This window comes from Equus przewalskii, chromosome 7, assembly GCF_037783145.1.
Source record: "Equus przewalskii isolate Varuska chromosome 7, EquPr2, whole genome shotgun sequence".
NCBI classification, from domain to species: Eukaryota; Metazoa; Chordata; class Mammalia; order Perissodactyla; family Equidae; genus Equus; species Equus przewalskii.
Genome location: NC_091837.1, coordinates 17,773,680 through 18,017,177, shown reverse-complemented (window position 1 = coordinate 18,017,177; position 243,498 = coordinate 17,773,680). Strand labels below are relative to the sequence as shown.

The following is a 243,498-nucleotide window of genomic DNA, read 5'->3' as shown; positions in this document are numbered from 1 at the left end:
AACAGGAAGTTGTTCTCTCACAGTTCTGGAGGCCAGAGGTCCAAAATCAAGGTGCCCGCAGGGCCACGCTCCTTCCAGAGCTCTAAGGAAGATTCCATTTCTTGCCTCTTCCAGCTCCTGCTGGCTGTTAGCATTCCTGGGCTTGTGGCTGCATAACTCTAGTCCTGCCTCTGTCTCCGCGTGGACTTCCCCTGGGTGACCCTCCTTTGTGCGTCTCATAGGAACATTTGTCATTGGATTTAGGGCCCACCCGAATAATCCGGGATGATCTCATTTCAAGATCCTTAACTTAATTACTTACACATGCAAAGATCCTTTTTCTAAATAAGTACATGCATAGGTTCCCGGGATCAGGACATGGACATTCCTTTTTGGGGGGCCACCCTTCAACCCACTACAAAATGACACCAGGTGGCGGGCGGGGAGAAGGCCACACACTCCTATAATTCTTTCCTTTTTCTTTTATCCTTGTCATGATGAATAAATCAAGCCAGCAGCCAGCACCAGGTACTCAGGGACGTGGAAGGAAAGAGGCAGATGGCCGAAAAGCGCTGTCAACTTCTCCTTTTCACTGACGTTCATCAACTCTTGAAACGATGCAAGTTTGCAGCCATGGAATACCTAACCGCAAAAGATGTCGCATCCTGGGGGGTGGATGGGGTACAAGAACAGTGAGTTCGGCCAGAGGGTCCAACCTTCAGGCAGACACATCGTGGTGACGGCCTGGGGACAGCCTTGGGTTTCCCACTGAGAGTGGTCAGCGCCTGCGTCGCTGGCCGGGGGAGGTTCAGGTTAGCTATTTATTGACATCCTTCCTGTGTTAAGATTCCTGCCTCGGTGGCACAGGAGGGATCTGGGAGGCAGTGACTTCACCAGACTCAAATTGCAATCAGCCAGCCTCTTGGCTCGTGTGTTCATCTACCCAGAACTATTTTTGGTGTGTGCTCATAGACGGCACACACCAGAGTATTTGGTATCTGAGATGCAAGCGTTAAAGATGATTAAAGTTAGCTGCTAATGAGTATGCCTAGAATAGAGACACTGTGTGTGTGTGTATGTGTGTGTGTGTGTGATCCATGTGTGTGCTCTGCTGTGTGTCTGCCAAGCAGATGTCTACAAACCTGCCCTCAGGTGACCTCATCAATGTCCTGGATCAGCTAAGATATCCATAAACGGAAGGTGGAAATGGATGAAACTTGGCCTGTCTCAAAGATCTGCCTTACCAGACCCCCTAACTCCCCCATCTATATTCTGCTTGTCCTTCAGAGCTCAGCCCATCCACCCTATCAAGGAGCCCCACTTGACCAGCCTCTGACCTCCTAGACCAGGCATCACAAATCGGTTTCATCTCCAGGACCAACTCAGATCAAGTTGGCGGGGGTTAGCTGGAGCACCTGTTGAGGAGGATGCCGAGAACTGATCTGGGCTGGGATGAATGATGCAGTGTTCGTTTCCTAAACTGCTGTAACAAAGTACCACAATCTGGGTGACTTGAAACCACAGAAATTTATTCTCTCACAGTGCTAGAGGCTGGAAATCTGAAAGTAAGTTGTGGGCAGGACCACATTCCCTCTGAAGCTTCTAGGGGAGGATCCTTCTTTGCCTCTTCCAGCTTCTGATGGCCCTGTCATCCTTTGGCTTGGGGCTGCTCACTCTAATCTCCGCCTCTGTCTTCACTTGGCCATCTTCTGTCTGTGTCTGTGTCTTCATATGCTGTTCTGTGTGTGTGTGTCTGTGTCCAAACCTCCCTCTCCTTATAAGGGCACCAGTCATCAGATTAGGACCCACCTTAAGGAACTCTTCTTAACTTGATTCACAGGCACAGGGTTGGGGTTTCAACAGATGCTTTTGGGTGACACAGTTCAACCCATAACAGATTCCATGAGCAATGAGGGCTGTCTCCCAGGGGTGAACGAAGAGAAAGGGCCACCAATTTGCCAAATCGGCCATTGAGCACTTCCTTGGGGTATCATTTAGTTGGGAAGGAGCGCAAGCTGCCACAGCTACTGATTATCCATCCATCTACCTCTCCCGTCTGTCCCTCTGTGATCTTTCATCTGTTTCTACCCAGCCGTCTTCTTAAGTGGCTCAAAAGTTCCTTGAGAGCAGAGATTATAGCTCTCTGAGTCCCTTTGGGCTGCTGTAACAAAATACCACTGACTAAGTGGCCTAAGGAACTCATTTCTCACGGTTCTGGAGGCTGGAAGTCTGAGATCAGAGTCCCAGCACGGTTGGCTGAGGGCCCGCTTCCTGCTTCATCCGTGGCACCTTCTCACTGTGTCCTCACATGGTGGAAGGACAAGGGAGCTCTCTTAGGCCTCTGGTATAAGGGCACTAATCCCATTCATAAGGGCTCCTCCCTAATGACCTAATCACCCCCCAAAGGCCCCACCTCGTAATTCCTAATTGGGGATTAGAATTTCAACATCTGAATTCTGGGGAGACATGAACATTTAGACCATACTAATAGCTTAAATCTTTTATATTCCCCACTGTCTAACCCAGGACCCAGTTGGAGTAGGCACTTGATAAACACTTGTTCAGTAATCCATTTTGATTGTTTGGACTCTGGAATTAGGTCGGAACAAAGGTCTCTCTCTGCAGCACAACCCCCTAAGGGCCTCCGAGCGGAAACGTGGATGCTCACTAACGGGCTGGACGCCTGGGCTTGCTGGTCTACCCTCTGTCTTCCCCGCCCTTCCCCACATTCCACAGATGTCGTCTACCCAATCCTACGTGTGTATGGGGGTGCCCCCTCTAATAGGATGGCCCTGTAATTGTTCAATGAGATAATGTCAGGCTCATCCATCAAACCTTCCTCTAACAGTTGGGTTTTCCTAATGGAATGCAGTGTCCTAAAGAAGAGAAGCGTCATAATGCGAGGTTTTATGTAGGCTGGTTTCTAGCTGTGAGCTATGGGCCTGAAATGATAGTTAAATCGATGGAGAGGCACTAAGCTTCCTCCTCCGAAGCTGGGTGTCCGTAAAACCCAATTATTGACGCCCCTGAGTGGATGCTGCAGGCCGGCTCTTCCAGCCTTGACTGGGCTCTCTCTCTCTCTGCGGACAGGAGCGGCCCAAGAGGATGGAAATACGATGGCTAGCTGATTGTTTCCACAGTCTGCACGACAGACTGCCTCCCTAACAAGACTCTAGGTCAAGTGCTCTTCTCCACTCTGTGGATCTAGCAGGGAGAAATGAACTCTCGGCGGTATTCCCAATTACGGAGAGAAGCTATTCCTCCCAGGTCTGGCTGTAATGTGTCTGGCAGTGGGCCAAGAGGCCAGAAGTCTGTCTTCTTCCCCAGTCTCTTTCACGGTCTCGGGGCGTGACCTTGGGAGGACTTAACCTCTCAACTCCTTCGCTGCCTCACCTGTAACAATTCACCTTTTATCGCTTCATAGTCCTGCTCTGGGATAAATGAGACGAGCCTCTCCATCCTTTAGTCCCCCGGACAGACAGGAACCAGGTCAATGCAAAGGATAGCCATTTCCTTTGTGTTTGCTGCGTGCGTTACTAATTTGTGGGATTTCTGAATAATGGCAAAAATGCACGGATTTATACAGTTGTTTTGTTTTTTTCAAAGAGCCTTGAGGCATTTCAGGAGTATTGTATTCCTGCTCACCTCTTTTATGAAATGGATATTCTTGTGCCCATTTCTTAGTCAGCAAACTGAGGGAGGTTGGCCTTGAAGCAAGCCCCACTGCTGGGCTGGAACTAATTCCTATTAATCTGGTGTGGCGCTTCACTGCCAATACACAGATTCCCTAGGGGACACTCAGGGGCTATTGGCTCAGTCAATTACTAAGCTGCTTCTCAGTCTTTCTCCCATCCTCCCTCCACTCCAGCTCTGCTGACCTTTACTTCTTTACAAGAACCAAGTACTTTCCAACCTCAAACTATGCGCACCTGTTCCCCTCTGTGTGGGCAGCTCTTCCTGCACACGTTTCCTCTGGCCAATGCCTACCCATCCCTGAGGCCTCAGCTTCAATGTCATCCTTGCAGTGAAGTTGTCCACAACCCCCAGGCTTTGTTGAGTGACCCCTTTCTGTGCTCCCATAAGCACTGCATTTTCCTTTCCAGAGCTTATCACACTTCGATCTAAATGGGTATTCATTTACGTCTGTTTTCCCCTCTAATGATAAGTTCCACGAGGGCAAAGATTGTTTGTCTTGTTCAGTACTGTGACTCCAGAACTAAGCAGGCACCCAGGAAAAATCCATATAATGAGTGGGATGGGTAGAAGATGATGGATGAATGGATAGATAGATAGATGGATGGATGATGGATGGACGGATGAATGAGGAATGGGTGTATTGATAATGGATGGAGGGCGGGACAGATGGGCGGATGGATGGATAGATAGATGGGTGGATAATGGATAGATGGATAGATGATGGATGGATGTATACAAAATGGATGGATGGATGCATGGATGGATGGTTAGATAGATGGATGGATAGTGGATAAATGGATAGATGGATGAATGATGGATGGATGGATGGATGCATGGATGTAGTGTGTTTGTATATGAGAGTGATCCAAATTACCAGTATTTATCATTGAGAGAAAGTTCTAAGTTCCAAATGTTCAGAGAAGTTTATGGATGCAGACCTAGGATACACGTCAGCAGGGCTGTGCTCTCTCTGAGACTCTGGGTAGAATCCTTCTTCGCCTCTTCGTAGCGTCTAATGGTGGCCATCAATTCTTGGCATTCCTTAGAGTGAAGCTTCCTCACTCCATCCCGCCTCCATCATCACACGGCCTGCTCCCTGTGTGTCTCTGTCTTCACATTCTTCTCCCTCTTCTTATAAGGACACCAGTCGTATTGCATTAAGGGCCCACCCTACTCCAATATGACCTCATCTTAACTAATTACACCTGCAACAATCTTGTCCAAACAAGGGCACATTCTGAGGTCCTGTGGGTTAGGACGTCAACACATCTTTTGGGGGGATTCAATTCAGCCTATAACAATCTGTGAAACAGCAACGCCTCTTCCAGTGTGTGTCCCAGAGCCACTCCTGAACAGAGTGATAAGGAGACATGCATGAGGATGTTGGTGGTGGCCAGGTTTGTCACAGCAAGGAGCCAAAGTTGACCTACCTGCCCATGACCAGGGAAACAGATAGACCAAGTATGATGCATGCAGGTGAAGGGATAACACACAGCACACAGAAATAATACACTGGATTTGCATATATCATCATGGCTAGATCTTAAAAACATAACGTGAAATGAAAAAAGTGGGGACTAGACTCAGATTTACAACACAATACCATTGACATAAATTTAAAATACACACCTAAAGAACAACATTATATACGTTTCATAAGCATTGGAAAGTGGGTTGGAAAGATTTATTTTGAATTCACTGGAGTTGCTGCCTGTGGGAGGCAGTGAGAAGTGGTAACAGCGGATGAAGGCAAAAAATAACACAAGAAGGCACAAGACGGGCCTTGAACAGACAAATGCTGGATGCGTGGCATAAACCGGGAAGTGCGATTCTACGAGTGCGTGCACCTGGGGCCCAAATCTTACAAAGAGGGAAGAAATCGTGTAAGGGATTAATTGGTGGCGACTGTGCTGAGGCGGAGCCCGGGTCCTGCAGGTACACACGGCAGGAGCACTCGATCTGCTGGAGAGCATCAGGGAAGATGGTGGGGAAACAGCGCTCGTGCTAAGACCTGGAGAAGAACTGGAGTTGTGCCAGAAAGAGCAGGACAGAAAGTTCCAGGCAGAAGGACCGCGTGTGTCTGAGCCCGAGGAAAACGCAGGCTGGCCTGGGTGCGTCAGCTTGGGGCCAATGGCATAGTCCCCATGCGTTGTTCTGCCCTCCCCGTCACCCAAAAGGAAGGAAAGGGGACAGAGCTGGCTGCTGGGGCGTGTGCCACCCACTCAGATGCCCACAGGGACCAGGTGGCAGAAATGAGTAAATGACGCAGGTGCACTTGAAACAGTCCCACAAAGGATTATGGGGCTTCCTATATTTCAAAAACACAGACTCCCCAAATCTCTCTTTCTTTTCATCAGTTTTGATAGAGACATGGGCGCCGGTCTGATTTCTTCTTTAAGGAAAACAGCGACGGAGTGTGATAAGAAGCTGTAGCTGACTAAGAGTTGGGGGAACAATAGGGAGGGGTGGGGCCTGTGGAGAAGTGGGAAAGGGACAGCCCAGCTAAAGCAGGCAGCTGCCACTTAGCTTCAGACAATGTCTGTCCTTGCCCGAATGTGGTCCCAGAGTTGACAGGTTTTCCTTTTCTCAAGAGAATTTGTTAATCTGGATTTTTATGTGAAATCTTTTCCTGTTACATGTGACAATCTAATTTAACCGTAAGGAGGTCCTGCTGAGTACCTACCTGGATGGCCGTCATAAAATCAACAGAACAGAAAATAACCCATGTTGGGGAGGACGTGGAGGAATTGGAACCCTCGTACATTGCTGGTGGGAAAGTAAAATGGCTCAGGGACTGTAGAAAACAGTTTTGTGGTTCCTCAAAAAGTTAAACAGAACTGTCATGTGATCTAGCAATTCCACTCCCAGATACGTGTCCCAAAGGACTGAAGACAGGTGCCCAACACGCACATCTACACACGTGTGCACAGCAGCACTGGCCACAAACAGCCAGAAGGTGGAAACAACCCAAATGTCCATCAGTGCATGAACGGATAAACAGAATGTGGTCTATCCCCACAACGGAATATTATTCAGCCGTGAAAAGGAACGAAGGACTGACACACGCTACAACATGGATAAACCTCGAAAACATGATGCTCAGTGAAAGATGCCAGACACAAAAAGTCACATATAGCGTGATTCCGTTTATATGAAATGTCCATAACAGGCAAATCCATCTCTGTGGATGGAGAAAGCAGATAGAGGGCGCCAAGGGCTGGGGGAGGAGGGAATGGGGATGAGTGAATAATGGGTATGGAGCTTCCTTTTGGGGTGATAAAGATGTTTTGGAACTAGATAGAGATGGTTACACGCTATGAATGTACTGAATATCACTGCATTGTCCACTTTGAAATGGCTAAGTTTATATTATGTGAATTGCACCTCAATTAAAAAAAAGAAAATTAACTCAAATAGTTAAGAAAAAAAACTGTGGGCCAGATGGAACAAGCCCTCAGGCTGAATCTGAGGCCCGGGGTGCCCGTGTCTAAGTCGGTGTGGGGCTTGCACTTAAGATGAGCCCCACAGAGCATCTCGCACAGGGGGTGGGGTTACGATCGCCAGTTTACGGAAGGAAAGGAAGGCTCGAAGAGGTGAAGCGGTGGGGATAAGGGTCCAGTGCAGGAGCTGGGGCTGGGGGCCTGAGTGTGGTCTCCAGACAAACCGACGCCATGCTCCCTGCGCTTGGGGCCGACGACTGTGAAAAGCACAGGAAGGGTGACAGCTATTGAAGCGGGTGGTGGCAGGGGATCTCGTGTGAGCTGGAAGATCAGACAGGAACTGAGCATCGAGATTCCCTCCCTCCCGAGGCCCAGAGAACTCCCCGTGAATTCAAGGCAATTCAGCAAACCCGTGTTGAGCACCTACTATGCACAAGATTGTGCTGCGTGTGAACATAATAAAAGCAGCAAGTGCGAATGCCTAAGGGCCCGCTCTGTGCAAAGCCCTCCACGGGGCCTTCTCTGATGCTCCCGGGAGCTCGGAGGCAGAAGTGGAGCTGGCACACCCTGCACGCAGGTAACTTACACAAATTCAACCACACGCAGTCGGCCGAATCGAAGAGAAAGAAATGCTCGTTGAAAGGACAACGCCACCTGTCACATCCCTCTGTGGACTTGCCACACGGGAAGCACGGAAATGGAATGTGTGGATCCACTCTTCTGGCAGCCTCCAGCCCCAGGACCCTTCCCAGAAGCAGCTGGCTCCGTGCTAAGCATGATTCGAGGGCTGGGTGTCTCAACCTTGACCCCACCGACATTCCGGGCCAGGGAACTATTTGTTATGGGAGCTGTCCTGTGCAGCGGCATCCCGGCCTCCACCCACTGGATGCCAGTAACACCCCCTCCCATGTGTGACAACCAAAAATGTCTCCATTGCTGAATGTCCCCTGGGGGCAAAATCACCCCAGTTGAGAACCACTGCTCTAGAGTTTCAAATGCTTATTTTTGGGTTTCGAGACCCAAGTCAACCACCTCACCTGGTGCTCAACAGCAGAAGAAGTGATGGGTGCAAGGAGGGGGAAGCAGGGGCTGGGCCGTGGCGACTTGCTGAGACTTATGTGGTGCCCTTCCTCCTGGAGGGGGGCGAGTCTAAGGGATTCTCATGGGTACCTTTGCTTTCACGCTGACTTCAGAATCTAGCACCCATATCCGCTGCCCCTCAAAGGTGGCACTGTTATCCCCTTCCACAGGAGGGAAAACAGAGGGTCACAGAGAAGAAGTCATTGGCCCAAGGTCTCAGAGCTAATAAATGACCAAGAAGGGATTTGAGCCCAATCGGTTTCACTCTATAACCCCTTTCTTTTTTCTCCTCTCACTATTTTGCTTGCCTATCTGCAAGCGAGGCCTAAAGGAAATCAGCGTGCCAGAAAGTAGAGACTCCTTACAGACTCTCACTGCTGGAGGCGGCACTCAGCAGTCATCCGCCTGCCTCTTGGTTCTGGATGAGGCCACAGGTAGATTCAGATTCAAAAAGATATTTATTGAGCTGTGGGGATTCTTCTGATTGCAAGAGACCGAAACTGAACTCAGACTAGCTTAAAGCAAAAAGGGAATATATTGGCTCAGATAACTGGGAAGTTTAAGGAGTGATGGGTTCAGGTATGGCTGGATCAAGGGGTCAAATGGTCAGGACACAGTCACCTCATGTTTGTTTTTCTCTCTGTTGGCTTCCTTCTCCTGTTGGCAGATTCTTCCCTCCTTTATACAAAGACAGCCACCAGCAGCACCACATTTAAACCTTGACCTCTTAGAAACCCAGAAGAAAGATTTTCTCTGTCCTAATAGTTCCAATAACATTCCTAAAGTTGGCTCTGATTGTCCCAGCTTGGGTCCCATGCACATCCAGAAACTAATCACTATGGCCAGGGGTGTGTGGGACTGTCCATGATTTGGCCTGGGCTACGTGCTCATCTTCAGAGTTTGAGAGTAAGGTGATCCCCAAATCTTATGGAGAAGAGCAGGAGGAGAGACAGTGGGACGCCGTGGCCAGAAGGGAAGACAACAGGCCCGGGCAGGTGAAACAGTTACCACAGGCCCTCCTGGCACACCAAGAACTGGGCCAGGCATGCTCGGGACACGATGTCCTTTAATCCTCATGACAAGCTTAGAACACTATCTCTGCTTCCCAGGTAAGGAGCCAAGGCTCAGAAGGGCCCAGTGTCACGGCCAGCATCTCACTTCCAGGTGAGGAGCCAGCTCTCCCTGCCCAGAGGCACCCTGCCCTTAGGCGGTGGAGCTAGGACTTGAGCCAGACTCCGGTGACTGGAAGCACAGGGCCGGCCCTCCCTGTCCCACAGGAGCCCCTCCACACTGGCGAGCTGCCTGAAACCTCTTCAGCACTTCGTTCCAGTCTCTTAACTTGCGGACCCCCGTCAGCGAGTTCTTTATTCCCACGAATGGTGCTATTAAACTAACGGCTCAGGGAGCTATCGGCTGGCCTTGGAGCAGCCACACATCCCTCAAGCCTGCCCCATGCTCTGCCTCCCAAAGACGCGCATGAGAAGTTCCAGGAGCTGAGCAAGGCCCGGGTGGAAACGCTTCCCGGCCACCATTTTGTTTCAGGATGGCCAAAAGCACCACGCACCTTGAACCTGAGCTCTTGTGCAACGCCCAGCCCAGAGCTAAAGGTGGCCGGGGTCGGTTACCTCCCAGAAAAGCCCCTTGTGCGGGCCGTGGCAGACCTCCTTGGGCACAGAGCTGAGAAGCCAGGGTTGAAAGAGAGGCCCCTTTCTGTTTGGTCAATAAGCAGCTGTGAAGGATGCGTAGGTTGGAGCTAAATTTATTTGTTCCTTTCTTTCTCGGAACAGCAGCAAGGCGCTCCGGGTGCAGCTGTCTCCCTCTCCCGTGAGCCCTTTGCAGGCACCAGCATGCACAGAGGCCAGCTCTCCAGGACGCCAGGTCCTCTCTGGTTTGCTCCCTTCCCGCTGCGGGCAGGACTTCTAGCGCCCCCCTCGAGGTCAGGGCTGGAATCCAGGGCCAGTGGGTAGAAATTTGGAGCCGCCTCCCAGACCCAGGGCGAAATCATCACCTCTGAAAAACAGGCGAGCTGCAGAACCTAAGCCACCCCAGCCTGGGGAAGGCAACATGGGCCCCACCCTGGAAAACCACAGAAGTCCCGACCGCCTCTGCTTTCACTGCTCAGACCTGTGGGAAACTTGTAAGATACAAGCCGCGCGGGGAAGGGGGGGCCTCCTGGGAGGGGCCTTCCAAACAAAGCCGGTGGGTTTGGCACAGTCCTTTCCGGAATCCATCTGTTTTCGGAAAGCCTAGCTGCGGGCCCACCTCCAGCCAGGCCTCGAGCACGCGGGTCCAAGCGGTTTTTCAGAAGTGCTCTGTGAGACTTTCAAAAGGTGCCCACGGGTGGGGAAGTGAAAGGACGGGGACTGAGGGGGAAACTGCTTCTTGATTTCTAGCCTCGCTTGAGCGGCTTCTTGACGGTTACTGCTCCAGTTCTGCTGAGTCAGAAGCATCTCCCAGCTGCTCACCGGAAACACAGCTGTTAGGCGAAAATAACCACAGAGCCGAGCATTGTGCACCTTCCAGAAAAGAGGGCAGAAAACCTCAAAACAAAAGAGAAAAACACAAAACAATAGAAGAGGCGCTGTTAGAAACCCAGAAGGCGGCTTGCTCCCTTCGCCAAGCCCTGGCTCCCTCCTTGTCATCCACAGCTTGGAGATGGAGCAAATCTGGCAGCTTTTCCACTGTAGCGGAACTGGCACTCCCCACCCCTCAACCCCAATAAACCGTTATGACCGTGTCCTAACCCCGAACCTGTGAATGTGACCTTATTTGGAAAAAGGGTCTTTGCAGATGTAATTAACAGAAGGATCCCAAGAGGAGATCATCCTGGATGACCTGTGCGGGCCCTCAATCCAATGGCAGGTGTCCTTATAAGAGTGAGGGAGGAGGGGGCCGGCCCAGTGGCGCGGCCGTTAAGTTCGCACGTTCTGCTTTGGCGGCCCAGGGTTCACAGGCCCAGATCCCGGGTGCGGACATGGCACTGCTCGGCAAGCCATGCTGTAGGCGTCCCACATATAAAGTAGAGGAAGATGGGCACAGATGTTAGCTCAGGGCCAGTCTTCTTCAGAGAAGAGGATTAGCAGCAGATGTTAGCTCAGGGCTAATCTTCCTCAAAAAAAAAAAAAGGGAAGGAGGAGATTAGACACAGAAGAGAACATGCAGAGACATACAGAGGCGAAGGCCAGGTGGAGACAGAGATAGAGGTTGAAGATACACAACTGCAAGCAAGGAACACCCAGGATTTGTCATGGCAGCTGCCAGAGACGAGTAGAGCCACCACGGCTTCCATTTGCCATGTCCTCCCCTGGCCACGCACTTCCCCTCGTCCAGAGTGGAAATATTCACAGCATCCTGGTTGCAAGGTGTCTTACTTGGACGTTGAGGTTCCCTTTCCCCCAGGGCTTCATTATTATCAGGAAGCAGGATGGTGCCTGAGGACCCCAGGGACCGGGGAGGAGCTGGGATCCCTCTTCTAGATAAGACTCTGCCACAGCCCAGGTGTGTGCCCTCATCCCCCAGTCACCGTCACTGAGGGAGCTGGGCATGGTGTGTTAGGAAACAGGCTCTGGGTTTGAAAACCAGCTCTGCCACTTACTAGCTTTCCAGATGTGGACTGGGGGGAGGTATTTAACCTCTCTGGGTCTCAGTTTCCTCATCTGTACAATGGGGAGATGACGGGAAAACTAAGTGCTATTACACATGTAGAGATGTTGAAAAGAACAATGATTGCTAATGCATAACAGAGTTTCTAAGGAAGTCAGGGAAGTTCCCAGAGGCCAAAAACAAAAAAAGGAAAGCAAGCCCAGAGCTGAGGGTGAGTATGGGAGTTCTCCACGAGGGGCCTGGGGACAGGAGGCACCTGGTCACACAGGCTGCGAGCTGGGACTGGACAACCGTCACAGAGCTGGAGCTTCTGTGAGTTTGGGGCTTCCAAGAGCTTCCCCCTGACACATTATAAGGAGGAAGTGAGTTCGTACCTGCAAAGCTGTACTTGGACGAGGCCGTACTTGGTTGCTCTTATTGTCCTGTGATTTACTCGAGTCCTAAATGTCCATGGGTTCTGGCAGTTCAGCATCTATGACAGTACAGCATCCAGTTTACCTTTAGGAAACCATCTTTCTTCCACCCCTGTGATCCAAGGAGGGTATACAAGGCAGGCCTGGCCAATCAGAGTCAGGGGTTGGTGCAGAGATGGGCGTGTGACCCAAAGCGGCCAAGCAGCGTGAATAGTCGCTGAAACTATTGGGAAAGAGAAATTGCCTTTCTTTGGCTCTACTGTACGAGTGGGCTATGAGCTTGGCGCTGCTGGAGGCTGACTTGGTGCCTCTTCAGGCAAGCCTGCCGGAAGGAGATGCCCAAACCGAGGGAAACAGTCCTGCTCCATACAATATCTTCTGCGATAGTCTCAGGGACTGAAGGAGGTAGGCATCCTATTATTCTCATTTTATGAGAAAAAACTGAGGCTTAGAGACATTTAATCAAGTGCTCAAAATCACACTGCTAATAAGTGGCTGGGCTGTGGTTTGAACGCAGAGCTGGGATCTGACCCACTTAGGCCTGGGAAGGAAAATGGTGATGTGGTTAGCATACCTAGGCTCTGGGTCATACTTTGGGAGAGTCACATAAATTTCAAGGCCTTGAGTGGCTCATCTACAAAATAGAAGAGTAGGTATATTTTTAAACTTTTAAACATTTGTATATGAGTACAAAGGTTACTATGACAATTAACCATGTATTTGCTGTCCATAAATAACATTTTGTCATACTTGCTTCAGAGATGAGATGCTTTCTGAAAAGCCGTACAGTTCCTTGTTTCTACATCTCGATTCTAGATTCTGAAATGCCAAGGCAGTCTGACTCTGGATAACTCGCATTAAGAAACAAGAATACAAAAGTCTTTGATATTTACTCACATATTTATGATTTCCGGCATTCTTCATTCCTCCTGTAGATCTGAGCTTCCACCTGGTATCACGTTTATTCAACCTAAAAGAGAACTTCTTTTAATATTCCTTATAGTGCAAGTCTGCTCATAACAAATTCTACCTTCTTTTTTTTGTCTGAAAAACATTTTTATTTCACTTTCATGTTTTAAAGATATTTTCACTGGACATAGACTCTTGATTGACAGATTTTTTTTTCATTCAACACATTAAGGATGTTATTCCATTGTCTTTGGCTTACATTGGTTTTAAGGGGAAATCACTGGTAATTCTTATCAGTATTCATTTTACGTAACATATCTTTTCATCTTGGCTGCTTTTAAGATTTTTTTCTTTATTGCTCATTTTAAGTAAATTCATTATGATGTACCTTGAGGTTGCTTTCTTTGTGTTTATCCTGCCTGGAATTTGTTAAGTTTCTTGGATCTGTAGATTTACAGTTTTTATTAGTTTTGGAACATCTTCACCTGTCATCATTTCAGGTATTTTTTCCACCCTCCTTTCCTCCTGGGACTCCAATTAAATGTAGGCTGCATCTAATCCTATTGCAGGGGTCCTTGATGCTGGAGTCATGTTTTTTCCTAGTCTTTTTTCTCCTTGTGCTACAATTCGAATAGCTTCTTTTATAATGTTATCATGTGTACTAATTTTTTTCTTCTGCAATCTTTAATATACTGTTAAGCCTATCCAGTGAAATTTTTGTTTTAGATATTGTATTTTTCCTTTCTGGAAGTTTCATTTCATTTTTTTTTTAATGTCTTCCACTGCTCACTATGTTCATGTTTTCCTTTAAATCTTTGAAAACATTTGCAATAGCTGTTTTAAAGTCCTTATCTGTTAGTTACATCATCTTTGTCATTTTGGGTCTGTTTTCATTGACTGATATTGCTCCTGGTAATGAGACTCATTTCCCTTCTTCTTTAGGTGTCTAGTAATTTTTTATTGGATGCTAGACATTGTTAATGCTATGCAGCTCAATGTCTGAATTTTGTTGCTTTCCTTTGAAGTTCACTTTTGGCAGGTAGTTAAGTTACTTACTGGTCAGTTTGATTTTTTGAGGCTTTTAAAAGTTTTCTTGGGCTGGATCTAGAGGAGCCTTTCTTCTAAGGCTAGTTTAGCCCTACCACTAGGATGTGACCTCACTGGGGACTCTAAGGAGACCCAGTCTACTTGCTAAAACTTGGGTGTCCCCAAGTCCCATGAGAGCTCTGGGAATTATTCAGCTTGTACCTCGCCAGGAGTTGTGCTTTGCCGTCTATGCAACATTTCATCCAATGCCTAGCAATTCAGTATGTAACCAGAAACTCAAGGGGCTCCCTATACAGATTTCTGGCACTGTTTATCCATGTAGCACCTTCTTCTCCAGAACTTTGGCTCACAATTTCCAGCCTCTTCACCCTCCACATATTGATAACCCATGTCTCCTCCACTCAGAGAGGCCACCATTCTCTGCCCAGGCTTCTCCTCCCTGTGCTGCAGCCTGGAAAGCACTTCCAGGAAGAAAGCCAAGGTGATTGTGGGGCACACTTCATTGCCTGCCTTCTTTTAAGGTTCACAGTTCTGACTGCCTGTTGCCCAATGTCTGAAAACAGTTGTTTCATCGATCTTGCCCAGCTCTCCAGTTGTGTGTGGCTGGAAAACAAGTCTGGTACCAGTTACTTTATTATGGCCAGAGGCAGAAGTTGATTCTAACTAATTTAACTGGAAAAAAAGAATGCACTGTAAGGGCTTAGGGGGAATCACAGAATAGAAATAATAGCCAAAGACAGTCCTCAGAAGGGACAGAGGCCAGAGCAGCCCTGGAGACCCAGGGGAACTAAGAGATAGTCTCTTCAGGGCACAGATACCTGGATGAATGAGCTCTTGAAAGAGTTATGGGGCCTTTCAAGACTCAAAGTGCTGGGAGGACGTGTGTGGCTTAGCCACAATTGTGGGCTTACCTCTTGGCCCCAAGAAGGCAAGACACTCTGATTAATGATACTACCACAATGCTATCCAATGGGGGTGTATAGATTGCCAAAACACAACTGGGTTGCTTTTTCCAGAAGAAAAGAGAATGGCTGCTAGGCAGGCAAAAACAACAGACACATTACACAACGTTTACAAGAGAACAAAATCTTTAAGTGGGGTTGGCTGTAAAACTCAGAGCCTTGCGATTTCTTTTGGCTGTTTAACCACTAGACCGCATAGCTGCCTTCTTTCCCCTAACATCCCTGCGTTCCCCTGCAACACAGAAAAAGTTACCTTGTGACAATTCCACTTTATGGGCAGCATACAGACAGTACAAACTTTGCATCAGGCCAGAAACACCGGCTTAGGGCTCACTCAGAACAGATTCTCTGAGTCTGCCAATGTTCTAGGAAGACTTCCAGTGAATAAAACTCACTTACGGGTGAAAGGCAAGCTTGAACCTGTCTCCTGGGAACAGAGCAAGAAACAGAACGTGTCCATTCCCTTTCCTCTGCTCCTAACCACCCAGAGCTGGAAGCGCCTTGCCTGGGAGAGAATGTTTTGTGTTTCAAGAGTGAGTATGAAGTGGCTGCAGGCTAGTTTATCAAGTAGCTTAATTCAACCAAACATATAGACAAATGCACCGACGGGTAAGGGAACTGGATGTTCTTTGCCTGGATTGTTCTGAGGAAATTCCACCGCCCCCACGCTGCCTAGAGGCTAATCAGAGACTGTGTGTGTGTGTGTGTAACTTCTACAAGCTCATCACCTGAGGTCCTTAAAATTTCCCCGGACATTACTTTCTTGTATGATCACACCCATTTCAGAGATGGGAAATCTGTGGTCCAGCACGTGGAACTGTGAGTCAGCAATAAAACCAAGAATCCAGTTCACGACTGCAGAGCAAAGCTGTCCTGATGTGGCTGGAGGACAATTTTGAAGGCAAGAGGGAGGGAGGGGTGAGATGAGAGGAGAGAAAGAAAAATGGACAAGTCTTCAAAGGTGCCCAGGGTTTTGGAGATTTAAGGTGTTGAGAGATGCTATTTGTACACAATCAAGATTTAAATCGAAATCACAGTCAAATAAAAGCACTTCACATCCCATAGCCAAGTTTCTCTCCAGCCTTGGTTTTTAGCTGTGTCCATCCTCTGGTTCAACTTAGAAAGAAACCTTTTCACTGTTTGTGGGGCTTTTTCTCTCCCAAGAAAGAAATCTTGGTACTTTCATGCTCATTGAGAAAAGGCCAAAATAAGGTTATAAAATTATTTCCTGGGAGGGTTTTAGTGACGTGTGTCTTGTTGTCTGCTCCATACGGCTCCAAAAAAAGATTACAGGGAGAGAAGATGGAAGCCAAAATACCCAGAGGAAGGATGTCTCCCAGGCCAGCGGGAAAGAGATTTCAGGATTAGAGCAGCCTTCGGGGAAGTGTCTAGAGCCTGCGAGGTCTGTGAAGGGACAAATGATCGTGTTCGCCATTATATTTTGGACGCCAAGCACAGTGTCTGATTCACAGCAGGTGTGCAGTAAGTGATTTGTTGAAGGAAAGAATGACCGAGTGAGTGAATGTGAATCTCCAGTCATTTCTACCCCACACATTCGCCAAAACAGACTCTCAGGCTTTTGCACATTTTTTCCATCCTTTGTTTTCCTGGCAATTGTCTTCTCACTCTTGAAGGCAATGGATCCTAACCTTTCGTGGGTCGTGAACCCTTCTGAGAATCTGAGGAGAGCAAGGGACCCTCTTCTCAAAAAGTGCACAGACGTGTACACACAATTTTGCACGTGCTTGCGAGTTGGGGGCGGATGTCCTGAACCTCGCCCGCAGGCCCAGGCTGACAATCTCTCTTCCCCTTTCTTCTTCCCAACGTCCCTCTCACTCTTCCTCACAGAGCGAGTTGCTTCTTCACTGGGTTCCCACAGCAATTTCTTTTTAGTTCAAAACAACATTTATTTTGCTCACACGTCTGTCATTTGGGAGGGCTCAGAGGGGCCCTCCCTGCTCCGCTGGGTGTCAGCTGGGCTGGCGTGAGGCTGGGGCTGGAAAGACCTAGAGAGCTGGGAGATGAAGTAGCTGAGGGACCTCGGGCAGCTGGGCCCGTCTCTGTGTGGTCTCTCCACTCCCTCTCTCTGGCATGTCCAGAGCACTTGAAACATACTTCTCCTGTTACTTAACAGGCAACATTGTAGCGATTACTTATGCCCATCCCCGGGGATTGTGGTAATTGACTTGGTCTGCTTCACCTGCAACCCTGTAAACCCTTCAAGGGACGAGGACCGTGACCTGTTCGTAGTTATTTCCCTAGGGCCCTAGCAGGTACTTCGCACGTAGTAAGCATTTACTATATGCTAGTTGGAATAGGTATGTGGGTTTCTCTTTATTTTATTATTATGCTCTGCTACATTTAAACAAAAAGGATTGGAAGATGGCGCATTTACATACATCAATACAACAAAGTAAACATTTTAAAACAAGGAAATGGGGGCTAAGTGAATATAAAGGTAGGAAAATATGTTGAAATAAAAGATAAGATTGGTACCCAAAATATACACTACAGATTTCTATAGCATTGCTGGCAGTGGCCCACAAACCTGTTTGAGCATCCTGGTAGTAACGGCAAAGAGGGAAATATAATAGGTTGTAAAATTCATGGCGTTAGATATAAGCAAACCAATTGCTTAGGAAAACACAGCTTTTACTTGTAACAGGCTGTATAAAATTACAACTTCCCTGAAATAAAAATGATAGCAAGGTGATACAACGAGTTCTCTATAATGTCCCTCAATGCAGGTTAAAGGAAGGTCAATCCAAGCCAATCCGTAAGTGGCCAAATCAAAGGGATTAAAGGTTGCAATTCTCTGAGAGCCTGGTTTTATCCCAGGAACAATGTAAGACTATTTGGTCCAGCTTTTTCTAAAGGGCGTGTGAGGGAACACCATTCCTGGGGAAGCTCTGACCACAAAGGGCTCTGTGGTCAAGGGAAGGTGAGAAACCCACCCACGTCTTCCTCCTGGAACTTCACAGTGAACACTCGCATTTTAAAGGCTCTGAGAAGTCCTGCAGTAAAGAAACTCAGCATTTCCCAAGCTCCTTTGACTACTGTTGTGCAAGAACCCAGGAACAGTCTCCAAATGGGACGTAGGTTCCACTGCTCCTTCTGTGTAAGAGCTTTTCCTTCTCGTAAGAACAGAAGGGATTAACAGACTATTATTCTTAAGCAAGGTATGCCAATCCTCTTTCCTTTGTCCTTTCTTTAAAGGGCTTAGAAAGGAGACAAAATAATATCTGCAAATCTCCTGCCTAAAGTACCTTTGTTTAAAATCCTTTTTGCTTGCTCTTTTTTATAGATATGACTCCAGAAAAAGAAAAAAAAAAAGATTAGGGAGAAACTTGTCCTTCCAAATTCCAAATAAAGCAGAAGAAAGATGTGGTTGAACGTCCTGGAGAGCCCACAATTTCTGCCCCCGGGAAAATCAAAAGGGGTCAGCCCGAGCCTTTCCCTTGCTGGCCGCCTGTGTCGATGTCAGACACGTCCCCTCGGTTATCCATAACGCTGATCGCTAAATGAGCAATATTTGTTCAGACTAGCAGAAAACTAAAGAGTGGCACCTTCAGCAGATGGCCGGGAGCAGCAAGGGCAATAACTGTCTATTTGTTTTGGCATCGCGGAGGAAAAGAAAGAGAGGGTGTGTGTTACCCTTTGTCCAGTTCCTGTCCCTTGGTAGACTAGCATTTCCATCTCAAAAGAATCAAAGTGTGATCTAGTTCAGAACGGGAAAGCACGCCTCGTTTTGGCAGGCCACAGAACAACCCTAGAGTCTTTTCTTCACAAAGCACTCGTTAACATCCTGCTTAATATTCTATGGAATGCACCGCAGAAAACTGATTAAATGAACGAAGGGATGGCAGAGTCTTAGGTCAGTGATTCTCAAACGAGGTTCCATGGAGAACCAGTGGTTCCCACAGTGTCTCAGGAGCTGTTGAGAGAGGGGAAGAAGCCCTTTGCAGGCAGAGAGCTGAGCCCCTGGACCCAATTCAACCACAGCAGTTTCTCTTTTATCTACCTAAGATTGTGTTTGGGGGGAAAAAAATCTGTTACTTAAAATTAGAAAATGTTTGAGAACCACTGCTTTAAACAGAGCTCCACCACATTATTTCTCACAGTTGAAATTCTGATAAGAATTGAAAAGCAGACAGTTTTAGTTATATTCATAGCAAGAACCTGGGTGGCAGAAATTTAATTTTTTTTTTATGAAAAGTAGAGCCATGGCAAAACATACAATAAACAAAGAACATATTTGCAGCCACATAATGAATAAAGAGTTAATATTCTTCAGTTATAAAACGGTCCTACAAATTAAGAAGAAAAAGACCCATAACCCAGGAGAAACATGGGCCAAGGCTACAGAATTCACAGAAGCAGAAATGCAAATGGCCAATAAACATATGAAAAGATGCTCAGGCTGGCTTGTCAGGGAAATGCAAATGAGAACAATGAGATACTATTTTTTACCCATCAGATTGGCAAAAATGGAAAATATGTGTAACATCCAGAGCTGGCGAGGGTGTAAAGACTCCATTTCTCTCGAACACCATCGGGGGAGGACCGTACATTATTATAACACTGTGGAAAATCAACTGTTGGTATTTTTGAAAATTAAAACTGTGGCCTGGCACTCCCACTTCTGGGAATATATCCACGAGAAAAGAAAATGCCAGTCTATAAAGACAGAAATACATCAAGAAGTTTACTGCAGCATCAGTTGTAATCGTTAAAAAAAAGGACCTGGAAACAATGTAAATGTACATTAACAGGGAAATGGTTGAACAAATCAAGATATGTTTATATTAAGGAATACAGTGCAGCGATTAAAAATTTTAAAATCAATCTGTGCATATTGACTGGGAGATATGCCCACAACACCTTGTTAAATGGAATAAAAGCAAGCGTGATCCTATTTTTATTGAAAAAAATTAAAAGACCAAAAAAAAAGTCACACCCTGTAAATGGGTTTCTACATGTTTTTATAAATAAAGAAAACAGTAGGGAAACATTTAGACCAATTGTTAACAGCGACTGTATCTGGAGCTGGACTGGAAAGGAGTGGAGAGACTATTAATTTTATTTGAGACATTCCTTTATTATTTGAATTGTTACAAAGGATATGTACTACTTTCGTAATTCAAATGATCAGAATTTTTAAAAGCAGAATTAGGAAAGGAAATGCAAAGCAAATGAAATTACTTTGACAATCAGCAGAAGGCAGGGTGGGGCTGGCCTCCTCGTATGGAATCTTAAAGCACTGAACCCAAGGGGTATCCACCTAATAGAAGGCACCCCAACTACATGTGGGGGCGGGTTGAAGAAGAGCCCTGCGATAGGGCCTACCTTTTCCTTGAAAATCAATTCGGACTCTCCTCTAATACATGACATAGGATGGATTGATGCCCCAAGGTAATATGCTATAGAACAGGGGTCAGCAAATTCTTTCTATTAAGGCTAAATAGTACATATATTAGGATTTATGGGCCATCCGGTTTGTCACAACTACTCAACTCTGTGTTGTTGCACTCCAGCAGTCATAGACGATATGTAAATGAATGAGCATGGCAGTGTCTCAATAAAACTTTATTTATAAAACAGGTAGTGGGCTGGATTTGACCCAGGGACTACTGTGGTATTCTGTTATGTCAGCCTGAGCAGACTAAGACAGGACTATTACAAATAATGCCCCTGTGAACCTTCCTGGCTGTGTCCTTTGGTGCACATATTTATGCATTGCTATGGAGCATATTCCCAGAGTATATGTGTTACATTCGGCTTTAGTAAATACTGCTAAATAATCTTCCAAAGTAGTTCAACTAATTTCCACTCCTACCTTCAGTGTAGGAGAGTTCCAGCTGCTCCAAGCATTGCCACGTTTGGTATTGACGGGTTTCTTTTCTTGCAATTTTAGCCATTCTTGTATGTCTGTGAAAAAGTTCAAAAATCTTAGTTGTTCAGCTAAAAGTTTTCACATGTATAAAAATTCTCATTGTGGTTTGAATTGCATTTCCTTAATTACTAATGATGTTGACCCTTTTGATAGATTTATTTGTCATTTGGATTTCTCTCCTGTGAAAAGCTTTTTCATATGTTTTCCCCATTTTTCAAAAAATTGGGTCATTGGTCTTTTCCTTATTGACTTACATAAGTTCTTTAAATATTCGGAATATGAGTCTTCTGTTGATACTTTTATTCCAACTATCTTCTCTCACTCTGTGGTTTGCATTTTCATTCTCTTGGTGGAGTTTTTGATGAACGAAAGTTTTTGATTTTAATGAAGTCCAACTAATCAATTGTTTTCTTTAAGGTTCATTGTGTGTGTGTGCATCTTGTTTCAGAAATATTTGCTAAAGAAAAACTGTTTTCTACTCCCAACAGTTCTGACACCAGAAGTGTGGGGTTTTTCCCCCTGCACAAACCAACTTTCCAACTTTCTGGACGCCAACTGAGTGTCCTATAATTTACTTCATTTCTGACACTAACTGCTCGCAGTTAACATCAGACTCCACAGGTTAAGGGCTCAGCCCCACAAGACTGCCCCCACTCAGATGCCTGTTGCAAATAACGGGTCTCCAGGGTCCCCACATTTCTTCTGACTTGGCTAAAGGTCAGGAGTTCCCACACCGTCGGGGAAACATTTACTTCTATTTACCAGTTTATTATAAAAGATACAGATGAACAACCAGATGAAGAGGTCCATAGGGCGAAGTCCAGAAGGGTCCCCAGCACAAGAGCTTCCGTCCTCGTGGAGCCAGGGTGCACCATCCTCCAGAACGTGGATGCATTCACCAACCCAGAAGCTCCCCAAAACCCACAGTTTAGGGATTTTTATGGAGGCTTCATCATGTGGGCATGATGGGTCATTAACTCAGTCTCCAGCCTCTCTCCTCTCCCTAGAGGATGGGAGGTGGGGCTGAAAGTTCCAAGCTTCTAATCATGGCTTGATCTTCCTGGAGACCAGCTCCCATCCTACAGCTGTCCAGGAGCACACCCAGAGTCACCTCATTAGAAAAAAGGATGCTCCCAGGATCCCCTGGGAAATTCTGTGGGATTTAGGAGCTCTGTGTCAGACACTCCCGTCACCCTTGCCACTCAGGAAATTCTAAGCATTGTAGTTCAGGAACTGGAGTCAAAGAGCAAGTATCAGGATAAAGATGTTGCTCACACCCTTCTCACTCAGGATGTTACAAGGGTTTTAGGAGTTCTGTGTCAGAAACCAGGGGGGGAGACCAAATATATCTTTCTTATTGGGCCACTTTGCTATCCTACAGTCATGAAGATGTTCTCTTCTGTTATCTCCTAGCAGCTTTTTGTCTCACTTTGCATATTTGAGTCTCCAACCATCGTAATAATCTCAACCAGGAAGGTTTAAGAGTAGGCATTACCCATCGCAGTATTTTCAGTTCCGCGTGGTCTTCCAGAACCGTGCCAATGGCCATCGAGAAGTGGGGTCTATTTCCCCTTCCCTTCAACCCGGGCTGGCCTCTGTGATTGCTTCAAGAGAATGCAACAGAACTGACAACAAGACTTCCCAGGAGAGGTCAGAGAAAGTGAGGCGGCTTCCACCCGGCTGTCTCCCTTTCTCTCGGGACACCTGCCTTGACCACCACGTGAGAAGTCCAGCTCCCCTGGAGCCACCATGCTGGAGAGACCATGTGGGGAGACCACACTGAGATATACTGTGCACCCAGGGGGTCCAGCGGTTCCTGCCCCCAGCTGTACAAGTTTTCTCAGTCCAGGTGCCAGACGTGAGCATGAAGACACCTTCCAGATTGCCTCTGCCTTAGCCACGTGAGATACCCTGAACCAGGACTGCCCAGCCGAGCTGCTTCTAACTCCCTAGCCTGCAGAAACCATGAAAGATAATCGACGCCTGTTGTGTTAAGCCACTTTGGTTAAGGCTCATTTGTTACGCAGCAATAGATGACTGGAACGGCAAGAAAGCAGGGACCCATCTTCCCAGGCTCTAGTCTGGCACTAGTTTCACTGGCAGAACCAACCCGTGGACTGGGCTGGGCGGGTTTCCACCCCCGTCTTATTTCAGGGCTGTGTTTTCAACCCCCAAAGGCAAAGGAAGCTTTGATTCTCCTTGTCCAAGTCTCGTCTTAATCTGCTTAGTGTCTATGCAAATAGCAGAGCACATTGAGGAAAAGGGAGAGACTCCTGGAGATTAAACAGATGGGAAAAATGAGGTAAGAGAGAGAAGCCCCCTTGGAAGGTCTGGAAGGGCAGTGAAGTCTTGGTGTCCATCCAGGGAGACTAGCTGAGGATCACTTCACGAGCTTGGTCAGAAAGATAAGACCCCAGGGGGGCCTGGAGACCCCTTACCCCATTCAAAGAGGAGCAAGGCCGATTTCACAAAGAGCTGTCCGTGCTCTCGAGTCCCTGTCACTCAGCTTCTGGCTGCGGCCACCTAGCATGTCAAGTTGGAGAAGAAGCCTTCCAGCGGGGCCCAGGGTGGAACCAGGGATCTCTGATCCACACCCAGGGAAATGGCCGGCTCTACTTCCGGGAGGATTAAATGGTCTAGCAAATCAGGGGGCCGATTAATTAAGAGGACTGAACTTTTCACTCTTTCAACGCATGCTTGACATACTAATAACGGCAATAATGCTGACCTCTATCCACAGTCATATTATTTACCTATTTATTCCCTGTCTCTACTTCCACCCCACAGTACAAGCTAGAGGATCTCAGAGATCTGGGTCATGTGGTTCTCACCACCTCCCCTGCACTTAGCCCAGTGGCCAGCACAGAGCAGGGCTCCAGAATTATTTCCTGAATGCATGGATGAATGAATGAATGAATGAATAAACGATAATAGCAACCCTTTATGAGCGCCCACCCGGTGCAGGCTCTGTCCATTATTTCACGTCGTCCTCCAGCTTCCCTTGAAGAAGCAGTGGTTCTCTTTATTGGACAGGGGTTAGGACAATTGCTCAGAATCCCAGTCACTAGGGGCAGAATCCAATTTCAAACCCAGCGCCTCTGACTCACACACCCGCGCTCTTCGATACCAAGCGTGTTCTTCGCCACCAAGGGGCCTGGGGAGGGACCGCACACTCTTTCTCCTTTCTTGAGATAAGAGCGTTTTCACAAGGGCCTTGGAGACCCGAGACTGGAGCTCCAGGCTGCTATCCTGGCCTGGACCTGGCCCCGGAGCCCTGCGAGGAGCCTCGGGCTCAGGCCCGGGTTCCCATCCCACGTCTGTGGCCTGGGAACTCAGGGGAAAGGGCAATTAAATTAACGGGGTCACGCAAGGAGGAGGAGGGTGGGAAGGGGATGGCCAAATCCAGAAAGGCCAGATTTCCATTTGCATAATAATTTTGTTAGCAACAATGGGCATCTAGGATATCTATTTAAAGGCTGTAATGTTAATTTAATGGGAAAAAAGCTAATACAATTCCCCCAGAATTTTTCAATTAAATTAATGTGATGGGCTTTAATGGATAGGCTAAGTAGAAAGCGTGAATAGGACAAATATTGCATAAATTATACATACATTTATATAGATGCTGCCCGGATATATAATCTCTCTGCTCCAAGGGTCTGACATATGAGAGGGCCTATGCTTAAATCTGGCAAACAGTTATAACTCTATTTCAATTAAAGTGACCCTTTTATCATCTGAAGGAGGGGAGGGCTCCCCACTCTGGAGCTTCCACTCACCCTTTCCCTTCAACAACACGCCAGAAGATTCGGGCCTTAAAGAAACAGAAGACTCACTGAACAGTCGGCCACCATCACAAGAAGTCAGTGATAGGAGAAATCCACCAAAGCAAAATCCTGTTCCTCTCTCTTCTCCCTAAAGACATCTCATAGAACAGTAAACAAATGGACTGAGGTTCAAGAACCATTCTCTTTTCTCGAGCAACCACCCATTGACACGTCTCATCCATCAAGTGTTTGTTGAATGCCTGCTAGATGCCAGACTCTGTCATAAATGCTTCTAGGAATGTCCTAGTGTTCTAGTGTAGAATGTTCTAGAGCGATCCCTGCCTCACAAAAAATCCTAAATACATTCAGTTCAGCTCTTTGTGCTTCCACTTTGTCACCTGTAAAATAAAGATGATGCTTGTGGTAGCCATAAGTCAGCGTCCAAGATGGCTCCCACCAATCTCCACCTGGTGTTCACACCTTCGTGTAGGACCTGCCCACACTGAAGAGGGTAGCCAGCAGGACACTGCAGAAATGGAGGAGTGTGACTGCTAAGGTGAGGTCACAAAAGGCACTGCAGCCTCCTCTTTGCTCCTGCCGGCTCTCTCTCTCTTAATCCCTCTCAGCTCATTTGCTCTGAAGGAAGCTGACCAGCACGTTGTGAGGACACGCAAGCAGCCCCATGGGGAGGTCCATGTGGGGAGGGACTGAGGCCTCCTGCTATTGGCCAGCATCATCTTGCCGATAGCCAGGTGAGTGAGTCAACTTGGAGCAGATCCTTCTGCCCCAGCCAAGCCTTCAGATGAAACTGTGGCCCCAGCCCACTCTCACCTGCACCCTCACGAGACATCTGGAGTCAGAACCACCTAACTAAGCCATTCTCAGATTCTTGACCCACAGAAACTGGGTGAGATGATAAATGTTTATTGTTGCTTTAAGCTTCTAAGTGTCAGAGTAATTTGTAATACACCCGTAAACAGCAGACACAATATTCTCCCTTTCCCACTGGCCTTAGGTGAAATCACCATGGAGTCAAAGTGGGTTCCCGCTTCAGAGTCCACACTTGCTTCTTGCCCACCTTTGTGCATCCTGTGCCCTTTTCCTAAGGCCTCACTCTCTGCTCCTTCGCTTAAGCTTTTAGCTGATGCGTAGGCTCAAAGTTTCATGTGACCACTCTCAGAGGTATTGTCATTTTAACTAGAGTATTTTGGAAAATCAAAAAGGATTTCAGACCCAAAGAAATGAAGGTCTCCAGGTGAAATCTCGGGGAAGCAGAGAGGCTGTTAAGTGACCGGAGCTCTCAGGGATCCTCCGGCCACACCTCCTGGGGGCCCATGCTATTTACGGAATTCCAGCAGCCCTAACAGAAAGGGCACACAAGTGCTAACACTGACTCATTTCCAGTTTTTAACATCAATCTTTGTTGCTACGGGCTATTTTCATAGGCTATGATGGCTCACGAATTGCTGATAGAGAAAATAGAAAGCTAAGTAAAGTTTCCACGATTAAGCTCCAAAATGGACCAGCAGTAAGCACCAGTGAAGTCCTGGCCATGCCAGTCCACGGAGGTGGCTGTGAACTCGCAGGGAGCCCCGGGTTTCAGTCCTGGCTCTGCCGCTTACTGGCTGCATGAGCACGAGCGAGACCTCTCTGAGCCTCATTTCTCTTTCATAAAGTGAGGATATTCATGGCTGTCTCACTCGGGTAGGAGGGAGCCTGGCACGTAGGAGGAGCTGAAAGCCCGCTCGCAGCCACTCTTGTAAGGCGCCCCATGGAGACTGTGGCAGAGGCAGCAGGAAATAGACTCTGCTCAGTATCCAGCAAACTATTTAATTGAACCTCACAAGAGCTGATGCCTAAGGGAGGCGGTGGGTCTGCAGCGCTTGGTGCTGAGCGCCCTCTCTAGCAAGTTGGACTCCAGAGGGCCACCCAGCGACCAATAACCCCACTGCCCACCAGCACAGGTGGTCCCTCTGGAGTGTTTCCCAAGAAGGTTTCCCTCTGAGACTGACTGCTGAGTTGGCCCCTTTCCCGGGAGGCGTGAGGGCAACAGCAAGGGGAGCAGGAAGCCAGAGCTCCTTAGGGTCAGGGTGCGATGTTCTCCCAGGTGGAATCAACTCCCATGTGAAGTGGAGGCAGGCTAAGAGCTCAAGTCTCCAACGGAAGCACATTTAGGAAAGTCACAGTGGGGCTGCCTCCAGAGCATTGTACGAAGGATGCTTGGGGTCGTGTCCTGGTTTGTACAAGCCAGGGTGAGAGCTGCCTCTCTCCACAGAGCCGGAAGGATGTGACTTGAGGGTTACCCCAGCCGTCTTCACCACGATGCGGATAAAGTCTGTCTGCAGGGGGGGGGGGCACACAGCTTCTACTTCTTAACCGTTTCCTTCTCTTTCTGAGCAGACACCTGCACCCTTGTCCTCTGCAGTATGGTTCATCACTGTCCTTGATGATAAACAGCAGAATCAGAATGGAATTTACTAGGCAAATGAGGGTTAACACCCCTGTATTGTAAAAGAAAGTGAGGAGGTCTTGTTACAGGAATCAGATAGCCAGACAATGAGAGAATCCGTGAGCTGTGTTTGCCCTTGATAGGAGCTGCTCTTTGTATAGGAGGCTGTGACTAGACGATGATCTTGATAGCATCTGTCAACCCACCGCTCCACCCATGCATCCGTACATCAACTCATCCACTCATCCATTCACCCACCCATGCATCTACCCATCCGTCAATCCATCAATCTATTGATCCATCTATCCATACATCCACACATCCATTGGTCTATCCACCCACCTATCCATGCATCTCTCCATCCATTCATCCATGCATCCATCCACACATGTATGTATCCATCCACCCATCCATGCATCTATCCACCCACCTATCCGTGCATCTCTCCATCCATTCATCCATGCATCCATGCATCCATCCACATATGCATGTATCCATCCACCCATCCATCGTCTATCCACCCACCTATCCATGCATCTCTCCATCCATTCATCCATCCACCCATCTACGCATGCATGCATGCATGCATGCATCCATTTATCCATCCATGCATCCAAGCATCCATTCATCCAATCATTCACTCAGCATAATTTTATGGAGTACTCATCCTTGGCCCTATGAGAGATTCCCAATTCAATGGACACTTATAGACAGCCTACTTCTATGCCTGCTGTGCTAGATGCTCATTTGCAAAGGGGAATAAGCCAGAGTCCCTCAAGGAGTTTACAGTCTGGTTGGGAGTGGAGGATAGAAAAGTAAACGTTCAGTAGAGTAAGGGGAGTCGTCGAGAAACACAGAGAAGACCAAACCATCCATGGTTGAAAGCAGCCCGCTGCAGTGGAAGTGGGGCTGCCCAGAGCCTTTCAGGCTCCTCGCCCAAGCACCGCCATAAGTGACTGTGTATTTGGTGAGGAGTCAGTGAACGGGGAGGAGAGCTAACTCACCACGGTGGATAACTGTGTTTCATTTGACCAGCACGACTTGGGGGAACCAGTGCTCTCCCCTTCTCAGCCATCATGGTCCAGGTGGGGCTGACTCCACTCGCCTGCGCCAGGTCTGGCCAAGCAGAGAATCAAACACTTTTGGCTATAAGAATGAGTTCTGGGATGTGGCCATCAAGCCCTCCTTGGGATGTTGGTGGGACCCTGGGCAGACTCTCCTTCGCATGCTGATGGGCCTGGAGCGGCTAGGACCTAAGCTTCCCACCTCGAAGCTAGTGTGTCTGAGAACGATGCCAACACAAGGGAAGCAGGACCGAGACGGGGAGAGAGGGATGACAGCACTGCTGGAGCTTCAGAACCCAGCTGTGCCTCCCCTGATCCATGAGCCAGGAAATCCCTGGTTTATCTTCCACCGTCTGTGGTGGTTTCTATCACATACAACCTGGAGTCCCCAAGAACACACTTGAGAACACTCAGAAGTAAGACCCACATCCGTAGGAGTAGGAATTGCTTTGCCAGGTAGCTCCTCTTGCATGTTGGGAGAGAAAGTGGTAGAACGGTGGGTGGGGGATGGGTAGATGAGTTCATGGCTGCTGTCTTGATCACCAGTCGGTCGCAGCCTCATATACGAAGAGGGGCTCCTATCAAGGAGAGATGGGGCTCACCGACTCTCTCCTCCAGGAGAGAGGTGACCTAGATTTTAGTTTCAGCCCTGCCTCTAATCTGCTGTGTGCTCTTGGGCTAGTGACTGTCTCCCTCTGGGCCTCAGACCCCTCAAATGCAAAGTGAAGGAACTATATGAGATCCGCATTTCCTGAAACATAACCAGTAGAACAGTAGTCTTCTGAAATGAAATGGAAAAAGTATTTGTAGGTGCGTGTGCTTAGGAGTTGTTAGGAATTGAATTGTGTCCCCCCCCCCGCCCCCCCGCCCGAAAAAAGATATGTTGAAGTCTTAACTCCCAGTACCTCAGAATGTTTCCTTATTTGGAAATAGAGTAATTGAAATGAGCTAAGTTGAGATGAGGTCATACTCGAGGAGGGTGGGCCCCTCATCCCACATGACTGGTGTTCTTATAAGAAGAGGCCACGTGAAGACAGACGCGCAGCCAGAAGACCTTACGGTGATGAAGCAGAGATCAGAGAGGTGCAGCTAAAAGCCACGGACTTCCAGAAGCCAGGAGGAAGCAAGGATGCGCTCTTCCCTAGAGACTTCGGAGCGCGTATAGTCCTGCTGATGCTTAGAGTTCAAGCTCCTGGCCTCTAGAACCGTGAGACGATCGGCGTCTGCTGTTTCAAGCCCCCAGCACATGGTACTTTGTCACGGTAGCCCTAGGAAGCTAATGAAGGAGTCGAGGACATTTGCTAATTCTGAATGCCACATCCCTCAGAGATCCACCGTGCACACTCTTGCATTAGTCTCTAAAAACTCGTCCAGTAAAGACCCATTTAAATGCGTCTAATCCAGCATTTCCACAACCTCTTTGATGGCTCCTACGATCTGATGATCTCTAAGATCGGTTCCAACCGTGACTTCGTGGGCTGCTCTCAACCTAACCATCTCAGAGGAAGAAGCCGCGGCTAGGAAGGGGCCAGGCGGGGCATGTGTACAGGTCTGGTCAAACTTTCGTACTTTTTATATTTTAATTTTTTAAAGAATACAGGCATACAGTTTAAAAATATTCCAACGGTAAAAAAGCTGTATCGTGAAAATGAATCTGACTTCCACACCTCTCCCCCAGGCCTGCACGAGGCACAGCTCGGCACTCTCTGATTTATTCTTCCAGAGACAATTCTATGCATGGAGAAGCACATCCAGAGAGATGCTCCTTGTTTGCACAAATGGTAGTCTACCGTATTCACTGTCCACGGTGCTTTTTCTTTAACCTGAACTTGTCTTAAAGATTTCTGTATCAGCAGATGCAGATCACGGTTCCTCCATCTTGGCTCTATTGACATCCTAGGCTGCAAAATTCTTTGCTGGGTGGGGACCTGTGCTGTGCATTGTAAGGCGTTTAGCAGCATCCCTGGCCTCTACCCACTAGAGGCCATGAGTATTGCCCCTCCCCCCTCAATCGTGACAACCAAAAATGTCTCCAGACATTGCCGAATGCCCTCTAGGGCGTAAAGTTGCCCTGAGTGTGGATTACTGATATAGATCGAGCTAACTCTTCCGCAGGGCTGTCCAGCGTCCCATTGCATAATTTACTTAACCAAGGCCTTATTGGTGGCCACTTAAGTTGTTTCCAGTCTTTGGTTAGTATAAACAATGTTATAATGAATATCCTTGTACATGTGTCTTTGGCACATATACATATTTATCTGTAGGATAAATCTGTAGGACATTGTCTTGTTCACTACTCAGTAAATATGGCTTAAGTAAACATACAAGTGGCAGGAAAAGAACAAGAACTGGGAGCTTCCAATTCCTATCTTTTCCACCAAGCGGGGGAAATTCTGCCTTTGGCTGGAGGAAATGAGGCCAATACAGAGACAGCAACAACACCAAGAGGTGGAGTTCTCCCTGAAGCCCCTTGATTCAGTAGTGCCTGAAGTCAGCCTTTCCTGGATTTGCCCATTCTGTGAGGCAATGTATTCTCTTTGTGGCTTCAGCCTGTTGCAGCTGTGGTTTTGTAACCTACAACGTAAAGAAAACTGGGTATCAACAGCATTTCTCCTCCAAGAAGCCTGTCCTGGCCAAACCCTCTTCAGGGCTCCCACAGACCCTGTGCTGTGTGCTCAGCCAAGTCCTTCCTCTGTGAGAGTCATTGTCCCCTCATCGGTCTCCTCACCCCTGTGTCCACAGCACTTGGCCCAGACTGGATGCTCAAAAGGGTCTGTTGAATGAATGAGTGTGAGTACCATACACCTCGTGGCCTCAACGCCTCTGCTAACTGGGGGCTCAACAAACCCATGCAAGGAGCCTTCTGGCAGCAAGAGGATCTTCTTAACTTGACTCCAGGAAGCTCTGCCAAAGGAGCAAAACAACATGCGTTCCAGGGCACGGGGCTGCGAGGGGAGGGCGGGGTTCCTGGTGGGGAGGGGCGGTCTTCCAGGAATCTCGCGCGTCCTGAGCCGCCCGCCAGACGTCACTGGGCAAAGGGCCCAACGGCCCCTGAGGTCTCTGACTTGCTTAAACTTTCCACTCACTTCCAGAACAGGTTTGGCTTCACTGGGAACCATCTTGCTTCAGCCAATTACGCCCCACCTGCCACAAACAAAGCAGGCCATTTACGTCGTTAACGTTTATAATGCACTCCCAGCGTCTTGGACAAGAGCCTTGGGGAAAGCACAAACCTTTACAGGACAAGACACTCCTGGAATGGCTTCCAGTCTGTCAAGTGGCCCAAATCCACACCAGTTCACGCAGGAGGAGCCCAAAAGGCCCAGGAGGGAGGAAAGCAATAAGCACGTGTGCACATCTACGTGCCAGGCATGTTCACACTCATCCTATAGTGTTCAGTGAGCACCGACTATGTGCCAGGCACGTTCACATTTATTTCACAGTGTTCCATGAACACCTACTATGTGGCGGGCACCGCTCTAGGCCCAGGGTGTTCAGCAGCGAACAAAGGCTTTCATTCTAGTAGGGGGACACAGGCAGAGACAGAAATGAGTCATTTCAAATAGAAATAAATGTGACTGAGGAAAGAGAACAATGAAGGTAGGATAAAGAGGGACTTGGAGAGCAGCTGCTTGAGGTTGGGAATCACTTACTGGGTCCCACAGCCAGCCGATGTCACTGTCCCCACTCGATGGAAGAGGAGGCTGCAGGTGGGAGAGGACCAGGACATGTCTCAGTCACACAGATGGACAGAGCAAACGATTTTAGGGCGCCTGAGATTTGTTTTAATCAGGTATGGGAAGACAATCGGACCAGAAGTGACCATCATGAAGGAAGAAGGTCGTTATCCTCACAGACGCCTAGAAACAGGCGGCCCGGCCCACCAGGCAGGGCCACATGAGGGACCACTGGGGTCGGGGGCGGGGGGCAGAGGGAGGAGGAGGAAATGTGGGCCAGAGTTTTGTCTGTGGTTCCACAAGAGGGACCGGGTGAGGCAGGGCAAGCAGGCCTAGAATGGGCTGGTTCGAGTAACGTCAGTGAGCTCTTGGCATAGGGACTGTCCCCAGTTGTGTGCCCTGGGGTGTCAGGGCAGGCAGAGAGTGGCCCAGAGAGTGAGAGCTTAGTAAGCTGGAGTATGAGCTCTGGGTGAGTTCGTTTGCCTGTGAGAAGTACACTTCCTGGTGAGTTGTTTACTGCATCTAGGAAATGTCTAACCCCAGGAGGGGCAGTCCCTACAGGAGAGCAAGACTCCAAGACATCAGAGCATCAGAATACAGTCCTGCACCACATGATGGGGATACGCGTTGAGAAATGTGTCCTTCAGCGAGGTCGTCATTGTGCGAACCTCACAGAGTGTACTTACACACCTAGATGGTACAGCCTACATACACCTAGGCTCTATGATACTAATCTTAGGGGACCACTGTCATGCATATGGTTCGTCGTTGACCGAAACGTCGTTACATGGTGCATGGTTATATAGAAAACAGAAGACATGGTTAATACACAGACTCAGCCTGGGGCTCAAGCCGCCCCCTTGGCTGCCCACATTCACCATAAAGACCAAGATCCTGGCTAAAAAGGACTCTACCCCTGCGGGGAGAAGGCAACAGGTTGGCTTCAGCTACAAATGGAAAGAGCAGCATTACTTTTGTGTCACTTCAGACACTTTCTTGGCATGGGGTCATTAATCCTCATAAGCCTGTGGACAGAAGGGTAAAATGAGGTATAGAGAGGCACTTAAATTGTGAAGTTGATGGGAAGGAAAATGAGTTTGTGTCGGAATCCCCTAGAATTGTTTTATTTTCTTATAAATTCTGCCCCATTTCAATTCAGAGCTTGTTGTCAAGGGCAGGGGGTAGGGAGGTGGTGTCCTTGATTAAAACAACAAAAATACTGTTTTGAAAAATGTAGCTGGCTGGTGCCCATGTTGTTTTAATTTGCTGGGACCAGATTGCCCAGCCCTCGTGGATTTGATCCCAGACAGGCTCGTTTGACTTATTCAGAGAAAAACTCTGTTTTTCCTCTGTTTGTGGCTACAAACCGTACCCCTAACCCTGGCCAAATATGTTGCAATCCTCGCTAATGGTCCCAACAGTTGTTGTCCAGGAATCCCAAGCTCACCTTCTAAATCTCGTCTCCAGATGCTACTCGCACGCCTTCCATGTGCCACTGGCCCCAGGAGGAGACCACAGAGGTGGTCTAGGCTTAGCCTCAGAACAAAACGAGACAAGATACAAGCATGTGGCGGGTACTCCATAATTGTTTGCTGAATGAATGAGTGAACAATTGGATGAATGGATGGATGGATGGATGGATGGATAGATGGATGGATGGATGGATGGATGGATGGATGGACAGATGGTTGGATGGATAGATGGGTGGATGGATGGATGGATAGATGGGTGGATGGATGGATGGATAGATGGGTGGATGGATGGATGGATAGATGGATGGATGGGTGGATGGATGGATGGATAGATGGGTGGATGGATGGATGGACAGATGGTTGGATGGATAGATGGATGGATGGATGGATGGATAGATGGGTGGATGGATGGATGGATAGATGGGTGGATGGATGGATGGATAGATGGGTGGATGGATGGATGGATAGATGGGTGGATGGATGGATGGACAGATGGTTGGATGGATAGATGGATGGATGGATGGATGGATAGATGGGTGGATGGATGGATGGATAGATGGATGGATGGATGGATGGATGGATGGATGGACAGATGGTTGGATGGATAGATGGATGGATGGATGGATGGATAGATGGGTGGGTGGATGGACGGATGGGTGGATGAATAGATAAATAGATAGGTCATTTTTTTTAGCCATTCATCCATTGAAAGCTTGAGCTTTGGGCTTGGTTTGAGTTCTACCAGGCTGGTAAAGAGTTTTCTCTGTCTTTCCAAAGAAATGTTCCCCTGCCCATGTTGACTAGAACAGCCCTCTTCTTTTTAAAAGGGTCACCTCTTTCCTCAAGAAACTAAAAATAGAACTACTATAGGACCCAGGAATCCCACTTCTGGATATATATCAAAAAAAAAAAAAAAGAAATCAGGATCTTGAAGAAATATCTGCACTCCCATGATCATTGCAGCATTATTCACAATAGCCAAGATATGGAAACATCCTAAGTGTCCGGCGACAGATAAATGGCTAAAGAAAATGCAGTACACACACACAATGGAACTTTATTCGGCCACAAGAAAGAAGGAAATCCTGCCGCTTGCGACAACATGAACCCAGAGGACATTGTGCTAAGTGAAATAAGCCAGACACAAAAACACAATACGGTATGATCTCACTTATACGTGGAATCTAGAAATGTCGATCTTGCAGAAGCAGAGAGTGGAATGGTGGTTGCCAGGAGCTGGGGGGTACGAGAAACGGGAAGATGTTGGTCAGAGGGTACAAACTTTGAGCAGAAGGCAAATAAGCTCTGGGAATCTCATGGACAGCTTGGTGACCATAGTTAACAATACTGTATTGTATACTTGAAATTTGCTAAGAGTGTAGATCTTGTGTTCTCACCAGACACACAAAAAAACTGTAACTATGAAAAATAAAAAGATCCACCTCACCTCTTCCATTTTATTCTTTTCTCTTACTTTGTGCCTCAAAACAAGCCCGGCAGCACAGAGCTCACGGGGAGATCACGAAGACAGCCTCTCCTTTAAAAATGGCCATGATCTCACTCCTCCTCCCATCCCAGTGGAAACTGGAGCACGGCTCAGGGAGATCTGCTGTCACAGGATCCTGCTTACGGGCACAAAAGCTGGGAAATTTCGGAGCCAATCTGGGCCAGGGGAGGCCAGGGCTCAGGAGCCGGCCTGAGGCGATTCTTCCAGGCTGCAGAGGAGAGGGCGGCCTGCCCGCCCGCCGGCCTGCCCAGCGGCAAACAGGAAATCCCAGAATTTATAGATGACCCCGTTACAAGGCAAATGTTTTGGAACAAATTGTTCTTCTTTTAAATCCTTGTTTTCCACTAGTTTTTCTTGCTGGGTCCCCCCTCCTTTCCACCTTCCCGCTGTCCTTGTTAAACCGGGGCCACAGCGCCACCTGCCGCCCGGCACTGGCAGTGGGACTCAGCCGGGACCCGGCCCTGGTCCTCTCACCACCTCCCTGGCCTTACAATGAGTGAGAGAGTGGCTTTCTGGCTCTTGTCCCGAGGGTTTGTGCTTAAGATCACGTACCAACCGCAAGAGAACTGCTCCTGTGGTTATCCTGTGACCTGAAGGCTCATGGCAAACCCTCTCCCTCCCACCCATCCCCTGGGCGAGCCACGGCTGTCTGGCGGAAAAAACAAGTCACTGGGTATCGCCGTCCAGGGCCGGGTCTCTGCTCCTGGCAAACGAGCTGTGCCAGCTTTGGCCAACGATGTCCGGCCAACGATGTCCAGCCAACGAGCCTCAGTTTCTTCTGGAGCCAGCTACAGCTGCTTCGCCCGGCGGTATGGAAAATGTTATTTGCACGTGCCTGGCCGTAGAAGATGCTCCTTTCTCTCCTCTTTGGAGTGCTGCTCATTGGGAAGGAGCAGCTTGGAGAGTCTCAGAGGCGAAGGCAGGACCTCAATAAACGGCATGTTTCTCTCCTTACGAGAGTGAGAGGTCCACGGGGGCCAGCCCGTGGCCAAGTGGTTAAACTTCCACATGCTCCACTTACGCGGTCCAGGTTCGCAGGATCGGATCCTGGGTGCAGACCTACTCCGCTCACCAGCCATGCTGCGAAGGCACCCTCCATACAAAAAATAGAAGAAGATTGGCACAGATGTTAGCTCAGGGCGAATCTTCCTCAGGTAAAGAAAGAGGAGGATTGCCAACGCGTGTTAGCTCAGGGCAAACCATCTTCATCAAAAAAAAAAAAAAAAAAAAGAGTGAGAGGTCCAGGAGGGCAGACCACACCAGTGCAGGCGACAGGCCTCTGCCAAGCCCCCATTTAGGAGCTGAGCAACCCTGGGCGGGTTGCTTGTCCCTCTTCAGGCTCAGCTTCCTCGCCTGTCTCTGGGGACAGTCAGCAACCAGACCACAAAGGGCTGCTGTGAGCCCTAAACTGAGGGCACACACAGAACTCAGCAGGGCGTCTCGCAGGTAGAGCAGACCTCTCCAATCCCAGCTACAATCATTATGAGACAAACACGGTGCCTGGCACGTACTAAGTTGAATAAATAGCTGAGGAATGAATGAATGAAAACATCATAGAACAGAGGTCAGAAGCCTCTCATTAGTTACTGTCCAGCTGCCGATGTGCTCTGAGTCATGAAACATCACTGTGCCTGCGCCTCCCCATCCAGAAACCTTTCTTTATTGAATATCAGGCCCTCTGCCCTGGACCTCAGGTTTTCCACCTGTCGGGTGGGCATGCCCTCCGCCTTAGCTGCTGCTCAGACACACGGAGGGGATCCTTCGAGCGAGGTTTGCGAAATGGCTTTGAAAAGTTTGAAGAATCTAGAAAGGAAGGAAGTCTTGATTTTCATTTGGGGTAGTTTCCATGTGGCTGGTGGCTTTGCCCTTATCCCTGGGGCTCTCTGGGACAAATGGGGTGCCTCCTGACTCGAAGTGTTTGCCACATGCTGAGCCCTCACTCACCAGGGGTGTCAGATGAGTTTTATGATACAAAGGCTGGGCTGATGAACTCTTCTGCTACTGACACAAGTTGAACACACTCCAGGAGTGGGTCTGCCGTCTAGGAAAGCTCCTTCTCTAAGCCAGGGAGAGAGAAGAATTCACGGCAGGTCTCCAGTCTGGTGACTGGTTGGAGAGACTCCTGGCAGGAGAGCAGTGGATCAGGCGATCTTGGGAAGCAAGGCTGGGGCCACCTTGAACACCAAGAGAGGAGTTCCAGCCTCGTTCGGTGAGCCCTCGGGAGCCACAGAAGATTTATAAGCAAGAGAGGAACATGCCCAGGAAGAGAATTCAGGCAGCTACACGAGGAATAAATTACTGCAAGGACTACACAGTTCCTTCCATGCCACGTGGCCTAGAATTAAGTGACCAACCGTCCTGGTTTGTGTGGGACGGAGGGAGGTCCTGGAACATGGGACCTTCAGTTATAAAACTGGGGAGGTCCCAGGATGAGTTGGTGACCCTGATTCCGTATGAGTGCCTCCCGGAGCCATGCAATACAGTGATTCTGACTCCTGCCCTGTAAGCCACGCTTTCCTGAACCCCCTCCCCACTCATCTAAGTGAGCTCTCTCCTGTCTCATTCCCTCTCCGTTCTGTTCTGCCAGCAACAACTAGTTTAACAGATTAACACATGGGCATGGACTGCATGCTTATCCCCTCTAGGCGATATTTGTGCATTTAAACAAACGCCTCCTGGAGACAATGTTTTAATCCAATGGAGTGACTAATAGTAAAAAGTTTTCATACAGGCAAGCTGGGAAAGATTTTGGGGGGTAAGTGGGGAATTGCCACCCCCTACACACATCACATCCTGTCGGCAGCTCTCTATTTTACCTTACTCAGAGCCGGCTCGGTCTTTCTGGCTCTCAGCTCACCAGCCTGCCCTGCCAAGCAAGCCTGCAGGAGCCTGGGCTGCTTAAATATTCTGTAAATAATGCTGACTACAGAACTTTATAGATAGACTCACAGAATCACGGCAGTGGAATCACAGAGTGTCAGAGTAGAAACAGATGCTAGACATCACAGAGCCCAGGGTCAGAAAATACACTGCACTCCTCTTGATACCTCCCCCAGCCCTGCCTGTGGCAGACATCACTAATCAATCATGACACTGTCTAGCTGAGTCGTTCCTAGCCTTAGAATCCTTCGAGGCATTCCAGGAAGCAGCTACCAATTATCTTGGATCTACTAATAATAGCTAAGGTTTATTGAATACACTTACTGTATTCCTTTTCCCACATCCTTTTTTTTATTGTTACCACTTTAATCAGCGACTGTTGGCCAGGCTCTTTATATCAGGGTTTCGCAACCTCAGCAGCACTGACATTTGAGCAGGCATTCTTGGTCATGGGGGGACCGTCCTATGCATTGTAGGATGTTGAGTAGCATCCCCGGCCCCTCCCTACTAGATGCCAGTAGCACTGCTCCCCCTCAAGTCGTGACAAACAAAAATGTCGCCAGACATTGTCAAATATCCCCTGGGGTAGGGGAGTGGCTCCGGGTTGAGAACTACTTGTTTACATATTTTCTCTAATCTTTACCACAGTCCTCTAAAGCAGACTCTCGGGATTTTTATTTCACAGATGAAGAGACGGAGGCTGAGAAAGAGCCCAGGACAAGGTGGTGACAAAAGCAGGATGCAGGGCCCAAATTCCCCTTCGAGAGCTCTTCCTCCTCCAGCCGGGAAATTCCATTTGGCTCATTGTCTTTGGTCTCAAACTCCCGGGGGAAGGGACGGAACCTGGGAGGCTGAGGAAAACCAGATGCCTAATCGATGCTCCTGCATTTGACAAGGGCGCTGGGGGTGGACGGGCCTGGAGCTGCGCGGCAAACATTTCAGACTCTTTTGCATCCTGAAAATGGCTCTGGGTGTGGAGACAGCCCGGGGAGGAGGCCGTCTGGGACCATATGACGCTTGCCAGTGGCACGAAGGCTGTTAGAGCCATGGTAGCAACATTACTTACCCTCCTCCCTTCTCTCGAACATTGACGAGGCTCCCCCCACTTCACGGGAAGCACACGAAATCTGGCCCCCAGAGAGGTGGGATTGAAAACCTGACAGTTTGGACATACAGCCCGTGGGCAATGTTTCCTTTCTCCGGGGCTTGTGTCTGTGCCAAGAATTCCTAACAAAGGGGGAACAAAATTAATTAATTTAAAAAACCCATAAAAAAGGCTCATGAAACTGACTGGTAAGAAACTGTCCATTTTTCTCCTTGGTGGCGATCAAGATGTCGTGAGTTTCTACACACATATTTTACAGACCTTCCATAAATCTTCTCGTTGTGCTTCTTCCCCCGTAAGTGAGGTCCCCTGGGAAGTCATTGAGTTTCCTCACTCCACGTATTCAAGAGAAAATTGGATGTAACACTTAGAGGAGGCGGCGGTCAGGGAGGGGGCGTCTGAGGAGAGAAGCTAGACTGGGAGTTCAGTGCCAAGGACAGGGACACCCCTTGTCTTGGAAATTCCTGAAATTTCCAAACCGTCTCTCGCTCCGAGCACACAAATAATCTCTTTGTGCTATCTTTTTACTCTATTTCTGTATTTATTTCCGACCGCGAAAGTGATACTCTTTCTGCACAAAATCTGAAAGGATGGAGGAGAGTAGAAAGGAACAAAACAGAAGCAAAAAAAAACCCCACCTTGAAGCCCAAGCTTTCTTGCTTTGTTCTGCAGATTTTCCTGGGCAGTTTGGTGGCACTATTTCTGGAAGGGGGGGGATCCAACCTCAGCATGCGTGACAGTCACCCAGGGAGCTTGTGAAGACTGCAGAATCCCCTGGCTTGCACCCCTGAGAGTGGGAGTTGGCAGGTCGGGGGTGGGTCCCATGAATCTGAGTTTTTAATAGAGCCCTTGGGTGACTCTGATGTGGGCGGTCATTGGACCACACTTGGAGAAATAATGAGTTTCAGGTTTTTCAGACCCTTGGCAAATCAGAGACGTGAAAATCCAGATTTAAAACAAAAATCGGGGAGTAAGGATTTGTTTTCTGGAAGGGCTCAGCTTAAATAGGCATTTCCCTCAGTGCCGTTAACATATGATTCCGTTCACACTCGGTGAATCAGCGACGCAGCCAGGACTTCATCTGCAACTCTCTGGGCCAAGACGGCATACCGCCACCTTTTTACAGAGCAGCGTTGACACCCATCTGCTCAAATAAATTAACGTTTCCATCTCAAATAACTCATTTGGCTGGATCATCAAGGTTACACGCCAACTCAAAGAGAGGAGGGGAGGCAGTGCAGGGGCTGGGGAGGGGGAGGAGAGGTTTTTGCAATGTATAAGTTGCAACATTGTGGCATTTTTATAGCCAAAAAGGGGGGAGAGTGGCTGAACACAGCTACAGTGTAATTCACATGCTCTCCGTTACTATCTCCTTTCATAATTCCTGCCGATGCCTAGGGGGAGGGCAGAGCCAGAGCTAGTTAGCTGGGGGGTGCCTCAATCTGGGGCAGTATTCCCTGTGCAAAGACACTGTGTGGAGTTTGTGTGGGCATGCGCACGCATGTGTGTGCGTGCGTGTGTGTGTGTGTGTGTGTTTGGGCAGACAGTAGCGAGAAGTAGAGATTGTTCTGTAAGATCAAGAAGTTCAAGGGCACAGAGAGTATACAGCGGAAAGGGCAGGCACTTCCTTTTTTTCACTTTTCATTTTCAAATAATTTTAGAGTTAAAGAAAAGGTGAGAAAATATGTGCTTCGCCCAGCTTTCTCTAATGCTCACAGCTTACATAACTATGGTACAAGGACCAAAACCAGGAAAGGAACGTTGGTTCACGATCGTGAACTAAACACAGATCCTATTCCAATTCACTCCTTTTTCCATTAATGTCCTCTTCCTGGAGAACAGCTACTTTCAAGACAGAGAGGTTTGGGTGGGAGGCCCACCTCTGTCACTGTGAAGTTGACCATCCATCCCACCTCTTTGAGCCTTGGTTTTTTTCTCTGTAAGATGGGAGACAACCATTCTACCAACAGGGACCTTGTGATGATTACACGCAAAAATGTGTGTCCAGAGCCTGGCACGCAACTAGGCACTGATGCTGGTTTTCTTTTCCCACCCTCTTTCAAAGCAGCGTGCTCCATCTTCAAGGACAAATGAGCATTTGCTAAATTCCTGTTGGACCAGCTTGACTTAATCTCAGCTGCTGGATCAAGTGGCTCTATTTTGGACAAAAAGAAAAGACAGGAGGCAAGGAGATTAATTAGGGAGCTATTGCAACAACCCATGTTGGAGAAATCTGCGTGGTGGCAGCAGAGGGCTGGGGAGACAAACGGTTTAATAAACATTTCAAATGCAGCCTAAAGAGGAGCTGATGACAGATTGGCTGTGCAGAGTGGAAATGGGAGGAGCCAACAATTAGCAGATTACACTTTTGAGTGACTGGTGATCCCTTTAAACTGAGATGAGCAAGAGGGAACCAGCTCAAGGGAGGAGAGAGAAACAATAATAACCCTGACCAGCACTTGTTGAGTGCCTGCTGCCTGCCCGCCAGGCACTGTGCCTAGCACTTTCCAAGCACGATGTCATTGCATTCACCTAATAACCTGAGAAAACTGTGACACAGAGAAATCAAGTCACTTGCCCGCGTAATTTTTTTGGAAGCACTACCGTCCTTCTGGAAGTACTGAAGTTATGGAGTCCAGGACCGGCTACGTAATTTGCAGGGCTCACTGAAAAGATGAGAATGAGAGCCCCTAGGTCAAAGTTTATTAAGAATTTTAAGGCGGTGACAGCAGAAGAGTAAAACAGGAAAGGCCTTCTGAAAACAGGGCCCTGGGTGACGGCACAGGTCTCAGGCCTATGAAGCTGGCCCTCCTGCCCAAAATCTGGGTGAAGACAGGACCACAGAGGGACGTTGAGAAGAGAAGTGAGTTCAGGAAGAGCACTGAGGACAGCCTGCACTGAGAGCCACACCCATTGCAACTAGCAAAAGAAACTCACAAGGAAGGAGTAACCAACAAGTAAGAGAAGAAATAGGGAGACGCTGTCAGAGCCACCGAGAGGGAACAAGTCACAGGCGAGAGGACGAGGAGCAGGAGGAGGAAGGCGCCCTCCGTTTGCAGACTCGGACATCGCTGTCGGCCTTGGGGGCCCCGTCCCTGGAAGTGGAGGAGGCAGAGGGCAGGCTGCACTATGCAGTGGACTTAATGGACGTGAGGGAGCCGCAGAGATGTCCTGGCGTTCTTGTCTCAAGAAGTTCTTCCACTGCCGGGATCAAGTTTGTGTCACGGCGAAAGTGACTTTTAAAAACCCAGACTGCTTAAACACTGCTTCTCCTTTGGGCCCCACGGGCACTAAGAAAGGCTTTCCTCCTTCTGCCTCCCCTCCTCCCACTCCGCCTCACAAATGGTTGGCTGACGCTATTCTTAAATTGTGGCCGAGCGCTGGAGCTGAGGGCACCTCTGAGGATGCTTGTGCAGTGACCACTAAAATCTGCTTCTGGAGATGCAAATGCTGCCGAGGCTTCAGAGTGGTCAGCGGGGCTCGGATCCGGGAACAGGCCACTTTCCTCTGTTTGGACAGTTGCAACAAGGAGGCACAAATCATCATGGACTGTTTATTTATAGATGTTGGCTGGGCTGTTGGTCTCACTCCAAATAAAGATACTAAGAGGAAAAGAGGCAGCTCCGGGCTCATACGGACCCGCCTCACAAAAGCCAACTTGCCTTTGGTTTCACAGCCTTCTGTTTCCAGTGTTATCCTCGCGAATGTTTTTATTCCTCTTTTCCTTCCTCAGCCGTAGAGTCCCAGAGCCCCCAAAGTGTTAGAAGCCCCCAAACTATTGGCCTTATACCCAAGTATGCAAACTGCCATCGACATTGACACTGAACACCCAGACTCTCCATGGCTGGTTACTTCTTGAGTCTAATGATCTGTGTCTTCAGGAATTTTTATATTTCTAAAGTCGTAGGAGTGGTCCATTCTACAGCAAAAGCTGAATTTAAAAAAAAAATTTTAGAGCAATTTTAGGTTCACAGCAAAACTGAGTGGAAACTACAGAGTCCCCATATACCCTTGCCCCCAACACACAGCCTCCCCTACCATCAGCATCCCCCATCGGAGCGGGACTTGTTACAGCTGATGAAGCGACACCAACACGTCACTATCACCCAAGTCCACTGCGCACATTGGGGTTCACTCTTGACATTGTACCTTCATTTTTTTTTTTTTAAAGATTGGCCCTGAGCTAACATCTATTGCCAATCTTCCTCTTTTTTTTTTTCTCTTCTCTCCAAAGCCCCCCAGTATGTAGTTGTCTATTCTAGTTGTAGGTCCTTCTGACTGTGCTATGTGGGACGCCACCTCAGCATGGCTTGATGAGCAGTGTTAGGCCCACGCCCAGGATCCGAACCTGTGAAACCCTGGGCTGCCAAAGCGGAGTGCATGAACTGAACCACTCGGCCACAGGGCCGGCCCCCAGGTGTTATACATCCTATGGGCTTTGACGAATGTATAATGGCATGTATTCACCATTATAGTATCCAACAGGATAGTTTCACTGCCCTAAAAATCCTCGGTGCTCGGCTGATCCCTTCCCATCCTCCTAGCCCCTGGCAACCACTGATTTTTTTCTGTCTCCATAGTTTTGCCTTTTCCAGAATGTCATATAGTTGGAATCATACAGTATGTAGCATTTTCAGAGAAAAGCTTAATTTTTAGTAAACTTTCTATCTAAAAAAAGAAAAAAATGCATGCTTGATGTAGAAACATCCAAGTGCACCAAAGTATATGCGGTTTCCAGTGTGAACGAGTCTGGACAGCGACGCTAGGCTGCAGTAACAAAAAAGCCCTGAAATCTCAGTCGCTCGTAACACATTCATTTCTCACGGACCACGGGGACTCCGCCCACCCCAGCACACGGGCTGCAGAGTCCCTGCAGCCAGGGAAGAGCAAGAGAGTAGAAAACTCTCCTGCTTTTAAATACCTCTGCCCAGAAGGGGCACAGAGACACATGCATCCTATGGCCGGACTAGTCGCTCAGCCCTAATCCAACCATGTGGAGACGAGGAAATGGAAGTGAGCATGACCTGCTCTGCCACAAACTGAAAGTTATCTCTGTGCCCGTCCCACTCTGCAGAGGTGACGGACTCCTGTTAACAGCCGGGCCAGTGTCCTTCTAGGCTGTCCTCTAATATATGCATATTTATGTGCAGTACTCATACCTACTCTATTATACATTCACATGTCAGACATAAAACTTCTTTCACAAAAACGGGCCCATGATCTGCATGCAGTCTCGCAGTACGCTTTTTCACGTGACAGTTTATCTTGGACATCCATTCCAGTAGGGATGAGCTCAAACGTGATTTAACAACAAAACAGTGACATTAAATTACATTCTCTTTGGTGCTCCGAGCTCCTGGGTCACAGGGATGGCATTGCATTGCTGGCACCATTAATTGGGACTCTCCTGTTTACTAGGTGTTAAGCGACTCACCCCTCTTCCACCAACCCCGTGAGGTCAATGTCTTTATTATCTGGCTCCAGTATTCAGATGATGTACCTGTCGCTCAGAGAGGTGAAGAGACATACCGTCTAAGGTCACACAGCTGGGAAGTGGCAGGAGGAGATCTGGGGGACTCCAAAATTTGGGTTTTCTCCTTCTTCTTGCCTATGGTGCATTTTCAAAGCCTCAGTGTCTAGCCCAGGCTTGGTCCATCGTGGGCGCTAAGTAGTTTATTGAATACACAGCTGAGAGGTGCCCGAAGACGGAATGGAACCCCCAAAACTCTATGGGAGTGGCTGGAGGCATCTACAACACTTGCTGCCAATGCCGGTCATTAGACTCTTAACTGCAACTGGTACTTGTATTCGGCTTCTGATGATGCTGCAAGTTCCCGAGGACCTAAACCGGGTGTCTCCTCCTGAGCACATCCCACTCCCAACACACAAAAACTAGCAGAGTGTCGGAGGCACAGCAGGCATGCAATATCAGCTCTCCAAGTCAGGCCTTCCCACGTCTCCTGTCTAGATGATGCCAGCAGCCTCCCAACTGGTCCCCCTGATCCCCTTTGCTCCCCATAGGCTGTTCTCCACGCAGCAGCCAGAGGGACCCTTTGGAAGGTAGGTGAGAGCATCTCACTGTCCCGCTGGGAATCACCAGGCTCCATCTCACTTCCGCTGAAATGCCCAATTCTACCTGGTGCTGTGCCCTGAGTCCACCTCCCCTGGCCTCTGCACCTGTCCCCTTGCCCACAGGCATCCTTCACTGCCCCAGGTCTCTGCTCAAAGGTCCCTTCCAGAGGCCTTCCCTGACCCTACCTCTGTCTTCTCTGGCCCAGGGATCCTCAGCCTTGCACCAACTCCTTGTGATGGGAGCTCTCCTCTGCAGGGGAGGAGGTTGAGCGGCATCCCTGGCCCCTCCCTACCAGATGACAGTGGCACCCCCCACACCCAACAGCCACAACCAGAAATGTCTCCAGACATCCCCAAAGGTCCCCTGGGGGCAAAAGCACCCCCCCATTGAGAACTTGTGCCCTAAGCGATTAGCATGTTCAGAGTGAGCTCTCAAGAAAGGTCCCTCAAATCTTTTCCAAGAGGCTAGTATAACCTCTAAAGAGGCATTTCTCTGTGCCTTTCTGGAAGCACCCAGACCACCGACCATGGCAGCCCTAGGAGAGACCACAGCCTGGTCTTCTGTTACACAGACTAGACTTTCTGAGCAGAGATCTGTGAGACTGACTTTCGGGGATGGAGGGGAAGCCCAGGTACTCTCCGTGCTTCCTAACTGGCCGTGGAAGGGGAGGTGGAGACGGGAAGCGGCGGTCGGTTTCACTGCAGCGTCTGGGATTCCTGCCCCGAGTTCTTCCTCAGAAACCGGCGGCGGCTGCGGACAGGGGCGGCTGGGCTGAGGGGCGGGAAGCCGCTGGCCAACTTCACCCTCTCTCTGGGGCTCCTGCAGGGCAAGGGGAGAGGATGTGAAGTTGTCCCTGTAGATATAATTAACAGCATTGTGGACAAGACCACAAGTTCAGAAGGAGCTTACAAAGGAGAAATTCATGCTGCAAATGGTGACACTTAAGCCAAAAGCAATAAAATGCATTCATCTGGGACACTGTCGCCCTGGGGTTTATGGCTTCCACAGGACAATCCAGGCCTGGGCTTCAGACCTCGTCATTCTGCCACACTGTGACCCCGAGGCAGGGCGCGCCATAAACAGACCGGGAGGCTGCTCTGCGTGCCCTTGCTGCGGGCTGGCTGCTCTGGGAAGAACACGCAGCCCTCAACAAGGAAATGCAATAACTATTCTGCTTCTTGGAATGATTTGCAGATTCATGCATTCAAACATTCTTCAGATGCTGACTGGTGGTATATGTCACCATATTCCCGGTGGGATGCGACCTGGTGGTGGAAAACAGACAGCTCACTTAAACGCCAGTTCGGCCACTTACTCACTGTGTGACCTTGGGAAACTTACTTAACTTCTCTGAGCCGAAGTTTACTCACAGGTAAACCAGAGGTAAAAATACGTACCCCTGGGGCAGTGATGATTAAATGAGAGAATACATGTGAAGTGCTTAGCAGGGTAGCATCAGATGGGAAGTAGATACTGGCATTATTATTATTCTACATCCAGAAAAATGTAAATAGCTCTATAATCCTTGGACACAGCGTGCAAAGGGACAGTGGTGGACAATAAGGCTGGTTGGTGGCTAGAGCAGCATCATTTCTGGCTAAGAGTATGTAGAAGTGTAACATTTTAGAGCACAAAGGAGTATTGGTGATTATTCTATTCAATGCTCACTTGACAAGCAAGGAAGCAACTCTGAAGTGGGCGGATATGGGGTGAAGTGACTTGTCCAAGGTCACAGGGAAAGTGAAGGGCAGGCCTGGGCGGCAGCTCCGGCTTCCTGACTCCCGGAGGCGCTTTTCCGTGGCCTTATCTACCACTGATGGGTGGAGGGAAGGGAGGGACCTCCTCCCTCCACGTAAACCAAGTGCGCGGTCACAGAGAGATGTCCCAAAGGTGTGGCTGGTGGAAAACTCAAGTTGACGTATAGCATTTTTAAGGAATGTTTCCATAGAGATGCATAGCAATCCCTTATGCAGACAGAAAACAATGATTCATTCAAACAGGACATGGGGAGCGAGTAGGGGTGGTGGCCTCCTCCCTTGGAGGGATGGACAGCAAGGCCAGGCGGGGCTCCCAGAGACCGGGGTTTAAAAGCCCACGTTCCAGAAGGGGCCTGAAATCTTCTGACAGTCATGTCCGTGGATACCACCCAGCCAGTGCGTAGTCACTGAACACACACTGGGGCCTTCTGGCGCGGCCCTGGCTAAGGTGCTGACAGCATGACAGTCCCTCTCTTGAACAGCATTTCTGCCTGTATCAGTTTCCTCTCGCTGCTGTAAGGACCACAAACCTAGTGGCTTAAAATAACACAAGTTTATTATCTTACGTTCTGGAGGTCAGAAGTCTCAAACCAAGGTGTCAGCAGGACTGGTTCCTTCTGGAAGCTTCGGTGGGGGTATGGGAGAGTATTGGTTTCCTTGTCTTTTTTTTTTCTTGAGGAAGATTAGCCCTGAGCTAACATCTGCTGCACAGCATGGCTTGCCAAGCAGTGCCATGTCCGCACCTGGGATCCGAACAGGAGAACCCCGGGCTGCCGAAGTGGAATGTGTACACTTAACCGTTGCGCCACCAGGCCGGCCCCTCCTTGCCTTTTTTGACTTCTGGCGGCCGTCTGCATTCCTTGGCCTGTGCCACCTTCCTTGTGTCCCTCCGACCTCTTGTTTCCATCAGCACATCTCTTACGATGCCCACAGCACAGGCTCAGGCAGTCCTGGTCCTTAACTTCTCTGAGCCCCTATTTCCTCATCAGAAAGATGGAGAGGGGGTGACAGGGAGAGGTCAGATGAAATATATGTAAATTCCGAGCATTGCGCCCGGCACACAGGAAGGACTCGAGAAAGGCTGCAGCTTTTAGAAAAGCAGTGATTACTGTTACCGCCATCGCCATCATCTGACACCCTCCTTTCCATAACAGAGCTTGGGAGACACGAATAGAGAACAGCGACGTCTGCCTGGGGTGTCAGGAGAGACTCTGCAGAAGAGCCTGACCCCTGATCAGATGCCTGTGAAGGAACCTGACCAACAGACAAGGGGAGAAGGGCCGTTCTGGACTGAGGCATCTGCACAGCGAAAGGTCTGGGTGTCAGAAAGCATAAGGGGCGTTTGTAGCATGGCGAGTGTTCAAGTGGCCAGAGCAGTGGCTCAGGGGTCATTGCCAGCAGGTAGGACGGATGGGGATGGGCTGAAAAGTCTTTGGAGTCAGAGGGCTGGGTTCAGGTCTCGCGGCTCCACCAAAGAGCTCAGCCCCTGGGGTGCCTTCTTGATCCTCTCCGCTTCCTCCTTCATGAGGAGTGGGTGGTCAGAGCCCCTCCCTCCCAGGGTGCAGCAGTCAAAGGCCGTTACGACTTGGGAGAGGCTGAAGAGGCCACTTGGAAGGGGCTCCACATCCCTGGCAAAGGACTTTGGATGCCGAAGAACCACTTTCTCCTCTCTTCCATCCTTTCCTCGCTCGACGCGCCCTGTTCTTTTCCCGCGGCCAACAGGAAGTCTGAGCGCTGACCTTCCTAATCTTATGTTCTGTCACCATCCTCCTGCACTTAAAAATAATAGATTTTTTTCACAGGTGGAAAAGATGTTACGAGACCTTTGCTCGTCTATAAAACGTGGGTAATGATAGCATCGACCTCATGTGCTCTGAGGAGTCACGGAGAGAACGGGCAGAAGGTGTTTGCTATCATGTTGTGGGAGGTTAACAGCTTACGCTCCGGAGTCGGCCGGACGGAGCCCGAATACTGGCTGTGTCAGTTACCAGCTCTGTGATTATGGACAAAAGACTTCACCTCTCTCAGCCGCAATTCCTCATCTACCAAATGAGGATGATAATGCCAACCGCAGACGTTCTTTGGGGGAGGTACTAAGAGAATATCTAGGATGTGCTCATTAACTACTATTATTATAATTATTATATTATTATTAGTTATTATGCCCTTTCTACTTACATATGGGGAAGTTAGGCTCAGAGATGGGAGTGCCTTACCCAAGGTCACACAGCAGGTCGGTGGCGATCTAGCACACAGGCTTCTTCCTGCAGGATCAGAGGTCCAGGCGAATTCCTGGCATGAGCTCCAGGGACTGGAACCTGAGGCGGGGCAAACACTTCCCCTTCGTAAGCTGTTTTCCTGTGTGAAGGGCAAGGTGGCACCCCCCCACCGCCGCCTACGAATCCGCCTCGGTGGCCGCCACCTCCCAGGACTGCCCAGCTCTGCCTGCTGAGGAATCAGATGGCACCAGCAGACGGTCTCGCCATGCGACTGGAGCCTGCTTCGCTCCCATCATTTATTTTGGACAGGACACAAGATGGGATATCAAAGGAATCAGCTGCTGGTCAGAGGAAACAGCTAAGGGGCCAGAACTCCTCCTGGGGCTTCCAGGAGCAGAGGAAACAGCCCACGTGGATGGGAACTTGGCTCCCCCATTAATCCAACTTTATTAATTGAGACTTCATTCAAAGAGATACGAGGCAAACTAGTTTCTTGGTATAAAGCTTTTTACTAAAAAAAAAAAAACTTGGTTACATATACTTTTTTTTAACTGAAGGTATTTATAGAATTAAAGTTAAGATTGGACAGTTTCGGGCAACAGTTGAGGCCACTGAAAGGAAAAGATAAGGACTCCTGGCTCCCCACATTCGAATGAGCCCACGGATGACCGTAAACGCATCTACTCAGGGTTTTACTTTTCCATGACGCTCTGGTGAATAATTGAGCTTTTCAGACCTCTCCGGAGCAGATGCTGGTGTGAATAAAGGCTGCCTTCGCTCAAGAGAACATAAACACCCCCCAATGCCCAGCCGACGGGCCCGCAAGATGTCAGCTATTCTTCAGGCCAACAGACACTATTGCAATTAGGACATGATTGTCCCCGATCTGCTTTGACAGCAAGAAAGCTTGAAGAGGAGGTTCCAGGGAGGGTGGCTCTTAGGCTCCACAGACGTGAGCGTTAGCCAGCTTCCATCCTGGGTGTGAGCGGCCAGGTCCCGACACTGACACTTTCCTTGGCAGGGAGGGCACAGTGGAAAGAACGACGACCTCAGTCAGGCTCAGGGGACCTAAGGTCAGGTCTCAGCTGCAGGCCCAAGTCCACCCTCAGTTTCCCCCTCTGTAAAATGGGCATCTCCAGGAGCCTGCTCTCCACGTTTGGGTTTGATTTGGTTTTTATTAGACTCTAATTTTTAGAGCAGTTTGCGTTCACAGCAATATTGAACAGAAAGCACACAGAGTTCCCATTGACCCCCTGCCCCCACACATGCAGCCTCCCCATCCCCCACCGGAGTGGTACCTTTGTTGTAGTTGCTGAACCTGCACTGATGCGTCATTGTCACCCAAAGTCCATAGTTTACCTCAGGGCTCACTCTTGGTGGTGTACATTCTACAGGTTTGGACAAATGTATAATGACATGTATCCATCATCATAGTATCACACAGAATAGTTTCACTGCCTGAAAAATCCTCTGTGCTCCACCTATGCACCCCGCAGCCCAGCCCCTGGCAACCCCTGATCTTTTCACTGTCTCCATAGTGTTGCCTTTTCCAGAATGTCATAGAGGTGGAACCTACCAGAATGTAGTTTCAGATCGGTTTCTTTCACTTAGCAATAGGCATTGAAATTTCCTCCATGCCTTTTCATGGCTTGATCGCTCAGTTCTTTTTAGCACTGGATAATATCCCATTGTCCGGATGTCCACAGTTTATTTATCCATTCTCCTACTGAAGGACATCTTGCTTGCTTCCAGTTTTGGCCATTATGAAGAAAGCTGCTGTAAACAGCTGTGTGCAGGTTTTTGTGTAGAGATAAGTTTTTAACTCTCCAAGTTTTAAAACCAAACCAGCTATGGCTCAGATGAACAGCATCCTTTTAACAGCTTGCCGTGTACGGTAAGCCTGGAGGAATCGACTCTGGCATGTAAGTCGTATTGGTCGCTAGAACCTGAAAACACGTAGCTGAGAATATCAGGGCAACGGCTGAAGTGGAGACCAGAGGGGCTGGATTGTCTTTCTACCTATGGGAAACAGCAAGCTTTCGTTCAATCAGTTTTTCATAGCAAAATCAAAAGGTTATCGAGGAACCCCCCAACATCAATTACCATTGTTAGGATGACTAACAATAGAATTGCCCTCCGCTTCCACCTGTCTAGGATTCAAAAGTGCCTTTCAAATGCCAGTCCATCCATCATCGCAGTAACCCTGGAAGCGTTCCATTAGGCAAAATCTGTATTATTTTCACCACTACAAAATATGGAGTGCCCTTCTCTTGGTGGAAAAAATAACCGAGCTATGGAGTGAAAAGAATGATGGGGAGAAAATGCTGGGGCGGTGTGAGCTCACGTGGAGTGTGGAGAAGTCCCAGGCGCTGAGCGCTGCTCCCAGGCCTCAGCTGGGGCAGGAAGTGCTGCTTTTGAAAGGGTCGGGGCCGGGAAACACCTTCTGGCGACCTGAGTACCACGGGGCCCCAGGAAACTCTTAGGTTCACTGAGTTTGAGTCTCCTGAAATAATATTATTTATTATTCTTGGCTGAACGGCTCACTTACTGGGCCGCTTGAGGGAGTCATGTAATCTCTCCACTTTTCTCGCTTGTAAAGGGGTTCATTGTATTTGCCCACCTTGTGGACTTGTGGGGTCGCTACAACAATTGATGGTGGAAGGGAAAGGCCCTTTAATCATTTGGTGGGCTGCCTCAGAAACCCTAACTGCATGCAGTGGACAGCTAAATGCCTTATGTGCATGCTTACGGTCCTGGCCAGCCATCACCAACTGATGATCGACTTCACAATCAGCACACTAGTGCCCAGGCTGGGGGCACCTGGGGCAGTGCAAGTCTGGGGTAAACGCATGGGCTTAGGAGTCAAAAAGACCTGGGCTCAAATCCCAGCTCTGCCCCTTGCTGGCTGTGTGACCTTGGGGAGGTAGCCTAACCTCTCTGAGCCTCCATTTCCCACTCCATGAACTGGGAAAACCCGGTCTCTTGGGGTTGCTGTAAGGATTAAATGAAGCACATTGCATAAAGTAGATGCTTGACAAAGGGCAGCAGTTATGAAGGCCTGTCATTTTCCATCAGGTCTTATGAATTTTATGCAGTTCCAAAATGTGTGGCACTTGTATCACTCACGGGAAACCAGAAGAGCGTTATCAGCGGTACACAGAAATGCTTAGATATGTGGAATTAGGAACCAATAGAAGGGGCACATCAAACTTGTGACTTTATGGCTGCTATTGATTAGAATGGGGCTAAGTTTTTAGAAAATGAGTGAACTTAAAAATTATAGTAAGTAGGGGGCTGGCCCAGTGGCGGAGCAGTTAAGTTCACAAGTTCTACTTCAGCAGCCCAGGGTTTGGCAGTTCGGATCCCGGGTACAAACATGGCACTGCTTGGCACGCCATGCTGTAGCAGGTGTCCCACATATAAAGTAGAGGAAGATGGGCACGGATGTTAGCTCAGGGCCAGTCTTCCTCAGCAAAAAGAGGAGGATTGGTGGCAGATGTTAGCTCAGGCTAATCTTCCTCAAAAAACAAAACAAAACAAAAATTATAGTAAGTAAATAATTGTACAGGTGGACATAGAGAGGGGAAAAATTTTTAAGGTGGTGCCTGAAAGACTTAAACCACAAATGGCTGACAGCATAGGAAGAAAAGGGCTGGGCTGGCAGCTGGATCTGATCTTAGGTTTACACCTGTCAGTCATGTGGCTGCCACCAGGCTCCTACATCCCTCTGAGCCTCAGTTTCCCCATGTGTGAAATGGGATAATAATACCTAGGAAGGCGACCATTAACTAAAAAAAATGAGAGCTCCTGGAAAACTGCAAAAGCACTATCCCACACAAGAGGTTTGTTTGTTACCCCTAATGTGTGTTTGACGGGGAAGTAATCTTCACTTAGCTGCCAGCTGATGAGACCATAACAAGGGTGAAGTTCAAAATCAAGGATGGTTCAACCCCCACCCTGCCGTTTGCTGTCCTGCAGCCTTGAGTGAGTTACTGAGAGTCTCTGGGCTTCAGTCTCTGCATCTGTATAAACGGGTTGATAATAACAATACTGTTTGCAGTTCAACTCAAAGGGCCAAAAAGTCCAACAATCTCCCCCAAAACAGACAAAGGATGGGATGAGACAGTGTGGCAGAAGCTCTTCAACATAGAAACATAATCTCAGTCTCACTCATAAGAGAAATGCTAATTAAAACCACACTAAGTATGATTTTTTTCTCATCAAATTTGCAAAGATCAGGAGCCGGCCCAGCGACACAGCGGTTAAGTTCATGTGCTCCACTTCAGAGGCCCAGGGTTCACAGGTTCGGATCCCAGGTGTAGACCTACGCTGTGGCAGGTGCCCCAGATATAGAGTAGAGGACGATGGGCACGGATGTTAGCTCAGGGACAGTCTTCCTCAGCAAAAAGAGGAGGATTGGAGGTGGATGTTAGCTCAGGGCTAATCTTCCCACCAAAAATCTGCAAAGATCAGTTTGATAAAGCTGTACGGGAAGGTAAGGGGAGTAAATATGCCTTTATATTGATGATGGGGAGGAAAATTGCTACAAACTCTCTGGAGGGCAATTTACAGTTTCTCCCGAGTATAAAAGTACATATCCTTTGAGGTAGGTCTGATGTGATCACGGGGGTCCTTGTAAGAGGGCGGCAGGAGATCAGAGAGGAGAAGGCACTGTGCTGACAGAGCAGAGATTAGAGTAATGTTCTTTGAAATGGAGGAAGGGACCATAAGCCAAGGAATACAGGTGGCCACCGGAAGCTGAAAAGGACGAGAACCCACCTTCTTCTAGAGCCTGCAGAAGGAGCCTGGCCTGCCAACACCTTGCTTTTAGCCCAGTGAGATTGATTTCGGACTTCTGGTCTCCAGAACCATGAGAGAACAAATCTGTGTCATCTTAAGGCTCTTAGTTTGTGTCTAAGTGGCCACGGGAAACTAACACACACCCTTCCACTCGGCAATTCCGCTGCTAGGACTTCATCCTGCAGACACACTTGAACGGGCACAAAATGATGACGTACGAGGTTCTTCCTTGACATCCGCAGCTTGGTTATCCTGTCGATGAGCAGGCTCAGGCTGTGACTCCATGTGTCTGTGGGGCTCACGTCAAACCAAGACCTGCCTCACCTTTCCTGTTCCCCCCGAACGAGCAGGATGGTACCTCTCCAGCGCGCCCTCCCTCTGCCGACCCCATATTCAGCATTTAAATTACAGGGAGGTCTCCATCACCGCAGATTTCCAGCTGACACCCCCAGAGTCCAGCGCTGAGGGACTCCCTACTTATCTAATCCTGGGAGGGCCACGGGTGAGCCCAGATGGGGCTCCTCTCCATCAACAAACACGGGACAGACACGGTTCTTTGTCTCCAGCGCTGAGCTAGTCTTTTTCCTGCCGTGTGAGAAATACGCCTGCGTGATGTATTAACGTCTCTCAAAAAGGGAGAAAGAGGAAGGTAAAATGAATGTATTTCCATGACCTCACGGGCGAGGCCCCATGCGGTCCTCAGCACTGCACAGGAGCTATTTTCAAACTAATGTGCATGAGATAAACCTACTCGATTGAAAAATCATCTGTTACGGGAGAGCGATGGGCAAGAAATCAGTGCTGGAGCTCTCGGCGTGCTTGATTGTGGTTATAAACATCCCCGGCTGCATCAGCAGAGATGCTGAGCGTCGACCGTAAACCTTTTGCAGGGACTCAGGAGGCAGGGCTGAGAAGGCAGGCTCACAACCTGGGCCCATTTCGCTTGGAGTGCTCCCAGGCTGCTAAACGCACCCAGCGATCTGCCAGGAGCAGGGGCAAGCAAGAGAAACCTTTCTCCATGCTGCCTCTCTGGCCCCTGCGAGAAAAGGGACGGGATAAGGAGGTGGGGAGGGTGGAGCAGGAGCTGAATTCAACAAATGAAAGGGGCAGTAACTCTTGCCAGACCTGACGCTGTGCACCAGGCACACAGAAGTGTCTTCCTATGCTGAAGGAGCTTAGATGGACGTGGGGGCGCATCACGGACTTTAGAGTGAGAGACCTGCGTTCGAATCCTAGCTCTGCCATTTACACTCCTTTGTAGGGCTCTGTGCCAAACTGCGTGGCTTTGTAATCCTCAGTTTCCTCATCTATAAAATGGAGCTAATAATACCAATGCGTGGACTGCACGCTTTAGTGATAATGTATGGCAAGTGCCTGGCATGGAGTGGGCCCTGTGCAAATGGTAGCTGCTATTATTGCTGTAACAGTCTAGCGGAGAAAGAATGCAATGCGAAATCAAACAAGGAGGAAAATCACATCCAATCCCTGGGTTACATGGTTTGGACAGCGAGCGTCAGAAAATTCTCAGGAAGGAAAGTTTCCTGCTAAGACCTCTCACATTCCCTGGTCCATAAAAATCTCTCCCGTGCTTCCAAAGCCAGACAAGTGCTAGATTTCTTCAAGCCTGCCAGATGTGACAGCGATTTGCCCTTCCTTTGCAGCTCCATTGCAATATCCACTCATTTGATGTTTGTAGAAATGAACAGCATCATTCCTTCTCTGACACCCAGGTAACTCGAAAACAGCAGGTGTGTAATAAACGATCAGAGAGTTTGAGCAGAGAGTGAAGGATGCCCCGGGTAGAGAAGCCAAGGAGGTGCTGGTGGACGTGGTGTGTACGTCTGTCAGAGAGGCTGGGCCATTATACATACCTGCCTCCTCTTCAGACACCAGCCACAAGTGGGGTCCCCATGCCACCTGCCCATCTAACCAACTGGCTACAAAACCAAGGGGGTTCCTGTGACCCACTTAGGTTTGGTAATTCCCTAGGACGACTCACAGAACTCAGAAACACTATACTTACGATTATCGTTTTATTGTAAAGGACACACATCAGGACCAGCCAGAGGAAAAGACACACAGGGTGAGGTCTGGGAGGTTTCTGAACATGGAGCTTCTGTGCCCTCTCCCCAGAGACTCTGGATGGGTCACCTCCCAGCACGTTGGTGTGTTCACCAACCAGGAAGCTCCACTGAGCCTCAGTGTGCAGGGTTTTTATTGGGATTTCATTACGTAAGCATGACTGATTGATCATTGGCCATGTCATTGAACTCAGTCTCCAGCCCCCATCCACTCCCCAGAGGTCAGATTGGCTCAAAGTTCCAAAGCTCTCATCGTGTCTCTGGTCTTCCTGATAGACTGGCCCCATCCTAGTCAGATCCTCTCTTAGCATAAACTCAGGTGTGATCCAAGAGGCCCATAAATTAACGAAGACACTCCTATTACACGTGAAATTCCAAGGATTTAGGGTCTCATTTCCAGGAACCAGAGGTAAAGGCCAAATTCTTTATTATGCAACAGATGTAAAGTAGGGGAGGTCAAGAATGTGCTGGAACACCATAAAGATGGACTGAAACCTGTGACCATTCTTATTGCCTCTGGTATTTGTGTCCTGAAGAAGCTGGACCCTTCGTCACAGAGCTGAACACACACACCTGGCCCAGGAGCTGGTGTCGCTGAAGGAGGATCCAGGAGAAGGTGGGACAGCTGCAGGCCTGGCCCCAGCCCCAAGCCAACAAGGTGAGCCAGCAAATAAGCAACACTAAGTGTGAGCTGCCAAGAGCTGCTAATTCACTCCCACCCTCCACATCTCCCACAGGGATCTCTCTTTGGCACCCTCATCAAACGCATACGAGGGAGGGAATTCTGGGAAATGCAGGTGACCCCATCCAAGGTGACACATGACAAAGCCACCGTGTACATGGGCATAGTAGAAGCCCAGACCAAAGCAAGGCCGACCCTAACGATAGTGGAGAAGGAGAGAATTAAGCAGCAGCAGGAAACATGCTTCCAGAACAACCGTACAGCCCATCGCTCTAGGATAACACTGACCACTCCTTTGGTCTTTTTAGAGAACATAGACACCCTGGGAGGAGAAGGCATCAAGACACAGACCACAGGGTCTTGGGGGTTTCCAGCCCTTTCTCTGCTTCTAACTTGTTTTCTCTTCCTTGACTGACTCAAACTCTCAATGCGGCAAAGCAGACTGGCTGCCTATGGTTGGCAGAATCCAGTTGTTTTTTGGACTGTGTTTCTATAGGAGCCAAAGGCAGACCCAGAAGCCATCCAGTTGATGGCTTTGCACCTCCCTCACTGAACCCACCTACCGTGCCCATGAAGGGCTTCGTGGTACCATGGGCTGGAGGCAGCCCGGGAGCCTTGCTTCCTGCAGGCAGCCAGGAATGATGGGGCCTCTCCTGCCACCTCCTTCAGCCTGCCCCTCAGCATCTCACAGCCTGTTATCACTTCTGTCAGAGAGGAGTTGAAACTCAAAGTAGCCCCCTGAACCACCTGGAAGCCCATTTAGAGAAAAGGATGGAAGGGAGCTGGGAGATTGGAGTTAAAATGATGACTCGCGTTATCAGTTCCTTTCAGTTATTCATTCACAACATATATGGGGATTAATAAGATATTCAAGGGAAGTAGATGCAGAAGAATATTCTGGATAACTGGTAAGCTACTAAGGAGCAGGTCGTTAGATCCTATATGTCCTCAGTTTCCCAGGAATTGTTTAATTTCAAAACTCCATCCCATTGCTGGGTGAAATATCTTTATTTTTGCTTTGAGAAACATGGTCAAAACACCTACAGACCAGAAGCCAGCACCTCAGCAGTCATCTTGATTCTTCTCTCCCTCTCCCCCGACATCCCAGTCATTAACAAGGCCTACAGGTGCCACCTCTGTATCGCATCTCAAGCCCACTTGCGGTTCCTTCTCCGCGTCCACAGCACCATGTTGGTCCAAACTCCATCCGCTCTTCCTGCATCATTGTGATGGCTTCCCAATGGCTCCAGGTAGCCTTCCCCTGGTGACATGTTCTTGGATTATGACATATTCTTGGCTGCCTTCTTGGAATAAGGAATTCCTGTCATGGGAGTCCCACCTCGATGTTTTAGAAATTGGAATGCAAACTCCCAGGCCCCTCTGTGGACATGTGACCCAGAACGCACACACTGGCCACCCCCCATGTAGCGAGCCTCCAGGTCTCTGAGAGGTGACATTGGCGCTGGGGCAGGAGCATCGTGGCAGGCTGCACTGCTGGCCTCTGGTGCTCAGCAGCAGCACTGGCCCTGGGGGTTTAAGCATCGGGCCCCTTGACAGGCACTGTTCTGAAGACTGCCCTTGGAAGCTTCATTTCAAGTCTGGTTCTCTTCAGTCCTCCTAGTAACTTTGGAGTGACCTCATATCATTTGATAAATAAATCTCTTTTCAGCTTAAAGCAGCCAGAGTGGATGCTGTTGTTTTCCCTCAGAACTGACTAACATACCTCTCTTCAGTCTGTTCTCCAGTCAGCAGTCAAAATGAGCTTTTAAAAACTGAAATCGAGTCGCACCGCTCGCCTCCTGGGAAGGCCGCCTACCACAGGGATCTCGCCGGACTCTCCCCCCTCCTCCCATCTCACGCTGCCTCTCGCTCTCTCCGCTCCAGTCCCGCTCGCTCTCACACAGCAGGTTCTTCCCCAGCGCCACACTCTGCACCAGCCCTTCCCTCCGCCTGGCGGGTTTTCCCATCAGCCCTTCCCGTACTTGACCCCTGGATGGCACCTTCAATGCCACCTCTTCAAAAAGGCACGCTTGGACCACCCGGGAGCCAAAGAGCATGCCTCCCTCATTACGCTCCATCTTCCCACACTGTTTATTTCCTTCAGACGATGCACCCACGCTGCTTGTTTACTTGTTTATTGCTGTATTGTGTTATTGTTTCCTGTATTACTTGTTGTCTTGTTTAGTGACCATCTCCTGCACTAGAGTATAGACTCTCTGAGGGCAGAGATGGTGTTTTCTCATAAACACAGGGTCCCCAGACCTAATACAACCCCTGCTCCATTGTAAGAAGTCCACCGATCTTAGTTGAATGAATGAATTACCATGACGGTTAGCATTTATCCGGCATCTATGTGCTAGGACTATTTTAAGCACCTCACAACACCCCTATGAGGTGGGTACTAGTATCCTTCCTGTTTTACAGATGAGAAAAATTGAGCACAGAAAGGTTAAGTAATTTGCCCAAAGGCACACAGCTAGTAAATGAGAGAGTGGAGTTTGTACCTAGACAGTCTAACTTGAGAATCGATGGTTTTCAACTAGAGCTGCCCCAAAGGAAGGAAGGAAGCAAGGGAGGGAGGGAGGAAATAAAATAATGAGTGAAAAGTACTATACAAGTCCAGTATTTCTAGAAGCAGGGCCATCTCTAGAGATCCCTTCGGTCCTAGGACTCCATGACTTAATTGCGTAGACGCCGACTGGGGCTGCTGCACACAGGAGCGTGTGCACTCCGGAGCTCTTGGATATTTACAATCCCCCTGCCAGATACGGGTAAATATTATTGCAGCCACATCTCACAAGGGAATTGGGGTTTCAAACGCAGAGTCACCGATCTCTTACTGTGTGCTGAACCACAAGACCTCCTGCGAAACTCAGAGATCCCCAGGGGGAGAAAAGTTCGAGCTTACCCACGTAAACCCTGCAGGAGCAACTGGGCTGGTCAATATGTCTAGACTGGGGCCTGGGAGCCCTCCGAGACATCTCGTGCCACGTCCTGAGCACAGTCAAATTCAGCCTTCCGCCACTGACCCTCTCAGCCACCCCTCAAACCTTTTATGGACTGAATTCTGAACGAGCCAAAGTGCAACAGTAGAAAACAGCAACATGTCATCAGATTGTGTTATGAAGAGTAGAATCTCCATGCCTGGGTCTCTTCTGAGTATCTAGAATGATCACGATGGAGAGAGGGTGGAGACCACAATTACACTCTGCCCAGGCACCTACAGAGAGAACGGATGAGAGATGACATCGACTAGAAGATTTCTGACTTGATGGTTTTAAAGATGAATAAAGGGGTGTGTGTAAAAATATTGAGTGTTTTCCCTGAGAGCTGAGATTCTGAGTGACCTCTGTTTTGTTCCTTATATTTATATTCTCTGTCTATTTACATTGTCTTTATATTCTTCTTCATTTTCTGAGTTTGTTGGTATTCTTTGTTGGTGAGCATGTTCTAATTGTTTTTATAGTCAGAAAAAATAATAACAAACTTGATTTTTGAACAAGTAACCCAAGGCGGGGGGGGGGGGGGGGCGGCGATAGCTAATTCTGGACATCTAGCCATGTGGCAATCTTGCCATTCAGTGAGCTCTATAGAGCCCTGAGGCGAAAAGGCAGGGTGGGGGGATGCAGAGCATTGCCAAAGAGAGTGGAGGGGAGACTGAGGCACATGCCTGGAGATCAAAGGACCCAGGGAACGGAAGGAATTAATCTGGAGGGTTTAGGGCCCAAGTAGGGCACGAGGCTCACCCATTTTTAGCAGCGACAATCCCGTGTCCCGGGACACCCTCAGTCCCAGGCACACGAGGACAGTCAGTCACCCCACCAGGGAGCGGGGGTGGTGATGTCAAGAGACAGCAAAGTTAGAAGCAGCTGTTATGCCCTGTGACTTTGATCTGTCACCTTCGCGAACATTCAGAATCCTTTAATAAAATGGCTTGTCCGAGAGGCCTGGTCTTTCTCATTCCCGAGAGGCCCCGTTCATTTCCTGAGAGATGACTTTATTCTCCATTTGTTTTCACAGTGGTCTCTTTAAAGTCTCAGCTGTTCCAGGGAGAGTAAATAGGTTTTAAAATTAATTATCAATTAAAGGGAGGTTAATTGGCACCAGGCTAGCCATCTATTTCGTCTGTAACTGAGTCCACCCCACCCTCTCTCCAGAACCCAAAGACCCACGCCAGGGCCAGTAAACTCCCACAGTGGAAGCTGCTCATGCGTGACCCAGGGACTAACGAAAATAATTCTCAGTATTTACGCTGTATCTTTCCCCTGTTGGAAGGTGAATTCTGTGGTTATTTTGATTTTCCAGTTCATCAGTATGGGAGCCAGCCTTCCAGGTGGGCTTACCAAATTTAAAAAAAAGTGGCTTGCAAATATTTTATTGGCATAAAGATTTTTCACCAGTCCCCATGCACTTAGGGAAATTGCCATGACAGAGTAAATGAGAGAAGCAAGCCGGTAAAGGAATAGCCCATTTGTCACGGGCGTGTATTTCCCCCCTGAAATTAACATCTCGCACACCTCCTCCTGTCCTGATTTCCTTTAAGCTTGGTCTGATTTCTTCTAAGCTCTTGAAATGTGTTCCTGTGCCTTCCTGGCTCCTATTGGAAGGCACAGGATCCCTTCAGGTGGGGAGAAGGCTGTGGTTTGGGTTAATAATGATCCTTTGCTGAATTCCACGGCTTCATCTGACCTCATCATTAATGAATATTTATAGAAAGCCAATAGGGAGCACTTGCAAATTGAGTTCAGACCAGACAGGTGAGCATTTGCAACAAGACGATTACGTCATCTGGGGTTATGATGGGCATGCACAGGAAAACATGCCAGATTACAACCAGGACCCAAGAGAACGGGGGCCAGCTCTTCTCTGCATTCTGTCGCTGACCCGGAGCGCCTTAAAAATGCAGAAAACAGGACTTGCAAAAGCTGCGCGTCATTTGGGTGTTCCGGGAATATCAACTGATGACTTGAAACAGGGCAAATCTCTTGGGAGTCGGTGTAGTGCGAGATTTGTTAGCGTTTGGCGAAAATGCACTTGGGCACTGCCCTATAAACACAGCCATGCTCCCCGCCACCCTCTTACCTCCCACCCTTCTGGGTTAGGCTCAGAAGGGTCGGACCCACTCACCAGTGCTGCTGGGTGACACGGGGGCTGTCACCGGCCACATAGGCCAAGCATGTTCAACTTCTCGAAGCACCTGAGTGCCTCTCAGCCACCATGTCAGGCACAGGGGGCTGGGATTAGCCCCACTGAGCAGAGGACGATGCTGAGACAGAGGGGAGAGGGACTAAGGGATTGGGGACGGGGACCAGGCACACTGGAGAGGTGGAAGGAAAAGCCAAGGTCATTTCCTGACCCCCGGCTGCAGTTCTGTCTGTGGCTCCCGAAGGGGGGCATCCACTCCACTCTTGTTACTTTCTCTCCCTCCTCCCTTCTGCGTGTCAAGGTCCATTTCTTTTCCTTCCTCTTTTCTTCCTTGTGTCTCTCAGACTGGGATTTCTCAACCACAGCACTGCCGATATTTGGGTATTCTTTGTCGTAGGGGGCTGTGCTGTGCAATCTAGGGTGGCCTCTACCCACTAGATGCTAGTGGCAGCCCCCAACTAAGCTGTAACAAGCAAACATGTCTCCAGACGCTGCCACGTGCTCCCTGGGGGGCAGAAGTTCCCTCGTTGGGAACCACTATCTTAGACTGAAGGCTGTTAGTGCAGCATGCTGGGGACACTGAAGCCTAAGTCCTGCTCCTCATCCTTGACGCCCCTCATCCCTTGACGCCCCTCATCCTTGACGCCCCTCATCCTTGACGCCCCTCATCCTTGACGCCCCTCATCCTTGACGCCCCTCATCCTTGACGCCCCTCATCCTTGACGCCCCTCATCCTTGACGCCCCTCATCCTTGACGCCCCTCATCCTTGACGCTCCTCATCCTTGACGCTCCTCATCCTTTGATGCTCCTCGTCCTTGACGCCCCTCATCCCTTGATGCTCCTCAAGCCCCGAAGGCTACACATCTGGCTGTCATTTCTAGATCCCACACCATCCTCCGAAGTCTCTCCAGGATGTACCACCTCGTTTCTTCAGTTTCCTCTTCTCCTCAGATGACACCAGTTTATAACTTTCTCCATAAACACAGTGACCATAAAATTTCTCATCCAAACCCAGATCCTTCCGAGAGTGGAAAGGTGCACCATTACTAATTTCACTGGGACAATAGGTGTAAACCGAGACTGTCCTGGGCAAACGGGGACAATGGTCACCATAACACAAGCCTCTTCTTTAAGGGAAGGATGCACTGGTTGTGTGGTTAACGTCTGACAGAGGGACTTCCCAACGTCATGCACACCTTTCCAAGTCTCCAGCTTTGCACACCTGGGTTGTGTTCTCCAGATTATTCTTCAGAGGAACCGCCCCCTGAGGGAGGTACAGGAAATAGACGAGGACTAGAATTTTAATAAAGGAGCTAGGCTAACCCATGTCCACAGCAGCCCTGTTCACAATTGCCCAAAGGTGGAAGCACCCCAGCGTCCATCCACAGGCGAAGGGATAAACAAAACGTGGTCTCTCCATCCAATGGAATATTCTCCAGTCATTAAAAAGGAGAGGAATTCTGACACATGTTGTAACATGGTTGAACCTTGAGGATATTATGCTAAGTGAAACAAGCCCGTCACAAAAGGACGAACACTACACGATTCCACTTTCATGAGGCTCCCAGAGCAGTTAAATTCCTAGTGATGGAAAGTAGAATGGTGGCTAGCAGGGGCTGGGGGAGGGGGAACAGGGAGTCAGAGTTTCGTGGGTATGGGGTTTCAGCTTTGCAAAATGAAAAGAGATCTGTGGAGGGCTGGTGGTGATGGTTGTAGAACAATGAGAAGGTACTTAGTGTCATTAAACCGTACACTGAAAAGTGGTTAAGATGGTAAATTTTATGTATGTATATTTACCACAACTAAAAATAACACTATAAAGTGATTTAAAGAAAAAAGGAACTAGAGCTGTGTTCAACAGGGAAATGCCATGGATGTGGCAAAAGCGCCGGGTTGGGTATCTGGATCCTTGTCTGTGTTATCGTTTTTATTCCCGTCCAGCACAGAGGGAGGAGAGCGCATGGACATAGCTTCGCTTATCCTAAGAGAGAAGTTCTGCTGCCCTAGGCTTGAGGAGCCCCACTTATCAGCAAGAGCCTTGGAGAGCGCTCCCTATTTCTCAATCCTCCTGCTCTCACCCCGGCCCCGGCCCCCATTTTTCTAAACCCCTCGTTGTCATAACCCAAGCAGCTAATAGAAATAGCAACGTCCTGGGGCTGGCCCCGTGGCCGAGTGGTTAAGTTTGCCCGCTCCGCTGCAGGCGGCCCAGTGTTTCGTTGGTTCGAATCCTGGGCGCGGACACGGCACGGCTCATCAAACCACGCTGAGGCAGTGTCCCACATGCCACAACTAGAAGGACCCACAACAAAGAATATACAACTATGTACCGGGGGGCTTTGGGGAGAAAAAGGAAAAAAATAAAATCTTTAAAAAAAAAAAAGAAAAAGAAATAGAAACGTCCTCCTTGCGTGTCTCTGTTTAGCGTCCCTGCGGTCTCTTGCTTGCAACGATTTTCTTGAGACACTATTTTTAATTCCCCCATTAGCAGAAAGAGAGACCACAGCTTCCACCACCGGCAACCTCCCAGCTCCGCCCAGCCCAGCCCATTGACTCCTCCAAATGAGAAGAACCAGACCCATGTGTTCGGATCTGCCACTGTGAGTCGTCAGCAGAGGCTCAGCTGTCACCTTCTCAATGGGCTCCATGCAAACCGCCCGCCCCAGCCTGTGCAGGTCAGTGGCCAGACCAGTTCCCCCAGGGCTTTGAGAGGAATTCGCCATAAATGGAGTTAATCTGCACGATCCAGAAGATGAACACAAAAGGGCTCATAGAAGCAGCAGGGTGCAGCACTGGGAAACCTTGTGCTCCAGGATGCTCGCAAGGAAGGGGCCCCGGTCAGTGATTGGAAGTGGCTCTGAAGTGGCCATGAGGCGCAGAGTGCAATGGGTCATGAAGTGTATACACAACGGGTACAGGCTCAGTTAACAGGGTGGAAAGATGGCGGGTTGTCCAGATTTCTTAAGTGCTCTCTACTTACCCTACAGAAGGAGGAATGAGTGAACTGGACAGCTGATGATTCTGAACGAGGCATCTATTGGGGGGGGGGGGGGCGGGGTGCATGTGCTGGTGCGTATGGAAGGGTCTAGAGTCATCTTAAGATTTCGGGCTGGAGCGAGACGGCCCGCTGCTCTCTCTGCTGAGCCCTGAGTCTGTCTCCAACAGCTGGTCAGAGCTGGTGAGTCTGGGGAACAAATATTGGCATAGCTTTTATTTTGAGCAAAGTCAGGCTATTTCATCTTCCCCCAGGCTCCTTGGGAAAATATTTTCCAGGAGCCGAACTATTTCCAGACACAAAACAAAACCTGTTCATCTCGCTGGGAGTTAAACATGGAGGGAGTTTAGCACGTTCCCGTAAATATTCATTAATTCAACAAAATGATCTGACCGCGGACGAGGCACTGTGCTAGATAGCTCTGTGGATATCAAGATAAGAGCGTTTTAAAATAACACGCTTTTAGATAAAAAATACCTTGTATTTAAACACCACTGTATCTTCCCCGATTTAAGACAGAGTGTAGCTAACGGCCCGGGGCAGCAAGCGGGAATAGGACTTTCTTCCCCTGGATGTCAGGAACGGCCTTTCTGTTGCATGTCACTTCTGCTCACTATGTTTCTTGGAGCGGAGGTAAACATGAAGGCCGACGGAGTTTTACAAATATTTGTTCTTTGGTTAATATTAATGTATGTTCGTGTTTACTCGAATTTTCAAGTCGACTCTGAATTGGTACTCGTGGCTGCAAATGAACGAGCAGCCAAACTGGCAAGAGAATGAGCAGTAGGTGCGAGGTTCCCCGTAACTATTGTCAGAGCCCTGAAATGCTGTCCTGGGGTTTCTTTTTGCCGTTTTTCATCTTGACCTCCATTTATAAGCCCCGATATTAAGGATGGAGAGAAGCTGGCCTTTACTAAGCTCTCTTATGTAACTGCTTGCGATTCAGGCCCCGTTTCACGACCTGCCTTAGCCCTGGAGCCGCCTTCGATAGAGGGAATTCTCGTCCCCATTTTACAGGCTGGGGAAACGGGCTCAGAAAGGAAGTCATGCGCCACAGTCAAATGATTTGAGCCCCAGTCTGTCTGGCTCTGAAGCTTTCCATAACTGTGCAAATAAACGAAAAGACACTCTTCCCTTCATGAAGCACGGAAATGGGGAAAATAAATGAAATCAGAGTGAGTTTTCCCCAGTGCCTTATAAAAGTTTCTTTTTCAGATCGTTAATCACTTGATAGAGAATGGGGAAGGGACAGGGAAATTGAGGGCTCAAGTACCCAAAGCCACTGCGGGTGAAGATGAAGCGTCACTTAAATCATAATGCTGACCAGTGAGAAAATACAGCTCCATTTGAAATGTTTGATCAACGCCCAACTTTTAGTAAACTCACTTGTAGCATAAGTTAAAACAGACCAACAACAAGGGCAGAGAAGCAGGGGGTGTGTTGGGAAGAGGAGGGCCTTTGGAATCAGACGATCAGAGATCCGAATGCCTTCTGCTACTTATAAGCTGTGTGACCTTAGGCAAACTGCTTAACCTCTCTGAGTTTCAGTGTCCTCATTTATGAATTGAAGGGACTAACACTCACTTCAGCAGGATTACTGTGAACTTCAAAGAGGATAAAATACACAAAGCATCCATCCCATTGGGGATAATCAATAAATAGTCATTTAATTCTCTTCTTTTTCACTAGATATAAAATTGTTAGAAAAGTGTCTGAGGCTACTTCCAAGGCTAGATTGAGAGTGGTATGATAGACTACGAAGGGATCAGGAAACAGTCCCGCTGGGAAATTTATTTGAGGCAGAAAAAGTGGCTATCTATCTTTATGACCCAAATACATGCATCTATGACCCATCCATATGTACTTGTGACTGAATGTGGAGAAGAGTCCATGTCTGGATTGGTGCCACAAATACGCCAATAGGCATATGTTTACCTTCTCAAGTTAGAGAATTATTCAACACAGTCCTTCCACCCTGTGTTCCTTAGAGCTCTAATCTCATAAATATTTCCTACATGGAAAACCAAATGAGCGTTCAACTTCTATGCCTGAAAATCACAACACGCTCTGGCTCTCCCTAGGAAATTTATAATACACTTTAATGGCAAACCTATTTAATCCTTTTCCACTTAACACTTATTATTCATCTGATAAAACTAATGTCCCACTAATACACACTGGAAAATGCTGTTTTTAGACCACTCAAAACTCACTGCATGTCAAGAGTATTAAAAGAGGGAAATATAGATTTCTTGTCACTTCTGGTTTGACCTCCACCATGGGAACTAGTTCCCACTGGTTTTCTCCTTCAGAATCATTTCAGCTCTCATATGTGCTCACTCTTGAGTCTATCCTACTTAATATAACAAGGGGCAGTTTATTCCCGTTTCAGAACGCGAGAGCCAGACTGTTATACAGGGGAGGGAAATGACACCGCCAAGAAGAAGGAGCGCTTCCTAAATCCTACATCCACCCTAAGGAATAAACCTAAAGACTGTGCTTGCATCAATGTGGCCAGATGCTAATTTTCTGTGCTTAAAATTCCTTAAAAGTTCAACCGTCCATATTTGGCAGATCAAAGTGGGTTTTACTGGTCATCTCAGAAGGGTATTCCTTCCTAAAGAGCCACAAAATCAAACGAGGACAGAAAAGTGCAATTTATCACGTTGTCAGGGTTCAGCAAGGTCCCGGTCCACGTGCTAAAAGCCCTGAAGCCGAGAGGAGCCATCAATTCCACGTTCAACGACAAGCATCAGTATGACAATATCAACGAATTCGCAGAATATCGTTCATACTTTAAACAGTTGTTGGCCACTGTCGGCCGGGAAGCTGAAACTTCTCGCAAGGCTGGTGTATTAACACATTTTGAAGCCACGGTCAGCAAAAGACTCATTTTAGCGTTTGTGTCAAAAGCCTCGTGGGCAGCAGAGTTCTGCGATGGGCCCCCCAAGACTCCCAGCTACTGCTGTGCATACGCCTTTTCCCAGTTATTCAATCAAATAGTAATCGAGGTACTGCTGAGAAGGGATTCTGCAGAAGTGATGAAGGTCCCAAATCAGTTGACCTTAAGAAACAGAGATTTATCCAGGTGGGCCAAACCTAATCACGTGAGCCCTGTAAAGCTCGATCTAAACGTCAGAGACAGAGAAGTCAGAGATTTGGAGGATGAGGCTTTGATATGCCATTGCTGGCTTGCAGAATGGAGGGGGCCATGTGGCAGGGGAGGTGAGCAGCTTCTAGGAGCTGAGACTGGCTCCCAGCTGACAGTCAGCAAGGCAGCAAGGACTACAGTTCTGTAGCCTCTGAAGAAACTGAATTCCACCACCCACAAGAATGATCTTGGAAACAGAATCTCCCCCAGGGCCTGCAGGCAGGAACTCAGCCCAGACGACGCCTTGATTTCAGCCTGGTGATACGCTGAGCAGAGAACCCAGTTCCGTCATGCTGGACCTCCAGCCTACAGAACTGTGAGCTAACACGTGGGTGTTGTTTTAAGCCCCTAAGCTTGGGGTATCTTGTTACAGAGCAATAGAAAACCAATACAAGACCCAACCAACAACTCGAGGGTAGTCTGGAGAGCACACGAGCCAATCCTTAAGTAAGGGCAGAATGCAACTGCTTTTATCTTTCCCTATTGCTTTTCTAGGTTCACCCTCTCTGCTGGCTGTTGGCCATCAGAATTAAAATAAAAAACAGAAATGGCGGAAATGCAAGTCAAAACCACAATGAGATATCACTTCCCACCCCTTAGGAAGACTATGAGAAAAAGAACAATAATAAGTGTTGGTGAGGATGTGGGGAAACGGAAACCCTCGCATGTTGCTGGTGGAATATAAACTGGCGCAGTCACTTTGGAACACAGTCTGGCAGGTCCTCAAAGGGTTAGACACAAAGTTCTCTCTTACCTAGCAATTCCCTCCTAGGTATACAGCCGAGAGAGTTAGAAACATAGGGCCACACAAAACTTGTACAAGAATGTTCACAGCAGCATTATTCGTAATAGCCAAAAAGTAGAAACAACCCAAATATCCATCAATGGATGAATGGGTAAATAAAATGTGACGTATCATTACAATGGAATAGCATTCACCATAAAAAGGTATGAACTGACACATGCTACAATGTGGATGAACCATGAAAACACGCTAAGTGAAAGAAATCAGCCACAGAAGGCCACGTATTGTATGAATCCTTTTATATGAAATGTCCTGAAATAAGTAAATCCATTGAGACAGAAAGTAGATTAGTGATTATCTGTGGATGGGGCAGGGGGAAATAGAGACTAATTGCCAATGGGTATGGGGTTCCTTTTTGGGGTGATGGAAATGTTCTGGAATTAGATAGTGGTAATAAACTGAAATGTACGCTTTATCCCTTTTTTTTTTTTTTTTGGTGAGGCAGATTGGCCCTGAGCTAACATTTGTTGCTAATCCTCCTCTTTTTGTTTGAGGAAGATTGCCACTGAGCTAACATCTGTGCCAATCCTCCTCTATTTTATGTGGGATGCCACCACAGTATGGCTTGACAAGCAGCACTGGGTCTGCGGCCAGGATCCAAACCTGTGAACCCCAGGCCACTGAAGCAGAGGGCACGAAGTTAACCACTTGGCCACCGGTCTGGCCCCTGAAATGTACACTTTAAAAGAGTGAATTTTACGTAATGTGAATTATATTTCAATAAAAATTTAAAAATAAAACCAGAAGTGACAAATAGCTCATAAGTGAAGTTTTTTTCAAATACACCCATTCTCTGTGTTTTATTCCACCCCCAGTTCCAGCTTTTTATTGTGAAAAGTTTCAAATATGGTAAAGTTGAAAGAATGAGTTCCTGAACATCCACCCACATTCAACTATTGCTAACATTTTGTTACACTTCTTTTAATGCCCCTCACTCCCTTCCCATGCATGTACACACATGGTTTGGGGTTTTTTTCCTCAACTGGACCATATGTGCTCATCTTGCCCACACCACATGTGTAAGTTTCTTGAGGGTCAATAACTTCTTTTGCATTTCCCAAGCCATTGAACAATAAACACGGTGGACGGATATACTGTAACCCCTCGCTCGTCTCCAGAAATGCTACTCTCAAGAGAAATAGCCTTCAAACACCTTGTAAGCAAGAGAACTCTCCCTCTGATTGGCATCGTGTCCTGATGAGCTGTGGTTACCCAGAAAACTACCACTTGTGAGGATGTAATGTTGATGCCTGGCGCACAGTGAGTGATCAGTGACTGGTAACATTGGGTCACAAAGAAACCAGGTTATACTACAATAGTAAACAAGTAGCTTAAGCTTGGGTCTCAACAGCAGATCAAAAAGTCTTCTGAATTCAGTAAGTTGATTAATGCAGTAAAATTTATGTCCCAGGCTTATCATCTGATGCAGAGGCAATAGATGGGGTTCCTTGACGGGCAGGGGCTGCCTGGAGGGCCGGGTTGCTGTGATTGATTAGTGATGTCTGCCAGGGCACTGGATGTGGTCTCTTCTGAGCGGACGTGTCTTCCACATCTGATCGAGATTCATGAATCCAGCATGACTGCAAAGTAGGGGCCTCTCCCATCAAAAAACAATTTGATAAAGACGTCTAGGTTCTTACCAAATGCTCCTCGTTGTGCCTGACTTCCTCTTCCTGGTGTCATTTTACCGCTGACCTATGCAACCTCCCACCCACTATTCTCTCCCACCATCCTGTCTCTATTACCAGATGACAGGAACCGCAGAAAGTTAACAGACTAAAACAGCACACGGTGTGACCGCCATCAAATTCTAATGTACCAGTTACGAAGGCTTAGAAGCACGAAGACAGGAATAAGCATCATAAAGAGTAAAACTTCCCTCTGCTTCCTCTCTCAACTTGGAATAATTCAGCATTTCTTGCCATCCTTCCTTAGAAAGTGGCTTCCAGGTACAACTCCTCAAACGGGAGATTTTTCTAAATGTATCTACACCGTAACTTTATTCACTATTTTAAGGGAAGACTCAGCATTTGAAGCCAGGGCGATGATTTCTATAAATATTTTGGCATTTCATTCCTGATGCTCAGCCAACTCTTCTCTTTTCTCTTAGATGCAGACTTTCTTACAAACCCGCTCTAGATAATAATAACCCGTCGCATCTATATAACATAATATTTTTCAAAGAATTTTCAGAAAAATTGTCTAAAGTCATCTGACCTAAATCAGGAAGAGTATATTATGGTGCTCATTTTACAGATGAAAACGCAGATACTGAAGTAGCTGAGAGACTAGCGAACTAGTGATGTCACAGAGGATGGGATGGCCCGGCCAGTATTTCTCCCGTGAACATTGTTTGGGGGCAGCGGGGAGATCCTGGCCCACTTATCAGCTGCATGAGAAATACAGGCAAGATAGCTAACCAGTCTGAGCTTCAATTTTCTCATCTATAAAATCGCAAAAGTAATAGCTACCTTTCAGGCTTGATACGAGAGGTAAAGGTGTGTAGAGGTACACTGAAAAATGGCCCTCCAAAGAGAGATATTTACTCCCTAATTCCCAGGACCTGTGCATATCACCTTCCATGGCAAGAAGTGACTCAGTTAAGGATCTTGAGATGGGAAGATCATCCTGGATTGTCCAGGCAGGCCCTAAATACAACCATGTGTATCTACAACAGGGGGGCAGAGGGACACTCGATACGGAGACACAGAAGAGAGAAAGCGACATTGAGACAGAGGCAGAGAAGGGAGTGATGCAGACGCAAGCCAAGGAATGCCGGCAGCCACTAGAAGCTGGAAGAGGCAAGCAATGCACTTCCCCCTAGAACCTCCAGAGGGAGTGGGGCCCTGCCAACGGCTTCATTTTGAACGCACACATATGCAGCACATATGCAAGCACTCATACCATACAAACACACACCCCCACACAATAAAGGTAATGATGGTGCCTATCTTGTAGGGTCACTGGGAGAATTAAACAAGATGCTGCCTGTCCCGGGTCTGGTACGGTTCCTGGCACATCGTTAGCGCCCAGTAATTGGGAGCTATTATTACAATCGGGAGAAGTCACGGTCTCAAAGTAAGATTCACACTTAAGGGAGCAATCTGGATGCGTTTCCCAGGGCTGCTGTAGCAAAGTGCCACAAACTGAGTGGCTGAAAACAACACAAACTTATGACCTCACAGTCCTGGAGGTCAAAAGTCCAACAGGGGTCAGCAGGGCTGCATTCCCTCACGCACGCCCTTGGCTCGCGGCCCTGCGTCGCTCCCACCTCCTCTCCTGTGGGCACATCTCTGACCTCCCTCTTACAAGGAGCCTCGTGAGGACTTGAGCCCACCTGGACAATCCGTGCTAATCCCGTCTCAAGGTCCTTCACTGAATCCATCTGCAAAGTCCCTTTTGCCGCGTAAGGGAGCCTATTCCCAGGCTCCAGGGGTTTGGACATGCATATTTTGGGGGCCATTATTCTGCCTCCCACAGAAACCCCTCAGTGCTCTGCTTCACCCATCAGAGGGAGGAAAAGTCCTCCAGACGGACTTGCTTTTTCTTAAAAAAAATGAAGATAGTGGAAAAAGATGGAAATTTGCATTTAAATACAACAGTTACGCCCAGCAGACACTTTTGACATGTTCAGGAGCCTATGAAATTAGCAGACGTGGAATCCAACAGGCAGATCACCTGCCTCATACGCAGAACACCGGGGGACAGGAAGGGAGGCCTTGGATGATGTTTGTCACTTTCTCTTTTTTTTTTTAAAGATTTTATTTTTTTCCTTTTTCTCCCCAAAGCTCCCCAGTACATAGTTGTATATTCTTCATTGTGGGTCCTTCTAGTTGTGGCATGTGGGACGCTGCCTCAGCGTGGTTTGATGAGCAGTGCCATGTCCGCACCCAGGATTTTAACCAACGAAACACTGGGCCGCCTGCAGTGGAGTGAGCAAACTTAACCCCTCGGCCACGGGGCCAGCCCCTCATTACTTTCTTTTTAAACGTCGGGAGGAGAATGGAGACCCATCACCCAGCAACATTTCTCCTGCTGCCTGTCAGTGGCTCATGTCATCAGTGGGAACATTCAACCCAACACTGTTCTCAACCGTCTGATTTCCATGATGTCACTGTTTCTTTTGATAGGAAAGAGCCCTGCAAACGTTCCCAACAGGATGCGTTTTGGCCCGCTCCCCACTTATTCCTCTGCATCTTCCACTTTCTTTTTTTCTAAGAACCTTCTAAGCCAAACAGTCCCCACTTCCTATACATCTGCAGCCTCTCTGCCCCACAGTGTCTGTCCTTCCTTCCTCTTTCCTACACCCCTTCCTCTCTCATCCTCTGCCTGGAAAAATCTTCTCACTAACACAGATGTTCAAATCTGACATCTGAAGGGGAGGGACAGTGTCTAATGCTCAGAGTATTTACGACTCAGTCTAAGAAAGGAAAGAAGCGGCTGCCGAGGGCGGGACTGAGCTGGGGACGAGAATGGGAAGTGACTACTAATGGCAATGTGGTTCTTGGTGATGGTTGCACAACTTTGTGAATACACTAAAAACCACAGAACTGTACACTTTAAATGGGTAAATTATATCTCAATAAAGCTATTTTTTTTTAAAGATTCAGTCTAATAGGCTCAATAAATAAGAATAGGCATGGTTTCCTTAGTAAGTGTACCTGTTTTCAGGAATTTCCTTTCTTGGTAATTCAAAAGTCTCTATCTTTATTTTAATATAAATAAATCCTAGTGATTTAATACATAATATTAATAAGAATTGTGTTTCACTTCACACCTCCTAGAAATTGAATCCAGCCTCTTTGCTCCCTCCTTTCGGGTGCCATCTCACTGGGAGTGAGCAGCAATGAGTTCCAGGCCCTCGGCTGGGTGCTGGGGATGCAAAGATGATGGTACAGGGTACCCCTCTCAAGGAGTGCTGTGTCTACTAGAGGAGACAGTCGTATTAACACGCTGTGACACTGTGACTTGATAAGAGCTGTGATAGAGATAAGCATAAAGAGCTTCAGGAACACAATAGGGACCAACAGACCTGGAATGCACTTACCTGCCTGTCCCATTGAAGCCAGAAAGCAACCCCTAGTAAAACTGTCCCTGACACCCCACTGCTCCTCACGACGCCCCTGGCCTCACCTGATGGTCACAGCACTGTCCTACGTATCCACTGGTGTCAGCTCCTGGTCCACCCCTTGTCTCTGCCTTGCTGCTCTGCCGAAGCCAGCCTGGGTTGGGTTGGAAAGTGACATACGCTGTGCTAGGGAAGTCTGCCCAGCAAAGGCGACACTTTGGCCCCATCTTGAAGGACGCATAAGAGGTAGCCAGGTGAAGAAGGGGTGGAAGAGAGCGTTCCAAGCTCAGGGCACACCTGTGCAGAGACACGGGGGCTGGAAGCATCTTTAGTCCAATTCCAGGAATTATAAGTAGTTGTGTGTGGCCAGGCCACAAGGAGGTGAGATGCCATGGACAGGGGAACAGAAGGGGCCTCCTAATAAGTGTCATGCTGAGGAGTGAGGACATTATGCTGGGGGTATGCACACTCTTCAGACGTCTATGAGAGACACGAATGTGCACAGTAGCACTACTCACAATGACCAAAAGGTGGAAGCAACTCAAACATCCATGAACAGATAAACAGATAAACAAAATGCGGTGTGTCCCTACAACGGCATATTATGCAGCCACAAAAAGGAAAGAAGTGCTGACACACTGCAGCATGGATGAACCTCGAATATATTACGCTAAGTGAAAGATGCCGCACACAACGGACAAATATTGTATGCTTCCACTTGTAGGAATTATCTTGACTAGGCAAATTCACAGAGATAGAAGGGCATTGGAGAGACCCAGAGGCTGGGGTGGGGGTGACGGGGAGTAATTGCTTACTGGGTACCACGTTTCCTTTGGGGGCGATGAAGATTTGGAAGCAGATTGCCGTGATGGTTGCACAACATCGTGAATGTAATTAGTGCCACTGAATTGTAAAATGGTTAAAATGGCATATTTTATGTATGTATATTTTAGCACAGTTTTTTAAAAAAAATGTTCTTAAGTATGAGAAACACAAATGTTCATAGCAGCATTATTCACAGTCGCCAAAAGATGGAAGCAACCGAAATGTCCATCAACTGATGAACAGATAAACCAATTGTGGTATTTCCATACAATGGAATATTATTCAGTCATAAAAAAGGAATGAAGTTCTGATACACGCGACAATGTGGGTGAGCCTCCAAAACATATGCCACGTGTAAGAAGCCAGACACATACTGGATGATTCCATTTACACGAAACGTCCAGAAGAGGGAAATCCAGAGATAGAACACAAACTGGTGATTGTCAGGGCCTGGGGGAGGGAGGGGGGGAGACGGACTTCTTAACAGGTACAGGGTTTCATTTTGGGACAATGAAAATATTTTGGAATTAGATAGAGGTGATGGTTGCACAATATTGTGAATGTACTAAATACCACTGAATTATATACCTTAAAATAGTTAACTTTAGGTCACGTGAATTTTACCTCAAGTAAAAAAAAAGTATGAGACGAATAGCTTCCTGGTTCCATTAATATCTGTCGCACAATTTGAAGGATTTACATCACAGAGAAGACCCAAAAACCCAAGGTAGGATGTCCATTCCAATGCAATGTGCTCCCAGTTCCTGGGGAGCACCTGGCAGCCACTCTAAAGAGGGCGAGTGTCACACCCCGCCCAGCAACACTGCAGCTGTCAAACTGAAACCAAAGACAAGAGTCGTGAAAAGTAGGCGGGTTCACAGCCATTTCCAAACAGTGGGCCCTGCCTTCCCCCTTGTTCCAGCCACAAAACAGAGCTGACACTTAGAAAGTGTCACCCACGGGGCCAGCCCAGCGGTGCAGCGGTTAAGTTCCCATGTTCCACTTCGGCGGCCCAGGGTTCACCAGTTCGAATCCCAGGTGCAGACACGGCATCGCTTGGCAAGCTATTCTGTGGTAGGCGTCCCAGATATATGGTAGAGGAAGATGGGCACAGATGTTAGCTCAGGGCCAGTCTTTCTCAGCAAAAAGAGGAGGATTGGCAGTAGATGTTAGCTCAGGGCTAATCTTTCTCAAATAAAAAAAAAAAAAGAAAGAAACGGTCACCCTCTGATCTGCGTATGAATGAGCGGCTTCCCCTCCCACGGGGCCTGCCAGTTCCCTGTTTATTTTTTATTTATTATTTTTTTGGTGAGGAAGATTGTCCCTAAGCTAACATCTGTGCCAATCTTCCTCTGGTTTTTTTTTTGTTGTTTTTTTTTTTTTTTGGTATGTGGGACGCCACCATGGTGTGTCTTGATGAGCGGTGTGCAGGTCCACACTTAGGATCCAAACCCGGGAACCCCAGGCCGCCAAACAAGAATGCATGAACCCAACCACAATGCCACCAGGCTGGCCCCTGCCGGCTCTCTGTTTAGAAACCGCTACAGGAAGTGCCTCTGGTCCTGGAGAGCTCTGGGCAACCGCCGGAAGCCCTTCTGCAGGACTCCCTTCCACACACTGTTTGTAAATTTCCTCCGGATGATTTCCACCCCTGGTTTTTGGTCTTTCTTCTGAAACCACAATCTTCTTCCTTCTAGTTCAATGAGTTGAAGAGAAACTCAGCAAGAGCTTTAGAAGGTTCTGGGGTGAGAGGGAAGTTAACGTGGCTCTGCCTGCAGGAGAGCTGGCTTGGTTTCTCCCGTTCGTCAAGTCCTTGAGTTTTTATGATAAGCAGGGGCATTAATTTTTCCCTCTGCATGAAAGAGGCCACCCACGGGTCCCAGATGTACAGAAGCAGGAGCAAGGAGAAGCTGGGTCGTGCAGTCTACTCACAAGGCCAGTGGTCTCGGTGCAGAGCAGCCTTTTGAGACGAGGACAATATTAAAAAGAAAGCAAAATAAAGAGAAATTTGGATGACTTTTACATTAAGATTTCCAACTGCCTTATGATAATCGACAGTGACTCTCAGCTGGGGGTGATTCTGCCCCCCAGGGCATTCTTGGCAGTGTGACATTTTTGGTTGTCACACTTGGGGAGGGGGATGCTACTGCCATCTATTAGATAGAGGTCAGGACGCTGTTCAACACCCTACAGGGCACAGGACAGCCCCCCGCACAAAGAATCATGCAGCCGGAATAGCAATAGTGCCAAGGTTGAGAAGCTCAGTTATACTGTATTTATATTAAAAGATCATTTTTATTTTATATTTTGAACTTATGGTGGTCAATCAGAAAAGGGAATTTTACCCAGGAAAACATTTAGATAGGACCTCAAATGTTTATCTAGAGTATTTCCTAATGATAAAATTCCTAAAATAGAAAATTAAATAGCACAGAATCCCAAAAGCTTCCTCATTCTTTTCATTAATCTACAGATTTGTAGGGATTTACAGGGGTTGTTTGAATATGTGCCTCAAATACCCACAGTGGGAACAGCTACTCCAAAGAGGAAGTCCAAACGGAACTCTGGGACTCTGAGCTCTATCCCCAGATGAATAAGGTGGCTTCTGCCCTCAGGCTGCGCACAATGTGATACATTGTCTAATAGTAATGCAAAAACATCATAGGGACAGGCAAAGAGGTGACGTACTTCTCCTGGGGTATTCAGGAGAAATACCCAAGAAGGTGAATTTTGAACTGAGTCCTCCAGCAATTCTTCAAGACAACAAAACGAGGAAGAACGCTTGGGACAAAACAGAGCTTCAACATTACGTGTTGAGTTGCGTCACCCCAAAAAGATATACCGAAGTTGTAATCCCCAGTACCTGAGAATGGCACCTTATTTGGAAATACGATCATTGCAGATGTAATCAGTTGAGACGAGGTCATGCTGCAGTATGTGGGCCTTTAAGCAATATGACTAGTGTCTTTATAAAAAGAGAAGAGACACAGACACACAGGGAGAAGGCCATGTGAAGATGGAAGCAGAAATTGAGGTATGCAGTTGTAAACTAAGAAATGCCAAGGATTGCTGAGGACCACCAGAAGCTGGAAGACGCAAGGAAGGAGGCTCCCCAACAGGTGTCAGAGGGAACCTGGCCCTACCAACACCTTGATTTCAGACTGCTAGCCTCCAGAACTGTGAGAAAATAAATTTCTGTTGTTTGCAGCCGCCCAGTTTGGGTATTTGTTACAGTAGCCCTGGGAATCTAATAAGGCGTACAAGAGGTAAGTAACATAAGATTCCTTTATTTGAACAAACAATTGGATAATTGTTTCAATCAAGGTGGTGGTGAGTAAAGGAAGATTCGATGTTGAAAAGATACCAGAGAACCTGTCACATCTTTCTGAAGGCTCTGGAGGAGATGTGACTTTGGGAGCTGTGAAAAAGGAGGTAAATGATAGAAGTAAGATGACTTGATGAGCTGAGAATTATGCCAAGAATCGCTGTAAATTTTGAGATGAGAAGCAAAATGTCAGGTAACATCAATGCCAATTCTTGACTAAACCATCAACTGAGATCTTTTCAAACCTTGGATATGAGTACTGTGAAGGATAAGAAGAAGTATTTAAGGTATTAAAGTCAGGTTACAATCAGGAAGGAAGAGAGAACTAAAAACGAAGAAAGAGGAGGAGGAGGAGGCAAGGAACAATTAAAAGCAAATAAAAAATACAATTCAATTTACAGTACCAAAAAACATGAAATAAATTTAACGAATGTGTACAAAAGCTGTACAATGGAAACTACAAAACATTGCAGAAATAAATTTTAAAAGACTGAAATAAATGAGATGATATACCATGTTCATAGATGGAAAGAATCAAATTGTTAAGATGTCGGTTTCCCCCCAATAGATCAATAGATTCAACATGACCCTAACCAAAATTCCAGCAGTGTTTAATAGAAACAAGCTGATCCTAAAATTTATGTGGAAATGCAAATGACCTAGAATAGACAAAGCAATTTTTAAAAAAGAAAAAGTTGGAAGACTTACTGACCATGTGGTATTGGTTGAAAAGATAGACGTAGATCAATGGAAAAGAATAGCGAGTTCAGAAATATACTCACAAGTATATGGCCAATTGAGTTTTGATAAAGGCATCAAGGTAATTCAATGAAGAAACAAAAGTTTTACAACAAATGGTGATGGAACAACTGAACATCTACATGGAAAAAATAAACATCAAACCTTACTCCATAACATACACAGAAATGAACTAGAAATGGATCGTAGATATAAATGTGAAAGCCAAAATTATAAAACTTTTCGAAGGAAACATAGAGAAACTCTTTGTGATCTTGGGATAGGCAAAGATTTCTAAGATAGGACACAGGGGTCAGCCCCGTGGCTGAGTGGTTAAGTTCACGCGCTCCGCTGCAGCGGCCCAGGGTTTCGCTGGTTCGGATCCTGGGTGCAGACATGGTACCGCTCATCAGGCCACGTTGAGGCGGCGTCCCACATGCCACAACTAGAAGGACCTGCAACTAAGATATACAACTATGTACCAGTGGGGATTTGGGAAGATAAAGCAGAAAAAAAAAAAAAAGATTGGCAACAGTTGTTAGCTCAGGTGCCAATCTTAAAAAAAAAAAAAAGATAGGACATAAAAGAAAAAAATTGATGTTACACTCCATCAAAATTTAAAACTTTCCTCTGTGAAAGACAGTTAAGAAAATGAAAACGAAACAACAAGCAACAGATGAGAGAAAATATACATATTTGACAAAGGACTTGTAGCCAGAATCTAAAAAGAACTCTTGTAACTTAATCATAAGACGAACAACCTTATTTTTTTAATGGGCCAAAGATTAGAAAAGACACTCCTGAAAGAAGTTATACAATGACCAATAAACACGTGGCAAAGTGCTCAACACTAGTCATGAGGGAAATGCAAATAATAACCATAATGAGATACCACCACACACTCATTAGAATGGCTAAAATTAAAAAGACTGACAATACCAAGTGTTGGCTAGGTTGTGGAGCAACTCGAACTCATACATTGCTGGTGGGGATGCAAAAATGGTACATCAACTTTGGAAAACGGCCTGGTGGTTTCTTAAAAAGTAAATATATACCTACCATATAACCCAGCTACTCTTAGATATTTACCCAAGAGAAATGAAAACATATGTCCACACAAAGACTTGTACACAGATGTTTATAACAGGTTTATTTATAATATCCAAAAACTGGGAAACAGCCCAAACGTCCATCAACGGGTGAATGGATAAACAAACTATGGAATGCTACTCAGCAGTAACTGATGTATGCAATAATGTGACTGATCTTCAAAAACCAATAAAAGAAGCAAGATACAAGTGTCCATACCGTCTGATTCCATCCTATGAAATTATAAAAATTGTAAAACTAGAGTGACAGAAAGCACATCAGTGGTTGCTTGAGGCCAGAGGTGAAATGGAGACTGAGTTTAAAGAGGCTGGAAGGAATTTTGGGGTGGTGATAGAAATATTCTGTACTTTGATTGAGGTGATGGTTACCTGGGTGTATACATCTGTGAGAACACCGACCTGTACACTTAAAATGGGTGCTGTTCATTGTATGTAAATTATACCTCAATGAAGTTGATTAAAAGAACAATGAAGACAGAGGCAAAGATGTCCTAGATTTTTTTTTTTTTTTTTTTTTTGCTTGAGGAAGATTGCCCCTGAGCTAACATCTGTGCCAATCTTCCTCTATTTTTTGTACGTGGGATGCTGCCCCAGCATGGCCTGAAGAGCGGCGTGTAGGTTAGTGTCCAGGATCCAAACCCATGAACCAGGGCTGCTAAAGCAGAGTGTGCGAATCCAACCACTGTGCCACCGGGCTGGCCCCAAGATGTCCTTGATGTTTTTGAAGCCTAAGGAGGCTCGGCTGGGTGGTGGTTTGATTCTGCTCTCCGTCTCAGCGGGTGACAATATCCTAGCGTTTCGTTGACATGCAGCTAGAGACCGGGATTCAGAGTTTTTCTCTGCTGACTTATGCTCGTGTCTTTCCAGCTATCAGTAAATGATGACAGTAAAAGGTTTGAGATCAATTCTCATCTCGTGTGCTCTGCGGCAGGGAACTCTGATTGGGATTCGCAACGTTCTCTCTCTGTCAGCATCTCTTTGAAAACGCAGAGAGAGTGAAAAATTTGTCATTTACTTGAAAGATGGAGGCCAGTTTGGTTAAGCACCAGCCTGAATCCAGAGCCACTTAGCACAGCCTCTGATTGGGAAAAGTTGAGACACTCGGCTCCTCCTTGCCCATCTGCACGGGGTCCAGGTGACCCAGTGTGAGGAATCTGACCTATTAGGAGGTGAAAGTCTCATTCATGTCACAGACTCTTAGGGCCGGACTGAACCATGAGAATCACTGTGTGGTTCACCCCATCCTCAGGCCTAATGCCATCTAAACCATCCTGGACAGGTGGGATGATGGTTCGCCCTACACTTTTGGGGAGGACAAATCTGTGGACAACCAGCTGCTGTGCTGACAGTGGGCGACTGTGTGAGATGCTAAAGGAGTAATGGACAACTAAGGCCCAAGACGTGGACAATCCAAGGGCAGAACAATGTCCTTAAAATGGACTGCATCATTTCTCTTCTCCAAACCCATCAAGGGCCTCCCTTTGCATTTAGGATAAAATCCAGAAAGCCTTAATGCAGATACGGAAACCCCAGGCATAAAGTAATCCCCTAGGGCACTTGCTCATACAGCAGATTCCAGGCTCCTTGTCCAAAGATGCCCATCCTGGAAGTCTGAGATGGACCACAGCACCTGCATTTTCAGCAAGCCCCTGAGATAATCCTGATGCAGGAGACCCACAAATCCCGCTTCAGAAAGTCTGCTCTCCTGCTGGGGGCTCCAGCGCCTCCTGTCATCGTGAGCTGCTTGCTCTCCCCTGGCCCATGATCCAAGGGCACAAGGCTGCCTCCTTTCCTTTGAAGGCACCCAGGCCTTTCCCAATGGCGGGGTCCAGGGGGGCCCCGGTATAGGGTTTAGCCACCCATCTCCATCAGCTCCTCCTGCGTGCATTCTTTGATTTAGACAATTCTCATTTCCTCAAAGTCATGGAAGCTTCAAGACAAGTTATCAATGTGTGTCTTTGAGAGAGAAAATTCTGGAGCCACCAGTGTTCTTTCCTGTTTCAAGATGTTCTGATGGCCTGTGTTTCTCCACCTGGAACATCAGTCTCTGTCCCAGTTCCACCTTGTCCCATCTTTGAGTTCAATGTCTGGCTCCCTCCTAAACTGAAGCCCTCTGAGGGCAGGAGCCTGTCCTTTTTCTTCCTTGCCGTCTGCCATGAGAAGAGCATACTGCATGGCATGTAATTAATACTCAATAAGGATTTGTAGCTTGAACACGACAAAGCAGGTGATTCCAGCAGGACCTCAGAGTAAACAAAGTCTAAGATCTGGGAGGCTACCAGGCTGGCGGGAAGAGGTAGGCTAAGAAAAGTGAGTGGATGAAGAGGGCTTAGGCCAGAAGGGAGCAGTGGCCTGCCCTGATGTTCCCTGGGGGCCAGCGCAAAGGCTTCCCCGTGTGACTTGGGGGGGAAGCCCCTCCTGTACCAGCAGCAGAGAGGGGCTCAGTCTCAATACCAATTAACACTTGCAAATGGCCCCAGGGCTCTTCCCAACCTTTTAAATCCTATGCCAGCTGTCATAGCTCAGTTCTGCTTCTGGGACCATCTACAAAAGTGGGGCCCTGGGCTCCCTTGCTCACCCCACTCCCCAGGGGCAGCAGTAATACCACTGTGAAGTCCCAGGGCCCTTGACCACCTTCACCCCACCTCCCACCCCTCGGAGACCAGATTCAACTCACCTGGAAATCAAAGTCTATGTATCTTTTTTTGGGGGAAAAAAAATTCCTGAAGGAGATGCTCTAAAGAACTTATTTTCCTTGGTTTCGGGGTGGGGGGGTTCTGGGTCATTTTAAGGATTCCTTCTCCATTTTACTAAAAGCCTCATTTGTTTGTTTTCCCAGCAGGTACACTGTGATAACGAACTGGGACCCCTGGACCCCTCCTAGGACTCCTCCTACGGAAGCCTGGCTTCAGGAGGTCATGAACCCCTTGTGTATATTCATGGTCTTTCATCCTGTTTCAAAAGACGGAAAATTGCTGGTGGTCTAGAAGCAGCAGCATCTTTGTAATAACACATTTGTGCTCAAATCCCAGTGCGACACCTAACAAACAAAGTAACTCTGGGCAGACCATTTGCATCATGTGCAAGTTATGCATAGGGCCATGGAGGGGTCTCACTAGATGGTCCACACAAGAGCCCCTCCCAGCTACAGAGGTCAGAGGGCACAAGCATCCCCTGAGAACCCGGCCGGGGCCCCTAGACAATTACATTCACTATCTCTTTTCACCCTCCTAATCATGGCATGCAGCTCCCATCCTACGGATGAGGAAACTGAGGCCAAGTAGGTTATTGAACATCCCCAATCAATCACTGCAAGAGGCTGAATCGTGGAAGTAGAAAGGAAGAGAAAAAAAAAGAAAAAACCAAAACTCAAATCATGCTTCTTTGTTCGCCTTCTGGAACTCAGACTCCCAACTCTCCGCAGCAAGCATTACGTCGAGTTCTGGAATGTTTTTCAAGACGAAGATAGCTTTTCCATCCTGTCGTGTTTTTCACTCCTCTCTGATTCCCACCTGCTTGTTGCTGTCTGCTGGTGTCACACCTTCTGCACACTCGGAGCTCAGAGTAGAGTCGGGCTGGGTGAAACGGGGGCTCCATCTGCCCGCCTGCTTCTGGGGACTGTCTGAAGGTAACTTTGTGCTGGCACCCTCTGCCAGGAGGCTGAGGAGCCTTCTGCAGTGCCACCCGGCACCCATCCACTCTCGGCAGAATAAGCGGGTACCAAATCCAGCCCCTGGTGCCACTCAGCCAGATGGCAAGGCAAGCCAAACAGAAGTGACCTTGTTAGCAGACTGTGTCTTCCCCGGGAGAAGCTATTTCTGTTGTGGTTGTGAACTGAAGTTGTCTCGGCTGAATTCTCCTTCTCTGCGAGTGCTGTGGAATGTTAATTTGTTCCAAAGTTCAGTATTTTGATTAGAACCAGGAGTGCCAGATTTTGTCAGAAACATTTTGGAATGGGGAAGGCTCGTGCGTGCTCGCTCGCGCTCGCTCCCTCGCACTCTCTCTTGGCCGTTGTACAAAGTAAATGTTGTTGCAGCAGCTGCTCTGGGGGAACAGCCCATCACACATCGGCTCCTCCCTGGATGTGGCCATGACCTCACTGCCACAGAGGCACCTAGTCTGGGGACAGAAGTGGAGCAGTCCTGGTAGGACACACCCTGGGTGTGCACGGAAAGAGCAAAGAGCCCGACACAGCGCCTGGAACATAAAGGTCTTCAGTAAATGAATGGGTGTTGGAAAAAAGCATCAGCTTCTCCAAGGCTTGAGGCCGGCAGAGTGTCTGCAGCCAAGAGGTCATGTTCAAAGGCCGTTCTGGATTCTGAGAACCCTCCATCTCTCTTTATCTTCGGTTCTCTTCCCCGACCCTCTTCACTTCTCTCTTTAACGAGTGATGAGTCCACGTAATGCACAGCTATTTCTGCATTACAAAATCGACACAGCGCAGGTGAAGTGCCCCCGCCTTCCAGCCCCAATGCTAGCCCTCCAGGCCTTCCCGGAGGTCATTGGGAGCAGAGCCCTCGCCACAGCCTCGCCGGTGCCCGACTGTATCAACCCCGCTATTTGTCAGTCTGGTGGGTGAACGACGGTTTGTTTGTTTGTTCTGTAGCAGAGTACAGAGATTAGAAGCATGCACTTTGAACCCAGCTTGGCTGCAATCTGATCCTGGCCCTCTAGTAGGAGGAGGAGGAGTGGCAGCTGTGTGCACGAGTTGCTCAACCCGGCTGAGAGTCAGTCTCGTCGTGTGTTGAACAGGAAGGATTCCGGTGGTGACGTGACGGGGCGCTTGGGAGGTTGAGTGAACTCACACGTGCAGGGCGCCCACGTCAGTCTGGCCCAGAAAAGCCTTCCGAGGGTGGGCTGCTGTCGTCACTGCCGCGTTCCCCAGTCACTCGTGATGTCGGACGCACACACACCCGCCCTGCACCCTCCCTTTCAGTTCAGTGGAGACGATTTCCCAGGTTCCACAGGAAGGCTGGGAAAGACCTCGGGAGCAGCGACTTCTGGGCCTCTGTTCCAGCCACGGCGCAGCCCTGCAGCTTCTCATCGGCCTCTTCAGAGTTCCGCCCGAGAGGAAGAGAACTAACGCTCAGAGTGGTGTGGCTTCTCTGCTTTTTGCAGCTGGGACAGCTAAGATCCCAAGGGGGGAGGGACTCCTCCAGAGGCACAGAGGCCACTGAGGCAGAGCAGGACCAGCAGCCTACAAGGCAGCTCTCCCCCTCCCTCTCCAGGGCCAGCCGCAACAGGCTGGTGGTAGTTTCCTAAAGAGCTGGGTTGAGGAGGATTCTGAAGTACAGTAGAGATGCTGATGCGGAAGCGATGCTCAGCCATGAACACACAGGAGTGGTGGTGCCTGCTGTCTCTCCCTCCTCGCTATGCACCTCCCACCCCCTCGACCGACCCCCCACCCACTGCTGGTTTGCCTGCTAGGGAATAATACCTTCACTGAGAGTAAGGGATAGCTGTACCCAGGATGCTCAGGCTTCATTTCTGGGCCTCTTTCTTCCTCCACCTGATCTGAAGGGGCCTTGGTTTGGGGTTCCAAAGGGCCGAGCAACCTGTGAACAGTCTTCTCCAGCAGGAAAAGCTGCATGCCTGGGCCACTCACTCATCCACTTAGTGGCCAGTGTGGAAGCTTGGTGGGCCTCTTGGGTGGGCATTCAGAAATGCAGCAGGTGGGGGCCGACGAGTGGTGTAGTGGTTAAGTTCGCGTGTTTCACTTCAGTGGCCCCACAATTTGAGGGTTTGGATCCTGGGTGTGGACCTACACATCACTCATCAAGCCATGCTGTGGTGGCATCCCACATAGAAGAACTAGAAGGACTTATAACTAGGATATACAACTGTGTACTGGGGCTTTAGGGAGAGAGAAAGAAAAAGAGGAAGATTACCAACAGATGTTAGCTCAGGGCCAATCTTCTTCAGCAAAAAAAAAAAAAAAAGGAAGAAGAAGAAGACGAAGAAGAAATGCAGCAGCACAGCCCCTGGGCAATAATTGTTTAGGAGCACTAGTGAGCCTGCAGTTAGACTTGGCTCTCCAAGATGCCTATATTTTCTAGGTCTTGGATCAATACTTGGGAGGGGAGGAGCAGAAGTGCATACTACATACACAGAGGCACACACTGCTGCTGGAGGCTGTGGCTCCTGGCCGGCCTCCCCTTCCCTCTCACTTCCCCTTGCAAAACCAAGGGGACTGTGGGGGGCTCTGCTGTAGTCTGCCATCTGCTGCTGCAAACCTCTGCGTTTGCTGCCTTGCACGTGGATGAGCTGTCTGTCTTTCCATCCTCCCCCTCCCTCCAGCTGCTCCTCCTCCCCTCTGCCCCCAGAAGGCCCTTCAAATGGGCATGCAGACTGCAGGCGGATGTTCAGGACGCTTCCCGGCCTGTCCAGGTATGGGGCAGCCGGCACTTTCTCATCGGTACCCGGGCAGCCAGAGCTGCAAGGCCCTGGATAGCTCACAGGTCTGCCTTGCTTTGAGAAAACCCAAGAGGAACAAGGTCTACATTTGCAAAGCAGATGCCTCTGGGCAAGTCTACACTGCACAGTGACCATTCAACCAACTGAATGATTTCTTTCCTCCGTTGGTTCCAGGTTCTTAACTGGAAGAAAAGGGCGTGTAGAGGATCACCTAGGAGCTTTTTCAACATTCCCCTGGCCAGTCCCCATGTTTCCCACAGACAAACCAGATCCGGGGAGGGGAGTTAGCTGAAAGATGTCCCCAGGGCCCAAGTAATGCTAATGGATCCCCTCGTCCACACTACTGCTGTTAGCCTTGTGCATTTGAGCTTTGGTTTAAAAATCGGTAATTACCTACACAGTGAGGAAAGGACAGTGTCTTCAACAAACAGTGCTGGGAAAACCGGATATCCACATGCAAAAGAAGGAAGTTGGACCCTCACCTTACACCATACACAAAAATTAACTCAAATTAGGTTACAGACTTAAATGTAAGCCCTAAAACTATAAAACTCCTAGAAGAAAACACAGGGGGAAAGCTTTGGGACACTGGGTTTGACAATGATTTCATGGCTGTGACACCAAAAGCACAGGCAACAAGAGCAATCATAGACAAATGGGACCACATCAAACTTAAAAACTTCTGCACATCAAGGGAAATAATAAACAGAGTGAAAAAGCAACCTACAGAGTGGGAGAAAGTATTTGCAAATCATATACTGATAGGGGTCAATGCCTAGAATATCGAAGGAACTCCTACAACTCAACAACCACAGAAAACAAATAACCCAGGTACAAAATGGGCAAAAGACTTGAATAGACAGTTCTCCAAAGAAGATATACAAATGGCCAACAAGCACATGAAAAGATGCTCGACATCGCTAATCACAAGAGAAATGCAAATCAAGACCACAACGAGATATCACCTCACATCCATCCACATACTATCAAAAGATCAGAAAATAGCAAGTATTGGCCAGGATGCGGAGGGGCTGGAACCCTTGTGCGCTGTTGGTGGGAAAGTAAAATAATGCAGTCATTATGGAAAGCAGTAGGGAGGTTCCTCAAAGAATTAAAAATAAAATGACCATATGATCCAGCAGTCCCACTTCTGGGTATATATCCAAGGAAATGCCGTCAGGATCTCGAAGACATACCCAATTCTGTGCATGCCCACCTGACCAAGGCAGGTTTTTGTGGACTGACCTTTTATTCTTGGAGATGACCTAACTAGACATACAGGGGCTGGGATCATTCTATTGAGGCACCAGGCACCATGTCATTATAGTTTATAAATAAGGATACAAGGTGTGCATATTAAGCTCTAAGTCCTGGAAGACTAGCGCTGGGAGATGCTCTGAGAAACAAGGTCAAATGAGTTTGAGAAATTCGGGAATTAAAGAGAACTAAAGAAGTTTTTAAATGTGGGGTATCTCAGAGTCTTCAAATGCCAAAGTGCACGGTCACTCTTGAAATGTGGAGACAATACAGTGGTCCCCCCTTAACCATGGGGGATACGTTCCAAGACCCCCAGCGGATGCCTGAAGCTGAGGATAGTACCAAACCCTATATATACTGTGTTTTTTCCTAGACATACATACCTATGATAAAGTCTAATTTATAAATTAGGCATAGTAAGAGATTAACAAGAATAATTAATAATAAAATAGAACAATTATAACAATATACTGTAACAAAAGTTACTGTAATCTTAGCAACCTCAACATACAATTTTTTCCCTTCCTTATTAGGTCGAGAACTTCCACCTTTTCACTTTACGGAATTACTTTATGGCTCCTCTTTGGCGTATCCAAATTGCCAGCATCACTACTCTTGCACTTTGGGGCCATTATTAAGTAAAATAAGGATGGCTTGAAGGCAAGTACTGCAACATCACAATAGTCAATCTGATTACTGACACGGCTACTCTGTGACCACCAGGTCGGTAGTGTATACAGCATGGATACACTGGACAAAGGGATCATGCACACCCCAGGTGGGACGGAGGGGGTGGCATGAGATTTCATCACACTACTTAGAATGGCACGCAATTTAAAACTTATGAATTGTTTATTTCTGGAATTTTCCATTTAATATTTTCAGACTGCAGTTGACCGTGGGTAACTGAAACCACAGAAAGCAAAACTGTGGATAAGGGGGCACCACTGTAGGTAGCATTCCTACACTCATTTGATGTTGAGACCCTTCTGGATCCCTCCTTTGAGGAGGATTTTGCAGTAAATGCTGACCTTGAAGAACTGTGCTTGGCATAAAAAGAATTCGTCCTGGCTGGTATTGGAGAGAGGTGGAGGCAGGCAGAGGCGCACAGGTACAGAAGTTCCTCCTTTTCATCCATTCCTCCATTTGTTCACTCAGCACACATTGTGAAATGTGCATTAAGAGCCAGAACTTGTGAAAGAAGCTGAAGATATGAAGATGGATGAGGAATGGGCTGCCATCCTAACCTTCACACAGTCCAGGAAAATCTGAATATCGGGGACCCCTGCTCCGATGTCAGAAGCCCTGCTAAACTGACTTAAGTCAAAAAGTGGAAGCTATAGGCTCAGATATTTGAGAAGTCCAGGGAATGGATGAGAAGGTGGAATAAGAAATAATTATAAAGGCCCAAGAAACAGGTGACAAGGGCAGCAGAGGGAGGGTGGAATCCAAGAAATATTTCACCAGTGGAATTACTGGATTTGTCCAATCAACCAATATGAGACCCTAGGATGCTCCCAGGCCCTGCAGGAATCCAGAGGAAATAAACTCAAGACACGGTCCTGAGCCTGCCGGAGTTTATATCTAAATGATCCACCAACTGTCTACCATCTTCTCAACAAGGCGAGTCAACTTTGTCGGAAGCAAATACATCCCAGAATTGAAGGTACCAAAATGAAAATGGTACAGGAACCAGGCACATAGAATGCAGAAAGGGAACAGAAAAGACTGGCCAGCTCCTTCTGAGCCACTGTCACCAGGCGTGCTGCCTTTGGGGCCCACTGAGTGACAGATTAAAACGCTGCACCTTTTTTCTCCCAAGATAACTGGCATAATTCCAGTGTAACAGAGGAAGGAAATGGAACAGAACAAGAACAAGGGTGGGCTGGGAGTAAACAAGCTAAACAGGACATCAATTATGAGATGCAGTAGCCGTCGCCAAGTTGCCTTGTGCCAGAAGGACGAACCGGCACCAAGAGTCAGGTGTGTACGCAGACGTTCAGAAGGATCGAGGACCTCCGCAACGCGCTCTGGGAGCTGTGGCCCTCTAACACGGCCTTCTGCCCCTCTCCCACTCACTTCCTCACCCCTCAAACTAAACAGCCGCCAACACTGATGTGAGCCATGAGCGCAGATGGGGGACTCACATTGTAGAGAGGTCAGAGTCAGGGGTGAAATTCAAGGCTGATGTGTTATTAGTTTCGTACTGGATTGGTGGCTCTTAGGGTCACAAACCCAGACAGACGTCCCCTTTCAGCAGTCTGAGCTGTGCAATTATTATTTGCATTTGGGACAGGGCTGAGGAGATGGAGGATGGCTAGAGAGTGTGTCCTTTCATTTGCAAGCACTAGAAGACTTCTTCCAGGCGGCTCTGGAAACCCAGTCAGGTGAAATGCAACCTAGCATTAGGACACGTTGCAAGAGAGAACTGGGCATGGTTGCTTCCTATACGCACAAGAAGAAAGGAAAGAAGCGAAGGCAGGGGAGGTGGGGAGGAGGGGAGAGGGGGCTGCTGATCCTTCCATAAAGAAAAACAGGAAAGGAAATGAGTGGTTTGGATGCCAAACGACTTCCACACTGGGGAAAACTCCCAAAGATCCTGACCCAACCCTGACTCCATCTCCCCCTGGGGCATTTTCAGGATGTCGCCAGGTTCCTTATCAGACATGCTCATCTTTAGACCCGTGCCTGGCTGCGGCCTGAGGGATGGTACTGATGGCGAAAGGCATCCATGATACTTAATATTCTGAAATGTGATTCATGATGGCTTTAACAGAACCTGCGCCTCCCAACCCCACTCAACCCAGACGGGAGCTTGGTTTTTCAAATGATTCCCACCTTCGTGACAAGGAAGCTGACGGTAGAAGGAAAACGTTCCTCATCAACTAGCCAACGGCTGACAAGTCGAAGACCAAAGGTTCCAATTTCTGTACCTCCTGAATCCTTCAAGGCCAGGGGTTGTCAGACTACAGCCCGAGGGCTAAACTCGGCCAATACCTGCAAGCTAAGAATAGTTTTTACATTTTTACATGGTTTGGGGGAAAAAAAAATCAAAAGAAGAAGAATATTTTGTGACACATGAAAATGATATGAAATTTAAATTCCTGTGTCCATAAATAGTTTTACTGGCCAGCAGCCATGCCAACTCATTACATATCATCTGCGGCTGCTTGTGCGCCTCAATGGTGGAGTGGAGCAGTCGCAACGGAGACCGTATGGTCCCCAAAGCTGAAAATATTTACTATCTGGCCTTTCGTAGAAAAAAAATGCATTCCCCAGTGGCCTGCGGGGTTGGCGGCTGGAGTTGAGGTCCTCCACGGGAACTGCTCTCAAAGAGAGCTGCTCACCCTCCCTGCAGCGACCCTTGTCAAGGAGGTGCAAAGGCCCGGCTCCCTGGCCTGCCTTGTGATGTTTCTGAGAGAACATCCCAGGTCCACGGAGCCCCGGGGACCGCCTGCCATAGCTCCTGCCTCTGCCCCAGCCTTCCTGATGGGGGAGGTTCCCAAGAGCACCCCACACAGCGACATGCAGACTCTGTCTCAGAATCTATTTCTTCATCTAGGAGGGGGGCATAATGAACTTTGGAGGCAAATATTGTCTTTTCTTCTCCACCAACCACAGACCAGCAGCCATGTCTCAATTTGTTCTTAACGTGGGTATCACTGATGCCTGGTCAATTCCAAACTTGTTCTCATTCTGTCAATCACATTTGATGGGGGAAATGTGGGGACATTCTGGTCTTCTGGCAGTTTTCCTACTGATATCTTCAGAAGTCATTAAATATCCCTTTTAAAAATGTGTTGATGATTTCCCACTGCTCCAGGATAAAGGTCACAATGATTTTCATGGCCCATGTGGTCTTGCTTTCTCTCCAGCTTTACTTCATCCATGCATCCCTTATTCTCTGAATTACACCTCACTGAGGCTCCTTAACTCTTAGTTCCCCCTACCACAGGGCCTTTGCAGATGCTGTTACCATTGCCTAGACCCCACTTCACACCTGATTCACTGAATTGCCTCCAGTTTATTCTTCAGATTTCAACTCAGTTGTCTCTTCCTCAGGCAGCCCTTTCCAGGGCTGATGTCTCCAGGAGACACAGCAGGCACAATGCCCAGGGCCCACAATACCTTTAGGGGCCCATGGAAAACATTTTTAATTCCTTTTAAAATCAGAAGAAGAATAAAGTGACGATAAGCGCTATTCACAGTTGTCATTTGACATCTATCCCCTAAACTGCAGGCTCGATGAGAGCAGCGACCACGCCAGACTTACTCTGCGAGCACCCTCCCATCTAACACGGAGGATGGCTCGTAGTAGGTGCTCAATAAATATTACTGCAGGCGTGAGTAAGCAGGGCCAAGCCACTGGCACAAGTTATCCTGCTTTTAAAAAGAACATTCACTCAGTCTACTTTTAACCGCTGGCCTCCCCTGCAGGTCCGAGGGGAGCGGGCAGGACGGAAACCAAGAGGAAAGACTCACAATGGACCTGGGGGAATGGACGGTGCCAAACTTCTCCCCTCGGGGAGCAGGGGGAGGCCGGCAGCGAGGGAGCGTAAACAAACATTTCCTTGTCTGGTAGGTCACTCTGTAATTATGTGCAGGTCAAGCACTTGAAGCTCCGGAAGTCAGACGGTATCTGCTTCCAGAGGCCATTAATGCTCAAGGGCCCCGGAGAGAAGAGGGACTTTCATTGAAAGGTCCTGTCCTCTTTGGGCAGGAAGCGTGCATGGCGACAGTGCGGAGGGAACGACCCAGGAAGCAGTAAGCAACAGGCAGGGGCACTGGGCCCAGGGTTCGGAGTGGGGTGGGGGGTGGGGGAGGCACAGAACAAATGTGTAGACTCGGAGAACCGGCCGAGCACAGTGGGAAGCCCTGGGCAGGGTGCTCTGGGCACAGCGCCTGAGAAGGACCTTGACTTTCCGCTCTGGGAGGGAGGCAGCAGGAGGATTGGAGAGCCGTGCCTTTCTCCCCGGACTTTCTGCACCACCACGTGCGCTCTCCGAGGCTGGAGAGTGGGTGGAGCTGGTTAGAGAGGAGAACTGGAGACCAGGACCGGAAAGCAGACGAGGCTGGCGCCGGAGGTGGGACTTGCTCTTGCCACCTGGCTGCCCTCATTCATTTTCACTCCGCAAAGCTGGCGGGGACTTTCGGTTCCCGCTCGTCACTGGGGTGGCAGCGTCCTGGGAGGCATGGGGTTGGAGGGTGAGGAGAGTATAAAGGGGCAGCCTAACTGACAGCCGGAAAGAAAACTTCACCACACACATACACAAAACCCCCAACTGGTAGCAAACAGGATGGACGCGTGGCTGCGTGCCAAGATCCTTTGGGTTCACATCTGACTCGGTGGCACAGCGGCCGGGGCTTCCCTTGGCCAGAACTAGGCAGATTATGGGAAGAGGCACCAGCATTCCTAAAATTCCCGTCCTCGCAGACCTAAAATTAACACGACAGTTTACAGCGCTGGATACAGATCTGGAATACCATATTCGTAAACAATATAATAGAGATATAGTAATCCAGCATCCGAACTGTGGTTATTTTTGCCTGTGGCTACCAACTGCTAATGCATTTAATAGGTCATAATTATCAGTAATTATGTCACTGTCCTATGTATTCAAGGATGATGATGACTGATAACTGTCTCTGTATGTGGCAAAGATCACCAATGAACCATATAATCTTTTTCTTTAAACAGCTTTTTGAGATATCATTCACATACCATACAATTCAATGGTTTTTGGTATATTCATAGCGTTGTGCAACCATCACCACAATCTAATTATAGAATATTTTTGTCTTCCCTAAAAGAAACTCGGTACCAATAGCAGTTAGTCCAAGTTCCCCTTCCCTTTGTCCCCTGGAAACCACTAATCTCCTGTCTGTCTCTATGGCTTTGCTTGTTCTTTATATTTCATATAAATAGAATTATACGATGGGTCTTTGGGACTGGCTGCTTTCACGTGGCATAATGTTTTCACGGTTCACCCATGTTGTAGCTCTTATCAGTACCACACCAATCATCTTCATTGCCAAATATTATTCCTTTGTATGGATATGCCACATTTTATTTATCCACTCATCACTTGATGGACACTTGGATTATTTCCACTTTTTGGCTATTGTGAATAGTGCTGCTGTGAACATTTTTGTATACATTTTTGTGTGGACAGATGTTACAATCACTCTGAAATATACCCAGGAGTAGAATTGCTGGAGCCAGCCCTGACGGTCTCGTGGTTAAGATTTGGTGTTCTCAGCACCGTGGCCCAGATTCATTTCCCAGTCAGGGAACCACACCATCCGTCTGCCAGTTGTCATACTGTGGTGGCTGCGTGTTGCTGTGATGCTGAAAGCTTAGCCACTCTATTTCAAATACCAGCCGGTCCCCCAGGGTGGACAGGTTGCAGCACAGCTTCCAGACTAAGACAGGCTAGGAAGAAGGACCTGGCCTGCTGAGTTATGTGGTAACTCTATGTTTAACTTTTTGAGGAAATGCTAGACTTTTCCACAATGGCTGCCTTATCGTTTTACATTAACACCAGCAATGTAGGAGTGTTCCAATTTCCCCACATCCTCATCAACACTTGTTACTGTCTACCTTTATTATAGCCATCCCAGTGGGTGTGTTCCCATTGTGGATTTCATTTGCATTTCCCTAATGGTTAATATGTTGAGCATCTTTTCATATACGTATTGGCCATTTGCATATCTTCTTTGGAAAACATCTACTCAAATATTTTGCTAATTTTTAAATTGGGTTGTCTTTTGATTAGTGGGTTGTAAACATTTTTTTATACGTTCTGGATACAAATCCCTTATCATATATATGACTCACAAGTATTTCCTCCCATTCCATGTGTTGTCTTCCACTTTCTTGATGGTATCACTTGCAACACAAAGGTTTTTTATTTTGATGAAGTCCAATTTGTTTTTTGTTTTGTCATTTGTGCTTTTAGTGTCATATCTAAGAAACCATTGCCTAATTCAAGGTCACAAAGATTTACTTTTATATTTTCTTCTAAGTATTTTTATGGTTTTAGCTCTTACATTTAGGTCTTTGATCCATTCTGAGTTAATTTTTATGTATGGTGTGAGATGGGAGCCCAAATTCATTTTTTCGCATGTAGCTTTCCCGTTGTCCCAGCGCCATTTGTTGAAAAGACTTTTTTACCCAATTAAATTGTTTTGGCACTCTTGTCAAAAATCAATTGACATAAATTTAAGGGTTTACTTCTGGACCCTCCACTCTATTGCATTGATCCATATGTGTATCCTTATGCCAGTACCACACTGTTGATTACTGTAGCTTTCTGGTAAGTTTCGAAATCAGGAGTCCTCTAACTTTGCTCTTCTTTTGCAAGATTGTTTCAGCTATCTGGGTCCTAGCATTTCCATGTGCATTTTAGGATCAGCTTATCAATTTCTGCAAAAAAAATTATCCAGCTGAGATTTGATAGAGATCAGTTGGACCCCTATGCCACTCCTTACACCAAAATAAATTCCAAGTGGACTAGCGTTCAATTTAAAAATTAAAGCCATAAAAAGACTAAGGAGAGGAAAAAATTAGTCATTGAAAATATATATAATCGTGAAGAGGAAAAGGCAACTAGAAAACCAAAAAGCCATCAAGAAAAGATTAATCTATGCAACTACATAAAAATTAAAATCTTCTAGATGGTGACAAAAATTACTAATGCAAACAATAACCTGGAAAAATATTTGCAACACGTTTCTTTAGTATTCAGAGAGCTCTTACATATCTCTACGGGAAAGACAAAGCCAAAACACAAAATGTACAAAGGACACAGTTCATAAAGAAATATAAATGGCCAAAAAACACATGAAAAAATGTGCTCATAATCATGCAAATTAAAATGAGTCAGTTTTTCAGTGTCTGAAGGGCAAAGATCAAACAGGTTGGTGATGCCCAGGATGGGTGAGGATGGGGGGCCAGCACTCCCATACGTTCTTGAGGGAGGGCAAGCTGGTACAGCTGTCTGGAGTATAATTTAGCAGTATCTACTGAAATTTGAAATATGCATACCCCGGGACAAGTGAGTCCACTTCTAGGAATTTATTGTATAGATACGTTTGCTCAAGCACTCCAAGATGTCCATACAGGATGTTTCAACAGCAGAACCATTTGTACGAGGACATTACACATAACCCAAATAGCCATCAACAGGCAAACGATGAAGCAGCTAAAATTAAGTATCAGCCATGTAAAAGAATTACGAAGTCTATATGTGCTGATCTGGAAAGATCTCCAAGGTATGCTGATATGCAAAAGAAACCAAAAAGCAAGACCCAAACACCCTCACATCATCAGACTCGCTCTGACTAGCATTGGCACTGCCTTTCCTGCCTTATTTCAGTTCCAGCCCAAGGTCAGGGTTAACTTACTAACTGAAGGACCTTAGGTATGTCATTCAATCTCTCTGTGTCTCAGTTTCCTCTCGATGAATGGGGACCACAACAGTGCCCAGTCATAGGATTAAATGCACAGGAAACATTTAGAAGGGTTCGTGGTACCTGGTAAACACTCTCTAAATATTGGAGTTCTAAAAATTATCATCACCCAGCGAACGAGTGGGAAGTAAAACGGTGGACATAGTGTGCTCCATGGCTGTTGTACTTGAAGCCAAAGAGAAATGACATGCGAAAGTATTAGTCTGCATATGCATAAACTATCTTTGCATAAACACAAGAAAATGGTGACATTGGGAGAAAACAGAGAGACTGCGGTCAGCAGCGGGAGAGATTTTTCATTGTAAAACCCTTTTGAATGTTGAACCATGTACATATATTAATCTATCAAAAATAGGTAAAATTAAAAGTTAAAAAAGAGAGTTATACATATATATATATATATCGTCATATGTGAATAGGAAATTTCTGGAAAGCCATTCAAGAAACCGTTAACAGTGGTTACATCTGGGTAGTGGGATGAGTTGGGAGGAGACTTTTACTTTCATTTTTCTTTTTGCATCATTTCATTTTTTTGAACTTATATGCCTATGTGAGCTTTATAGTAAAAAACAAAAAAGTAGATCTAAGCCAAAAAAGACAAAGAAAAGCAAAAGGCTTCCTGTCCACCTCCCTGGCGAGACTGGTCCTCCCTAATAATCTGGTTCTTTCAGCCGAGCAGCTGGTCCTGTGAGGAAGCTGGGTGGGCAGAACTGAATCTGATGGGCAGTCGTGGTTCCGGGCTGCAGTCTGACACAGGGTATTTCTCCCATCCATCTCCCATCGGTCACGGAATCAATATCCACTTAAAAACCTCTGCTGGCTTCCCACTGCCTACAGGAAAAGTCCAAACTCCATCTAACACAGCATGAAAAGTCCTTTGCAGTCTCTCCCCCTCCAGCTCTCCACCTCCATCCTTCTATGCTCGAGTCATACCAAGCAGCATGCCGCTAGGGGAAAGCATGGAGTGGGGCACAGCCCTGGGGGAATATCTCAGTTCTCCACTCGTTAGCTTTCACACTGGCCAAGCAATTCAGTCTCTCCTAGTATCATCTGGCAAACAGGGATCATATCACCTATTCTTTGCAGGAGGTCGGCGGATTCAATGAAATGTAAGTTAAAGCAGTCAGCATCCTGTTCAGCACATAATACGGCATATAATTATCAAATGATGCTATTGGATGGCTCTAGCACTTTTTTTGTTTCTTCTTTCGGTCTTGATAGAGGCTCTTCCTTCTGCCCCCTAATCTTCTTCCTCCTGTTCTGCAAACTTCTCATGGAGCCATTCCCATAGCATTGATTCCCTAGTTTCTGGTGACACTCACCACTCTGCTTTATAATTACGTTACCTAAGGGTACAGGCAGTCTCTTATTTGTCACAGTGCAGATCAGGGCAGAGTAGGCGCTCAGTAAATGTTTTTTTGAACAAATACACTTGCTCACCTACCCTAGGTGAGCACAAGCTTTATCATGTCCATCTTCAGAAGGGGATGAGCTGAGAAAAAGAGAATATGCTTCCAATTCAAGGAAGCAGGAGAGGGCTGCAGTTGATTCCCAGAGGCTGGTCTTTTGTCTAAAGGAAAGTCACACAGAACTTTGGCATAGGTTTCATAAAGCTTCGCCATTTCTCACATAGGTGGTTTCCCTGTAATGCGTACCTGTTTGCATACCAGGTAAGCCCTGGGCACAATAACACTGCCTTCTCTTTCAAGTGAAACGTTTATGAAGAATTGGAGAGGCAAGGCGAACCGTTTTGCTTTCCAATTACAGATGCACTGAGGCATCAGCACCTGAGAAATACCAGCCTTGTTCTCTTCCTGTCTGCGACCCCGGGAAAATGTCAGAACAGATGTTTCTAAGTTGTTTATAAAAATAAACAAACCAACAATAAAGGTCTCCCCCACGCCCAAAGTCAGCCTGGAGTGCGGCTTAATGGCTGCAGTGAAAGCCCTTGAAATGAGCTGTCCACGCGGGAAGGGTGCGTCACTGTGTCTGTAACAGCCCACTGGGTGGGGACAGAGGTCCCAGCGCCCCGAGCGGGCACCCTCCACAGCCCTCCACAGAGGGAGGGACACATGGCAGGACTGGGGTCTTTGCAATGACTCTGGGATCTGGGTCCCCGCTGTCAAATCGAGCACTTTGTAGCACCGATTATAAGGCTGGAGAAGGGAGTGAAAGATGGAGGAGCGAAGAAAGGAAGGAGAGGGCGGTGAAGGACAAGAAGGAAGCTGCATTTATTTAGCAGCTCCTACGTGCCTAGTCCTGTGCTGGGGGGATATATGTACATATGATCTCATTTCATCCCGATGTCCATTCTGGGAGATGGGTATTCCCATTTTGCAGATAAGGAAACTGAGTCGGGAGAGGGACGCTCACAGACACGCAGTCAGGAGCACAGCCAGAATTCCACCAGTTCTCTGGGGCTCCAATCCCTGCCCTTTTTGCACTACCCCCAGCAGCAGCCCGGGACAGGGCTGCATCTACCTGTGGGTGCCTGCGAGCTTCAGTCCGGGGTCTTAGTCGTCCCCACCTCTCCTCTCCGAGGAAGGGCCGGTAGTCCTTCAGGCGAGAGCAAAGCTGCTCTAGAGCAGCGGGGAAGGAGGTGGTGCTGCCCCCTAGCGTTGGCGGACCACACGCACCTCCGCGTCTTGCTCAGGACAGCTCTCTCCCCTTAAGCCTGCCCAGATACCCATCTTACCCGGATTTCGACTTCCATTAATAATAACGGAGAGACACTCTGTCATTCACCCTGTGGCCCATGCAGAATTCTAGTGGTGGCACTGGCCCAGCGGTCATAACGCACATAAAGAGGCCTTTGTGGAGGTGTGGGGGGAAGTCCTTGCATGTCCTGGGCGCTCGAAGTTAGTGGAATTAGATTCCAGGGCAGTCTTTCCTTTAAAACACACGTCCATCAATTTTAGTACAGGGGAGGCTCGGATCCGCAACACATCTGTGCTGAAACACGGTGCTCTGGGCAGGCGAATGCTGCCCCCACCACATCTTGAAGGACAGAATAACTCACCCACATAAGCCAGGTGGGAACTCGTTTGCTTGGGGTGGGGTGGGGTGGGGTGGGGTGGGGTGGGGACTTCCTCTGGCGGGGGCTGGGGGGTGGGGGGGGGGGGAAGAAAAGCAAAGTTTATGTATAATTGATGCAAGATGTCATTTTTTGGATCAGAGAAAAGATTTTCTGGTCTTTATCCTGCTAAAGAGACTTTCTATAAGTTTCTTTTTACAGTATAAGTGCTCAGTAATCAGAAAAGAATCCAATTCCAGATAAGCCCATGCTTTAAAACAGAATCTTGGCCACCCCCTTTTCTCCCAATAAGGGATGGATCCCAGTTCCGAACACACATTTTGGCTCTGCAACTTTCTGGAAATTCCCCTGACCCTTGTTCGCCTCAGTTTCTCCTATCTGTAAAATGGAGCCATGGTAGCTAACATTCATAAAGAGATTCAAGGACATTTAAGGCTCTTAAAGAAGCTATCAAATATCCTGGCCTTGGAATTCTCATTACAATAGCTTATTTCACCTTCAAAACCTATAGCATTAATGAGATCTGTCTAATTACATCGCAGAGAAATGGCTTGCATTTATTTCACCTGAATGTGACAGAAACTGGGGTGGTCATCTGTTAAAAATGTTCCTGTGCCCAAGAGATAGACACATAAACTCTCAGTCTTATTGGATTATCAATGAAGGTTTTGTGCATTTTTTTTTAAGGTCTAAATACCACGTGGATGATAAAAGAACAGTTCCTTTTTTGCAATATGCCCGCTGTCATGGGTTTCCAGGCAAGATATTATTTCTGATAAATAGATATGGACAATAGATAATGTCTATATTAATATCACTAAAACGTGGTCCTCTCCTGCAGCTCATCCGAGACGGGATGACTGTGTGTAGAGGCAGATGCCAGACAAGAGTCTTTCTTCTTGTGACAGTTTGAGCTCCCCTGCTGCAATTAACTTTTTCTCCCCCCCCCCTCCCCCGCTCCTCCTTCATTTCATGCAGTGTGGTGCAGAGAAAGGGGGCCTGTATTTTCCTCCTGCTGATGGAAGTTGATTAGCAGTCAGGTGGAGTGATGCTCAGGGGACAACACAGCGGATTAATTAAATCACTTCTACTGGCTAAGTGGTGACACTTTGATTTATAGCAGGGCTCACTCAACCAGACAGCGGCTTTTCTTGCATGCCGAAGGAAGACGGGCCAAACCGGCCACTGGTTGGAGGCCGAGGGCTCTGCAAACTTTAAAGATAAGCATCCTAGTCATTAAAGCAGAGGCCCTGCTGGGTTCTTCTCTCCGGGGCAGGGGGACCTGCAGGCTCCAGAGAGGATCGAGCGAGAGAGAGAGAGAGAGAGAGAGAGAGAGAGAGAGAGAGAGAGAGAGAGAGAGAAGCGGCTAAGGCAGGCTAGCCATCTAGCAAGCAGCCAGGGGATCTGCTTCAGAACATGAAGAACTCCATTACACCCCTGCAGAAAAGCAAGCTTGACACGGTTCAGCACACTTTTCTCCAGGTCTGTTTTTACCACACTGTTCGCTCGCATTGCACCTTGGCTTGCCCTAAAGACATAGCCCTGGGATGGTCCTGTCATATTGACTCAGGGGCATCTGCGACTATTTTCCTTTACAGCATGGGGTCTTCTCCACGAGGAGCCTTCAGACCAAAATGCACGCAATAGTTGTGCTTCTGGTGGTATGGGTTTATGTCATGAGCTGGATGCATCTTGGGGCTGATCCTATTTCAGTCTTTGCTTAGGCTGCTAAGAAGCTCAGAGCCGACCATACAGCCCAAACTGCAGGCCCTCACACACGCTCCTGTGTATGAACTCTTTATGGATTCATGCATAAGTCTCTCCCAACTCTCCTTTACCAGGAAAACTGCCATTTATCTTATCTTGAAATGTTTTTTGGGAAGCTGCCTCCAATTCCCTTAGATACAGTCATATAGGATTGTTGTCAAAACCCTAGACTTTACAGCATATTAAGCCAGCTCTGGTTCTCTGATAACCTTTAGCAGAGTTGGGTGCTTGGTGAGATACAAATCCCTGGGTCCTACTCTAGACTTTCTGAATCAGAATAGCTCAAGACAGGGCCCAGGAATCTTCATTTTTAACAGATTCCCCTAGGTAATCCTGGAACTCAGCAACATTCAATAATTATAGTTTCAGAGTCAGACAGCCCTAAAACCAAATCTCAGTTCCACCTAATAGCAGGTTACCTCAAGCAAGCTCCTTCATCTCCCCAGACGTCCTTTCCTCAACCATAAAATGGCCCTGGTGAGAAATGAATGAGATGCCTGCAAGTAGGTAAACAGCGAACATGGCTGCTGGGCAACCTGTAAGATTCCACAAATGGCAGACAACCCAGATGTCCATCGATGGATGAATGGATAAACAAAACGTGGTGTGTACACGCAAAGGAATATTATTCAGCTCTAAAAAGGAAGTTCTGACTCGCTACGATGTGGACGAAACTTGAGACATTATGCTAAATGACAAAAATCAGACACAAAAGGCTAAATACTGTATGATTCCACTTATATGAGGTCCCTAGAGGAGTCAAATTCATCGAGACAGAAGGTAGAACGGTGGTACCAGGGGCTGGGGTAAAGGGGATTGGGAGTTGGTATTTAATGGGGACAGAGTTTCCGTTTGGGAAGATGGAAAAGGTGTCAAGACGGATGGTGGTGATGGTTGCACAACAATGTGAATGTCCTTAACGCCACCGAACCGCACACTTAAAAACGGTTAAGATGGCAAATTCTATGTTATGTATATTTTACTACAATAAAATAAAATAAAAAATAAAAGCATACCAATACCACCATCACCAACGAACCAAATTTATTTTTGGACTCCCTCAATTTCCCACCTTGCTCCCTCAAATCCTCTACAATCAATTTAGCAACCAAGCATCTGGATGAGGTGCCGGAGGAAGGCGGACAGAGGAGGACTGGGGAAGAAGTGACAGTTTCTTGCCCTCTCATTGTTTTTTCTTAACCCAGGAGTCCAAAAAGTCCCCCAGAAGCCACAGAACGCTTATCCCAACTGCGAAGGAAGCTGAAGCAACATCAAATATTAAAAGGGGAGAGGAACCAGCATAGCTTTCCATATAAATGACTCCGCTAACATATATGAAGATCGCTTTTAGAATTCAAATATAATTATTTTTTAAAAGGCATCCTGTGTGCTGTCTCTCTCCCAACACTGACACTTCTGGGCCCTTGTCATGCTCCAGTGAGGTGCCTGTTGGCAGCCAGCCCAAAGCACTTTGTAACATGCCCTCCACATCCTAAGTGAAAACTGATCAAAGAATTGGCACCGGCAAAGACAAGACTGAAATCAGCTCTCGAAGGGGTGGGGCTGGGCTATTGTCCCTCTTTGTGGGAACAGCTGCTTAGCGGGGAATTGGAGCAGCGTGATTATAATATGCATACGGACCGCTCTGTTAACAGAAGCCGGCTCAGAGGACTCCAGGGGCCTCCACCTTGCATTTTGGCAGAGGGCTCTGCGAGGATGCTGTGTCAAACCTTTTTGAAAATGTCTCCTTGACACGGAGGGTGAGTCAGGGTGCCTGTGAATCTCATTACAGCCCCACGCCTCCCTCTGCTGCTCTCTGGCTCCCTTTCCTCAGCTGCTGCCCGGGGGTCATCCTGCCCCCAGTTTTAATCAGGACAGGGGAAATGCACAAAAGGAGCGCTGAGGTCACCTGAGTGGACCTGGGAGGCCAGCTCCTCAAGTCAGATGGGGGAGGAGCATCTGCAGATTCCCCGGGGGGCCAGTGGAGTGAGTTTCACCCAAGTTGTTATGAACGCTAATAGCCATTGAGCAATTAGTCTTCACTGCTCTTGGTGGGGGATGCATTGCAGCTCTTGTGTGGAGAAGGAAACAGGCCGTCCGGGCACTCGAAGCCCCGTGGACACACCTGACCTCTGGATCCCCGGGCCAGGGGAGGGGAGCAAACCCCACACTGGACTTTTCCACGTTTCTCCTTTGACATAACCCTCCCCATGCTAGCATCCTCCTTCAACAGAGGAGGAAACTGCGCATCAGGAAGGCTGAAGCCATTTCGCCAAGGTCTCATGGTTAGCAAGTGGCACGGCCAGGACACACCCCCCGTCTGTCTCCCTCCAAGGCCTTTGTTTTATGGGTTGGTTTTGTTTCTAATTGCACCCGCCCAAAGGAAACGGATATGTTTCTTTCTCTAGGGGGAAAAGTTGCCCTGGCCCAGTTCAGAACACTTCACTGTCCCCTCCTCCTCTGCCTGGTGGCAGCTAAAAGGCCCCCTGGCCTCCGTCACTGCAGTGACTGTGGGTAGAAGCGTGTGAGCCGGGGGAGGAGGGGAGCAGTTTTAAAATGAATATATGCATGTGTCTCTCCTGCTAATCACCGGAATGCATTTTCAGGAGAGGCGAGCAGAGGGATTAGCTGCAGGACTCCCATTAATGTGAACTTTATTTCAGTAATGAGGTGCCAAGGCATGGAACAATCACGGTGGCTAATACGGTGTAATCACAGTGATGAGATCCACATGCTGGGAAGGGAGGGCGAGGGGGTGAGAGTCAGGAGGGGGAGGCCGCGCGCTGGTGGGGACGGGTGACACAGAAGAGGCAGCAGGAGCGAAACTCCTCGACAGGAGAAGGGAGGAGGCAGGTGAAGCCCGCCGCGGGCTGAGCCGGTGACATGAGCCCCAGGTATGGAGGCAACAATAACAGCGGCTCCTCTGTGAGCACTCGCCTTGGCCAGGTCAAGCGAGGAGCATGCTCATTTCACTGAATCCTCATGACGAAACGGGGAGCTAGGTATCATCCCCATCGGACAGGTCAGTAAACTGAGTTTTAGAAACGGTAAGTAATTTGCCCAAAGTCACACAGCCGGTGGAAAAACCGCAGTTTAAGTCAGATTTGTCCTAATGGCCACACTTTACAGGACTCCACCCCCCCCCCCATTGAGGAGGGTGGAGAAATGCGCAAACAGCAGGAGCTAAAACAGTTGCGTGGGATGGAGAGAGCAGTGGCTGGGCGGGGTGAGCGCCCCCCAGGACACGCCTGTGTGCCTGAGGCTCCCCACGCCAAACCACCCCGGCCATCTGTCCATCTGCATGTCTCAGTGATGCCCGCAGAGGGAGAGGGGACGAAGGAGAGGGAGATGGCGGCCCTCATCCACCAGGTTCTAGGAAGCACCTTAGCCAGAAAGGAACTCCTCAATGCACCCACGGACGAAAGTTAGAATGTCCTCCGAACCTGCAGACCACCCCAATCCCTCAGTCTGCAAGTGCTTGCAGGCCAGGGGCAGTTCCCTCTTAACAGAGTCCCTCCTGGTGTGGTCTGCGGGCTCATCTGGCTCTGCCCCACCCCTCAGCACTTCCGGGGAGGGGCCCCGGAGTGTCCTTTAACAAGACCCCTGGCCTCGGTTTCTGCAAGTCCCTCTATACTTTAAGAACTTGCAGGAGTCCAAGACACAGCGTTTCAACATCCATAACCAGTAAAACACGCTCCGCAGGCCAGTCCTGCCCCAAATCCACGAGCCCACCGCCCCACTGGTTGTTGAGAAATTGAAAGTCATAACGTTCAACACGTTTATTGAGTGCCTACTATGCACCAAGCTCTCCTCTATGCCCTGGAAATACAGGCAGGGGTTACAACTAAGTCTACGCTTTCATAAAGCTTGCATTCATTCCAGTGAAAAGACGGACAGACCAACAGACAGGAAGTCCTATCAGAGGAAAACAAAGCCGGAGGAGGAGAGCAGTGGTTCTCAGACAGGGCGATGCTGCCCCCCAGGGGACCTTTGGGGATGTCTGGAGACATTTTTGGTTGTGGCAATTGGGTGTGGGAGGTGCCACTGTCATCTGGTGGGGAGGGGCCAGGGATGCTGCCCAACTTCCTACAATGCACAGGAGATCTCCCTTCACAAGGAGTTGTCTGGCTCCAAATGTCACTAGTGCGAGGCTGAGGACCCCTGGGCCAGAGAAGACAGAGGTGGGTTCTTCATGGTAGGGTCAAGGGGAGCCTCTGGAGAGGGATATTTGAGCAGAGACTAGAGGAGTGAAGGATGCCTGTGGGCAAGGAGACAGGTGCAGAGGCCAGGGGAGGTGGACTCAGGGCATAGCACCAGGTAGAATTGGGCATTTCAGCGGAAGTGAGATGGAGCCTGGCGATTCCCAGCAGGACAGTGAGATGCTCTCACTCACCTTCCAAAGGGTCCCTCTGGCTGCTGCATGGAGAACAGCCTGTGGGGAGCAAGGAGGATCCGGGGACCAGTTGGGAGGCTGCTGGCATCACCTAGACAGGAGATGTGGGGGCTTGGATGAGAGCAGGAAAGGCGGGATGGCAAGAAGTGGTCTGGTTCAGAACATCCTGTCAAGGTAGAGCCTTTGGGATTTGCTAATGTGTGAGACACAGAGAGGAGTCAAGAGTGAGTCTTGGAGCCCAGTTTCCCTTAGGTCCCTGCTCCAAGTGTGTCCCTGAGAAATGGGACTCCTAGTCCTACCCCTCCCCTCCACCCACTGGTTCTCGACTAGGGGCAACCGTCCCCCCAGTGGACACTTGGCAATGTCTGGGGGCATTTTTGGTTGTCACCACTGGGGTGACACCTGCTACTGGCATCTAGTCGGTAGAGGCCAGGGGGGCTGCTCAACATCCCACAGTGCACAGGACAGTGCCCCGCTTCCCACCACAAACAATGACCCGGACCCCAATGTCAGCAGTGCTGAGCCGAAGAATCCTGCCCTCCCCCTCCCCCCTGCTGCCTCCCCTCACACAGGCGTCTCCCCCACCCCTGGATAATTTAGCGGGGGCTTCATCAGAGCCTGGAGATTCCAAATCAAGGCACGTCGGTGGCTAAGGTCCATATTAACTACATCTCACTTGCTTCTGGCGGTGACACAGATCAGATGCTGCTCCTGTCGCCGCTGCCACCACATGAAACAAGAATGTTGGAGAGCAAATTCATTATCCAGCTGTTAAGAGCGACAGAGCATGCACACGTCTCTCCCGGACTGGCGTACCTGAGAGCCAGCCCGGCTGCATGATTGAGTGGCTGCCAGCCGCCTCCTCTCTGTAACCTTGACATGCCAGGGCAGGGCCTCTGGTGCACGAGCTAAAAATCCAAAAGGCAACATCGGCGGCAACAAATGGATGGGTTAATGTGTTTCGTGGCCCCGTCGCCACCAGGCTCTCATGGAAAAAACCCTCCATTTGTGGGGTTTTAATATCCCAGCTGCTAGGAATCAGATTAGGCAGAAGGAAGAAAATGTGACATCAATGCTGAGATTCGTTCACATTCAATTATGTTTGCTTAAAAACCGGTTTTTGGTCTGCAGGTTATTCTTGCTGGCTTGGACCTCGAGCAACAAATATCACACTTCCAGGTGGTATCTTTAAGGAAAGCTAATTAGGATTCTTGGCACTGGTAGCACGAAACATTTTACAATTTTCTTGAAAGCAATTTGCCAACATTAGCTAATTAAAACACCCAGCCTTCCGTTGAGGGACAATGGGAAGAGAGCAGAATCCTCATTTCTCAGCATCTGCTGTAGGGTTAAAACTCCAAATTCCTGTTGCTTCCACCTGGTTGAGGTCCTTCGCTGAAGGTGGCCTTTCATTGTGTTTAGCAACCTTCCCGGGAGCATTGAGGAAGATTCCAGCTTTTCTAAGCACTCAGTCTCTAAAAAAAGGGACAATCTAAGAAAGGAGTCTGAGCAATTAAGGCTGGTCCACTAAGCCAGAGGTCAGTAAACTACAGCCCAAAGGCTCAATCCAGCCCTCGACCCATCTGTATAAATAAAGTTTTATTGTAACACAGCCATGTCCATTTGTATACACACTGTCTACGGCTGCGCTTGAGCTACAGCAGTAGAGTTAAGCAGTTAAAACAGAGCCCATACAACATGCGAAGCTAAAAATACTTACCATCTGGCCATTTACAGAAAAAGGTTCAACCCCTGCACTAAGTCATCTCTTTCGGCATCTGCCTTAACCATGATCTTCCCCCCAGCCCTGACCCAGAGTTGTTTCATCCATCCATCTCCACGTGTCTCATGTCATCAACGGTGCTTCCAGGATTCATCACGTTAAGCCGATCACAAGAACCAGCAAACCCAGAGAGGAAAGAAAACCTTCTCCAGACTCTGACAGGGGACTCAAGGGGAGTGTTCAGCCATGAGACGTGCACATTGTCAGCAGAAGGTAGGAGAGAGCCGGAGAGACAGACTGCTTTCATCGTAAGCCAGTTCATGCCTGACGCCATGGGACCTGGTTTGAGAGGCCATGCTGAAGAGCAGGGGCGCAGGGCTGCGGCTGGATCCTGCTCCTCCACTTCCCAGCTCCTCGGTCCTGGGTAAGTCACATCACCTCTTGTGGCCGGCTTCCTTGCACGTACAGTGGGAAACATCACCCCCTTTGTAGGGTGGCTGTGTTGTATTTCATTAAGTCTTTCGAGACCCCGTTGTCAACATTGTCACACAACACTCCGTCCATCAAGAGCCAGAGAGGAGGACAGACCCTGTTTCCCAGGGTCCCCCACTCAAACCCCCATTCCCTGTTCCTAGCTCAACAGCTCTCCTCTCCCCATAGTCTCATTACGGTTACTAGCCCTAGACTTTGAATAAGCATCCCTCCACAGCACACAGGTTATTTTAAGAAAGGGAATTTGAGGGCCTGCCCCGTGGCGCAGCAGTTAAGAGCACACGTTCCGGTTCGGCGGCCTGGGGTTCATTGGTTCAGATCCCGGGTGTGGACATGGCACCGCTTGGCAAGCCATGCTGTGGCAGGTGTCCCACGTATAAAGTGGAGGAAGATGGACACGGATGTTAGCTCAGGGCCAGCCTTCCTCAGTGAAAAGAGGAGGATTGGCAGCAGATGTTAGTTCAGGGCTAATCTTCCTCAAAAAAAAAATGGGGGAATTTGAATTTACTCCCCCATGTAAAAGTGAGAATTTGGAAATGTCAAAACCCAATAAAATTTTTCTCCTTATTTCCTTTCCATGAGAATCAGAGGATCATCCCTCCCCTGCCAGTTATCCTGCACATTCCTCTCTCCCCAACCCCACCACCCAATCTGAAAATCCCATGTTCAGGAACTCATTCCCCTCTTTTGAGCGCTGCCCGCTGGGTGAGGCCTCTTCTAAATGCAGGTGGCTCAAGGAAGAGCACAGGGAGGGAGCTCACCAGGTCACCCGATGCCCAGGATTGGGAGGAGGGGTCAGGGGTCATTGATGAAGTCAATTTCACAGGGCTCCTGAGGTGTCTGATGGCAGAACCCGTGTGTCTTGGTTTGGGGATGGCAGACGTTTCCAGATACCCCCTTACATTTTCTCCCAGCCTCAGTGGCACATCCTTATCTGCCTTTAATACATTGTTTACGTGGAGTAGCTTGAAGGGTCCTTATTCATCCAGGACAAAACTGCTTTAAGACAATGTAGGAAAAACTCTGCTGTTGCCACACTCCCAGCGTCACCCTTATAATAAGGTTACCCTGCAAATCCACCCCTTAAAGTATGAGGTGGTGAAGGCAGGGCTGGGGGTAACCAGCAGACAGGAGAAATGCACCTGCCTAGAGATGCTGCCCAGGCTTGTCAGAATACATGAGAGGATGATGCGTGCATCCCACAGACTCACAAATGGCCATGTGCAGGACCAAGACCTTGCAGTGTGGAACAGAATGGGCCAAGTGGACACCTAGCTTAGAGAGGGCATGCAAACAAGGAAACCACAGACTCCCGCAACCAGCCAGGCTCTCAGCTCAGGACAAACCCTTCATTTCACATTCTGGATCCACTCAGCAACACTGCCCCCAGAAGCTTCTGAAGGCAAAAAGGTTTAATAGAAAGTCCCTTCACTAGCCTGAAAGTCAGAGTCATAGCACCTCAGGGCTGGAAGGGAGATGGAAACGGATATTTATTGAACATGGTGTGTGCAAGAAACTTATCTATTTAATCCAAAAAAAGCCTGAGCTATTTTACGAATAAGGAAACCAAGCTTCAGAGCGGTTAAGTATTAGTGTAAAACGATGCCACTAGTCAGGGGCAGAACTGGGCTTTAAGCCTGGGTCTGTCTGGCTGAGCCCAGCTCTCTGTACCAGGTTCCACTTCCTCCACAAGCATCCTAAGTACAATCCCCATCACCCACACACACCAGCCCGTTGCAAAGCTTTACTGTGCACGTTTTAAAAACAGCTTTATCAGGATTTAATTAATGTAAGATGCAAACCCATTTAAAGTATATTCTTAGTATCTTTCTTAGTATAGTCCCAATTGCACAACCATCCCCACAATCAATTTTAGAACATTTTTATCACCCCAAAAGAAACCCCATATCCATTAGCAGTCACTCCTTATGTTTACCCATTCCCTCCAGCTGTAGCAACCACCAATCTTTCTGTCTCTGTAGATTTGCTTATTCTGGACATTTCATGTAAATGGAATCATATAATATGTAGCCTTTTGTGACTGGCTTCTTTCACTTAGCGTAACATTTTCAAGGTTCATCCACATCATAGCACATGTCAGAACTTCATTCCTTTTTACGGCTGAGAAATATTCCATCGTATGGCCAGACTACACTTCGTTTGTCCATTCATCATTTGATGGGCATTTGGGTAGTTTTCCCTTTTGGCTATTGTGAATAATGCCGCTGTGAACATTCGTACACGTTTTTCTGTACAATTTTTAAAATCATACTTTTACTTGTGTTATTAAAGTCTGAAAGAAAAGTTATAAACATGTGCTCTCTCACTGAACAACATTACAAATATTTATTGACATGACTGAGGCATTTAGGACAAAGAAGCAGCTGGGTGTGGTGAAAAGAAAGTGGGTCAGGAGTCAAGACACAGAAGTTATTTATTTTTTTCAATATTCAATAAACACCTATTAAAACAGAGTGTAAGACATTAGGGACTAATGATTTCACACCCTGACTGTCCTAACTTTCATTAAAGAAAATAAAGTTGTTGCCCACGCCGTTCTAGAAAACAAAGGGCAGCCATTTATCTTTCCAGGACCTCATTCTCCTCGTCAGCAAAGTGGGGACAATACATATTCCCGGGAGGGCGGGGAGAAGCAGGTATAACGGTGCAGCCCGGAGAGTTCTGGAGTATCAGGGACTCAACAGATACAATAATATGACACAGGAAATGACTTGTACTCGATTTCCTTTCCTCACCTGGAGTAAAGTACTGGTTCCCACTCAGCGATGACATTTTTCGTCTATCAGGAGCTGCCTGTGGAACAGGAACCACTTAAGCTTCTTTGCCTTGTAGAAAACAGATTCCGTTTTAGTAAGAGATTTAATATTTAAACACCACCTCCAAAGGTGGGGAGAACTTTCAAAACAACAGGAGTAGGCCAGAATGAAAAGAATCTGCCGTGGAGAAGCGAAAGAAGGAAAAGAATGAGCAGAATCTTCAAGTTCCTGGCACTGCACTTTCCCATCTTTGCCAGAAGATGGCGACGTGGTCCCACAAGGTTGCGTTAGTGCAACCCTTGGCTTCGAAACGACAGGGAGAGGAGGCACTGAAGCCGCGCTCCCTGGAGACCTGCGCATCTTGCCAATTGCCTTGCAGAGGTCTGAGCACCACCAAACACATTCGTGGGGGAGAAAAAGAGGCACGTGCAACAACGATGTGTTTCTAGAGGCTACAGGGATCTGACGAGATTTGCAAATGGCTTGAGGTCTAATACCAGATGCTCCCAGAATAAAGATGGGGGGAGGGGTGGCATTTAAAACAAAGAACTTTATGCAAGTCAGAATCAAACAATGACCCCTTTATGTTACATCCATTCCAAAGAATATTATCATTCATTAAAAATCAAGTGGTTAGATACAACACCAAATGGACAAGCAACGAAAGAAAAGTGAGGTAAATTGACCTTCATCAAAATCAAGCTTTTATTTAAAGCTTCAAAGAACACCATCAAGAAAGTGAAATGACAACCCACAGGATGGGAGAAAGTATTTGCAAATCATATACCTGATAAGGGACTTGTGTCCAAAATATATTAAAAATTCTAACAATTCAACAATAAAAAGACAACCCAATTTAAAAATGGGCAAAGGATTAGGATGCACATCTCTCCAAAGAAGATATACAAACGGCCCCTAAGTACAGGAAGAGATGTCCAACACCATTAGCTGTGAGGGATACGCAGATCAAAACCACAGTGACATACCACTTCATAATCACTAGGATGGCTGGAATTAAAAGACAGACAATGACAAGTGTTGACGAAGACTGGAATCTCCATGCATTGCTGGTGGGAAAGCAGAATGGTACAATTGCTTTGCAAAACAGTCTGAAGTTCCTCAAAAGGTGAAACAGAGTTAACATGTGACCCAGCAATTCCACTCCTAGGTTTATACTCAAGAGAACTGAAAACATCAAAACCTGTGTACAGATGTTCACAGCAGCATTATTCACCACAGCCGAAGAGTGGAAACAACCCAAATGTCCACAAGCTGATGCACGGACAAGCAGGCATGGTCCCTCCATACAACGGAGTATCATCCAGCCGTAAAAAGGAAGCAAGCGCTGACACATGCTGCAACATGAGTGAACTTTGAAAACTGCTACGTGAAAGCAGCCTGACACAGGAGACCACAGAGTATATGATTCTATTTACATGAAAAGTCCAGACTAGGTCCATCCATAGAGACAGAGAGTAGATTAATTGTTGCCAGGGGCTGGGGGGAGGAAGAGCAGGGCGTGACTGCCCATGGGTATGGGTTTCTTTTGGGGTGATGAGAATGTTCTGGAATTAGCGGTTGTGGCTGCAGAACTTTGTGAATATACTAAAAACCACTGAGCTGTACACTTAAAAAAGGGTGAATTGTATGGTATATGAATTACCTTTCAGCTACAAAATAAATTTTTAAAAAAGAACGAAGTACTGATGCATGTTACAACTTTGGATAAACCTTGAAAACACGATCAGTGAAAGAAGCCAGTTACAAAAGACCACATAGTATACGATTCTGTTTAGGTGAAACGTTCAGAATAGGCGAATCCAGACAACAGAAAGTAGCTCCATGGTCCTCTAGGGCTGGAAGGATTGGGGGAAATGGGGGTGACTGCTAATTGGCATAGCTTCTTTCTGGGGTGATGAAAACGTTCTAAAATTGACTGTGGGGATGGTTACACAACTCTGTGAATATACTAAAACATGAATGTACACTCTAAACGGGTGAGTTGTATGGTATATGAATTATATCTCAGTAAAGCTGTTACAAAAAGAAAATGAAGTGGGAGACTATTTAACATGGAAAATCATTCTCATGACATTGCTAAGGGGGCAGGGCAGGGAACAGACCATCCCTCGGCTACCATGTGAATGGAGCCCCCTGGAGTTGTGAAGCCAAATGTGGGACTTCACCCACCTCCATGGATCTGCATTCCCGGGGGGCAGGGACCCGGCTACCCAGCTCCACGGCCAGCCTGGCACGCATTCCACTTTCTCAGCCCGGTGATCTCCAAGCCATACTTCAAAGGCCCATTCAAGGGCCTTCATTTGGTTACAAAATGGTAAAAATATAATAGGACTGCGATTTTCTTTTTCATTAAATATATTAATATACGTGTGTGTGTATGAAAGTAGATGCACACCAAAGAATAGTGGTTATCTACAGATGGAAGGATTAAGAAAGCTTGTCTGGTCTTCTTTCTATTGTCTAATTTTCTATAATGCAGTGTAGTGTATCACTCTGTAATTAGAAAATGATTACAAAAATTAGAAAAAATGCATACATGTGTATTTAAAACATGTCATTTTACTCTGTAAGTCTCCCCTGCCTGCCTCACACACAAACACTCCTCTATCCTCACATTCATAGTCCTGTGTGACAAGTAGTGACGTAATTGCCTGTGTCCCCAACAGACTTTGTATTATCTGAAAGCAGAGACCACTTCTAACTCACCATTCTATCCAACACCCAAAAATGCCTGCTCTTGGCATGGTCCATACACACACAGTATACATCACTAAGTATGAGTCAGTGTCCTCTGTCCTAAAGCCCATATGAAAATTTTATTCTAGACTTTGCATCCTTTCAGGAAAGAGCAGTATAATGCCATGAATGCTTTGCATTAACATGACGGATTATTTCCCTTTTTGCCCTTGCTGCCAAGAAACTCAATCGCATCAACTGTATTGCTGTCTTACAACTGCATGTCTGCATTCTATTTTAAATTGGTTCTAATTTAATTTCCGTTTTACTAATCAGTATTGTACATAAATATGTGGAGTTTTCTCAAATCCTTTTGAAAACAAACAAGCTATCCTAGTGTGGGCCTGTGAACAAGGTGGGAATAAATGAATGGTGTCTGCACAGCTCAAGCATAAAAGGTTTTCTTTGGAAACTCAAAGTGACAGCTTATCCTAAGGGGATGGCAGCATCAATACCTAAGGACGCTCAGGTTCCACATTCCCAAAACCAGAGGCCCAGGGTCAGCTTGACCTTAAACTCCAGAGGGCCACCTTGCAGTTCCGCAGGCTCCCAGCCACCAGCACAGACCCGGGCACGCAGCAGCGCTTAGTGAATACCGGCGGGCGAGGGCCTGGGGCTGGTCAGTCAGCCACCCCCACCCAAGGGGGAACAGGGTTTAACCCAGAGTTTCTCCACCCGGCGCTGCTGACACTGGGGCCGATAACCCATTGCGGGGGGGCTGTCCTTGCGCTACGGATGTTGAGCCGCATGCCCAGCCCCTACGGGAGGCCAGCAGCTCCTCTACAGACACACTTCGTGACATTCAAAAATGTCTTCCGACATCAGCAAGTGTTCCCTGGGGGCATGGTCTCCCTCCAGTTAAATACAGCTGGTCTAAACCAGCGCTCCCAGGTCCTAGGAGCCACCCACTGGCACCCTGGCACGCCACAGCGGGAAGGGCCATTACGAATGGCCGCGCGTGCACTTGCACAGACGGGCGACCAGGAGGGGATAAGAGACACGGGAACTGGAAGGAGCGCCCCACGTGCAGCTCAGCCCCAAGGTTCTCCCCACCCGTGCTTTCCTTTGGCTTTGCCTATCAGCTCCGCACTCACTTCCTTCGAGTGCTGCGTTAGTCAGCACGGCTGCCGTAACAAATACCACAGGCGGGGGCTTAAACGAGAGGATGTATTTGCCCAGCGTTCTGGGCGCCAGGCGTCGGCAGGGTTGGTTTCTCCCCAGGCCTCTCCCTGGCTTGCAGAGAGCCACCTTCTTGAGCCCTGGTGTCTTTCCCCCTTCCTTTTTTTCCTTTTTTGAGGAAGATTAGCCCTGAGCTAACATCTGCTGCCAATCCTCCTCTTTTTGCTGAGGAAGACTGGCCCTGAGCTAACATCTGTGCCCATCTTCCTCTACTTTATACGTGGGACACCTACCACAGCATGGCTTGATAAGTGGTGCCATGTCCACACCTAGGATCCAAACTGGTGAACCCCGGGCCGCCGAAGCAGAACATGCGCACTAACCACTGCACCTCCAGGCCGGCCCCTCTGCCCCTTCTCCTAAGAACACAGTCTTATTGGATTAGAACCCACCCTGAGGGCCAGGACCAGCAGTGAGAAGGTGAAACATGTTGCTTAAATCAAGGATGACCCAAACCCAAGGCCAAACAGCAAACCGCAGAGCAAATGCAACCCAGGGCCCGCGCAGGGGCCTCCTCCTCAGCGCTCAGAGCCTGGCGCAGCACTTACGACATCCTCAGGGCTCAAAGGCCATGTCCAAGAGCAAGAAGGATCTGGTTCAGTCACTACCCTGGTTTCAACTAAGATGGCACGTCCCCAGGCAAAGTACTCATCTCTGAGTTTGTTTCTTTAAAACGAGGATAAAAAGACCTACCTACCTCGTAAGGGTGGTTGTTAGGATTAGATAAGCGTCGGAAATGATTGGAAGACCATCGCTGTTATCACTATGTACGGAAGCCACGCGCTGCCCACCCGGCCTGCCTGCACCTTTGCAGGTCTGAAGTTTGCGTGCAGCTCCACCATCTAATGGTATAACCTGGAGCAAAACCTAACGTGAGCATCAGACCTTCCTCCATAAGATGAGAGGGAAAGATCATCTGCCTCAGAAGGCAGAGCAGCTGGCGCATACACAGAACGGTGCATTGGAAGCACTTTGCGAGTGTTTTCCTCGTCTGAGTAAGAATGGTCAAGAGACCTGTCCTGCTTCTTGTCTTGGCGGACGGGAGAGGAAGAAAGGGGTGGCCACGGCACTCCCTTCAGCAGCAGCAGCAGACCAAAGGCTACTTTCCTGAGTCCCTGTGCACACAAAATCGACAAGACGCGGGACAGAGTCCTGATTGGTCCTCACCAGCAGGTGGTTGTTTCCCCATCCACAGAACAGCTTCATTGTTTTAGGAGAGGGAGTCCACGCAGGCACGGGGCCCACTCTCTTAACAAGGATTGTGCTAAAGACAGAAAACCTATGCAATTGGTGCCACCAAGTGGCACGGAAAGCAATTGTTGGTGTTTGTACCACCAGCACCTCATTCTTCTCTCCTCTCCCATTCCTCTCCTCTCCACCTCTCCATCTTCTCGTCTCCTTCTTGGAAATAGCGCCCACGAGCATCGCTTAACTAGGCGGCTGTCCTTGGAGGTCTGAAAAGGCTGAAGTGGGAAGACAGGGCTTTGAGAGCACATCTGCCTGCCTCCACAGTTCTCCCTGTGCTAAATCAGGTCAATGAGCTCATCTGTGTCAAATGAACGAGCCCAGCCGACGGCTAAGCTGCTGCGAGACTATTTATCTCCGGCTTCCAAGTTGGTACTTGGCGGGCTGCAGACAAAGCTCGGGAAGGGTAGAGATGTCAGGGACTGAGCCCCAGGACGCGCCCTGAATTGCTGCCAGGATCCAAACCTCCCCGGACAAACTGAATCCAGCACATGAGGGGGACTCCAGGGCTGTGAGACTCTGGGGGAGGCGCACAGAAGATTCCAGCTCCAAAACAGTGCCCACCAGAGGGCCCTGTTATAAAAGAGCTTCCACCCTAACCTGGCTTTACCTTAGAAACTGGAGGATACAAGTAAAAAGCACTTTAAATTAATTAATTAGCTATAATTGGATTAAATCAATCTAACAGGAACTATTTATTTTAAAATAACATGTACACCAAGATTCTACCTTTATTTACATACTAACACAAAATACATGTTTATGTACAAAAAACAGGCAAAACTTTACATCAAAACTTTAATTAGTGGTCACCTTTGGGGGATGGGAATCTAATTTGGCACAATTTAATTTCTTTGTAATTTCCTACATTTTAAGGTTTCTGCCTTGTAATCACACAAGAATTTAAAGGAAAACCTTTTACTGAGCCATGACTACAGAAGCCCTTATTAGGAATTCCAAGACGCTCAGGGTATCTCAGGTTAAGCACACCTAAATAATTCAGCATTGTATCAAGGTACAGCTACATAGCACGGGTCTGTGCTTCCTGCCAAAAGGCAACTGTTTGTATGATGGAAAACACAGCAGCTGTTTTCACAGGTGCAGAGCAGCAATACAAGATGAGTTGGTCCCAGCAGAGAACATGGCGTCTATGTAACACTTGAGGAGGAAGAGGCAGAAAACGGTTAGCCCCGGTTGAAATCTTCCTGAGAGAACGGGGAAGCCCGAGTTTGAAGACAACGGGCTCCAGATGGCTGCACCCCACTCACCTGTGAGGCTCACAGGCCAGGACCACGCGGCTGGGAGACACCGGCTCTGGTCTTGCTTCCACACGTGGCAGGATCTTAGCCACAAAAATCAGAGTTTGAGATCTGCAAGATGCCTTAGGGATCACTCTCATCTCACAAATGAGGAAACCAAAACCACAGGTTAATTAACTCAAGGTCATTAGTGCCTGTGCTCTTGTCAATAAAATTAGAATGCTACTCACATACTTCATACCACTGCTGTTACACACACACACGCACACACACACACACGCCCCTCCTCAGTAATAGCGAGGCGTGGCCAACATGGTCTGAAATCTTGAATTTCACTGATAATGGTGATTTCTTATCTAGTCAACACTTTTGATTTTGTGATAACCTGGATGCAAGCTGACCAGAGCTTGCCTACTTGACACAAAACACTTATGAATTAATAAAGTCCCAAGACGGAGGGCACTACTCTACCCTATCACGAACCCCGAAACCGCCCACTTACAAACCACGCGTTTCTAGCAGCGACATTTTGCTCCCTCTGGGTCCACAGAATGTGCAGCCCCGAGACACAAAAACACTGGACCCTGGTTCAAATATTTGACTAATTCACTGCTTTGCCCGTTGGTTGCAACCGGCCAGCTGTTTCGTTTCTTTTTTATAACACTAAAGGCTGTCCTTTCACTTTAGAGAGTCCAGCAGTTCCGCTCTAACGTCACACAGGAATCAGGTCGCCCGCACAAAGATAAGGACGAGGTTCTCCTGGGGCAGGAAGCTGGCCCCCCGAACCTGGCCCACACTGTCCTCCCTGCTCGCAGCCCACCGCTAGAGCCAACCGCTCCCCTGCCCGTCCGAGAAAGCAGACCAGACAAGGGACGTTGCAGACACGTGACTAAACGAAAACAGGGATGCCAGTCCCCAAAACTGTACTCACACCACGACAGCAAACTGTGCAAGAGAAACCCAGCCGGGGAAAGGCCCTGGAAGGCAGGGCAGTGCTATGCTGCAGCCAGGGAGAGCACCGCGTGGGAAAGGCGTCTCGACCCGCCGGCTCCTCTCTTTAATTACTCCTATTTATTTACGTGGCAGCTCTTCAGAGCAGAATGACCAGTTTCCAAATGGAATCTGTGGTGATACCTTACTGCCACCCCCCCAAGTCCCTCCATGCAGAGCTGCTGTGGGGGACTGAGAGAGCAGAGCCGCCTGGAGGGGGGGCTGTTTCTAAGCCTGCAGGTCCTCCTGTAGCCGGAGGGTGTGTGCACCCGGGTCACGTTAGTGCCCGAAGGACGCGCGGCCGGGTAATAATGTTCCTGGAGCAGCACTGCGCTGCCGGAGCCCTGCGAGGAAGCAGCAGGTCCCAGGGATCCCAGGGTAATTGAATCAGCAGCACTTCGGCACGGCAGAGAGCGAGGGCAGGCAAATAATGAAGTCAGCTCGCAGCTCCTGGAGCTCTTCTGTGCAACCTTCGGGGGAATGTGACCCAGAGCAGGCTCTCTCTGCCTCCGCCCTGCTGACCTGGGGAGCGGGTAGCTGTGGGGGGCCTGTCCCGGGCACCGCAGGATGCTCAGCAGCATCCTGGCCTCCACCCGCTAGATGCACAGCCTTCCTCCAGTTGAGAAAAAACTGTCACCAGACACCGCCAAATGTCCCCTGCGGGCAAAACTGCCCCCATTGGCTGCCCCAGATCAACTGGAAAAGTCAAGTTTGTTAAGAAGCACTACTTGCTTCTGAGTAGTACAGGCGTGAGAAAGAAACGGGGTTTAAGGCTTCCTTCATTTAAAAATGCTCTGTAAGAAAAAGACAACAGTCTAGAGGTTAAGATTCGGTGCTCTCACTGCTGCAGCCTGGGTTCGTTTCCCAGTCAGGGAACCACACCACACATCGGGCGGTCGTCATACTGTGGCGGCCACACGTTGCTGTGATGCTGAAAGCTGTGCCACCAGTATTTCACATAGCAGCAGGGTCGCCCATGGTGGACAGGTCTCAGTGGAGCTTCCAGACTAAGAGAGACTAGGAAGAAGGACCTGGCCACTCACTTCCGAAAAAACTGGCCATGACAACCCTGTGAATGGCAGTGAAGCAGTGATATTGTACCAGAAGGTGAGAGGATGGCACAAAAAGACTAGGGTTCTGCTCTGCTGTCCACGGGGTGGCCAGGAGTTGGAATCCACTTGATGGCACCAGCAAGAAAAAGACAGAAAAATTGGCCAAGGTCACAAAGAGGCAGTTTACCACATTTGAACAATAAATGGCCAACCAAAATATGGAAAAGGGTTCACCTCACTAGAAATTAAATAAATACAAACTAGAACATTCAGATCCACTAGCAAATAGTTAAAAAATGCTAACACAGGGTTCTCAGGGATAGGACAAGAAAGACATTCCCACACACTGTAGGTGAGAGTATAAATTGATGAGTACAGTTATCAGATATACAAACGTGTATGTAAAAGCATAGCATCAATATATTATTTGTAGTATTAAAAAAGGTAATGAACTAAATGTCCTCAGCAGGGGCTGAGTAACATTCCTGCATATCCATGAAATTGATACCACCTCTCACAAAAAATTATTCTATAGGCCTATGTGTAACCCAGAAGGATATCCACTAGAGAGCTGTTTTCAAGAGGAAATAATGCCCTCACTTCTGCCCAGAAGTCACGAGGGAAGAGCAGAAATACTGGGGCTGACCTCTAGGTTGTGTGACTTTAGGTTATTATTTCTTTCACCTTTACATATTTCTGAATTATCTAAAATTTGTTATCTTTAGCAAGAGTTCTTTTAAAATTGGTAATAAAAATAGCAGGAGCTCTGTAACTGCCACCCTTCCCACCCAAGGGGCCCACAGATCCCCACGTGCCGATGACCTGCCACCACTGCCCCACTGGGCTGCAGACCGGACCTGGCTCCCACTGACACCTCATGACCACGCTCTCAGAGGCAGACAGGATCCCAGTTTACAGACCGAGGGCCTGAGACTCAGGAGAGGAGGGTGCCCAGGCCACACCGTGAGTAAGCAGTAGTTACTGACCACAACTGTGAGGCAGAATTCTCTCCTGCACGTTTACAACTTCTCTGTAAATCCCAACGATGGGAAAAGCTTTGCCTGGAATCTTGCAAACTGTGCAAGTCTTCCCCACCTCCCTCTGTAGCCACACCAACCGAGGCTTCCCCGGAGGCCCTCCAGGGATCTCTCAGGAGCAGGCTGAACGCGGCCACCCCTGTCCTCAGACCCTACCTTCCGCTTCCCAAGAGCTGCTGCCCTCACCCTTCAGTGCCAGCTGCAGCACCCCGGGTCTAGGGCCACCCCGAGTCCCAGGCGGGCAGAGGCAGGCCGCCCCCTGTGCACACGTCTGTCTTCACGTCCTTTCCCCTACTCTACTGTATGTTTCTTTCCCTGTGAGGATGTGACTTATTTTCATTGCCAGCAACAAGCATGGCAAGTAAGATTCAGAACTGGCGGAAATGCTGAAAACTATCCAATTACCTTTAGCCCCAAACACTTGGTATTTAGTAAGTTCTTTCCAACCTAAAGGTGTGTTTGTCTCTTCTTCGATCTTTACCTAAAATCCAACACATATCATGCACTTTGCTAGGCTCCAGGCATACAAAACTAAGACAAGGTCCCTAATTCTAGAAACTCTCGGTGGAAGGAACCAGAAACAAACCAGAGGGTTGGGGGAGCAGGGAGGGGTCCTGGGCTGGAAGGCTGGGGCGGACGGACGCTGTTCCAGGTCCTTCAGTGTCTTCATCATGTATCGACAGCCTTATGAGTTTCCATAACAGTGGGCATGCCCCTAACGGATTCAGTACAAAAAAATATTCCAGGGCCAAATGAAAATGACCTTTCGATCATTGACCCAATTTGGCTATTTATGCCACCTCTCCCCTCCTCTGGCCTGGACAACTGAAATCTGTATGCTCTCAGGGGGATGTTTATGGATGAGCCAGCGCTGGAGCTGGCGAGGCAGTGGGACAGACAGTGGGCCCGGAGCCCTGGAGGCACGCATGGAGCTCTTGTTTCAGTTCTGTCGTGAAATCGCAGCGGACACTCTGCGAAGTCACTTCACCTCTCACTATTTCCTCATCTATGAGGTGGGAACACAAGCGAGCTTACTTCTCTCTCACTTGGTTGTAGATTCTGTTTGTGAAGGTGTTGAAAACGCAAAGTGTGCTAGTCAATAGTCACACACAAAGAGGCACAGGCTGACCGTGGCCATAAACTGTTTTCACATTAAAACTATGTTATATTGCTCAAGAGTTCAAATAAGCTCAAGGAGAAGCTGATAGCGGTGACGACCAACAGAAGGCAGATTCACGTACCAGACTGAGTTGCCAAAAAGATGGTAAATCAGCCAGACGTGTGTATGTCTTCCTCATACAAAGGCTGATTGAGCACCAGCAAACATGTAGAATCTGCAAAGTCCAATGCAATCTGAACAGATTTCTTGGGATCTGACATTAAAAAGCAATTGCCAGGGGCCTGCCCAGTGGCGTAGCGGTTAAGTTCGCGCACTCCGCTTTGGCAGCCCGGGGTTTGCAGGTTCAGATCCCAGGCGCAGACCTATGCACTGCTCATCAGCCATGCTGTGGTGACATCCCACATACAAAAAATAAAGGAAGATGGGCACAGATGTTAGCTCAGGGCCAATCTTCCTCACTGAAAAAAAAAACAATTGCCAGGTAGTTTACCCTCTGACAAAGCTTGTTTAGGGGGACACCTACTCTGGGAAGTACAAGAAGTAATAGGAGGAAGTTAAGGGAAATTACTGCCACATGCTGCAGAGACACACTGGAAGGCAAACACAGCCCAAAGAAAGGGCTCCACTGGAAAAAACGTTGAAAGCAGACTGTACAACTAGTGCCATGCTTCAAGATCAATAAAACTTGAACAATGAAAAAAATGAAAAAGACCTTGCCCGACCCCAGGGTTAGTGAGGGATGCCAGGAAAGAGCTGTGCATTAACACGACTCCTGAGAGCAGAGAGCAGTACTACTCAAGGGGCATGATGTCTTGATGTGAGGACCAAGGACCCTCGGCCTTGAGCAGAAATGGAGTGTTATACTAGAGACATGGGAGTGGCTCGAGCATGAGCACAGCCTCCTGTGCGTCCAGCGCTCACAGACTCATCCCGCTGATGGGAGATGAAGTCTCTCACAGAACCCTGATTTCTTTTTTTTTTTAGATTTTTTTCTTAAAGATTGGCACCTGAGCTAACATCTGTTGTCAATCTTTTTTTTTTCTTCTCCCCAAAGCCCCCTAGTACCTAGTTGTATTTTCTAGTTGTAAGTCCTAGTTCTTCTATGTGGTACGCCACCTCAGCATGGCCTGATGAGCAGTGCTGGGTCTGCGCCCAGGATGTGAACTAGCGAAACCCTGGGCCGCCAATGCAGAGCACGGGGCCAGCCCCTGGGTTTCCTCTTTCTTTTTCTTCGCAAATCACAGGGAAACGGAACTCTGTACCTGCTACATCTCCCACAGCTGGAAGCTCTAAGAACGACTGCTGACAGCCAGCCGCCGTTTCCATTTAGGAATCGCTGTAACACCTGGCTTCCACAGCAGGACAGGAGAGGAGGCCGCGGAGACTCCCGAGCCGCACCGCAGCAAGGCTGCGCACACCACAGTCATCTCCACGCCGCACAGGAGACAAGAACAGACTCCTCTGGGACACAAGCCAGAATTTCCGGTTAAAACGGTGCTCGCACATTGATATACAATATACAAAATACCACTAGGAAAAACCTGAGGGCATGTGGTGCCAGCTGCTGGGAAGTGGGCACAGGATTAGAGTAGAATAATATCTCTGAGTTTTTAGACAATTTTAGACGTCAAGATATGGTGTTCAGGGCCTACTCCTGAAGATGCTGCTAAACAAAGCCAAAAATAAGTACCCTGAGAGACAAAGCACGTTCTAAGAGGCCAAACATTCTATCTGGGTGAGGGGATGACTTCACTCAGGAAGCTCATGAACACAGAAAACAGCGACAGCAACAGTAATTTCCTTGAATATATTCAACGTTCAAGGCCAGGCCTTTTCCTGTACAAAACATCGTAATTCTGCCACTACTCCAGAGAAATCCAATAAATAATTTTACAGCGAGGGCCGACGAGACCTGATGCCCCCAGGTCCCAGGCAGCTGCAGCAGCCAAGGCCTGGAGCGCCGACACCTCCGCCGCCCGCCTGCAGTTCTGTCTTCTTCAGCCGGCGTTTCCAACTGCTTCGGCGGACAGCCCCGTCTGGAGACGCCCGCGGTGAAGGAAGCCAAGAGGACAACACAAGAAGAGGGCAGAGCCAAAGGCTCCACGCGGCACCGCTCTCCTCTTCCCACCGACGGTGACCGCCGGGGCCAGCTCAGGCTCCAGGTCCCTCAGCGGCGACTCCTGGCCCACGAGGCAGGTCTTCTGCACCCCTCAGGCGGGCAAGAGCTCGGGGGGGCTCTCCCCGTAGCAATACTTCGCTATGGGATCCCTATAGGTGTTCTCGTGCTGCACGCTCTGTGGGCAAAGGGAAGAGAAGAGCCCGTGAGCGAGCGGTCCCACGCCCCCCTCTAGAACAGCCCGAGCCAAAGCAGGCTGCTGTCAGACACCTCCCGCAGGAGCCTGGCGAGCCCAGCTCCAAACGGCGCTCAAGGCTCCAAGGCACTTTCTGGAACAAAGGCGGGTGCACAGAATGCCAATGAACAAGAAACGGACATAACACCATGCGTGACTGTTTCTTTTTGTGGACACCAGTGAGTTTTTTTTAACAACCTAGCTGTGACCTGGGCAACTGAAAACAATTAATTTTTCTCAAATGATTTTAAGTTGGATTAAGATCCAATGGGCATTTATGCCCCGACCCTGTGCTTCAGAGAAATTCCGTTCCTGCTACCGAACCCTGCAGAGATGAAGGAGAGCCACCTCAAGTCACCTTCATCAAGTTGTCTGTACCTACAGGTTTGGCACACGAGCCAAGGCCCACACCACCACACAAGCCTCACTTGGATCAGCAAATTGGAAGTCCGATTTAAAACAGACAACCCTCTGATGGCTAATTTTTCAGCAATTTGTTTTCATACAAGCAACTTGAGTTTTTGGCTAGTCTAGAGTTCATTAACTGGCCCAAGAGCAATGCTCAACATCTAAATTGTAAGTATTATCCAATTTATAAACAGCCCAATCTTCTCTTTCTTGGGATACTGCTATCAAAACAAGCAGACAACTGGGAAATCTCTCTTTACAATAAAAAGCCCAAGTCAGAAAGTTCAGCATCTTCACTGAAAACTGGCAATAACTCCTGGTATTACCAGTTAAGGAGAGAAAATACTTCGCCCTTCCTAGCATTTCTGAGAACAGAGTGCATCTGATCAGCATGAGTCGCGTGCACAGCCTTCCTCCACGTTCCCTCTAAAGCCCATGCAAGTGGGAAGCTCTTCCAGCAAAACAAGACCACCAGGAATTTCCTCATCATCTCAAGTGCTCACTGTAATCCCTGAAACATCTACCCCGTGATGCTGAGCGCTCTGAGAGCAGACCAGAGACATAAAAACCAGCACGAATCCAAAGGTGGACTACAGAAACCCGGCAAGGGTCCGAGAGTGCCAGAGAAGGCGAGTGAGTCCATTATCTCAGATGAAGTCAGTACCGTCCTGGAGGCCCCGTGGCTAGAAGCCAGAAGCAGCGTGCTTGTATAGTCAGTGCGCCTGGGGATTTCGGAGAGCTCCGCCAACTGCCGACCACCGACGCCGAGGGCCGAGGGCCGAGGGCACGGGCGATGGGAAGGCCGAAGGCTCTCGGGTGCTCTCAGAGCAGGGGCAGCGCCGAGCACCCAAGAGCAAAGCACTCAATGACAGCACGCCAGTAAGTACTGAGTATTGACGACCTAGTTATTCATGTTTTTTGTTTTTTGTTTTAAGATTTTCTTTTTCCTTTTTCTCCCCAAAGCCCCCCAGTACATAGTTGTGTATTCTTCGTTGTGGGTCCTTCTAGTTGTGGCATGGGGGACGCTGCCTCAGCGTGGCTTAATGAGCAGTGCCATGTCCGCACCCAGGATTCGAACCAACAAAACACTGGGCCGCCTACAGCGGAGCGCGCGAACTTAACCACTCGGCCACAGGGCCAGCCCCAGGTTATTCATGTTTTTAAACACCCACGGCCCCATCCCCTTGAATCCTAAAATAAACCATGACTCTGTCCCAGAGCAAATGACTCCATACTCTAACTGAGCGGTTGCTGGAAAGCCTGAGTCAAATTTCAGTCAAAGAGAGCAGGAGAGAATTTCTCTCAGGAACTGGACTATCAGGACTCCACCCAGACTTAAGAATAATTTTAAGCTTCCACTTAAAGTGCAGACATGCCGAACAGAGAGGAGAGATGCAAGCTGAGGAGACCCTGATTTGATACAAATATTCTACTTCCCTAACTCGTATAAATCTCCCAGTGGCAGTCTAACTCTATCACTGCACCAAAGCAAGCTCTCCACGACTTCACGGACTCTCCTCGCCACCAGCACCCCACCAAAAGGCCCCCAGGGCATGTTTTCGAGTTTGCTTCTAGCCCCAGACTCCCACCCGCCACCCTCCAGTTAGAGCCACCACAGCTTCTGACCTGGGATGAGGTCCTGCACTTAGCCAAACACAATTCAAAGTGGTCTTCGACTGCCATGAAGAGGTTCTGGAACGCCACAGCTGCCCGGTTGAGGAAGCGCTCCAGGAGAAGTTGCTATGGAAATAAAAGTTAATACCTGTCATAAATTCCAGACTCAGCAGCACAAGGTAACCTTGGATAGTTCTCCTAAACTAAGACCCTGCTGATGCCGGGCAGGGAGGGGAGAGTTCAGGCGAGCACGCGCTGGTATGCTGCTCATCAATATCTGCTTCGCAAGACAAAGGTGCATTCTGCAAAAGAACCATTCAAGCAACCGGGACCCACCTCCTTTCCCCACAGACAAACACTACTTCCCAGGAGCAATTTCTGACATCTACAACATTCCCTTCTAAGTTCCCTTCTAAGTTCTATTTTCAAAGGAATCTCACATGAAAAATCCAAAGCTCGTCATAAAATAAAGGCAGAAAGGAGAAAGGAGACGCAGAGCACGGAGCCCGCCCTACCTTGCTGGGCTGCAGGCAGCAGGAGACACAGTGCTCGTAGGCGCTGCAGCAGCCGCTGGACAGGCAGCCGTCGCAGCTGTACTGCCTGGTGCTGGGGACGCGGACATCACAGCAGCCGTTCACCAGCAAGTCCCTCCTTTCACACACGTATCCTGAAAGGCAGAGACTGACCTGAGTGTAAAACCAGCAGGCTTCCCGACCAGGTGACCACAAAGAGCAAGGAAAGTAGCAGGCAAAGACATGGAGACAGAGTCTGCAGCCCGGGGCCTCCTAAGCTCCAGAGAGCCGGAAGTCAGACACAGTGTGATGAGGGCTGCTTCCCACGTGCGGGAGTTCACAGGCAACATGGACTCCCATATTACAAGGGGGCCGCACATCCCAATCCATCTAAAACGGGCTGTCAGTCTGCCGTCCTGTACTTGATTCCATCAGCACACAAAGTCCCGCCGATGTTCTCCTGTGCTAACCGAAGGAGGCCATGCTTTCATCGATGCCTGAAGAAAAATGCCATTCTTTTTCAAACAAAAATCTGAAAACAGGGAAAACCAAGGTATTCGTTCCAGAAAGTGAGATCCTTCTAGATAAAAAACAAACAAAAAAATCCCCACTCTTTACAAATATCTTTTAATGCTTGCCATTTATTAGTAGTTTGGAGGATTTTTTTAAACAGTAGTCACACTTAATCTCTATAAATTGATTTAGCCTGTTTCTAAGTTCACACGCCAGGGATTCAGTTACCCCTCAGCATCAGGGAATGTGAGTTCTCTGCTAGCCAAGGGAAAAAAGTCCTCCTAATTCCCTCCACTCCTCATAAATCCCATCGTCTATACACACACTCCCTCCAGCCCAGGCAATCCAGGCTCAACTTTAAGGAAAGAATTTCCTTGCAAAAGCTAATTTATTGCTCAGAGTTGCTAAACAGACATTGCTCTACATTCTTCTGGGAGTGGAACAGAAAAATGTAAGAATAAGTGCATGAGGGACACCACTTGGCCCTTGGGAAACTCCCAGGTGCACGCACAAGCTCACAGGTGCACGCACGGGCCCACAGGTCTATGCCTGGGCCCACAGGTGTGGAGCAGCTGTTCCAGCCTCATTCCAGTCCAAATGCCCCAGCTCCTTAATCCTAATCCCCAGAGAAGGAGACCTGGTGAGGTTGTTTTCAGAAGCTACTCTGGAAAACAAAGTCTGTGCACAAGCAGGAGGCACCAGTAAAATAACAATGGGAGACTGAAGGCGTCTCACTTAACTCTTGGAAAACTGAGGCCTCGAAAAGAACCAGGTGCCAGTTACCTGGGAACTGGTGTTTGTTGTTGTTTTAACTATGCCAACATTGTCTTCCAAATTAAGAGAAGATGGTTCTGATGCCGCAGGAAATGTTTCTGGAATTCTTCCTAATGATTCTTACTCATTTTCTTCACAGGGATTACAAACACACACACACACACACACACACACAAAAACCAAATAAGCCAGTACGTTTCTCAAGATGCCACCCAAATATAAAGCAATCTTATCACCTCTGAGTCAGGAAGATGTAAAATGCAATGTGACCTCAACTCCACTTGCTGAAATGATCTTTCTGCCCTTTTCTCTTTCCATTTTCTAAGAGCCAGCATCTCAGGCCGCCTTTTCCTCCAGGTGCTAACTGCCAGTATCTGGCTGTGGAACCACAGGTCTTCCTAACTTCCGGTGAAAGAAAGCTCATCAGTTCTCCTTTTGCACCATAAATCTGCTCATGCAAACATCACCTCCACCAAGGAGTCCTGTAAGAGCCCAACCTCCGAGTGTGTTGCTATGGGCTGGGAAATTAACTTCTAACCTTTGAAAAGTTTGTGATTCTAATTGGTTGTCTTACCTAATCACGTGTTACCCTGGCAATATTTGTGGTGGCAGCTGCTTGCTAAAAGGCATAAATTCCTGCCAGTTTTCTTTATTAAACTGCTTCTCTCCTCTCCCACATCCATGGAGGTCAAATAAAACCTATGGCTCTGGGATTTTTATTGATTCCTGGAACTTTTTACTTAAGAAGTCTGGGACTCTTTGTCTCACTTGAACTAATCAGAGGAAAATTATTCTTTTGCTCACTATGACAAATTATCATTCACAACCTAACATTTCATATTAAAGTCAAGGCATAGACTACGGGATTTCTCACGGCGTATCACACAAACACAACAGTCTATAAGAAAAAAACACTGGAGCCCAAGCGCAGCCCTAGTCCTGGGTGTACCTGCTGACTAGCTGAGCCATCTTGTGGAAGCAACTCCCCTTCGCCAAACCTTTCTCTGCGAAGACAAACCAACAGGTGCTCTGCAATATTAGTCACTTTTCCAATGTGATCTTAAAGACAGAATCTGGCACTGGCACCACTGCCGAGTTGTCAGCACGTCTTTGTGCAAAAGTTTCCAGCTCTTCTACCCTTGGTGGGGGGTCCTCTGATTCCTTCCTTCAATCCCAAATAATCTCATTTGGTCTGATGCCTTTGAGATCTTTTGGGGAAAGTTTTGGTTTTTTATTTTGACAGGAATGTAAACTGTTTTTAAAAAAACAATAAGGCACCATAGTTTTCATTTTAAAGACAGCTCGTGTCTTCATTATGTTCAGCTTCCTCAGGTATTCGTGAAGATTCTAATTCAAGGTTACCTGTGTTAACGTCAGTGTTGTCATGTCCATAATCCATTTTTTCTGAGACTCTTTGAAATAGGGTAAAACTTCCTCTTGCAAACCAACCAGCCAACCAGATTATTTGCAAACTATTAGTTGAAAAAGAAAAACTAATGTGTAAAACAATCAGGGAACTCCGAACACTGTTTAGGTTGCTGACATTAAGGAGAAGTGTTACTTTTTTGGTGTGACATGGCATCCTGTTCATGGTTTATAAGAGTCCTTGCCACCCTGGGCAAGTGCCTTCACCTCTTGGTGCTGTGTCTTCACCTAAAGTGACAACAGCAATACCTACAGCCCAGAGGATGGCTGCAAAAATCAAGTGAGCTACTCCAGGAGAGCCGCAGCCCAGCGCCCCACACAGAGGAAGAGCTCCGTCAGCACAAACTGAGTACGCAGGGGCCCTCTGCGGACAGCCTGGGCCAGCCATGGCGTGGCAAAGCCCCCGGAGTTTTCTACTCCACCACCGCCCAGCACAGGGCTGCCTTTCTTACAGACTGGAAGGAAGCGAGAAAACTCTGGGAGAAAGCGCCAGAACAGACCGGTGTTTGAAGGGTAAGAGCAACACATTTTAATGTGTTCACAATTCATTTGAGATGATCCAGTCAGTGGACAAACGCATTTCCTAGGTGCCAATACTATGTGGACAGTAGTCAGGTCACCAAAGAGGAAACTGTTCTCCTAGAGTTCAACATCCAGATGAGAAGAAAAGACTGGCAACCCCTGCAAATACTACGGCTGGGAAGAGAACGGCAGGAAGTGGCCCAGGGGCTGGCACACGAGACAATGCTGAAACCATACGTTACAGGCACAGGGCCTCCGGAGTTAGAGTCATCAAAGAAGGGAGTGGAATGACAGCGAGGTCTGAAAGGCAGACACGACGTGAGAAAGGCTGGCAGCGAGCAAGGAGGAGAGGGGCAGGCAGAAAACCCCTACTACAAAACCCTCCGAGTGGTCAGAGCCGAGGGTCTCCCCGAGCGGGACAGGGAGGGAGGCGGCCTCACCCAGTTCGTCGGTGATGAGGTGCTTCCCTTGAATGGAGTTCCGGCACTGGTTGCTGGGCCGGCTGCTGTTGCCCAAGTTGAACTGCACCTTCCACGGGATGGGCTGATCGTGGTCACGCACCTGCAGCAGATTCCGGTCCCTCACGGCCCTCTCCTCCTACAAAGAGACCGTACATGAGAAGGTGAAGGTAGCTTCTTGCTTTTTCACCAATTTTTCACAAAAACAGGACAGAAAAAATAAAAAAAGCTTGTACAACGGGAATCTGCACTCCCCTGGTATGAGCAAAGACCGAGCCAAAGTCATAAAATAAAATGCAAAATAAAGCTGCAGGAGAAGGTGATAAATTAGGGAAATGCTCCAAAACTGGTACACAAATGGCCCCCGGATGACATGCACAGTAGAAATGTGTACCAAAGTGTTAATTTTGTGGAAACATTTGCAGGGAAAAAGTTTTGACCTTTTTCTTTCTGATGGCAAATCATTTAAAACTTTTTTTATATTAAAACAAATACATTATGGAATAGAATGTAAAATTTGAATATGCTTTTAAAATAGAAGAGGAAACTTCAAAGAAATTTTGGAACTGTCACTTCAGACAACACCTGGACAGATCGAGAGTAGAAGGTGACTTTCATTTCCAGTTACGAGTACTTTGGTGGTAGACTTAGGGGAACACTGAATTGGGGCTGATTTCAGGGAAAAGCGGCAGCATGTCATCTTGAAAATTTCCTCTATGAAAATACACTGAGTGTGTAACCCGTACAACCTACCCTTCTTTACAAAACACACCCTTGCCAGCCAGCTCTTCCCCTGGACATGCAAAGTAGAAGAGTCACTCTAGAGGCCAGAGTTTAGAGCCCTTCTCCTCACCTCCAAACTCCTCCAGGTCAAACTTTCAAAATCGCCTTTCCTACACTATTAAAGAAACTAAGGAGGAAGGTGTCTGAGCGCCAGGAAACCAGCCAAGCATGAGACAGTCACCTTCCAAACTCAACCTATGGCTGGAAAAGACAACAGTTACCAAAGCCTCCCTCCTAAAGGCTTTGCATACGCTGTAAACACTCAGCCGTTTCAATCGAGTTGTGTGGCTTTTACCATTAAGAACAATCTGCCACATGTCACTGCTTGAGCAAAAGGACTAACACTGAAAGTTTGATGGCAAAGGTTATATACTTTAAAACAATGGAAAAGATCTTTATATTTACTAAGATTTCCTTACGAAAGTAATCGGGGAAGAGCTGTGAAGATTTAAAACATACAGACCTGCATGCACTTTGGCACAGCAAGCACATTTTTGAGGCCTATCCCATAGAAAGTACCTGGCATAAGGATGCACCAGGATGTTCCACTGTTTCTATGGTAGAAAAGCCCTGGAAACCCCCCAACGGAGAAATGACGGCATCAACACTGGTGCGGCTCTGGCTCTCACAGCTGTGCTCTAACAGGAAGACCTCGATGCGACTGTTGCGCACTTCTCCAGAGTAGGGGCTCTTGAACCGGACTGGCACATTAGACTATGCAGGGACTTTAAAACAAATTCCCATTCCCGAGCCCAACTCCAGACTGAGTGAAAATCTCTGTGCAGGGGACCTAGGAATCAAAATTTTTAAAGCACTCAGATGGTTTTTACCCAGACAGGATTGTGGACCACTGGATGTCCACAGTATATTAAGTGAAAAAAGCAAGTTACAAAATAACAAGCATATTATCACACATAGTAATAATTACAGTAAATACAAGTTCTGGTTTGTGAGAACTGAGATAAAGGTATGGAAACATACTACAGACTATTACATGGAAGGGACATAGGTGATCATAAACATCTTATCATCTTTGGAATATTTTCATTTTTAATCTAAAATAAAATTATAAAAACATGATTATCATTAACAGTAAGAGACGCTAAGTGAGGGATCTATGGGAACTCTATACTATCCTTGAAACCTTTCTGTAAATCTATAATTACGCCAAAATAAAAAGTTTATTTAAAAAAAAAATGATTACTAACATTAAAGACAAAAATTGCCCAGAATCCCATCACTTAAATAAAGCTATCTCTATTTTTGCATATGAACTCCTAGCCTCTGACCCTGGCATTTATACAACAAATTAGGATGCTTTGCATCCAGCTCTTCTTGACACTAATTGGATGGGAAACCATTCAAGTACCTATATTATCTTGATAATCCCATTTTCAAGGCTGTATAACAATCCATCATGTTGATGCACCACAATTTAGTAAACGCATCCTCTACACATCAGCATTGAAGGCATCCCAGGTTTTTGTTGTCATACATAGCACTACAATAAAGATGTAGAGCATTTGTTTATTCTCTTGAATAATCTGTAGTAGTAATTATTATTAGAATTAGAGTCAGAGCTATAGTGTCAAATAACTTCCCCAAAGCTCTATCTACTAGTTGTAATACCAGCATTTACATAACAGTGCTCACAATGTTGCCACCACCACACCAGTACTGGATTTTGTTCTTTGATTTACTAAGTGTGAAACAGTCCTCCAAGGGGGCTTTAATTTCTATTCTGCCCCTCCCTTTTGTGTCTCTTAAAGGAAAGAAGCGGCACTAGCAAGAACAGGATGGGTTATACAAAAACAACATCTGTATCCCTCGGGCGGTGCAGGCCTTGGGAATACGGGACAAATCACTTAGGTGCACACGGCCTAACTAGCTGTAAATCCACACTCTGCTCTGCTGGGGCTGGGTCGGTTAACTGCATAATCGAGCTGCGTGCAATCTAAACTGAGCTTCAAATGTACCCCAGATGAATCGACAGCCATAAAGACTATTAACTAAGAGGCTGGTCCAAGGTACAGTAAACTGGATCTCACGACTAAGTTAAAAGTATCTTACCATCTCTCTCAAACCAGTCTGTCATTCTTCCTGAAAGAAAACAAGCGTTCAGGGACAAGTGCATCCCGGAAGGACCTCTTCCACATACCTATGTTCCTGGGAAGCAGCACGGCCATTCTCCTGGCCAGAACTTGCCTTCAAACATGAATACTCAAGACCTTCCCAAAAGGAATGCGTCAGAGTTGGACAATCAAAAAAGACTGTACAAGAGATCGTGTTAAGACGTGACGGCCACTGGAATGAACAAGCACACACTCGCTTTTCTGAGGGGCCAGTCTTGAAACGGTGTGGTGCGGGGCCACTGAGGGGGCCCTTCACTGGACAGGCGGTTTTCAACCTTTCCCAAACTGTTCCACCTACCCTACCAGGTTGTCTCAATTTTAAGCTTCACATATATATACTTCATTCAAGATTCATTCAAAGGTATCAAGTTCTTACAAGGTGTTAAGGAAACAGAACAAAGGTAGTCAGGACCTCTACTCTCAGAGCCTCCAGAGCAGCTGATAAAGAGGTCAGCACAGAAATCAGAGCAATCAACCACGGCCAATGTCCACACGGGGTACGCTGGGGCACAAAGATGGGAGCGGGAACAAAAAGATGAAAAGAACACACCAGAACTTTCTTCATGAACTGTAAGGGGCTACAGAAATGTTTTTCTTGCCTAACGTATGTTACTTAACCTCTGATTTAAAAACGAGTATTTTAATAACTGTCCTGTCTATTTTTCAGGGGTTATCATAGGGCTCAAACGAAACAAATGTCCCAAGTAAGCAGTGAAGTACTGAAACACAAGGCATCGTCATTAAAAGATTTGCTTATGATTCTCAAAAAGGAAAAGAAAACAAAAAGAGATAAAGGCCAGAGGGCATCCCAAATGTCTAACATTTGGGAAATGGCTAAATTCAGCCTGATTATGGAAAATTTTAGTTATAAAAAACTATACTTACAAAGAGCTTTTAAAGATGGGGAAAATGGGTCTATGTTAAGCGAATAAACTGTATGCCCCAATTATACTGTTAAAAAGTGAAAAAGGAAGAAAATATGCCCACATATCCTCAGCAAATCCCTCTGGCTGGTGAGATGACAGGTAATTCTTTTCTTCCCCTACCCTGTGCAGCACTTTCCAAACTTTCTGGAAAATATACGGACCTTGGTGATCAGTGAAAAACGAAACAACAGATCAGCAACTCTTACAATTTATTACACTTTACTTTAGACAGTATCTAACTTGGCACCAATTTACATACTTAGTTACTTTAAAGCTGAAGATGTTATGTTTTCAAGGGGTTATGCAAACAGCCCTGAGATTTCAGAACCCCTCCTCTTGAACAAGGACATTTATTTACGCGAGAGGACCTCTAAGGACCTTCCGACTCCAGGACTGGGATTTCTTTCACCTCAGCTCAAACGCCCCCCACGGTTAGACCCACCCTGCAGCGCCAGCACGGCATCTTGTTTCGTTTTCTTTATATCACACATCATTATCTGAAGTAATTTTGCTCATTTGCCATCTCTCCCCTTTACCCTCTAGCAGAATATAGGCTCTTGGAGATAGCTGTTTGCCCCCACGGTATCTCCACCATCAAGCAGACAGTGCCTAGTGCAATTGGTGTTCACTGAACGTTTGTTAAATAAATGTGCCCAAGTCACCTGGCACCCAATCCTCTCCCCCAATGGCATCCCCACCACTGTCACTAATTTCTCCTGCGCTCCCATCTCCACAATTTTAACTATCCCCCAAAGCATTAATTAACATGAAAACCAAAGAAAAGAGGCCTTCAAAGCAGTGCAGGATAATCAGCTATTCTCTAGGCAAAAAGTGGCCGCATCTGCTCCCTGAGTTCCTCACGGAGTGCCCGAGCTCGAAGTTTCTCACAGCCTCTTCTCAATCCAGCCCAGCGCCCCAGCCCAACAGAGTCCATGTCACACCTCCATTTTACACACGAAGACCCTGAGGCTAGCCAAAGTGAAGCACACTTGCCTCAGGTCCCACAGCTCTGAGTGGCAGAGAGCAAAGCAGGACAGCACGTTCAGATGCATCTAGGAGAGCACCCAGCAGAATGGGTCCCCAGGTTCTGGTTCTAAGGACCCTGTATACTCTTAAAAATTACTGAGGGCCTCAATATGTGGGTCTACGAGGGTTATGGCTGTTGATATTCATCATATTGGAAATTAAAAATTCTTAAAACACTTTAAATAAAGCATTCACTTAAAAATAACAATAATGAACCCATTAGATGTCAACAGTTTGTGAAAAAAATGTTTTTCAAAACAAAAGAAGAAATTTAGTGAGAAGAGAAAATGTTTTTACACTTCTGCAAATCTTTTTAAAGCCTGGCTTAGTGGAAGACAGCTGGACGCTCACGTCTCCCTCCGCCTTCAGACCACTACAATGTGCTGTCTGGGTTGAAGCATATGAAGAAAACCTACTCAGAGGGACGTCTAGTTGGAAATAGGAGGAGTATTTTAACGGCTTTTCCAGATAATTATGGATAACCTTCTTTGAGACTCCATCAAGACTTGACAAGTGCAGTTTCTTAAAAGTTCATTGCAAATGGTACAGCCACCTTGGAAAACAGTCTGGTAGTTCCACAAAAAGTTAAACACTGAGTACCATATACCCCATCAATTCCACTCCTAGGACCGTACCCAAGAGAACTGAAAATGTATTTCCAAACAAAACCTTATACACCAATGTCCGTGGCAGCATTATTCATAATAGCCAAAGGGTGAAAACAAGCCAAGTGTCCACCAAGTGCTGAATGGGTAAACGAAACGTGGGAGACACACACGATGGACGATTACATATTCGGACATAAAATGCTACAACATGGATGAAACTTGAAAATACTGGCTTCTCACTGAAAGAAGTCAGACAAAGAAGAATTGTACAATTCCACTGTACAACAAAGTGTACTATTCGATTTACATGAAATGTCCAGAATAGGCAAATCCACAGCGACAGAAAGCTGCCTGGCACTTGTGAGGGGCTGAGGGGCCGAGGGGCAGGGATAGAGAGCTTATAGCTAAAGGGTTTCTCAGCATTTCCACAGCCAGAGAAATCTGCAAAACAAAAATTCAGTCAACAGTTTTAGGGAACTCACAATCATCTCCCCTCTCCAAAAAACCCTGATTATAGTCACAGATCACAGGTTTTTAAAAAGACACTAAAAGAAAAAACTGGACAAGGTGCACAGGAGTACTCAAAAGGCGGCCGTAGGGAAGGTCACAGAGTAAATAGCAGCTGAGTCAAGACATGGAAAATCAGCAGGAGTGTGCCAGATGGAGAAGAAAGCAAAAGTCATCCCAATTAAAAAGATTCCCATCCGAGACTCGCTTGTTTGTTCGACCATACCCGAGTGCCCATGACGAGCCTGGCATATCCTAGCGGCTGGGATACGAACGACACAGACAAGCTCCCTCTTCTCATGAAAATTACATTCCAGGAGAGAGAGGGAGGGGATAGATAACAAGGAAACGGACAAGAAATGCTTAGTGATTCCTACGATAAAGAAAATAAAGCTAGTCTATGGACAAGAAACTAAAGTAATTTAGATTGTGTCACCCGGTGTGACCTGAGGCAGTAACAGCCTGACCTGAACTGACAAAAAAGACTCACCATGCAGAGATCCTGGCACAGAGCCTGGAGTTTTATCCGAGTGCAACAGGAACCCAAAGAATTACACAAGGGGGAGTGCCGAGATGACTTTTCAAAGATTATCACCCTACCGCCTGGTAGAGAATTGACTGTAGGACAAGAAAGGAAGCAGAGACCTGTTGGTGAGCTACTGCAGAGGTCCAGACAAGAGATGAAGGCAGCCTGACTGAGGGTGCCGGCAATGACAATCAAGAGAAATGAACAACTTTGGGATACACCGTGGAGGCAGAAGCAGTGCTTTGCATGCGAGGAGTGAGAAAGAAAAGCAGGAAGTTTCTGTGGCTTAACTACCCGGTGAACAGCAACGCCACTCCTTACTCTGGGAAGACTGGGGAGGAAGTGTTGGTGGCGGTAAAGAAACAAGAGCTCCATTGTGGGCAAGCCTGAGAAGCCTACAACACATTCAATAAGGGCCGTCAAGTGGGCACCTGGATACAAGAACTTAGGGTTTTCTGGACAGGTCTAGGCTGGAGTTATAAATTGGGATCGCAAGAGTATACAGCTGGTATTTAAACAATGGTGCCAGAGATCACCTGGGTCAGGTAGGGAGGGAGGCAGAAGTCTGAGTCTTGGCTCACTACAACACTCAGAGGTCCACCAGACAGAGAAGGGACAACATGTGATCATGAGACGGTGCCTGTGAGGTGGCGGAAAACACAAGTCACAGAGGCACTCAGTTCACACAAACGCCAAGCACACATCCTGGTCAACAAAGGAGGCTTCCAACCCTCAGCCTGTTGCCTAAGATGAGAGGACGAATGCAGTTCCCTATCAGACCTTTGCACAGCTCCGCCCATCCGTCCGATAAAACCAGGGTGACCATATAGTTTATTTATTTTCTATGCATTTACGTATTTCACTTACGAACTTGGCCCTTGAGAGCAAACGGGGAGCTTTTAATAACCACGTCAGACCAACAGCAAAAACCAGGCTGTCCCGGCTGCTCCCCGGGGCATGCCCACCCTTTCCAAAAACCCAACGCTCCAAGCGGACTCCCAAACAAACTCACTAAGGCTCCGGGTAACAGGTCCCACCAACGCACCCTGCCTTTTCTCCCAGAAATTCTCACCTGGAAGAAAAGCGAAGGGGGCGGGGAGGCGAAAATTCCACCCACCCGAGTTATGCAGAGAAAGGGCACCTCGTGGGTCCTGCTGAGTCTCTCTAGAGGACCACGGAGCCCCTCAAGGAAAGCCACGCACACCAACGCTGGCCTGAGTGTCCGTTTCCCACGCTGAAATAGGTGGACACCACCCCCCAGGGCTGCGGCGAGGATCAAGCGAGCCATGCATGTCCCCTCTCGGCGCTGGACCCGGCGTGGGAAGCAGGGGGCGGCTCCAGATGTAACAAGAAGCGCAGCGACAGGGCCCACAGCCCCGGGTTCGAGTCCCAGCTCTGCCCCGGACGAGCAGTGCCTTCCCGCCCGGGTTCCCTCGCCCGGCCTCGGTCCCGGGACACCGCGCCCACCTCTGGGGCCCCGCGGACGGCGGAAGCTCCCCGACCCGGGCGGCACTGACCTGCTTGAAGGTGCTGGTGAGGAAGTAGACGAGCGAGAGCCCGAAGACCAGGGCGAGCACCCACCTCTTCCGCAGCAGCCGGCGCCACACCATGGCCGCCAGGTTCACCATGCCGGCGCGGACGCGGGGCGCGGCGGCCGGGGCGCGGAGCGGGGCAGGCCCGGGGCCCGGGCGGCATGGCCGCTAGGCGGGCGGCGGCCCCATAGCTCGCGGCGGCCGCCGGCCCCGCGGCCCCGGCGCAGCCAACTCCCGACAGCCCCCCGCGCCGCCCCACGTGACCCCGCGCCGCGCCCCGCCTCCACGCCTCCCGCGTCCCGGGCCGGCCTCGCTCCGCCTCCTCGCCATTGGGCCCTGCGGAGCGGCGGCTTCCTATTGGCTGAAGGCCGGGAAGGGGGCGGGCAATCGTGTGCGTGCGGTCGGAGTCGGGGTGCCCGGGTCCTAACGCCGGGCCGGGCAACCTGAGAAAGAAGCCAGGGAGAGGCCGGAAGCGCTCGGAAGTCAGGTGCTCGCCCGGCCGCGCGAGCGATTGGCTTGGAGGGACGTGAATGATGCCGCTGTGATTGCTGAATTGTCTGGGCAGGTAAAAAGAGAAGGCGATTTTTTCCCCTCCAGGATGGTCAGCTTAGTCTCCTGCCCTTGCAGTCGTAGGGCGTTTTGCGCTGAGTGTTGGTTGCAGGAATGAAAACCGCTCGCGGCGTCGTACCCGAAGTGCACCTGCCTGCTTCCAGGGCGGGGAATGCAGGAGATGCTCTCTTGCATGCATCTCGGCGCAGTCGTGTAACGGCCCGGGGGCGCAACTTAAAACATCGCCTACATTGAAAAGTCCAGGTGTGATCCTTCATTGGGATGTAGCGCGTGTGGAGCAGAAGGTTAAAAGGCGTTTCATTCAGTCATTCAGATGCATCCCACGTGCGAACATTTATTCCAGAATTCGATATTGGAATAATTATATACGGCCTGCTGCCAGCAGAGAATCGGAAGCCCCTTTGGAAGCAAGCATCTGAAAGTAGAATCTTGGACGTTTGATTCGGGAGGCTGTGTCAAGTTTGTGGATGGAAACTTAGGATACTGTATCTTTATTTTCCTCCACGATTTGCAGGGGATGGAGGATCATGGGGGGGGGGGCATTAAGCTGAGATTGCAAGTTCTTGCAAAAATATTTACATAACGCGCTTTCCTTATATATAAAGGTGGTGTTGCTGACCCATTTCTTAGCTGATTTTCCAAAATGAAAGGAGGGTTAGCTGGTGGGTTGTCTCTCTGATCAGCGGCCCTAGTAACACCAGTGCTGTCCCCTGAAGAAGGCAGGTCAAGATTAAGAGGTCATTCAACATTCAAAGCCAATTCTGGTGCCCTGAACTAAGAGACAGATACCATCTTTGGTCCTGGTACAAAAACATATTCAAGGAGGCTAAACCTCTTTGTGGAAAGTCTGTGACCTTTATTTCTTCTCTAGGGCGAAAGGTCAGGAAGGGAGCAAAGGATGTAGAAAAAGGTAACTGAGAGATCTATGTTTTACTCATGGAATAAATACTGTTGAGTGCCACTCTGTGCCAGGCAGTGTGCTAGATGCTGCGGTGCAGGGGCAAACCAGGCAGACAGCATCTCTGCCTTTGCAGCATTAACATTCTGATGGGGGCAGATCATAAATCAATAAGCAAACATATAAATGATAAGTGCTATGAAGAAAATAAAACAGGGCAATGTTATGGTAGATTAGAAGAGTGAGAGAAGGCCTCTAGGAGGAGGACCTGAGGGAGCTAGCCAGAAGGAAAAGCATGCCAGGGAGAGGGAACAGCAAGTTCAAAGGCCCTGAGGCAGGTCTGAGGAACAGAAAGGCCAGTGTGACTAAAGGGGAGTGGTTGAAGGGAGAGTGGAGGGAAATGAGGTTGGGAGCAGGTGAGCTACATCAGGCAGAACCTGTAGACCGTGATCAGAGCTTGGATTTTATTCTGATTGCATAGGAAGCTATTGGAGAGTCTAAAATACGTTTTCTATATTTCTCAATCTGGTCTCATAGTTTGACAATAGAACAAAATATATTAAGATGATCACCATCCTCAGGAGTCCTAAAGAGGCATCAATGAGAGGCTAACCAGAGAAATGGAGTGGACAGAATCATATGCTTGTAGCTCCCATGATGCCCCAAGACTTATTCTCAGGCTCAGGGTATCCATGGACTCTTCACTTAACTGTCTTGTTCCATGCAGGGTTGGAGTCTCTGGTAAGCTCCTCTGACCCGGGCATCCTTCTAGAGAGGAAGAGGAGGAAGAGGCCTGCTTTGTCTGGAACCAAGTGGTCCCATCTCCATCCGGAGCCCTGAATGCCCACTTCCGGTGTCGTCAACATGGAGTTCTGAAGTCCATGTGGCTCCTCACAGTGAACCAGGTGATGTGTCTCCATGAGGATTCACCTCTTCATGACCGCTTTATTAAATGGCGGGGCTGGAAGGAAGCTCTGGGTTCAGCCACTCCACCCCTTCCCACTTGACAGATGGGGAATCTGAGGCCACAGAGAGGTTGCTGATTTGTCCAGGGCCACACAGAAAGTTTGAGGTGACATCCATCCAGAATCCATGTCTCCTAACCGCCAGTCTGCTGCCCACTTCACCTCATCCAGCACTTCTTTGCTGCACAGTCCACTGCTTTCTCCTCTCACACGAGGACTGCCTCCACCTCTGGGTCTCAACATCCTCATCTGTGAAGTGGGGTGATAACTCTTTTCCTCGGGGGACTGAATGTGGAATTGAGGGTTGAATGGCATGAGATGCAAACATGGTTTGCAAAATGTCAGCGGGCTCTGGGGAGGGGAGATCTGAGTAGTGCTTGTTTGCGGTTACCATGGCAATCTGACAGGCCATGGGAATGCCGGGCGACTCTGGCTCATGCCATGTGTTGGCTTTCAGGTCTTAAGGAAAATGCAGAGACGCCACAGCAGCAACACAGATAACATTCCACCTGAAAGGTAGGCCTCCCCTTGCTTCCCTCCATCTGAGGGCTCTGGGCTTCGGGTGGTCGGGACCCCCGAAACTGGACTCAGTAACACCTGCCTCCCAGGGCTTCTTGTTAGAAGAGCAAAAGAGATCTGACTAGAAATTGCTTTGCGCAGTGACGGTATATCCCATTCAACGCATAACAGCTTGCTATTGTTCTTGTAATTCTTAAAGCCTGTGTGACCGGTGGTCCACTTGACTCATTCTATCAATGATTGTACCCACGGGATTTTGATTTATAGAGGTGACTGAGTGACAACATGGAGAGGCTAATGCCATTGAAAGAAGATTTTTATTACTTAAATTTCCCGAGAGAAGGGGGCATGCCACACCCTGCAGGGCCACATGGGGAAGCACCAGATAAGTCGGGAGGCAGAAAGAGGCAAAGAGAACGCGTAGGTCACAGCTTTTATTGTGTTTTCTGCACAAAGCAAGGCAGGGCTGGCGAACCAGCTTAGGATGAGCTAGTTTGAATAACGTGTGGACTCTGAGGTATAGGGGTGGTCTCGAACAGTCTGATACCTGGCCCTAGTGATTTGGGGCAGGGGAAATATTGGCTGGGTGGGTGAGAGTTAGATAAAGGAGGTGGTTGGAGATATTGACTGTGGATCGGAGGGGAGATCTAAACAACTTTGGCCATTAGTTTGGCCCTATAATTAGTAGATGTTAAACGGACAGATACAGAATCTCAGAAAACACTGTTAAAACACTCATGAGCTGGAATTTCTATCTAGTTAAGCCCAAGAGAGTATACACCTTGGAGACCTGTTCTCAGGTCTTGACAATCTCCCAGCCCCAGCCCCCCACCATGCTGGCACTTACATCCAAGGAGCAGGCAGCCAGGCTTTTCCTCCTGCACAGCTTATTTCCAGGTCCCCTGCAACTCCGAGGTTGGCTGCAAAATCACCAAGGGAGTCCACCAGTCCCAGCCTCGGGACGGAGTTTTGCATCAAGCCTGCCTGTTCTGCAGGGAAGAACACTGGCCTTAAGTCAGATGACCCATGGCCGAGCTCAGCCACTTCCCACCTATGGTACCTCCCCCCTGGCCTCAGTTTCCCCATCCATAAATGGCAGACAATAAAACTCGGGGTTACTTGTGAATGAGTGAATAGGTGGGAAAATGCACAAGTACAGCATCCGGCATATAATAAGCGTGCCTGTTGGAGCTTTCCAGCCTCTGAAGACAGAATTGCTGTTCACTCTCAAATGAACCATGGGATCTTTGGGGGCAGAAAACACGCCAGAAAAACCATAGCTGCTGTGTGTTGTATGCTTACTCTGTGTCACCCTCACATTAGCCTGCTGAGGTCAGGACTTATTTTTATCACTATTTTACAGATGAGAAAACTGAGGCTCAGAGAGGGAAGCAAATTACCGAAAGTCACACAGCCAGGAAGTAACAGGGCTGAGATTCAAGCCCCAGGCCATGTGTGCCCGCTCCAAAGCCTGTGCTTTGAGCCACCACATTCCTGCTGCCTCCTGTCCGTGTAGATCCACTCCTCCTCCTGGGCAGCCTCATTCTCGCGCTTAAGAGGTTAAGTTGGAAGCACAGCCTCTACCCCCACCCCCCAAGGAATATTCTTTCCCGTTTAGGCTGAAATCTCGGCTGGATGCTGGGGAGAGGCCCAGGGAAGGGAGGCCAGCTATAAAAAGCTCTTTGGTGGCTTGAGTCTTCCCTGATTATGCCAGAGGCCCCCTGGGCCAGTGAACTCCTAGCGCTGGCAAGCTCAAGGGGGCCAGGAAGGCTTTCGAGAGCCCCATGGGGCCGGCAGGGAGAGAGGGTGGCCCCCATGTGGGCCAGCGTGAGCACCTGCCAGGACTCCTGCTTTCTGCGCTCAGCTTCTTGAAGTCTAGAAAAAGCTCAAGGCCCCTGGAGGATCATAGCCATGGCGTCAGTTGTTGTTGTCATTATTAATATTATCTTTGTTATTATCCCGAACCCCAGGGAGTAGGACCACGCATTTCCCGGGCTTTTGGAGCCGCAGGGAGGAGCTGTGGGGGGTGGGGGAGGGGAGGCCATCTTCGAGTTCCCTGCCTTGCGCCAGGTTTATAACCTACCCCAGGTCAAGCGTGTGAAGCCAGAGAAGCCAAACCTGAGATTTCTCCAGACCAGCATTTCCCCTGCTGGGTTTCACAGGGGGTCTGCAAGATCTTAATAGGTTTTCCATGAAAAAAAGTAATTCTGTGGTCAAGTAAGTTTGGGAAACACTAAGTTTAAACGAAGTTAATTTTTTTCACTTGCAGGCCTTCTCAGAGTCTTTAGTAGGCTCATTCATTTATTCTTTCAAATAATATTTATTGAGCATGTTCAATGTGCCAGCTGCGTTGTGTCGGGTACTCGACATACAATGGGGAGCAAAGAATCCTGGTCTTCGACCCCATGGGGTGGGGCCCAGTCTAAAGTGCTGTCCTTGGTGCTGACTGCATGTTGGCCTCACCTGGAAGGCTCTGAAGAAATAGAGATGCCAGGGCCCACCCCTAAAGGTTTAGATTCAGTTGGTCAACACTGGGTCCGGGGCACCTGTATTTTTCAAAAGCCCCTCTAATGACTGTCCCATGCAGCCAGGGTTGAGAGCCACAGGGAAGCAGTAAAATGATGACAAGGATCCGTCCCATACAGGGGAAGTTAGGGTGCAGTGGGAACAAGGAGTGAGGAGCCCGTCAGTGTCTGCGAGGTAAGGAAGGCCCCACCCAGCAAGAGAGATTGTCGCTGAAATCTGATGGATGAGCACAGGTTACCCCGGTGGGATGAGACATCCGGTGAAGGGGACAGCCTGTGCAAAGGCCCTACAGGAGGAAGCCCTGGGGAAGTGAGAAGCAGGGACATAATGAGGTTGGAGCTCAGGGCCACATAATCCAGGGTGTCCAGCAAGTTCCTCTCTCTGAGCCTCAGTTTCCTTATCTGTAAAATGGGGATGATATTAGTACCAATCTGTAGAGTTTATCTGAGACTGGGGGAGGAGTTTAGAATTGGAAGCCCTTGGAAAGCTTTTAGGGGGATAGTGAAATAACTGAATTTTGTTTTTCTAAATGCACCCTGGGCTCTGAGTGGAGAATAGATTCTACGGGGTCAAGGGTGAAAGTGGTATAGAACTCCCCGGCAGCCTCTCTCCTGCTGCCATTTTTGTGCCTGGATGGTAGCTACAGTACATTTATTAAGCACCTACTGTGTGCCCTGGGTTATGGGGTCCAGGGGTGAATGAAACTCAGCTCCCCCTTTCAGTAAGCTCATGATTTATTTGGAGTGCCTAGGGGTCTGTGGAGGTGCCTTGGGGGCCCTACTGCAGTGAGAGAAGGGACGGGGGCTCTTTGCCCCTCCCGGCGGTGCATGCATATCAGCTGCACTCCTCTCTGTCCTGTGGACTGAGTTTCCACGTCATGATGCCATTTGAAAAGAGGACAAGCCCAAGAGAAGAGAGATGGCTTCCAGGACTCTGGGACATGGTGCGCGTGGGAAAGTGCACCCAGCTCGGGGCTCTCCATTCCCTCTATGGCGCTCCCCCCCGAGATTCCTCTGAAAGAGCCGCGGAATCCTCTGCCTGATTCCCACACAAGAAGCCCATGCTTGGAACTAGAAGAAGCAACTGGCCCTGGAGGTCTTACTTTAGGGACTAGAGATAATGGTTCCCATTCATTAAGCACCTACTATGTGCCTGTATAAAAAGAGTATTTTAAATTTGATCCCAGGAATTCTATCCATGAGCGATGTTTATGCCCATTTTTCAGGTGAGAAAACTGAGTGCTGGGTTGGTAAGGCCCCTAGGAAGGGAGGAGCTGGGGTCTGAATGTGGGCCTGTCTATCAAGTCTTCTTTCCATCACTGTCTGCTGCCCTTCAAACACTGGCTGTGACCAAGGCTGGACCCTCTTGGGAACTGGGAGTCCCTGAACTTGAAGATCCCAGAGCCAAGGCTCCCTGGGTTCCTGAGATTATTCTAGAATCGTAGAGCTCTGTGCTTCCTTTTCTGTAAAGTATCATGGTTAAGAAAGCAGTTAAGACTAATTCTCATATCTAGAGTAAGCCTGCCTGAGTCTGAATCCCCCTTGCTCCTCCCTTACCAGCTGCGTGACTCTGGACGGGTTACTTTCTCTCTGTGTGCCTCAGTTTCTTGATCTGTAACATGCGGGTATTTTAATACCTAATTCACAGGGTTGATGGGAGGGTTTAATGAGTTAATCCATATAAAGCACTTAGAAAAGTGTGTGGCACATAGTAAGTTTTCAGTAAAGATTATGACCCCAGTGCTAAGATGATTTGTGTCAGTCTTGTGGGGCTGCCAGGACAAGGTGCGGCAGACTGAGTCGCTTAAACAACAGAAATTAATTTTCTTACTTCTGGAGGCTGGAAGTCCAAGCTGAAGTGGGGGGGGGGGGGACACATAACGTTACTGATACTCTTACTTGCCCCCAGCCTCCACTCCCTGACTTGGTGGCCTTTCTCCTCCCTTCTGGCTCAGGAACCGCAGCCAGGCGCTCAGCCCCGAGGCGAGTGTGGATGAAGGGGGCGTCTTTGAGAGTCTGAAGGCAGAGGCGGCCTCCCCGCCGGCGCTCTTCTCGGGCTTGTCCGGCCTCCCGCCCGCCGGCCTGCCCGCCACCCCGTTCCCCTCCGGCCTGGTGCTCGGGGCCTCGGCCGGCGGCGGGGACGTCTTCATCCAGATGCCCGCGTCCCGGGAGGAGGCGGGGGGCCGCGGCGAGGGGGGCGCCTACCACCACCGCCAGCCCCACCACCACTTCCACCACGCGGGCCACCGCGGCGGCTCGCTGCTGCAGCACGTGGGCGCGGACCCCCGCGCGCACGCGGACGAGGGGGGCGACGAGCAGCCGGGCACGCCCGCCCCCGCCCTGTCCGAGCTCAAGGCCGTGGTCTGCTGGCTTCAGAAAGGGCTGCCCTTCATCCTGATCCTCCTGGCCAAAGTGTGCTTCCAGCATAAGCTCGGTGAGTCCAGCGCGGGCACAGGGGTCGCAGCCCCGGGCTTCACCCGCAGGCTGGGGGATCCCAAGTGCCAGGGAAAGGCAGTAGAGACTCCCTCCTGATGGTTCAAAGTGCTTAAGAACACTGGGTTCTGAGTCAGACCTGGGTTCAAACCCTGCCCCACTAGCTGCGTGATTTTGGACAAGTCGCCCACCTTCTCTGAGCCTCAGTTTCCTTATCTGTCCAGTGGGGGTTATGATAGAAACTTCCTCAGCTGGTTGGTTGGTGTGAAGGAATAGAGCCATAACCCAGAGTTCAGACTGCTTGAGTCTAAACCCCCACTCTGCCCTTTCCTAGCTGTGTGACGCTGGGTACATTACTTAACTTCTCTGTGCCTCACTCCCATCATCCATAAAATGAGGTTATAATAGTACATGCTTCATGAGATTGCAGTGAGGTTAAATGAGTTAATATGCATGACACACTTTAGGACTGTGCCTGGAAGAGAGTAAGTGCTATACAAGTGTAGATTATTATCTTCATTATATTCGTTATGAATACATGTAAAATACTTAAAACAGAACCCAGCACAGAGCAAGTGCTCCATAAATACTGCTTATTGTTACTAATTTGGGGAAGTAAGACAGTGATTCCTGAAGTGCTTAGCCCCGTACCTGACACACAGTTAACGCTCAGTAAATGGCCTCTGGTCCACTGTTATTGTTGTTATTTATTGATATTAGATCACGCTGTGGCTGTGCCCTGGAGAGTTTTAGGCCATTGTCTGAGTCCTACGGCAGGAAGTATGGCAGGAATTGTCTCACCGTCTGCGACATTCCAGAAAATCTCTGTAGGAGGTTGTCTTATTTGCCCCTTTCTGGTGAGCTCCGCTGCCTCCCATCACCCCACCTTCCATTTGGGGGTGCTCGCATGTCACGCCCTCCCTTTCTATTCCCGGAAACCGAGGCCGGCGTGCGCCCCCTCACCCTGAGTTCTGGCAAACTCACAACTCAGTTTTATTCTCAAGTGTGGTCATTCTCTTTTTCAGTTGGCAGGTTGCTGGTTTGGTTTTTTAATCAAAGAGGAGAGTAGAAGAGAGGATGGTAGGGTTGCTAGTTCTTATGTTCTGTGTTTTCATTGAAGAAATACGTCTTTGACAAAGTGGATCTGGAAAAATCACTGGAGTGCGTGTAGCATCGACAAAGCAGAAGTGAGCTCTGAGCGTGGGGCACTCACACGTCGTGTGAACACGGAGTCCTGGTCATGAAAAGGAGGATTTGAAAATCCCTGTTCAGGGAGAATTCCCAGACTGTAGCTTGGCAAACAGTGGCAACTGAATGAATCGTGGAATAAAATTCAGTCCTGTTTCCCCATCTGCCGGGGTCATGTTTTCCTGTCAGCCAGAAATTTTTTCTTCCTTTAACATTAAACTTTAATTCCTTATGGCATTGGGATCTTTTTCTACATATATTTTTATTACAAATTACATACCTCAGGTTCTTTTTGAAAGTAGAAATAATAAAAGGCACCGTTTAGTAACTGCTAGAAATTGTGCTCTATGAGCGTTATCCTTGCACGAGGCAAGGACTATTATTATTCTGTCCCTTTTACCAATGGGGGAGCTGGAGCCCAGAGAGGTACAGTGACTAGCCCAAGCTCACACAGAGCAGGTGGCAGAGCCGGAATTTGAACCCAGGTCTTACCAGACTGCACAGCCCGTGTCCCTAAGCTGGTTTTATGAAACAGCCCCACAGTGCTCTCCATCCCATCCCTAAGTCAGAGGCCTATAGTCAGAGTGGCTCCGGGTTCCCAGCGATCTCCGTGGCGGCCCAAACGCCCCAGCAGTGGGATTTTCCCTCTCTGCTGTGGTTAGTCTGTAAACTCCAAGGGACCGGGATGGGACTTCCTCACATCGCGCCCAGTCCCTCGTCAGCCGGGGCCAGGCCTACTGAGTCTCAGGGGGCGGTTTGCACCCTCCTCTGTCCCGCAGGCATCGCCGTGTGCATCGGGATGGCCAGCACCTTCGCCTACGCCAACTCCACGCTCCGAGAACAGGTCTCTCTGAAGGTGAGTCCCCTGGCGAGGTGGTCCGCTGTGGCTGCTGTCACAAAGGACTGCGAACTTTGTGGCTTAGAACAACACGAATTTAGCGTCTCACATTCTGTAGATCAGAAGTCTGAAGTGGGTCCCTCTAGCCTAAGGTCCAGGTGTCCACAGGCCTGCGTTCCTTCTGGAGGACTTAGAGGAGAAGCTTTCCTTGCCTTTTCCAGGCTCCAGAGGTCATCCACATTCTTTGGCTCATGGCCCCTTCCTCCTCCTTTGAGCCAGCAACGTTGCGTCTCTGTGAGCATCCCCCCACAGTCACATCTCCCTCTGACTCTGCCATTCTGTCTCCCTGCTCCACTTTTAAGGACCCTTGTGATCACACTGGGCCCACCTGGACAATCCGGGAGACTCGCCCCATCTCAGGGTCTGCTGATTACAACCTTCCCTCCACCTGCAGCCTGAATGCCCCTTTGCGCTGTAACCTAACACATTCCCAGTGTGCAGGGATGAGGACGGGGCCGTCTTTGGGAGGCCCTTCTTCTGCCTGCCGCCCCTGGGCAGATCCTGGATTACCATCCTTCTCCCACACCCTTCCAACAGCAGCATCTGTCACCCACATGCCCCCGGCCCAGACCCTTACCCTCCTCGCATTCAACCAGTTCGCTTTCTTCCAACCCACCCTCACGGTGAAGGCCATCCCACTGGCGCTGCTGAGTGGACACCCCATCGTCTCGAATGCCCTCTAACATCCGCCGAGCATCAACTGTGCCCTGCACAGGGCTGGCCCATCGCACAGCTCGTCTTGCACATCCGTCCCAGCAGCCTGGGAGGGAGGCAAAATTACTCTGATCTCGTTTTCCCAATCAAGAAACAGCGGCTTAGAGACACTCAGTGTCTTGCCTAAGGTCACACTGCCTGTGCAAGTGATGGCATCAGGAAATGAAGCCAGGCATTGCACCCACAGGCTGTGCTCGCTCCAGGCTCAAATCCCGGCTCCTCCATCCACCAGCCAGCCCTTGGACAGGTTCCCTTGGTGATCTCAGCCTCAGGTGCCGCCTCTGGAAAAGGAACTGCTCACTCCAGCTTCCTACACTGTTGAGAGGATTAAAGGAGACAGCGCCTAGAGATGTGCCACACAGTGCCTGGTGTATAGAAACGTCTAAGTGAGCTATTTTAATAAACCTGTGCTTTCTCCTGCACACGTGATCCCGTAACAGCCACCACCCTCTTACCCTTCTTTGGGGTCATGTTTCCCAAAAGCACCTGGGCCTCCACAAGGCACGAAAGGCAGCTCAGTCTCCATTTGACATAAGAGCACGTTGAGGTCCAGAGTTGGGCATGGAGCCAGAGGTTATTCTTGACCCTCAGTCTCCTCTTCTTCACGCAAACCCCTTTCTGCTGCTATTAGAACAGTAGGTTGGTCAACACCATAGTGGGTGGCTTTGGGGGCTGGCTGTTTCCCAAATGTGGTTGCATCCAAATGGTGCCTTGACTTGAATTTTAGGTGGCAAGAGGATGCCCATACCCCTGGACAGGCTTCCTGGGGTCCTTGGACCCTATGAAGTCACCAGTGACATTTTGCTTCTCTGTGCATATTTTCTGTGAAGGAGAGTCTGTGTGATGCTTAGCAGGTTTAGAAATCTCAACTTACTACTAGAGAACTACCCCTGTGTCCCCCAGAGTCTGGCTTCTCAGGGCGTTGCTAATTCCCCCTTTAGTTTGGATTTATGGAGTATTAAACTGGAATCCATTATTTATTGGGGTAACAAGTGCTGCCAAGTGGATTAATCACACTGATAAGAGCAGTTGGTTGGCTGGAGGTGGTTGCCAGGGTCGTTAACCTTGACCGCTCCTGAAATAATGGGTGGATGGAGATGCATTTATTCTGTCTGCTCTGTGGAAACATACATCCTAACAGTGCGTGGGGCACTGAGCCGTGTCTGGAGACGGTGGAGCATTTACCGAAACCGCAGGGAAAGTTACACTGGGAAAGTTATGACCTCATCTCTTCCAGCAATGCAGCCGCCCTGGTCCAGGAAAAGACGAGCCGTTGAGAATCAGCAGCTCGGGGGTCTGTGTGTGTCTCCCTGGGTCCACAGGCGGGAACACGCCTGCTCCGCGTCTCCTCCAGAAATTTCCCAGGATTGCTCTCAGGCCGAGAAGCTACTGGGAAACAGCAAACGGAGAAGGTTTTCCAGCTTGTCTTCCTGGGGACTAAACAGAAATGAGGCTGAACAAAGAGAAAAGAGGCCGGATGGTGGATGGCTTTGATGGCCGTGCAGACGACTTTGAATTTAATCCTGTAAATGTGGCCTTCCATTGAGCGATCAGTCCAGGGCAGTTGCCCAGAGGGCTGTGCTAGAAAAAGGAAGAACAGAAGTTTCCCACCTGTAGATCCTGAATCTACTGCCGGGTTGTAAAGTCTTGAATAATAGGTCCTACCATTTAGCAAACGTGAAATACGAGCCTGTCCCAGACCGAATGTTTTACATTTATAGATTTTACTTAATCCTTAACAAAATCCCCCTTTTCAAATGAGGGCACTGAGACTTAAAACATGTGCCCTTGAGGAAGAGTTACTTCTCTGTGCCTCAGTTCCTAACAGTAAATGTGGACTGACGTTGAATACATGCCAGGCTCTATTCTAAGCGTTTCATGCACAGTAATGCTCATGACTCCATAAGACAGATATAATATATACCCATTTTACTGATGAAGAAAAGGAAATGCAAAGAGTTTATTCACTTGCCCGGGGTTGGACAGCCCCCAGGTTGCAGACCAAGTACTTGAACCCAGGCCGTCCAGCTCCAGAATCTATACGGCAAACCACAGTGCTCTCCTGCCTTTCTGGATAGTTCTCCAAGCGAGTTTCGACATTTCTGTCACCTTCTCTGTGACCACCCCTTGGATTCCAGTGGGATGGAAAGATGCCAACGTGCTTCCTTTCACCATTAGCCCTGCTTCTTCCAAATCTTTGAAAAAGGGAAAAGTTGCCACTTGTCAGAGAACATTCTGGAATGTTCTTCCATGTGCACCTTTGGCATTGCAGCAGCCCCACAGATCTCTTGCTTTGTCTCCAGGAGAAGAGGTCGGTGCTGGTCATCTTGTGGATCTTGGCCTTCCTGGCGGGGAACACCCTCTATGTGCTGTACACATTCAGTTCCCAGCAGCTGTACAACAGGTGAGCTGAGGAGTCTGCCCCCAATGGGCAAGTGGGGGGTGTGTTTTTGGGTTTTGGACACAACCCCTTCACGTGACAGCAATGCAGCAGTTCTATGTCACATTGTAACTTTCAGATTCCACCCTGTTGTTATAGACACACATGGTAGAGCAGAGCTTTCTAGTAGAAATATAAGGCAAGGCCGCATGTGTAATTTTACATTTTCTAGTAGCCACCTAGTGGATGGTGGGGGAGGGCTGGCCGGGGAAGACCTCTAGGACAGAGGTGAAACTGGAGCCAAGCTTTCAGATCATGCATATCTGTTTTGACAATGGACTCTGAGGAGTGAGCAGATGCACCACTTTCTGCGGCACCCCGTAAAAGCACTTTGGGGAGTTAGTTTTAAGGCATCAACGTGTATTTCACACACCACATTAGTTGTCTGACCCAGAATGTCAAGGTCCTGGTGGAGGATCTAGGAGGTGGGGTTTCCCAGAACCCTGGATGAATTTCCAGCTTGTGTCATCCTCTGGGCGTGATCGCACTTATAGGCTCAGACCTCTGCGCCCCCATCAAACTAGGGCTCAGTCAAACTGGCAGCACAGAAAGAGAGAGAGTGGCTTAGGGGAAAAGCAACAGAGCTGAGCCTCCTTCCTTACTGATGTCGATCGTCTGGAGTGTGTTTGTAAGTGATACCAACAGCCATTATCTTTTTTTGTCCTCCCAGTGCCCCAGCAGGGTATTGCTGTCCCCATTTCACAGGTGCGGACACTGAGGCTAAATGAAGCCCTTTCTAATGAGTCTTGGTCCCAGGAGGTAACTCTTAACAGCGAGCTTGGCTCTCCCCAGGATTTGAAGTCTGATGACAACATCAGAGTGTTTCTTAGTCCTGCCACTTGCCAGCTTTGTGCCCTTTGGCAAATAATGGAGCTGCCTTTAGCCTCCTCTAGTTTCCATCTCCCTGAAACTGGGACCAAATTAGTTCTTGGTTTATCCACCTGGACAGGCTAGTTATTAGGAAGGCCAAATGTTATCATACATGCAAAGTGCCAGGTAAACTCTGAGACGTTGGATATATCATAATCGTATCATAACTAATACTATTCTTTTATGGTGAATTACTGTATCTATTGGTGGCTGTGCCTAATGAGTAAAACTGACAATAAAATATATCAGTTCGTTAAACTTCACAGCATCCAGTAGAAATAAGTTGACTTAGTGATCAAACGGTGGAAAACCACTTTGGCACCACCTCATCTCCAAAAGCAAAAACAGGAAGAAACACCAGGATGTGAACTAAAACCCAGACAGGTGAATATAATACCACCTGGTATCTCTGAGATAAAACTGGAAGGCAGGGGCCGGCCCAGTGGCATAGTGGTTAAGTTCTTGTGCTCTGCTTCAGTAGCCTGGGGTTTGCAGGTTCACATCCTGGGCTCAGACCTACATACTATTCATCAAGCCACACTGTGGCGGCATCCCACATAAAATAGAGGAAGATTGGCACAGATGTTAGCTCAGGGCCAATCTTCCTCACCAAAAAAAAAAAAGAAGAAGGTGGCAGCTCTTCATTTTATTGCGATCAGAGAGGCGTAATAGAGGAGCAAAGTGTGGAAGTCAACGAACTAGCCTGGAATATCCCCAGAGAAGGACAAGAGCAGAACCAAGGAAGGGAGCTCAGAGTTGCCAGCCTCTCCTTGTATTAAAACATGAATGGCCACTCAAGCTTGGAGGCGAGGAATCCTGTGGAGACGGGGCTGGGATGTGGAAGGACAGTGAAGGTATTGTGAGAGATTGCCAAAATAGATTGTTCTCATTGATTTGCCCTACTCTAGCTCTTTAGAGATTTTTATTATAAATAGAAATAGATTTTTAAAAATACAAGTTACAAAGTAGACCAGTTCATCCCTAGGATGCTACAATCAGGGTCCCCCACTGGCACGTTCTCTGCCAGCCCAGCAGAGTGTGTCGGAAGCATTCAGAAGCATCCGCTCTGGGCTGTGACTGTTTCCTGCTTTCCAGGGGACAGATAGGACTCCACCTGGCCTTTGCTCAGAGCCTCTGATCCGGGGGGAGGAAAGAGAGGGGCCCAGCACAGATCAGGTGCTGGTTGCAATCCTGGTGCCCCGTTCTAGCTGAGACTCCATGGCCCGGTGACTCCCGCCTTAGCGCCCCAGTTTCCCCAGCTCAAAAGGGGATGGACCATGGTACCTATTTCGTAGAGTCTTTGGGAAGACAGAATGAGTCAACAGCTGGAAAGCCTGTAGAGTAGGGCCAGCACGATGTAAAGAGCCAGGAGATTTTAACTGCCGTCATTGCGTCGCTGAACGACCAGCATATGTTCTGAGAGATGTGTTGTTAGGCGATTTCTTCACTGTGCGAACATGATAGAGTAGTTGCACAAACCTAGATGGCACAGCCTACTACACACCGAGGCCGTGTGGTACTAATCTCATGGGACCACCGTCATACATGTGGCCCGTCATTGACCAAAATGTTATGTGGTGCCTGACTGTACTGTTATTATTACAAATAACATCACCAACCTCAGAGGTGGTGGACGGCAGTGCTACTCAAAGTGTGGTCCACAGACGGGTGCCAGTTTGAGAACTGCTTGTTGTGTGTCTCCCGCGAGGTAAGTACAGAAGTTGAGCATGAGGTTGACTCACCTGGTCAGGGGAGAGTAGAATGGGTCGACGCACTCCGAGTCATGAGCACAGATACAGCTCGGATGGCTGGGTGCGAATCCAGCACTGCCCCTTATATTTGGAGGAGCTCGTGCTGGTTACTTGACCTTTCTGTGCTGCAGTTTCCTCATCTGCAGAATGGGGCGATAACAGTGCCTGCCTCATCGAGTCACTGTTGTCATTGTCCCTGCCACGTGGCAGAGTCTGTAGTGTGTCTATTGTCAAATCCCACCAGTAGCACTACGAGGGAGGGAACGATGCCCATTTTATTGATGAGAACACTGAGGCTTACAGAGATAGCGTTATTTGCCCAGCGTCCAGTAAACGGAGAAACCTGGATTCAAATTCAAGTGTGTCTGATACTAATCCCCATATGTTTATCATGCAGTGTGACCTTGACCCACTTACTTCATGTCTCCAGCCTCAGCGCCCCATTTATAAAGTGGGGATAAGCAGCACTCTCTGTGCAGGGCAATGAGATACAGCAAGCTTAGCACAGTGTCTGGCATGTCAATATGCCTCCTCCCTTCTCTCCCTCCCTCCTTTGTAGTATTGCCCACCCTTCCTTCCTTCCTTCTTTCCTTCCTCCCTCCCTCCCTCCCTCCTTCCCTCCCTTCTTCCCTCCCTTCCTTCTTTCCTTCCTTCCTTCCTTCTTTCCTTCCTTCCTTCCTTCTGCTTCCTCTTGTGAAGCCTGTTGTAAACCCATAAAACTGGAGGGGACCTTAATGATGCTCCAGGCCAATCTAGTCTTTTAATCCTCAGGGGAACTGAGGCTCAGAGAGGTTAAGATACCCACCTGAGGTCACACAGCAAGTTAGTAGCAGATTCAGGAACAGGACACAGATGTCTGACTCCCAGTTCAGTGCTCTTTCTGCAGGTAATTCTTACAAGGCTCCCCGAGTGAGTAGGTCGCTGCCAGGGGCCAGTGATCCTAAGACAGCATCCTGACTCTGAGCCCTCCCCGCAGCCTCATATTCCTGAAGCCCAACCTGGACACGCTGGACTTCTTCGACCTGCTGTGGATCGTGGGGATTGCAGACTTCGTCCTGAAGTACATCACCATTGCCCTCAAGTGCCTCATCGTGGCCCTGCCCAAGATCATCCTGGCCGTCAAGTCCAAGGTAGGCGTGGGCCGCAGCCGCCCGGTCACCCCCATCATGCCGATCGTGCAGGGGATTCTGGGAGCGCCTTCTGGAGCAGGAGAGTGGGCGCGGGCAGAGCTGAGGTCAGCGAGTCACGTAGACAGAGCCCGAGCTAGTAGATGCTGTCGCCCACCTCTTCTAGTTCCATGAAGCTGAGCACGGTTCTCTGCTGTCACCACCTCCTGTCACCTCTCTGCTCTTTAAGTGCATTTCCTGAGTGCCATTGTTGAGAGCTGCCCTTGAGGCAGTTTTCATCCAAACGTCTCCTGAGAGAGGGAAAAAGCATGTTGGCTTGGCCTGAGTCCTGCTTCTCCCAGGGAGGATGGCTCTCGTAGGTTTTGACTCTTTGTGGCTCCGGGAGCACATTTTGGAAAGGGTGCTGAGGCGCAGGAAGAAAGAGTTCCGTGATCAATTAGTGATGTCTGCCGTGGACGCAGGAAGGGAGTAGTGGCCGTCGTGCTTCGCGTGAACTGTGGGGAAGGCCTGCAGGCAGGTGTTGGGATGAGGAGGTCTTGGGGGATGCCCACTGTCATGCAGAGGCCTAAGCAGGGCTAGGCCCAGACAGCACCTTTAGTGCATAATTATTGCCACTGCCTCTGCAGGAAGACCCAGAGCAGGGAATCCAGACAGAGGCAGGCAGCCTGCAGAACCTCGGAAGACTCCTGCTTTGCATTCTATGAAAACAGCCGTCTTTTCAACTTCACAAGCCCAGCATTTGTCCCAGGCAGTGGCTGACAGAAGAACAGGTCGGAATTGTCCCTCTATCTGGAGTGACAGCTGACTAAACCCGTTGGCCAGGCATGCAGGAAAAACACACTCCTGGGTTTCTTTTTCACTCACACACTCAATACTTCTGACACACCTGACCCCGATGTGTGCGTTTTCCTGCACACCATCAAGCAATGCTGACACCAACCGGGTGTCCTGCAGTGGAACTCAGTTCCGACTACGGGAGGCAGTGTCGGATCCCACAGGTTAAGGGCTCCGTCCTGCGAGACTGCCCCCTCCTCACTAAAGACACCAGTCACAAGTCCGGGTTGTCCCCTGTGCTTCTGAGTGACTGGTTATGATGAGGGTTCCAATGACCCCCTCCTTGGGCTCAGTCATTTGCTAGAACAGCTCACAGAACTCAGGAAAACACTCTCATTGACCAGTTTATTATATAATGAAAGCTATGACAAAGGACACAGAGGAAGAGCCAGAGGAAGAGGTACACAGGGCGAGTCTGGAAGAGTCCTGAGCACAGGAGCTTCTGCCCCATTGAGTTGGCGTGCGCCACCCTCCCAGCATGTGGATATTCGTCAACCCACAAGCTCTCTGAACCCCATGCTGTTAGGACTTTCATGGAGGCTTCATCACGTAGGCCTGATCAAGCATTAACTCCACTGACAGCCCCGCTCCCCTCTCAGGAGTGAAGGAGGTGGGGCTGATCCTGGCTTGGTCTGTCTGGTGACCGGTCCCCATCCGGGAGCCACCTCATTAGAACAAAAGATGCTCCAGGAAATTCCAAGGGATTTAGGAGTTGGGTGTCAGATGCTCCCATCACCCAGGAAATTACAAAGGTCTTAGGAGCACGGTGTCAGGAACTGGGATCAGAGACTCCCGTTAGAACGAAAGATGCCCCCAGCACCCCTGTTTACAAGGGGAGCTAGGAGCCCATGTCACGAACTGGGGGCAGACACCAACGTAGGCCTTTCTTCTTATTTCACACCAGGGTCACCTGAGTCCAACTCTGTCCCCCCACACCTCACCTTCGCTCCCTGCCACACCATGTGATTTATCTAATGAGCCAAAATCCTAGGCTGTTGAGGTTTTCTTAGAGGAAACCACAGCTCTAGAGCCCAGAGGCGATGGCAGGAAATCTAAAATGGCATGAAGACAAAAAAAGAGACAGAAGAAAAGCAAGAGAGGAAACAACAGGTTTAAAAAAGTCTTGAGAGGGCCTGGCCCACTGGTGTAGTGGTTAAGTTCATGTGCTCCACTTTGGTGGCCTGGGGTTTGCGGGTTTGGATCCTGGGTGCAGGCCTGCACACTGCTCGTCAAGCCATGCTGCTGCAGCATCCTACATAAAATAGAGGAAGATTGGCACAGATGTTAGCTCAGGGCCAATCTTCCTCACCAAAAGAAAAGCATAAGTCCTGAGATACCCTCACTTTCCCTCCCCTACCCAAGACCATAATAACCATTACCATTTGCCCGTGGAACTCATGCCACGTACCAGGTAGACACCAGGTGGGCACCAGGGACTTGACACTGGGAAGGCACATGGCCCAATAGTTACACACATGGACTTTGGCATCAGACCTGTCTATGTTCAGGTCTCAGCTGTACCCCTAGCTGTGTGACTTTGGGCAGATGACAAACCCTCTCTGAGTCTCAGTTTCCTCATCTGTCAACTGATGACAATAAGTACTAACCTCATAAGAACTGTTGCTGGTGGGAAATAGAAAATGCTTTGCTCCGTGCCCAGCACATAGTAAGTGCTCCAGGTATGATTCGAAATACTTCTAAGTATTACTTAGTCTTATGGCTGCCAGCTCCATACCGACCAGCTGTGTGACCTTGGATAAGTTACTTAGCCTCTCTCTGCCTCAGTTTGCTTGTCTGTAAAATGGGGATAATTGTTGTGCTGGATGTCTTCCTCTTGCCCCTCCAGATACGCTCTCCCCCTTTCTCAGTCTGCTCTCTGCCCTGGAGGCTGACCTGGGTGACCTGTGGCCCCTGGCTTCCAGTTGGGTTCAGCCAATGAGAGGCCTGAAAGGAGAGAGGGGCAGAGGTATTTATTCCCCTGGTAAATTAGTCTCCTGTGGCGGCTATAACAAATTGCCACATTTAAGCCACATTAGCGGCTTAAAGCAACATAAGTTTATCATCTTCCAGTTCTGGAGGTCAGAAGTCCAGAATGGGTTTCACTGGGCTCCGGTCAAGGTGTCGGCAGGACCGCGTCCCTTCCTTCATCTTCCAAGACAGCCACGGCAGGCCGAGGCCTTCTCTCCTTGCCCTCCCTGACCGTGCTGCGTCCTCATGTCTCCTTCTCTGACTCTGACCCGCCTGCCTCCATCTTCTCAGGACCCTGTGATGACACTGACCTCGCCCTGATAATCCAGGACATTGTCCCCGTCTCCAGACCCTTCACGTAATCACCTGTCTAGGCCCTCTGCCATGGCAGGTAACAAATTCACAACATTTGGGGATGAGGATGTGGACATCTTGGGGGTTATTCTACCAGCCACACCTGGTCTCCTCCCTCCTGGGTACCACGAGTCGGCATTAACTCGGTGAACCCACGCCACAACGCCAGGAAGCTGGTGCAGTTGTTCCTGCCGTCCCCTTTCACAGACGCGGAAAATAAATCTGAAGGCACAGATCCCATCACGGGCAGCCCTCTGCAGACAGCTTTCTGTCTGGTAACTGCCCCCGCCCCACCTTCCGGGCCGGGGTGACAACAGCGTCTGCCCATGGGGAGTTTTACCGCCCCTCGTTGCTTTCCCTGGACCCTCCCTGACCTTTGTGAAGAGCAGGCATATTAGACTCTTTCCAACCCAATTAATACATGGTTGAAAGATTTAAACAGACATTTCACCAAAGAAGTTATACTAATGGCCACTGAGTACGTGGAAAGATGCTCAACATCATTTAGAGAAATGAAAATTATCACCATAGTTAGACACCACCACATGTCAACTCCAACGGCTAAAATTAAAAAGCCTGACCATACCAAGGGTTGGCAAAGACGTGGAAGAACTGAAGCTCTCGTATGCTGCTGGTGGGCATGTAAGACGGTACCTCCACTTGGGAAGACACTTTGGTGATTTCTTAAAAGGTGAAGCATACACTCACCAGACAGTCCAACTGTCCTACCCCTAGCTGTTTACCCGAGAGGAATGATGGCGTATGTGCATATAAAGACTTTTGCATGAATGTCCGTACAGCTTTATTTGTAATAGCCATAAACCAGAGTCAGCCAAATTCAGTGATGGGTGAATTGATAAATTGCAGTATATCCAACAATGAAATAGGACCCAACAATATAAAGGAATGAACTGTTGACACAAACAACTTAAATGAATCTCAAAGTAATTAATAATTATGCACAGAGAAGGAGACCGTAACCAAAAGGAGTATACTGTATGCTTCCATTTATACAAAGCTCTAGAAAATGCAAACTAGCCTGTGGTGCCAGAAAGCAGATCAGCGGTTGCCTGAAGGGGACCAGACGGAGGGACTCCCAAGGGGCACGAGGACGCTTGGGGGTAAGCAGTGCCTTGGCTGTCTTGCCTCTGCGATGGTTTCACAGGTGTAGACATAGAAGAGACTTCTCAAATGGCACGCTTTACGAGGAGTCCCTCTGCCACGTCTGCGCAGGCTTCAGCCCGGGCTGCTGTGGTCAGGACGTGACTCCAGCTGCTCGCTCTTGGGGCCTCCGCTCCAAAGTCCCTTCTAGATCCGCAGAACCTTCTCCTTCATAGCAGTTGTGACATTTTATGATTACCTAGTGTGTGATTATTAGATTCACTTCTGTCTCCCCACCCTACTGGAAGTCTGTTTTGTCCACCAGTGTGTCTGCAAGACCTAGCAGTGTCGGGCACAGAGTAGGGCTCTGGAATCAGGTGAGTGAGTGCCATGGCAGAGAAACTGGAGTGAGAATCCATCCCCGCCCTGTGCCTTCTGGTTGATTATCTACAGACAGAACTAAGACAGGAAATCTTTCAGTATCCACTGAGGGCAGGAGACGTGATTGCAGGCCTCTGAGGAAACTAGTTCAGCATTGAATGCCTGGAATAATAATAGCTTGCAATTATTGAGCACCAACTGTGTACCTGAGACTCTGGACTTCGTGTCTGACTTGCCTGACTTGGCTCGTGCTGTTCATCTGAGGGAGGTGCTGTTTCTCTGATTGACAGATGAGCACATGGAAGGTTCAGAGGGCTGGCAGCGTCTCAGAGTCGCGTGGCTGTTACCTGGTAGCACTGGGACTCCAGCCCCGGGCTTCACAGCTTCAGGGCCCAAGTTCTGCCCCCAAGTGGGTGTGGGAGAAAGATATGGGAAGCAGGCAGTCAAGGGTTACGCATCACCTAGAACATTCTGCTTTCTGCTAGATTCTTTCCCACATCCTGACTCCTTTAAGGCTCTCAACACCCCTGCGAGATAGAATTTATCATCACCTCTTTCTAGATGAAAAAATGAGTTTTAGTTTCCGGTGGCTGCTGTAACAAGTTACCCCAAACTGGGTAGATTCACACAGAAATTTATCCTCTCACAGTTCTGGAGGCCAGAAGTCTGAAATCAGTATCACTGGGCTGAAACCAGGGTGCCGGCCGGGCAGCACTGCCTCCGGATGTTAGGGGAGGACCCGCTCCCTGCCTCCTGTGGCCCTGGCTTGCGGCCGCATCACTCTGGTCTCTGCCTCCGTGGTCACACAGCCTTCCCTTCTGTGTGTGAAGTCTCCCTCTGCTTCTGTCCTGTAAGGACCCGTGTGATTGCATTTAAGGCCCAGCTGAACAATCCAGGGTACTCTGCCCACGCGAGAGCCTTAACTCATTCGGGTCTTCAAACACCCTTCTTCCAGAAAGGCCACATTCACAGCTTCCAGGGGTTAAGACCTGGTACCTTTGGGCGGCCGTCATTTCACTTGTTATACTGAGGCTGAGAGAAGGGTGAGAAAATGTGTCCATAATCACCCAGCGGGTCAGTTGTGGAACCAGAATAAGAATCCACATCTTCCAGCTCCCAAGGCCATGGCCACTTCAAGAGGGCGTCTGCCAGGCGCTGAAGGGACCAGGTGCTGGACCTCCTGGGCCATTCCTGACCCTGCCACTTTCCAGCCACAGGGCCTTGAGTAGGTCACTTAATGTCCCTGAACAGGTTTCTTCCTGTAGACGATCGAGATGTTACCAAAACCCGGGTTGAGATGCTGCAAAGATAAACAGATGTGGTGGAGCTGGCTGAAATGAGGGCCAGGTCGGCCGTGGCCTGGAGAGGAGGCAGCTGAGGCTTTGCTGCCCTTCACCACTGCTCGCACCTGCCTGTGCAGCATCCTTACTCTTTCCTCTCCCTCCGTCCCGTTCACCCCCCACTCTGTTCTCAGTGCTTCAGCCACACCCCACTTCTTTACACACATTGACGAGTTCCATGCTGACGTGTGGGAGATGCTCTTCCTATCCCATTTTCCAGATGAGAAAACTGAGGCCCTGAGACACTGAGTAACTAACCCAGAGAGGGCTGTGTGCTGCCCTGTCTCCTACCACTGCTACCACCCCTGCTCCTTCGGCAGATCACAGCCCCTTAGAAACCTTTCCAGCCCCTTTAGGATGGGGATGGGGCCCCTCCTAAGGGCTCTCCCAGCACCCTGTACTCCCCTCGCTCCAGCACTCACTGCCCTGACTGTAATTGCTTGTTTAATTGTCTGCCTTCTCTGCTCAAGTCTAACCTCTGTGACAGCAGGAAATGAATGCGTTTAGCTTGTTTGTTGATGGATCACCAGAATCTCATATGCACCCAGAAGTGTTCGTTGTATGTATGTATATATGTTTGAATGGATATATAGGTAGATGGGTGAATTGGATGACTGGATGGGAAGGTTAGTGGATATGTGGATACGTGGGTAGGCAAATGATTGGGCAGGTGGGTGGATGGGTGAATATTTCGATGGGTGGGTGGATATTTCAATGGAGGGATGGACAGACAGATAGGTGGGTAGATGGGTGGGTGAGTGGATGAGTCAATAGTCTAACCAGCTATACGAACTCTCACCACCTCCTCTTGTAGCAGCAGTGGGAGCTTAGACTCCATTCTCAGTTCAGCTCAGTCCTCTTGTATTTGGTAGGTGTCCAAACATCTCTATCACGAAGACACAGAAATCTGCCAGGCAAAGTAGTACTCACTTCTCTGTGCTAGAAAGGACCAAGTACAGAGCCTCAAAGAGGCAGCCAAACTAATAAATATAGCCAGACATTGATGAGCAAGTACCAGGAGCCAAGCAGTGTGTTAAGCAATGCCATTTGTTCAGAAATAGTTGCTGAATGCCAGCTCTGTGCCAGGCACTGTGCTAGGCACTGGGGATCTGCCAGTGAACAAGGGAGACGAGAATGCACGTACTCGTGGAGTTTGGTTTGTAGTCTGCTGAAGACATGGTCTGGTTTCATCTTAACAATCCTGGGAGGGTGGATGCTGATGATGTCTCTTTTCACAGAGTGGAAACTCAGTTAAGTAACTTGCCAAAGATTGCAAACCTTGTGGTAACAACCCTGATGGCAAGAGGAGCCGCTGATGTGGACTCAGCCGTTCCCGTGGGCCAGGCGCTGCTCTAACTCATTTCCTTCTGACAAGGGCAAGTGCTGTGGTTTTTTTTTATTAAGGTAAAATTCACGTAACATAAAATTAACCAGTAATCATTTTAAGGTATACAATTCAGTGGCGTTTAGTACATTCACAGGGTTGTGCAACCATCACCTCTGTCTAGTTCCAAGATATTTTCATCACCCCAAAGGGAAACCCCATACCTCTTCGCAGTCCCCCTCCCCCAGCCTCTGGCAACCACTGACCTGCTTTCTGTCTCTATGGATTTGCCTATTCTGGACATTTCATTTAAATGGACTCAGACAATAGTAACCTTTTGTGTCTGGCTTCTTTCACTGAGCATAATGTTTCTAAGGTTCGTCCACATTGTAGCATGAGTCAGTGCTTCACTCCTTTTTCTGGGTGAGTAATATTCCATTGTGTGGATAGACCACCATTTGTTTATCCATCTAGCCATGGATGAACATTTGGGTTGTTTCCACTTTTTGGCTGTTGTGAATAGTGCTGCTGTGAACATCTCTGTACAAGTATCTGTTGGAACACAGTTATTCTGGGTAAATACCTAGAGTGGAATTGCTGGGTTATTCTGTGTTTAACTTTTTGAGGAACTGCCCGCCTGTTTTCTACAGCAGCCACAGCATTCTACATTCCAAGCAGGTGCTGTTTTCTCTCTGATTTCCAGAGGAGAAAGCAAAGGCAGTGAGAGGTTAATGAAGTAGCCTAAGACCCCACAGCTTGTAAGTGGCTGAGCGGGGATTCGAACTCAGGCACTCCAACTCCAGAACCCCTGCTCTGAGTTCCTAGACCACACTCCTTCCCATGTAAGTTCCCTGCCGACTCGATTGAGGAGCAAAGTCCCCATACACCTTCTGTATAAAATTCCCCAAGTTCAGGCCACCACGGCTGCCTCACTTCCCGCCCCTTCAGATGGGCACTGCTGGGCAAGGGGGCGGGGATGGGACCCGGCACCCCTTCCCCACACCGCCAAGGCATGGGCGACAGTTATTAATGCCTCCCTGGCAACTGTCCAGCTCCCTTTTTCTGATTATTATTATTTTATTCGGCGAGATTAATGTGCCAGGTCAGAGCGTAATCCAGCCTGTAAGAAGTGATGTGAATAGTCTCCTCAAGATAAATTGCAGGCCTGGAAGAGGTTCACAGCCTTTCCTTGCCTGTCGGGGTGTTCTCCGAGTCCTCATCAATCCTTGTCTGGGCAGAAGAAAAGGACGGGTCTTCATTTGCAGCTGGGGGGGAGGGGGGAAAAGAGCACATCTGTCAGGGACCCCTAATGGTACACAGCACAGATGCTCTTTCCTGCGCCTCCACGCCGTCCGCTGAGAGGGTGGGTGGCTTTTTAATATTATAGTCATTACACTGGAAGGGCTTTTGGTATTGGGGTTTGCTTGAGGGACCTGCAGTCCCTGATGTGTGAGGCTGGGGGAGCCACCAGTTCCCACATGCCTTCCGACACCAGAGGGTCTATCGGGAATCCTCTCACACCTGGGCTTCCCGGGAGTGCCCTGCTCATGGGCCAGCCAAGATGGGGATGGGGTGAAAAATGGCAGCCACTGATCTGCCACCTCAGCCCCAAACCATCATGCTGGCCAGGTGTCTAGAGCAGCCGCTTGTCATTATAAACCCAGATAACTTATATAACCTGTATGTCTTGGCCCTCCCTGGTCTGGCTCCTCCCACCTTCTCCAACCTCATCACCCAAGATTCTCGCCCTTGTTCCCTCGTGGTCCCCCTGGTGCCTTCCTCCTCGGGCCCTTTGCACTTACTGTTCCCTCCTCCTGGGACAGTTTCCCCCCTATGTTGTTATCCCTGTCTCCTTCCATCATTCAACTCTTGCTCCAGTGTCACTCCTCTGAGACCCTGTCACCTCCCTGACCACCCTGTTGACCATGGCTGCCCCCAACCTGCATTATCACGCTGCCACTTTATTTCCTTCCTAGCGTGCACTAGGATCAGAAATGATCAGAGGGTTCTGTGTTTACTTTCTATCTCCCACGTTTCAAGCCACGTTTCAAGTGCTCCATAGCCACACATGGCTGGTGGCTAGCGTGTTGGGCAGCACAGATATAGAACATTTCTATCATTGGAGAACGTTCTCTTGGACAGCATTGTTCTAGAACATTCTTAGGACAGGGTTTATTCATCCTCCCAATAGTCTGGGTCGCAGGCAGCTGCCATTCTGCCCATTTCTCAGATGGATAAACATAAAAGCAGGCACTTTGAAGAACTCTCCCTTGGATCCCTAGTAAATAGACACAGCACCACAGAGTAGAAAGAACACTGGCCTTGAGTCAGCAAACCCGGGTTCAAATCCTGGCTCTTGGACTTACGACCTATGCAACCTTGGACACATGACCTCCCGTGACCTCCTGCTTTGGAGCCATCAGCTTCCTCATCTCTAAAATGGTCGTTTTTACCCTCTTAAGAAGGTTGAAGGCCAGGCGTCTAGTGGCTGGGTATTGCTAGGACCAGCTGTATCGGAGACAAGGACAGACTTAGCTGAGCTGTTCTCTCCAGAGCACGCGGCATTTGACCAACCTTCTGTCTTTTCCCTAAGAATAGGAAGGAGGAGACCTTTCTAGTCCAGAATCGTCTTAACCAACTTCCGGCTCAGCCTGCCCAGCCACAGCCCTGCACAGGAGGTTTCAGCAGGGCAAGGGTCCGTGAGCTCTCAGCCCCAGTGCAGGGGATGGGGGGAGGGCAGACAAAAGAAAGAAAGGTGGGTTTCCTTGACCTGAGAGCCAGGAGGATTCATGAGGCTTTTTGTGCCATTAAAATCCCTCTCTTTTCTGGGCCCTGAAGCCAGCACTCTTGCTCTCAGAGTGGTTTCCCATTGATTAGGTCGTCTTCCTTCCTGGAGGTCTCGCGGCCCCCCTCGCTCCCTCCACTCCGAGCAGGCATCTTTCTAGGCCAGGGCAGGTCTGGGTATCCCAGGCCTCAGCTGCGGCCCCCGCAGCACACCACTCTGTGTACAAGGTGCTGAACTCCTTGAAGAGCAGCTTCCCGCACAGCGGGGCTGGGAGCAGGTCAAGCAGTGGTTCCCAGCGAGGGGGACGTTTGGCAATTTCTGGAGACATTTCTGTTTCTCACAACTAAGAGCGGTTGCTACTGGTATTTAGCAGACTGAGGCCAGGGATGCTGTTCAACATCCTACAACACCCAGGACAGCCTCCGAAACCAAGAGTTATCCGGCCCCAAATGTCAATAGTGCCAGGGGTGAGAGACCTTGGCGGAGGTTTGTTTTAGGGTCAGCTCCCCTACTGTGTTGGGCTGAATTGTGCCCCTCCCAAAAGTTATATGTATATACCTATATTTTCAATTGCCCCCTAACAAATTACCACCAACTTACAGCTTGAAGAACACCCAGTTATTAGTTCCCGTTCTGTGGGTCAGAAGCCAGGCGGGCTTGACTATGTCCTCTGTGTAGGGTCTCACAGGGTCAAAATCAAAGCGTCAGCCAGAGTGGGCTCCTGTCTGGAGGTTCTGGAGAAGAAACTCCTTCCAGGCTCACGCAGGTTGTTGGCAGAGTTCAGTTCCGTGTGGTTGTAGGACTGAGGCCCCCATCGTCTTGCCGGCTGTGGACGGAGGATCATGTCCAGCTTCCAGAGACCACGCTCTGCTCCTTTCACGTGGCCTCCTCCATCTTCAAGGCGGAAATGGCGTGCGGAACCCCCCTCCTGCCTCACATCTGTCTGACTTCTCCTTCTGCTTTTAAAGGGCTCGGGCTTAGACCCACTCAGATAATCTCTCTGTTGATGAACTCAAAATCAACTGATTAGTAACCTTAATTACATCTGCAGAGTCCCTTTTGTCATGTCACATAACACAATCCAGGTGAGCTCTCTCATCATATCGCGGTCTTGGGGATTCCGGTGGGAAATCTTGGGGTGCACAGCACACTGCCTCAGAAGGTGTTTTGAGGATTCAATTGCACGCCTCATAATACGTAATATATAAAAGTTAGCCTTTTTTTCCAACAGCTGGATTTTTGTATCGTGGGAACTGTTTAAATTTATTAAGGATTTTTTTAAGGGATTCTTCTAAGGATCTTTGGGACAGCTGTGACTTGTTTAGCCCCTTTTGACACATTGATTCTGTGTTTCTCCAGGACTCAGCTTAGATGCCCCCCCATCCCCTTAAGGCAATGTTAGATCCGCTTGTTTATTTTCCTATGGCCCCTCCTCCCAGCGCTTCCCACATTGCTCCGTAATTAACCGGAACATTGTCTCCTCCACTGTTCCCACGGCAGATGCATATCAGTCTCATTCACTGATGCAGCCCACCTCTTAAAAAAGTCCTTACAGTGACCCTGTGAGGGGGATGGCCAGGTTTGCCTAATAAACCCATTTTACAGATAAACCTGAGGCTCAGGGAGGCTAAACAGCTTGTCAGAGGGTCACTGGGCTTGTAGGTGGTAAAGCTAGGACCCAAACCCAGCTCTTGTGCCTTAAGACGTAACCATCAGACCATCAGCTAATATTTCTCAGGTTTCCTTCCTGTTTATGTGTCCACTGTGCAGAGTACTTTATTTGCATCATTTCCTTTGGTCCTGTCAACAATACTGTGAGATAGGTACTGTCATGATTCCCATTTTACAGGTGAGGAAACTAAGAGTCAGAGTCACCCAAGAAAGTCCCCCCGCTGGTGAGCAGGAAGCCAGGGTGGGAGCCGAGCGGGTGCTCTGTCCGCAGCTGGGACTGAAGATGTTGGTCCTTGTCTCATCGTCAGGTTTTGCTGGAACAGAACAGAAAGCCTGCAACAAATATGCTGAGCGTTAGCGATATTAATATTACCTAATGTTGGTGTGCTGTGTGCTCTTAAAACAACTCACCTCCCTGTCTGTCATTGCCAGGAAGACTCTAGAGCACATAAGCAAGAGAGACGAGCAAGAAATTGTCTTGTCCTGGAGGCACCGTGGGGTCACGGAAAGAGCACACGTTCTGAAATGAAACTTAGGTTCAGATTCCGAGGCCGCCCCCTTCTGCCTCTGAGGGTTAACCTCACGGAGCCTCAGTGTCCTCATCTTTCAAATGGGCTCGTCAGGACTTAGCTCATAACCCTGCTGTGAGGATTAATTAAGATAACACAGGTCAAGTGCTGCCTCGTTACGTATTGTTATTCTAAAGAAGAGAGAGAGCATTCACAGTTATCTGTTTATAGTTTAAAGTGAGCAAGAAAGTCAGAATCTAACCAAACTCCAATGGAACACAAAACCATTGACTAAGCTTTGATTCTGGGGCCTTAGGGAGATGTTAATAGGCCTTTTATGCAAAGGTGTGCCATGGTCAGATAACTTTGGGAAATGCTTTAAACATTATCCCCACTTGCTCATTAACATGGTAAAGGCTCTGAGGAGTCCTGCAGCCAAGAAACTCATTTCACTTTGTTTTCCCTGACATTTTCCCCCACTTATTAACCGTGGAACACCTTTATTGAGGAGCACAGTGTACTGCAGAATCTAGCTCAGGGGTGGTAAACTACTGCCTGTGGACCCAGTGCTTGTTTTTGTAAATAAAGTTTTATCGGAACATAGCCATGCTCCTTCATTTATGTATTGTCTGTGGCTGCTTTCAGGCTGTAATGGCAGAGTTGAGTAGTGGCAACAGAGTCTCTATGATGCACAAAACCTAAAATATTTACTGTCTGGCCCTTTAAGAAAAATTTTGCTAACCTTGGTCAGGAGTTTGAATCCATTCACATTCGTAAATCCTTCTCATCTGGCCTTTGCAGGAAAGCTTTGTCTGAGGAGGGACTCAGTATTCTGAGCAGACAGACACTTTGGGAAATAGAAAACCTCAAGGGGTGAAATATGGCCAGTGTCTCTGCTGGAAACCAACAGAAGTGAGTGTGGCCAAGCGTCAGTTTTGAGGACTTGACCATTTGAAATCACCAGGCTAATTTGAGTTTTACCCCAAGACAACAGGTGATCACACTCAACCCTAGGGTTTGTTCTCTCATCTCTGCTTGAAGTTTGTAGCCCAGGTGCCCACTAATCCCTAGAGAAGTGCTGAAGCCAGTGATGGCAAACAGCACAGGAGCTGCCATTTACCAGCCTGTGCCCGTGTCAGGCATCACTAATCAATCATGGCTCTGCTTCACCCAGATTCAGCTTTCTCCATGCGCCATCCAGACAGCCTCTGCCAGTCGATGTCGGCACGTAAGATGAAGCCTAAGCCTTTGCCTTCAGTTCTTACTTGTAAAGAAAATGGAACATTCTGGCCTCTGCAGAGCTCTATGGCTCTCAGCTGATTGGATGAGGCTCACCCAGATTATCAAGGATAATCTCCCTTATTTAAAGTCAACTGAGTGGGGTTATGACTCACACCTAGATTGGCGTTTGATTGCATAACTGGATACTGTAACCTCAACTGAAACATAACACTAACCATCGCAATCCCCCAGTAAACAAGATGCCCGCGGTGGGGCTAAGGCTGATGCTGTATTGTGTCTGGGGAGCATCCATGAGCTCCAGTTTATTGGAATTTTTTAAATAAAAGATGGTTGTTGAGTGTGATCAAAAGTCATTCTATATTTCTCCTTAGAACTGTCAGTATGAAGAACGGCCTTATTAGATTTCCTGTTGCACCTTGCATTCTCAGAACGAAACCCTCCTGATGGTGATGGAGCATCCTTTTGACTGGCTTCTGGGTTCTGTGTGCTCCTGTTTTACTTAGGATTTTTGCATCCGCTGTCGTCAGTGTTCCTCTCCCTTTGTAGGTGACTTCCCAGAAATTGCTCCTGTCACTTTCACTTCCATCTCCTTGCCCACCACTCAGTCACAGTCACTGCATGGGGAGCTGGGGAGCATCTTCATATAGCTGGGTGCCAGTGGACTTAAGCCAAAGTCAGGACTTTATTTTGAAGGAAGAAGGGGAGAATGGACCAGCAGGCCCCGTCCCAGCTTATAGATGACTATAGACTATATACAGACTATAGCTTATAGTACCTGGCTTATAGAGGAAAGATTCGAGGCCCAGCAAGGTGTGTTCATTCACCCAAGGTCACACAGCAAGTCTGTGACACAGATATAACTCGATGATTGGTCTTCCAGATGCCAAGTGAGATGCCCTGAGGACCAACCATAATAATATTAAAAATATTATATGGTAGTATAATAGAGTCGTAACAAATAGCTAATGTGCCCATTACTGTTCTAAATGCTTCACAGACATGAACTAATCCTTACACAGCCCTCTGAGGTAGATACTCTTATTATCCCCACTTTGCAGATAAGGAAACTGAGGCACAGAGAGGGTAAGTGACTTGCCAAGGGCACACAGCTGGGAAGTGGCAGGGCTGGGATTTGAACTCGGGCAGTCTAGTTCCAGAACCTCCTGCTCTGAACCATTACGGAGTCCTCTCTGCCCATCTCTCTCCACCCCCGCCCTCCTGACTCCGTTACCCCAACTCAGATGGCAGCAGCAGCTACTCTCTGTGCTAGGAACAGTGGGAGCGTCTCCCCACCAATCCAGGCACCGCACGCCCTCACCTCCCAGCCCCTCTGGTCCACAACCTCCTCCCTCTGTCCCAGGGGCCCCGCACATCATTTTTTGTTGTTGTTTTGTTTTGTTTTTTTCCCTTCACTCTGTTCCCTGGGAGACATTCAAAGGCTACATTCTGCCCCCAAGGGACGCAGCAGGGCCAGAGCCAGGGCCTGAGCAGAGAGGCCCCCTGGGACGTCCGGAACCCCAGCCTCCACTGGTGGGGGGGGTTGGGGGAGAGGCCTTTGCGTTATTTATTTATTTATCCAGTCAGTCCTGCTCGCCTCCACACCCCTCAAGCTGTTGTTCCCTACTGGGGAAGATGAAAAACGGCTTCAGACAATGGAGGACAAGGCTCGCCACATGGCCCCCGCAGTTTAATTTCCTTTAATTCATTTTATATTGAACCGAATGATACTGTTTGTTTTTAATGGCAAACCCTCAGCACGGAGGAGGGGCGGCCGGGCCTCCTCCTGGGGAAATTAGGAACACAGCTGCTATTTAAACTCTCCCTCTGGCCCCCTCCCCCAGCCCTGGGCCTTTGGAAATCACTTTTCACGTTGAAAGATGATACCTTTCACGGCTCAGATGCTGGCAGTGGATAGCCCTGGCCTGCCTCCACCCCGGCTGCAGCCAGCCCCTCTTAGGGTGGCTGCCCCATCCCAAGGCCCACCCTCCTCTGGGAATAGCTGGATACACAGGAACGTGCCTGTTGTGGGTGCCCCTGCTCCACTGCCCATCGCTGGTCAGCCTGGGCAGGCACCTGGCTCCAGCAGGAGCCATCCCCTGCCCTCTCCCAGGAGCCGAGGGACGGACACAGAGCTGGGGTGCATTCCTTCGGTCCGCACCTGGGAGCAGCATCGAGGGCCAGTCTACATTTTAGTCAGGTCCCCAGGTGATTCACCCGTACGGAGAAGCGCACGTCAGGAGGAGAGGTCCTTCTGGACCCGCTGTGATGTGGCCTGGTGGTACCGCACTCCTTTGTGATGTGGCCTGGTGGTCCAGTGCTCTTTTGAAGCCTGAGATAACCCAGAATCCTTCCAAAGCAAGGTCCCTCGGGGCTTAGGTGGGCCAGTGTCAGTTTCAGTTCCTTGCAAGCCAAGAGAACTTGAATGCACACACCGGCCCCCTGACAGAGGCTGGAGGGATTGGCAAAGCTTTGGCCTGCTTATGGCTTTGGGAGGGGCCAAACCCCAATAATTAATGTGCAGTTTGAACATTCCAGAGGCCCCTGCAATCCCTCACAGTCTGGGCTACACCCCTGCCCTCTCGTTCACAGACTGATAGACCCAGAAAGATCTTACTCTGTAGATGAGAAAACCAAGGCCCGGAAGTTACTGGTTCCAGGTCACGTGATTTATCCCGTCATATAGTCATTCTGAACGTATTTCTTGGACATCGACAGAGTGCCAGACCCCATGCTATGCATGGGCGCGACCCAGACCCAGAACTTTCAAGCTCAAAGCTCACAGTCCGATGGGGCGGCAGACAGGGAAGCAGTAAGCCCAAGGCCCTCTTGGGAAAAGGGAGAAAGAGCACCTAACCCAGCCCCCAGCAGTCTTCCCAGATAAGGGGGCCTCGGGACTGCGTTTAAAGGATGGGTGGGAGTTAGCCAGGCAAAGCCAAGCCCAAAAGGCATGCCAGGGAGAGGAGACAGCCAGAGCCATAGCACAGAGGTGGGAAACAGTTTGGCATGCGCATTTTTCCAGAGAACTGTTGAGCATCTCCTCCCACTGGACTCTAAGCTCCAGGAGGGCAAGGATGACAGCAGCCAAGCCCGTGCTTAGGCATGGGGACACACAGAAGGTATGCAGTGACTCTGGAAGGAACAGAGGAGTGCGTGTACATGGCTGGTGTGAATTTGCATACAGGGCAAGGCAGGGAGGTGCCCCCACGCCCCGCCCCGCGCTGCCCATCCCCCCCAGTCCTTGGTTCTCAGGCCCCCCCTGCCCTGCCTCTCCAAGCCCCATCATGGGTATGTGGCGGCCACCCCTTCTCTGGGTTGTGCGGGCCCTCATTAGCCAGCTAAGTGGGGATTATTTTGCTCTTCTCCAGCTAAATGGTTAGGGAGGCAGCCAGGTTCCCTGAGGTGGCCTCCGAGGCATCCACATCGCCTCCTCCCTTCCAGGGGGCCCTGGAGTGGCGCAGGGTTTTCTGTAGTTGGCTTACACTGCTGCGGGCGGGGCTGTCCTGCTCTCGTATTTCCCCCAGAAGTTCCCTAGGGGGAAGAAGGGGGCTTGGAACTGAGATTTGGCTCAAGGGAGCCCCGCAGCTTAGACTTCTCAACTTTCAGCCTGTCAAAGGGTTCCAGAGTCACCTGGAAAGAGTTTGCTCTGGGGGGCAGGCGGATCCCAGTTGGAACCCTCCTCCTGCCATTTCCGTCCATGTCGCCTCTGCCCAGTCACCTTCCCGCTCCGCTCCGGGCCTCAGTTTCCTCATCTGTAAAAAAGGAGGTGACGCTGTTTACTTCTAAGGGTTTTAGGGGAGATTTGAGGTGAGCTAGAAAAGACATTGAGACAACACAGTAGAAGTGCCTTCAGCAGTTCCTGACACGTCCTCCCTCATGACCCTCACGGGGCAGGACTCTGCTGGAGGTCGGAGGTAAAGCCTGGCCCTGCTGCTCCGCGGCTGAGAGCCCTCCAAGCCTCGGCAGATTTCTGGCTCTTCCTCAAGACCCAGAAGGGCCAAGGTCAGACCTCAAATGGGCCAGAGAAGGATAGAGATGTCCCACTTCCTAATTACCTACGCGTGCCCAGCCCTGGCCGGGTCTGAGCGGCTGGGTTTGAAGCTGGCTTTGCCACCAGCTGTGTATCCTCGGGTAAGCGAGTTCACAGCTTCGGGCTCCCATGGCCACATCTGTGTCTGAGACTCACAGATCGTATTACCCAGCTCAAGGAGGAGCAAATGAGGTCATGGATCTGGAAGGCCTAGCAGAGTTTTCCGTGCCTGCTGACTCTTTGCTGTGAGGATAAGACCTTGCCTGCCTTCAAGGGGCTGATGGAAAGGTCGAGGAGAGACACACAAAAGAACAAGGAGAGGACCCCTGGAACAGAGACGTATCCTGCGGTCCCTGGCCCATCGCAGCCCCATGACACTCCGTGCTGAGGGACAGCAGAAAGAAGGCGCAGGGCAGCCCCATGGCAGAGGCGAGGAGGGGCGCGTCTCTGTTCCCTCGTGGGCCAGACCAGTTGCTGCAGGCCCCTGGGCTTGGTATCACCTAGAGCAGCCTTGTCCCCACACTAGGGAAGGGGCGGGGTTCCTGCAGCCTGACTTCTGTGTCCAGGGCGCTGCCTATTGGGAGAGGAGCAGCCATCATCCCCTGGTTTCCACGCAGTGCTGTAATCTTGAAGCCACTAGAGGTGAAGGAGTCTTTGAGCACCTGCCTGGCCCTCGCCTCTCTTTCCTGCCTGACATCCATCCGTCCCTTGCCAGATGTTTTGAACTTCTCTCGGTCACCAACCCCCCCGCCGCCAGTCATGCTCGTGTTCCGTCACCTCCAGGCCTTTGCAGTGGCTGTTCTCTCTTCTGGGAACACTCTCCCTGGCCCCCAGCCCCATGTGGCTGACCCCTAATCGCCCCCAGGTCTCTGTTTACACTTCAGCTCCCCTGGGAAAGCCTGGACCTAACCCTGGCCCCAGTTGGGGCTGAACGACTTGCCTTTGCGCTGCCTGCCACGGCCCCAGGGTCATTTCTGTTTTGCTTGCCTAGTGTGATGGGGTGGTTGCTGGCTCGTCTCCCTCGCTAGACTTCAAGCTTGGCAAGCGCTGAACCAGGTCTCTCGTGTGTTTCCTTTTATCCTGAGCACAGTACAGAGCACACTGTAGGTACTCAAAACACATCGGCTGAACTAGGGAACTCCTTGAGAGTGTTGCAAAGGCCTGTTTTCTCCGGAGCAGGCTGTGGGCAGTCAGTGAGAGGGCCTACACACAGGCAGGTTCCATTGCAGCTGCTCCCCTTGTTCGCCATGGGACCTTGGGTGGGTCCGTAGGCTTCTCTAAGCCTCAGTTTCCTCATCTGTAGAACGGGGATAGTAATCATACTGATGTGGAAGTTAATCAGGATCGTGCCTGTGTGTGAAGGCTTCCAGTCACTGCGGCTCCGTAAGTGGTTGCCGTGATGATTTATTCTCCAGTGAAAAAGCGAAGTCAGCAGAGGAGAGGCAGCCCTGGAAGGCAGGACACTAGCCCTCGCTCTCGTCCTTCCCTAGGAGTAAATGATGATAATATTGTCATTGCAGCATTGCAGAGTGATCACAGCGCACAGACTGCATGCCAAGAACTGGCCTAGACTCTTTACATTCATCTATCCACCCATTTGTTCTTTCAACTAGTAGTTTTTGTTTTTGTTTTTGTTTTTTTATTGAGTTAATGTTAGGTTACAATCTTGTGTGATTTCAGTTGTACATTAATGTTTGTCATTCATATTGTAGGTGCACCACTTCACCCTTTGTGCCCACCCCCCACCCCACCTTTCCCCTGGTAGCCACTAATCTGTTTTCTTTGTCCACATTTTTAAATTCCTCATATGAGTGGAGTCATACAGAGATTATCCTTCTCTAACTGGCTTATTTCATTTAACATAATTCCCTCAAGGTCCATCCATGTTATTGCAAATGGAATGATTTTGTTCTGTTTTGCAGCTGAGTAGTATTCCATTGTGTATATGTACCACATCTTCTTTATCCATTCGTCTGTTGATGGGCACTTAGGTTGCTTCCATGTCTTGGCTATTGTAAACAGTGCTGCAATGAACATTGGGGTACATAGGACTTTTGGGATTGCTGACTTCAGGCTCTTTGGATAAATACCCAGTAGTGGGATGGCTGGATCGTATGGTAGTTCTATTTTTAATTTTTTGAGGAATCTCCATACTGTTTTCCATAGTGGCTACACCAGTTTGCATTCCCACCAGCAGTGTATGAGGGTTCCTTTTTCTCCACAACCTCTCCAACATTTGTTACTATTAGAGTTAGATATTTTTGTCATTCTAATGGGTGTAAGGTAATATCTTAGTGTAGTTTTGATTTGCATTTCCCTGATTATCAGCAATGATGAGCATCTTTTCATGTGCCTATTGGCCACCCGTATATCTTCTTTGGAGAAATGTCCGTTCATGTCTCCAGCCCATTTTTTGATCGGGTTGTTTGATTTTTTGTTGTTGAGTTGTGAGAGTTCTTTATATATTATGGATATTAAGCCTTTGTCAGATATATGACTTGCAAATATTTTTTCCCAGTTAGTGGGTTGTTTTTTTGTTTCAATCCCGTTTTCATTTGCCTTGAAGAAGCTCTTTAGTCTGATGAAGTCCCATTTGTTTATTCTTTCTATTGTTTCCCTTCTCTGAGAAGATATGGTGTCCAAAAAGGTCCTTTTAATACTGATGTCCGAGTGTACTGCCTACATTTTCTTCCAGAAGCCTTATGGTTTCAGGTCTCACCTTTAGGTCTTTGATCCATTTTGAGTTTATTTTGGTGAATGGTGAAAAAGAATGGTTGATTTTCATTCTTTTACATGTGGCTTTCCAGTTTTCCCAGCACCATTTGTTGAAAAGACTTTCTTTTCTCCATTGTATGCCCTCAGCTCCTTTGTCGAAGATAAGCCACAGATGTGTGGTTTTATTTCTGGGCTTTCAATTCTGTTCCATTGATCTGTGCACCTGTTTTTGTACCAGTACCATGCTGTTTTGATGACTGTAGCTTTGTAGTATGTTTTGAAGTCAGGGATTGTGATGCTTCCTGTTTTGTTCTTTTTTCTCAGGATTGCTTTAGCAATTCGGGGTCTTTTGTTGCCCCATATAAATTTTAGGATTCTTTGTTCTAATTCTGTAAAGAATGTCATTGGGATTCTGATTGGGATGGCGTTGAATCTGTAGATTGCTTTAGGTAGAACGGACATTTTATTCTTCCAATCCATGTGCATGGAATGTCTTTCCATCTCCTTATGTCGTCATCCAATTCTCTCAGAAAGGCCTCGTAATTTTCATTATATAGGTGCTTCACTTCCTTAACAACTAGTAGTTTGTTTTGTTTTTTTTTTTTGAGGAAGATTAGCCCTGACATAACTACTGCCAATCCTCCTCTTTTTGCTGAGGAAGACTAGCTCTGAGCTAACATCTGTGCCCATCTTCTTCTACTTTATACGTGGGACGTCTACCACAGCATGGTTTTTGCCAAGCGGTGCCACGTCCGCACCCGGGATCCGAACTGGCGAACCCTGGGCTGCCGAGAAGCGGAATGGGCGCACTTAACTGCTGCACCACTAGGCCGGCCCCCTCAACTAGTATTTTTTTTGACCACCCACTCTGTGCTAGGTCTACCTACCCTGTACTAGGTCCTAGGGATACAGCAGTGAATAAGACACAGTATCCACTTTCAAGAGACTTACATAAATAAGATAGTGAAATAAATAAGCAGTAAGTCAGGTAGAGAAAAATAAAACAAAATGTGTGGTGGGCGCTGCTCTCTTAAACAGGGTGATCAGGGAAGGCCTCACTGAGAAGGTGCAAAGACTTGAAAGAAGCAAGCGAGTGCACCATGTAGATATCTGGGGAAGAGTATTCCAGGCAAGGGAGATAGCATGTGCAAAGGCCCTGGGGTGGAAGTGTGCTTGGCAAATTCAAGGAGCAGCAAGTCAGTATGACTGGAGAAGAATGGGGGCAGGGCCAGCTTCATGGGTGTGCAAGCTGGTGTGCAGAAGGACCCTACACTTGGTTTAATGGTCTACTGCTGCTGTCTTGAAATTCTCAATTTTTTAACAAGAGGCCTCGCATTATCATTTTCCACTGGGCATCATAAATTATGTAGCTGGCCCTGCTGGTAGGAGATACAGCCAGAGAGGCGGCAGAGGACCACAGCACCAGCGACCGCTCCCAGCCCCAGGCATGCTTTCTGGCCTTCTCCCATCCTGCCATAGAGCCAGCCCTTCAGAGAGAGGCTTTAGACTAAGATTCTCTGACCGTTGGATGCTGACGCTGTGCTTGTGGCAGTGGGAACTATCTTCCCTAGATTCGTTTCCTATTGCTGCTGGAACAAATGACCACAAACTTAGTGGTTTAAAACAACACGAATTTATTATCTTATCGTTCTAGAGGTTAGAAGTCCAAAATTAGCATCAGGGAGCAAAAGTCCAAGTGTCTGCGGGGCAGGTTCTTCTGGAGGCTGTCGGGAGGATCTGTTCGCTTGCTTCTAGAAGCTTCCCGTGTTCTGTGGCTTGCGGCCCCTTCCTCCATCTTCAAAGCTCGTCTCTCCAACCTCTGCCTCCTTCACTCTGACCCTCCAGCATCCCTCTGATAAAGGCCTTTGTGATTACATTGCCCCCCAATAATCCAGGATAATCCCCCCATCACAGAATTCGTGATCATACCTGCACAGGCACAAAGTTCCCTTTGCCGCGTAAGGTACCACATTCACAGCTTCCCGGCATTAGGACTGGACATCGTCGGGGGGCCATTATTCAGCCTGCCACATCCCCCCTTTGCAGATGAGGAAACTGAGGCCCAGAGAGGCGATGTGACTTGGGCAAAGTCACCCTCCCAGCAGAAGGACAGACCTGCAATTGGGGCCCATGTCTGTCTAGTTCCTGTCATGGACTCTAGACCCCCCAGAAGGAGGCACGTTCTGCCCGTCTGTGTTCCTGCCTCCGTTGCAGCTAACCGTCAGCGCTCCAGGAGGTGGACAGGCCTGACAGTTGCACCCCAGAGTGTTTGCGCCTAAGAGGTGGCTGGCGTGAGGACAGATGAGCGCATTCATCCACCTGGGACTGGGACAGAGGGCAGAGGCCACTTTTCTGCAGCTAACAGGGCCCCAGGCCACTTTGGGCTTAATCATCAACACCTTGTAATTAGGCGTCTCCTGGGTCCTGGGGAGCAGGGCTCTGTTTGTAAGGAAGCTCCTCGTGTGCGTGTTGCTGGGCCACGTGGCCTGGGCCCTTCCTGTTCATGGGGCCGAGGCTCTTAAATCAAGGGAACCACAGCCCATGAAACTGGGCACCTGGCTGCTGCTGTTGAGGGCAGGTCTCTCCTCGCAGCCTGGTCACTCCTGTGGGGCCTCAGCCCGGCCCCAAGGACACTGTCACCTGGCCCCTTGGGCCACAGTACTAGAGGCTGACCCCAGCTGTCAGCATGCTTTGTGGCCTCCTCCTCATCCTGGGCCTGGAACCCAGAAGAGCACAGAGAGGAGCTTTGTAGGAAATGGGGGGCGGGGGGGGGGCAGGGAGAAGGTGACAGGTGTCTTCACTGCCTCTGGTCTTTAATACTGAGTGTCCAGTTAGCAGAGGCAGGATGTCGTGGTGGGTAAGAGCATCTGTGCTGACGTCAGACTTGAATTCAAATTCTCCGCCTCTTATGAGCATTGTGATCTTAGGCAAAATGATTAACTTCTCTGAAACCGAGCCTCAGTTTCCTCCATCTATAAATTGGGGGTACTAATTTGCCCTCTGCCTTATAGGGTTGTTTTAGTCGATTTAAAATGTGGGCAAATTTTCTGCTTGTGGCTTTTTTTTAGTAACACCTGTAAGGTATTAAAAAATAATAATAACAAATACTCATACACCCAGCTTAAAAAGTAGGAAATTAGGGGCTGGTCCAATGGCATAGTGGTTAAGTTCACACACTCCACTCCAGGCTTCGCAGGTTCAGATCCCAGGTATGGACCTACACAGTGTTCATCAAGCCATGCTGTTGGAGCATCCCCCATACAAAATAGAGGAGGATTGGCACAGATGTTAGGACAATCTTACTCAAGCCAAAAGAGGAGGATTGGCAGCAGATGTTAGATCAGGGCCAGTCTTCCTCACCAAAAAAAAAAAAAAAGAAAGAAAAGAAAAGAAAATTAGTAGTGTCTTAGAAGCTCCCTGTGCACGTTTCCTGCGTTCCATCCATCTTCCTCCCTCTTTGCCCATAAGAAACTGTGGGATTTTTGTGGTTACCATCCCCTCATTTTCCTTGTGTCTGCTTTTTTGTAGTTTTATATCTCCTTCCCTGCAGAGCTATTAGTAAAGACCAGAGCAGGCATAAGCACTCATAACCTCCCTTCCATAGTTACTTTCTTACCAACAAGCACCTCCTCCCCTCTCCTCTCTGGTACCAAGGACACTGCTAGTCGGGAAACCACAACGTCGAGCTTGTCAGTACTGTAGTAAACGTAGAAATAATAGGCTCTGAGTGAGCACCAGAGGGACTTCACGGCGAGTCAAGTAGTTGGACCAAGAGGCTCGGACTTCCTAGAAAGTACGGAATAAGCCCAAGCTTTATACTCAAACAAACCTGGGCTTGGACATCAGCACTGCCCACCAGCCTGAGCCAACAATTCTTTGCATTCACCCCAAAAATATTTATTGAGTGTCTACTGTATGATAGGTACTGCATAGGTGTGGGGATGCGACAGATAGGGTCCCTGCTTTCATTTAGCTGGGGAGATCACCATTAAACAAACATACAAACATAAAACTGTAAATTATGATAAGCACTGGGCAGAAAAGAGAACAGAAATACATGGAAGACTCATTTAGGGAAATGGGAAGGGTTTTCTCTGTGGAAATGGTATTTGAGCTGAAACTTGTACTTCCTTGCCATCTGACTTTGGCTAAAATAAAGTCAGTTTTCTCATCGGCAAAATGGAGCTGGAACTTACCCCCTCGCACCTTTGCCCTTGGTAATAGGCCCTGACTCACTGCTTGGCTCAGCTCATCGCAGCCACTCAGTAAATGTCACTCTCCTCCCTCCCTGTGGGCCCGGCAGTGTCTGTCGCTGGAGATCTGCTGAGGAGCTGTGTGAGCAGTTAGTAAGTGATGGAGAACCTGTTGCCGGCAGTGAGCTGTGGAGCCCTCTACCTCTAAGAGTCTCACTGGCCCCTCTCTGACTGTCTGATGGCTGACCCTGGGGGAGGGAGGGAGGGGATATTGTTCACCATCTTCGGGAAGGCTTCATCTTTTTCTGGAGAAGGTGCTGTGGAGTCATAGAAAGGCTGTGCAGTGGAATCGAATCCCAGCTCTGCAGGAAGTCACTTCCCCTCTCGGAGCCCCCTGTTCTCATCCGCAGACGAGTCCCGATAATACCTCTCCGGTGGGTTTGTCATGTGGAACAGAGACTTTTAATATAAAGTGCTCAACACATCGCGGGCACCGGCCAAGCGTGGCCCTGATCACTGTTCCCATCAGAGCAGAGAGGAGCTGTGACAAATGGGCAGAGGTGTTGGGGACAGCTAGGGGACGAAGGGGAGAGTCAGAGGGCTAACATGGGAAGGAGGCAGACGGTAGCTCTGCCCTTCGCCTCAGGGACCTCCTTTGTCCGCGGAGGCCGAGGAGGCGCGGGCTCGGGGTCGGGACCCGCGCGGGGCGCCCGGAGGCGGCGGCGCGCAGCCCGGGGCGGCCCGGGACGCGGGGCTGTGACCTCATCGGCCGGCGCCGTCCCGCGGGGCCATGAGATCATGAGATGCCGGCGCTCGCCGCGGAGTCGATTTGTTGGGAGCGCGGGGACAGCCGGCAGCCCGCCGCGGTGATCTCATCGGGGCCCCGGGGAGGAGGAGGCAGGCGGCCCCACCCGCCCGCGCCGCCCAAAGGAGGGGGGGCATGGCCGCCGCCGGCCGGTGACGTCACCGGCAGCGCCGGTTGCCAGGTTACGCGCAGCCGCGGGCTCTGGCCCCGCCCCCGCCAGGCTCTGGCCCCGCCCCCCACCTGCCGCGCGCTCGGCCTGGCTCCATCCTGACTCGCTCTTAACTTTATTTTTGTATTGAGACATAGCTTATATACTGTAGAGTGCTCTAATTATAAGTATATAAGCTCGATGAATTTTTACATATGTATGTATCCATATGCAAAATATGTATATGTATGGCAATCTGTTTCAAGATATCATGAGCGCTTCCCAGTAGAAACAGAACCCGAGCCCACAAGGCAATGGAAAAGTTGCTAGCAGCCACATTAAACAAGTAAAAAGGGACAGGTGACATTAATTCTAATAATATGTTTCATTTATCCCAGTATGCCCAAAGTATTTTCATTTCAACATGTAATTAATTTAAAAATTTTAATGAGATATTTTACCTTTTTGCTGTTATTTTCCTCAGACTGAAATTCTCTGTGTCTTTTATACTTTCAGTGCATCTCAATTCTGATTTAGCTCCATTTCAAGCGCTCAAGAGCCACATGCGATGAGCAGCTGCTGTACTGGGCAGTGTAGATATAAGACATTTCCAGCCCCCATAAGATTCCTTCATTCCCTCTTCTGGTTGGCACCCCTGCCAAGGGTACCTTATTCTGAATTCTATCATCCCCCTTTGGTTCTCTCACCCCAGCACACTTGTATCTTTTCTTTCTCTCTCCCCACATCTGACTTTATCTCCTAAGATCTCTCTTTCTCTGTTCCTCACGGCTGCTCAAAGCAAGAGATGGGAAGTCAGACTGGCTTTAAATCCTGGCTCTACCCCTGTCTAGCACCTGGACAACCTGCTTCGCCTCTTTGAGCCTCTGTTCCCTCACCTGTTAACTGGGGCTCATAATAACGGTGTCCGTTTCCTTGGGCTGTCAGAGTTTGGGGGTAGCACGCAGGTACTGTGTTCCCCAGAGAAAATTTCATCACCGAACTGAGCCATGCCTATTTCTCTTTTTCTGCTAGTTTCTTTTCTCTTCCCTCTTGTAATTCTCTCACTCGCTTATTCACCCACACTCTATTCCTCCCTCCTGTGCCTCTGTGTTTGAGCTTTCTCATCTGAGAAGTGGGAATAGATCATTTGATGTGCAATTCCTACCCAGGGTAAATGCCTAATGATAAAGATAATACTTTCTCCTCCTTGGCGCCCTCTTTGCCTGGTCTGTCACTCCAGCTACCCTTCTTCCTCGGGCCTCTGTCACTTCTCTCTTCTCTTCCTCTGCACACATTCCCTTTTTCCTCTCCTGTGTCTATCTCCTTTTCCCTCCCTCCCTGCATTCCTCTCTAGCCTTCCTTCTATTCCCAGGCCCCGCAACACCCGTTTCTCCCACCACTCCTGGCCCCGCTGTTCTGAAGGCAGTGGTCAGGGTCTCCCCGACCCTCGGCCTTCTCAAGATGGAGAAGACCCAGCTCGGCCGCCCGCCGCCTGCATCCGTGATGCGCAGCGCTTCAGAGGTTGCTGTTGTGGCTGTGTTGTTCTGAAGGGCCCTGTCAGCTGCGTCCCCAGGTCGCCTGCAATCATGACAGACCCGCAGGCTGCCTTCCCAGGAAAACAAGTCTTTGTTTTCAGCCTCCTTGTGCCTGCCCGGCCCGCCCATCTCAGAGCAGGAAGTGTGGCCCTATCCCCTGTCCCCTGTGGTGATCCGAGGCTAATGAGCAGTCCAGGGCAAGAAAAGCAAACGAGAGAAAGCCGCTCAGAGGCTGGGGGCCCTCGCACTTCCGAGGGGCCCCTCCGGCCCTGGAGGCTGGGTGCAATTCCTGCTTGTTTTCACGCACGTTGAAGGAGGGCTTTGCCGGGAGGACTGCGTTTGGCCCTGTGCTAGCGTTAGTTCAGGGGCCTTTCACAGCCTCCTGTTTCTGGTAACCCCTTTCTAGTGGGGGGACCGCCTCTCCCTCTCCCTGTGGTTCTGATGAGGCTGTCACTCATGGCGCCCCACTCTGGCCGTGTGACCAGACCCGACCAATCATAGAACCCCCTGACCTCCTCTGGCCTCCAAGGCTGGTTCCAAGGGTGAAGATTTGACTCCAGACAAGGCTTGCCATTCAGCTTGGTAAATGGGCCCAGGGAGAAACAGGATCCCTGTTTATATTGGAGTTGAAGCTGTAGGAGTATGAGCTTGGGGCTGCCAGTGGTCATCATTCCTACCTGGTATGGACAAATTCAGCACTTTCTATCTGGGGGGTGGGGGGTGGGGGTTAGGTTACCTAGCCTCTCTGTGCCTCAGTTTACTCATCTGTAAAATGGGAGCATTAATAGCACCTACCTCAAAGTTTTATACTGCAGGATGGTGCCTAGCACATAGTAAGAGCTGAGTACGTGATAACCATCATCATCATCATCACCACTTTGAGGGAGCCTGTGCTTGGCAGGAGAGAATGAAGCTTACACAGGAAGAGGAGCAAAGACCACTTGAGCTGAGAGATGGGGAAGAGGAGGAGAGATAGAAAGCCAAAACTATAGAAGTCTAGAGAGATCTTTGACTACATTGTCTGAGCTCCTGGATCCAACTGTACTTGAAGCCAGAGTCACCCCTGCCTTCCCCGTTTTGTGACCCAGTACATCTCGTTCTTTGTGTAACCTACCTCAAGTTAGCTTTCTGTCACTTACAACCAAAAGAGACTCTATAACACTGGCTCTTATACCAGTAGTTCTTGTAATAGTGCTTAGAGGCCCGGAATGTTAGAACTGATTAATATTCCCATCACACAGAACAGTGAGGCCCAGAGAGAGATAGCACCTTGCCCAAGACCACACAGCTAGGAAGGATGCACGCCTAGCTATCTGCCTTCAAACTCTACACCTTTAACTGTTTCACATTACAAATTATTACATATAAAAATCACTTCTTTTCCATTCCGCCTTCTGGTCCACTGCCATCCTATTTAATCCGTCTTAATTCATTGTGTCTGTAAGATGTTTCATACTTGCCAGACTGCAAGCAGCAGCTACAACTAACACTTACTGAGTTCTTACCATGTGCTGGGCACTGAAGTCAACTCTTTACGTGCATTAGCTCCTCTCTCCTCCTGGGAAGCCTAGCAAGTAGGTCCTAGCATTGGCCCGATTTTACCAGTGAGCAAACTGAGGCATAGATGGACGAAGTGACCTGCCCCAGGTCACTCAGTAAGAGACAGAGTCAGAATTCAAACCCGGGTCACCTGACTCCAAAGTCCATGCTCTTCCCCATTGTATGAGCGCAGACTCCCGGGCCTTACCAGCTTGGAAGAGGGAGAGCAGGGACTTGAACCCAGGGCCACATTCCTTGCTTCCTTCCTCCTAGATTGCATGTCTTCCCGTGGTGCTCTTGGGCCCAACCCAGGAGTCACTGGACAGACCCCTTTCCTCTCTCCTAGCCTTGTCATTTTATAAGCACTTCCTTGTATGCAGACCCTCAGTTCTTAGCAGCTTTGGCATCAGGGTTCTCTGTGAGCCACACCTGTGGAAAACCTAGCTGTTTGAGCCACAAGGTCATTTAGCCCAGCCAGTCATTCATTCATTCATTCATTCATTCAACAAACACTTGTTAGTCACCCACTGAGTGCCAAACCCTTTGTATTAGTTAGAACTGGAATAAGCTAATAACAGCAAAGAACCCAAAAGAATAGTAGCTTAAATTTAAGAAGTTTCTTTCTTTCTATGTAAAGCCCAAAGGTAAGGAATCCAAACCTCCTGGCTCACTGCTTCACCAATCCTAGGGTGTGAGACTCCTCTTCATGGTCCAAAATGGCGTCTAGAGCACCAGCCATCACATCCAAGTTCCAGACAGCAGGATGGAGGAAGGGAGAAGAATAAGGTGAAAGATTCTCTGAAGTTGACACATGACACTTATGCTATATCTTAATGCCACTAAAATGGCACCTAGATGCACAGGAAGCTGGGAGATGTAGTCTTTGTTCAAGATAGCTCTGCATTTAGCTAAAAAATAGAGGACCCTAGTACTAAGGAGGAAGGGGAGAAAGGATGGGGGTGAGAGCCAGCAACTGGGGACACACCTTGACTAAGCACAGGGGAAAGATGGTGAACAAGATGTGGCTCTCTGCCCTCACGAAGCTCACAGACTAATCAAAGAAACAGATAAGAAGAAGAAGAATAGTCAAGGTTATTGAGCACGTACTCTGTGCCAGGTACTTCTCAAGGGGTCTCAAAGGTTTTAGACTCAGGACCTTTTTTTAAAAGTATTGAAGACCCTAGGGGCTGGCCCTGTGGCCTAGTGGCTACGTTTGGCGCACTCTGCTTCAGCAGCCCGGGTTTGGATCCCAGGCACAGACCTTCACCACTCGTTGGCAGCCATGCTGTGGTAGCGACCCACATACATACTAGAGAAAGACTGACACAGATGTTAGCTCAGGGCCACTCTTCCTCAGCAAAAAGAAAAGAAAGTATTGAAGACCCTAAGGAACTTCTGTTTACATGGATTATAGGACAATGGCATTTAATGTTGTGGTGTGTCACATCTTGTTTTAAACTCTTTACTTATGTTGCTTATTTTGCTGACAAGAGAGGACTTCTAAAGTGGCCTCTGGGGCCAGCCTGCCTGGGTTCAAATTCTGTCTCTGCCACCTCCTAGCTGTGTGACCTAACCTCTCTGTGCCTGAATTTACTCCTCTGTGAAATGGAGATAGTGATAGCTCCTATCTCATAGGTTGTTGTAAGGATTAAATGAATTAATACCAAGTGCTGAGAACGGCACCTGGCAAGTAAGAAGCCCTCGGTGTGTATATTTGCTGTGAGTGACATCACAACACTCTGAGGGACATATGACTATCTCCAGTTTGTAGATGAGGACACCGAGGCCCACTTACCCATTCAGCAGATGTGTCTGGAGCACCCTCTTTGGTGCCAAGCGCTATCCTAGATTCCACAGACAGAAGCAGTGTCAGAAAGATGCAGAGCCCCTGCCTTCCAGGAGCTTAGATTCTCTTAACAAAGAAATATAGACCCTGTTGGGGAGTGAGTGCAATAAAGGAAATGAAGGCAGGATACAGAGGGTGGGGAGGTCAGGGAGGAGTGGGGGCCCCAGGGGTGCCATTTTATCTACATTGTTCAGCGTTCCTTCCCGACAAGGTGCCGTTTGTCCCAATACCCAAGGGAAGTGAGGGGGCCAGCCTGGTGGATATCAGGAAGGAGGGTGTTCCAGGGAGAGGGAAGGGCAAGTGCAAAGGCCCTGAGGCAGAACTGTGCTTGGCTTGATTGAGAAATAGGCCCCATCAGACTTGTGGGCAGGATCTTATAGGATCTGGAGGACAGGGCAAGGGTTTCAGATGTCACTATGAACGGGATGGATGGAAGACATTGGCAGGTTTGAGCCTGGGGCTGATTTGATCTGCCTTGTGTTTTGAAAAGCTCGTTTTGGATATGGTGTGAAGATACATCACAGGGACGGAAGCAGGGGTCAGTTGGGAAGCGGTTTCCAGTGGTTTCCTAACTGTAGGCGGGTCGGATGTTGGCTAGAGAAAGAGGAGAATCAGGGATGCTGAGGACTCTTTTCCTGGCTTGCAGACGGCCGTCTTCCTGCCATGTCCTCTCATGGTGGAGAGAGGGAGAAAGAACGCTCTGTGTCTCTCCTTGTAAGGGCATGAATCCCATTCGTGAGTGCTCTGCCCTCATGACCTGATCGCCTCCCAAAGGCCCCACCATCACTCTGGGGTGGGGCTTCAGCATGTGGATTTTGTGGAGACACAGTTCCATCCGTATGAGCAGCTGAGCAACCTTAGATGAGTACTTTAGTTCTTTTTCTTTCTTTCTCTTTTTTTGGCTTAAAACAACCGTTTTCTTATTCCCCATGATTCCATGGGCCAAGAGTTCAGTCAGGGCACACGGGACAGCTGGTCTCCAGGTGATGTCTGACGGCTCGCACGTCTGACGCCTCGGCTGACTTGGCTGGAATGACTTGCCTGGGGTGCTTCGGGGGGGTGCTTTGCGTTGGCTGGGTGCTTTGCTCCTTCTCTGTGTGGTCTCAGAGCCTCTCCTTGTCCACATGGCGTCTTCACGTGGCCTCTCCTTGTCGCTCGGGCTTCGTGAAACGTGGCAGCTGGAGGAGGAAGCACAAGCGCAAGGAAGGCGGTGACAGCTGCCCGCTCTCCGAAGGCCTGGGCTCAGAGGTCCCAGGTGGCACCTCTGCCTCATTCTCGTGTTCCTTACTTCTGAACCTGCGGCTTCTCGTCTCTAGAAGGCAGCGACAGTAACGATGCCCACATCCCTGGATTATCATAAGCTTCATTGCCAGCTCTTATCACTACCAGGCCGTTCCTGGGTACCCTTATTTTAGGTTCATTCGCTCGTTTAATCCTCATGGTCACCTTGGGGAGTTGGAGCCTGTTGCGCTGGCTTCTGAGAGCCGATGGTTCAATTTCAGGAAATTTGCGAGCAGTTTTTAAACCCTAGGTAGCTTGAAATTGGCATATTGGGAGTATTTACACCATGGACATTGGTGAACACACAATCAGGACCTCTTTTTTGTTTTCAGAAAGCTGATTTGCCAGCACACCACTGTACGTGTGTGGTGTGTGTATGTATGTGTGTGTATATATGTGAATATTATGTATCTTTGTGTTCAACCCCACTTACAGATGAGGAAACTGAGGCTCAGAGAGGTTAAATTATTGTCCAAAATCAACCAGTTTAACAGGTGGCAGATCTGACCTTGGAGCCTCAAATTCCATGCCCTTGACTGCTGAGCTGTCTTGCTTCTGTAGCTGAGAAAAGGAGTATAAAAGAAATTCGTGAACAGGCAAAGCTGTATAAATATTCATTCTTAACCTTGATGCAGAAAAAATCTTTCATCCCTGCCTGTCCATTCTTTAGACATTTACACTGCTAACAACTGATTACGTCTCGCCTGCCTTCCTCCTCACCCCCGTAATTCTTCAAATCACCTTTCCCCTGTAGGCACATTCTCAAAAATTCTCCTTCTCTATTCATTTCTTCGACTTCCCAGCATCCTGCTCTCCTTGATTTACCAGCCCTTTCCAGACTCAGCTCTCTGTTGTTTCCTTGTTTCCCATCTTGTCCCGCCCCCGTCCTAGCAGTAAGGAAGTCAGAACGGAATCCGCCCTCCCGCCCCCTTTATCAGAATCCCAGCAGAGAACCATCCGCACCCAAGTCCTGTAGCAGTTGCTACTGTTCCCCCTTCACGGGTGGCAGGGAGGCCAGACGGCTCACAATCTGATGGCTTTCCTTGTTCTCTGCCACCCCAGAGAAACCACACATTCCATTTAGTGGTCATCAGAAATTACACGCTTAAGAAACCTGGAATTATAAAACTGCTTAATTAGAGAGAGATGGTTTCACTGGGATATGCCCAGTTTTCCCTGGTGATTTATCTCCAAGTGGCCCGCCCCCCCAGCAGCTAATTGCTGCCTTAGCATGCTGCCACACAGGCACTCACTCCCTTTGTTTTATTTTTTGTGACCTTGATACTTGCTTATCAAGTTGTCTCTTCGATCTTCCAGCTCTCCTTATCCATCAGCCAACTCTAGGATGTCGGCGTGAGTGATGAGGGTGGAATCTTTAGCTTCAGAGGTCCCCCGTTATTAAATGAGTACCTACTATGTTCTAGATGCTGGAGATGTGACCAGGAGCCAGATTATCTTTGCACTTATGGGGTTCGCAGTCCAGTGGGGGAGACAGATACAAAAATAACTTTTTAAATATTATGAGAAATGCTCTGAAGGACTGATTTAGAGGATGTAACAGGAGCACCTAATTTAATTAAGGAGTTGAGAAAGGCTTCTCATAGGAGGTGACAGTTAGCTGAGACCCAAAAGATAAACAGGTGTTAGCTTGGCAAAGAGTAGGGGACCAGAATTCTGTCTGCAGAAGAAGAGCTTGGTGTATGTAGGGAAGCAACTGAAAGAAGGACCAAGAAGCTAGTGCCTGAGCCTGCTCTGAAATTCTGGAGACGTCTTGGAGTCCCCATCATGACTTGACTCATGTAGGTTCTGATGTTCTAGACCAGGGCTTGACAAACCATGGGCCACAGATCGAATGTGTCCAAAACCTCTTTTTATAAATAAAGTTCTATTGGAACACAGCATGCCCATTCGTTTACTTGTTGTCTGTAGCTGATTTTGTGCTACAGAAGCAGAGGGAAATGGTTGTGACGGACACTGTATGGCCTCAAAGCCAATTCTTCACTCTCTGGCCCCTTGCAGGGAGATTGCCGGCCCCTGTTCTAGACGCACTCGGCAGGCAAGTGGGAAGCCTGGGGTCTGGACCAGGGAGCCAACCCACAGCTAACGGAGCCTGAGAATTGGGGGATCCAAAGACAGTGACCAAGGCTAGATAATAGCAGTAATAATAAGATGGTAGGTGACAGGATTTGAGCCCAGGCTGTCTGGCTCCCTAGGCTGCACCCTTAACCACCAAGCCAAGCTGGTTGTGCAAGGTTAGCCTGAGAGGAGACAGCAGGGACTGTCCCCAGAGTCAGCGGGATGCCAGCCTGCAGGGGTTCCCAGAGACACAGGGACATGAGACCTTTCATGAGGGGGCTGTGTCCTCGCCTGCCATGAGGCCAGGCAGGCTGAGCAGGAGGCTGCCCACCAAGACGGCATGGGGCCGTTCACCATCCTTTCCATCACCTCTGGGCTTCTCGAACACCCTTTCCTACCTCGTCCTCCCCTCATTTTCTACACCAGCCTGGTTCCTACTTATCCATTAAAATAGTGCTTCTCAAGCTTGAATGTGTGCAAAAAACATTGTTCAGTTGCAGCTTCTGATTCAGCAGATCTCGGGTGAGGCCTAAGATTTTGAATTTCTTACAAGCTCCCAGGTGATGCTGATGCTGTTGGTCCACGGACCACACTTTGAGTAGCAAGTCTTTTAAGATCAGCCTAGATGACACCTTCTCTTAGAAGACTTACCTAATTAGTCCTCCACCCCGACTAGTACCCCGTGCCTCAATTCTGGGGCCTGTCGCGCTTACCTCTAGCAGAGTTCTACCACACTGGATTGTAATAATTTGCTTAGTGTCTATCTTCCTCCTTGGGTAGTGAGCTCCCTGAGGACAAGGGTGAGGTCTTTGTTATCTTAGTATCACCATAGCCTAGCATTGTGTCTGGTACATAGTAGGTGTCCAGTAATGGAAGAAAGAGAGAGAGGGAAGGAGGGGAGGGAGGGAGCATCAATGGATGGGAGAAAAAGAGGGAGGGAGGGGAGGAAGAAAGGAAAGATGGATGCACGGATGGATGTAGGATGGGAGAGAAGGAGGAAAGGAAAGTTCTTTGGAGGTGCACTGAATTCAAGGAGGAGCGACAAAAGCAAGTTAAAGTTGGAAGTTGGGAGAGACTGGACTGTTGGTCTAGAATGGAATGGAACATGCAATAGTTGAGAGACCCTGGCTGAGAGCAGTTGAGAGCAATGAGGGAAGCATGGAGCAGCTGAGGTTGGGTAGTTCAGGAAAACAAAGCTCACAACATGGAGCCTGGGGCCTGCTGTGACGACGTGGACAGAGTTGGGCAGCCCCAGCCACCCACTGAGGTGCCGCACCATTGCTCCAGCATCCATCACACCATTGGGATGTAAAACAAACATGGTGGCCAGCCCCTACATCTCTGCTCCCCACTCACCTCCACCTTCCCACAGGCTCCAGAGGGAAATTCGTATTTCCCCCCAGGGAATATTTCTGGGGGTCAGAGACTGCTAGGAGTCTGGAGGGGTCCCTTGGAAAATGATGACGTCACAACGGGGGGACAGCCAAACTGTCACAAAGGTCAGGCTTTGGGGTGAGTGGAGGACCGGATGCCCTTCCTTGGTCCTTAACAGATAGAAGGTGTCCCCTTCTGAGTGACCCATGCCCAGCCCATAAAGACAGAATATTAGATTATTATGTAAATATAAAGGCTCCATCTATATCCCACACGTGATCCTTTTGATGGATATACAACGTATTTTTAAAACCATTTTTTCCCCTCTAATTTAAACATATGCTCAGTACAAAAAACTTGGAAAAGGCAGAAAAACACAAAGAAAATGAGTATTTCTGCATTCTGCATCTTTTCCACTTGAAATTATGGTATGAGCATTTCCCTGGGTCAATCGATATTCTTCGCCAGGATGACTTCTTTGTTAGCTTTTTATTTTGAAATAATTTTAGACTTAAAAGAAAAGTTGCAAAAATAGTACAGAGAGTTCCCATCGACTCTTCACCCAGCTTCCCCTCACGTTACCATCTGATACAACCGTTTTACAATTAGCAAAGCCAGGAAGTTAGCATGGATACTGTTAGTATTAACTAAACTGTAGACCGTGTTCAGATTTTGCCAATCGTCCCATTAACCAGCATTGAACCCGAGATCCCAGGTTGCATTTATTTGTCTTATCGCCTTAATCCTCTCCCATCTGACAATTCCTTGGTCTTTTCCTTGTCTTTCGTGACCTTGACACTTTCGAAGAGTGCTGGACGGTTATCTGGTAGAATGGCCCTCAATTTGGATTTGTCTCTGTTTTCATGATTCAGTTGAGGTTATGAGGTTTTGACCAGAAAACCACAGAGGTGGTACTGTGTTCTTCTCAGTGCATAATATCACGGCGTTCTGGCTGTCGGTGTGACCTGTTGCTGGGGACGTTAACCTTGATCACTTGGTTAACGTGGGATGTGCTGGGTTTCATCAAAGTGAAGCCGCTATTTTTCAGGATAATATTTGAATGGCTGTGTGGCTTTCCATTATGGATCGCTACCACAAAAGTCAGATGCTCTCTTTGTACATTTAGTTTGTTCCTTTTGTTTGTTATGTTACGAAGAAGGCTACAGTGACTATTCCTGTCGGCCATCTTGGCGCACATCCCTTACTATTTTGTTAGGATAAATTCCTAAAAGTGGAATTGCTGGTGCAAAGATTATTTACATTTTTTAGGCAATGCATGCCTGGGGCGGGGCTGTTTGTTTCTATGTTGGATGGTTTCTTTGTTCTAATCATCTTTATTGAGGTCTAATTTAAATTCAATAAAATGCACAGATTTGAAGCATATATTTCAATGAGTTTTGGCAAATGTATCCATTCATGTAACCATCTTCCCAATTATGATATAAAATATTTCTATCACTCCCCGAAATTCCTTGATGTCCCCTTGCGGTTGGTCTTCCCTCCTCACTCCAGGCAACCCCTCATCTGATTTCTATCGCTCCAGGTGAGTGTTACCCCTTCCAGGACTTCATATAAATCAGAATTATACAGCATTTAGTCTTTTATGACTGTCCCCTTTGATTCGACATCACATCGGTGAGATTCATCCGTGTTGTTGTGCATATTGGCCATTTGTCCATGTTTATTGCTGAGTAGTATCCTGTTATGTAAATATACCACCGTTTGTTTATTCATTCCTCCACTGATGGACGTTGGGGCGGTTCCCAGTTCGGGGATGTTATGAATAAAGCTGCTGTGAACATGCGCCTCCGAGTGGACATATGTTTTCACTTCTCTCGGGTACTTCCTAGGAGTGGAATTGCTTGGTCATAAGTAAGTGTGTGTTTAACTTTATTAGACATGACGGGGTGGGGTTATTTCATCTCCATTTTATAGCACAGGCCACAGAAAGCTTGAGGGACTCGCCCAAGGGCGAACGGGAGGAAGGGAAATAGAATTCGTTGAGCTCTGCTCTGTGCCAGCCACGATGCTGGGGGCTTTCCTGTTTAACTCGCGTAGTCAGTGCAATCCTGAAAGGTAGGAATTGTGATTGCTATTCTGTAGATGGGGAAACTGAGGCTCACGAAATGCGGCAAGATAAGCTTCAAACCTGGCCCCATCTGAGTCCCCAGGTCTCTGTTCTTTCACCGGATATCATCCGGTCTCCTTGGAGACGGTAGACAATGGAGCTGGGAAGGAGAGCGCAGATGCCCCTCCCCACCTCTTGACTTGCCCTCACCCGCATCCTCTGGTCCATCCTGCTGTGCCCGAGGGCGGTCGCCTGTGATGCCTGCAGGGGTCGGTCCTCCAGAGACGAGGGTGACCTGTGTGCAGGGGCAGGGACTGTGCCCCACATTTGGCTTTGAGCCCTCAAAGCCACAGCAGGCACTGGGAGTGACCCGTACTCCAACCGTCAACCGGAGGGGTAGAGTTTCGCCCTGCCGGAAACCTGATCCTCGGAGCTCGGATCTCCTGGGCTGGTGGGCAGCGGGTGAGGGCAGCGGGCAGGGGCTGCGTCTCCCCGGCCATCTCGCCGGCGCATTAGGAGCCTGGCTGAGTGCTTTCCAAGCTGATTAATGGCCTGCCTGTGACCTGGAATGTCATTACTGCTTGGGCTGGGGACCCCCCCCCCCACAGCTGGGTCCTTTGGGTCTTTATCGCTAATAATAATTGATGCCTTCTGTGTGGTTGCAGGCAAAGTTCTATCTGGTCATCGAGGAGTTGAGCCAGCTGTTCCGATCGCTTGTCCCCATCCAGCTGTGGTATAAATACATCATGGGTGATGACTCCTCCAACAGCTACTTCCTAGGAGGGGTCCTGATCATTCTCTACAGCCTCTGCAAGGTGAGGTGGCTGTGAGGCTGGAGGGTCGGCCTGAGGAAGACCACATCCACTAGCCGGGCCCGGGGGCAACTGGAGAGCCTGGAATAACCACCCTAAGCTCTCTTTTTAATTGAAGTAAAATTCACACAACACAAAATTACTAACCATCTTATGGTGGACAGTTCAGCAGCACTGAGCAGACTCACAATGTTGTTCAACCACTGTCTCTATCTCTGTCCAAGACATTTTCATCACCACCAAAAGCAACCCTGTACCCATTTAGCGGATTCTCCCCATTCCTCGCCTCCTCTCTCCCCAGCCCCTGGCAATCACCAGTTTTTCTGTCTCTCTGGATTTTCCTACTCTGGACATTTCATATAATTGGGATCAGACAGTATGTGACCTTTGGAAGCTGGCTTCTTTCACTTTGCATAATATTTCCAAGGTTCATCCACATTGTAGCATTGTAACTCCTTATTATGGTTAAATCCACCCTAATTTCTTGCCTATGAAGCTCACCATATGCTATCCTTTCACATCTTCATAGCAACCCCTCAAGCTACATACCTCAGAAACTGAGGCTCAGAGAGAAGTAACTTGCCCAGTGTCACTCAGTAAACACAGAACGAGCATCCAACCCAGACAGGCTGCCTGCAAAGCCTGGAGCTCTTAACCCAGAGACCACACTGCCATGAATTTCTTTGCTATTCCTCTTAAATTGCACATCTCCTGAACTGCACAGATCAGTGTGGAGCACTTCTCTTTTCATCATTAGTGCAAATCAGTTTTCCACCCTAACAATAAATACATCCTCCTCTTTCTTTTTCCTTCTCTAATTCTGACCTTAGAGAATCCTGGGGAAATGCACGTCTTCTCTTTCGTTCCTTCCAGCAGGACTAGCCAGGCCATCCATGCAATGTCATCCACTGGGGCTTGGCTGGCCTGCTCATTCTGATCTACTGGCCATGGCTGACTGGAGTGCTGGATGGAGGAGGATTATCAGGCCCTGACTGGGCTCAGAAGAAGAGTGCTGTGATCGATTAGCAATGCCTGCCTTGGGCTTGGGAGGGGGAAAATGCAGTATGCATGCCGTGTATTTTCTCTCCTGGCCCAGATAGCAGGGAGACTGTTGATGTAAGGCAGCAAGACAAAAGCTGAGCACTGATGGGATGAGGCGTCTCACATGGGAGGAAGTGCTCTGAAAATATTCAGTTAAAGACGAGGGGGTCAGTGGGGTTGTTCAGGAGTGGTGAGAGTGATCCTGAGCAAGCCTCGGATACTTCTCAGCCGTCCTCCGCTCTCCTTGCAGTCCTTCGACATCTGTGGCCGTGTGGGCGGGGTTAGGAAAGCCCTGAAGCTTCTCTGCTCCTCTCAGGTGAGTTGGCTTCGGAGGCTCCCGGCTGAGTTCCCGGGAACCAGATGTCGCGGTGTTTCTAAGGGTGTCGCCCCAGCGAGGGTCCACAGCTGCGTTTCGCTCTCCCCTCTCTCAAGCAGAATTACGGCGTCCGCGCCACCGGGCAGCAGTGCACAGAAGCTGGCGAGATCTGTGCCATCTGCCAGGCTGAGTTCCGGGAGCCTCTGATCCTCATGTGCCAGGTGAGCAGGACTGGGCGGGGCCGTCGACACAGGCTGGGGGCCCGCGGGGCCCGCGCCACACGGGAGCCCCACGTGCATGTCCCATGATCTAACTTCGAGGCTCTGGATGGGTCTTCGCGAGCAGTGTCGACAAGACTAGAATCAGTCAGACCCGGGTTCCGGTCTCAGCTCTGCCTCCTAGCTGGCCGGCCTTGGGCAGGTTACTTCACCTCTCTGAGCCTCGGTTTCATCGGTAAAATGTAGAAAAGGAAAAATTCAGTGTGGCATAGTGTCGCAATATCCCAAGTGTGACTCTCCAACAGCACTCTGCACCCTGGGTGCCTTGGTCCCTCTCCCTGAGCCTAGGTTTTTCTCATTTCTAGAATGGGGATCGTAAAGAATGCCTACTTCGCAGGGCTGTTCTTGTGATGAAATGAGATCGTCTCCGGAAAGAGCTGAATTTGAATTATTCAGCCATAAAATGTTGCTATGATTTAATTATTATTATCAGCATATTATTACCATTTGTATTCATTATTAGTGGTGGGTCACCAACCCACGGTGATAAGTACTAGTCAGTCCCTTTTAACGCCCTAAATGTGTCCCTTCTCCATGCGACATCAGGGCTAAGATGTCAGTTCAGCAAATGCGCATGAGTCAAAGCATCCTATTAGACACCCAGGAGGGGAGGCAGAGGGCACGCGGACCCTGTCCGCTCCCCTGGAAGCTCACGGTCTCCCTGGGGAGCCAGGCACATACATAAAGAACTGTGAAACAGGCAGGCGGTGAGAAGTGCTGTGTGAGAGAGAGTCATGCAGTGTCCCCGGGGACCGGGACAGAGAGCAGGGCGTTGCAGCTGGGAAGGCTTTCTGGAAGAGGCAGAGCCCGCAGACGAGAAGGTGTGAGAGAGCATGTGGCTCCCCCCACCCCAGTCACCTTCCGGGGGTGAGAGGACAGGAGGTGGGGTCCTTTTTTGGCATCAGCCAATTTCTTGGTTTTTGACTGTTTAGGGATTTTAGGAGGTTTATTTTTCATTTTATTTACTTTTAAATTGAGAACATATTTGCACAACTCAAAATTCACCAAAGAGGTTAAGGAGTCATGATGGCTAAATGCAGTGTGGGACCTGGGTTGGGTCCTGGAGCAGAGAAAGGACATGAGGAGAAAAACTAGTTGGATGAAATCTGAATAAAGTCTCGAGTTTAGTTGATAGTAACATATCAGTGTGGGTTTCTTAGCTTTGACAAACGTCCCACGGCCATGCGAGAGGATAGCATTAGCGGGAACTGAAACTGGGTGAGGGGTATACAAGGACCTCCTTACTCTCTTTGCAACTTTTCTGTCAGTCTCAAATTATTCCAAAATACAAAGTTCGCTTTTAAAAATGTTGTAAAGATACAAAAAGGAAAGAGTGACAGGTCTCCTGTCCCCAGCCCCCTAAGTACCCACGCACGCAACCATTGTCAGTTTCCGTTATATCTTCCCAGAAATATTTATAGAATTTAAATATATATGTATGCACACGTGAACGTGTCTTTTTCAAAAAGACATAAGTTGTAGCATACTCTACCCAAACTGCATTCTGCATCTTTCCTTTTTGACTTGAAACGCTGTCTTAAAAGATTTCTCCTTATTTGCATATCACCCCATTTTGTGGATAGACCACAATTTATTTAACCATTCTCCTATTGATGGGCGTTTAGGAGCTTCTGATCTTTTGTTATGACCAATGTGACTGTCGTGAGAGATCAGATGTGGGGAGATCTGTAGCACCTACCTGGGCCCGTGGTGTTAATTAAATGAGTTAATTCAAGCGGAGCCTTTAGAACCACACCTGGCACACGGTTAGGATTCAATTAATATCAGGTCTTATTGGCACGCATTCCGTTTCACACACGTGCTAGCTCTTGGTAGGATAAATTCCTAGCAGTGAAATTACCAGGTCAGAGGGTGTACAGATTTGACAGATATTGCTAAATTGCCCTCCATAAAGAGTGTATCCATTTACGCTCCCAGTACGGAGCGCGACACGGCCTCTGGCTCCCCTCCCTCGCCAACGCTCTGCGTTATCAAGCCTTTTTTGAGCTTTGCCAATCTGGCAGGTGACAAGTGCTATCTCCGTGCAGTTTTAATTTGCTTTTCCCTAATTATGAGCGGGGTTGCGCATCTTCTCACATATGCTTCAGAGCCATCTGCATTTCCTGCTCAGGAGCACTGATTATTTGAACGTGGCCTCAAGAAAGTCTTTCTCCTCCCTTCCTGACAATCTCTCCAAGCCTCAGTCTGTCTGTCTCTCTCCCATCCTTCTCCTGGTACTGGACTAGAACTCGGGAGGGGTTGGACAAGACGCTGTTGTCCCTGATCTAGAAGCAAGGGCCACAGCCACTGGTGGTTGAAGCCCACAGGCATGGCCAGGCCTCACGCGTGGCTCAGTCCTGCTCTGCTCCTGTGAGCCAGGCCTGGAACGGCAGCGATGACTTCCCCAGGTGAAAGGGCCTCGAGACTCCTAAATGCAGTGAATGAAGAACAAATGGATGAGTGAGTCAGATGTCACTTCCTCAGTAGAGGCTTCCCTGATGCTGCTTCCCCAGGCTAGCTTGCTCCCAGCCACACAGCCACACAGATTCCTGTGTTCTTCCATCCGAGCACTTAGCACAGTGGTTGGCTGGATAGTTGATTGGGCATCTGGTTGTGTAAGGTCTGTCTCCTGTTTGCCAAATTGTAAGCAGCTTGAGACTGGTGACCATGTCTGTCTTGTTTAGCTTGTCACAGTACTGACTCAGTAAATATTGGATGGATGGATGGATGAAAGGAATAGGATGGATGGAAGGAATAGGATGGACGGATGGATGGATGGGAGGAATAGGATGGATGGATGGATGGATGGAGAAGGATGGAGGGAGGGAGAGAGGGAAGGATGGAGGGAGAAATGGATAGACGGAAGGAAGGATTAGGATGGATGGATGGATGGAATAGGATGGGTGGGTGGATGGAATGGGATAGATAGAGGGAGGGAGGGATGGACAGAAGGAATGGATAGATGGAAGGAATGGAGTGAGATGGATGGCTGGTTGGTTGGGATGGAGATGGATGGTGGCCAGGTGGAGGGGTGGGTGGATGAGTGCTGAGGTGGGTGGATAGAGGTATAAGTGTGTGGGTGACTGGGGTGGATGGGCAAATGGATGGACAGATGGGTGGGTGAATAGGTGAGCAGATGGGGGAATGGATGGGTGGATGAATGAATGAGTGGGTGGATGGATAGTTGGATAGATGGATGGATGGATCAATGGATAGATGAACAGAAGGACAGATGGATGAGTGGAGGGATGAGGAGCCCACTAGGCTAAAGGAACATCCCACCTGCCCTTCAAGGGGTCATCTAATGAGGCTCAGTGTGTCACTCATACCCACCCCCACCATCACCCCCCAGATTGAAGCTCGTCAGGCAGACACTGAGCATGCCCAGAGGTTGGACCTCTCCGCTCAGACAGTCATTGCCCAGTTAGTCGCTCCGGGGTGTTTATGGCGTGCCTCCTGCAGGCCACAGAAGGTCAGAGAAAAGTCATTTTGGACACAAAGTCAGAAACTTGGCTTCTTTAAAGGACTCCTTGCGAAAGAGGAGAGCCGGAGCGTGTCAGAGAACAAACCGTCCTCCGTTCTGGGTCACTCCGCGGGTGCTTGTTTGAGCGGTGACGATGGAAAGGAAAGAGGACAAGAGAATGGGGACTCCAGTTGGTCTTGTGCTTCCGGTGCCACATGGTGATGCTTTGTGACAGGCTTTCCCCATTTCCATCCGTACAGACACCTCGTGCGGGAGATCATAACCTGATTTTACAGAGAAGGAGTTGGGCTCAGAAAGCCTGCTGGGTCTTTGAGCAAGACCTGGAGAGTCTGCTTGGAACTTGGGGTGGGGAATGGCCCATCCCACCCCAGGGGTTCCCTGCCCCATTCCGTGCCCCACACACAGCCAGGGAACAGTTAACAACCCTGTGTCTCCTCCATGGCCATGTCCATAAATCCTCCTGACCCTACACTCCGCAGCCCGAAGGGCCCCTCCTGCACCTCCCTCTGGGGGGATCCTCCTTTTCCAGGGCCTGGAGGCAGTCCAGGGTCATGGGCTCCTCCACCCGGGCCCCTGGGTGGAAACTCTGTTCTTCAAGTCCCTTAATTTGGCACCAGAGTCTGTCCTGCCTGATTCTCTGAGGAGGAGACTGAGCTGCTGAAGGCCGGGGACCAGGCCTGAATCAGCCCTGTCTCTCCTGCATCCTCCACCTGCCTCCCCCCCCAGAAGGCATCCATTTGTCAGCCGCATTGACAGAGTCCTGACCCTGCAGGCTCGGGGCGGGTCGGTGGGAATGCGCAGCCGCAGTCCCTGCCCTCCTGGACGCTGCTGGGCCTGCTAAACCCTGGGCCCTGCCCTTCAGACCATGGTGAGAATCGGGCATGGCCTTCAAGGCTCTGGTGGCCTGCTCACCTCCTCTCCCCACTCCCCTACGCCCACCTCACTGTGGCCACATTGGCCGTCCTCGAGTGCCTCAAACACTTTCCCGTCTCAGCTCTGCACTGCTGTCCCCTCCAGCCTAGAATGCTCTATGCCCTCCCCTCTTTTCACCCAGTTAACTCCTACACATGCTTCAGGCCTCAACACAAGTGTTGCTGCCTCCAGGAAGCCTTCCTTAACCACCCCTAGATCAGACTAGTCCCTCTGTTACATACCCCTGTAGCATCACGGAGTTCTCTTTTAGAACACTGTCCACCATTAGGCACCTACTGCATACCATGCTAGGAATGGGTTCACAAGGAGCTTACAAGTCTGGCATGGAGAGACAGATAATAAACAATAAACAGACATCATGTAATAATAACTATTACTGTAATAATAGCCCACACTTATGGAACACTTACTATTTGCCAGGCATTGTCCTAAGCGTTTTTTTATTTTTATTTTTTTTTTTACTTTTTTAAAAAACATTGTTTAGATTCTTATATTATCATTTTCCCCAAACTTTTCATTTTGAAAAATTTCAAAGCTACGGAAAAGCTGAAGGATAGTAGAATGAACACCCTTTTATCCTTTACCTGGATTCACCAATTGTTAACGTTTTACCAAATCTGCCTTTTCTTGATGTGAATTCTTCCCCCTGAACCTGCTGAGAATGTTGCTGACATTTTGATTCTTTCATCCCTAAATATTTCAGCATACATCTCCCAAAACAAAGACAGTCTCTCCCACAATTCCACTCTCACACCCAGGAAATTCAAAGTTGATGTAAAATGCCAATATTCAAATATATATTCAGATTTCTCCAATTGTCTTAAAAATGTCCTCCTTATAGGGTCTTTGCCCCCATCCAGGATCCAGTCAAGAATCATGTAGTGTGTTTGATTGTCATGTCTAAGTGCTTTTAATGTTAGTTAATCTTCCTTTGAGGGGAGTACTCTTATCTCCATTTTACAGATGAGGAAACTGAGGCACAGGGAGGTTAAATGGCTTGTCCAAGTTATGTAGCCAGAAAGCTGTGGAACCTATTAATGTTTCCAATCTCCCTGCATTTCTCCTGACCCCTGTGGTCTGTTCTCAACCCAGCCACCAAAGGGATCTTTTAAAAATGCAAATCGTATCAAGTCACTCCTCTGCTCAAAACCCTGCCATGGCTCCCTCCTTCTCTCGCAATAAAAGCCAGAGTCCTCATAATGGCCCATAAGGCCCTACACAATTTGCACCCCCACATCACCTCTCTGACCTCATCTCCCCCTCCTCCCCCCACCCCCAGTCTCAGCCATACTCTCCTTGCTGTTCCTCCAGCACACCAGGCACACTCCTGCCTCAGGGCCTTTGCACATGCTGTTCCCACTCCCTGCCGTACTCTTTTCCCAGATAATATCAAGGCTCATTCCTTGGCCTCCTGCGAGTTTTACCCAAATGCCACCATCTCAGTGAAGTACTCCAGGCCTCCTGTTTAAGATCACAGCCCTCCTAGGCCCTTGCTACCCCCTTCCCTGCTTTTCCCTCTTACTCCTTACCACTGACATCCTCTACATTTTAGAGATTCGTTTTGCAAGGTGTCTCCCCGACTAGACTGCAGCCTCCCTGAGGGCAGGAATTGTCTGTTTTGCTTGCTGCTGTGTCCCCAGCGCCTGGGGCGGAGGTGGGCATGTACCGGACTCTCGGTAAAGCGTCCGGCCGTCTCGATTGCTGTTCCCGCAGCACGTGTTCTGTGAGGAGTGTCTCTGCCTCTGGCTGGACCGGGAGCGCACCTGCCCGCTCTGCCGCTCGGTGGCCGTGGATACGCTGCGCTGCTGGAAGGACGGGGCCACTTCGGCCCACTTCCAGGTGTATTAGGGCTGACGACTGAGGCGTCAGAGCTCCCAGCCCCCCTGGGAGAGGACGGGGTTCCAGCTCTGGGGCCTCCCTGGAAGACAGCCTCGAGCACTTACTCTCCTGCCTCCACCTTTCTCCGCCTCTTTCCCTAAAGCCAGGCCCCGCCCTCCCCACCTGCCCTTCTTCCCTTGCCCTCTGGCATAGTGCGGGCATCCTTCCCCTACAGATGGGGAAGCCTCCAGCTCAGACTTGATCTCCGCCCAGACAGGTCTCCCATCTCCCCTCCAAGGCAAGGAACCAGAATAGACAAGTCCCGCCTGTTGGTTATTTTAACTCCTGGCGGCCTTAATGAGGATGCCGCAAACTGGGGAGGGGCCTAGAGATCACGGCCTCCCCACAGTGGTCCAGGGCTGCAGAGTAGAATCACTGTGAAGTATTTTCCCAATACAAATGCTGGGCTCCACCTTATGCCTGCAATAACTAGTGTACCACACACTTAGTGTGAGCCAGGCACGGCCTCGAGCATCCTGCTCGGATGACCTCCTGGAATCCTACAGCAGCCCTATGGTGCAGATACTGTTTCCTCTATTTTACAGATGAGGGAGCTGAGGCACAGAGCTCCATGTGGTACCTTTCCCAGGGTCTTCCAGCTAGCAATGGTGGACCAAATTTCCCCCCAGGCTTGGCTGACCTCAGAGCCCGCACTCTTAACCACTGTGCTGACCCGCCACTCAGCCCCTGCAGGCATGGCACCCAGCAGGATGTGGTTTTTTTAACAGCACAAGAGGTGATTTTGATGCCCCTTAGTGGCCCAGGTGCACAGCGTGTTCTTTTGGACTGCACTGAGAATGCTAACCGTGAACGCGAGCTCCTGAAATCTCGGTGTGGCTGGGCCATGGAAAGGCTGAGTCCTTAAGATTGCTGTTTTGCTGGGCTCTGCCTGGGATGCTCCATCACGTTTGGGTATCAAGAAAGGCCAGCTTTGGTCCAACCACAGATATCCCTGGGTCTCCACACCCATCTTTATTTCTCTCCTCCTCCTCCTGTTCTTGTCCTCTCCCTCACTTAAGCCTTAGGCTTGTCAGCAGCTCCCGTGGCCATCACCTCCCCTGGTAACCTTCAGAGCAAAAGGGACGATCCATGTTATGGATTTTTCCACAAGCCGGGGTGGTAGCATAGAGCACAGTAGCCATCAGTGTGTCTGTAATCTCTATACCAGAGCTACTAATATCTACGACAGAACAACTTCTCCACCCGTGAGACCCTCCCTGCTTTTAAAATCTGGGAGGAGATGGCACAGGTGATCATTTAGAAGCCACTGGAATCTTGCCTGTCCTACCCCTCTCACAACTCTGTTCTCTCATTGTCACCCTCAGCACAATGGGCTAGCGCCAATGGCATTACAGAGAAAGCAGTCTGTGTGGCTAGTGAGCAGATTCGTGAGAACGCCCCAGGAGAAACGGTGGGAGCCTTGCTGCCACCTCGCTCTCAGCCACGCCCACCCCATCCGCAATAAGATTCAGGACATTTGCCCTTATGTGCTATCCAGCCAGGACCTTTTCCTTTGTCTGACATCCCTGGCTCTTTCCTGGTACCCAGCAAGACATCCCTTCCAGGGCAGCATGGCGTCTTTCAAGCTCTGTTACTATGGCAATGGCCGTGCTGTTACATTCCCACTTGCCTGGATAATCAAGTCGAAAGGGGATGCGGAGGGACACAGGGACAGGTGGATGTGGCTGCTCTGTTCTCCCTGCCTTGAGGAACAACCGAAGGGAAGCAACAGGAGCTTCTGCAACTGGTTTTTATCAGAAAGATCTCCCTGCCTGCAGATGCCATCAAAGAGGCAGGAGAAATTGGAGCCGGAGAAGACTTATTACGGTGCCAGCGTGTGACAGAGCAGACAGAGCAGTCTGTTGGGAGTCAGGACTGGAATTCTGATTCCAAACTCTGCATGACTTTGGGAAGTTACTTCACCTCCTGTAGCCATCTCCAGGGTGACAAAACCTAGTGTATTATCTGTTAGAACCAGGGAAACTAACAATGTAGATTACTGGTGAAAACACCAGTGGTTTCGTCAATTACACTCAAGCCACACACACACAAAATATATATATATATATTCTAACATTCTGCAAATAACGAGCCATGCCCTTGATGCTATAAAGAGTGTCTCATGTAGGGGACACTCGGGGACAAGTGAGAAAGTGAGATAGTTTATTTAGGGTTTTATTTAGTCATTCCCAACTCTCTGGGGGGAAGTCCCATCTGAAGGCTTTCTTTTGGGTGGAACGATTGAATTTCTGCTCTAAGGAGGAACAGCAGCCAGTGCAGAGTTTCCCAGACGTCAGGCTGCGTGTATTCCCCAACACGAGTGTAAAAGCAGCCAAGAGCCACCGTTCAAAGGAAGAACGAAGCCACTCTCCTTCGCCCATCTTGGCTCGCAGCTCACGTATTAGAAGCAGGATTAATCGAGTTTCAGATCAGACGCTCCTGCTCTGATTCACTGACTCACGTTCCGCGAAGTCCTTGCAAATGGCCCCTAATGTAAGAGATCTCAAGCATAATAAATGGGAGAGAATAAAAGGGCACACTTTGGACCTGGATGAAACAGGTTCCTCACCTTCCTAAGAGGAGAGTGCACGAAGCATTGGGACATGTCCCGGCCACCAAGACTGGGGGCTGGAAAAGGGAAATGGAAAGCGAGTCCTGGAATCTCTTAGTACTTTTGCTCTGGGCTACACCGAGCCACCTTTGGTGTTTTTAATGTCCCCTAAGTTCCCTTCTGCCAATAAATATCATCTGTCAATGAAACTTATGGTCGTGGTCTTGAGTCTCCCCTCTCCTCTTGAAGCCAGGCAGAACTGTGTCAGGACAAAGGCCAAGAAGCACTTCCTGCGGTGGGTGGTCCTCTGAGGTGAGTTTCTCCCCAAAGCTGATCCCGTTGCATTGCACGCAATTTATTAAGGAAGCGCTCCCAGGAGAAACCAGTAAGGGAAGGAGGGAAGCAGGAGAGGGAAGGGGAAGAAGCCAAATAAGAGGGCGACTTTTGGAGGAGTCCCAGCTTGGCTTGTCCCTTCGGGAGCTCTGAAGCATCAGCTGCATCTCAGAGTTTGTCCTGACCCTGAGGTTTTTGTACTCCCACTCCCACCGTCAATCCTTGGCTATGGGGTGAGGGGGAGGGAATCTCAGATACGCAGGGTCTCCATTGAGGAGGCCCTAAACCTCTGGAGGTGGCAGGTGCCAGCAGAGCGCACAAAGGTGCAGGATGAGACACAGCACTGGGAGAAGGGATCAGAAGGGATCTCCGTGTGGCATCTCCAGTGCCCACTACAGTGGCTAACTATAGGTTGTATGGACCCAGAATGTATAGACTCGAGAAGGATTTGCCCAGGTGCCAGATTATGATGGATATTTAACATGTAAATTAATAGCCTTCACTGACAATTAGTCTCTCAGGGCAACATTATGAAGCCAGCCACAAAAATATCATCAAGCAGAACTTTTTGGTTGCAGTTATTTGAAAACCAACTCAGATAGGCTTAAATAAAAGAACTTTATCTGGTTCAGGTAACAGCATGGGCTTCAGGTACGGCTGGATTCAGGGGCTCCAGTGATGCTATGAGAATCGTGTTTTTCCATCCCTCAATACTGTTTTCCTTTGAGATGGTTTTTCAGGCAGGCAGATCCCATGTGGTGGTAAGATGGCCTCCAGAAGCTCTGCTTATGTTCTGCCAGCTTCACAGCTCCAGCAAAGAGAGCTTCTGCTTTGCCAAAGCTCCGGCAGGGGTCCTGAGGTTGACGCTTGTTCGTTTGTCCTCACACCAATCACTTTAGCCTTTGGGACTCAGAGAGCTGGCCAGGCCTGGGTCAGGTGTTGAGCCCTGATGGTGGGGAAGAGGTGGGTGGGAGGGTGGAGTCCACCCCTTTAAGTCACACGGTCTCAGAATGGGAAGGGGATGGGTCCCCAAGGAAAAAGAGAGGCTCTGTTATCTAGAAACCTGTCCTCCACCTACTATTCTTAGGAAGAGACTAGAACTGGGCCTCTTGGTACATCTCAGACCAGGTCAGTGCAGGAGAAAGCATCCCACCAAGAGTGGCCCGTTGGCCCATAGTTGGAGACCTCAGTCTGCCGACTCATTAGCTTATCCACACGGTGCCGTGCAGAAGTGGTGCTTTTGTGCACTGACCTTGAACTGTTGGCAAATTCCCCCAACCTGTTCCCCGACCCAAGGGTACCGTTTAGGCCAACTCACCCTTGGGGAGTTCTCAGGAATACGACAGAGGAGGGAGGTGAGTGTGTGCCCCCCACCCAGGGAAATTTAGGGTGTGCAGCCAGATCCCCCAGAGTCTTTGGGGACCAACCCTCCAAGAGGAAATGAAAACACAAAGAGGCCTTTGGCTGGAAGCACACACCAGTTTTTTAATAAAGTCATTACAAACATGTACGAAGCATCTCCAAGGTATGAAATTCCTCTTACAAAAGAGCACAAGGGACCGGCAAGGCGAGAACCCAGAACGGGACGTCCCCATGCTTATTGCCTCTCAGGCTGAGCCAGAGGCTCACCCCACAGCCATCCCTTTCACACACACGGGCTCCTGGGCGCTTACAGTGCAAAAGACCTTGGGGGTTCAGGTGGAGGAGGGGACAGGAAGGAGGTGAGAAAAGCTTCCCACGTCCTTGGAAGTAAGTGAACTGGCCCTGTCTGCAAATTAGATGCTCCTCCTAGGGACATTACAGAGACCAGGAACACAGACAGCAGGGAACGAATCTATCAAATCCCCAACCAAACAATCCAGCCTGCACTGGAGAATCCTCAGGTGCCACGCTCCTTACAGTGGACCCAAGTCGGGCTCCCCTGCTCCCTGCCGGGCCCCAGGCGTGTGCCTGCCCTTGAACTAGCAACGCCACGGGACCAGCTCAGGAAGGAACCTGATGCAGCCGAGCAGTCAACTCATGGGCTTGGGGGTCACGCAGACCTGGGTCCAAATCTTGGCTCAGCCTCTTCACTGTTGTGTGGCCTCTGGCTAAGTTGCATAACCTCTCTGAGCCTCAGCTTCCTCAACTGTGAAGGGGAAGTAACAGCACTGACTGTCGGAGTGGGCGTGAGGAATAACTGAGGGGAAAACCCAGCAAGCACCTAACACAGTGCTCCAGAGTGGCGAGCGCCCCCATCACTGGTAGCTGTCATTCCTGCGAAGCAGCAAGAACCAGTCTTGGCATGCTGGGAATGAGTTGAGATCACAGGCTTTTTAATCGCCTTCATGAAAGTGGGGTGCTCAGTAAATATAAATACTACAGAATAATCTGCCAGCAAGGTTTGGGGTCATAGCGATGACCTGAGAAACCTGTTGAAGACTGAGAACCAGACTGGAAAGGGACGTTTAGCATCATCTGGTTCCAAGCAGGCCTTTCCCTCCACGATCGATCGGTAAGACTCTGCCCAGGTGGGATTCTTCAACCTGGCACATTGTAAGTGCTCAGTAAATAAGTGCTGAATGAGCGAAGTAAAATTTTAAAAATAAACTTTCTGTTTAAGCTTTAAAATCCCTCTTGAGCCATCAACTTCCTCCATCCGCTCCCATGGGACTAGGCCAGGGTGTCCAGCCTGTCCCCCCAACCAGCTTCGGACCCTCTGATTGGCCCAGGTGGGACTTACAGGGACATTCAGAAAAGGAACTGGTATCAAAATAGAACAAAACCTATATTCTGGTCACTGCAGCTTCTAATACCAGGTGGACACTCAGAAAGTCCACAGTGGCAAGCCAGTGTCCCTAAAAGATACTTGTGTAGGATTAGAGGAGGACTTCCCCCCAATTTCCCAGCGAGGGGAAGTGATATTTTGTCGCTATCAGAAACGTGATGATAGAGCTAGGAGTACATGAGATCAGCAACATGAACTGTGGAACCAAAGTCACAGCTCCATTGTCCTGTGACAGGATTGTTTAAATCACCATTTTTTCATCAAAAGAAAAGAATTAAGAAATGAGACCCCTGGAAGAAGTGGAAAAGAAGTCTCCAGTATCCCACTGAAAGAGTGAAGAAAGGAGAATTGGGTTCTAGGAGACGCTCCTGACTCAGGACCATGGATAGCAGCCGGAGAGGCGAATGGGCTCCACCCACCCCCCCCACCCCCCCCCCCACCCCCGCAAAGAAACCTGTTACTCAAGCTACATCCATGGCAAAGGGAACAGGAAATGGAACCCCGAATTTGAAAAGGGGAAAAGAGATCTTATTTTCTTGTGGGGGATGGGGTAGGGGAGAGAAGCTTCCAGAAGGGAATGGATCTAATTTGGAATGTCGAAATCCCAAGAGGCTCCAATCCCTGTGGCTCCTGGATCAATCCCCCACCACCACCACCCCCTCTGAGAGCAAGGAGCACCATCAGGAAAGAGGCGTTCCCCTTGCTCCTTGCCTCATTATGCAGCGCTACCTAAACAATGATCTCAGAGGCCTCCCCCTGCTTTGCGTGGACACACACACACACACACACACACACTCACTCTCACACTGCTGTCTACTGAAACCCGAGATGAAGTCTTTTTTAAAATTTATTTCAAAGCCTCCCTCCCTCCCTCTCTCTCTTCACAGACGCTCTGCAGTGAGGCTAATCAAAATCAATGACTCCTTGGCAGCCAGAGAAAAGGGGGGAAGGCAGGGAGGGAGGGTGCCAGCACTTTGCACACGGTGGAAACAGTCTTTAAAAAACACCACCCCACTATCTCATGCAATCCCAGTAATGCAACAGGAGAGACGGTGGAGACAATATATACATATATCATGCTTCAATTTCCTAATACAAATGTCCATCAAGAAGTCAAATCTCATATAAAAACAAGCATTAGAAACAACCCCTTGTCAAAAATCGGGGCAGTCGAGAAATGCACTCAAATTAATGATGTGCAAGAAAAAGCCAGGATTAGATAAATACACGGTTTCTAGTAATACAAGAGAATATGTACAAGGACTTGGCTGTAAATCTCCGTGAGGAGGTCGGGGTGCCCAGTTCTCTCAGCGATGTGGCTTCATTGAAATCAAAATTGCCCAAAACACTAACCCCAGCACGTGGAGTTTGGGTCCTCCAGTGGAAATGTCCTAAGCTAGTGAGGGTTGACAAAGGGATGCTCTGACCTTTTACCTTTCCCCTGTGTCTAGGTGGTCAGCACGTCCTTACTGCAGTCTTGAAGGTACAGCCGTAAAGCAGCAGAGAGCTGGGGTTGCATACCCCTATAGGAATGAAAATCCCCTCCCCCAAAATGGGCCGAGCGGGGAAGACTCTAGTGTCTGGCTAGGAAAGTCACTAAACATAAGCAGAGACTGTATTTCATATCATTCTAATTAATGTGCCTTCTCTAAGTTCGCGGCTGGGCAGGGATGTCACCTGCTGCTCTCTGCAGACCCTGCCTACACACCCGTCCGCCATCCTCCGTAAACATAACTGTGGGGAGGGCTCCAGTGATGAAAGGGAACATTCTCCATAAATAAGCTTTCCTTTTCGCTTTGCTGAGTTCCAAGCTGTCTGCTGGGGTGCTGCCCTCAACTGTGGTTCTGGGTTGCATTTTTCTTTAAAGGGCTATTTAAGAAAACATAAGGCATGAGTTTAAAAAAAGAGAGAGAAAGAAAGAAAGCTCCCAGCTTGCAGCAGCATTGAAAGGTCCTGCATTCTAGAGGATCTGGTAATTTTCAGCAAGGCCTAGGAGGAATAATTCCCATTTCAGCCACATGTCAACCTCAGCAACGGCTGATCCCTCTGCTGGCTTCTTAGAACCGGAAGGCTGTCTGCTCACCAGCCCAGCGGACCCCGAGTCCATCGGTACTGGGTGGGGACCAGCAGATCCAGCCTTGTCGAATGACATCTGAACCGGCAGCCCAGCGCCTCACCATCTCAGCTTTGAAAACGGCAGTGTGATACCCTGCACAGAGGAATAATACCTGTTTTTGTTGGATCTTTTAAAATGAAAGCAAAAATTAATCATTGTTCCCTGAAGAGTCTTTGCAGCCAAGCCTCAGTCCAGCACACATCTTTTTTTAGCCCTTCTAGAAACTTCTGAAAATAGTAGCTTATCCTGGGTTGGGGGCGGGATCAGACCCTCTGTCAGTTAGTGAGATGCTGGTGCATTGCATATAAATGACCCACTCCCTCCCCCAACATCCCTAGCTTATAAATCACCCTTGTCCAGAACGTAGCTATTTCTTGGCTCTTTAATCCATAAAACCTAAACCCTGAAATCCTCTTGGGGAGCAGGGGAGGCTGTGGGCTGACTCCCAGGATACTTTTGTGGGGGTGGAGGAGACAGCAAACAAGTCCCATATGAGGTCAGCTTTCCACCTCGCCACCAGCAAGCCACTCACTGCTGGCCCCTCCCTTTCTCCCTCCCAGATCCCAAGGTCTGCTCCCAAACACCTCTGGATATTCGCCCCCACAGAGAAAGAGAAGAGACTCCCAAGTGGCACTTTTGCGACTCATCCCTTTAAAAAAAAGCATCCGAAACAGCAAAATAGAAATCTTTCTTGTCCCCTGGCCTTGCAGGTCTGGCAACAAAACACCACGGCAGCACCAGCAAGGACACACTTAGCACCAGCAAAATGTAAGTAAAGCACCAAAGACACCGGATTGGTAGAAAAAAAAATCCCACTTGTCTGGATGTGACAGTGGGACTAGCCATCTATCTAGGAAGGCATAGAGAGAGAGGCTAGGGCTTGTGAAGACTTGGAAATGGAAGTATCCCAGACTGCCCCCACAACATCGGCCCCAGTCCTTCTCGCTTTTTTTTCCTCTTTCTATTTTGCCTTTGGCAATTTCACCTCTTCCTCCATCAGCATCCCTCCCCAGGCAGCTGGTCGGCTCTGAGGCTAATTCCCACCAGTCTTGGCCAATTTTCTAGGTACACAGTAGGCATCTCTCTTCCGGTGCCCCAGACATGAAAGAATATCAAAGTTCACATCGGAAGGTGCAAAAAAGGGAGGGGCCACGTCCTCGACAAGGCATGCACTGAGTAGTAATATTCATATTTTCTTTTTTTATACATAGAGCTGTATGTAAATAGCATTGGGGTGTCTGTTTCTGCAGCTGCATATGCAAAGGGCTTCCCCAGTCCCATTCCTCGATGCTACTATTGCTCCAGGCGACATCTTGATTCTCCGCTTTCTTCTCGAAGTGCCAACTGCGGCCTTTCAAGCTCTGGGCTCCCCGTCAGGAAAACGGGATCCAGCTTTCTTCAAGGACACAGGGTTTTCACCAACCTGCAGAAATAAAGATTTGTATGTCGGTCAGTAGGCACGTGCAGACAGCCACTGGGGATGACGTCAGTGCCTTGGGCCTCTGCACAGCCAGCCCCGTATTTGGGGAGGCGGAGGGGGAGGGGTAGAGCTGCCAGATACGAAGCTCTGATTTTAAAGGAAAGGGTCCTCAAAAGCTAGTCTTAGTGCCCCCGCCCCGAAGCTCTGTCCATATAGCAGGCTTCCCTCGACGTCATTTGCACACACACACACACACCCATCTCTGTTTTCAGACCTAGATGTTTACATGGGCATCTTCTGTGATTAAAAAAGAGAATGTGGAGCTATACTACCTTTTTCCTCCTCCAAATCAGGAAGAGGACCTCCGTCTATTCATTTCGTAGATCCATATTCAAGGCAGACTTGTGGGACAGTCTCTGCTCTCATTCATTCATTCATTCATTCATTCATTCATTGCCAAACACGCCAAGCACCGCTCTAGGTGTTACAGATCCAGTGACATGGTTCTTACCCTTGAGGGGCCCAGAGGCCAAAAGAGGGAGATGGGTAGAGCATGCAATCTGGGTAAACAGAGGCTATGGGAGCCCAGAGGAGAGCAGCTCATGACAGAGAGGGGGAGTCAGAGAAAGCTCCTCAGAGAGAGAGGCAGACGCCTGTGGAGTAATGAAGGATGTCAGAGAACTAGCCAGGATAAGATGAGGCCTCCCAGCAGGGCAGAAGAAAGAGCACATTCCCAAGAAAATAGAAAATACATGTCCACACAAAAACTTGTACCCAAATGTTCAGAGCAGCATTAGCCATAATAGCCAAAAAGTGGAAACAACCCAAGTGTCCATCAACTGACGAAGGGATGAATAAAATGGAGTATTTCCACACAGCAGACTATTATTCAGCCATGAAAAGGAATGAAGTACTGATACACGCTATAGCATGGATGAACCTTAAAGACGTTAGCTAAATGAAAGAAATCAGACACAAACAGACAAATACTGTGTGATCCCATGCAAATGAAACGTCCACAGGAGACAAATATTTCGAGATAGTAAGTACATTAGTGGTTGCTTAGGGCTGGGGGGAATTGAGGAACTGGGGAATGACTGCTAACGGGTACAGGGCTTCTGTCAAGGAAATGAAAATGCTCTACAATTGATTGTGGGGAGAGTTGCACAACTTGGACTATAGTACAAACCATTGACTTGTGCACTTTAAAAGGATGGATTTAGGGGCTGGCCCCATGGCCGAGTGGTTAAGTTCGCGCACTCCGCTGTAGGCGGCCCAGTGTTTCGTTGGTTCGAATCCTGGGCGCAGACATGGCACTGCTCATCAAACCACGCTGAGGCGGCGTCCCACCTGCCACAGCTAGAAGGACCCACAACGAAGAATACACAACTATGTACTGGGGGGCTTTGGGGAGAAAAAGGAAAAAGAAAATCTTTAAAAGGATGGATTTAATGGTAGGTGAACTATCAGGAGGAGGAAAAGAGAGCGGAGAGGGAGGGGAGGGGAGGAAGGAAGAAGAAAAAGGCAAGCGATGGAACAGAGGAAAGAAAGAGCATGACTAAGTCAGGAAGCCTAATGAGGCTCCAGCAGAGACCGGGCAATGGCGCCTGGGGAGATGAGGCTGGGGAGTTAGCAGGGGCTGCAGGTTAGCAGAGGCGATGAAAAACATTTCACAAATCACCCTACAGCAGGTGGAATGAGAACTGCCATGTGAGTAACACAAACCCAGTGGTGTAGGAGAGAAGTGGGAGGGAGGTCTCTTCATGACGCCCAAGTTGGAAAAAGTCCGGGAGATTGACCTGGATGAAGGGCACCAGCAGGCCCCTTGGCCTCTGCCTTCCTGCCAGGCACAGTCAACAGAAGGCACTAATGGGACAGTGAGGTCGGGGGATCTGCTCCCCAGCTCCCATCCTGCCTGGCCATAGGTGGCCCCAGTGCCTGCCAGACAGCTCTCAGGCCCCTCTCCAGGCTTCAGGCCCTATTCCCTTGCCTCGCCCCTTCAGGCCAAGGTGGTCACAGCTCCCCTCTTTTGCCAGCCCTGGGGTACTGAATTATCCCTCTTTGGTTTCCTAAACCCTCCCCACACCTTTGTCATCTTCACTACACTCTTCTCCAATGACTCAGCGGGGGGATACTTTCAGCCTCTTACTTGCATCCTGACCGATACATATGACAGCACAAAAGAGATGAGTCATAATCACACGGACCCCACCATCTACATTAGCTGAGTCACAGGGATCCGAGTCCGCAACTTCAAACCTTCTGCCCTGAACTGCTTAGGTGGAGGCAAAAGACCTCTGCAGCCCGCCAGCCTCCAACTCCCCTTCCGTCCCGTGACGGCACAAGCACAGTAGGGCTTCTGCATCCTTGCACAGCCACCCGATGTTTCCATGGGATCCTAAGTCAGAGTCATCCCTCACCTGAACCGATAAACACACTCAACTTAGTTTATGAAAACCAGCTTCTGTACCCTCCACAAATCTTCCTTTGTGGGTTTTGAGCTGTACGGATCTACAGAATGAAGCAGAACCCTGCAGCATTACCTAAGGTGATTAGGAGTACAAAACAGAAGGATGGAGGGAGAGAAAGGAACCACGTTTATTAAGCACCTGCTATGTGCCAGCGAGTGTGTTGACTTTGTGCTAAGCATTGCTCTCTGCTCCAGCCAGGGCCCGGTGCCTGCCCTCCAGGGGCCTCCAGTCTCACTAGAGAAGACCTGAATGCCAGGGGCCGGTGCTGCAGCCGACCACTGTCCGTGGTGTATTTACAGCCCAGCAGTCAGGATGCAGTTTTGCTCACCGGGAAAGCCTCAGAGAGGAAGCAGGACTGGAACTGGAACTGGAAGATACGCATTCATATTTTTTCAATATTTGGAAGAAGGAAGGAAGGATCATTTAGGTGGGAAAGGGCCTGGGCACAGCGCAAGGGCAGTGACAAGTATGGCTCAAACCGGGGACCATGATGAGCAGGGAACTGCATCCGAAAGTTGTGGGAATGGAGGTTGTGTCGATACAGGAGTTGAAAGCAGATGACGGAAAATAACAATGGCATCAGGAGAGGCCGGAGAAGCTGTATTATTTTATTTTAAGATCTTATTTTTCCTTTTTCTCCCGAAAGCCCCCCAGTACATAGTTGTATATTTTTAGTTGTGGGTCCTTCTAGTTGTGGCATGTGGGACGCTGCCTCAGCATGGCTTGACGAGCGGTGCCACGTCTGCGCCCAGGATCCGAACCAGCGAAACCTGGGCCGCCGAAGCGGAGCGCAGGAACTTAACCACTTGGCCATGGAGCCGGCCCCAGAAGCTGTATTTTTAAAGCTGGGATCAGCTGCATCCGTGAAAGGCATGGCATTGTCTTACAAAACTCAGTAGGACCAGCAGTTGATCTTCACTGTTCCTCCCCGTAAATCATCGAGCCTATAATGAGTCTTTCTAAGACCTTCCCAGGGCTGCTAGATGAATGAATTCCTGTGCCTGTTTACGTTACAGGGCGGTGTCCGTAGTGAAAGGTGACCATCAGAAGCGCCCCCTGCACAGCCAGGGGACACCACGTCACCACCTCCCACAATCAGAGAGCGGATATGTACATACACTCTGGGGGGAGGGGATCTTAAATTGGACACCCTAGGCTTGGGGATCTAGCTCACAGAAGTAGTCACATAAATGTGTTCCAGCTTTATCTGGAATAGTAGCCGTTTGGAAACAACCCATGTGTCCATCGACAGAAGGCTGGGTTAACAAATTAAGCTCTACGCACATTAGAAAGAGGGACATCCAAAATGTGCTGAGACAGAAAGATGGCTATGATTCTTAACTGAAAAGAGCAAACGGCCAAATAGCACGATCCTAGATCTTTCTTCCTTTAATGAGTGTGTATACGTATATATATATCTATATATTTGTAAATATATCTATATATTCGTATCCATCTCTATGTCCATATAAAAAGGTATGGCAGAGAGGCAAAATAGTGTGATGGTTAAGAGCACAGACTCTGGAGCCTGACACCTGAGTTGGAATCCTGACTTAGACACTTAAAAGCTGTGTGACCTTGGGCCAGTTATTAATCTCTCTGGGCCCCAGCTTCCTTATATGGAAAAGAGGGGAGTAATAAGGAATCTCATTGTGTTGGTGTGAGGACTAATAGTATTAACATAATGGAGGTGCTTAGAAGTGTCACACATAGTAAGGTGTGCGTTTGTGGTTATTATTATGGCCATTGTTGTTATATTTTCCAGACTGACAGATACCCCAGGGGAGTGGCTTTGAGGACAGAGTAAAAAGAACGCTTACAGGGTTTTACTTTATATACTTCGCTTGTGTATCATTTATGTTTTTTATCTCTTTTTTTTTGCAAGGAGCAAGTAGTTATTGTACAATTTAAAACTACTGTAAAAACAGAAAGTCTGCAGCCCCGCCGTGAGCCACTGTCCTGCCCCTGGGGTGTTTTGCCTCAAACTTGGCTCATAAAGAACTTTCTCGAATGCTGACTCACAGCCAAAGCCCACAGCTGAAGAATTCAAGAAACGCCCTTAAAAATGTCCCCGTGTCCCCTCTTCGCCCACAGTGAGGAGGGGGCAGGCTGGCAGAGGCGGAGAACAGGAGACCTCACGTCCTGCCCTCAGGCCGCAGGGCTGTCAGCCTGTTTTGGGCACTGAAAGTGGAAAGCTGTGAACTGTGAGCCCCACTACAGCATTAGAGAAAGCAGGAGCTCGTGGCCATTTTCCTCTATCTGAGTTAGGGCTCTGGGGTTCCCTCCTAAGAGGTCCCAATTTTTTTTTAATTCCATGTACTCTGATTTCCCAAATGTTAACTTTTTTTTTTTTTTTTGCAGGGGAAGATTCGCGCAACGCTAACATCTGTGCCAATCTTCTTCCTTTTTCCTTCCCCCCAAAGCCCCAGTAGATAGTTGTGTATAGTTATAAGTCCTGCTAGTTCTTCTATGTGAGCTGCCACCACAGCATGGCAACTGACAGATGGGTGGTGTGGTTGTGCACCTGGGAACTGAACCTGGTCTGGCAAAGCAGCGTGCACTGAACTTTAACCACTGGGCCATCAGGGCTGGCTCAAGAGGTCCCTTTTTTTTTTTTTTTTTTCCTGAGGAAGATTCACCCTGAGCTAACATTCATTGCCAGTCTTCCTCTACTTCGTATGTGAGATGCCCCCACAGCATGGCTGATGAATGGAGCAGGTCTGCGCCCAGCATCCAAACCTGCAAACCCAGGCTGCCAAAGCAGAGCACATGGAACTCTAACCATTCAGCCACGGGGCCGACTCCCTTCTCTACTTCATATGTGGGTCACCACCATAGGGCGGCTGACGAATGTTGTAGGTCCGCGCCCAGGATCCGAACCCATGAACCCAGGCCACCGAAGCAGAGCACGCTGAACTTCACCACCACACCACGGGGCCAGCCCCAATACGTCCCAATTTTTAATTAAAAAAAAAAATACCTCTCTTGCTCTTGCTATTTGCACAAGTGATAAGTTATAAATTCAAACAGCAGAGAATATAGAAATAAAAGGAAGGCCCCCTTCACTCCCCCCTCAGCCTCCCAGAATATTTGCTGTGCATTTACAGACACTGTATTCCCCATCATTACATCCCCAGAGCCTAGCACAAAGCCTGGCACACAGCAGGTGCTCAGTTCAACCTGTTTAATGACAGTGAATAATGGTGGCAACTTCCCAGCTCTTGCATTTTTTGTTTCAGTGGGTTGATTTTGACCATGGAGTTTGGATGGTGCCAGTCTTCAGTCCCAGTGCCTAAGACTTCTGGGGACAAAGCTCTCCACGCAGAATCTTCCCAGAGAGAAGACGACTGCTCTGGTCTGTGTCATGGCTTAAATCTCCCTCCGGGGAGCTCAGGCTGCCCAGTTAGGAAGCTGGGCACCGAGGAGACTGAGCAGAGGGGACTGAAAGAGCAGAAGGCTAGGTTTGGGGTGTGTGAGAAAGGACGAGGCCATTTGGCAGCTCCTGGAAGAAGCATTTGCTCCCCTCTGTCCAGCCCCCTCCCACCCGTGAATAGTTATCAGTGTGATCGGCAAACAGTTGATAATGTAAAGACTATGGAGAGAGACCAGAGAGCTCATAGCTCCCGCCCACTATGAAGTTATAGCAGGTGGGCCTTGAATGCCAAGCTAACTTGACTTCCAGAAGGATAAGCTCTGAGAGTCGGGCGGCAGCAGTGCAGCACAGAATCAACACCGAATCCAACGGGCAGACCCTCCTGAAAGTAATCTCGCCATGCGCATCCTATGTTACAACATGTACATTCTTTGACCCAACAATTTCACCCCTAGGAACTTCACTTTTTTCCCCAAAATTGACCAAACAAGAATGTTCACTACAGCCTCATCTACACGATCAGAAAATGGGAAACAGGGGCCGGCCCCGTGGCTGAGTGGTTGGGTTCATGCGCTCCACTTCAGTGACCCAGGGTTTCACCAGTTCAGATCCTGGGCGTGGACCTAGCACCACTCGCTCATCAAGCCATGCTGAGGTGGCGTCCCCTATAGCAGAACTAGAAGGACCTACAACTAGAATACACAACTATGTGCTGGGGGTCTTTGGGAAGAAGAAGAAAAAGAAGAAGAAGAAAAAAAGGAAGATTGGTAACAGATGTTAGCTCAGGGCCAATCTTAAAAAAAAAAAAAAAAGAAAGAAAAGAAAATGTGAAACAGTGTAAACGTCCCTGGGGAGATGGCCAAATAAGTAAATCATGGTCCACCCAACAGTGGAACACCATGCAGCCATGAAAAAGGATGCTGACAACCTTTCTTTGTTGACACAGGAAGACCTCAGCAAACTTTATTTTTTTTTGAGGAAGACTGGCCCTGAGCTAACATCTGCTGCCCATCTTCCTCTACTTATATGTGGGACGCCTACCACAGCAGGGCTTGATAAGCCATGCATAGGTCCGCACCTGGGATCTGAACCAGCAAACCCCAGGCTGCCAAAGCGCAGTGCATGAACTTAATCACTACACCACGAGGCCAGCCCCTCAGCAGCCTATTTTTAATGGGGAAAAAGCAGATTACAAAACAGCATGAACAGTATGACCTTATTTATTTAAAATAGGACATGTGCGTGGGTGTGTGGGTGCATCGAGGGAGGTCTGGTATGGTGGTCCTCCAAACCAGGGGGTGCGAATTTAAATGCGTTGGGCCCAGTAGAGTGTGCCCAGGAGGGGCGAGGTCCCCAGAGAATTTGTATCCCATCTAAAGGGGTTTCCGATCCTCATCTCCAGGCTTTTGCTGCCACATGGGAAGTCAGACTCGGTGTTGTCAGATCTTTCCATTTTTTCAAGAGAAACTGGAAATACAGGCTTCTACGTGAAAGAGCTTGATTTTTAAGTGTTGGGAGAAAAAAAAGCATGCAAGTCAAATAAAACTCATCTGCAGACCAGATTCAGCTGAGAGACACCAGGTTTCAACCCTCGACAGACACTCAGACATGAGACAGAGTCGGCTGGCATTGAAGCCCGCCTCGTCTTAACCCTCAGAAGCTATCTCTGTGCCTCGGTTTCCCTGTCTGTAAGGTGAGGGAGTTGGGGCAGCTGGTCTGTAACATCCCGTCTAGTCTGGCTATGTTTCTAGAATGGGGACCTTTTTGGGTCATAGATCTTTTGAGAATCAGATCAAAGCTACGGCTTCTCTCTCAAGTGGGAGGAAACAGAGGAGTATGAAATTAGACATAATATTGGCTGAAGCTGGGATGGGCATGCAAGGAGTCATCCTCCCTCTTAAGCGCTACAACAGCGACCAGAGGTGTGGTCCATAAGAATATTCCACAAACAGACAAAACAGATCAGGTGAGGATGGTCAGAGTCAGCTCAAGAGCTAAGCTGAGAACCGCATTATGTATGGAGGCCAGAGAAATGAATGAGAAAGGGGGACAAATGGCAGTGTTTGTCTAGAAAGCCCTCTGGACCTTTAGCACAAGATTTTATACTCCTTGGACAACTTTTATAATAAAAGAAAGTTACATACGCTTTGATATCAGAGTTCCATTGGTGGGCATTTTTAAGAAAATCGTCTGTGATATCCCAAAGAGTTATACATGAGGATGTTCGTCATCATGCTGGAAATAATCTAAATGTCCGACGATAGCGGACTGCGAAGGTAAATGATGGAACAGCCGGATAATGAAATACCGGGCAACCTCTAAGAAGCGTGTCACAGAAAATATTATAAGGCATGGAGAAATATCCATGATATAATGAAAAAATCAGATCACAGAGTGATTTCACTTGTTAGGGTACCTATCAATGCATTTTTTAATGGAAAGAAATCTCTCAAAATGTTAAGAATAGTTGGGGAGATAAAAACAATCAATGAAAATTTTCTTTTATTCAGCATTTTTCAAGCATGTGATAATGAATTTGCAATATTTTTTGTAATCAAGAAAAAAGTTTGTTTTTTTTTTTTAAAAAAAGGAATATTACATAAAGTTTCCCAAAGCAATTTAATTCCATCTTGCCCAAGTCTATGGCCTGGGGAGCAAAGATTCAGTGATGGCAACCTTCTGTGGGGCAGCCAATTTTCTCTCCACAGGAGGGTAGAGGAGCTTTCTCTTTTCCTGGGTGTCTAGCAGTAATAAAAGAACAAATCTCATTGATGTGAGCTAAAACAGACATTCCCCCACCCCATAGCAGGGCACGAGTTTAGGGCAGGAAGGAGAGAGGGGAGACAATGCTGAGTTGAATGGCGAAATTTCTTAGGCAATGGAAATCCAGCCAGTATCCACAACATTCCTAGGGCAGAGAGGGTTGGACATCGTGAGCTGATACAAGATCAGGACCACCCAGACCTTGGCTGGAGATGAACTAGTTCACTTCCACTGAGAGGCTGGGGTGGGGGCTGGAGCCAGGCTCTCCTGCCCATGAAATCTAGGAGCATGGGAGGCCAGGGGCTGGCATTTGTTAATTTCTGCATCCCTGCATCCTGGTGCCTCACTCTAAGCTGGGGCTCGATTGATGTTTGCAAATACATGAGGATGCAGTGTAGCCCCTTCATTGCATCACACCTGATTTCCCCTCCTGTAACACCTCTGCATGCACCTGTGTCAGTACCTGTGCATCCCAGTAGTTATGAAAGCCTCTCTCAGCTTGGTTTTCTCCCCGCTTCTTCCAATTGCACTAGAACAAAAGAGCGTCCCTGCCACGGCCTGATCTAGCCCCTGCCTACCTCTCTGACTTCTTCTCCCCAAAGTTCATATGGCATTAGCCACGCTGCTCTTTTTTTCTCTTCCTCAAACACACCATGCACAATCACACCTCCAGGCCACAGGACATGCCCTTCTCTCCTCCCAGAACACCTTTCTTGCAGGTCTTCACGTGGCTGGCTCCCTCTTGTCGTTCATGTCATCAGTCCCCTGGCTCCTCCTCAAAGTGGCCATCCCTAACCACTGCAGGTAAGGAGTCCCCTGGGCTCTCTCCACTCCATCACCTTCGTGTATTACCTTCAGAGCCCTTGGCACTTTCTGAAATTATCTCTGTGTTAGATTGCATAATCCAAAGATGGCCACAGCAATACCTCCTGTCTCACACGCTAGTCTAGAACTTTGCCACTCCCCCATGGGGTGGCGTCTAATTCCACTCCCCGTGAATCTGGGCCAGCTTGTGACTTGCTTCTAATCAAGGTGACTTCTGAAGCTGGGTCAGAAAAGACAAAGCAGCTTCCACCTGGTCCCCCTGATGCTTGCTTTTGGAGCTCTGAGTCGCTGGATTCTGATCCGTGAGGCTGCCATGCTGTGAGGAAGCCCAGGCCACAAGAGGAAGCTGAGAATCGATGCTCTTGATTGGCAGTCCCAGCTGGCAGCCCGCATCCAGAGCCAGACCTGTAACTGACGAACTCCCCCACCATGATTCCAGCCCATAACCAGCCTGGAGCAGAGACAAGTCATCCCTTCTATGCCCTGTCCCAATTCTGAAGCCACAGAATGTATGAGCATCTTCAAATAGGTGTTTTAAGCCACTGAGTTTGGGCGTAATGGGTTACCCAGCATCAGTATCCAGAAAAATCTTTATTGACTTATCATCTGTCTCTTCCCACTAAAATAGGCTCCATGAGAGCAGCAGCTTCTATGTCTTGTTCTTCCTGTGTCCATAGTGCCCAGCACACAGTAGGGACTCAACAGTTAATAGCTGCATAAGTGAAAGAAGCTGCATTCAGGAAACAGTAATACTTATCTTGCATAGTTTCTGATTGATTCTTTTATTCATTACATAGTTATTGTGCACCTACTATGTGACAAGCAAGTCACCAGGGGCTAGGGATGTGGCACGGCAGCTCACTGTTCCAGTGAAACCCCCTCACACATAGACTGGTGATGACCAGAGGGGAAACAGAAGCCCCCACTCCATCCCTCCCTACCCCCAATGTAATCTGAAAAGCTGACTTTTCAAAAACCAGAGGTTGCCAAATCCACCCGGCCCACATCTGGGGGTGTCTTTAATTATCCCCAGGTGTGGCTGTTTTTACATCCACAGCTCAGCTACCTCGGGCCTGGCCTCTCAGTAGGCAAGCGGGTGACTCCAGACAGGGACCATGTGGCAGGAAGGTCCTGCACAGCTGGCCCCTTCCTGGGGCTCCTCCCCAACAGCTGTCTCCTTCGGTTCAGACTGCTCCCTCCCCTCGCCTAGGCTTTCAAGCTCTAAAAGTAATCCTGGCAGGGGTGCAGCTGGCTAGGAGGGAGGCCTGAGGGATGCGCTTCCAGGTTTAACCACTTAATCCCCAAAGTACCTGCCAAGAACCAGTTAGCACGTCTGGCTGGCGGGGCCGGGCCTTCATTAATTCATTACAGCAGGCTCCTGCTGGCCCATTATCTTCTTTACCGCTGACCACGTCTCCTCTTGGGCCTGCAGACTCCCCCTTTCTCCCCTTCTCCTTAGTTCCAAGGCAAGATTCTGCCCACCCGGCCCCCTCTCCCAGCCAGATTCCTGGGCTCCATTCTCTCTCCCCCCCTGTCCCCTCCCAAGGCAACTTCTCCCTCCCTCCCTCCCACGCCTCCGCCAGCCAACCTCACCATAAAGCATCTTTTGTTCCCTCTCTCCTGCATCTTCCAGCAGTGACTGGTTAAATCACATCCATCCTCTTCCCGGCCTCCCCAGCCTCCAAGGAGCCTCCCCTGAGGCTATCTCGGAGAGGGAATCTCACCAGTGCAGGAATTCTCAGCTCACCACCTCCTCTGCCTGCCACCCAGTATCTTCTGCCCTGCATCTCCCAAGTCAGCCAGCCAGCCTTCAAAGTCAGAAACTCCAGTTCCACTTCTGACTTTGCCACTGATCCTTTGGGATGACTCAGGTGAACTCTCTGCCTCAGTTTCCCCTTTGAAATAATAAGAATGGCATTATCCATGTCATCCCATCCTCTGATGAGTGAACTAAGTGCCAGGCACTGCAAATGGATGCTGTCCTATCATCCTCCCAACCACTCTGAAAGAGTGCAGCTCCAGCTTACAGATAACGGCTCAGAGAGGTTATGGTTCTTACCCAGGGTCACACTGCCACTAAGTTCCTGGGCTGGGACTTGAATCTCTCTGTCTGATCCCTAAACCCATGCTCTTAACTGCCATACATGTCCCAGCTGTCTGGCCCTGATTCCCCAAGAGAGCAAGGAGGAATGGTGTGGAAGTGCCACCAATGACGATGGCAAAATGTCGTCTACTGTGGGAAAGAAAGATCCTAAAGGCATAATCATAATCATGATAGCTCACATTTATACCCACTTCTTATGTGCCTGGCACTGTTCTAGAATTTTCTGTATATGAATTCATTTTACCCTCTTGACAGCACCTAGGCATTAAGTACTATTTTACCCCCATGTTACATATGGGAAAACAGTCTCAGCTGTGTGTGTGTGTGTGTGTGTGTGTGTGAATGATGACTTCTGAGAAAACTATTGCTGGCTCACAGCAGAGGCTCAAACAAGTTTGTTGAAACTGTTGTCCTGCAGATAGCTAAACTCACACTTCAGCCTAAGAGAACTCTCAGCCCTAAATGGCCGACTCAGGCCTCCATCAAACACTTAACGCACCCTGTGAGCATTCCCATCTCTCCTCTAAGGTAGCAAAAGCCAGGAGGACCCCACACACAACTCAACAAATTGTCTTCCGCCGGTGGATTTCTTTTCAATTCTTCCTAACTTACCAGAGGCCGGGAAAAGCCAGGTATGTCCCCAATTAGGCCAAAAGCGCAAGAAAGGCCAGAACCGCAGGTGGTGGGTGGCGGGGAGAGAACTCCAGTTCCTGAGATAGGGGCGGAGGCTGGGAGCCCGAGCATGGCGAACCCAGGATGGGAGCGCAGCAGGAGGGTGGTACCCAGTTCTACCGGCGTCCCGAGGGACTGAGGGGCGGCGCTGGAGGAAGGTCGTGCCGGGCTTCCTGGGGTCAGGGCCCCGAGGCGGGAGAACCCTGGAGGGTGTGGCTGCTGGGGACGCCCCGGCGGGATAGAGCAGGCGGAAGGAGAATCCAGGGGTGTGGGGAGGAGGTGGCGGGTGCAGCGCGGAACTCGGGCAGAAGCAGAGTGAAGGCGGGGAAATAAACTCTTCGGCGACAACTGGCGACAATTATCTGCCGACGTCGTACCAGCGAAACTCCTCTCCGCCCCCCTCCCCTGTTGCGTGGGCCCGAGTCTCTCAACTCCTCGCCCGCGCGGAGGTCTCCCGCCACCTCCTGGCCCGCAGCCCCCTCCTCCGGGCCCCGCGGCACCCCCAGCCCCGACGCGCACACACAGCTGGGCTCCCGCCTGGCGTTCTCCGCCCCGTGGGTGGGGCGCCCAGCACCCAGCGCCGCCTTGTCCGCTTTCCCAGTCTCACCCGCACCCAAGGAGGAAGAGGTGTCCTAGCCGCGCTCTCCATTTCTGCTGGATTCCTCTCGCTTCCCATCTTTCCTTCTGATTCACTTTCCCACCGTCTTGCAACTTGTCCTCCTGGCAGTCTCTTTTTCTCCAGCTCCCGCATCTTCCTTTCTCTCCCTGTCTCGCCGCCTGTTTTCTCTTTCCCTCTCTTCCCACCTTCTTTCTGCCTTTCACTAAATTCCACGCTTTGGGATTCGCGTCTCTCGCTCGACTCCCTTTTTCTGCCCCCCGGCGCCCCGTTTAAAATGTCGTTCCTGTCCCTGGGAATCGGCAGCCCCAGCCTGGTCCCTTCTGGCCGAGGGCAACCCCGGGCCTCTCTTCCGGGAGGGGGGAAGCGGATGGGACCTCCGGGAGCCGGGCGGAGGGCGCCCCGAAGCGCGCACCCCTCTTCTCCGGCGCCTGGGCTGCGCCGACCCACGCGACATCTGTCGCCCGCGCTCCCGGCTCACACCCCGCGCACCCCCCCAGCTCCCCCGGAGCTACCACCCCCCACGCTCCGGCTGCCGCCTCTCCCCGCCGGCACAGACGCTCGGGCCTCGCCTGCGGGCGCCGCGCCAGCTTCCCAGGGTATCGGCGCGCTGGGGGTCTCGGCAGGACCAGAGCGCACGGCACCCGTGGGCCGCGGCATCCCAGGGTCACTGACTTTCGCACCTCCGACCTTCACCTTCAGCTCTAGAGTCACCCGTGGTGGGCTCAGCCTGATTCTCTCCACCTCCATTCTCTGCAGCTCTCCTCTCTATTCCAGATTCTGAAAAGACGATCCTTATACGTTTGCTCCCCGACAGCGCCTAGCGCAGTGCCAGGCGCACAGTTCGTGCTCAATAATTCCCCAACCCCAAGGGCCTAGAACACAGTAGATGCTCAGTACCTTTCTCCCACTGGTACCAAACACACTAGGCGCTCAATATGCACTCCCCATCCTCACCACCGCGTAGAGCCTAGCACACAGCGAGCTCGCAAACACTGCCTCCTTAAACAGGGCCTAGCATCCAGAAGGCGCTCAATAAATGCTCTTTCATTAAGGCTTCCCCTTGGAGTTTCCCTAAGAGCCTCAGATCCCAGCCCACTTCGGAGGCATCTCCTTCATCTCAGCTCCAACCTTCTGGTGAAGAAGAGTCCAACTCCTTAAACGGGACACCTTGCTGGAGAAGGAGCGAAGTTCGCAGCGCGGAGGAAAACTGCAAAGTGCGGAGGCCTTAGACGGAAAGACAGCCATCTGGGAACCTGGAGGGGAAGGAAGTCGCGAGTTGCGCTCGGGGCGCCGGAGAATAGGGGAACAGAAAATGGAGAAGTGACACCTAGGGAGAAGAGGGTGTGGAGCGGAGGTGACGGAGACGGCGGCGACTTAGCACTGGCAGGCGGCTCAGAAAAGGACGAGGACTTGTCGAGAAAGCGCGATAGATAATCATTTGGCGTGGCTTCTAACTACGTTCTCACTGCAAGCACACTTTTTACTTGTGTGTCTACTTAAGGAGCTGGTGGGGGTTATGGAGGTTAAAGTCCTCCCAAAGCCACCCCACTGGAGGGAGTGGCACGATGCGCTTAAGGATTCGGAGAGAAGGGGACAGAAACGGTGGACGTGACACTTGGAAGGAGAGAGGGGACTGGAGAGGAGGGGGACGGAGATCCTCGCGAGAGAAGGGAGCAGAGGAAGAAGGAGATGGGAAGAGAAGCAAGCCAAACTTGCCGCTCGCCCCTCCCAGGCCAGCCCAGCGTCTCCAGTCCCCAGCCACCGCGCCCTGGCGCGCGCTCTCTCGCTCGCGTACCTGTTGCTCGCTCCGGCTGGGTCTCGGCTCCGGCCCCACCAAGAAGCCCCGCGTTCCTACAAGTTCCGCCTGCCGAGCAGCCAGGCCGCCAGCGCCGCCACCTGCGCGGCCGCGCACAGCCAGGGCCAGTAGGTGGGGAGCGCGCCGGGCGCCGGCGCCCTCCGGCTCCGCGCGCGGCGCCGCCACATGGTGCGCTGGTGCAGCTCGTCGCCGAGCGCCTTGAGCCGGGCGGCCGTGAGCTGCGCGGCTGACGAGCGCAGACCCAGGCGGCCCGCGCTGCAGGCACACACGGCCGGGGGGCCGCGGCCGCGGTGCAGGGGGCACGGGCACATGACCGCTCGCCTCGCTCCCTCCCCGCGCTCGGGCCGCCCCTCGCCTCCTCTGCCTCCGGCCTCCGCGCCTGCCTCCGCCGCGCTCCAGCCGCCGGGGGCCTCCCCTGGACACCAAGTTTCTCCTTGTGTTGTGCGTTTGTTGTGCTGACGGCGCTATTATTAATTAAAGTGTCACATGGTGGAGGGGGGCGGGGAGGGCTCGAGGAGGGGGGTTACATCATCCGGCCCCGGGGGGGGGGAGGGGGGGCTGCAGGCAGAAGAAACCGAGAGGTAACTTTTAACCCTCGCGGCGCCGAAAGCGAGGGGGCGCGCGGTCTGGGCGAGGAGCAGCGCGGTGGGCTGGGACGCGAGAAGGCGCCCCGCCGCCGAGGTCCCGGGCTTGGGGGGTCGCGGGGGACCCCCGCGGAGGCGTGGAGCGCCGGGGCAGGTTTCTTCCTTCCCTTTTTCCTGAATTCAGCTCCAGTTCCGATTTGGAGACGGAAGCAGGCTTGTTTGCCGTTTTGGATGAAGCCGCTATCGAATTCGGCTGCGTTATTCAAAAATATTCTGAGGCTATTGTTTTGTTTTGGGAAGGTGGGTTGATTCAAAATCTTATGAGAGGGCCAGATTCAGACCAACTTGCCTACTTTCAGGTCTGACTCGGCACCTGTAGGCTTTGGATTTGAACACGCCCGAGACACCCCCCCCCCCCCCCCCCCCCCGCCTCCCCCGAGGTCTGGGCTTTGCGGCCAGACCCTAACGCACCCCTGGCGCGGCTGGAAACCTTGCTGGAGGTTGGGGGGGGGGTGTGGTTAGAGGGGTCGGTCCTTGGCCCCGGCCAGGCGCAGAGGCAGGCGTTCGCTGCGCCCCGCACTCGCATCCGAAAGACGCTCACAAGGGGTTTTCTAAAAGGAAACGTGTTTTTGTCTGCTCCCTTTGTGAATGTTCTTTTCCTGCCTGGGTTATAGTTGCTAGCGGCGACCCCGATTTAATGTGCAGTGGAGACCCTAAGGGGTCGGTTGGGGGAGGGGTGCGGGACACGTGAGTTCCTCTCTGTCCCTCCAGCCTGGAGGGTCTGGAGTGGTCCCTACTAGCGAAGGTACAGATGGGCGAGGGGCCCTCAGGATTCTTTGGGTGAGAAAGAGACCATCTCCGATCTTAAATGCTTTGGGATTCCGATAACTTCGGGATTCAGAGAACTGGAAGAGCCTGGAGGTGGCTCCAAGCCGGTGGTCTGGGACCTGATGAGGAACCTTCGATTCTGTCCTTCCCAAGGCAGAGTGTTGCCAAGGCCCAGAGAGTCTTGTGGTCACTTGGAAAAGACTCTTCAAGACTATGAACTTAGTTTGGATCTGGATTTATAAGGAGGAGGAATTTCCCGCGGCCTGCTGCCTGGTCAAGGCTCAGGTGCCAGCTCTGCTGTGTGATCTCGGGGCTCCTTACCTCCTTCTTCTACCTTTAACCATGGTCACCACTTCCCTTACGTGGCCTTCTTTGCAGTTTCTGGGCGAAGGTCCCTGCCTAGCTATGTAAAGTCTATCTCCCAACAATTCTAGAGGCGGAGATGGTGCTGTTACTATCCTACATTATAGTTGGGGAAACTGAGGCACAGGGCGGTAAGGCCTCTTGCCCAAGCTCACAGAGTTAGCGCAGAGTGAACCTGTATCTAACCTAGGGCCATCTGTGGCCGGCTCTAAACTCTTAACCACGGGTTTATACTGCCCCCTGTAATCTGGGAACAATAATACCTCCTCCCAGGACTGGGGCAGAGATTAAATGAGAGAAATGCATGCCAAGCACCTGGCACGCAGTGGGCCCTGGATAAACCTTGGTTCCCTTTGCCTCTGGCGAGAACCACTTCCCCATCCTCCTGGGACTCACCTCCTTAATCCCCCCTAGTCTTTGCAGAGGGGAGCTGATCCATTGCCCGGTGTAGCGTTCCAAGAATGAAGATACAGTGTCTATTTAAAAAGCCCTTTGGATTTAAATTGAACAATTCCCTCCCTCCCCTTTTTAATCTGCACGCTTTTAACGGCTCACTTCATGGACATTAATTTTAATGGGACGATTATTACCCTGTTTGGAAGCCTGCCCCTCGAAATGCTGGGCTCGCAAGGTGGCGCTGGGTCGGGTCCCAGCCGCTTGGATGTTTTCTGTAGCAGAAAGTGCAGCCTTGGCGGTGGGGACCTGTCGTTCAGCGGAGGGTGAAGAGAAGGGGGTGCTGGAAAAGTGGGGGGAAAGAGAAGACCTCTTTCTCCCGACTCTGCAGCTGACGGTCCCTCACACTGAAGTTGTTCTGGCCTATCCCGCCATTTACCAACTGGGGAACTTGGCCTTGAGATGGGGCTTTCTGGGGTCTCCATTTCCTCAAGCATTAAGTGGGAATGATGGCACCTATCTCACAGAGTTAAATAAGACCGTACCCATAAAGGCCTCTGCATGGTGTCCAGCACGCTGTTAACATTTAACAAAGGCTGGCTACTGTTAGTATTTTAAAGTAGACCATACATTCGCTAAGCAGTGTGCTGTGAAGAATGTTGGAGGGGCCGCACCCTCAAATATACAGGGTTCCCCTGCTGTGAATTGACGATCCTGTCCCTGATGTTAAGTATTGTCCAGAAAAAGCAGATTCTTTGGGAGAGTAACATAAGGCTCTCCTAACACTTTAGTAAAAATGAGTTTTTGATTTTACTGTTTAATTTGGTAAACACTTATCCAGGGCTTACTCTGTGCCAGCCACTGTTCTCAGTGCCTTAGACATATTAACTTGTATAACCTTCCTCATAGCTCTATGTGATAGGACAGGTACTATTGTTGGTCCTATTTATGGATGAACAAACTGAGGCAGGGCGTCTAAATAACGTATCCAAGGTGACACAGCTGTCTGGCCCCAGAGTTTGTGCTCTTTAGCGATATGTCACCCCTGAGGACTTGGGAAGACAGAGAGAGGCTGTTACGGGCTGAGTTGTGTCCCCACCGCAGATTCCCATGTGGAGGTCCTAAGCCCCCAGACCTCGGAATGTGACTGTATTTGGAGACAAGGTCTTTAACGAGTAGTTAAGTTAAAATGAGGTCATTAGAATGGGGCCCTAGCCCAAGGTGACTAGTGTCCTTATAAGAAGGGGCTCAAGAAAGTGGCCATGTACACACCAAGGCCTCAGGGGACACCAACCCCGCCGACTCCTCGATCCCTTGGCCGCTTTTACCTCCGGGCGTGTTCTTGGACATTCTTCTGGGTTCTTGAGAAGGGCTGAGTTCCAAGACTGCTCACATGGTCCCCTTCTTCCTCTTCCATGTCCTCCTGGAGACTTTTGAGGGAAGAGGCATTTTAGGGGATGATTCTGAGAAACCGTTCATGAAATCCAGTTGATACTTTTATTCAGAGAAAACTTTTCCTGCCAGTTGCCGGGATGTGCAACCTCTCCCTCACAGAGGGAAGAAATAAGACAGATTTTTCTAGTCCACGCAGGTTTCCTGCAGAATCCCAGTGCTTAAAACTGGGTTTAGCACATAGCAGGTGCTTGTAGCAGATAAATATTTGTTGAAAGATTGATTGAATGAATGGTAAGCATCCTGATTTGTCTTTCTCTCCTTCAAACATACATGGTGATGTACATAGAACTGTTGTCATCAATAACAAAAAACTTCTTACCCCAAATCATTCCCTTACCTCCTACCAAAATCAATACTCAAGTGTTCAGAACAGGAACCGGTGTTGGGGGGAGAGGCCTTTCTTTTCTTTAGTTAAGACAATAATTACCTATCCTGGTGTTTGAGACGGAGTGAGCCTTACTTACGGTGTTTTCATCCGTGTGGCTTGGTGAAGTGGTAAGTGTTGCCCCTCCAGACACCTGTGTTTCCTGAAGCTGTGTATTGATGCCAGGGCCAGAGCTGATGCCAGGAGTTGGCCTGGTGAACAACACAGTTCTTGAATCAAAGTCAGAGATACAGAGGAGCGGTTTGATGCTCTGAGCCAGAGAGACCCGGGTTTGAACCCTAGCCCGACCGTGCCATAGCTCAGTATTTTGGGCATCCTTTTCACCTCTCTGAGCCTCCACTTTCCCATCTGTAGAATGGAAGTAATAATTATAGTGCTTCATTGGGTTGTTGGGAGGATTAAAAGAGAGAAGGTATCAAGTGTTTAGCCAAGTGCCTGGCACTCAATAAATGTTAGTTATGGTCCTCGTTGATATATAGGGATTATTAAGCATCCACTTAAGCAACAGAACAGGGACCCTGACCCAAACCCACTGGGAAAAGAAGAGGATTCAGATTTCAGTGAGTCCAATATTCAATTACATTACGTTTACTCCCAGGAAAGTCCCCTCTGTTCAATAGACCAGGAGCAGGGCAGCTCTCCTCTCTCGCATGTATCCTGTTTAACCCTCTGATACCTGAAAAGAGGGGGTAACTCCTCGGGGGATCTCCTAATTATTCATCTGATACTTCTCCCTTAAGGATTTTTTGTTGCAAGTAAAGAGGGAACAGCAGACGAATGTCCACAGCAGGAGAGAAAAAATTAACCAGCCCATAATTATAGTCTCATGAATACTTTAAGTGAGAAGGGTGAACCTCACTTAAATCAGACCTAGTGCCTTGATTACTGGAGTCACAAGAGGGAGGGTTGGTCACACAGGCACCCCTGCTGTGACGATTCAGACATATTGTCCTTCGCTCCAGCGATAATCACTTTATTGAAGGCAACCAAGCTTAGTGTAAACAAGAGAATCTCTAGACTTGAAATTATACTGGTGAGAGGGTAACCGAGGATAAATGCTACAGAACAATTTGGCAGACCTAGAAAAATTGAAAATGCACATGCCCTGTGACCCGGTGATTCCATTTCTAGCTATTTACTCTAGACCGGTGGTTCTCACCTAGGGACATTTTGCTCCCCAGGAGACATTTGGCAATGCCTGGGGGCATTTTTTGGTTGTCACAACTGAAGGGTGCTACTAGCATCTGACGGGCAAGGCTTGGAATACAGCTTAACATCCTACGGCGCACAGACAATGAAGAACTATCTGGCCCCAAATGTCAGTAGTGCTGAGCGTGAGAAACTCTGCCTCAGATGGATCAGTTGGTATGCATTTGGTGCAAGTAACAGAAAATCCAACTGGTATAAGGATTTTTATTATTTACTGGACCATGAGTCCAGAGCAGCAATTGGCAAACTATGGCATGTGGACCATTCTGGTTCGCTGCCTGTTTTTGTAATAATTTAATTGGAATACAGTCATGCTCATTCATTTATGTATTATCTCTGGCTGCTTTTGTGCTGCAACAGCAGAGTTGGATAGTTGCGACAGAAATTGTATGGCCTGCAGAGCGTAAAATGTTACTATCTGGTCCTTTACGGAAGAAGTGTTTCACCCCTGGCCCAAGGGAACGCAAGCTCAGGGTTGGGTTCGTGATGCAAATATTTCATTAAGAATCAGGCTGTCTTTGCTTCCACTCCACCATCCTTAGTGTTTTGGTTTTAGTCCTCAGGCTTATTGCCTCATGGCAGCAAAATGGCTGCTGTAGCTCCATGTGTACTGGATTGAATAGCATCCCCAAAAGTTCATCTCCATCTGGAACCTGTGAATGTGACCTTACTTGAAGATAGAGTTTTTGCAAATGTAAACAAGTTAAGATGAGGTCATATGGGACTGGGTCCTAATCCAATGAATGGTTATAAATCAGTTATAAAATAGAACTTTGTTCAAATGAAACTCCTGACACCTAAATCAGAACACAACTATGTATCCACAGATGAACGGATAAAGAAAATATGGGCTATCTGTACAATGGAATATTATTCAGCCTTAAAAAGGAAGGAAATTCTGAAAAATGCTACGACATGGATGAACCTTGAGAACATTATACTAAGTGAAAGAAGCCAGGCACAAAAGGACAAAGGCTGTATGATTCCACTTATATGAGGTTCCTGGAGTCATTGAATCCACAGAGACAGACAGACAGTGAATGGTGGTGGCTAGTGGCTGGGGGGAGGGGAGCTGGAGAATTAATGTTTAATGGGGACGGACTTTGAGTTTGGAATTGTGAAAAAGTTCTCGGAATGGATGGTGGTGATGGTTGCAGATGAGAATGTACTTCATGCCATTAAACTGTACACTTAAAATAATTAAAACAGAAAATTTTAAGTAATATATATTTTAGCACAGTTTTAAAAAGTGCCACGCCACCCCCACGTAATCATGATTCCAAATGTACAAACCTTTCCTGGTTCATAATCTTTTTCTTTACTTCTTCCCGCAACTTTTAGATTCATAGAATTCGTGGAAATTCATAGCGAAGTCCCTAGAAAATCGTCTCAAGGTGTAGGTCTCTGGAACAGCAGCATCTGGATCATCTGAGAATTTGTTGGCCGTGCCCGTCCTCAGGCTTCACCCAGCCCCACTCAGACACCCTGGAGTGGGGCCCAGCTCCCGGGGCTTCTTCCACTCATTAAGGGGTGAAAAATGTGAATCTAGCTAGTCTTTTCGATTTTGCCCATGAGGAAAGCAGGGGTCATAGAGGTCAGGTGGCTTGCCCAAGATCACAGAGCTAGTTCAGTTTCTGCCTGAGTTGGAACACCAGCCAAGGTCTTTTGACTTCCTCTTTTCTCACCCCTATGCCCACCAGCCGCTCCCAAACTCCATCCCAAATCTGACCGTGGAGTGTAGCACACATGTTAAATGAATTTAATTCGCTTTCCTTTATGCCACCTAATGCTACAGCAATGCTTTCCCCCAACTGCAGTAGAAGAAAGTGAGGCCAACAGAGAAAAAAAGGGAGAGAGAGAAGGCAGGAGGGAGAGAGAGAGGGGGAGAGAGAAAGGGGAAGAGAGAGAGAGAGAGAGAGAGCGAAGGAGGAGGAGAAAGAGAGAGAGGGAGAGAGAGGAATAGAGAGAGAGAGGAAGAGAACAAAGCAGCAGGAGAGATCTGAAGACTTGTCTGAGAGCCCGAGTTTACGTCTGTTCATGAACGTCCCCGAACAAAAATACATTCTTTTTCCCTAAAGTCATTTTAAGTCGGGTTTCTGTTTTTTCAACCTAAGAATCTTCTAGTATGATGTTGAAAAGGAATGATGACAGGGGACATCTTTGCCTTGTTTCTGATCTTAGTGGGAAAGCTTCTAGTTTCTCGCCATATGGTGTGATGTTAACAGTAGGTTTTTTGTAGATATTCTTTATCGAGTTGAGGAAGCTCCCCTCTGTTTCTAGTTTACTGAGAGTTTTTGTCATGAATGGGTGTTGGATTTTGCCAAATGGTTTTTCTGCATCTGTTGATATGATCATGTGGTTTTGCTTTTTTAGTCTGTTGATGTGATGGGTTACATTTGCAGATGTTGAACCAGCCTTGCATACCTGGGATAAAGCCCACTTGGTCATGGAGTACAATTCTTTTTATACATTGTTTTTTACATCGTTGCATTTGATTTGCTAATATTTTATTGAGGATTTTTGCATCTACGTTCCTGAGAGAGATTAGTCTGTAGTTTTCTTGTAATGTCTTTTCTGGTTTTGGTATTAGGGTGATGCTGGCCTCATAGAATGAGTTAGAAAGTATTCCCTCTGCTTCTATTCTCTGAAAGAGATTGTACAGAATTGGTGTAATTTCTTCCTTAAATGTTTGGTAGAACTCCCCAGTGAACCCATCTGGGCCTCGTACTTTTTGTTTTGGAAGGTTATCAGTCATTGATTCAATTTGTTTAGTAGATACAGGCCTATTCAGATTGTCTATTGCTTCTTGTATGAAATTTGACAGACTGTATCTTTCAAAGAATTAGTCCATCTCATCTAGGTTATCAAATTTGTGGGCACAGAGTTGTTCATAGTATTTCTTGATTATTCTTTTGATGTCCATAGGACCTGTAGTGGTGTCCTCTCTTCATTTCTTTTCTTTTTTAAAAAAACATATTTTATTGTAGGTTGGTTTTTTTTTTTTTAGAAAGATTAGGTCTGAGCTAACATCTGCCACCAATCCTCCTTTTTCTGCTGAGGAAGACTGGCCCTGAGCTAACATCCATGCCCATCTTCCTCTACTTTATATGTGGGACGCCTGCCACAGCATGGCTTGCCAAGCAGTGCCATGCCCATACCCGGGATCCGAACCGGTGAACCCTGGGCCACCAAACCAGAACGTGCGCACTTAACCGCTGTGCCACTGGGCCAGCCCCTCTTCATTTCTGATATTAACAATTTATGTCCTCTCTTTTTTTTCTTAGGCTAGCTAGAGGCTTATCAATTTTATTGATCTTTTCAAAGAACCAGCTTTTGATTTTCTCTATTAATTTCCTGTTTTCAATTTCATTGGTTTCTGTTCTAATTCTTATTATTTCTTTTCTTCTGCTTACTTTGGATTTAATTTGCTCTTCTTTTCTCTAGTTTCCTAAGGTGGAAACTTAGATTATGGATTTTAGAGCTTTCTTCTTTCCTAATAAATGCATTCGGTGCTATAAATTGCCCTCTATGCACTGTTTTCCCTGTATCCCATAAATTTTGATAAGTTGTGTTTTCATTTTCATTTAGTTTGAAATATTTAAAAATTTCTCTTGAGATTTCTTCTTCGTGTGTTATTTGGAAGCGTGTTGCTTAATCTCCATGTATTTTGGGATTTTCCAGTTATCTTTCTGTTATTGACTTCTCATTTAATTCCATTGTGGTCTGAGAGAGACATTGTGTGACTTGTATTCTTTTAAATTTGTTAAGTGCATTTTATGGCCCAGACTGTGCTCCATCTTGGTGAATGTTCCGTGTGAGCTTGAGAAGACTGTGTATTCTGCTATTGTTGGATGAAGTAGTCTATAGATGTCAATTATATCCAGTTGATTGATGGTGTTATTGAGTTCAACTATGTCCTTACTGATTTTCTGCCTGCTGGATCTGTCCATTTCTGAGAGAGGGGTGTTGAAGTTTTTAACTATGATAGTGGATTCATCTCTGTCTCCTTGCAGTTCTGTCAGTTTTTGCCTCACATAATTTTGTGCTCTCTTGTTAGGCACATACACATTAAGGATTGTTCTGTCTTCTTGGAGAATTGACCCCTTTATCGTTATGTAATGCCCCTCTTTATCCTTGATAACTTTCCTTGCTTTGAAGTCTGCTCTGTCTGAAATTAATAAAGCTAATCCTGTTTTCTTTTGATTAATGTTAGCATGGTCTATTTTTCTTTATCCATTTACTTCTAATTATATGTGTCTTTATATTTAAAGTGAGTTTCTTGCAGACAACATATAGCGGCTCTTGTTTTTTCATCCACTCTGACAATCTGTCATTTAATTGGCGCATTTAGACCATTGATGTTCAAAGTGATTATTGATATAGGTGGATTAATAGCTACCATATATGTTACTATTTTCTATTTGTTGCCCTCGTTCTTTGTTCCTATTTTTGTCTTCCATTCTTCTTTCTGCCTTTTGTGGTTTTAATTGATTGATGTGTATGTTTCTATTTTATCTCCTTTCTTAGTAGATCAGTTATACTTTTTTTTTTTTTTTTTTTTACTTTTTTTAGCTCTTGGCTTACAGTTTGCAATATACATTTACAAATAATCCGGGTCCACTTTCAAATAACACTATACCACTTCATGGGTAGTGTTGGTACCTTATGATGACAGAATAATTCTAATTCCTCTCCCTTGTCCCTTATATCATTGCTGTCATTCATTCACTTGTATATAAGCATACATCAGCATATATATACATAGTAAGATCTATACATAACCACACATAGTTGAATACATTTGTTACTATTATTATTTTGAACAAACTGTTATCTGTTGGATCAATTAAGAATAAGAAAAACAAAAGTTTTTATTTTCCTTTCACTTACTCCTTCAATGCTCTTCCTTTCTTTATGTTGATCTGACTTTCTGATCGATGTTATTTTCCTTCTCTCTGAAGAACTTTTAATATTTCCTGCAATGTGGGTCTACTGACAAAATTCTCTCAATTTTTGTTTGTCTGAGAAAGTCTTTATTTCTCCTTCACTTTTGAAGGATAATTTCGTAGTGTACAGAATTCTGGGTTGGTGGTTTTTTCTCTCAAATCTTTAGATATTCCACTCCACTCTCTTCTTGCTTACATGATTTCTGAGATGTTGGATGCAGTTCTTATCTTTGTTCCTCCAAAGGTAAGGTGTTTTTTCCTCTCTAGTTTCTTTCAGGACTTTTTTCTTTATTTTTGATTTTCTGTAGTTTGGAAATAATATGCCTAGGTATAGATTTTTGACATTTTTCTTGCTTGGAGTTCCCTAAGCTTCCTGGATCTGTGGTTTGGTGTCTGACATTAATTTAGGGGAAATTCTCAGTCATTATTGTTTCAAATATTTTATCTGTTCCTTTCTCTCTCTTTTCTCCTTCTGGTTTTCCCATTATGTATATGTTATGCCATTTGTAGGTGTCCCACAGTCTTTGGATATTCTTTTCTGGTTTTGGGGTTTTGTTCCAGTCCTTGTTCTCTTTCCTTTTCAGTTTTGGTGGTTTCTACTGAGATATCCTCAAACTCAGAGATTCGTTCCTGAGCTGTGTCCAGTGCACTAATAAGCCCATTGAAAGCACTCTTCATTTCTGTTACTGTTTGATCTCTAGCGTTTCTTTTTGGTTCTTTCTGAGGATTTCCATCTCTCTGCTTACATTGTCCATCTTTTCTTGCATGCTGTCTACCTTATAGAAGAGAACCCTTAGCATATTAATCGCAGTCGTTTTAAATTTCTGGTCTGATAATTCCAGCATCTCTGCCTTGTTTGTTTCAGATGCTTGCTCCATCTCTTCAAATTGTGTTTTTCTTTCGCCTTTTAGCATGCCTTGTAATTTTTCCTTGATGGCTGGACGTCATGTTCCAGGTAAAAGGAATGGCTGTAGATAAGCCTTTAGTAAGATGGTGGTGAGTGTGGGGAGGAGGGAAGCATCTACAGTCCTGTGATTAGGTCTGTCTTTAAGTGAGACTTTACCTCTGAACTGTGAACTTCACGAGCGTTTCTCAGTTTTTTTCTCCCCTTAGGTGAGCCTGAGGGGCTGGTATTGGGTATTTCCCTCCCCCCAGGTCAGTTAAGTTCTGATGGTACTCCAGCAGGTTAGGCTCTGTTAACTAGTTTCCGCTGAGGGCAGGCCTTGTTAAGAAAAATGGAGTGCTCTGGTGTATTTCAAAAATGGTTCCTTTCCCTTCTCCCTGCAGGAAGTCCGAGGGGATTTTTCTCTGATATTTACTGTGAGAACTTGGTTAACTTCCTGGAGGTAAGATTCACGAAAGCGTGGGGCTCCCCCTGTGACTGGATTCCCTGGAACTCTGAACTCAGGCTTGTCCACACTGAGCCTCCAGGCGGTCGTCAGTTCCAGTGCAGGTCTCCCTATCCTGGGATTGGCTCCTGCAGCGGTTTCCACTTGTGAGTTTCTGCTCCAATAAGCCGAGACTCTGCATGCGCCTGTCTGTCCCTTCAATCCTGGGGGCAGTGGTTGTTCGGTGTCCTTGCTTCTCTTACAGATCCAAGAAGAGTTGTTGATTTTTCAGCCTCTTCAGCTTTTTACTTGTTAGGATGGAGTGGAGACTTCCAAGCTCCTTGCATGTGGAACCAGGAGTCAACCTAAGAATCAATCCAGTCTGGAGAAGGAAGAAGGCAGGAAGGCGTCTTGGAGGAGGTGACCTCTAAAATGAAACCTGGTAGGAGTTAGGCAGGTGCAAGAAAGAGGGGATGAGAGTTCCACGCAAGAGAGAGTATGATGGGGTGGATGGTTATAAGGAGCAGAGATAATTAGAGCTTAGAGACTGAGGAGGGAACGCACTGAGAGATCGGGCTACAGAGGTGGGCTAGAATCAGCCCTCTACATGGCATTGACCTTGGAGAAATCTTGTGAAAATGGACATTAACCTTCCCGACACTGACACGTCTCCAAAGAGCTCGGGCGCGTTGTAGACATTCCTGACTCCGTCCTCACAGCAGCTCCTGTGCCGCGCGTCTGCAAAGTGCTTGGAGGGAATCCTGAGCGGCGTAGGGCACTTTGAGGCTGTTAAGTGCCCATATAAATTGCAACTTATTGGCTCAAATGTTTGACTTCCTATTTTTCTTTCCATTTGTGTGTCACCTGTAATTAGAGTCCCAAAGTGCTCAGAGTGATTTTTCTATTAAAACAGAAAGGAGAGGAGACTCATCTCCCCAGCAGATTGTGAAGTGCAATGGACCAAGCGACTCTCTCTCCTGTGTGGGCACTTGTGCAGAGATTTATGGACTTACAGTGACATCCCTCTCTTCATTCTTAAAGGACTGAATTCATCTTTCTCTCTGCTGCTGTGTGGGTGTGTGTGCAGCTGTGCATATCTTTATTACTTGCAGCCATATCAGTAACATAAATATTTACTGAGCATCTACTATGTGTGGTCACAAACCTCAGAAATGCCTTCTCTTAGCTCCATCATTCATGGACTCATTTTTTTCATTCATTTATTTATTCATTCATTCAACCAACCGACAATTACTGAGCACATCCTAGGAACCTGGCTCTGTGCCAGGGGCTGAGAACACAGGATAAACAAGATAGACATGGTTCCCACCCTCAGGGAGCCTACATTCTAATAGGGGAGACACACAAAGAAGAAAGTAAGAAAGAAGAAATTTACCCATTGAGGGAGGGTCAATTTCAGTGATAGAGAGAATGGCATGTGGACGTGTTACTTAGGAGAGGTGCTTATGGACGGCTTGTCTGAGGAGCTCACATTTAAGCTGAGGGCAGAGGGCTGAAGAGGGGGCGGCCACACTGAAGAGTGATGGAGGAAGAATGTTCTAGGAGGGGGGAAGTGAGTGCAGAGGCCCCTGTGATGGAAAAGGATTTAGCTTCTTCATACCACAGATCCCTTTGAACGAGAAGATGTAAAATACGCACCGAGCCCCGAGACACTGCTGGTGGGGGTGTAAGCTGGTGCCGCCAGTTTCAAAAAAACATTGTGGCGGTTCCTCAAGTGATTTTAAATATAACTAAAAATGATTTAATCCAGCAATTCCACTCCTAAGTATATACCCAAGAGAAATAAAACATCTGTCTACACAAAAACCTGTACATGAATGTTCACAGCAGCATTATTCATAATAGCCAAAAGGTGGAAACAACCCACATGGCCATCAATGGATGAATGGGTAATCAAAATGTGGTACAGTCTTGCATGGCTTGATAACCGGGATATGTTCTAAGAAATGTATCGTGGGCTGGCCGGGTGGCACAGTGGTTAAGTTTGCACGTTCCACTTCAGCAGCCCAAGGTTCACTGGTTCAGATCCCGGGTGCGGACATGGCATCGCTTGGCACACCACGCTGTGGTAGTTGTCCCACACATAAAGGAGAGGAAGATGGGCATGGATGTTAGCTCAGGGCCAGTCTTCCTCAGCAAAAAGAGGGGGATTGGCAGCCATTAGCTCAGGGCTAATCTTCCTCAAAAAAAAAAAAAGAAAGAAATGCATCGTTAGGTGATTTTGTCATTGTGCAAACATCATAGGTCCACTTACACAAACCTAGATGGTGTAGCCTACTACACACCTTGGCTTTATGGTACTAAGCTTAGGGGACTACCATCATATATGTGGTCTGTCATTGGCTGAAGTGTCATTATGTGGCACATAACTGTAAATCCATACAATGGAATATTATTCAGCCATACAAAGGAATGAAATACCGATATATTATACAACATGCATGAACCTTGAAAACACTATGCTAGGTGAAAGAAGCCAGTCACAAAGGACCACATACTATGTGATTCCATTTATATGAAATCTTCAGAACAGAGAAATCTACAGAGACAGAAAGTAGAATTGTGGTTGCCTAGGGGAGGGCTGGGGTGATGGCTAAAGGGAATTGGGTTTCTTTTTGGGCGATGACAATGTTCTAAAATGTGATGGTTACACATATCTGGGAATATCCTAAAAGCCATTGAATTGTACACCTTAAATGGATGAATTGTACAGGATGTGAATTATATCTCAATAAAACTTTTAAAAAATGATTTTGTTTGTTATTTCAAGAACCGTGGAGGCACCTTGAGGTGTTTTAAACGGAGGAGTGTCCTGATCTGATTCGCTTTTTCAAAAGCTCTCTGGCTGTCTGATTCATTGCCAGGAGCAACAGTGGAGGTGGGAGACCAGTGAGCAGACACTCCAGGTGTGATGATGCTGCCTTTGACCTCGGCCTGCCGGATTTAGCAAATAACGATTCAGGACACCTAGTTAAATTTGAATTTCAGATATGCAAATAATTTTTTTTAGTATTTCTCACATATTACACAGGACATACTTATACTAAAAAGTTACTCTTTGCTTATCTTAAATTCTAATTTTGCAGGGGCATACTTACACTCAAGTTGTCTGTCTGAAATTCCAATTTAACTGAGCATCTGTATTTTAGCTGGCAACCCTACCTTGACTAGGATGGTGGCGGAGGAGACGGAGAGAAGGGGACAGATTCAAGATATATGGTGGTGGTAGAATTGTCAGGACTTGCTAGTGTGAGAGGAAAGGGAGAGAGAGAACCAGGCTCCTGTCTGAAACATCAGGGTAGTGGTCTCATTTGCTGAGATAGGAAAAACTTGGTTGGGTTTGCAAAGACAAAGATACTGTTGGGGTTCTTGTTGCAACCGAATCAGGGTCAAAGTCATGCTAACAACAAGAATATCTTTACTTCACGTGAGCCCCAGCTGGGATGGCTCCAGGAAAGACTCAGGCTTGCCAGGGTGTGTTGCTTCTTAAGTAGGCAGGTAAGGAATCCAGCTCTGGGAGTCTCAGAGTCCGAGCTGGAGTGAGAGCACTCGTTCTATGGAGCAAAGCCACCACCTCTTCCTTCTGAGCCAGAGGTGGCTGAACCGGGCATCTCTGATAGCATCAGGCTGGAGCTGAATTTTCAATACAAATAAAAGGGACCCAAGGATAGAACCCATTTCTTCCTGGAGGAAGGAAACTCTTTTAGAGGGAGGGGCTTTGGAACCAGGCTGGGGAGATTAAAGGGGGCGCTCCATAAAAGCTGGAGGGGATTGAGGAGAGAGAAAGAGGTCGGGAGTGGTATCCATATGGGACAACCTCCTTTGGAATGACTAAGTCTGTAACTGGCAGCTGGCACCGAATTCTGTCTGTGCAGCTTTTTAAAAAAATGAAATTATTGATGGGAAAGTTCTCAAGAACAAACAAATTGTTTCTTGCTATAGTTTTTTTAAGACCAAATTTGTTTCCCCCAGAGAATTTTATATTTTGCTGATATGAAGGCATAAAACAGCAGCAAAGGGCAATAATGCATATATGATGAACATCAAGGTCATGCTGACGTTCAAAATGGCGACTTACCTCATTCTGATGTTTTTGTTAATTTTGTAAACAATATCCTTTGAAATGATACTCATTTCCTCTGATTAGTTTTCACATTAATCTTCTGGTGTTCTTCCCACATTAGTGATCCCAAATGAGGTGTGATTCTCCACTCCTGGTCAAAAGAGCTAAGGAGGTATCTTAATGTAAGTTGAAGGGAGTTTTGTCCTAACTCATGGATTGTTCAAGAATGAATTTTGGGGTTTGAAGTCTGCTGAATGCAACTTATATTTTTAATAAAAATCACTTTTTCTTTAAAAAATGGAATTTGTTGCTAATAATTAAAAACCAAGATATTGATTTTTAGAAGATCTGGACTAAGATCCAAGAGGTGGGTAGAGCAGAGTATCGGTTTCCCATTCTAGATGGGCATCCACTCTTCAGTTTGCCGTAGTCCACACCTGGCCCACTTGCCTCGTTTTTGTTTCCTGGAGCCACCTGTAGGCATTGGAGTCTGTGGTCACTGATGCCCTTCTGTAGTAGGCTGAATTATGGCCCCCAAAGACATCCAGGTCCTAATCCCTGGAATCTGTGAATGTTACCTTAGGTGATAGAAAGGTTTTTGCAGATGTGACTAAATTAAGAGTCTTGAGATGGGGAGAATATCCTGGATTATCTAGGTGAGCCCTAGGTAACCACAATCATCCTTAGATAAGAGGGAGGCAGAGGGAGAGTTGACCAAGAGACAGAGGGCAATGGGATGAGTGAAGCAAGATGCTACGCTGCTGGCTTTGAAGATGGAGGCAGGAGCCATAGACCAGCAATGCAATATAGGAGCTGAAGAAAACGAGGAAAGAGGTTCTCCTCTGGAGCCTCTGGAGGAGGCACAGCCCTGCCAACACCTTGATTTGAGCCCAGTGAAATGGAGTTTGGACCTCTGGCTTCTAGAATGTAAGAGAATAATCGTGTGTTGTTTTAAGCCACTTAATTTGTTATAGCAGCAACGGGAAACTGATAAACCTTCTGACCTTGTACGTGAGAACAAATAAATTAATAATCTCTGCTCCTGTCCCCCACCCTCACTAGTTTTTTGAGACCCACCTGACCCTGCAGGAAAGAAGTTCTTGCACGTCGGTGGTCCAGTGCGTGGCTGGTCTGAGGAGGATGAGACCATTTTTGGGGGTCCCACTGAGACCATTGTGGGGAGGATGATGGCTATTTTTCAGCCAGCTTTCAGGGGCTCCGGCAGACCTGAGCTGGGATCCCGAGGAGAATCACCACATAGCTACAACAGGCAGAGGAGACTAGTAGCATGAGAGACACTAAGACTGAATTCCCGGAGTCTCCCTCTTATGAGAGGCTTGAAGATGTCTTAATTTGGCTCAGTATCCCTCCCCGCTTCTTCTGTCTTGGGGAACTCTGCCTCCTCACTTCACAGGGTCCTGGAAATCCATTGTAACCCTGCTCCCCCCAATCAAGGGCTGGGAAGGTGACCCAAAATAGGCCGTTCAGATGATCCTCTGGGACAGTGGTTCTCAAACTGGATCTTGTAGCAGAATCACCCAGAGGGATTGCTAAAACATAGATTGGGGTTGCACCCCCTGAGTCTTTGGGCTGAGAATTTGCCTTCTTAAAAGTTCCAAGGTGATGCTAGCCCAGGGGCCACACTCTGAGAACCCCTGCTCTGGGAATGTGGATCCCAGAAGATGGAAGACAGGTAGCGAGCTCAACCAAAGCAGATAGTTCATGACTATGAAATCCCTGAATCTGATCTGATTCTGGGCATTCTGAGGGTCTGGTTCTTCCTCTTTTCTTTTAACTTGATGAGTCATCCCAAGTTCAATTCGTTTTTGCTTAAGGAAGCAAGACTTGTTGCTTGCAACCAAAGACTTTTAATGGATTGAACTTTCAAGGAACACTCTTGATATGAAAAAAGTGGGGTTCGTGGAACACCAGCCTTACAGAGCATAGGTTAGACGTAATTTCTGTCTGCCAAGACTGTATTAATGGGGATCATAGCCATCATTTATTGAAGGCCTGCTATGTGTCTGATGGATGCTAGGAGTTTTACAGACGTTTTATGAGCCTTATAGTCTCTCTGAAGGGAAGATATTTTTATCTTTATTTTTTGTTTGAGGACATGGAGGCCTAGGAATTTATTATTGGGAAGATATAAAATCAACATAAATATTGTCGGTGAACGGTAGACAATACTGAGAAAAGGACAGTATTTTTCTCCTTCTTAGTATATTTCTCTTTTTTGTTTACTTTTTCTGGGTGTCTAATCGCCCCGTTAGCCTGCCTGCACTGCCCCTGTAGAAATTCTTTTAAAGGGGCAAGAGGAAACATTGATTTTGACCTTCATAATTAAGTATTTAAAAAATTTCCAGTTTGCTTTTAAATATTAGATGTTCCATATATTTTAGAGATAACAAGAAGAGCCACATTTGGCTTTTGATCTATAAGTAGACCATCAAAACCAGTTTGACTGACCCTTGGAATTCATATGGAAAGCATCTAGAATGAAGCAGGATGTTAGCTGAATGTTTGGGGAAAAATAGCTCATTGTTTTTATTTTTACTATAAAAAGAATACTTATCGGACATTTCTTATGCCCCACATCACATCCTCTTGACTCATCTTTTACTTCAGTCATTGCTGTAGCAACTGGCTTTGTGCACAGGTAACCTGCCAGTCCCTCTTATTAGCTGCACTGAGTGTCTCTTGCTTTTTGCCCCAGGGCATCTCTGCTGCCTTAGTGTGGGATATCCATGGGAACTCACTCACTTATGCCCAACCTGGAAGTGAGAGATTATGAAAAACTCCTGACTTAAACTTTCTCTAAGGAAGGATAAGCCAGTGGATAAGTGCTCCCTTCTTCCAGTTCTTATCTCTTGGGAGGACAATCCTGAGGTGTGTTCTTCAAGACTCCTTAGAAGTTCTCAGTGGGGTGGAGTATAAGTTGCTTACAGTGGGGCCAACTCAAGAATGCTCTTTATTTTATTTTTTTGTGTGAGGAAGTTTGTCATGGAGCTAACATCTGTGCCCATCTTCCTCTACTTTGTGTGGGATGCCGCCACAGCATGGCTTGACAAACGGTGCTGTGTCCACCTGGGATCCGAACCCGCAAACCCCAGGCTGTAGAAAATTAGAATATACAGATAAAGAAGAAAAAACACTAAAATCACCCATAATCCTGCCCTCTCTAGAGATCTCGTCTGTTAAGATTTGGGTGTATTTTCTTTTGAAAATGCATACACACTTTTTAAAAGACACTACTGGGATCATACTGTATCTATGGTTATGTATCCTGACTATTTTCACTTACCATATTGTGACAATCTTCATGTGACTAAATTTCCTCCAATGAAATATTTAATAGCTGCACAGCATTTCATTTATTCATTCATTATTTATAGAGCAGCTACCATGTCCCAGGCACTGTTTTGAGCACTGAAGGCACAGCAATAAACAAATAGATCCAGTCTCCACCCTCAAGGAGTGGACTTCTAGTTAGGATTTTTCTTCCATTCTAATGGGGCATAACTTATTTAACCAGTGCCCTGTTGTTAACTGTTTAGATTCCTTCTGATCTTCAGGACTAGAAACAATGCTTCCGTGAAGATCCTTGAGGGTATTCTTTGATCTCCTCCATGTTCCTCTCTTGGATAAGTTCCTAGAGGTGGAATTGCTGGAAGAAAGGGGATGTGAGTAAAGGAGGGTGCTGCTATTCTCACCTAGATCCGTCTCTCTGACTTCGGAGCCTGGGCTGATAACCATGCCGGTAATATCACTGAGCTGAAAAAGATCGTGGTAACTAGAGGCTGTCAAATGGTTCCTAGCTGGCTTAGGCATGTGGGCTGTATGATTCTAATAATTAACAGGTCAAGTGCAGAGTGTTTAAAAAAAATAAAGAATTAGAATCCCGGGTTTGCAAATTACCAGCTGTGTAATTTTGGGCTCAGTTTCTTCATCTGTAAAGTGGGGACAATAGTTATCTATTCAGCAAATATTTATTGAGCACCTACCAATTGCTAGCCTTCAAGCTAAGAATTGACAGTC

The 243,498-nt window shown here is 48.6% G+C and overlaps 3 protein-coding genes and 3 long non-coding RNA genes across 27 annotated transcripts; 1 reads left to right on the top strand and 5 right to left on the bottom strand.

Moving 5' to 3' along the window:
- Nucleotides 1-9,938: 9,938 nt before the first annotated feature.
- Nucleotides 9,939-25,312, bottom strand: LOC103547955 (uncharacterized). 4 transcript variants are annotated; one of them, XR_011541846.1, is made up of 6 exons: nucleotides 25,188-25,312; nucleotides 20,966-21,057; nucleotides 13,109-13,181; nucleotides 12,173-12,270; nucleotides 10,320-11,300; nucleotides 9,939-10,205 (listed from the first exon to the last, which is right to left on the bottom strand). It is a non-coding gene; the product is annotated as an uncharacterized lncRNA (long non-coding RNA). The 4 variants fall into 4 exon arrangements; XR_011541845.1 differs by lacking the exon at nucleotides 9,939-10,205 and having other exon boundaries at nucleotides 10,289-11,300; XR_011541847.1 differs by lacking the exon at nucleotides 9,939-10,205 and having other exon boundaries at nucleotides 10,538-10,671.
- Nucleotides 25,313-41,593: 16,281 nt separating this feature from the next.
- On the bottom strand, nucleotides 41,594-137,566 carry SPRING1 (SREBF pathway regulator in golgi 1). Of its 10 annotated transcripts, XR_011541844.1 has the most exons (8): nucleotides 137,285-137,532; nucleotides 129,242-129,398; nucleotides 125,571-125,722; nucleotides 125,068-125,181; nucleotides 50,569-51,011; nucleotides 50,291-50,380; nucleotides 45,623-45,835; nucleotides 41,594-42,874 (listed from the first exon to the last, which is right to left on the bottom strand). XR_011541844.1 is itself a non-coding variant. In XM_070627175.1 (6 exons), the coding sequence occupies exons 1-6, from the start codon at nucleotides 137,460-137,462 to the stop codon at nucleotides 42,863-42,865; spliced, it is 762 nt and encodes a 253-aa protein (XP_070483276.1). In that variant the 5' UTR covers nucleotides 137,463-137,556; the 3' UTR covers nucleotides 41,594-42,862. The 10 variants fall into 10 exon arrangements, 9 of the variants coding, with proteins under 9 accessions (XP_070483276.1, XP_070483277.1, XP_070483274.1 ...); XM_070627175.1 differs by lacking the exons at nucleotides 50,291-50,380; nucleotides 50,569-51,011 and having other exon boundaries at nucleotides 137,349-137,556; XM_070627176.1 differs by lacking the exons at nucleotides 50,291-50,380; nucleotides 50,569-51,011.
- Nucleotides 95,448-98,427, bottom strand: LOC139084459 (uncharacterized). The gene is made up of 2 exons (XR_011541848.1): nucleotides 98,339-98,427; nucleotides 95,448-97,427 (listed from the first exon to the last, which is right to left on the bottom strand). It is a non-coding gene; the product is annotated as an uncharacterized lncRNA (long non-coding RNA).
- A 118-nt stretch (nucleotides 137,567-137,684) lies between the features above and the next one.
- Nucleotides 137,685-209,301, top strand: RNFT2 (ring finger protein, transmembrane 2). 9 transcript variants are annotated; one of them, XM_070627164.1, is made up of 13 exons: nucleotides 137,778-137,864; nucleotides 138,741-138,779; nucleotides 139,495-139,672; nucleotides 140,190-140,248; nucleotides 144,732-145,210; nucleotides 147,177-147,253; nucleotides 150,313-150,413; nucleotides 154,047-154,200; nucleotides 191,979-192,128; nucleotides 193,417-193,482; nucleotides 193,602-193,703; nucleotides 208,533-208,590; nucleotides 209,073-209,301. In XM_070627164.1, exons 3-13 carry the CDS (start codon nucleotides 139,649-139,651, stop codon nucleotides 209,255-209,257), a joined length of 1,455 nt encoding a protein of 484 aa, XP_070483265.1. In that variant the 5' UTR covers nucleotides 137,778-137,864; nucleotides 138,741-138,779; nucleotides 139,495-139,648; the 3' UTR covers nucleotides 209,258-209,301. The 9 variants fall into 9 exon arrangements, with proteins under 9 accessions (XP_070483269.1, XP_070483270.1, XP_070483264.1 ...); XM_070627169.1 differs by lacking the exons at nucleotides 208,533-208,590; nucleotides 209,073-209,301 and adding an exon at nucleotides 199,891-202,815 and having other exon boundaries at nucleotides 137,689-137,864; XM_070627163.1 differs by lacking the exon at nucleotides 138,741-138,779 and having other exon boundaries at nucleotides 137,703-137,864.
- Nucleotides 176,063-179,594, bottom strand: LOC139084456 (uncharacterized). The gene is made up of 3 exons (XR_011541834.1): nucleotides 178,921-179,594; nucleotides 178,065-178,234; nucleotides 176,063-177,799 (listed from the first exon to the last, which is right to left on the bottom strand). It is a non-coding gene; the product is annotated as an uncharacterized lncRNA (long non-coding RNA).
- Nucleotides 204,405-224,335, bottom strand: HRK (harakiri, BCL2 interacting protein). Of its 2 annotated transcripts, none has more exons than XM_008515480.2 (2): nucleotides 223,865-224,335; nucleotides 204,405-209,245 (listed from the first exon to the last, which is right to left on the bottom strand). In XM_008515480.2, exon 1 carries the CDS (start codon nucleotides 224,194-224,196, stop codon nucleotides 223,921-223,923), a length of 276 nt encoding a protein of 91 aa, XP_008513702.2. In that variant the 5' UTR covers nucleotides 224,197-224,335; the 3' UTR covers nucleotides 204,405-209,245; nucleotides 223,865-223,920. The 2 variants fall into 2 exon arrangements, 1 of the variants encoding a protein (XP_008513702.2); XR_011541835.1 differs by lacking the exon at nucleotides 223,865-224,335 and adding an exon at nucleotides 223,198-223,353 and having other exon boundaries at nucleotides 209,002-209,245.
- Nucleotides 224,336-243,498: the final 19,163 nt, after the last annotated feature.

Bases quoted from the DNA above. Each gene is read 5' to 3' on its own strand.
- SPRING1 (XM_070627173.1), bottom strand. From the start codon at position 137,462: ATGCCGCCCGGGCCCCGGGCCTGCCCCGCTCCGCGCCCCGGCCGCCGC. The intron at 125,182-125,570 runs GTAGGGCGGGCT...TTATTTCCATAG, and splicing joins GCTGCCTGCAGCCCAGCAAG to CAACTTCTCCTGGAGCGCTT. The intron at 45,836-125,067 runs GTCAGAAGCTGT...CTTGCCCTGCAG, and splicing joins AGTGCAGGACCTCATCCCAG to GAGCCCCAGAGAGAGGGTGA.
- RNFT2 (XM_070627162.1), top strand. From the start codon at position 139,649: ATGTGGCTCCTCACAGTGAACCAG. The intron at 139,673-140,189 runs GTGATGTGTCTC...GTTGGCTTTCAG, and splicing joins GGCTCCTCACAGTGAACCAG to GTCTTAAGGAAAATGCAGAG. The intron at 140,249-144,731 runs GTAGGCCTCCCC...CTTCTGGCTCAG, and splicing joins GATAACATTCCACCTGAAAG to GAACCGCAGCCAGGCGCTCA.
- HRK (XM_008515480.2), bottom strand. From the start codon at position 224,196: ATGTGCCCGTGCCCCCTGCACCGCGGCCGCGGCCCCCCGGCCGTGTGT.